The following is a 285,797-nucleotide window of genomic DNA, read 5'->3' on the forward strand; positions in this document are numbered from 1 at the left end:
AGCTTCAACCCTGTTGACCTTTTTTTGGATTTAGAGCCACTCATTTCCTCTGCAACTGTGGTTTTCTGATGGCTTGGACTGGGACCAAAAGCAAGAGCTACCAGGGTAAGAAGAAATAATGATTCAACAAAAAAAAACTTCCTTGCGGTGCAGTCAACCCTGAAAGAAATACATGATTTATCATGATCTTTAAATTTTTCATCTTTGGTAAACAATATAAAGCAGAGCTTTTATGGTTGTGTTGCAAAGAAGGATATTGAATATTAAAGGTGGAAATTTTCTCTGTCTCTTTGATGTAAAGATGCTGTTTTCTCCTAATGCTGAAGTCGAGCTTGTCAGAGGAGATGCTGAATATGGAAGGCCTGCATAAAAACACCCAAATGTGTTAACGTTTAACCTTAATTTAGGCAATGAAAATCTACTCCCACTACTCCAGGCAGTTTGCAAGAACATGGCCAATAATGTAAAACTGTTGTCAGACATAATAGAATAGCTAGTGAATTTGTGAAACCTTGAATACTGGATAAGGTGACGCAATAACTTCTAATCTACTGTGAAATGACATTAAGGTGTTTAAAGAAAGCAGTCAGATTCTCATCAGCTTGTGTTTCGCTTTGGCACAAGTTAGCTAAGCTAAAATTTGTTTCAAAACAACTTCAAACGCTGCCACAAAAGCAGTTTTTTGTGCCCCGAGAAGTAACGTAGGAAAGGATACTAAATACTTTCACTCCTCACTTGTACTCCGCTCTTCACAGTCATGCGCCAGCCTTTTATTTTCCTCAAAGAACACACAGACTTGGTCCCAAAACTGTGAACTCTTTGAAGATAAATAAGACCCAATGCAAGTTCAGAGTCTCCTTTGTTTAAAATCAAGCTGGAAAAAAAAAAGAACCATTGGTTGGAATTTTAGGATATGTTACCAGCCAGTTCCAGGCAGTAATATTATGTGGGTCGGGCAGTACAAAACAAAAAAAAAAAAAAAAAAAAAAAGAGCACGAGTGGATGCCTTCCCTTCCTTTGAGAGGAGTGACATTTGAAACAAAGAGCCCAGTTATGAGCTGCCTCGGACAGGCAGACTGACGGAGGCCAAATACTCCCAGCCCGCCAAATCAACCGCCCACATAGGGTGGGGTCACCCTGGGATGACTCATTCATACATGTACAGGGAAACATGAGTGCACACACATACACACACAGAGAGAGAGAGAGGGGGGAAAAGTATACAGTGTTTGCAACTTTCTCAAAACACTACATTTGTAAGGCAAAACTGCAGAAAAAGATGCAACCCAGTAAAACTGTGAGTACGCGCTGAATGAAAATGAAAGAAGAAATAAATCTCTCTGCTCCACTCACGCGCTTTTCCCCCAGCAGCTGCTTTTGTCTGCGGCTCAGGTGAAAGTGTTCCTGGTGGGATTGCCTGTCTGGCCGTCTTTCTCTTGTCACTGATAGTCCGTGCGTAGGAGGCCTTTGTTTTCACTTGCCGTTCGGGCAGCCTGCCAGACATTAAGACTTTTTATAGTTTGTGTCTAGAGCACTCCTTTGTGAGATAGCTCGTTTTATGGATCCTTGGAAAGGATTTGTCAATATTTCAGCATCCATTTAGTCACAGTAAATTACAATGGCCAGACAAATAAACACCATTTACTGGCGTTTGTGTGGTTTTTGTGTCACTGATGTTAGGCAGTTCCAGCAGTAGCTTCTGCATCTTCCCCTGGAGCATTTCTTTGTGTTTCTCTTTGAGGCTGCAGAAGAGAACAGATGACATCAGACGTATACCGTACGTTTCTGCCGCTCACTGAGCTGCTAATGCTAATTTGATAACTCTGATAGAGCTGGCTGTTACCTAGCAACATAATATTTGGCCATAAATAGAAACTGATGGACAAACATTGCCCTGCTTGGCTACTGTCCAAACGTCACCTCTGATTTCAATGAACATTTTCATGAACAATTATTTCTGAAACGGCTGATTTGTGAACATTGTAAAAGTTTTCTTTCCTTTTTGCTGAAGTTATCAAAGTTTTTGGAGTTGTTTTCACATTGTAGCTACAAAGTCACCGGCCTCGAGTCTTCCTCATTTGCTCCGTTTTTCTTTTTTCCAGTACAGACAATACATTTTAGAGAATTTCTTTTGATTGCACTTGTAGATGTAATTCATTTAAAAACAAAAGAGGATAATAGCAGCATTTTCCATGCTGGGATTGAGTGAGACTCCAGTTCACCATGTCAACGCTACGTCTGAAAAAGTAAATAACAAGTTATTGACTCATGACGTTTTTCACAATGGATCTGAGCACACCCAACACTATGGGCTGTACTCAGGAGGGATACAGCAAAGTGTGTCAATATCTTATCAATGCAGGGAAACCAAATACTGATATTTTATTTAATACATTTTAAAAATGTACCACCACCACCATCCTGAGCAAACTTGCATTAGATTTAAAAAAAAAAAAAAAAAAAGGTGGCTGCCTGGTGATCGTATTGAATGTTTTTTATATTCTGCAACCTGTTGTAAATTGTGATGGCTACATAGTTGCTCTGAGCTTTAGGGTGTTACAGACTGTTGCCTGATAGCAGGCAACCTTTCTGCAAATAACTGTAGTCTGACTTAGACTGACTGCGGTCACTCTTAAAGGTTTACAAATAATTTTAAATGAAGACAAATTGCCAACATCAGTCTGCACAAATTGAATTTAATTGGCTGCTAGCTTGTTGTATTCTGGTCTTGTTCCATTGGTGGGAATGCACTCTTTCCAGCTTGTGTACCATCAGAGCTGAAAGAGCCATCTGGGTTATCAATCCAGTTATCCTGTCTTCTTCCCATCACGCCCGAACCAGTGGCTGCCAATCCCTGACCCTGGCTCTGCTGGAGATTTTTCCTGTTAAAAGTGAGTTTTTCCTTCCCACTCTCACCAAGTGCTTGCTCCAAGGGGCTTGTCTGATTGTTGGGGTTTTCTCTCTATTATTGCAGGGTTTTTACCTTACAATATTGATTTGGCGCTATATAAATAAAACTGAATTGAGTTTTGGGCTGCAATGTACCATAAAAGACGAAAACATGAAAAGACAGTAACCCACATCTAGTCTTTGTTTATTTGTTCAAAATCAGTCTTAAAGTGTTTAGAATTTCAGAGTATGCTCCTTTCGTGTGCTAATTTGAAGCATTTTCCTTGTGTTCATGAAAATTAAATGAAATCCACTGCCGGGAGCGCACAAAGCTTTTTTGCAGCCAACAAAAGAACATTTGGCGTAGTGAGATTTTAGAGTTGGAGAATTGTCTCAGTTACTAAAACAAAAGACTGAACTGAATATGAATCTCTCAGTGTCAACAAATCCCACAAAATAAAAAAGAAAAGAACAAAACCAACAATGAACTGAGCTGACTTGCTAGTGCTGTCAACGTGTAGTCAAATCCTGATATTGTGTAGGTCACAGAGCTCTGCGTTGTCCTAAAATGATTAAAAACACACACTGGTGCAAATAGCGACATGAGAACTGTGTTTTAAATGGATCCCACATGCACTGTCCTGTTGCCGTAAATGTGAGCTAGAGCGCCAAAAAATTCTATTCATCGACAAATGGAAATTAAACACAGAGAGGGGAGAGAAGTTTTAAGGCACTGGGAAACATGTTCAGTTGTGGTCTTTTGTGTAAACGCGAATGCCCTGTCCTAACAAGGTAAATGCGTAGCGCTTGTTGACAGCACTGTTTATTTCAGATACGCTGTGAAACTGACTGCGATGTGAGACAAAAGGCAGAACGTGGCACAGACGTCGCGACAAACAGGAGCTTGATTCCTGCCGCGCCACCCTCACTATTCACGGCGCTGTAAAAAGCCTTTGGATGAAAGGAGCCAGCAACGGGCCTTCTGTTATAATAAAGTGAGATCAAATAAACGGAGGGATGGAAGAATTGCTCTGGGATCACACGTGTTTGGTTAACGCCAAACAGATGTAGGCATACTGTATGATTACTACATCATAGCATGGATTGTATACCCACTCAGACAGGAAAGCGGTGGCAGCTGTTAGCCATCAACAAGAAGGCATAGGCAGGCCTTAACTATAGGCTGCAGCCGTGCCTACTCAAACACACATGAACGCATGCACGTGTTTGCAAATGTACACGCTAAGCAGCCGGATGCACACTCACAGGGGGGAGCGTGGGGAGGCCCGAACACACACACACACACACACACACACACACACACACACACACACACACACACACACACACACAAAAACGAGTCTCTTTTATCTAGTTAATCTAAAGTTTAACGTCAGGGCCCACCGTACGCCTACCGCCATCTTAAAAAGCACAGAGCTTCTCCAGAATAACATAAACATCCTGAAATGATCGCTGCTCTGTGTCATAATTTACTTTTCATAACAGATCCTACTGCCTGGTTATTTAAAGGCTATGGGTGACCCTGAAACCAGAAGTTTCCTCACTCCTCCTCTGTTGTTATTTAAGGAAAACTTCAGTGTTTCCCTTTCTGCTGGGTGACTCCCTCTCTCCCTCCCTCTCTCTCTCTCTCTTGCTGGGTGTGGTTTTGAAGAGGCAAACTTGTGTGAATGATGTGGACTCTCTGTAGTCATAGCTCTGAGTCAGTCCACACCCTTCAACTTAAAGAGGAGTTTTAAGGAGGTGGAGCAAAGCAACCGCTTGGAGCACAGTTTGAGCTCGGACTTGAGCTCGGAGGCTTTTGTGAGCAACACGTATGCGCGCTGCTGTGACCTGTGTTGACTTTGTGCCGCGCTCTCTGAGCTCTCTGACTTTTGGATCTCTTCGCTCTGAGCATGTCGAGGCTTCAGGGGCTCACTTTTATCTGTCTCCTCTCAAAGACGTGTGTGAGTATGAGAACAAATCTTGCTTGCTTCTCTAAAGTTTTGGAGCTGAGTGAAGTTTGTATGTGGCAGCGCATACAAAGGTGAAAATGGAAGAGGTGAGGGAGCAGGGGGGCCCTTCATGATGAACATGCATTACTTTAAAAAAACAAAACAAAAAAAACAACATCCACAGAGGAATTGCAGCACTTGCAAGACTGCCATATGTGACAGATGCTCAGTTATAAAAGTTTTACAACCAAGGTTTTAAAATTGGAAAATGTATTTATTGATTGGCTTATTTATTTGTTTCTTTATTTCCTGGGAATCCCTTTAAACAAGTGCATGTTTAAAGAATTATTTAGTTATTTTGTCTTGTGGTTGCTAATTTCTTCAGAAAGGTCAGGTCAGGAGTGTCTGTGAGGAAAGTGATAAAAAGAGACGGCGCGGTAGAGGATTAGTGAGGCGGCAAACTTATAAAATGTGTTACAAGAACAGTACAAAACTGTCAATTTAAATCTCATAAAAGTTTTTTATTTTTTTATTTTATTAGGATAATTTGCAGATTGTTCAGATTCAGACGAGTGGTTAAAGTTAAGGTGAAGGAATGAACCCGAGTAAGCGTAAAAGCGAGGCCCGTTCTGCTGGCTGAAGATTAGAAGGTTAATATTACTCACTCGCTCACACTTGTGTGTAAATGGCCGGCTATTCAGCTGTTTTCCCTTTTATAAGCTGCTAAACATATTTGTTTACATTGAGGCTTTTTTTTGGGGTGAAGTTTCCATATGTTTACAAATATAAATGGATCCTCAATTCATCATTTCTTCAGCCTGCCTCAGCTCTCCTCACCAACTCAACTCATTGCTCCAAAGCTACAAATCGCTTTTCGTTGGGATTTCTTTCGCTGTTTTGACTGTTTCATGTTTAACTGTATAACTGATAACGAGTCAACAAGTTTTTTCAAAGGTGATCTGAATCACTCTGAATGTGGTGACGGACGTATAACAAAGAGAACATAAAGCTCAGGCCACGTGGCTTCTCTTCACTCTTTTCTTTTTCTCCCTCGCTCTTCTCAGTCTCTCTTCCTTCCTTCTCTCCATACGTTAAAAGTTGGCACAGATGGAGGAAGTAGCCGGGCTTTTCCACCTTACATCACTTTGCAGTTGCGCGCACACACACACACACACACACACACACACACACACACAGGCCACAACTCACTGCGTACTCGAGTGGCTTTACCAGTCTGTCTGGGTTTCCTCAGCGAGCAGTAAAATCTAACTGATATTGTCCAGAAAACTACGGCAAAACATATCAAACTCTGACTTGAGAAGAAAAAAAAAGCGAAGAAAAACACCTGCCTCAGTCTGTGTCAGAGGGAGGTGTTGAAATTGTCCAGAGTTAGTTTAACTTCTCATTAAGAAAAAAGCAAAAAAGCGGGAGCACTGAACAAAGCGCTGCTTAGAGCAGTAGCATGTCACCGTGACAAACTGCTGTTGACATGAAAATACAAAATGAGTCAGTACTTTAAGCATCTGCAGCTATTTTTGGAGTCATTTCGCTTTTAATTTGCATAATATTTCACACATGCTTATTTCTAAAAGTATGAAATGTACTTTTTCCTTGTTTTTACACCAGCGATGATGCATCTGCCTCATAATTGCAGCTGAAACTTATTAAAACAGATACTTTTAAACATCCAAAAATGCCTGCTGCTGCAGCAGCAGCACACAAAAACAATTTGATGATATTTTAATTTGCAAGAAGCAGAGAAAATTACAGGAAAACGCTCAAACTGCAGCAGTGCCATAAAACTGCTTTACATCAGCACCAGATCGAATAAAACACACATCAGAGCAGAGTGCGCTGTGACAGTGTCCAGGCCTCGCTGATTGAAATTTATTGGTCTGATATTTCACGTGCACAGTGGAAGCCTGGATAACACCCTCGAATGAAGCTGTTTTTTTAGTATTTAGTATTTAGATTTTAGTATTTATCTATAATAAACTCCCCAAATTTGGGAACATGCTGTTATAAAGCTAAAAGATCATCCAGGATTTAACACATGTGAGGAAAAAGAAGCTCGACAGGGTGCTTTAGAAGAAGGGGAGGGAGACTACAGAGCTGTTTTGACACAGGCTGGATGAAGTGGCAGACAGAAAGAAAGTTGGAAGTCAGAGATCGGAGACTGGAAGTGTAGAATAGCAAGGAAAAAAATGGAGGAAAACAAAGATGAAAGGCTAATACGAGGCAGCGTTGGAAGAGCGTGAGGGGATTTGTTCTCCTCAGTCTTGTTTACAGGAAGTTCTTTTAAAAGTTCCACAGATGGCTGCATTCACAGAAAGACTCTTTTATTGCATTTTTCCAAGGCCCATAAACTCCCTATACCTTCATTTATGTGTGGGAAACTATGATTGATGCTGCTGCTTGGCTCGAGGATGGTCTTGACTGGTCTTGCAGGTTGACTGCAGACATCACCCTCTGAAGAATTCATTTTGTATTTGGCAGTGTGGATTTCTGTCAGCATTGTTTTAAGGTCAGAGCTTTCGAGAGGTTTTAATCTTCTCGTCAATTAACACGTCGTAACAGAGCGAACACACAACTACCGATGACGCCTAACAACATGTTTAAGTTCTAGTTCGCGAAGATGGGCCTGAACATAGCTTCACCTCACAGCAATTAAGCATCTGGCATCGTTTATTAATTAAAACGTACTGTTTTGTTCAAATGGTTAAAACTATAAACTAAATTATGGATGTAAAAATCTAAAAAAGTAAAACAAACGTTTTGGTCCTTTTCAAGTTTAATAGTAACCAGAATCGAGTAACGTCGCTGACGGACTTTGAAGTCCTTCATCAGATTGCACTCATGTGAAAATTAATAGAAAGGAATAAAAACATTAATAAAGAAGAAGATGGCAAGAAGGAAAAAGAGAAAGGAAAAAATCTCAGTCATTGTCAGTCTACAAATTATCAGCTTCTAAACAGCCAGAGAAATTTGATAATGTATATAGATTGTAATTTAATTATTTAAGGATGCATTCAGCATTCATCATTCATTCAAAAATAAACACAGATCAAATCAATACTGCTGCCTCTGCACCTTTAAGCTTGCAGTCACAGAAGAAACTAAGTATTCCTGTACATGCTTTATTCTGCAGTATCGCAGGTCTTCACAAGTTAAAGGGTCTGTTTAGTTCCAAGTGCCCAGAGCAGTAATTTGGTAACTTGGAGGTCCCTCTGAGGCCTCAAGTCCACAGAGGGCTCCAAAACCTTGCACTGCCCTGCTGGCAGCTTGGGAGGTAAATAAAGTTAAGCACTCTTTAAAGGCTTCTTAGCCTCCGGATTTTCTGCGACGTTGGTCTGTAAGAGATTTAGTGGGCACGGCATTTCTGCAGAAGTGATTTGGCTGCTGTGGCCAAACCTCAAGCTAATTATTTTGTGTTGATTTATTTTACAGGCAAATGTAAACCATCTTATGACTTGTAATTATCCTTATTTTGCAGATTTTGTTTTCTCAATTTTTTATTTACTTTTTTTTTTTTTTTTTTTACACATGTGTCGACAATTCAGACTTCTATGTGGAAAAAACATATTCAGGTTATATTCGAACGTGAAAGTCTTCAGATGACTACCAGAGGAGCTGTTGAACATGCATTCAATTATAAAATAATTATGTCCTGGTTTCTCTCATCTTTTGAGCTAAATTACTACTAATAAGCACAGGGAAGAAAAACTTTTTCCCCGCCTGCAAAACATAAAAGACCAAAGGAAACGTCTAGGTATTTTATTCTACTGAGTTCTATAATTGCCACAAAGTTGTTGCTTTGACAAAGACAGATAAAAGTAGCCCATAAAGGGTGGAGTGATTGGCTAAAAGAAATAGGTAGATTATTGAAAATAGCTTTAGGCTATTCATATGAAAATGTCAAGCAAACATAAAGTGGAACCACTGAATGTCATATAAGAGAGCCTTTAAACCCAGAGTTCAATCTGACCTTCTCTCTATATAATACATAAAATATCGCTCCAAACAACACTACTTTAGGTTATTTTAACCAAAAAAAAAAAACCACTCTGTGCTGTGTGTGGGCTCCTGGCTCTGAGTATTACAAGTGCAACAGCACAAATCTGCTGTGAAAAGGCAGCTAAAGGACATCTGAAGTTAAACCCCTCAATCTCTGAAGCTATTTAGTCTTGTTAAAGTTCTTGCTGTCTACACACACGTCATGTCTCCTCAGTCTGACTTTCCTCTTTTCTGTCTCAGCCTCCCTTTCTGTTCTGCCACTCTATCCCTCTTCCTGCCCGCCTCTCTTCGCGCCATCACGAGCATAAAGCCAACTGCACTGCAGGCTCAGGAAACCCCTCCTATAGATTTGCAAAAAACGCAGTGCCCACTTTGTCCACATGGGCACTTGTGGCACTGGAATTAAGATACCTTAAGATGTTGACAAGTGAATGACTTTGAACATTATGACTAAAGTGCCAGAAACTGATGATCTAAGTGTCCGGCAGGTGCTGTTATTTTTTTCTTTGGTGTGGGATACTGAACGCTTCAGGTCAAACTGGGATAAATCAACCATGCACAAGCCTCAGACAGACCCCAACCAATCATGTGTGCCCTTGGCCTGCTCCCAGAAAAAACGTGTCTAGCCAAAATACAGCACAGCTGAGGCTGTTAAAGTCACGGGGTAATCACAAGAGGAACGGCTCTGGCTAGTAGCTCTCCAGAGAGCGAAGGTAAGGTGAGAGGAGCAGAAATTGTTGAGCAGTCAGCGAGGGCTCCCATATATGAGGTCCAGCTATGTGTTGAGTGTTTGGTTAATGCATCCCCAGATTGAGGTGGCAGCCAGGAAATTGATGCGCTGTCAGCATAGCCATAGCAGCACTCTGTTTTTCAAGCATACTTTTCCACCATATAAAAGGAGGGTGAGAAAAAGCAATTTTCTGCAAACTTTATTCCTGTCATTCTAAAGAACATGCCGGCACTCGTGGATATAGCGCTTCAGTTCTGCAAAGGCAGCACAGCAGATGAGCTTCGAGCCTGGCTGCAAGCACTGTGCTATTATGAGCACTCTAAGTGGAAAGAAAAACGTTTAGTGCAGCGGCTCAAAAAGTGATTTTAATTGTCACGAGATGTCTTCCTTCAATCCGTGACGCCATTTCCACTCTTGATTGGTCAAAAATCAGGAGCACCTCTCAGTATTATATACATACAGTGAAGACCTGCACGTAACTGTTAACCTCATTCATTTATCGTCACATCTTCTGTGATTTTCATTTAGAAACAAACAGTCAAACGTGTTGCAATGAGCAGCATTTGCCAGTCGCTGCTCAGTTGTGAAAGATTGAAGTGTGGAAAATGGGAAAGAACAAAAAAAAAAGGAGTGTGAAGTCTGAGTGGAGGGCATTAGTCATCTACGTTCCTCCAACTGTTATTGAGTAGCTCAGGCGGTCTGGAGCTCGGCCAGGCCAATTGTTGCTCATTTAGCTGTCAAACACCCATAGCCCAGGGGCAGCCACAGGCAAGGAGTGGACAAGTTTTATGCTGGTTGAAATGTTAGACTCTGTTTCCATGTTGTCATGTGAGTTTGTCTTTGGAGACATGTGATGAACCCCTTTGAAGTACAAATCAGGGTTAATTTTAATCTTTCCTTCTTTTTTTTTTTAATGCTCCACATCCTGTGTCTAACTTTAGCAGTGTCAGTTTCTGCTAATTTGGTGCTCCCAAACAAAATCTGATAAAACCCTCACATAGGGTCTCGTCTAACAGCCCCTATGTGTGGGTTTGTCACTCCTGCCATCATTAATTCAGCGGCTCTGCATGAGGGCACCTCACTGTCTGGATATATACATCTATAGGCTGGTGTCTGACAGCTGGAGAGCGTGTGAGGGAGATGGAAATGTGGATGGAGAAAGGCAGACAGCACCAAGCTATCGAGTTACCGCAACTGACTGTCAAAGCTGAGCCCAGGAACAGACTAGCTCTGGGCTGTTACTGTCAGCGAGCTGTGAATCCAGACAAACACAACAGGAGACGCAAACGTTTGAGACAGAGTAGAGACCCAAAATAAGACAACTATTAGCACAAACATAAAGCAATTAAACAACTAGAAAAAAAGCTTTAGGACAGCAGTGACGTATTATCACCTCAGTGAAAAGCTGGTCGCTTGTGGACATTTCATGTGCCGGTTGCCTAGGAAACCCTCTAACGTATTTACTACCAGGTCACCTTATTCACTGTAATCTCAGGTTCACGTCTTCAATGTCCACCAGCTTTGTGTAGTCACTTGAAGTCACTTGATTCCCGCTTTATGATCTCTGGTCACCTTTGGTCGTCCATGCAGCCTTAGCAATTATTTGCCAAGCAGCCCCTGTTAGCTCTGTTTTGGTCGCCATCAACTGCTGAGGCAGCTAAATGCTGTCCTCTTATTTCCCAAGGGGTCACCACAACAGATGCATCCACATGTTTTGATTTGGCACAGATGCCTTCCTGATACAACGCTCTCATTTATCCAGGCTTGTGACCCCCCCGAGGTCGAGTTTGTGTCTCCTCCTAGAACTGAAACAGGGGTTTTGACTTTGACACCATGGAGCCTGTGTGTTGCATGGAAAATAGTAACTGCTAGTGATTAAATTGCTATACAGGAGTTTTTAGACCCCTTTTTTGGTATTTTTCATGTATTCATTTAACTTTTGGCTGAAAATTGATGGCAATTGCACACAATTAGTTGATACAAATTGTTGTAAAACATTGCCACATTGAGCAACTATTGTATTTTAATCCACTGAAAATATAGAAATATTGATTGCATCAGCTTTAGCACTTAAAAGATTTTTCGAACTTGTAGGTCAATGTGCTCATTCTGGTGTGTTATAGCTGCGTTCACACACATCCGGGCTCTACACATTTTAAAAGAAAACTCATTTTTTTAACACGTTTGTATTAACAGTTCCAGAAGTTATGGCTAGCAGGCGCAGAAACATTTAACTGAGAATATCAGTGTCGAACAGACAGGAAGGCTGTTGTTTACTCTGGGTTGGTTATTCATATTTCCTCTTCTATCAAACACTGTGTTGAGATAAATATTTGGAAAAGCCAGCCACATGCGCCCCATTTACTCCTGTTTCTTGGATGCAAAATCAGGAAGCAGTTTTCCCAGTAGTCAGGTCACATTTTCTGCCTTCTCATGTTCTCCGGTACCTGGAGAAAAGGCTCTTATTTTAATTTTAATACTTAATCAAGAATACAGGCCACCAGGAAAGTTTTTCATGTTGGAATTGACTATGTTTTATGGAAAAATGATTACTCTGTGTTCGTATGCCTGTATACGAGCTGTATGCCTGTCACTTTCATAGTGTGTTGTGTTCCTGCTGTTTGTTTCCAGTCTTTTCATAGTCGTGTAGCTAGCCCTAATCAAAGCCAAGTCCTTTTCTTCACTCTCGAGGGCTTGCTGTTCTCATCCTGCATACTCCAAACCTAACAGAAATCCAGTGTTTATCATTTGTAACATGCAATGTATGCCAGAAGCATACTGTGGCTATTCTGTAGGCTTGGGTGATTGCTGTATGTGAGAGCGTAGCAATATAATCAGCACAGTCCTGCTCAGCTCCAAACACACTCGCACACACTCCGTGACCCACCTGTGCGAGTTCCTACAATAACCCGGAGCCTATAGATTTAAAATGCAGATCTGTTTGTCCAGGTGCGTCAGTGAAAGAAAACTCTATTGACCCCCCCACACACCACGCAACACAAGCATAACATGTGGGTGTGCATGTGTTACCATTTAAAAGTGTGTCCCATAATGACATAGTGATGAAGGGGTAAATCTACTCTGCCGTGCTGATGTGTACTCAGATAGACACCTGCAGTCTGTGCCCTTTTTTCCTTTTTCTCTCTGGCCTCACCTGCAACCTTCTCTTCTCCACCATGACTTACATCTTTTTTTTTTCTTTTTTTTTTTAATTGTACCGTCTCCCTCCTCAGCTTCTGTCTTCACAAACAGGATACTGAATGGTTGGTTTTGCTGGAGGGATTCCTGGCAGAGTGATTTGGTTGTGATGTAATGTAAATCACATTGCCAGGGATTTCCAACCAGCTACAGCTGAAACCCACGTCTCCAACGCCTGACGGCTGCTTGGCAACATCAACGTTAGCACAGCCCGCTGCTCTAAATACTTTGACGCATCCTCTCGGTTCGAAAAAAAATGAATCAATCTTATGTTTTAAAGGTCCCATTTGCTAAGATGCTGTTAAACTGTGTAAAGTAATCCATACAAAAAATGTTCTAAACCAAATTTAGTGCTAAATTTGAGATAATCTCAGTGGATATTTGTGATTCGGCCTTTTTTTCAGTTTGTCATCGAAAAGAACAGTTTGCTACCTATTCTCCCAAAGTGTAGGTTGTGGTTAGGGTTAGCACAGTTAGCTAAGGTGAAAGCATGGTTAGTCTGGTTCATTTTAGAGGTAAAAACCAACATAAGAGCGCCTATAAAGCTTATTAAAGTGCAAGAGAAAAAAACGTTTTGTGGTCAATGGTATATATGGCCCAGGCTAACATTTGGCCCCTAACTAATTTAATTAATTATTGAACAATAAGTTTTTTATACTTTGCTGTTTTTCATGTGTTCATTTGTATGTGTCAGTTACAAAGTTATGAGAATTTGTCTTTGGACAAAGCAAGGCTAGCTGCTAAGCTAAACAGCTGCTTGCGAGAGCTTAGCATTCACTATCTAGATCTTAAAGTCATATTCAGAGCTCCAGAAATGTTAAACGTTTCCCTTAAAAAGTGATCCATGTGTATTCTTGCTCGGGCCCTGCATTACAAAATGTAGATGCAGTGTCCTCCAGACGGCTTCAGCATTAGTTTGGTGGAGGTGAAGGACTTAGCTCGCTCCGTGAACAGTTCAGTGAAGTCCTGTGTTCACAGTGGCTAAGTTCCGCTCCTCTCAAACCTTTCCGGCTCTTTGCTCCCTCTGCCGTAACAGATGTAAGATATCAACAAGTAATCAAGGGTTTGTTTGATTGGTTGTTTTTTTTTTTTTTAAAGATTATGTTCTGCTAGCATTATATGATGTATAATTCAATATATAATTGATTTTGGGCGTTTAACGTCCTGCTCTCACTGCTGAGAGTGCTTGAGGGTGCATGAGGCACATCCTGTATTGGTTGTGTAACTGACCTGCTGTAGCAGAGAGCACAGTGATTTCCTACCAAACCATTAACATGAAAATAACAAGCTTCTCTTTTACAGTTTGTCAGATGGAGCGACTCAAAGGGTTTCTGCAGTGCACTTCCCTTCTTCTCGTACTGTCTACATTATACCATCTGTTATGCATGTTATGCAGCAGTCTTTTGTGCGCTCTCTGAGAGGACAAAGATAAGGCTTATGAAAAAAGAAAGATGGGTTAGACGTAGGCAGGAGGGAGGGACGGGTAAGTCTTACTCATACAGGAAGGAAGTACAGGAAATGTCCCATCGGGAAAACAAGCAGCGGCGTAATTGTGAACCCTGGGCTCATTTACTGTCTGGGTGGTCATGAAAGCAAGGTACTGATTTTGTGTGTATCTCTGTGTGTCCGTGCATGTGTGTATTCATGTTTCAAGTAAACACTTCTGTGAACTTGTATGTTGATTACACAGTGCTACTAACACTGTTCTTTGTTTAAATCTGGAGATTTGAGATGGTTTTTAAATGTTTCTCAGCGCCGAACACTGTAGAAGCATCACGGCACTCTCATAGGGGTTATCCTGTGTTTACAGCAGCTATCTCTATCGTTCTTGCTCACCCAATCGCCACACGGTTTAAAATAAGAGCTACGGGAATTCGAAAAATGTTGTTAATGTCGTTAAGAATAATAAAATATGTCTTCAATCCGACTCCGTTTTTATGTATTTTAATATGTTAATGTCTTTTAATGTACAGTGTACTTTTCAACAATAGATTTAGAAGCTTAACATCAGTGCTGGTCTCGGACAAGTCCAAATAAAATTGGTAGTGAAAATTGAATTTATAATGGGAAAAGCCATAATGTATTATTCACCCGTTTAAGTTTATATGTATCTTTAATGTTCAAGCTGTTAAATACTTAAATAATAAGCTTTTAAATACTTATATACCTTGGTAACATAATCTATGAGAATGCAATTTATCTGCAAAATAATAAAGCTTTAAAATAAAGGGTACCAAATATAGTGGAAAAAAACAAAAACAGAATAACATTGAAATACTTCAATTAAGTGCACGCATGTTAAACCTGTACTAGACTAAATGTACTCAGTACACTTGTACTGGTCCTATTCATCCTTTCATCCAATGATGTTGGGCTTTGTAAGATTAGTACTCTACTTCTGTGGCATTGGTGGGGGGCAGTCATGGCACCCTATGCCCTCTTGCAGACACACCACTGCCCCCCCCCCCCCGGATAATTTGGCACTTTCTGATCTTAGGCTGTATTAATATATATAACTGAAATGGTGGTAAAGACTAACCAAATCAAAGTCAAGTCAAATTCAGTTAAATGTACCATATGTACAGATCAGACACAGGAATTTGAAATTGCATTGCTCCCACAGCCCTCAGTGTACAGAAATCAAGAGGTGCAGAGCTAAAAATGTGGTGCACGGCAGCAGTTGTGACATCACTTTTGGCACGGTCTGTAGTTCAGTAGTTCAATTTACTCAGGACTGAGATTGTGAACCAAAAATCAAAAAACATTTCACTGAGCAATAAAAAATAGTCCCTAACTCTATGTCTTTTCCTTGCTATCTAAAGCTTACATGGAAATTTGTTTCTTGTTTTGCTTTAAATCGACTTTTTAAAGCCTCTTTTTTTTTTTTTTTATCTGTCTGTTTTTATGTTACCTTACCTGTATACCTGTTGTTTGCTTCCCCTTGTGGTGAAAGCAGGGTGGTGCGGGTGCCTGGGCTCAATCTCCTGTGCCTACTGAGCTGATAACAGTTAGATATTAACAAGCACTGGCTCAGTTCAGCAGGAACCGGAGTTAGGCCCTCTAGAAACATCGAATCATCGAGCTGCAGTCTGAACCATCTGTCTAATTACAACAGCACACGGCAGCAATCTACAAGTTCAATTAGCGTTTCCTATATACTGTACTACATATGTAGCATTATAGCTGGCTTGCCTCCAACAGTAGTTGTGGGATTTTTTTTCTTTCCTCCTCTAAAGGTCCATTAGACTTTTCCCACAAATGCTCATCAAGGCCAATCTCCAAGAAAAAGCCAGAGTGCAATCATCTGTTAATGAGAGCAGAGGAAGCACAGACCCACACATCCTCTCTTAATTTAACTCTCGCAGTGTAAAGCTCGTGATGGAGGAAATCTGCTTCTGTTGGTTTGGTATTACTAAAACATCACAGGAGCAGAGTTTTTCCAGCTGTATTCAACACTTCTTAAGGTCCCAGGAAAATTCCTTTGGATGCGATTTAAGCCAAGCCGTGTATTTCAAAAACTATTTGACTTGCCTTCAATTAGCTCCTTTTCGCTCATAAATCTGTGAAACAGACAGTTGCAAGTTGGCTACATTAGCAAAGAAGTCCTTAAAAATTACAACCTTCTCACAAAAAAAGTAAAAGAGTACTTTCTACTTATTTTATTAAACCTGTTAAATACAGCTAATGCGATAATAAAGATTAAACCCAGGTCAGGCTGTGGCAGAGCGTCTGGCAGAATAAGTAATACTGTTGTTACTTTTGATATAAGCACATTTTGCTGGTTTCAGGGAAATTTCCTAACTAGTTTATAAGTGATTACAGGAGGTTGCTGGTAGTGCTAGGTGAAACTGGTCACAAAGAGGTATACAGTGTTGCACCGAAAAACCTCCTCATGATGGCTCTGGTTGCTAGCAGATTGCCATGGTTACCTGTAGTTTGTATGGAAGACGCCAGCTTGCCTGCGCTCGCCAACTACTTGTGAAAAGGAAACAGAGAACATTCGCCTTCAAAGTAAATCCTTCATGCAAACGTTTGACAATTACTTGCTGACCAGTTGTGAAACCAGAAATGAAGGATTACTTTCAGATTAAGGGACCCAATATACCTGCCTTATCACTGTGTACCATTAATACCAGCAGTTTGGACACGAGTACCTGCTGCAGCATTCTCCTGAAGAAGGTCGTCACTCAGACGAAACCTCCACTTCAACGCTGCTGTAGAAGAGGTCAAAATGGGAGGCAAAGAGGTTTTTTCTTTTAGGGTTTTTTTTGAGAAAGTCAAATTTTTATATTGTTGCAACATTTCCCTCTGTATAATCTGTGAACCTCTGAGCCTCTGTATATCATTATTTCTCTGTATGTTCTGTATCAATAAAATGGTGGTAAAAAAAACCAACACAATCATGCAGTCGTATTTTCAACCTATCTGCAGTGACAGCAGCATAATGCATCAGGCTACTAAAAGGGAGAAGTGCATGACTGGTTAAAACAACATCAAAGTGGCGGCTTGCATCAGTGGATGTTACATCATCTCATCGCTACAAACAAACAAAAATGTCAAGCATAATAGTCCCGTGCGATTCTACAAAAAGTTGCTCAACTTTACCAAACTACTGTAAATCAAAAATACAGCAACTTTACTGTAAATACAAATTACATGAAAATACTGGGAATTCCAGTTACAACAATTTATCTTATGTCACTAAATTTATGTCATTGCACTTACAAGTAAATTCAATTACAGCAGAATTTTTTTCTCCAAAAGAGGTTTTCAAAGTAAAGTTACTCTAATTGTAGATTACTGGCATCCAGGTGAGTGAGTTAATGCAGAATTTACAGCAACTTATCTTAAAATTAGTTTTTTCTGGTGTAACAATTGCTTTACTGTGAACTTGGCACTCTGAAAAGTGGTAAACACCAGAAAGGTGCTACTGTTTGACTGCTGCTGCCTCTCAGTGACAAAGTGCCGCTTCTCCAACAGTTTCTCCAGATTACTGATGACAGTAATGTGAATCCCGAGTTCACTGTCAGACTGCGTTTTCCAAAGTTTGTTCGTGCACTTGCAAAAACAAGAAATATATAATATATCATATATTTTGCTATCATGTCTACGTTCTTTAATTTCTTGCTGTAAACATGTATTTTCTTTCTCTAAACAAATAGTTAGAGAAATAACATGAAATAAAGCAGAACAGCGAAGTAGCTTTGAAAAAAAAACCCAAAGCACTGGTTGTTTGATTTATTATTTATAAATCAATCACCGTGTGTGCAGCGATGGTGAGCAAAACTCGGCTAGAGATTGCTTCCCTTCCCTTAAATCCTGTACTTTGTTGTTTTTCTTAGAACAAGATATTTTACCATTATGCTGGGGCCTAAAAGGATATTTTGAAGTGCTGACGTTTCTGGTGTTGTACCTTAAGTACAAAGTTACACAGAGGAGGTGATATAAGGGATTTTTAGCTTCTCATCGTCATTCTTTTCCACTGTCTGGATTCTGCAGCCATGAGTCAGGTACCTGTTTCTGTTTGACATCTGGCCTGTTGTATCTGCACACAAGAGCCCACATTAACACAGGCACTTTTATACACAACCTTATCCACACAAACTCTTACATAATGTTTAATTTTACACAGGTGTACACACTCCCATAGGCTCAAACCGCTAAAAGAAGAACATTCACACTAGTCATGTACACATCAGGCCTAATTTTTGCTCTGACTTTGCAGCGTCACAAAACTAATGCACCATCAGTGTGCCCTCCTGTATTTCTTCTATGTTAAAGAAAACACAGCTGTAACGTTATACTGAAGATTGCGTGACAATGGATCATCTTCCCTATCTGGGAGAAACCACAGCAACAGCTGTGTGCGTGTGTAAATGTGCGTTTATGTTCTGTACCGTCTGCGTTCAATATGAAAATGAATCATCTGAAAGTGTGTGTCACGCTTGTTTGTGACAGCCCCAAACCCCAAACCCAGAACGAGGGCTCACATTTCAGTAATTAAAATCGTCTCATACACCATCAGGCTGGACACTTTAATCCTGCCTTTCAAAAGCTATTTCACATGTGAGGCCACAAATAGAAAGGAAACATATAACATGCTGTTTTTAGATTTAACAAATTGGAATCCGGAGAAAGTTTGGGAGACACGGGCTATCCTGAAGCAGTCTTTCCATTTAGATCGAAATCGTTAACTAAATCATCTGTCACAAGACGGAGGCCTTCAGTTTATTGTGTGAGAATGGAGAAACTTAAAATAGATCCTTTGAAATTAATCAGATTTAAGAAAAAAGCAGTTCTGTGTGTTTTGCACATTTTTAAATACTTTATCTTGTGAGTCAGACAAGAAGAGAAATGAGGAAAATAAAATGTTGGCTGAGGAAATTTAAGGTTCCTTAACTGGCTCCAGTGTGAAATGTAGACTTTACAGAGACAGAATCTCTGACCTGTGTTTGTGTATGTGAAGTTTCGCTTTCTCGCTCTGTTAGCTGAAATCTGCTTTGACCTGTGGATGTTTACTTGTTAGAGTCTGCATCTTTGAATTAAAGTTCATGTTTAGCTTCTATCGTCAAAACAGTGTGTGCACGTAACTGCTATACAAGCAGATTTAAGCTCCACTGACATTACTGCGGTGGCGGCGTGGAACGAAAATGGTTTATACTGACAGGGGAAGAAAAGATGTTTACTCCAACAGATCAAGGTTGTCAGTGTGAATGTTGAAATTGTTCCGTCTCAGCACACATCTGAAGCTGGTTATGATACAGGCTGTGAGACAAAATCAACTTTAACATACCACTCTGTCCAACTTCCACAGTATAGATGTGAAAGTCTTGTGTGAAGCTGGAAACTGAACATACAATTACTTGGTGGTAGAATTACGGATCAGCCATATGATTAAAACCACTGACTGGTGTCATGAAGAACACTGAGTATTTCATTACAATGCAGCGTCTTGCAGGGAGATCTAGGATCCTGGCATCATCTAAATGCTACTCTGACATAGAAAGACGCAATCTTGCAGACTCCTATGGCAATGGCTCTCTCCACTGCAGTGCAAGAACAGATCGGCTACATTAATTCCAAATTCCCCAACTTTCATCATCTGGTGCTGATGCTCCTGGAAAATCCTGATCCAGCAAGACACTCCCAAAAGTCAAGTCCCTATGCTCATCGGTCAGAGCTGCTTTGGCAACACAACAGAGGATCTGTACAACATTAGCCAGCCATTTTATGTACTTATGCTTATTTCATTTTTAATTTAGTAAATGTACTTATTTATTATATAATGATATAATAAAAAGGAAAAAGGAAACATGCAAAAAGTAGAATTTCAACCAGGAAAGCCATCAGGATAGAAGTAGGAAAGCTGGTAACTACTGTAACCATTTGTACTCTCTACACAGAAGCTTTCACTCCATTGATCTACGTTTTGAGCAAAGTGGTCAAAAGATGAATCAAAAGAAAACGTCTCTTTGAGTTGCTGGAACACAGACTCATTCAAATTACCGTCAATCTTGTTGGAGTTCTGCAGATTGGAGAAACTTTTGTTTTATTGTGTTTTGATAACAATATTATATTATTGGTATTATTAGTATTATATTACAATACTTAAAGCTTCTTTTTTCAGCTGTTCTCTTTAGAGGTCGCCTTCAGCATGTCTTTCACTACATCTCTGAACCTCCTCTGTGGTCTTCCTCTTTTCCTCCTACCTGGCATCCCCATCTTCAAAATCCTTTCGCCAGTATATCCACTCGCCCTCTTTTGTACATGCCCAAACCATCTCAGTCTTGTGTCTTTAACTTTGTCTCCAAACTGCTCAAGCTGAGTCACAGCGGTTCACGCTACCATCTTTCCTGAGACTGAAGGATGAGACTAAGTTCACAAAATAGAAAAACCTTTTTTAAAGCCAAAAAGTCACCCGTGACACAATTATTCCGACCCACATGAAGATTTACACTGCATACAGTCATGATGCAAACCTCACCCTGTATCTAACCTTAATATCTACAACCCACTTAGATATTCTTAGAGAAACCTTGGAGGATGTTACTCTTCGTATATTTGTAGATTTTTTACCAAAAGCTTTATTGTGACGATGAATTGGTAGATTTAACAGTTGGAGGTTGGATGGGTGAATTAATAGATGGTTGGATGGATGATTTTTTTCTACGCATTCAAATAAGAAGAAAGAAATTACAATTAAGGAACAAAGCAAACCACAGTGCCGTCATGCTACTGAAAGTTTCAGTACATTAGGATAAAATCAGCTTACCTCACTAATACATCCACCATCTTAGCATTTCCATTTCTTTAAAATTAACAATACAGAGATTTTGTGTAACACAGCCATACATTAAAGTGAGGAAATCTCTTAATCAGTTATAAGGTTAAGCAGAGTGTTTTGTTCTCAGTCTGGTTGTAAGGAGGTTAAAGGCCTACCAGGCCAAAAGGGTGGTGTTATTTAGACTCCTTGGTGTGTCCAACAGATTGACAGGGAACATGATAAGATGTATGCCGGTGTAGTTAAGTGAGGAGGAGTTTAAAACTTGGGATTTTAACAAATATAGTCATTGTTTACAAAGTGGTCAGAAAGTTGAACCATTATGTTCACAGAACATGGACTTGGTGACGAGTCAACCGCAACACAGAGTTCGAAAGCACACCTCCTGCACTCTCATCCAAACACAGCTATCCCACAGCGCTGTGTGTTGAGCTCAAAGCTCCGCATACTGTTTACCTATGACAGTTTCCCCATCTGCACCTTGAGCTCCACAGCTAAGTTCAATCATTGTCCTCATTTCTAATGACGGTGAAAATACCTACAAGCTGAAAGTGGATTATCTGATGGAGTCATTGTTATTGACTTCAGGGAGTTTACTATTAGGAACATCCCCATAGTCAATCAAGACGCCCTGCCTGAGTTTGAATCCAGCACCCTCTTGCTATGAGCCAGCATTGCTAAAAACTGAGCCCGTCATGCTTTACCCTCGACAGCAGGCCTGGTCGCCACCACAAAGAGAAATATGTACTGCGAAACTATCACAGGCAAAATACCCAACGTGAGAAATTATATTTCACCAGCATCAATCAGCAGCATGAAAACACATTATTGCAGTAGTCAAAAGTAAAAAGAAAAAAAAAAATCACCATTAATAGCAGCGCACATACTGCACAGTTGACAACATAAATAAGCAAGCAGACAGACGCCACGACATCATGCTTAAGCATATATGGAGAGCCATAAAAGAGAAACAGATACTCATAATTCATAGCTTACTGGCATGGGACCACAGAGGGAGTGACTGAACCAGAGTCACGGTATCAATTCCCAAATGCCGTGTTTGCACAAAACGCACTTATTTTGTGATCTGAGGCAGTTATTACCAAAGAATAAGTCTTTTTTTTTTAAAGAGGGTGAAAGCATCTACAAGCAACTGCATATTTCGGGGCCCACAGTTTCTATGACCTAGTATTAGTAGCAGAGAAGGCAGCACAAACCCAAGCACTACATGTGTCACATTGAAACAATTACAAATAAAAAAATAGATCTACCTTAATTTAATCTTGCTGATCTGCTCTTCAAGCTCATCTCTTTGAGCTTGCCTGCAATGCTTCCAGCTCTGCTGCTACTTGTAGATCACTACCAGGAAGTCCTGTCCCTACATCTGTGTTCTGTAATGCATCTCGGTTCTTCCCCTCTGTTTTAAAACAATCTCTCTTTAATTTAAATTTTAGAATAATGTATAATGTTTGCAAGTAGCCGAATCTTAAAAGTTGTGACACATGCATGTTGCCTCACCTTCAGATCTGGATAAGAAAGACTGGAAGTTTGGTCTCTCGGGTCTCATCATCAGTGATTTATTTTATTTTATTATTTTCTCATGTGAGGACATTCATGTTTTTCGCATTTTATTGTAATGCTGACAGATTAATATAAAATAATTTCATCATAGGGTGCATTTGATTTACAATGTTGGCCCAAGACTAGAAAGAGAAAGTGTTTCCAAACTCTTCAAATATGGTGACAGAAGAGTGTGCATGTGCTATGTAATTTATTATGTGCACACAATCAGTGACCAGCAGTGTTCCACTGTGTGTTTGAGATCATTGTCATGATGAAATATTAAGCTATCTACATGGTGTTGCATGGAGGATCAACATCTGATGGCACATTTCTTGTTCATAACTGTTTGAGGACACACTGCACACTATACCAAAATATACAAGTTATCAGCTCGTATATCTTTCAGGAAGAATCTTGTTGACACAAACATACGATTTTAATTTGAGATGCCTCTCAAATTGTGTTATTTTCATTTTTTGTCAATTTCAACAATAGAAATGGGAACTCTCTTTTTTTTCGCAACAGACTGCTCGCAACAAAGTGCCTAAATACAAAAATTTAAATTGGTTCTTTATTAAGTTGTGTGTTATGTGTAGACACAACATTGCTCCACCTCTTGAGTTAGGCAGTTTTTATGCTTGAGTGATTGATAGAAAAAGCAGCCAGTGTCCAAATAAAAAGAAAGACCCCCAGAAAGCTTGGAGAACTATTGCTCTAGACCACTTTTTAAAATGACAACAAAGTCTGGTTCCTTGGAAGCAACATATAAAGAAATGAGGGGCGGCTCATGACTGCCGCACAGAGGTATAGTTTATATTTACAAAGCTGTATTTTCTTGATCAAAACTCTCAGAAGATCCAAATAGTCTGTTGATGCATTTCTTATTTTCTTGTCTCCCTCCTGTCTTTATTTAAAAGCACAATTCTTGATGCAAGAGAGCCAAAACACATAAAGCTACCATCTGTTTACTTGTTACACTGCACGAATGCTTTGCTGCAAGGATATGAATACATCTCCCAAACAATGTGTTTCATTATTAAAGCGAGCTTGCAAGTTAAGAACTGTGAAGCTTATTTGCCACCTTTAAGCAAGTCTCCTCCACATAACAAACCGCCGTCCCCCACTGATCCATCAGCCTATTTTTCAGACTCATTTGCAGTCTCATCTGTCTCCTTACTGTCTTACCAGAATCTCTGTCCCTCTGATGGGGTGTGGGTGGGATTAAATATATAATTACAACTGTCTTCACCAAACCATCACATCACCTGGAACTCTTCAGCATGAAAGAGGAATGACTTAACTGTGAGGTCCTTGTGCACAGCTGAGCTTCCCAGAGACTGAGAAAAAAAAAGATCAATCTGTGAATCAAGACCTATGTGGAGAGGTTCATAACTCTCAATATGTGGTTTGGTATAATGATCACAGTACTGCTGTTAATGCGCTCCACTATCCAAGCCGAGCGAGGTGCAGGGAGTTGTGCTATAATTGGTCCCTTTACGCTACTAGACTCCAGCAAGAGTTCACAATGTCACAGTGTTGTTACAGAACACAGTTCATTTGCTGACATTAGCATGGGCGATCTGCTGTTTGCTGATGTTTTTTATCACCTATCTGTTTCAGCTGGTGGCTCTCAGGTAAAAGACGATTAGCTGCATAAAGGGGAATAAATTGTGTTCAGGATCTCGTTGAATTTTGTGATCATTAGGAGCACCAACAGATTATATGCCACCAGGTTCATAAAGCAAACTTGGTGGTAAACATGTAGATCACAAATATACTTTAAGTTTCTGATCACCGGATATATTTAAGTCTAAAATTCCCCATATCATCGTTAGATATTTGACTTTTGATCTTGCTAGTTTTGTGTGTTCTGATTAGTGCACAGAGGGCTTATCAGGGGATTTTTCTTGAAAACAGCTACGTGCATTGGCTGAAACAACACTGTGAGAGAGAACAAAAAAATAAATAAATAAAAATGCAAATCAATTAGAGCCATTTCATCATAAAAACGGTGGGTATAGCAGCTCTCAGGCTTGTGGTGGAAACCAGACTCAAACTGATTCATTCATATTCTTTCACTGATGGACCAACTCTGGGAATTATATTATAACAGATGTGCCAAGCACAGTTCGTCTAACACCTGATACGATTGTTCCAACTATCACCTTCATCTGACTTTTTTCGCTTTTCCTCATTTTCAGTTTTTATTGCTTTATCCATTTTGTAAATATACACACACAATAATCTTCTTTTGGAGCTTGAGCACAGATTGTCACAGATAAAATCTGCAAGTTGGGAGGAAAGCAAAATCTAATTAGAATTCATCTGACATCAAATTTTCTGCAAGTTGTGAACTGCACTGTTTCTGATGGATTATCAACAGCGGAAACTCTAAAGAGGACCAGACGGCGAGAGGAAATGCTAACAGGTAGCAAAGAAGGGGAGAAAAAGAATGATTAGGATAAAGATGCTAATTTTAAGGACTAAAAAAAATGTAGCTGCATATGGGATTAAAACAAATGACTTCATCACCTCAGTGCTGGCAATCAGCAGCACACTTCCCTGCAGACCAGCACACAGAACTGGATGAGGTCCCTATCTGTCTTCGTAGCCTGCAGGGCTACGACTGATTACTGCCCGCACTGCTGATCTATCTCCAAATGCGCATTCGTGCCAACAGCCAAAACAAAGGAAGTGATGTCATTCGTTTTAATCTCAACTACATGTATGGGCCATTTTATACCATGAAAGGCAAGATTTACGTCGTCACTGCAGCTTCTGTACACATCTGCCTTTGTCTTTCTGTCTGTCACCATCTATTTCTATGACTCACAGCAAGTATCCTTCTGGATCACTGTGTAGAACACCTCACTCTTCTATGCTCTTAGTCATATCCGGAGCACATGTCCCCTCCTTACATTATTTATTTATTCACTTTATTCGTTTAGTTTTTTGGTCTTTTACTAATGCTGATATTCTCAATGAGGAAAGTTCATACATTTGATTTCTTGCAAAGAGTTACGTTAGAAAATTAAAGCTTCTGCCTTTACTAAGATGCCAGGAAGTAAGCGTAATGAGTGGAAACAGGGAGAAAGAGCCAAGCTGTGTGAAGGTTGGAGTGTATAAATAAATAAAAACACAAATGATCCCTTATTTCCCTCCCTTTATTTTAAATTATTTATTTTTTATCAACCAGAGGCATCCTATGCTGTCATTGAGAGGGAACTGGTTCTAAATCAGAATAAAGAGGGTGTTCTCAGTCAGCAACTATAGACCAAGCTTTACTTAAGAAGGCATTTCTCTCATCTAAATCTTGAAGGTCATCAAGGAAACATTTTTTAAAAATATCTTACTCAGGAAGCAGTTTGAGTTGTGCATTAAAGTAAATTACACTTTTTCCACAGTTTCCCATTATACCCAAAGTTACTCTAAAATAGCCTCAGAGTTCAATGTTTTTCCACGCCATTGCATGCCTGTTTGCAACCTTCCTTTGCTTGTTCATAAATATATTGAGGAGCTGTCAGACTTACAGTGAATGTAATCTAAAGTGTTAACGTGAAATGGAAAATTCTTTCTGCTTTCTGAAACCTGTTTTACTTCGATTATATTTCCCTGTAATCTGAGATGACAAGTTTGGTGTTTTGCATTGGTAGTTTTAGCTACTTTCAAAATAAAACACTGGGGGTTGTAACTGTGTTTGGCTGGGAAACACAAGTTTGTAGGGGATGGGCCCACCATCATTTGAGAACCATTTGACAACATCAAAATATAAGAACATACGTGCAAAAGACTTTAACAAGGTGTGCTTTTCTCCCTAAAGCCTTTCAGGGGTTATGAGATATTAGAGAGCACCCTCTAGTGATTTGCTGTTTAAAAATCTAGTTGAAGTTCCTGCCAAATTGACCGCATGTATATCCACTTTTTGAATTGCAGAAAATGGGATGAGAAACCTGCAGAAAGTCATCACTGAACTTTTCAATTAGCTTTACGGCCATCTCAAATGTGAGAAATTCTTCCAGCTCCACAAATCATTTATGTTCTTGCGTGTGAACGCATGCAGTGATTTGGCTAAAGCTATATAACAGTGAATTAAACAAATAGTACCAGGTGTTGGGCGTTTACCTGGGAAATGCAGCTCTGGCCTCCTTTCTTGTTTGTACTTTGGTGCAGCTCCAGTTTAATGTGGCCTGTCGGGTGAGTCAGAGGATAGTGAGTAATGATTCAGTCATGCCTGTAATACTAAAAAAAAGAAAAAGAAATTTACACCCACACGCACGGACTACTGTACAAGGTACAAGTTTTGTCTTTTTCATAGTGGGATAAAACCTTTCAGTTATTTGATGTAAAAATAATTTTAAAAAAGGTAAGCACATTTTTATCTCTATACCACCTTTCAAGATAAACATCACAAAGTGCTTCAAAAGAAAATACCAGAGTATAAAAAAAGAGTTAACCAAATGCAAGCGTAAAAGGCTTTTAGCAGTTTTTTAAGACAATAAGAATTGAATAAGAATTTGGTGAATTACAAAACTAAATCAAACCAAACATAGAGGAACTGTCCATGATTTTATGCTTTGTCAGTTTGGTTAAAAAAAATAAAAAAATCAGCAGCACAACCTGACGACCTTGCCAATTAGGAGAGTTTCTGAGGTCAACTGCCCTCACAAAGTCTTGTGCTTGTATTGTAATACCTGTTTGGACTTTCCTAAATATTTCCCCTCATAATGTGCTCCAAACAATAGCCTGACAATTAAAAGGGAAAAAACCCAAGAAACATGCTCCCTGGAACTAATAAAAATGGCAGGCTGCTTAAACTAAAAATATAAGTAAAAACTAACTTCAAACAAGGAAACTCACCCTGGAAAACCTGAAACTAAGCTGAATTGAAGTCAAATCCTCAGGTTACCGACTGGAAACTTAGAGTTGTTACTGAGTCACTTCAAAATCTGAGCTCCCCAAAATTTACCCCAAATTTTGATTTATAGGGGCCGTTTTTTCTTTCTTTTTCCAACTTCTGAGAAAATAAGATATATTTTTGCGTTATTAAGTCAAGTTTTTTTTTTTTCAGATATTAACCGAAATTTTTCACTTATGGATGGCAAAATATATATATTTTTGTTAGTGGCTGAAACAAGCTTCCACAAATATTTAACTAACTTGCCAACGTGCACATCTCATTTTATTTTGAAAATCGACGACCCGGAAGATTGCTTTCTTCTTCTGGTGACCTCCTGGGAAGTCCTCATCATGGCGCAGGCAGTTAAGAAAGTTGTGAATAAAGTTCCCGCATTAGTCGGCGGTAAGCCTTCTCACGCTTCTTTTTATACTAGAACAAAAAGTGAGGTACTTACCATGAATCGTGTAGCAGGGGCAATGTCGCGTTGCTTACAGTTTGTAGCAGTTGCACTGTGACCTCTGGCGTCAAAACATCAAACCCTGCAGCAAATCTTTATAAGTTTGTGAATTTGTATTTGTACTTTATAAAGTGTTTCATGAGAGGCGAAATAAACAACACGCGTTTGGCTTTGCTGGCTTTACTGCTCCTTGGCTGACGTGGTCTGTGTGTGACTTTCAGCCGCTCTTACATACTCCAAACCCCGGTTAGCGACCTTCTGGCACTACGCCCGAGTGGAGCTGGTCCCACCGAGCCCAGCTGAGATCCCCAAAGCCATAGAAGCTGTAAAAGGTCTGATCAGGAGCTATCAGACGGGACGCCTGGGACAAACTACAGTGAAAGTAAGTTTGAACTGAGTCGATTAACCTCTGTTGACCTTTTAGATTAACTTGGCTGCACAGAAAGTAGACCTTGAAGGAATGGCCAGCCTGTAATTTGTAATGAACAAATAGTTTGACAGATGTGTGCTTCCATGTTGCTGTGGGAGTTCAGGGCCCTGAGTGATTCGATTTTATATTGGGCACCAGAAAGTACCTATTTTGAATATTTACCAGTAGGTTGTGAATTTTGCTTGAGGGTCATTCCAGATGAGTTCATCAAACACCTCGCACCTATTTTAGGGACTTTAAGCATCCTTCTATGCTAACTTTAGCTACACTTGTGAGAGTCCATATTCATATAGCCATGGCACGAGATATTGCCGTAACATTTGAGGGCAATTTAAGTAGTTTATGTAATTGGGAAAAACAATATATTAGGTTTTTAAAAACCCTACCTTCATCTATTATTCTTTTAAAATAAAATGTAATATCTCACTGTAGGGACCTGAAATCCCCATTAACTTTGCCCTTTTCATGCAAATCTGTGATGGTGAGGTGGGACTTTTTTTTTTTTTTAAATTTCATGGCCCAACATTGACCCTTGATACATTGGTCACTCAGTGGATATTGTGCTTTTGAGTTGGAAAACTTAAAACACTAACTGACTAACATCTTTATTAAAGCACATGTGATAGTTATTACTATCCTTTACAAAGTCTGTTTCACTGTCTCAACGTAAACATTGTGGGTCTCTCACAAACACAAACCTTTACAGAACGTGTTAAAGTAAAAATAGGTAAACACACCATCACAAGTGCAGTAACACCAGCTGAATAAAATGTCAACAATTACTTACAAAACCCTCTTTGTGTTACATTATCAGGCCTCGTGCAGGGACTGTTACTGAGTGTGTTATTCTAGAAACATTTAAGGAGTTTTCTTGAGTGACAACTTGTTGTTTCCTTGCAGGATGCCATAAGGAATGGACTGGTGACCACTGAGGTGCTGATGTGGTTCTACATCGGAGAGTGCATTGGCAAAGGAGGCATTGTTGGATATGATGTCTGAAAAATGAACTTTTCTTCCTCCTCTTGCTTTTCCAGTCATTACATTCTCAACAGCCTGCACCAAATTCTTCCAAATAAACAGATGTTTGTATACAGGAGTAGATTTTGTGTCTCGAGTATTAATTTCAAGAGAGAACTGGGTCATATTTTATTCATAAAAGATTTACAAAATGCAAGAAACCAACGCTGAATATGTTCTACACCTATTGTAGAGAATATTAAAGTTTGCATACATGTATAATTTAGAGTGAAAATGTGGTAGTACTGCAGATGGCAACAAAACACATCTTAATTCAGGCCGCATATTTTATAGATGCTACTGCTACGTAATGATGGACATCTCCTCTCGCTCTCGACTCTCCGACATCGCGTTCACGACGTTTCCCAGGTATCTGCAGAAAGCTTGCCTTACATCCTCTGGCTCTTCTTCTAGGTTGGAGTGAATGAGCAGCAGTCTGCTTAGATGTGACGCTGCACAAGAAAATGTGACTGCATTAGCCCAGAGATAATGATTCTCATGACTCTCAGAGGACTGCAGTACAAGTTACCTAAAGGCAGCCGTCTGTCTTCCACTCCACTGCCAGGCTTGTGGTGAGCTATGAGCAGACACTGGCTGTCCTGCAGATCTTGAGAGGAGATGAACATCGAATGCCACGTCTCTATTTCTTTGAGGTGACTTGGAACATCAGGGTTAAAAATGATCACCACACCGCTGGAGTCCTTCATGATTGCAGGCCAGCATGACTCAAATCTGTATGAAAATACATTTTACTACCATCATATTACATCGTAAGTAACAACACTTCTCTTAATTGTCACATAAAGGTAAGGATAACATCTATGCCTCCACTTACTTGAAATCCCCTGAACAGTCCCAAAGTTCAACCTCACACGACTTGTCACTGCTGCCCTCAGGCTGTGATTCAAATTCCAGTATCCTTGAAACAACAGAAAGTAGCTGCACTTTGTATTTTTACACACAAAGACTGATATCTGTCAAGGAAGGCTATGATATTGGTTCAATCTTGTCATTGCGATGACTGATTTTTACACTAAAGTGACACTCGGAGTGGCTTAATGTTGAAAGCAGTAAAGCTCACATAGGATTTGTACCTGACTCCTTGAGTAGGTCTGTATTCACCGCCCACATTTTCTGTTGTGTCTGAGAGAAAATTTGCAAGAACGGTTTTCCCACTCTGAAAAACAGAAAAGCAGATGGCTTTAAGTACGATGGCAAAATAGTAGCACATTACCCAGCCTGACAGACGGGAATTGTTACCTCCGGCAAGGAAGTCGTGTTTTTGGTAGCATTTGCATGCATGACATTCTTTCTGTCTGTAAGCACGATAGTTTGAAAAGTTTTGAATGAATTCTGGTAAAACTTTGTAGGGGTGTAGAGTGGGGCCATGTTTACAAGCTATTAAAATTTGACTTGTATCCAACAGGTCTTTGGGGTCAACTTAATGATTTACTGGTTGAAAATTGACAAAAAAGTGTTAGAACTTAGAAACAGTGATTCTTGTAAGTATTCTGTGCATTTTCAACATATAGAATGTACCATACAAAGATCTGAAATGTCACGTTTGACCTCTGACCACAATATCACACTTTGGATGCACACTAGTTTGCATCCAAATATCATGTCACATTTCATATCTGCCTTTCTTTCACCTTGACCCAAAAATGCATTATATCTTTAAAATAAGTACAGTCAAGAGAAAGAGAATGAGCTGCAAGCTCAAGTTATTCATGAGTGAACTGCCTTGTGGAGGTTTGCACTCTCATGTTTTTAAGTAAATATTAACTTTAAAGTTAACTACCAGTATTACATAAAAAAGTAAAAAGTGGAATATGTCCTTTCTTCTCCTTTCACCTGCTCCCTTTAGGGGTTGCCGCATCAGCCACCTCAGCCCTTTTTGTGTCCTCCTTCACCACATCCATGAACCTCTTCAGTGGTCTTCCTTATTTTCTCATGCCTTGTAGCTTCATTATTAGCATCCTCTGTGCATGTCCAAAACATATCATCCTTGCCTCACCAACTTAGTCTCTAAACTCAACCTGTCCTCATGCATGTCTTCCATCACCCTCACCCTACTCCTGACTTCCTCATCCAGTACCAACCTCCATCATTTCCTTGGTGGCACAAAATAAGCATTCTTGTATGTATGAGCACATTAAAACCAATACACACCCCTCAATTAATATAAACAAGTACAGTAAGTTTTGATATTTATTTATTTATTAATATTGTGCAAAAGTCTTGAGCTACTTTTTGTCGTTCTTCCAAGGAGCCAGAATTTTTTAAAACTGGTCTCGAGCAATAGTTCTCCAGGCTTTCTGAAGCTCTTTCAAAGTTTTGTCTGCCTTTTCACCTTTTAACTCAAGGGATAAACCAGTGTTGTGTCTACACAGAACAGACAACTCGGCAACAAACCTGTCTTAAATTGTATCTCTAGGCACTTTGTTATTAGTAGCCTGTTACAAACATATAATTTTGGTCCCATGGTTCTGGTTGAACCCCTGTTACAGACTGGCAGGGTGTACCCGGCCCTGTAGCAGTTGGGATAGGTTCCAGACCCCTCCGTGACCTTGATAAGGGTAAGTGGAAGAGAATGGATGGATGGATGGATGCACTGTGGTCACGCCAGCATCGAATCCATCCAAGTTACATGGTTTATTAAAATAATCAAATTACAGCACTTATATTTATGTTAGACTACTTTTAATTAACTGCTTTAGCCCACTTACAAGGAAATTTAAAAAAAAATCTTGTTCATGACCTGTGTAGTATGTTAACACTATTGGAAGTCCCAAACATATTGCCCATGCAGCAAATGCACACACAAATAGTACAACTGAAAAGCACGCATTTTGAACACAACCAGCCATTTATTGGGCTCCCCAGAGCCCAGTTCTCAACAGAACAGAAAAAAGTCGGCCACCATCTAAAGGATGGTTTTGAATGTCCTTCAAAAACCGTAGAGAAATATTCCTGAGGGTACTTAAAGAAATTACACGAAAGCGTGTCTCAAAGAGTTCCGACTTTCGTTGAAAGTTGATCGTACCAAATATCGACTTCCAAACTTGTTATAATGTTACAAACTCAGTTTTTAATTTAATATACTGTGTTTCAATCTATCTTTGCACATTTTTCAATAAATCTCTGCACCCATTTACCTATCAAAATATAAACAAAAACATGAGGGGTGGCTCGAGACTTTTGCATAGTACTTATCACTCCTTTTCCCTTCGTTACGACTGAATTTATACATTACTTTGTTGAGCAGTGACAAATAAACTCGGAGCGTAAATGTAACGGTGAAGGGTATGAATACTTAAGTCCAGTGCTTTCTCTGGTAATATTAGCCAAGGCAAATTTCACTGTTGACGCTTTTCGCTACCTGCTGGAATCTGAAAGGTAAAATAGCAACCGGTGTACAGTCAAATGAGAATTTACTCACCTCATTGGGACCAACAAAGAGTATTTTAGCTTTGAACATTTCCACTCAACTGACGCTGGTTAGCATTAGCTTTTCAGCTAACTTATCTTTACAAAATTCCGGGATAGCGAAGCAGTATCGCAACAGCAAGGTAAATGTAAATCAGCCAAACTTAGCTGCGTACATATCTAAACCACGTCATACTATATTTTTACCTTTACTTAATAATATATATCTCTTTAAATGATCTTCGATGCTTCCCGAGGATGGCGCACTAGCAATCGCGACAGTAAACTTCTTTTCCGTTTCTATGGTTTCAACCAGGCTCTCTGCTTTCTCTTGTTCATTGGCTGTTTACGGGTCTAATCAAATTTGGCCCCGCCCATTCAACCCTTAGGGAACGAATCAACAAAAAGATAGTCAGTTGACGTCGTTACGCTGCCTCACATCTAACCAATCGAGTGAGACTTTCCAAGAGGCGACTCCCCAGAGTGGAGGAGCGTTATTTACAAGAGGTACAAGGCGAAGGAGTAAGTGTTGTTTAAATTTTCAGGCATGCTTTTGTAAGTGGTTACTTGGTTTGGGCGTTATTAAACACGCTAGACTTGAATGGCGATTTACTTGGTATAATTACTAAAGTGCTTGCTACGCTTAGAGTTCCTTAAAGCTTAACAGCCACTTAACCTTGTCTGTTGCTAAGAAGTAGCTTCCTTGGCGATTGGCTTTCTCATGTCCAAGCAGGACTTTTAACCTTCCTCTTGTGTTAGCTGTCTGTAACTATCTCTTATGTTGAAGGGTCGCCTTTGACCAGTGTTCTAAATAACCCAGAAAATACCCTCAAAACAGCGGTTTATCATCCAGTTTGTTTGTAACCAATGGGTTACATTGTTAGGCTTTTTTATGAATTAAAATGATCAATTACAGCACAGGTGTCAAACTCTGGCCCGCGGGCCAAATTTGGCCCGCAGCCTAATTACATTTGGCCCGCGAAGCCATACCAAATTACTATTAGAGCTGGCCTACTGGTATTATACAGCTAATATATATATTGTTTAGTATTAAGCTTTGCTTGTTCCATATTCAGTTTTCCAGCAAAAATTATTTGAGTCCATAAGAAGAGATTCATTCTTAAATCTGGAGGAAGATTTTTTTTTTTTCAATAAATATTAATGTTAGCCCGCGACTTTGTTCCAGTTTTGAATTTTGGCCCACTGTGTATTTGAGTTTGACACCCCTGAATTACAGCATATCGCTTCTTTTCATTCTAAAAAAAACCCCGATAAACTGAACCTTACGAGAATTTTATGAAGAAATAAAAGGTTGTGGTTCTATTACCTAACTATTACTGAGAAGTATTACAACAAAATGTCTAAAATACATTTCTTCTGATTATTATTATTTTAATATTATTAACTATAGTAACGTTATAGTAAAGTAAAGTTGTATTATTTTATTTTATTTTGTCCACCATGGTAAATTTCCTCCTGAGAAGGTATTGCCCCAGATCATAGATGCTAAAGAAATTGTCACACATGATATTGTGACTCCACAGTCCAGTAGTCATATGAAGGACTACGCGCTTTCCTCGGTTTCACCCAGGGATGCCACTTGGAGGTTTGCCTGTGTAACTCTGTATTTCCCATGCATAGCCGGTTTTTGCGCATAGTATATTTGCACATATCATTTGAGCATATTATATGCACATCTGTTGACAGTAAGAGGCATGTCTCCAGAGGATGACCTTCGAAGTCCCCCCCTTGGTTTCAGCGGTACCAGGGAGGATTTCACTCTGAGTCGTGGCGACCTAGACAGCAGTCATGAGCCTGTTGGTAGAACCAGGGCACGCAGCAGTCTCCATACAGGAACCCCAGAGTGTGAGATCAGCTGGTGAGGTCCTACAAGGATGATGCATTTGAATATGCACTTGCCAGCTACCACAACTTTACTGATTCAAAGTGTTTTCTTGCTTTCCTTTTTATTTTAGTCTCAGAGATTTTGGCAATAAAAATAATCCTTTCCTGAAAATGCTAATGGATGCAGAAGCAGCTGCCAATTCTGCAGCAATCCAGCTAGTGTCGTTTAAAGACGCCATCGACGATGAGTATGCTGTAGGTCTGCAGCAATTTTGGATAAAGCTAGCTTTGTGTAAAGCCAAAGGGTTTCCTACATTAAACATATGTTTTTGCAACTGCTGTCCTGCATTTTCTCTAATTTTCTTTTTTTTTAATGTCAATTAAGGATTCAAGACAGTCTGCCAAAGATAAACGCCAAATTGCAAGACAGCGTGGGCTTCTGCTGGAAAAGCTAGAGGACTTTAGACGAATTAATAAGTCAGTGCGACAGAAACTGAAACAGCTCCAAGAGGCAGAGGTTTGTTAAACTGCTACTACACCGTATAAGTCAACTGTATTTAGTCTGAAAATGTGTTTATTTATGTCCTTGCTTTAAATAATTCCGCAAAGGCAAATCGAATTGATGCAGACCAGCAGATTGACACGCTGCTGAAGAAGATCATGCAGGCTGAGAGTGAAAATGAGGTGAGTGTTTTATTACACCTATGCATTGGCACAAAAGAAGGAAGTTTAAGGGAACTAAGCTTTGTGATTAGCTTGTGAAGATTTAGTCAGTGAAACAAAGTGATAAAGGATAAGTTATAGCGGTTAGATAGATGGATTATTAATAATATTTCATTTATTCAAATTCCATTGTCTCGGCCTGTGATCAAATTCTTTATAGATTCCCTCACTGATTAAATTTTTCTGGGGAACAGAAGTAGAAATATAGTTTTCAGTATCAGCTCAACTGTTTTATTACCTTTGAGTGTGACTCAGCTCTAGGAAGTGACTGAAAGAAAGAGATCACAGATAAAAATAGCCGAAATGGGCTTTCTCCAAGCATGGTTGGGCTCTCCTTTATAAATAGGGTGAAGAGCTTGGGCATTTGGGAGGTGTTCAGAGTAGAGCCACTACTCCTTAATATCAAAAGGAGCCAGTTGAAGTGGTTTGGGCATCTGGATGCCTCCTCAGTGAGGTGTTTCAGGCATGTCCTACCAGGAGAAGGCCCTAGGGTGGACCCTTGACACGCTGGAGATTATATCTCTCAGCCTGAGAATGCCTTGGTGTTCCCCCAGATGAGCTGGAGGAAGGGGCTGGGGCAAAGGGGCAGCCTTTGGTGATTAAACTAGTGAGAGCACAGCCACATTGGTTCTGATGTCACAGGACATACTCTAAAGGTGTTAACTTTACAAAAGTGATTTTAATGCACCTAAAGTGAAGATATGGTGATGTGATAATATGCATTGGTTTCCATGTTTTTTCTCGCAGAATTTAAAGAAAGATTTGAGTGAGAGTGAACAGAAGGTCAGGGAGCTGATAGATCTGCGGAGAAAAGAGCAGGTAAGTACAGCAGAGATCATTTGCGGATGAATTAAGTCATTGCCCATGAAATTATATGTTTACGCTGGCTTCAACAGGAGAACGTAAAGAGTGCAGTTCACATGACCAAGTCAGCAGAGGCAACACGTGCTCACCTACAGGGACAGCTACGCAACAAGGAAGCTGAAAACAATCGCCTTACTGTACAATTACGGGTACAGACACCTTTATCAGCTGGCTGCGCTGTAGACTAAACTGCTTTATTAATGTATAAATTAAAACTGCACACTTGTGGGTTCATGGTCTTTGCAGGCTCTGGAGAGACTCATAACCGAGCAGAAGCTGGAGATTGATGATCTGAAGGGGTCTATCACCTCTCTGTCTGCGAAGGCAGCACAGGACAAAGAATCTCTGAAGAAAGCCACCCGAGCTCAGAAACTGAGAGCGGAGAGATTTGAAGCTGCTATTGAGAAATGCTACGCACAGCTGAGGGAAAAGGTACGAGGTCAAATTGGTTCATTATTTTGGCTTCAGAAGCAGTTGAGGATCCCGTTTGATCTTTGTTTGTCTTGTTTGGCAAACAGGATGCTCAGCTGGCCAAAGCCCATTCAGAGAGAGACTCAAGGAGAGGACAGAAGGAGCAGACGACAGATGAGAAAGACAAACTCGTTGCTCATATAGACTTATTGAAAAGGTTGGTTGGTTCTCCTTCCCAGCCATTTGTCATTTCTGAGTACATCAATATTCAGATGATGCATTAACTGTAAGTGTCTGTTTCCATTAAAGCCAAATTGCAGACTTGACAATGAGAGTGCAGAAGGAGAAGGACGAGCTAACTGCAGCAAATGAAACTCTGATGCAAAGGCTCGAAAAACTCAGCTCAGACAACGGAGAACTCGGCATAAATAATGCAACACTCAAGGTACAAGTTACTGAACAGCTTGTATGTGAGAGTCATTACTGTGAAAGGCAAAAAGCACAGACATGTTGCAAGAAGTCCGGTTTCCATATTTAGGAGTTAGGAGGACCTTATTTTACTAAAACTGTTTGGATTTCTCTGCTATCCCAGGAATCTGTAGCTCAGCTGGAGCAGCAGCTCGCTGAGTGCGAGTCTGCCCTCGTAGAGGAGAAGATCGTCTCACAGGAGAAGAAGCACCAAGCTGAACAGTGCCATTATCAGGTTTGTGTTTTGATTTAAAACCTTTTACTTTCTCGTGTGCTGCAGCCCTGAAATATTCCAGACATCACCCAGTGACAGTGGGTCAGCTCCGCAGCGCTGTGCCTGTGAGATGTCCGATGCACGCAAGATTAGTACAGGTGACTGTCCAGTGAATTCACAGCAAGGAATTGAGGATCTGGTTTGCTGCCCTCTTCCTTTTTTTGTGCAGGCAGAGCCTCAAAAATCAAACGTATCAAAGTATTTTTTTTTCCAGCAGTGACAAACCAGACCTAGACCATCCCTTGTTCTCTGCAGGGAAACTTTTAATCATGTTTGTAAATGACTGTTATTTTTATAGACCCACTACTTTACTCTGGAGTCAACAAACATCAAAAAATGTGCAATGTTGAAAAAAAAGGCACTCTTTCATCATATTTGATCCTCTTAAAGATCATTTCTGAATAAACACTGACACACAACAAAGAGTGTTTTATGTTCTTAAATCTTTCAAACCTTTTACTTCTCATCTATTAATTTCAAATATTAACCTTTCAGTTCTTGTTTTTTTATTAGTATTTTTCTATCTTTCTATCATGTTTGAAGGTCATTTTTTTCCTGACACAGTTAGGATAAAGTAGTTTCCAAACAGGATTACAAGAAACCTATTATTTACAGATACAGAATGTGGTCTGTAGAAGCCACTGAATGAATGACACTAGTTTTTAATGACAGGGAAGGCCACAGCAGGTTTCATGTTAATGTTCTGTATTTTTTTCACCTCCAGGTTGCACAACTTCAAGCTGAGCTCCATGATTCAAAGATAAAATATACAAGTCTTTTAAGAGAAACAGAGAAGACACGAGATGGAAAAGAGGCAGAAGTTGAGAAGGTACCACAGCCCTTCTCTTTAATTTGCCTTATTTTATTTACGTTACATGCACAGTTTCTGTTAAGCTAAAAACTCATTCTAACAGCCCATTACAAGTCTGTCCAGCTCTGTTTCACCTGCTGTTTAATGGACAGTCATTGTGCACTTAGTTTTCTTTTTTCAACTGCATAACCACAGCTGAATGAATCATGTACATCCGTGAGCATCTCTTGGAGAGGTGTGCTGAGTTTTAAAGCATATTACTATGTTTCATTTCCCGAAACCCAACTCTTTTTTTTTTTTTTTTTTTTGTGCCGTTCCTCCTCTGGAGCCCAGGTGAGGCAGGAGCTGCAGGGGCGCGTGGAGGAACTGAACGCTTACCCCGAGTTACTGAATGCAGCTGAGCAGAGTCTCTTTGAGTGCCAGGAAAACCTGCAGCGCTTGGAGAGGAAGTGCTCAGAAAAGTCAGAGTCCATTAGGCAACTGCAGGTTAAGGTGTGCAAAGCCAGCTGCTGTGGTCAATGTAAAATGCAGTCATTTTCCTATTTTTTGACCACTGGGTGGCAGTATAGCCTCAGGTGACCGCTGGTGCATTGTGGTTTCTAATATTGCTGTGAGTTTCGATGTTTGTGATTGCTGTGCAATGTTTAGGTTGAGCCCACTAGCGAGTCTTTTGTGCTCCCCAGTGTGATCTCTGGTAGAACCAGACGACCACGTGTTTCCGTCAGAAATACTGAGTTTTTATCTCGAATCTGCTCGATTTGAGGCTGATAAATGTTCAGCAGATCGTGGAGGTAGTTGTTGTTTTAAAGTAGCATTTGTGCACGTGGTGTGATTAAATGTTTTCTGCACGATTTACTTGTAGCCCGTGGAGGCAACTCTGAATTTTATGTTTTGCACACGCAGATGGAGAGTCAAAGCAAACTGCTGAGATCATCTGCAGAGATGAGGGAGTCCATTCATGAGGCCAACTTACAATTACAAGAAAAACTGATTTCTATCCAAAAGTAAGACCTCAAATATCAAAAACCTGCTCATATTATCGGTATAGAAATTGATGCTTACTCTATGTGTGTGTGTGTGTGTGTGTGTGTGTGTGTGTGTGTGTGTGTGCGCGCGTGTGTGTGTGTGCGTGTGTGTGTGTGTGTGTAGAGAGACAGACAAACTGCAGCAAGAGAACCTGGAGCTGGTACGGAGGCTCGCAGCTCAGGAGGAAGCTCTCAGCTACAGCAACCGGCAGCTGGATCAGCGGTCATCAGAGTGTCAGGCCGTCAGCCGACAGCTGGAGGCAGCTTTAGCAGACGTCAGACAACAGGTACAGGTTAGCTGTTGGAGTGCTGACCAACAGTTCAGCACCTGTTCTTCACTCAGATCATCAAGTAAGACATTACAACCTAACAGTTCAGTCGAGATTTGTTTGAAGCCATGCCGTAAGTAATCCAGCTGGAGCTACATAGTAAACAGGCAAAGCTAGATATGCATGTATCTGTATAAAACAACTTGTGTTACTCCAGTTTGGTGTCAAAGAGAGATTTATCGTGCAGAAAATGGCGCATCACATAATGATATTTCACATTTTCACCCCGTGTAGGTCACTAAGGTGAAAGAAGAGGCTGTTTCCAGGGAAGAGGCTCTTCAAACCAAAATCCTGGAGCTGGGAGCCGAGAAGAGCAGAAGGGAAAGCGAGCTGAGGCTTCTTCGCCAGAGCAAGCTCAACGTAAGGGCCATAGAGAAGACGCACTCACGTTAGATGGAACATTTCTTGGAAGGCAGCGCTGAGCTGTATTATCTGTCTGTGTGTCTCTCAATCTGCAGGCAGAGAAGCAGTATGAGGTACGTCTGAAGGACCTGCAGCTTAGCCTGGACCAATCAGAGAGCCACAAGCGAAGCATTCAGAATTATGTCGATTTCCTCAAAAACTCTTATAAGGCCATGTTTGATGAAGGACTGCAAACATCAACATCTTATTTTCTGAAATGATGGAGGTTTGCATTTTAAATCCTGATTTGTTTTGCACTCTGATATTTATTGGGTCTGTTTAAAAGGGCAACATGGGGGTAACTAAACCCTGATTTTTAATTGGTTTGATCAGTTTCTACTTTTACATTCAGATTTTTGAACTGCATTTCCAGGAATCAAGTAATCTGCTGCTGTTTTTTTAAAATACAGTAATGTTTTCAGATGTTTGTACATCTTGAACTATGATATTTTGGTGCTATTCTGTCCGTATGACAAGGAGCTTGTTGCATAACTGTTACATAAGATTGGCCAAACTCTGAGTTGAGTAACACCTAATAGTACTGTTGCATAAATATTACACATTTGAAGTGTGAATGTAAGATAGCAAAGACTACACTGGACTGCAGGAAACCTCTTTTCAATTTCTATTATTTTATAAATTTTAATAGATTCATTTATAAAAAACAAAACAAAAGGACTTTCCAGCAGGGTAACACGAAATTGCTAGAAGGACTAGCAATCAGGTTATTTTAGGCACAATGCAGTATGTACTTGATCTGTCTTATGCAAGTGGCTACAGCTGAACAACTTTTTTCCACAGCCTGCAACTGAACACCAACGAAATTATGACAGCAGTTGTTGGCCAATGCAAGTGGTGCTTGAAAACGAAACATTTTATTGGTGCTTACATCCTTTTCAGTAACCTTTGTGTCTTTATAATGCATTCAAACAGTGCACGTGTGCAATGATAAATTACATGTGCAAGTAAAGCAGCAGGCACTCCACTCAAATAATGTTTGATTGTAAGTCAGATACATGTGTGATTAAAATGTGAATTTATGAATTGAATGAATTCAGAGTGAACTGAAAACATGCAAATGTGGTGCACAGCACAGTGCATCACTGGTGGAAGGGTTTCCCAGCTGCCAGTAATGGCTATCTACACTCTGCCATATTAAAGACGTAGCACACTGTGTGTAGTACCTGAAATAAATGCCACCCTCGTGTAACACTATGCCCTCTTCACTTAAACTTGCACATTCAGTGTGTGAATGTGTGTGTGAATGGGTGGATGACTGGATATGTAAAGCGCTTTGGGGTCCTTAGGGACTAGTAAAGCGCTATATAAATACAGGCCATTTACCATTTACCATTTACATTCTGACAGGGTTGCGATATCTGATAATTGGCAAAATTATAAATTAGCCCCTAAAGGCTGCCAGAATAATATAAATCCCAATTCAAATATAACATTCTTGCTATCAATACGCAATAAGCAGTTTATACATTTAGAAACAGATTTCTGCTCCATCTTCTCCACGGGCTTGATCTTATAACGCTGATAACTGTGGAAGCTTCCACGCCGTCATTCCCACCGTCAGTTCAGCAGAAAGCAAAACTTTTGGATTCACAAAAAAAAAAAAAATCTAATTTTAATTGCAAATGACTTTTTGTTTGGTCACATTTTGTCCCAGCTGTGTTTACCTGCGATAGAATGAATCCATATTTCCAGCTGTGACTTTGCCCATCACCCATAATAAATCTTCTGCTCTGACTAGTGAAGCTGATTCAAAATTCAGCGTCTTTACTTTTAATTTTTGCTGGAAACAGGCGTTTGTTTGTTTGTTGGTAGTGGACATAGCAAAGGTGTGGTGTGCACTGGTTGTGTTTTATATTAGGATTCTCAGCTGGACTGAGAATAATTATGTGTGGCCATTAGCTGTGAAGTCCATGCCTTTAGGTTGCAAATGTAACTGCCCACTTCTATCTCTGTTGTTGGTTTGTCTAATAAAAATCTTATATTAATCTGGCCTGGAGGCAAACACAAGAGCTCCGGTATCAGTTGCAGCGTGACTTACTGAGATTTACCGAAAAACTGAGCCATAAATGTACTGTGTTTATTTCTTTTGTTCTCTCACTGTTGCTTGTGCTTCCCTGCTGTATCTATGGTAATAAACTACTGTGAGTCCAGACCTCTGAAAGACTGATGTGTTCCTGCATCGGACGTATTCCCTCGAGTGAGCAGGCCTCCTCTCAAGTTCTCAGAGACAAAGCTCTATTGTGCTCTCCTTCGGTGGATGGAACGATTTCATGGCTGCGTGCGTCAGTACTTATGTTTTTTTCCTTTGCTCTTGTGGTCTTGCCTGTTTACGTAATTCTGTCGATCACTTTGGGAATTTGCTTTTTTCTGCTGCTTTCTGCTTACATCTGACTTTCGGCATTTCAGCGCTGAGATGGGCACACCCTGTGCTTATGTGCTTGTTAGGCTCAACAACTTTGATAGCCCTGACGCATAAACCCTTGCAGCTCTGCGTAAACCTGTTGGTTGGGTTAGTAGTTATGTCCCAGCTCAGCTCAGGGGTGGTGGAAAGTGCCATTCAACCAGACAGCCAAACGCAAGATTTATGAATTACAAAAGAGGCAAACTGCATGGATAAATAGGGGTTGGCAAATCAAAGAAAATTTAAAAAAACAGACGGGAGATTTATAGAGTTCAAGAGATTATTAAAGTTCAAAAGAAAATAACTCCCTGCCCAAAACAAAGAGCAGAGCAGCAACACCCTTTTCCCTAATGTAGCTTAACAAAAGAAACGGCTGATGTGTGCACAACCCCAGGCATACACAAGCACCTCAAAAACATCATCACTGCTCCTTATTATCTGCTCATAGCCCTAAAACCGAATCAGCAGAACACATCTTAGTGTGTGCATCACAAACAGCAGTCTTCAATGAGACCTTAACCAGGTGCATCTAGTGAATGCTGGACAGGACCAGCATCTCTCTAATCAGCAGCAGAGACAGAGTGATTGATTGCGACAGAGCCAAGTGATGGCACAGCAGAGCCCACCTTTGACAGAAATACTGAAGAGGACACAAGAGCAACAACAGCCACGGCCGTGCAATTCACAGTCTTATTTCAGTCACATTTGCCTTCTATTCTGCGTATCGTAAATCGCAGTGGAGGGTTTAGATTATCGGTGTAAGCCTATACCACTGCCAGAAAGCAAAAATCTGCAACTTGTGCCCAGCATCTGTGCAGCACCAGGCAAACTGCTGAGAAGTTTACATTACAGACATTCCCAAAACTATTCAGTGACATGTAGGTCAGCCAGATGCTAAAGAGACTGAAAATCGTTGCAGCAAAGACCCCCTGAGAATTTCCAGTTTTTCTCAAGACAAACTCTTAAGTAAGATAGTGGGGAACTGAATTGGTTTTCCTTGAATTTATTGGAGATTATAATCTGCTAACCATGAAATTAACAGTCTGTGTGTCCAGGCTTCAATCATATTTCTGTTTTGCATTGACAACCAATTACAGAGACCAGGACAGTAAACCAAAAGTACAGTTTTCCATGCTTAACATTAACTTTGCATTAAAATGAAAAAAAAGTATGAAACATAACCCTTTAAATAACACGAGTGCAGTGAATCAAAAGAAACAGCCACCGCGTGACGACACATTTAGCAGCTGCCATAACTTTCCACACTGCGATTTAACATGTTTTGTCATTAGAGGCTTAAATATTATTAAGTATGTACAAAGAATAAGCAGGAAAAACATTTTTTAAAATGCAGCATTCACCATTTAAAAGCAGCTTCACAAAGAAGCAAACCACAAGGCTCCAATAATATGAAGCAGAAGTCTTCTTGCGCTTAAATCAAGTCTTTCGGTTAAATTTTCAGTTTGTGGATGTCATCGAGAGGGCTGTAGAGCTCAGGTGTCTTTTTAGCGTTGTTGGAGCAGTTGAGATTACACTTGCACGATTCGATCGTCATCACCATCCTCCTGAAGGTCTCTCCGTTTTTGCACCGAAAATGGAGAGGCATTGTCCGGGTCCTGTGTGGCCTGCAGCATTGTCCGTCTGAGCAGGATCCACAGTACCTGCGCTGCAACTTTTTCAGGCTACGACAACCTGCGTATGACAGGTGAACTGGATGGCTTGCTTTTCCTCTGTGACTGCATTTTTGACCTTTCTGCAAGAGAGAATGTATCTAGGCTTTAGTCTTAACATGGATGGGTTCTCAGCCTCTAATGAAATAATCACTGTATATGTTCATCAGCATATGGTGTACCTTCGAGGTCAACTGTTTGCAGGGACGGATTTCACAGATCCGAGTTTCTTTCACCAGTTTGCACTGTTTGTTGCGGTTGGTCAGCCTCGTGGACACACCAGAGCCGCAGGATTTGGAGCAGGGTGACCAGGCTGTGGTTTGAGGCATGCACTGGACTCCTCTGGCAAACATGTGGTCCACTGAATAACTCCTGAAAGCTGTGCAGATGTTTTTAAGCAGATATTTTTTAAGTTAAAGGTGGGTTAAAATAATGAAAGCAAGCAAGACTTAAATGCAATAAATATCAAGACTGCTCACCAGGCAGAGACTTTGATTCTCCCCACACAGAGGTGAACTCGTTCTTTTTGGAGAGGTCGTCTTCAGTGGTTTTGACTTTGCTGAACTTTCTTCTGTGCTTTTTTATCATAGCGCTCTGTGCCTCTGTTTCCTCAGGGCAGACTAGTTGTTCGCAGCACCCTCCCGGTACCTTGACCCGTCTTAGTTTGGCACAGCCCAACAAGGGCAGCGAGAATTCACGTGGGCAGAGGGAGACACATCCGACTGCACCGTCGATGCAAGTGCACTGGTGTTTGCAGTTAGGATGGAAGGTTTCCCCACTCTGATAAATCTTGCTGTTGTACTCACATGTTCTCCCGTTTAATTTGGCTGTTAAACAGAAGCAGGGAAAGGCTGATGTGATGAAAAGGGAAAAGGTGACAGTTGAAAAACAAAAAAGATCAGAAAAGGGAAATGAAGTCAGCGTACCTCGACAGACTCCCTTATCCGACCCTCCGAAGTTGCACTCCAGTCCCTTCGCAGCATCGCATGGCTGTGTCTTGCTGCAGTCTTCAAAGAGCTGCCGGGCACAAACCTTACAGCATCCACAGCTGTCCAGCACGAGGCTGACGCTGTCTGCACATGTTGGGACTTCGAGGGGACACTGGCAGTCCTTCGGGCACGAGGCTGACACCTGAGGTTAGACCAAACATCCCACCTTTGTAATCAACATTTCTTTCACCCACAGAATATAACAGCAGGCATAAGACACCTTTTCCTCACCAGCGTAAAGCAGAAGATCTCGACGACAAAGACCTTCCACATCTTCTCCAGCTGAAGCAATCTCTCCTGAGTGAAAAAGAAAAACCAGCCTCCTTAATATCACTCAGCAGACCTGGCAGCGGGATGATGGCTGTTTGTTCTCCCTCTTTGAGAGTCCCCATCCCCTTTTATCCACTTCAAGCAGATCTGACGTAGACTGAAGAGGTGTCCCGAAACTATGAGAGGAATGCTTCTCCACACGTCCTCCCATAAGCCAAGCAGAAGTTTCTCCCTCCCTCCTCTCACACTCGCTGTGCCAAGAACCACCCTGTGCAGCTTCCACTCTGCCAGGGCTTTCTCTCCGGTTTTACTGTGTAATGCTTTCTCATTTCCAAAGAAAGCAGATATTTTTGACCATTAAGATTCTCCAGAAATAAAAGCTTACATAACATGCAAAACAATGGCATGGATAATTCTTTGATTGCAGTGCTGGGAACTGATTTTATTCTGTTTTGTGACACAATGATTGCACTATTCAGTCTATATCACTGTTATGAAGGAGCTCTTTTGCGCCTAACCAAGACTTTACCAGCTGGTGCTGGACCATATATGTATGTATACCTGGCAGCTGAAATGCATGTGAACATGGCTCCTTAAGGGATTTGACACCGGGCCACTGCAAGTTCTGACATAAATATTGAAGGAAAGCCACATATTTCTATGACTGACTGAATTTCTCCCTGAGCTGAAGCTCTGTTTAGACTGTTGCACGTTGTCTGCGAATAATGTTTGTATTTTCCAGCCTTGCTAGTGTTACAGGTTAAATTTCCCTTCAGTCACCCTGTAAGGGCGTGTGGATGGAATTGAGTTTAACTTCAAGATTTCACAATGAGAGATGAGAGCCTCCTGGAAATGTTTGAAACTTGATAATCCTCTGTTTAGTCTAAATCAGAGCAGTCAGAATAAGATGCTAGACAAAAAAAAAAAAACAAGAATAAAAAGAAAACCCAAGCAATGCCTGAAGCAAAATTCCTCTCAGGATGAGCATTGCAGGTTTCTTTGAAATAGATGCCAGGGTAAAAAGCATCTTCTTCCATCCACATCAAAGAACAAAGGCATTTATAAGGGAGAGAATACCTTTCCTTTCATTATAACCTGTGAGAATAAGAGGCTGAGCAGAGCAGATTGGCACAGCCGCCGTCTTATCTAACTAAGGTTACAAAGGCCGGTCTGAGTCAGCGCCAGCTCCGGCAGATGAAGAGCGAACAAGCGGGAGCTTGGTGTGTTTACCGATGCCTGGAAATCGCTGACTGTTGTGGCTTGGTGTGGAAATTTCCTTCCAAAATTATAATATCAAGAATCTGCACAAACATGTTAGGTAAGAAGAACAGAGGCGGATGTGGAGGGCAAATTGCATGTCCTCTTCCCACAGTTCAGAAAATGAATGTGAAATAAAACAAGTGAGAAATTGAATCTTTCCTCTTTCTTAACATCCTAAAACACTGTTACCCCAACAGTTTGAAAGCCAGGGTGTCAAACACTAGGCCCAGGGGCCAAAATCGGCCTCACGGAGACTCCAGTCCAGCCCACTGGACAGCTTTAGATAAAAATGAAGGAAGGCATGAATCTTGGACTTTTAACTGTGTTTTCATAAGCTTCATTTTTGCATGTAAAGACTTCAGCCATGGTCATTCACGCTACACCAAAGTAACTGGTCTTTTCTAATGGGAAACTAAGCTTCTTTACACTAAGACCGGCCCATGTAAGATCAAAGATCTGCTCCTCGATGAGTTCAAATGAGTTTGACATCCCTGGCTTAAAGGAGTAGTCATCACTTTTTCGAGCAGATATCAGTGATGCTGAATATCTAATATGGCAGCAACTCAGTGCATATAGTAAGCAGAACGATAGTTTAGATATGACTGTTTCTGGAAGCCACTGAAAGTTTATATTTCAAAAAGAAATAATAAATAAAAAAGTGCCACGCTGTATTACAAGCTGAACTGATCACTGTAAGTGAAACCTCCGCCCTGCCTCAAATTTTCACATCATGTGCAAAAACAACAATCGATAAAATAAGACACTGACCCACGGGCATAAAATCAGTAGACTAAAAGTAGACAAATTATAAATAAGAAAATCGTATTAGAAAGTTCAATGAAAGATGATCAAATTCAAGGAACATCCTGGGCTTCTTACTACATTTTACAAGATCCAGAGAAGCTTATTCATGTCTTTATGTCTCGCAGGGCTGCCTAATGCGAGGCTCTTTTTATTGTCCTTACTAAAAAGACTGTTAGACGGCTCTGATTCTCAGCTCCCTGCCTTGACTTCCAGTAAGGTACAGATTTCAAACAAACAGCCCTAAATATATATCTGAGATGCTTAATGAATATGAACCCAGTGGGTCTCAAACCTGGTTACAAGAGCAGACAGATGTGAAACTAAAAAGGGCTTTATATACGCGTCTTGCAAAGACGCGTATATAAAGCGTGCATTTTCTCATATCTTGCAATTCACTTAATGAGAGCGACATGTAATTACTTCAAAGTTATTGTGTTAGAGAGACCTTTTATCCTCCCACAGATACTTGATACAAGCCATGGGTGGACGTGCATTGCACAGTACTCTGCAGCGCCCTGTTAAAATTACATATCCCTGATACTTAATGGGATACACTCGAATGAGTAAGGTGGGTGGGCAGGTTATAATAGGCTGTGTGAAAAAAAGCTATAAAAGAAGTAATTTTGCATGGTTCTTCGACTGAAAAGCACAAATACCTCCTCACTTACGCATATTGTAAAACCACAGTGGATGCAAGGTCACGGTGGTGTCTTGGCTGTTACGTGAGAGTGGGTTTTGTGCTGATATGAATGAAAGTCCCGTCGGTGACATCATTTCTATAAATGCCTTCTTTTCTTTTGTGTCTGGCTCTGCACGAAGGGCACTCTGGAGTCAGCACACTGGGTTCATTTGAAACGCACAGCTGGTCATTTCCAGGCTGCTGAGCTCTGCTGTCCAGCATGAATGAAGGGAATTGTGGAGAGGACAAGTGGGCACGCATTGTCTGTTTCTGTTAACGCTCATTCCACGTTTTTGTTTAACATCTGACATTCTCCTGCTGCGATGAAACAGCAGCCAGACAGCTGTGAGGGGCTTTAAATCATTATCGCTGCATGAGTCCTGCGATCTGATTTACAGTTCATATACATTTCTGCTTGCTGATGGTGGTTTCACACAGCACATACAGTACTACACTGCAGAGCATGACAAAACAAGCCTGATAACAATCTCCTCAGGGAGCGCCCGTCCTCTCTTTGTGCTATACTGCGATTAGGGGGAAGTGAAAATCTGCATGCGTTCAGCCATTCTGTGATAGACTTCATGTTTACCAGAGTGTCACATCACTTCTACTGCGCAGCAATTCCCTTTGTATATGTGAACTTTGACCCGGTGTTCTCTCTGAACTGCTGATGATTTTAATGCTATGACCCTTCAGCTTTATTTGTATATAAACTGTTCTGTGACCTAATCGATGATACAGGCTCTGCCTGCTGAAAATTTACATTGTGATCATCGCATTTCAAAGCTCAGTACTACACTTTAAAATGTGTCCAGCTGCATGACTGACAGTAACGGAAATATATTTACTCTAATTCTCCGAGTTACTGTGCAGATTTTCCAAACAAGACCAGCAAACCAACAGTTTACATAAAATCAGCTCCACCACAGCCAACTAACTTATTAAACCCTTAGTTGTTTGTGTAGTAGTAATAACCTTATTATTATAATTATTTTTGCAGATGCTGTTTCAGATAGTTTAGTTTGTGGTGCTGTTGAGCTTGTCTTTGTTGCATTCTGAGCTTTTTCCCAAGGCTCTGTTCATCCAGTTTCTACGGAGGAACTAACACTATTTAACTTCTACGCTGTTTTTCACAAGGAAAATTTATCTGATGGCGACAGCTACTTTGCAGTGACTCCACATACAAAACATGCAAACAGATCGTAAAGCATAGACGTTTTTTGTGAAGCAACTGAAAAGCCCTGCATCACATTAAAAAAGCCTACGTTTCACCTCAGATTTGCGTCATTACAATAAATCAGCAACAAAAATTCAGAAAAAATTATAAATTGAAATTGAAATTAACTGAGAGTTGCTCTGTACTTAAGTTACTTTGTAGATTAGAGAAATATCTTGTGCAGTATAGCCACGCAGTACAGCAGGGATGCCAAACTCAGCTTAGTTAATTGCCCACAAAGAGTAAACTAGTAAAGTAAAAAGCTCATATCCCTCCTGCTTCTTTAAAACCCTGCCAGATTACAAGTGGTAACATTTCACATTATTTTATTTTCTTATTTAATAAGCAACCTTGAGATCACATAAGAAAAATAACTGCAAAACTATGTCTCAGTTTTTCCACATTCATCAGTATTATGGGAGCCTTTAAGAGGGCCACTTCTGTGCCCTGGACCACATGTTTGACACCACTGGCCTATAGTTTACTGGGTGTATTTAGGCAAGTGTAGCACTTACTTTTCTTTGAATGAATGCTGTCAGACTAAACTGTGGGGTATAGCAAAACCTGCCAAACGTGGTGTTTGTATGCGAGAAGGTCCAACAGCGCCACCTAATGGAGTTATCGAGAAGCGCGCGTGGCCATGGTCGGAAGTGCAGAAGCGCAAGAAGTCGCACATCAGAACCCAAAGCGAAGACAGTTGCTCAGTTTGGAGTTGTTCTGGTAAAACAGGAGAAATCTTGAGGTGAACGTGGACTTTTTTATTCACAGTTACCGGTTTAAACCAGCGCTGAGTGTGAAACCGACGTCTCTGCCGTGTGTTGACGTAGTTAAGCCTCGACACAATCAGGAAGTCCGGGGATTTTTTTTCCGTTGTTGAAACAAAAAAAGTTGAATGGATAGTCGACAGACCACCTTTTATCGATTAATAATAAGGTGTCAGCTTATTTAACTTCTATAATTTATTCGCTGTTGTGTTTTAATCCACCACTACGAGATTATTAAAATAATCTTCAGTCGTTACCACCTGGATTTTCACTTTGCGGGGGAGAGGGATGGATGCTCCTCACCTCACTGAAGATGAAATGGCAGAGATAAAGAAAGACGTGAGTATTATACTTCAGGCACGCTCTGGCTTCCTAACAGATGCCAGATCAATCTGATAAGGGGAGCCATGTGGAAACAGATTCACTGCTAAATATATATTTATGCTTTGCATAGCGCTATAGGCCTATTAAAAGGAGGAAATGCCCCCACCACACCCTCTTTGTGCCCTCACAATTTCCACTTTCTGTAGGATTTAACAGCAGGACAATAAGATGGACGTTTAGGGCACATCTGGACACCCAGCTTACTTTGTATGTGCCACAGAGAGAGCAGATCCAGGCCTGCTGTAGTCTTTGATTTGGGGGAAGGGGGGTGAACCCTGGACTGTGTGTTTCCTGTTCATTGACACCTCACTTTGCTCTCTTTTCATCTGCCCTCCGTGACTTCCTGTGGCTCTCCAGGTGCTGACCAGATTGCGGCACTACCTCTGCGATAAAATCAGAGCAGATCGCCACCTGGACTACCTGCGCTCTCGCAGGATCCTGACACGAGATGATGCAGAAGAGATCAGCTGCAGGACTACGCAGACCAAGAGGATGGCCGTGCTGCTGGACATACTGGCTGAGAACCCCCGCGGCCTGGATGCCTTGATCGACTCGATTCGGGAGATGCGCTCGCAAAATTTTATCATCACAAAAATCACAGACGAGGTGCAGAAGGCCAAAAATGAGAAGATCGAGTCCCTCAGAGGTTAATACGTCCATTTCTAAAATAGTTGTGTGTCTGTGTGTATGTGTGTAATGCAAAAAAGTGCTTAATGCGTTTGTTCTTTATGACTTACAACTGTTCCCCTTTTTTTCCCCCTCTTCTATTACTCAGCGGCAGGAGCTTCCAGTTCCTCATCTGACTCCACTTTCAGCACTCCAACCTCAACCAGCGACCTCCCATCAACATTTTCAAACAACTCCACCTTGCTCTTTCACCCGGACAGCGAGAAAAGCCCTTCCAACTCAGATGTGGGCACCTCACTCGATCTGCTGTCTTCGCAAAAAGCTGGAGACTCCTCCGTGGCTTGCGCCAGCATCGCCACGCCTTCCACGACATCATCCAGCCTCCCGAAGCCCGGAGACCCCGGGGCGCCTCCTCTGCCGGACGAGGTAATGGTCGAGTCCCCCTCCAGCATAGATGCTGGAGCGCCGGGGTGCACTAGCAGTGGAGGCGATCCAAACTTCCAGCCCCTCCGGTCGCGCTCCCTCACGCCAACTTCAACTAGGAGCATCTTTTAGGAGCATATCTCAATAAGACAGTTCTCAACCGGTTAAAAAGCCAACCACAACACTCACTCTCTCTTTTTCAGTGATATTCGTGCTTTCGATGAGGCAGTTGGTGAGAAATTGCTGCACATGGGCATATACTGTATACTACCACTATATTAGCTAACTTTTAGAATGAAAATGGGGGCATTTTCTCATCAGCTAGGCTAACTTTTAAAGATTGTTTTTTTGTTTTTCAAATGGTGCCAATTTGTTACCAAACCAAACCCTAGGGTATGGAGATTGCCTAGTTTAAAATGGAAAATATGACTAAAATGAGACAACGGTGCCATCAAAGAAGAAAGAGGAAATCTGCGCGTGCATCAGATGCATTTCTAACGCGGTTATATTTCCAGCGTTGATGTGTCAGGAGTGAAGAAAATGTGACTCACCCTCTCTAACCTCTCCTACTCCCCTTCTGTGACAGGAGGTGTGATTTTTCTGATGAGCTGTAAAGGCCGAATGCAGTTTCTATGTTGTATACACTTGAACGACTACTTGAGCATATATATATATATATATCCATGTGTGTGCGTATAAAGAGCCAGTCTTGGAGCAGAACTCCAGCTCATGTTTTTCTGTTGTTTGTTTTCATGTGTGTGCATTAAGTCATCAAGAATTTGCTTCATGTTTTTGTCACTACAATAGTCTTGAATTAGTAAACATAGTTTCAGTGACATCCTATTTCTTTCTTTATTCACTGGTCATGTAATAATAAAACTAAAGGTTGTTCATATATGGACTGCGCTTGTGTTTCTTTTTTCCTTTTTTCATTGTGTGGTTGATTTCCTGTAGTGATTATGAAAAATCTAAATGTTAGAGTGCCGATAATTGTTAAAATAGGGCATCAACTGTCGAGGTCAAAATGAAGTTATTGACAGGCCTCCGACGTCTAAATGTGTCGTCAGCTTCTGGGTGTGCAGACGTACTTTTTTTTACTTCTGGAAAAAACTGGAAAAGCTACAAGTGGCGCAGAGGAATGACAGTCATTGTGGTGACGGCTGCAGTGGTGACTGTATCACCTGGTTTTTCATACACCGCTGAGAAGCCCTGAGTGTTAGACTGGGTGAACTTTGGGTCGCTGGTGCTCGGCGAACGCTAACAGGTATTTAATTTATTATCATAATTATGTGTAGAGTGAAGTTTAACAAATGTAGTTAGCATCTGATTTAAAAATATATATAATTATATAACAACATCCAATATAAGCAGCTAACTTTTATTTATTAAGCAAAAATATGTGTAGTAATTGTTTTCACACACCTCTCAAATCTGTACATTTCTCTGCTCCCTGTTGCAGGAAGCCCTATGAGCTAAAATGGGCCAGTGTGTGGTAACCACACTGTGGCTGTGGTTTTGTAGTGTGTTGTGGCTCAGTGTTGCATAATTAGTATGTATTGAAGTATAACAATTAAACTATAAAGAAGAGAATAGCAGCAGTGTACACAGGCTGGAGAACCAGTTAGATAAACATCAGGCTGACTGGAATGGCCAGATGCTTTCTTTATCTATTAAACATTTCTGATGCAGGTGTCACAAAGCTGCCTTCAGCCTAATGGAGGACTCCAAGCAGCTTTTGGCTGCCAGGTCAGAGGAGAGTCAGCGAAACGGCTGCTGCGGCTTAGATACAAAGACGGTGGAGGATTTCAGACGGAGGCTCAAATACTTCTTCATGAATCCCTGCGAGAAGTACAGAGCCAGGGGTCGGAAACCATGGAAACTGACGATACAAATATTAAAAATTGCAATCACTACTATCCAGGTAATCCTTTAGTTACGTGTGAATGTGTACAGAGGTCGGGAGCTACTTGTTTTTTACCTGTGAGACTTTCTTTCTCCCCCTGTTTCCAAACAGTTGGTGTCTTTTGGACTGAGTAATGAAATGATGGTGACTTTCAAGGATGAAAATTTGATGACATTCAGGAATCTGTTTCTCAAAGGATACAAGGATCACCGGCACGGAAGCCTTTCCCTTTATACCAAAAGAGATGTGAATGAGCACATTCACTACATTATCAACAGGGTACTGAAACCTTTGTTTAATCACGTGGCATCTTCTATTTAATTCTAATTTTACACCATTAAAAGATGTTTTCTGTTTTCTCTTTGTCTGTTTTTTCAGTATACCAATCTCCAAAACCTGACTGTAGGTAATCTTGCATATGAGCTCATTAATGGCGACTACACTCCTTTGACTTTGTGTCAAGTGTTTTATAGAAACAGCACCATCGATCCTGAAAACGACACCTTTGATATTGATCCGCATATTGATAAAGGTACAAAAACATGAAGTAGCTGCAACACTGTTTAAGTCCATGCTTAATATTCTGTGCAAGATATATTTATTGAAGCTGATTCATGGCAAGAATGGAAAATAATCACACTGTGCACTTGTGACGTGAAAAGAGGAAGCCTGTTCTACTCTTCACAGGGATTCATGCTTCATCGTTCCTCTGCTAAATAATACAAACTGAAATAACTTCTGAACACATTTTCTCCACCACAGATTGTATTTCCATACACCCTATGCAATCATTGAGCAACGACACTCTGGCAACGCATCCCAACTTCTCTTTGGATTTCAGAAGGTGGCTAAACTAAAAATATTGGTTTCATGTCCAATGATAAGAGTGTTGGCTGCTAATATATGTTTGTGTGTCCAGGCTGCTATCTGTGAACATCTACCTAACTCTGAAAACCATCAATCTGCAGACTGTGCAGCACCACGAGCTACCAGACTGTTATGACTTCCACATAGTGGTTGGTGACACTATCTGAAAAGTGCCAAAATCTCAAAGATATATTTTCTATAATATTTTAGAAGATTTTACAAGCTCAGTGACGAACCATCCTTTGTTTTTACACAGATCGTTTTTGACAATCGTGCACACAGCGGAAAGATAAAGGTTGATATTGAAAATGATGTTAGAATTTATGAATGCAGTGACTGGAACGTGGAAGGCACATGTGAGTAGAAATAGTACTGAGAGACACCAGGAAGCAAAATATTTGTTAGTGTTGGTCAAACGCCAGCAGGGGGCACAGTAACACTTTTCTGCTTTTCATAATACAGCTGTGTTCAGACTCATAGGCATGAATGTCATGGTCATTTTGTGCTTTTAATGATTTCTTTGAGGTCTTCTTTTTCCACGGTCGAATGAGAATTGGATACAAAAGGGTTTTTTTGGTCAAAAGTATAATAAGTGGTGCAGAAAGTTTTACATCAGCATGTAGGGGAGACCGGGGATAGTTGTAACATTTTTCACATTTCTGTCTGTAAATTGAAGCTCTTTTAAGGTAGTGGATTCAAAATGTAATGCAAAGTATTTACATGTCTCGGCTATTAAATAGTGCAGCTATTTTCTCTGCAGCACAATTACCCATTGCATGGTATGGTCTCAAACACAAAGAGTGAAATGTTACAATTAACCCCATAGTCTGGGTTAGTTGTAACATATCCTGGGGTGAAATGTAACACAATGAAATAAGGGTACTGACAAAACATTAACATGTAATCTTTTTTATTCAACACATGAATGCACTTAGAGCCATTTATGTAGCCGTGTGTGTGTGTGTGTGACAGAATGCAGAAATCTAGCTTTTGAACATATTCCAACCCCCCAAAAAAGACAAATTATGGAAATTTCTGCAACTGAATATTTCATTAATTTTGGTTGGTCTTCCTTGAGTTTGGCCTCATTGGCTCAGTGGGCATTATAACCTACAACTCTTGCACCAATTTTGAACATAACAATGAAGCTGAAAAAATGTAGTTGTTCACCAGCATCGCAATTCCATTACTTTTTATCATGGCTTACCTTGGTGTGGTTTGCAAAGTGCTTCAGAAAGATGAGGAAATCTGTTTCTTGCATCCATCCTGATTTATTTCCACTACCAGTACTTCCTACTGGTCCATCTCTGACACAGTGGTCTGCATAATGTATGTGTGGGAACACAAACAGTGGAGGAATTAACCGCATATACATAAGCGACCAGTGACCCTCTCTCTGCTGATGTCGTTCACAAACTTGTTTAATATAAGTTAAAGTAATAGTGTGGTAAGTTGTAACATCTGCATTATTGTTACAACTAACCCAGACTGTTGCTGTTACAACTGACCCAGACTCCTATAGCCATGAACTAGCTAACATTACAGCCAACGGCTAAAACATTAGCACTAAAGACCTACACAGAATATATCCCCATAGACATACAAATAACATAATTTAAGTTTGATGAGTTTAACTGCAAAGCAGATAATGCTATTACAAATTGAAATAAAGTAGAAAAACTTACTTTTTGGCATACAAATTACTTTTTTTCGTGTTAAATTGTCTGTGTTTGACAAAATGTGCTGATTTTTCACATGTGATAGCAGAACTGAATTGGGCATGCACAGGATGAGTCACATCATTTGAAACTTAGCCCTGATTGGAGAAATTGGAAGTGTTACAACTGACCCACGTTACAACTATCCCCGGTCTCCCCTACTGAGAGGGTGTTGACCAAGAAAGAAGCTACTGTTCCCAAATCAACACCTTTAAGAAAACCCAAATGCATTCTGGAGAAAAGTTTCAGATGTTCAGACCCGATAGACTGATCTATTTGGCCACAGTGGTGAGGGGTAAGTTTAGAGGAATAAAGGTGAGGGTTTCAAACCCAAGAACAGTGTACCAACTGTTTTTCCTGCCACTGGTACTGGTACATTGTACAAAATGGGTAGAATAATTATAATGATGGAGAAGCACATCCAAATACTTCAACGTCACCTCAAATTGACAGGTAGATGGTTGAAACTTGGGCACAGTTAGGTGTTTCAAAAGGACAAACACATCAAACTGGTTTTGGAATGGATAATATAGATGATAATTTCATTTCTCATTCGAAATTTTTGAACTATGCTCGAAAGCTGGGCTCATGTCATGAAACCAACCAATTCAAATGAACCCTACCAATTCTGCAAATATGCTCACATATCCAGCCAGAATTACACAAGAAGCTTGTTGATGGCTAACAGAAGCATTTATTTGAGGTGCAACTCACTGAAGGACATTTAAACAAATATTAGTGGGGGTGTGTGTACATGTTTGAGCTGCTATGTCTAACTTTGACCCTATGTGGATTTGAGAAAATCCAATGTAAATCCAATGTCGTACGCTGTACAATCGTTCCACCCTGAAAAAACAAACAGTTCAATCAAATCACTAAAAACCCCAAATTACTATGACATCCATGCCCATATTGAGTGTTCGTAATCTTTTGATTGTAACTGTACCTGCATGATCCAAGAAATGACAAAGGTTATGTCTCAGTTTTATAGAGACAGAGCCCCAAAATATTAACACCTGACCTCAAATGTTCTAGCTGGGAAGAACGATTATCTCCTCTTGTCGTTTGATTCTGTGGTCTTCCTCGCCTGTTTCGCCTCTCTCATCCTCTGCATACGATCTGTCGTCCATGGCATCCAGCTCCAGTTTGTAAGTATCACCACAGAAATACTTTTAGCATCTGGCTCAGTTAAGACACTAAACAGCACCCGAGGCAGCCCATAATTATAGTAATCAAGTAATGTTCTCTATACTTTTGGTGAGGGGCTTTACATACTGGTAACATGATGTAGTTTTTAAGAAGAGCACATATAATTTTGTGAAAAACTCTTGAGCCACCTTTCATTTCTTTATATTTTGCGGGGAAAATGGGACATAGGTGCAGAGATTTATGGAAACATACAAACATGTTGGCATGACCACCTTTATTCTTCTGTCTATCAAGATGATTTGACACTACCACTTATTTTCAGTCCAGTCCTTCTGTAATTTGGCGTAACTCTTGATAGCCATGCTTCCACCTAAGACTGTTTCTGATGAGGCTAGATGCACTTTCAGATATTGTTCTTCAGCTCTAGATAGTGTTAGGCCTGCCACTTCTTTTCTTTTCCCGTTTCCTCAGATTTTTAGGGATACACTGCACACCATAAAGAGATATCCCAAATTATGGCATAATAGCTCTTTAGAAATCACCTTGTTATTGCAAAAATATATTTTATGCCCGTCAAACTGTGTTATCTTTGTCATTTTTTGTAAATTCAACTTATGAAATGGGAACAATTGATGTGTGACATGTTTTAACAGACTGCCAATGTGTGAAGATACAATTTAAAATTTATTCAAAGATGTTTGATATGTGTAGACCCAAAACCATAGTCAGGTGACTCAAGATTTTTGCACAGTATTGCTTTATAGTATTAGCTAATAGACTAAGCATGTTAAAATGTGCCTGTTACTACTGCCTGTAGTAACATCTCATTAGCTGACTTGTTTGACAGTCTGTTTGTTTGATAAATTTCTCATATGTAGGAGTTCAGCATATTTTTCAGTGCCTACTACAATAAAACTGTGTCCTGGTCAGACCGCATGGAGTTTGTGAATGGCTGGTACATCCTCATTATTGTCAGTGACATAATGACCATCACTGGATCAGTGCTGAAAATTGGGATACAAACAAAGGTTTTCTCTTTTTTTCTTTTAGAAATCAGTGAATATTTTCTAAATGGTCTGAAATCAGTATGTAAAAACACTTATACTTGGCCAATAAACACGATTCTGATTCTGATGTAAAGGGTTGCAGAATTATCAAATTTATCAGTAGTATTTTTTTTCTTTTGCAGTTCTTAACAAACTATGACGTCTGCAGTATCTTGCTGGGAACAGCCACGATGCTTGTCTGGGTTGGTGTGATTCGTTACCTGAGTTTCTTCAAGAAGTACAATGTAAGACTTTCCTAACAGTGCCTAATAAAAAATACTTTATACAAATAAAGAGCAAATGCATTTCCAGAGGGACTGGCATTTTTTCTTCTTCTTTTTGTTTTAGATCTTAATCTTAACCTTGAGGGCGGCTTTGCCCAACGTGTTTCGATTCTGCGTCTGTGCAGCCATAATCTACCTCGGGTACTGTTTCTGTGGCTGGATCGTCCTTGGACCTTACCACGACAAAGTATAAACACTTTAATTCATATTACAGTACAAACATTAGGGTGATCTGTTCCGACATGATTTCCAGAAACACGATGTCAGAATGTTAATCGTTATTTAAACATTGTTTTACAGTTCAGAACACTGGCTAAAGTGACAGAGTGCCTCTTCTCTCTCCTCAATGGTGATGATATGTTTTCCACCTTTCTGAGGATGAGAGACAAAACCTACATGGTGTGGCTCTTCAGCAGACTCTACCTCTATTCCTTCATCTCTATCTTCATCTACATGGTGCTCAGTCTGTTCATTGCTCTTATCACTGACACGTACGAAACCATCAAGGTCAGTCCGAGCCACCCTGATATTTGATATCTTGCGGGGATGTAATTTACTGTTGAATTTGAGCATATTTTATTTATTTATGTATTTATGTATTTATTCTTATAATGGTTCTTTTTTTCAGCATCATCAGAAAGACAAGGAGCCAGTGTCCCAGCTTCAGGCCTTCATTGCAGAGTGCATAGATCAGCCTGAGTCTGGACGATACCAGAATACTGACGAGTCGACCTGCTGCATGTTTTCAAGTGGTTGCTTTGGATAACAGGGTGTAGTATCATCTTTTTGCCAATTGTGAGCAACGGGTTGCCCTCATGTGACTGCAAAATGCCCCACAGGGTCCTGAGAGTCTGTATAGAGCCTTTGTTAACACTATTGGGTGATAGTGATGGAATATCTTCCAACTTAAACAGATGTACTTTTACTTGAGTTCTGACTTTTTTAGAACTAGTAAATTAGCAAAGTTCCTATGTTAAGGACATGCTGATATTATATGGCCACATTATAAACCAATGTAACATCAATATCAAGCATTGCCGTATAAATATGTCAAATAATATTCTCTTCTTGCCAGTGTTGCATTCAAACATGGAGGGCAGATGTCTCAGACATTAGTGGAGAAAAACACTAAGAAGAACTTCCTCCTGGCTACACAACAACGATGTAACTTGGCGATCTTTTATATACAAGCACTTAAGGAGAAAATTTAAACATATTTCTATTTTCATAATCATTTATCCAACTTGGAGTCTTCCTACCCTAGCTGACATTGGTTGAACAGTGGGGTTCACCCTGGACAGGTCGCTAGTCCATCACAGGGTCAACACAGAGAGAAAAACAATCATTCACACTCACATTAGCACATATGGCCAATTTAGAATCACCATTAGCCGAACAAGCACATCTTTGGACTGGGAGTAAACTGGAGCACTTGGAGGAAATCCACACAGGGAGAACATGCAAAGTCCAACAGAGGGTACAAACCCAGAACCTTCTCGCTGTGAGGAAACCATGCTAAAAGATGCAACTCTCAAATAAACTTCACAACTTAAATGCAAAGTAAAGTGAAAGTGAATTTCCTGAAACGTAATTGCTTTTCATCTCTTTATTTTGTGCTGAGCACAGTTTTTTTTTGTCATCAATACAGAAGCATATCCTATGACCTGTATAAATTACTTTGTGTATTTTTGCTATACTTGTATTTTTTCTTTTGCACAAAATGTCAAATTGAGCACCTTATTTAGATAATGAAGTTTGAATTTCAGTACTGAAAGCTTCTTAGGAGTAGTCATGTCCCTTCTGGATATATTTCAGCGCATCTTTAGCCATAACAGTGGCACCTATTTTAAATTTAATCTGACTTTTTTCTCACAAACATGGTCGGCAAAATATCTGAAAATAAAACATTTGTTTCAGCTGAATTAATTTTACCTCACAGCACTTATGACATGTGCCAATGATGTCTCTGAACCAATCATAGCACAGAAGCAGCTCTTATAAAGTCATCAGTGACCTTAAGATCAGCAGATCTTAGCTCTGTTTGATCTCACTGCTGCTTTCAACACTGATGATCAGGACATTTCAACTCAAAGACTTTATGATCCAGTTGATTTAACGGGTTCAGATTCTTAATTGGGTCTCATTGTATTGTACCTAAAGGCTCGGGGTTTTTTTGTTTCAATTATTTGATTTAGATCTGCATAAATGAACATTCAATCAGGAGTTCTACAAGGGTCTGTCCTTGGCCCATTACTCTTTAACCTTTACATGCTCCTGCTTGGTATTACCATAGAGAATAATAATATATCCTATCATTCTTATGCAAATGATACTGACGTGCCTACCTTGTTCCTCTGATGATTTAACCCCTGTACATAACCTAATAAGCTTCTCTGATGACATTAACTACTGGATGTCTACAAACCCTTTGAACAGAGCTGAACAGAGACAAGACAGAAATATTTGTTGTTGGTTCAGAAAGTCAGAGACAGAATTTTTTTTTTTTTACACTAATCATCTCTTTTGCGAGTAAGTTGGGAATCCTTGCATTATTTTGGACAATGATCTTAGTTTTGATAATCATATTAATAAGGTTATCAGAAGTGCTTTCTGTCACATATCAAAACTTAGAAAATTCTCAAACTGGCTCAGGGAAATTGGTCCTTATAGTCAAATCAAGAAGTTTAGACTAGTGAAACACACTATTTGCAGGATTATCCAATTTATCAGTTGTACAGTTTCAGCTCGCCCAGAATGCAACAGTTAGAGTCCTGACCTGAAGTGAATTACCTCTATCACTCGCATTTTACTTTTTTGTAAGGTTCTACTGTCTTGTTTTCATTGTCTTGAGGCATTATCTTCTATTTCAAGCACAATGAGTCTATGTGTAATGACAATTAATTTGGCAGCCGTCAAAACAGGCTTTATGTGTAGTAATACTTCCTGCAGCCACAGGGGGCGCTGCAGTGACATTTATGACACCTGACTGTGGCACCTGACGGCATTTCTCATTTGCATAATGTACACCCAATGCACGGCCCTCATACTGGTTGCCTAACAACGGTGCCACCAATAACAATGCAGTTTGATTGGACGACAGCGGAGGAATAGACTTCAAAAAAAAAAAAATACAAACGCCGCAGCAGCCAGAGTCTGCCCATTAACCTGTGGAGGTATTTTCTGGGCTGTGTCGGGAGTTTTGATACTTATTGCCGCTGTTGACAGGATGTTGACTGGAGTCTACACTGGAGTTGGAGGTGTTTTCAGGGAAGGAGTGTATTAACCGTGCCAGCAGCAGCACGGAGCTAAACTGTTGGATTTAGTTGACCCGTTTCACGCCCTTGAGTGAGTATCTTTGTAGTGTTGTCATGTTAGCATGGCTATTAATTATCCTATTGGCTAACTAACATCACGGGGGAGACACGGCATGTGTGAACGTTATTTATGCTTAGCAGCGTTAAGCTTCTAAGGTATTTCTCTATAGCCATGTAGAGGTCTAGCAAACGACACAGCAAAGTAAGCAAGCATGTTTGCTGGACTACGTACGTTTAAGCAGCTCCTGACGTTAAGCATTGAGTGCGTCACGTCGTAGCACGTCTGACTTTATCGCCTCCTCAGTGTATGTATTTCTAGATAAAAGCTGTGTAAGCTCTCTGCTTCATTAGATAAACTGGGAAGAGTTGGCTTGTGAGGCAGCAGGCATTTCCCATGATTGGTGGTTGCGTCCAACCGTTTTTACACGCCCCAGCTTTTCAGTGCACCGTTTTTTCTTTTTATTCATCAACACAATGAAACTGTACCTGAATGCAAGTCACGGCATTAAGGCTGTGGGAGTGGCCCCTTTAGTTTAGTGTGTGGTTCAGCCTGTTTCACCGAGCATGTCAGTGATTAAAGTTAAAAAACAAACGCGTAGAACAAATGAGTCTGCCAGATTTACTCTCTGTAATGGATTCTCTTATTTTTATCTCTGTAATCCTTTGGTTTGAGGCTCAGATCATCTTACAGCCCAGCAGTTTGGATGCCAGTAACCAATAGGAGCACCCTCCTAAAACCCATTCGAATCCCCCTCCAAACCGGCACACATCTGACAGTTAATCCTGTGAGGATGAAGCTTCGGCTCAGATTATCTGTTGCTGGTCTGTCTCATGACTTGATGCTCTGTTGCAGCGCTCTGTTCCAGTGCTGTCCTCTGATCCACAACCCCCGGCTGCTTAATCCATCTCCCTGGTGACAACTTATGACCTCGTGTCCTGATGTGTTGGTGATATGGGAGAGTGGTGGACAACTGAGGCATCAATGGGTAACTTTTGTGTGTGTGTGTGTGTGTGTGTGCTAAAACGATGCATTTGATAGAGCACTTCAAGAATAGCAAGTCCCATTAGCTTTTTTTTTTTTTTTTTGGAGGGGGACTCTTTAGAGGTGACCCACATTTTTGTTCTCATTTCTCATCTGCAACCTAATTCAAGCCTCTCTTTAGAGGAAGAGAGCAGTAGATGTAATGTTTCCACAGTTTCAATATTTTTCCCTTTCTTTGTTCTGTGTTTACAGAAAACTATGAGATATCCAGCATATCACATGTTACGATGTCACCCTCGAGACAGAACAACTTTGTGTCATCGTACTCGTTTCCCTTGGCAAAAAGCTTCTACAGTGTAATAAGTGCCTTTTGCACAGAGGATAACATTCTTCAGTGCATTTCATACATCAATCAGGTATGGAAGGCCCTAGGATTATTATTATTATTATTATTATTATTATTATGATTGTTATTATTGATTGTTATTATTACTACTTGAAGTGTTTGGTTTATATGCAAACGTTTTATTGTCTCCAAAAAGATAACCCCTAGACAAGGACATACTTTTAATTTCCATCCCCCCACAGGAGCTCGCCTCACTGGGCCTCTCCTCTACGTATATTGAGGCCACCTCACCAGAGGGGACTGGCCTGAATGCAGTACTGGCTCTGAATGCCATGTATGAGCTGCTACAGATTCACAGGCGAACTATGAGCACTGTAGAAGGGCTTGAGAAAGAGCAGCTAAAGAAATCCAGCACCATGGAGCTTATGCAGACGAGCAATACCAGACTCAAGGCATGTATAACCGCTGATCTTTCTTTTAATGTACTTCCAAGAGAGAAAGTGTCTCTTTCGTTTCTCTGTGGAGCCAACATTTTATTTCTTCGGGCTATAATCTGCGTACAGATGTCTTGGAGTAAAGGTGGAGTAATGCAGTGTCACATTTTTCACCTCTTAGAGATATGAAAACACGGTAGTGTGTAAACACTGTGAATATCCCCACTGAACATTGTCAGTCAAGCAAAGACGGACCTTTTAGAGCTGTGTGCTGGGAGGTCTTGACGTGCTTTCTGTCACTTTGATGGTATCTGGTTGTGATGCATAGTCCCTCTGTTTTGTTTTTTTTGTTTGTTTTGTTTTGTTTTTTTCTAAACATGCTGCTAGAAAAAATAAAGGTCATTTGATTCACATAGAATTTCATTTGATTATTATTTATTTGTAGTGTATTTTTTTTAGTTTATTAGATTATTTAATTTGATTTATAGAAAATCTTCAGACGGCACATAACAGTTACGTCATGTATCATGTGTTTCCTTCCAGGATCAGTTGGAACTGTCAATAAGGGAGAAATCTGGTCTGCATGAAATGGAGAGGCAGCTGCAACTGAAAATTAAGACTTTGCAGAGCTGCTTAAAAACAGAAAAGGATGAGGTAAAGCTTCTTCTTACACTGTGGTTTTGTTACTAATACTAGTTATTTCAGGATGCAAAAACCTGACAGCTTGTAAATAATCAATTATTTCTGGACAGGTCCAGAAGCTCCAAAGTATCATTGCTAGCCGTGCCTCTCAGTACAGTCATGATGCCAAAAGAAAAGAGAGAGAAGCTGCAAAGCTCAGAGAGCGCCTCAGCCAGCTGCTGGTTGACAGAAAGGATAAGAAACTAGGTAAATGTGCTTAACTTAAACAAACAATGATTTGCATAATTTTGTGTCAGTTCTGTTGGATTTTCTGTTTTTCCTCAAATAGCTATCGATGTACTGAATTCCTTGGGACGGTCAGATGGGAAAAGGGGTCACTGGAAGACTGCAAAAGCGACAGCCAGGTATTTTGAAAGTGAAATTCATTTAACCATGTAAACTGAAAAATGTGTAGTATTATTTGCATAAACTGATATGTCATTGATTTCTGCAGCCACGAGGGTGAGATGTACAAGTCTTTGCTCAGTGACTACGAGGCAAGTCAGAAGTCTTTGATGCTGGAGAACGCTGAGCTTAAGAAAGTCCTCCAGCAGATGAAGAAGGAGATGATTCATATCCTGAGTCCACGCAGTTCTTCTGGCCGAGGAGCCACTGCTGATGACAGCCTGGAGCAGGTATTTGAGAGACACACACACACACACACACACACACACCTCTGGTAGATGGGTTTGAAAAGATTGATGGTTCTCTTATGGACAGGAAACCATCCAGATGGTGAATCATGAAGCTGTTCAGGGCTTTGTTGTAAATTACTTTAGATCATTAGAGGTGGGAATCAATATGATATTATCACAATATTATTGTGAATTTTTATTTTATTTTTTTAACGCTATACTGTATGTTGCTATCAGTCTGCAGTCGGATAGGGTCAAGTTGGTAATCACATGCAATAAGTTCCTGATGAGACAGAAACTAACTGTGATTGTCAAAAATATCACTTCTAATCCTGTCTATAGAAAGTCCCATTTAACTATTACATTTCCATTGGCAGCTGGTTGAGTCAAATTCTCTCGAGTTGTGCTCACTGACAAAGCCTCATTCAAATTGATGGAAACAAGGTAGCAGTTAGTCTGCATTTAGAAATTAGACGGCATTTATTTGAAGGTTTTCAAATAAATGCCGTCTCTCCTAGAGTGATTTCAGTCAATCAAGTCAGACTGCAACTGTTTGTAGAAAGGTTACCTCGTATAAGTTGAGATGAGCCCCCTTATTCATAGCATTTTCATTTATTTAAAATGTCGATATTTGGTGTCACTGTATCGATACAATATCACCATAGAAAATATGTTCCTACATACGTACACACATGTGGTAGTGACGAGAATCCCTGAGAGTATCTGGGCAACAACAAGGAATGAGACGCCATCTTGTGGTGTTACTTGGTGTTGAAGTAGAATATTTAACAAAGCAGACCAATACGTTGTCTTACGCAACCTTGACAAATGGACTCAGCCAATACACCAATAGATCATACCTGTAAGCGAAAGTGGTACAATGCTTTAGTCTTGTTACCATATTAAATTGTTGCTTTTGTTTGTTTTTTGCATAGAGATACTTTCAAAATACAAAGAGCACTAAAACTGGTCCATAAATGTTTACCAGAGTATTAGAAATGACATGTCTGAAGTTCAGATCTCCTGATTTCCTCCTTTTAAGCCCACTATATTGTTTTGGCTGATTTGCAGCATCATGATTCAGATGGGGAGGAGAAAACGGGAGACACCAGCAGAGAAACTCTGGATCAGTCCTGTGAACATGCCAGGGAGCAGCTAACAAACAGCATCCGTCAGCAGTGGAGGAAGCTGAGGAACCATGTGGAGAAATTAGACAGCCAAGGTAGATTCGGCGTAGACACAATGGCACAACTTTAAACATTTTTCATCTGCAAAACCTTTCTTATGTAGCTGAATGTGTCATGCCTGGAAAGAAACCAAAATTATCAGCTTATCCATTTGGTTTTTGTTTGTCAAGTCTCTCAAGTGCAGAATCAGCTGGAGTCAAATAAAGAGATGATACCTCTGGAAACCCACGAGGATGAGATGGAGAGGATGAGGTGTGAAGTCCAGCAGTGCAAAGAGTTCATTCATGCACAACAGCAGCTACTTCAGGTCAGCATCTGATGAGAGGCAGTCAGTGTGTTTACAAAGGGGGGGGGGGACATGTGTGTGTGCACGGGTTCTTACTATCTTGGTGGGGACCAAAATCCAGGTCCCCACAGGGTTGGAGGCATTTTTCACACTTAAAATATGGTTTTACTGTCAAGGTTACAATTGGGTTATGGTTAGGTTTAGGCTAAGGGTTAGGGTAAGCGGCTAGGGAAAGCATTATGTCAATGGGATGTCCCCACGAGGATGTTTCTGGCCTGTTAGTCAGTATCAAAAATGATTTAGGAACATTAAGAAATAATGTGCTATCAAAGGAATAACCACTCCTGCTTTTGCAGCAACAACTCAACACCTCGTTTGACGATGAGACTGCCGCTCTCCTTAATGACTGCTACACACTGGAGGAGAAGGAGCGTCTCAAAGAGGAATGGAGGCTCTTTGAAGAACAAAAGAGAAACTTCGAGAGGGAGAGAAAGAACTTCACCGAGGCTGCTATTCGTCTGGGCCGAGAGGTACTGAAGGCTTCTGATTTGGTCCCGTAGTTAAATTGAGCACACATTGTGATGGTGGTGCATTTATTTCTTTGGAATCGTTTTTTTTATTTCGACAGAAAAAGGCCTTCGAAGAGGATCGCGCTTCATGGCTCAAGAATCAGTTTTTGAATTTGACTCCCTTTACAGACCGAAGGAGATGCTCCTCATCAGATGGTCACAGTGCCTTATCAGTTAGTAAGTTGGTGCAATTTAAATTAAGGTGCTTTCTGGAGTGGGTGGTTGAATGACATAGCCTCTCAGTGGTTAAATGTTTTACTTACTAAAATTGGGCACAATATCAACCCCATTTCTGAAAAAGTTGGGATGCTGTGTAAATGCAAAGAATTTATTTTATTTATTTATTTTTAATTCCAGATTTTTATTCAGGGTAGAAACAACGACACAGAACGCATCAAATGTTTTAAAATGGACAATTGTAAGAAAAATATTCACTCATTTTGAAATTCGATGCCATTAACAGTTTACCACTGAGCAGCATCCCCTCTTCTTTCTATCAATCGTCCATAAAATCTTACAAGAGAACAGTTTTCCGCTTTGCCACAGTCCATTTAAAAGCGTTTTAATCCATAGAAGATGTCAGCATTTCTCGATCGTGTGCAGATATGGTCTCTTCTTTACATGATGGAGCTTCCACCTGTATTTGTGGGAGGCACAGCAAACCATGAGAGATTTCTGGAAGTTTTCCTGAGCCCGTGTCGTTACTTCCATGACAGAATCGTATCTGATTTTCATGCAGTGCTGCCTGAGAACCCAAAGATCAGACATCCAGTGTTTTCAGCCTTGTCCCTAGCACACAGAGATTTCCCCAGATTCCTCCAATCCTTTCAATCTCATTTACTGTAGATGATGACATATTCATGGTCTTTGCAATGTTATTTTAAGGAACACTATTCTGAATTTTGTGAACCCATTTCCATCTTTCCTTTCTAGAAACTCAGCCTCTCTAAGATGCACTTTTTCTTTTCTTTTTTTTAAATGCACTCCATCATATTTCTGTTACTAACTAACCGATTTACTTGCGAAATGTTCCTCCTGCTGTTCTTTAGTACCACCTACTGTTCCAATCTGTTGTGGCCTCTGTCTGAGCTATGAAATGTGTCACTCCCATCAAATTTAAAATGAACCAATATTTCCCCCCCTCAGTTTAAACACTGGATCTGTTTCCTATGTTCTATTGTGAATACAATTTATGAGCTATCCAAATCATTGCACAGCTCCACAATATCACATCGCCAAGTCAGTCTTGTTTATTCAGTACCATCTGCTTGGGGACATCAGTGTGAAAGCTACAAAAACTTGGTGTAAGAGAAAGACTAACAAATAATCATTTTCTAATACTGCATATGAACACCTAATGCATTACCAGAAAACTGTTGTCCTTAAAACACGGTCTGTATTGCAGGAAGTGAGCCAGAGATCAGGTCTTCAGTGAAAGCTCAGCTGGCCAAATCATCTACCTACACGACGTTCTCCACTCCCAGATCTTCACAAAGTGCTGCTGTGCCATCAACTCCTGAACTTTACCGGACACTCCGCTTAATACCAGAAAGCAGGTATTAGTGAGTTACTAGATAACTGTTTTCAGGGACTGCATTTCATTCATGCAGTGAAATGCTCTGCACGATATTAAATGTGAATGTCTTAACAACAGATGCATGAATCAGTGAGGATAAGAGACTCTTACTTATTGTATATATTTTTCTCTTTTTAGTTCCTCCAGACATTCAAATCGAGGACTCTGGCAAGAGTGTAGCACCATTGAAGATGGAGATAATCGGGTCAAGGCAAAAAACGGAGGTCGATGCAGTGACTTGAGTATTTTCTCTATGGGTGAAGATGAGAACAGCCTCAATTAAAGAACTTTTAAGTGCCTTTTTTGTTTTTATCTCTGCAACAAAGTTTAGTTTCAATCTGTGGCTGAAATCCATCAGCTCTGAGCAATCATTTTTCAATGGATGTGCACAGACAATTCACCAAAGCTTGATCACACAAGAAAGCACTTTAAGTCTGCCATAGCTCATTTCTTTACTGACAATTCAGATTTTAAGCTGTTTCAAGGAAGGGTACCAAGCAATGATAAGAGTGTGTTGTAGCCAGAAATTCTTTTCTACCTGTTGATTGTACTGAAATTACCTTTTATGTTTACATAATCTATAAGTATAAATTATGACTTGAAGTATGTATTGCATTAACATTAGATCGATTAGATCTGCTCTCAAGAAGTAATAACAATAAAGATGTTTTTTAATATAATGAAATAAGTTTCCCTTTCATTTGTCGCCCCCTGGTGGATTGAATCGGGAGTTGCAATTAAGTGTGAACAACCGGAATCCGGGTATCGTCATCTTTGCTTTTGTCTCAGCAGCAACCAGCGTAGACGTGTTTCCCTCCGCCCAGCGTTTTATTTCAATCACAGAAAAGGCATAAAAATGTCGGGTTCATCCAACCTGGTGACCATGAAAAAGGTGGTACAGCAGCTTCGTTTTGAGGCGAGCATAAACAGAGTTAAGGTAAGTAAAAGTGACTTTTTTTCCCCCTGACAATTAATGGAAAAATCTGCGAACAGCGCTAGCTGTTGCTGGATGCTAGCACCGTGATGCTAATTTGGCCGAGAGTATCTGTGAAGCAGGGCGTTGTTTGTACCGAGGGGGAAGTGTTGAAGTTTCGCGCTGCTTGTAATCATAAAACAACGCCCGAGCAACATAAGATGACGACAAGATAGCTGTAGTTGGTTACGAATTTAACGAAGCGATTTAAGATCAAATGTTAAAACTCTAGCTTCGCAATACCCCCCAAAGTGTAGCTAATGTTTTTACTTGACAAAATAATTATTCAAAGTAAGGTACTAGATGGTAAATTTCTTAAACTTACAGACCAGGGAAACGCCATGTATGAGACGGATGTATTATTTTGTTTTAATTTTTGTAAACTAAGTGTAGTGGGCATTCCTTTTTGAATTCACATTTTATGTTACTAATTATGTTATAAGATTTGAATAGGTAACTTGACATAAGCACATGATTGATGAATAATGAGAATGATCGTTTTTATTAGCTACTTCTGCAAATTCAAACACTGAACGTTTTTTCCAAATACTGTCTATAACGACATTCAAACAACCTAAAAGACTGGATTCAGTCATGGTTGGAGAAGATGTGCCTTGTTTACAGTTCCATGTAAATGAAGAGCGTCTATTTTAAAAGAATTCTTGCATTTCCAGTTGTACCGCAAGCAAAATTGGATACCAAGGCTTCATCTCTGATATTGGTCGGGCTTAAAAAGTGCATTCTACAGTTTCCTTCAGTTGTGCAGTGGAGTATTATTAGCCCTGTTCAGGTCTGCATCTTCAGGGGTGGCTGGTAGAGCAGGTCATCTGCCAATCGGAAGATTGGTGGTTCAGCCCCTAGGTCCTCCAGTCTGTATGGCAAACATTCTTGGGCAAGATGCTAACCCCGATGTTTGATAAACCTTCCAATAATGGCTGAATGAGCCATGTTATATAAAGCACTTTTACTGCTCAGGTAGAGTAGAAAAGCACTATAGAAGATCCAGTCCATTTTCCATTCTTCCCAGCTACAAAAAGCATCATACAGGTGACTGAGCAGTCATTCAAAAATATTGGGATGCACCTGCTCTAAGTGACTTTTTCTTGTCTTCACCAGGTTTCTCAGGCAGCTGCAGATCTACAACAGTTTTGCATACAGAATGCTCTCCAAGACCCCTTGCTCACCGGTGTGTCATCCAGCACCAACCCTTTCAGGCCACAGAAGGTCTGCTCCTTCTTGTGAAACCTCTGTGTCCATTGGTAAGCCAGCCACACTTTTGAATATGCACATACATGTTCTGTTGCTGCGCTACACATGCCGTCTTTACTGTGTATTCAGATTTCTTTCTTGAATTGAAAAACCTCTCAGACTTGACAGTAACATTGACAGTATTTTCTAATAAATTGATCTAACGCTTGTGTGACCTGCAGGTGGATACTAAAAGAGTTGCTTTTTTTAATACTATGAAACTTTGTTTCAGTTTATACAAATACTGTTGCATTGTAAATCAGTAAAAATAGTCTGAATAAAATCTTCTCATCCTGAGCTGTTTAACCATTTAAAATGATCATCTTTTCTTTTTTCCCTTCCTCTTGTTCTGTAGGCCTTCATTTTGATGCTACAGGGAAAAATTGACCTCAGCACTGCTCCTTATGCCAAGCCATTATACTGCCACGGGAAATCTCAAAAGTAGAACTCGATGGATTTAAAACAGGAAGAAGACTGGCTATTTTTAGATAAGGTAGAAGACAGGAGACGGTAGTATTTTCCACGGCACAGTGTGATTTTTGACTCAATTATTGTGCCTTTTCTATTCTATTTTAGTCATCACTGTTCTCAACTTTTTTGTATTTAATGAATAAAATATTCTTTACTACTCAAGTTATTGCCATTATCTTTTTCTTGTTTAAAACAAAATCAGAATTCAGCAAATTGATATAGTTCCATATTATTGTCAAATTCAGCTAATATGAGGGAAATTACTTTCATGTAGCCTTGGAGGCAACAGTTATGGAAACAGCTTGTGTATGAATCATTAAATGGACCAAAGGAAGAGTTTGGGTCAAATTATGCTGCATTATACATGAAATTGGTGATGGGTGAAGTACTTCGATCTGTTTCTTGAGCCAAAATTAAAATGGGCACAGTGTAAAATTTATAGCAACTCTATATTTTCATGCTGTTTTTTATTTTTATTTTATTCTTTTTTTGCAGTGTCCCAGGTCATGATCGGGACTCCAAACTGTGATATTTAAATGTGCATACACAGAGTTTATAGTGCATTAAATTTGACAGGATTTGTTTCCTGTATTCAACTTACTGTACCATACCACCTTTATAAATAAAGCACTTTAAAATAAACCAGGGTCCACAAAGTGGTGTACATATACAAATAGCATAAGCAGAAAATAAATGAAAACATGAATAGAGAATTAGGGAAAAAAAACAGTCAACTTCTTAAAAAGTGCTAAAGGCTTCAGCAAATAAATGTTTTCTGGGTTTTAAACTCAGAAAGAGAAGAGGTCTGCTTAACCTGCAAGGCCAGATCATTCCACAACTTTGGAGCCGCTATAGCAAACGCACGGTCACCTCTAAATTTACGCCTAGTTTCGGCACCTTAAGGAGCTGCTGATTGGAGGACCTAAGGGAGCAGGCAGGCTGTAGTAGCTCAGTAGTTCAGGGACTCTGAAATTAGACCCAAGGGGTAGCAGATATAGGGAGAAAAGAAGGCCTCAACCTGAACCCTGTAGGACTCCACATTGAAGAGAAGCAACAGAGGATACAAACTCACCAAGTTTCACAGAGAAAGTTTCCTCTGCCAAATAAGATCTGAACCACTGCAGTGCAGTACCGCTAACACCCACCAACCGCTCTAAATGAGAAATAGAAATTTTATGATCCACTGTATCAAAGGCAGCAGTTATATCTAAAAGCACAATAATAACACAGTTACCTGAGTCAACTTAGAGTAATATAGTCAACTACATTTATGATACAGGATGTGGAAGAACTTGACAGGAAATGTATATTATAGGAATTTTATGGTATGACATACTGCAAAAAGTCTGCTGCCATATCTTGGGATCTGGAAATGGGAAAGGAGACCAGCACTTTATTGAAATGTATGTAAGCACACATGGAAATCCAGTCTGAACAGTATTGAAACATACGTGGAAATATAATCTATAAGCAAAAACGGTTTGTCCACGTCTAAAGGGTTTGAAAGTCAATATTTGGTGTGATGACTCTTCAAAACCTGAACTCTGAGACAAGCTTTCCAGTAATTTCTTTAAGGAGTCTTCAGGAATAGTTCTCCTGGCTTCTTGAATGACAATCAAAGCTGTTTGGATGTTTGCTGCGTTCTGTTCTGTCAAGTTGTTCCCACACTGATTCAATATTGTTGAGACCTGGGCTCTGGGGAGGTCAATCCACGACTGAAGGTGGCCCACTGTATTTTTCTATCCAACTATGCTTTGACTGTATTGGCAGATCCCTGTCATGATAAAAAATTTAGTTGTTACCCATCGGATGGTTTCCATATAGTACTAACATGGTGGAACAAAATCTAACAGTGGCAATGATGGCTGCGCTTCTATTGAGACCATTTCTTCTGTGAACAGTAGGTGGAAAAACTATGGAAGAGGATTAGGGCCACTGGGGAAAAAAAGGACATGTCTCCCCCTCCCAAATTCTGAGATTAAATTCTGGCTTTTTTCTCAGAATTCCAGAAAAGAAAAGGAAAAAGACGTGCCCAATCTTTTTTTCTCCAGTTGCCCTTAATCCTCTTCCATAAAAACTGAAGTCCCAGATGCATTGTTTGCAAAAGCATGTATATGTGTGTGTGTGTGTGTGTGTGTGTGTGTGTGTGTGTGTGTGTGTGTGTGTGTGTGTGTGTGTGTGTATCTATCTATATAATTCCATTGTATGGGTTAGTAACAGGAGTCCTCTTTATTTTAAAAGTTAATATTATTGAATTACAGCAATTATTGATGATAAAATTGCATCTCATCTTTGATTTAAAACCTGGTTACTATCCCAGGACCACCCCAAACAAAAGCAATACAAAGAAATTACCTTCTCAAATCAAATCACTTTTATTGTCACATCACATGTGCAGGTACATTGGTACAGCACATGTGAGTGAAATTCTTGTGTGCGAGCTTCACAAGCAACAGAGTTGTGCAAAATACAATAATGTAAACAAGCAAAATACAAGAATGGCTACATCTGAAACTAATAAATATATGTACAATATATAATAGTATATGCATTCCTGGATGTGTATACTAAATATTTTTCTCTGTGTGTGTGTGTGTGTGTGTGTGTGTGTGTGTGTACACACATATTTTACAAATTAAATAGAGTAAGCAATAAATAAAATATATAAAAATATACAGAGTTGAGACATGTTCTCTATTCTCTATTCACATTTTTATTATATTTATATACAGAAGGACACTCTTTAGTCTGCTCTGTTGATTTGCAGCTTGCCTTTGTACAAACTGTACAGCATTTTGTATAACAATGTTCTGGGAAAATGATGAACTGGGCATCTTATCTGCTCGCGACTGTTGGTGAGCAGTTGGTTGAACTCTCGCGAGATGTGAACGTACGGAAATCACACCCGTGTTGAGAGTCGTTCCATGTACGCGGGCACTGAACCCAGGTCGGTCTCCATGTCCATCTCCTTGAGCGGTTACATCAGAGCTGTTAAGTCGTAACTGCAGCTCGACCAGCCGAATGAAACCGCTCTCATCAGTGTGAAGAATGAATCATGGGACAGCGTTACTGTGGAAACGACGGTAACTGCTTTTGTTAACCTGACATATTAACTACAGTTAGCTGACAAAGCTAGCCGGCAGAATATATCCGGGTATAGTAGCTAGATTTGCTGCTTGATAGCTTGTCTCATTGTTCGTGGCCGGTTCAGTGAGCTGGAAGAAAATGGATTACGTGATGCTAACGGCTCACCCTAGCTGATGCAACTTTACTCGGTCATTGTCATTATACAATCAGCTCATTTAAACCCGTTAGTTAGCTGGCTCAGTAATCTCATGCAGCTGAATAGCTAGATTGTTGAGCGTATGCATAACCTTAAATCACTACTGCCACGATGATGCTCCAGGATGGCGCTACACAGCTTCTTTGCCTCACAGCCAGCAGCGGGGTCCCTCTTTTCACAAGAGGAGCCTCCAAACAGCTGCCCTTCTCTGTCATAGGCTCTCTAAATGGTGTTCACATGTTCGGAGGTGGTCAGGGGGTAGTGTTGACCTGCTCTGAGACGCAAGGTGGAGGGAAGGTGGTGTGGAGACTTTTCCAGGACAGTGTGATACTCATCGCTGTGAGTGGAGGTGGAGATGGCGGAGTGGGCAGCAGCAAAGAGGAGGAGGCCCGTCTACAACGCCTCCTGGAGAATGTGTGGGGCTGCATGGTGCTGGTGTTAGGGCTGGATGAGCTGGTTAATGTCCGGAATGTTGAGAGGCTTAAAAGGGAACTCAGGTCCTGCTTCAGTCTTATTGATGAGCTACTGGAGGACAAGCAGGAGGGTATTCTGGGAAACCTTACACATTGTGCTGATTCACTGGTGCCCCCAAATCCTGCTCTTTTTCAGGAGGCAGTGGATGGTTTTGCTCAGGCTGCAGAAAGCGAGTTTGGTTGCCTCGTTGTTCATGGGCGAATCGCTACAGCAACTGAAAAGTGGTGGCGCCTCGCTCCGCAGGAAGTTGTCCTGCTTTCTGCTTTGATACGCTCACACTCAGCCTCTGGATCTGCTTCTTGTGATTACCCAATTTTCCTTCCTCATGGCAGCCCCACTGTAGCCCACCGTCTTCTCCGCTTCCAGCTGCTGCCCGGAGCAGACATATGTGTGCTGTGCGGTCCAACCCCATCCCTGCATGGAGCTGAGACTGGGCTGGTGGGTCGTTTCTGGTCTCCTTTGGTCGAGACCCTGAGAGAGTGCCTGGCTGTTGGAGAACGCTGCCTACCAGGGTCTGTATCCGTTCGGCCTGATGTGCTGGCACTTCTTCTCATCAACCGTGAAACACGTCGCGCAGTCTCCTGTGTACGGACTTCCAATTACCATTACGATGATCCATTACTCTCCAGAGCCCGCTGCTGGGAGCTGCTGAAACTCTTTTATATCTTCAGCACATCACGGTACTTCACCCAGGAAGAGCCTTTATGTGTCTCCACAGAAGAAAAGGCTCAAAGAAGCAACACTGAAGACTTTCCTCTTGGATTCTCCCACCAGCCCCAACAATGTTATCTAGTTACAGAGGAATGCAAAAGCTATGGACTTCAAACACCACAGCACCAGCTGTTTCTGCTCATCTTACCATCTGTGCCCACATTTGCACTGCGTACACTGGCTACACAGACTCTGTCTGATATAGTAGCAGCCACAGGGTTCTAATTGAATTTGCTGTTTAACACCTTTTTTTTTTAAATCACAGGTGAATATCTATAACATTAATGTGAATTTACATTTTCTTTACTGATTTACGCAAGCATATTATATGCTCACACACAAATCTCACATCATAAAGATAAGCTACTATTTTTGTAAAGACAGTTATTAACTGTGCACTGGTAAAATCTATGGTAGAAACAATGAAACACTACTCAAGCTCTTACAGTTTCTACTACGCTGCCTCTAATGCTGGCAAAATATAAAAACACATTGAAATGTTACACCAAAGTGCTTTGAGTTTTGTTTTGCATCACTGTTGCACAACTGCCCTGCCTCTCTATAAGCTGGTCATTACGTTAGAGGGCAGCACTGTTACAATGTGTATTAAAATATACTGGAGAATAATGTGAAGATGTTAAACTGGATTTAAAATTGCCTGCTGTTTTTGTATATTTTGTATATACCAACTATATTTTGTCTAAATATAGTTGGTTAATTTCTCTGGGTCTTGATTTCACTGAGTCAGTCATTCACGTGTTTTCTCATGTTGATGGGTCTGCCCACTACTGGCTGAGAGATTCATTGCAAAACTCAATAGCTGTAGAACAAAAAGTACAACGTCTAAACCACTTCCTAAATGAAACTAAATGTTTTCAATATTATTTAAGTCAGTCAAAGCTGAGTAATCAAAGTGGTCAAAACTGAACGTTTCCACCTCAGCATTCTTTGAATCAGCTGCTATTTTTGTGCAGTAACTTTAGTGTATTTAATAAAGCCTTGCACCGAGAGTATGAACGTTTTGAGTTACAAGCCCTCGAAGTATATGTCTGGGGCCCAAATGTGGCTGAGGAGACACAAGTACAGGAACTAGCTACATGAAATTTTGAAGTCTGAAAAGTACATTTAAGCTGTGTTTTAAAAACTGCAACCAGATCAATTTTATATCCAGCTGTACAACAGAAAGTACAACCTCAAAACCACTTCCTAAATTAAACAAAATGTTGTCAGTAGTATTGGAGTCTGTCAAAGCTAAGTCCTAAAGTTTAAATTAAATTACAGGCCCTCGAAGTATATGTTTGAGGCCCAAATGTTGCAGAGGAGACACAGAAATGTTGAAGTCTGAAAAGTACATGTAATCTGTGTTTTAAAAATTGCAACCAGTCCAATTTTATATCCACTCAAGTCTTGTTTGTGTGCAGAATGTATAGTTTCGGTAGCAAGACTGCACCAGTTTTATTGTCCATTATATAAAGTCACAGAAACAAGGACTAGCTACACTTTTTATTTGAGCTCAAATGTGTGTTTAAGATCATTTCTGTCTTCCAGCATGAAGAAATAATTAGAGTATAAAATGCTGAGAAAATTAAGCATTTCGAAAGTCCATAACCATAAAAATGTTCATAGTATGAGGGTAAAACTTTGCAGGGTTTCATTAAATATGCTTAAGTATTTATGTATTATAACCCAGCTAGTAGCAGGTGTAGAAAAATTTTCACATTTCTAGAAAGCCGTGAGACAACTTACATGCAAGGGGGGGAAAAAGATCATCTTTGCGTTACAAAAAAATTATTTTACAGGACTTGATGGTGTAATAACAGCTGTGATTACTGATGAAACACACCATTGCTGAATGAGCACTTCTGGTGGTGATGAATAAATGACAGTGTTTTTGCATTTCTCTACAACTGCAGCGATAAATTGAGGAACCCAATTGCACTCTCACGTTTCAGTGTGAAGACTCAGCTTTACTGAAAATCACTGAGGATCAGTAGCATGTAAGTGCTTTCTAGTCCTCGCTTCTCATCAGATGCACTGCACTCCATACTCATTCTGCATTTAGTAGAAGTTGCTGTGAGCCAGGAGACACAATCCTAGACAAAGACCACCCCATTCTGAAGTACCAGTGTTACCAGGCCAGACCTTATTCCTTATGTTTGACCCTTACTCCCAATGGCCTGGAAACACTGCTGAGCATGAGAAACGGTAATGCCTCCTTCTAATCCAGGAACAGTGTACGTTTTGTGCAGATTTTTACATAAACTGCAGCGTGGTTCGGCTTATTCCTGTGGTACAAGGAAATGGAGATTTCTCACATTCTTTTGCATTAATCCACGGGGATTGGGACGTGAGTGAAGTTTAACAAAGCTGCAGTCCACGCAGGAGGGGCTTTGATAACTATTTAGTTCACTTCTGTCTCCACCCAGGCCGCGTGGGCATCTCGGGACAAAGAGAAAAGCGCGGTGAAGTTAACAGTCAGCAGCCGATTAGCTTATTTTCCGGCGTGGAGCAGTTTAGCCCGAGTAACCGGAGAACCGTCGCTGATTGACAGCATCACGGAGCGGCGGGTAACGGAGGAGAGCGGGTGGGATATAGATGGTTACACAAAAAGGGGAGGGGTACGCTCGCTGGCGGCCGTGTTGTTAAATATGCACCGCCTAAGAAAAAAGTCCCAGTGAAAACTTTGTGTAGACACAGTCGTATTTTGTCACCACCCTCAGATTTTGACGCAATATTTTTTTTTTTTTGGTCGAAACCTCCTTTTAACTTCAGCGCGTGCTAAAGGTTCGACTGTGCACGCGCGGAGTCGTTTTTAGGATCCCGGCGGTCACTCCTCTTGCTCAACTTTATTTTCACTCCTCTTTCTCCGGTGAAGCAACCGGCGCGGTACAGCTCGCTGTGCCCGCAGAAGTGTTTTCTAAAGTCGCTCGGCTGTTTTGAAAGAGTCTGGTAACATGTCAGCCGCTCGGATGCAGGTGCTCTCCTCCAGAAACGTCCGGCTTTTAAGCCGCGGGCGGAACGAGGTGTTTGCCGGTAGAAGCGGAGCGCAGCGGCCCGGCGGAGACCCCAGGACCCGCTCACTGACTTGTCCCCCTCTGTCATCCTCCTCTTCTCCCGGCAGAGCCCTATCGAGTTTGAGTGCGACGCGGCGTGGACTTCCCAAAGAGAAAATGTCCGAGAATGGGATCATGTCCCGGGCCAAGGTGCTGACCATCGACACCATGAACCCCACGGTGAAGAAGGTGGAGTACGCCGTGCGGGGACCCATCGTACAGCGCGCCGTGGAGCTAGAGAGGGAGCTCTCAGAGGTTTGTACAAGGGCGCCTAGAGTCCTACTTGAACACTACTTTGTGTCTCACTAGACAATAAAGACTAACTTCTGATGTGGCCATGTAAGATGAATGTATTGTGTGTGTGGGTGTATGTGTGCTACTTTGAAAGTTATTGCAAAGCTGTGAACCAATCAAATGCCACTCACCTCTCGTGCCTATTTTAATCTCATGGGACTTTAAATGTTACTTTGTTCTCAAGTCCTACAAAATGATAGATATGATTCCGTGAAAGAGTTTCAGTGTGTCAACAAGTTAGTGTATGTACTTACTTGGCTTGAATTGAAGATCAGCAGGTTAACTAGTGTTCTAATGTCTACGCACAAACTACTGTTGCCAAATAAAAGTCTTTGTTTACATTTGGTTAACTCCTCTACACGCCCTTATCAAAGTCCGTCAGAAGGCTACGTTTTGTCTCTCTGTGATGCACCTGGTTAATTTCTAACTTGTTTTTCAGCTGGTCTTATTGACTCCTTGTTTCTAAACGATGACTGCTTAATGTAAAAATACAAACTGACCTCACAGCGAAAGTCCATAGTCTAATTTTTTCTGCATTCCAGCAAAAACTGTTGTCATTATGGTGAATTGAATTACTAAGAGAGATTTGCTCTCTTCTCCTAAAAATGAACTCTCAGCTCTTATATAACCACATTGAAATTAAGTAAATAATAGAAAAGTTTCTTTGCACTTTATTGGCACCAAATAAGAACCTGTTGCTAATTTCTCACTCTCTCTCTCTGCTCTGCTCAATCCCTTCTTCACAAGCTGTCTATGGTGATGTGGCAACCAGCTGTTAGTGTGCTGAGTGCAGTCTGGTGTGAAAACTGTCCTCTCTTGAGTGGTTTGCTTAGTTAAAGGATGAGTATGCGAGCGGGTTCTCGCTCAGGTCAAATGCACGGTAACATCGGGCAACAGGGTCTCTAATGACGGTGGTAGCCCTTTACCCAGATGGTTCAATTACTCCAAACATATTATGTTCTGTTTACTTTGACTGATGCTCATCCACAGATGAGCACTCTCTCTACATATGGGATTTTCTTCTCAGCTACAACAGTTATATCAGGTGCTAATTGATGTTTAGGTGCTCAAAAAGCGGACACAATTGTAGCTGGATTCAGTTGGTAGAAGCACAGTTAAGGTTTAAAGGTACAGGAGAATTTTCACAAGTGAAACAACTTTTTACAGCTGTTGGTAAACTGTAATAAACTTTACTACTAACTAAAACTAGTTCTCTAATTGCATACTGTTGCACAGCCAGAAGGGAGAAATGTATCTCAGTTAGGCTTACTCTCAGCTTCTCCATTTTTTCTGAAGCACTCACCAAATGATGCCAATTATGCTTGGAATTGTTCGTAGTTATTGCAGCACGCCTTACTCTTTTGTGGACAGCTGCTTGTTCAAACAGGTTTGGTTAGTCTTAGATCACTTTGGGAAACGAGTCAGAAAAATATTCTCTCTTTTGTCTGGGCATTAACCTCCTAAGACCCGAACTCTCCCACGGCATGCATTTTTGATTTCTCTTTGATATTTGGGCATATTGGGGCTCAATGAATGTAAAATCAAAGAATTACCAGATTTTTTTTTTTGATTTTTTTTACCTGATTTTTGTTTCTAAGAAAAATGAGAGCCACATATGAGGATATTCATTTAAAATTTCGGTAGAACAGTAGCAGTATAATGTCCTCGTAAGTGGATATCAGGCCCTTGTAGAGCAATGTTGAGTATTTTGGTCTAAATAACCCAAAATGTGATGTCCACATATGTGGACGCCAGGTCCTAGGAGGTTAAGCATGTACGCGCACACAAGAAGGCACGCTGTGTCCCCTGTTCTGTAAATTTTGTTTGCTTTTTGGATGAGGACCAGTATTGCATTGTGCCTTCTAGCATATACAAAGTATGTGTTGTTCAAAGAGCACAGAAACAAGACAAACTGCAACAACCTACTGTACCAGTATGCATATGCAGTGATAAATATCACACTGTCGTTGTTGTTTAGTTTTAATGAGCGGCTATCTGATAGTGAATGGGGCTGTTTGAATGAGCTGCCAGATATTTTAATTCTGCTGGAGCACTGTTAGCTGAACAAACCAAAGAAACAGACACATAAGAGTGCAAAGTGAATTTTTATAACAGACTTTTTGCTGCAAAATCGAAACTGTTGAAAGCCCCTCAGTAGAAAGAAACACTGCCTCTCCTGCTGGACCTTCAGTATTGTTTTTTTCTCCTGTTTTATAAGTGATGAACAAAAAGCACAGGCCAGGAGCAGAGGTCAGCCTTTTTTTTCTAAAAGATCAACATCATGAATGGATGCTTCTTTGACCCAGGGGTGTTATGCACACTGTCTAATGTTATTGGCTCAGCCTGAGAGACGCCTCTTGTGTGTGACCAATGGGAGAGCGAGGGAATCATGTTTCCTAAAATCTGAACTGGACTGGACAAATCAAATGTGTTGTTTGGATTTCTGCAGGGTGTCAGCGTGTAGTTTCACTGGTGGATTTTCTGCACTGTCGCACTGTGTCTTAACATCTGGTGTTAGCAGCATGTGTTTACGTGCATGTTTCTCTGTGTGGTTCACTGTATTGCTGTTTATCCTCCGTCAGAGGTCTCAGCTGGTCAGGAGATTATCTTTCAGACCTTGGAGTATTATATTATTTGCCTGGGAGACCATAAACAAATAGCTCTTATATAGATAATATTCATGGCTAATTATTTCAAACATTTAGCTTACTGTTGCTTCATGTAATCCATGCTGTTTTTATTTTTAAAGGTTGCACAAAAGAGATTGAAAGCTTTTTGTGTAATGTTAGTCTGTTTGTTTCACAAGGTTAATAGAAGTGATGTGATAAGCTGGTTTGCTCAGGTAGAAACTGTGTCTGCACATTTGACCTCCATCAAAGCTGTTCTAGACTCACTAAACTACTTTTCCAAGTGGTCTGCGTCTCCTCCTGAATAAACACAGCTTACACAAATGCTGTGCATGCATATCTGTCTTATCTGGAGTTTATATTTTACTTAAATGACCGGGTTCGTAGAATTTAATCATAAGCCTTGAGACTTTGTTTTATTAACTGTCTGTAAGAGTTTTGTTTTTTTGCTCCTTTTTTGAGGGGGTGGGGTGGGGGTCGTTATTTGTTTACATCAGCTTTTGTTGCTTATCAGCCATGCCTTTCTTTGGCTTTGTTACTGAACAAACAAACGACCCCCCCAACTTCCACCCAGAAAACTTGCTGACTGAAAAAAAATGAGAAAGAATTTGCATTTTTCTATAAAGCTGCTAAAACTTTCCCCAGTGTTTTTGTTCAGGATAATATCTGGGACATGACATTCAGTAAAGCAAACTAGGGATGCACAAATTGTGAATTTCTGGGTCGATTACTATTTTGCAGATAACCAGTGCTGATTTGACATTTAGAACAGCCAATAAATGTAAAAAGCGAAGAAAAAAACACAATGTTCAACCATGAGTGTTGATGTTGCATGTTTGACACTGTAGCTTCCCTGTTGTGGTGGAGGGAGGAGTCAGCTGATATACTGAAATATCAGATTTCTAACTCTCCACATATCACATCGGTCCTTAAAAATCGTCAGTCAGACTCTCGTACCTTTATTGTTTTCTGTTTTCTTCTTTTCTATTTTAGTTCTTTCTCTGACTGTCTTTCCACATTTAGCTAGCAGTAAACTGATATGACTCAGCAGATACAAATTAAAGTCACTGCCATGTGTAAATATCATACTATTTGTTGATAGGTGATTATCAATCATATCAGTGTCTGCCAACATGTTACTGGATCCCTAAAGCAACTTTTTAATTTTTCTGCATAACTTGCAGCTGCATAAAGTCTCATGTCCAGTAAACCAGTGTGGGGTCCGTGTGTATGGAACAGTTATGTATGTGTTTAAAAGAGTGCAGGCATAGTGTTAAGGTTATTTAGGTGCAGCTGATGGTCTTTGTCTATTTTTAAAAGCTTTTTGATGTATCAAAGTAGTTGTTGTTGTGTACAAAATGTATAGTTAAACTGCTGCTAATTGTGTTTATGTTTGACAGGGAATGAAGAAGCCCTTTGCAGAGGTCATTAAGGCCAACATTGGTGACGCGCACGCTATGGGCCAGCAGCCAATCACTTTCTTCCGACAGGTCTGCTCCTAAACCCTTCCCTTTACTTCTATCTAAATATAACAACTCTTTTCATGTTTGTTAATGTACTTCACACTAACGCTGACTCTTCATATACGTCATTGTCAGTGTGCCCGTTTTATGTAGTAATGCATGCAGATAATACACCCTTATGCTTACTCAATCTTGTTGTTTAAAGGTCCTGGCGCTCTGCTCCTACCCTGAACTGCTGAGTGACAGCACATTCCCAGAGGATGCTAAAAGTAGAGCATGCCGCATTCTGCAGTCTTGTGGCGGGAACAGTATGGGTGTGTATGAGGTCTAGGGGTTTTTTGTGTTAGTAATTATCACCCTTAGTCCTTTCATACACCTACTGAGTGATATATAGCCACTGCGGTGATTCTAGAGCTCGTGTTACTATAGCAGCTTGCATCGTCTCCATATGAATCTCCTTCAGGTTCCTACAGTGCCAGTCAAGGCATAGACTCTGTGCGTCAGGACGTGGCCCGTTACATTGAACGACGGGATGGCGGTGTGGCCTGTGACCCAGATAACATTTATCTCACCACAGGAGCCAGCGACGGCATTGTGGTACTGTGATTTATGTCTCCATTTTAGTTTTAATTATGCACATTTGTCTTGTAGCAACAGTGAAGGAAGTAGCTCGATTTTGATTTTGAACACTGAACTACAAAAACAGGCTTGTGAAATTAAAGCCTCAGCAGTGAGCCTGCTTTTAAAGGATGCATTGTACATGCAACAATTAGCAGGGAAATAAATACGTGTGAGAACAAATCTATTGAATGTCAGCCAATCAAAGAAAGGCTGAAACTGGATCACTGATGCATGAGCATTTTGGCTAGCTAGATGGGTATTACCTTCTCATGACCCCTTTCATGGGTTGTCTGGGCTGTTTAACGGTTTTGTTCTCCAAGAGAAATGACCTAAAACGATAGCATCTCTATCTGGCAGTAATGTTAGCTGGGTTTTTACTCAAATATAATATTTATTTTTCGTAGAATGCTCACAAAGAACTAATTTCTTGTGCATTTTTGTCGTACGTGTATATATTTGTTATATATTGCATTCAGGTTAAGCAAGATGCAGCCAAACTACTACGTAATTCGAAAATCTGATTATATGTACCGGTACATGCAGATGAGGGCACAATTATTAGCCCCAAAGTTTTTGTCAAAAATTTTCCAAGTGCTTTTTTAACAGAGCATGAGGTTTTAACATAGCATTTTTAAACATCCTAGTTTCTCTTAGAAAGCTTAAATTATTTCTATTTGCACACAATAACCTAATTATTTTTAGAAAACAACATCATAACCCTGCGGGGCCAGTGGGCAACGTGCAGATGTAGGTTTGCAAGAATTCGAGAACAAGGTAACATAGGAGTTTGAAATTGATACCATAGAGGTATCTGTAAAAGTTTAAGACTAATTTGAATCTCAGTGACTTCATCGTAAAGGTCAGAGGTCAAGTTTTTTGAAAAACTTGTAAATGCAATAAAGAACAAAGCAACGTAGGATTTTGAAATTGATACCAAAGGTGCATCTACTAGGAGGATGAGAGTTAGCACTGGCAGCCACCAGTATTTAAAAAAAAAAGAAGTAATTTTCATAGTGCAGTCAGCATTATAACTGAAGCATCACAAATCTTTTCCGACCTGTTCTTCAGACAATGCTGAAGCTGCTGGTGTGTGGCGAAGGTACAACCCGTACCGGTGTTATGATACCCATACCTCAGTATCCCCTGTATTCAGCTGCACTGGCCGAACTGGGCGCTGTGCAGATCAACTATTTCCTTAATGAGGAAAAGTGCTGGAGCCTGGACATCACTGAGCTGCAGCGTGCTGTAAATGAGGCCAGGCAGTACTGCAACCCCCGAGCCTTATGCATCATCAACCCTGGAAACCCCACAGGTAAGTTCTTATTCCTTCCTATTGCATATGTCAAAGTCAATTAATCAAGTAGTTATTATAGAGAATTATCAGAATTATCATCATTTAATCTAGTTATGTGATTAATTTGTGCATCCTTGTTGTTTTAGCATTACATTTGCATCTTTTTTGTTGTATTCACATATATATATATATATATATACACTCAACAAAAATATAAACGCAACACCTTTGTTACTGCTCCCATTCCCCATGGGATGGACGTAGAGACCTAAAATTCATTCCAGATACACAATATAACCATCCCTCCCAAACAGTGGTCACAAATCAGTCCAAATGTGTGGTAGTGGGCACATCTGCTATATTGAGATAATCCATCCCACCTCACAGGTGTGCCACATCAGGATGCTCTTCTGACATCATGAGTAGTGCACAGGTGTACCTCAGACTGCCCACAACAAAAGGCCACCCTGGAATGTGCAGTTTTGTCTCACAGCAAAATGCCACAGATGCCACAAGCAATGAGGGAGCGTGCAATTGGCATGCTGACAGCAGGAATGTCAACCAGATCTGTCGCCCGTGCATTGAATGTTCATTTCTCAACCATAAGCCGTCTCCACAGGCGTTTCAGAGAATATGGCAGCACATCCAACCGGCCTCACAACCGCAGACCTCGTGTAACCACACCAGCCCAGGACCTCCACATCCAGCAGGTTCACCTCCAAGATCGTCTGAGACCAGCCACCCAGACAGCTGCTGGAACAATTGGTTTGCACAACCAAACAATTTCTGCACAAACTGTCAGAAACTGTCTCAGGGACGCTCAACTGCATGCCCGTCGTCCTCATCGGGGTCTTGACCTGACTCCAGCTCGTCGCCGTAACAGACTTGTGTGGGCAAATGCTCACATTCGATGGCGTCTGGCATGTTGGAGAGGTGTGCGCTTCACGGATGAATCATGGTTCACATTGTTCAGGGCAGATGGCAGCTGAGAATGTCCCAGTTCTTGCATGGCCAGCATACTCACCGGACATGTCACCCATTGAGCATGTTCGGGATGTGCTTGACCGGCGTATACGACAGCGTGTACCAGTTCCCACGAATATCCAACAACCTCGCACAGCCATTGAAGTGGAGTGGACCAACATTCCACAGGCCACAATTGACAATCTGATAGACTCCATGCGACGATGTGTTGCACTGCATGAGGCAAATGGTGGTCACACCAGATACTGACCGGTTCTGGGTCCCCAGACCCCCAATAGCGCAAAAAACTGCACATTCCAGGGTGGCCTTTTGTTGTGGGCAGTCTGAGGTACACCTGTGCACTACTCATGATGTCAGATCAGCATCCTGATGTGGCACACCTGTGAGGTGGGATGGATTATCTCAATATAGCAGATGTGCCCACTACCACACATTTGGACTGATTTGTGACCACTGTTTGGGAGGGATGGTTATATTGTGTATCTGGAATGAATTTTAGGTCTCTACGTCCATCCCATGGGGAATGGGAGCAAAAACAAAAGTGTTGCGTTTATATTTTTGTTGAGTGTATATATATATATATATATATATATATATATATATGGGGTGCAACGATACACAAAATTCACGGTTCGGTTCGGTTCGATACTTTGGTGTCACGGTTCGATATTTTTTCGATACAAAAAAAATGTTCATGCCTTTTTAATTTGTCATTTATTAAAATTATAAATATATATTTTAACTCAAAAGTACAGTTTTTAAATTTAACCCTAACCCTTGTGCGTGTTTTTTATTTTGACAGCGAATGCGCACCTGCGGACCACTTATGTGCAGCCCTGGTTATTTAGCTTGTCATATTGCAGCCACAGAAATTATTTTGTCCATGAAACCATAAAGCTGCACTTTCTTTTTGCCTTATAGTCTGATTTGTCATAACTTCTCCTGCTGCTTTTACAGACGCACTCACATAAGCTCAGCGATTCTCTGCGCGATCAACCTCTCACATGTTTAAGCTTGCTGCAGGAGATTTCACTTGTCATGTTTGCATAGTAAGCTAACGATTAATAAGACAATGTCAGAGGAATTGGTGCACAAATTATCATCACTCACAGATCAGTGCTGTCGCTCTCTATACACAGTTCGCACGATTGCAAAGTGAAAGCAAAAAAACAAGCGCAAATTCAAACGCGACTTCAATATGTCACATATTGACAGTGGCTCACCGATGCCAATGACATAATTATCCAGCTACATTTCTGAAAGAATGCAAAAGCATTGACATATATTTTTCCTACAATAGCCCGACGGGCAGGGAAGAGATAGATTTTGGTAGCCCGACTGAAAAAATCGCTAGCTCCGGGACGTCGGGCTAGCGATATTGCAAGCCCTGTATCTGATTGAGGAATCACTCATCTTTGGAAAAGAGAGTTTATTACAGAGAAATGGCTCTTTCCAAAATAAAAGCTATACTATCCGCTTCTTCTGGGCTATATTCTCAGCAGCATAAGGAGAATCATGTGCTAACAGCTGTCTAAATGACTCTGCTAAAGTTAGTAGCATGCTTGTTGTTTTTGTCTTTGCACTAGGATGATGTCGGCGTAAATGTGCAGTCATATTCGTTGTGTTCCCACTAGTGCTTTCAGGTTAATCTCGTTGAAATGACCTTAACGCCACAACACGGCAAATCTCCGTTAACGAGCTACCGCCGATCGCTCCGTGCATGGGGCTAGACGGCCAACACGTTAACGAGCTAACTGCGCTAACACACTAGTTCACACCAATGTAATTGAGCATTGCATGGCACATCCAACATACTGTTTTACTTTAGTCCATGACTCGCTTACCTTCAGGGTCATACGTCACATGAAAACCAAAATAATTCCAAACGCCAGATCTGAATGAGAGTGGGGGAGGTCCATGTTGCTGAGAGCTTAACTTCTGTCTCGCTAGCTTGCCCTGTGCTCTTCCTCCTGACTATGCTGTCTGTGTGGAGCGCTCAGTGGATCTGCGCTCGACAGTGCAGCCTAGGCGGAGTAGTCGAACACAGATTCACTGAGCGCTCAACACAGACAGCATCGTCAGAAGGAAAATTGATAAAATAAATTACAAATGTTGTATTGTTCGATACATATGCGTACCGAACCGAAAGCACTGTATCGAACGGTTCAATATCGATACGAATATCGTTGCACCCCTAATATATATATATATATATATATATATATATATATATATATATATATATATATATATATATATATATATATATATATATATATATCTCCTAATAGACAAGCTAAACACCATAACACACTGATATTAAATTATCCATCCACCCAATTTCTTCAGCTTATCCAATTCAGAGTTGTGGGGGAGACTGGAGCTGGATTAAATCTTTTCTGCAAGAAAAGACTGTCCTGTCTCCTAACCAGGCCCAACACACATTTCCATGTATTTTGGATAAGCCACTAGATGGCAGCAAAGCTAAAGTCACTGCCCTATCATGAGCCTCTTAATTTTTACAGGTCAGGTTCAGAGCAGACAGTGCATTGAGGATGTAATTCGATTCGCTGCAAAGGAACGTCTCTTTCTCATGGCTGATGAGGTAATCTCTCTGAATGTCTTAAGACATCTGTCTGATGTATAATCTTCTTCACCTTGTTAATATCTATCCTATTGTCCTCATCTCCCAGGTGTACCAGGATAATGTGTATGCTGAGGGATGCCAGTTCCACTCTTTTAAGAAGGTCCTGTTTGAGATGGGGCCCGAGTACGCAGAAACAGTGGAACTGGCGTCTTTCCACTCAACCTCTAAGTGTTACATGGGAGAGTAAGTTGTTTTTTTTCCCCTCTTATTTGTGCTGGGGATAAAATAGCTATGAAAAAATAGTTATTTGAAGGGGAGGTTTTACAACAATTAGCTCCTATAGCTAATTGAAGCTATATATTGAAGTAAGGCTGCAATATATAGCTTGCGTTTCTCTCTTTCTTTGTGTTTTGTGTTTGCTGTAATTCTCACATTATAATCTGCCTTGTAGGTGCGGTTTTCGTGGGGGCTACATGGAAATCATCAACATGGACGATGAAGTGAAGGACCAGCTCACCAAGCTGCTGTCAGTTCGTCTGTGCCCTCCTGTTCCTGGTCAGGCTCTAATGGACCTGGTGGTTAACCCTCCACAGCCTGGGGAACCTTCTTATGGCAGCTTTATCAAGGTACACAGTCTACCATCATGGGCTGTATATAAATAAAATGATGACACTGAAGCTTAAATATCATAAACCTACATTCTTTATCACAGCTAGCAAGCAGTGACCCCTGTGGTTGCATAAAAGCTGTCAATGATCCGTAAACTCTCTTCTAATGATGACTTACAGCCCCAGTCACTAGTTTGAAGTCCTTTTGAATACAAACTATTGATTATGGATTTTACTTAACTTGCTGACATACCAGAATACGTTAACCTCTAGACATCCAGCCCATCGAGGGTTAAGCGAGGGTTTCGCTAAAAAGGTAAATTTTCAAAAGACAAACTTCCTGTTAGTGCCGTCAGGTAGGGCTGCATGAACACAAAAAATCAGCAGGGTACAGCTTCCACTTTCTTCTACTTCCCTGAGATGTCCATTTCTTACTGTGTTTATTAGGTGCACTTTTTTGGCCAGCTGTAGTGCGATTGCATTGGTGGTTTCAGTGCGCTTCTGTGAGGCGGATGGCGGCGCTGGCATGCTGTACAGCTTCGCTTTTATCAACATCTGAGCTGATGTTGGATGATTGACGTTAGAAACCACTGCACTGCTTTTCTTGGCCTTCATGCATTCATCATTACTGCACTTTGCGGTGTCTTTTCAGGCGGCTGAATAAGTTAGTTGTATTGCTGTTCATTACAGACACACAGCACTCTTTGCAAATGATTTCTTTTTGGAAGTATTTTCAAATAACGGCTAATGATCGGCTTTCAGGGACAAGCCGTTCATCTTCTGCTCTGCCAGACATTTTGTTCTATATCTGTTTTTAACACAGTGTCACTCGTCCAGATTAATCCAGGTAAATTCATGCCTTGCGATGGAGGGAACACCTGTGATTGGCTCATGCAAGCACGCCATCAGGAGCTGATTTATGGACCACTTGATTTTTGTTTGCTTTGCATTTTAAATATCGCTCAGTCATAATCATTTTATTGTTTTGCAGCCCTACCTTCACGTATCACTGTAGTTCATCCAGAAGAACACAAAAGCTTAAAATCAAAAGCTCTTGAGCTCAGCATTATCCTGCTCATGTTGTTTACTTCTGGTCATGTGTGATGTAAATCTAAGCAGTAAACTGTTCAAGTGCACCTCAAAGTCATTTAGGCAGGGATGAGATAAAAACCCTTTGCTGAATTTGAAACTTTTTTTTGGAGCTTACAGCACAGAGGATTGCAACATGCAGATAAAGTACTCCAATCAAGTGAATCCCAGCATCATAAATGTATATATGTTGGATCTAATGTTGCCCCCGCCCCAATATCTCTTTCCCACATCCAGGAACGCACAGCCACATTAAGTGCCTTAGCAGAAAAGGCCAAACTTACAGAGCAAGTTCTCAACACGGTCCAAGGCATCAGCTGCAACCCTGTGCAGGGTGCTATGTACTCCTTTCCTCGCATAACCATCCCTGAAAAGGCTGTCAAAGAGGCCACGGTCAGTCCTGAACCTTCTTTTATAAATAATTCACCATTTCTGTTTCAGGGTGATGACATTGGGGATGATCGTGGCTCAAGAGTTGGGAGTTCGCCTTGTAATCGGAAGGTTGCCGGTTCGAGCCCCGGCTTGGACAGTCTCGGTCGTTGTGTCCTTGGGCAAGACACTTCACCCGTTGCCTACTGGTGGTGGTCAGAGGGCCCGGTGGCGCCAGTGTCCGGCAGCCTCGCCTCTGTCAGTGCGCCCCAGGGCAGCTGTGGCTACAATGTAGCTTGCCATCACCAGTGTGTGAATGTGTGTGTGAATGGGTGGATGACTGGATATGTAAAGCGCTTTGGGGTCCTTAGGGACTAGAAAAGCGCTATATAAATACAGGCCATTTACCATTGGTCACAAGCAACAAAAGAAGAGAGACATTGCAGTTATGCAAGAATTTCTATAGAACATTCTCTCCAATCGCTCATGTTTGCAGTTCTGCTATTATTGTTTTAAAAATGTCTCTCTGTGACCTTCACGGCCTTAACTGCACTCATGTCACACTACACACAAGCCACATTAGGAATGGCCATTAAATACAACATGCAGACCGGTGGTGGATGTGCAACGTGCCAAAGAAGCTGAGCTCGTTGCCAACCATGCTGTCTTAGAAGAACAAATGATTTCCAATGGCTCAGGGTTTCAGTTCTGTCCCACGGGCAATTGTTCTGTAGGAATTTCACGGAGAGCGGATGAATCAAAGCACCGAGAATCTGATCAGCCTTAGAGAGGGTAACGTCACATTGACCCACTGACATGTGGTCAGCTCCTGTGACTGACCACAAAGGAGTAGCATTATCCCAAAAACACACACATACCTGCATTATCACAGATCTGCTGTTAATCCTCTTTAACTTGCCTTGTGGCCTGAGATTTAAAAAAAACAACCCAAAAAATATCTTTTTAGAAAACACAACTTTAACGTTGTCCAAAAGTCACAGACAGCGTTTCTTTTTTGTTTTTTTATGTCATATATCTTCTATCAGCTGTTCATTATCAGATAAATTAAAATTCACTAAATAAATTAAAATCATATGGATTTTTTTCCTTTCAAAATTCAAACATCATGTTTTCTTTTTAGTTGTATTTTGTACCTGAGGGTCACCATAGTGAAGACATTTAAAATATCTTAAACTTCTCATCCAACCTCAAGTCATGTTGTACAGCTTAATGTGGTACTTTATTTTATTTTATTGTGGTATTTGTTTTATTGAGCTTTTTCTGTTGTAATTTGTTCCAGTTGAGCTTTTAATTGATTTGTTTTGTTTATTTGAACTGAAAATACTATTTACTGTTATTTAAGTTAAATTAAGCATATATCCTCACAGTTTTCTGTTATAAGTATAGCTTTTAGTTAAAGAGCCCCATGCCACCAAATTATCAAGATTTGTACATATAATATTTCCTTTCCTCTCTCTCAGGAAACGGGACAGCAGCCAGACATGTTTTATTGCATGAAGATGTTGGAGGAAACGGGAATCTGCCTCGTACCTGGCAGTGGCTTTGGCCAAAAAGATGGGACCTACCATTTCAGGTACACAGCAAATGTGCAACCTACAGTCAGAAAATCAAGATATTCAGTTATTCAGTAGGTGCACTTTTATAAAACAACAATCACCTTCATAAATGTTGGTTTTAGTGCAGTCCTGTTGCTTTAGAGTGGCTTTGAACAAGTGGCTCAAAACATTTTTTATGTCATTTTTTTAAAAATATCTTAAATATTATCCCTGTCAGAACCTCTAAATTAATTCTTCTGGGATTCTGGAAGTCCAAAGAACTCTCAGCTGGGCCATCTGCTGTTTTCTACATCACTATGGTTAATTTGTGTTTTCATTTTCTTTGCTCCTCTTGCCCAGAATGACCATCTTGCCACCGACCGACAAGCTGAAGATCCTCCTCAATAAAGTCAAAGAGTTCCACCAGAGATTCACCCAGCAATATTCTTAAATTCCCGCATTTTTCCCGCTCCATTCACAAAAGGAGGAGCTGGCCAAACACAACAAAAAGTATCAGCCGACCAGAATTTTATCTGTTAATATTAAGTGCCTTCTCTGCAGTGGCTCTGGTAGTCTCTGTGATGACGCACTCCAACCTCTATAGCTGTCACATTTGGACATTTGCAGAATTTTGTCTTAAGGCGCTGTTTGTGCCAAAAAAAAAAAAAAAAAAAAGAAGAGGTACAAAATTAAATTAAATCAGAGACCTGTGTCCTTTTCTTTTTTTTGGTGCAACATGGCTTAATCTATTATCTGTGTCGTTTTTAAAAGATGTATATACTCCAGGTCTGTAACTTTCATTTTGCTAAATGGCTTGACTCTGCGTCTTGAGTTATAAAGAAGGTGCAACGAAGAATGAAGAAAAGAGTGATGCTGCTTAGAAACTGAGAATGTGCAAAACAAAATGGTTAAAATATTCCACTTCTGTAGGCTTTGCTCAACTGGAAGAATATGCTGAAAAAGCTTCTTTTGCATGATGGTTTGGTAGTAAGTAATTTGGTAGTGTCAAAATAAATGTAATGCTCTGATGTTTTGCCTCATTATTTTGGAGAGTGTGTTTAAAAACAAGAGCCTCCTTTCTCTTTTCCTTTGACCTTGAATTCTATGGCAGCGATCTTATTTCCTTGGTTCAACATGCTTCTGTTGTTCACTGAAGGTGTTTTATGTCACATACCACAAACTGAAAAAGTAGCATTGTCTTTACTTGACATCTGTTCGTCTGAGTCTGGTGACCCTCTTTAACCTCAGTCTTCTTCCTTGAGACAAATGATAAAATCAGCACATTGTGTGTAATTTTAGCAGCCTTAGCCTTTCAGTTCAGCTTTATGTATAGAGCACCATTCACAACAACAGTCACCTCAAACTTTATAGCTTCTTCTTTTCTTATAACATTCGACGTTAACGAGAAAACCCCAGCAGTCAGACATTCACCTAAGAGCAAGCACATGGCAACAGTGAGGAGCAAGAACTCCCTTTTAACAGAACTAGACTAAGGGAGGAACAGTCAGTCTAACCAGTTTGGGGGGGAGCACAGAATATAAACTATTAGAAAAAGAAGACATACTGTTGTCAGCTGGACTTCATCTCTTGCTTCCTCCTCCGTAATGGTAGTTCAGAAGGCTGGGTGAAAGCTGAAGAAAGAAAACATTTCACAATCACACACACTTTTAAATCTGACACCTAAAATATGGTAAAGTTACATAACTAACTGTAGGGCTTATATTTAAAAAAAAATAGAAGAAAATTAAGTAGCTTTTATTTTGAAATTGTCAGTTTTAGGAAGACAGTGAATTGGATATATATTATGAAAATAAAAACAAGGATGTAAGTAACATTAAAAAAAACACTAAAATATTATGCAACAGTAATTTGTGTTATGTGCAAATGGTTATAATATACAGTAAAATACACTAAAAGGCAGACCATTGATGATTTCCATTAAGTAAATGGAGGATTTTATTTAAGTTTAAAGAATCATGATCCTATAACTGTCTTGGGTCTTTTATTTTGAAAGTTGCATATTGTTGCCATAAATAAAAACCTCTGTGTGTAACTGGTAGCTCTTCTCAATAATCTTATTGCACAAATTTTAAAACATACTGGTCTCCCAAGAAGAAAGTGAAGGGTTTTATTTTGAAAATACAACACATACTATACTGTACTATGAACAAAGTTTACCCCAGTATATGTCTATTATTTGGTTTCAGTTACCCTGTCATTACCAAGCAGGATAAGGGATCATGCAAAGCTGAATATTAACTCGCTGAGTTAACTCCACATTTACTCGTGCATTCACAAGAAAGGTGTTGGCAGCATCTGACCAATCTGACAAACACAGATAAGTGTACTGATCTGTGAGCTTCAGCATGCAGCAAGAAGAAATGGAAGTGAGGCAAAACATTTTTTTGAGCAGGCAATTTATTGAAAACAACGCTTAAACTGAAGCAGGCTGTTTTACAGCTGATCAAAAGTTTAAGACCACACCTCTGAAAAAAAAACCCGTAAATCCTCCCAATACAAAAGTTCCAAACATGAATTAATGAGTAGCTCTACCATTATTGTTGATCACTTCAAAAATTCGTTGCGGCATGCTTAATGCAAGCGTTTACATGAGGTTCGTGGGAGCATTTCTCCAAGTGGTGAAGACGGCCGGATGAAGGGCATCTACTGTCTGGAACTGTTGTCCATTTTTTTAAAACTTCCCTTGCCATCCATCCCCAAAGGTTCTCAGTTGGATTTAGATCAGGGGAACATGCAGGATGGTCCAAAAAAGTGATGTTATTCTCCCAGAAGAAGTCCCTTGTCCTGCTGGCATTGTGTACTGTAGCATTGTCCTGTTGAAAAACCCAGTCGTTACCACACAGAGGAGGGCCTCAGTCATGAGGGATGCTCTCTGCAACATCTGGACATAGCCAGTGGCCGTTTGACACCCCTGCACCTCCTGAAGCTCCATTGTTCCCCTGATGAGAACTTTGAAGACATTTTTTGTTTTTGAAGCCCTTCAGTCTCGGATGAAGGGCCTGATATTTATGGGGCTGCAGTCGGCACCAGTGACAGCCTTAATTTCTTAAGGTCCAACCATGCAAAATATGATTTTTTGCGATTTTTCAAGTGGTCTTAAACTTTCAATCGCAACTGTATGTTATATTAAGCCCCAATAAACACAAAACAAGGAGGAATCTTCAAAAAAAGAAAGGACTGAAACATATAAGAGAATAGAGAATAAGAAGAAGAATGACCTGGCAGCAGCAGGTCACAGGTCAATTTTTGACCTGCTGCTCAAGATTTTTCTTAAAACATCTGTGACGGTGGAGTTATCTTCATTGTGACCCTGCGTCATTTCAGTGGATTCCTTTTGTCCTCTTCCCTCTCTTCCCTCTCTGTTTGATATGTGAAACACAAGCTGCAGCATTTTTTTCCCATCTTTATTTCAAGAAGTTGCTCTACCTGCAACACTCAGAGACAGGTGGATCATTAGGTTTAAACAGCGTAAACCTAAAGTGTGTAATGTTCATTTCAAGCAGAGCAGAATAATAATTTTCTCTGAGAGAAAAAGGTATTGTAATGTGAACGCGCATGACAGGTCAAACCACACGGAGAGAGATTAGAGTCAAACAAACCAATCAGACGGCAATATTCAAATGAATCAACTGTCAGTTAGTGACACTGTGTCAGTGAAGCAGTGAAAGTTACCATGGCGATGCCATTCCGCGTGACTGACAGTGAAATCTATGTGAAGTTTTGCTCAGCACCACGAGAAGCGGCTGATAGAATCAGAAGTCGTACTGACGTGGTTTAAAAACCGTGAACTTCCGGCAGCCTCGCCTCTGTCAGTGCGCCCCAGGGTGGCTGTGGCTACAATGTAGCTTGCCATCACCAGTGTGTGAATGTGTGTGTGAATGGGTGGATGACAGGTTGTGTAAAGCGCTTTGGGGTCCTTAGGGACTAGAAAAGCGCTATACAAATACAGGCCATTTACCATTTACCATTTCCTGATGAGCTGCTCTACAGATCCTTTTTTTGTTGTTGTTTTCTGTTCCTGGTTTTAAACCACTGGTAGTTTCTGCTTTACTTCAGAAATCCTTGAAAAAAATATATAAATACTTTCTGTAGGGAAGTTAGATGGCACATTCAGATGCCTACAGATTAAAAAGTGTATGTCTGTTGGCTTTGATTAAGACATTGTTTGAAAGAAGCCAGATTTTTCCAGGTTTTGGTAGTAAAATGATTTCTGTAGAGATAAATTTGGTACCACATGATCATTTTTTTTAATTGTCAGCTTCTTCCTCTCATGTACTTAAATGGTGAGAGATTTTTGGGAAGGAAATAATAAATTGTAATATGTCCTTCCAACCACTTTGTTTATTGCTTATCACAAGTCACACCCTGAACTGATCAGTCTATTCCAGAGAAACGATGACTATTCACACTCAAAATCACACTTATACTCAATTAAGAATTAGTCTAATGTGAATGTCTGGGAATCCAGAGTACCCAGAGAGAGCCCACACACTATGGTTAATTACGGAGTTCCACAGGGCTCTATGCTAGGACCAACTCTGTTTACATTAAACATGCTTCCCTTGATACCCATCTTTATTTATCCGTGAAGGCAGTTGATAGACACCGAAAGCCCTTGAACATTTTGACCCTAAAGCAAAAGTAGCGTCACTTTATGAATTAAGTCTTAACTATGTAGCACTTTTAAAGGCTCAACTTGAAGATGAACAGCATCTCTAAAATATTAAAATAATCTCTAACACAAACAGGAAACCAGTGGAGAGAAACTATGATTAAAGTGATATTGCAGGATGCGTAAATGCCATGCTCAACAGGTTGGAAGTGAGAAAACGTTTCATTTCAGTATGATCAGAGGGAGTTTGTCCCTCTAATCCGTAGCTACTGAATTTCCCCCGTGGTATCAGATAGGATTCTGAACAGGCTCCATATAGCAAGGTAGTGTAAGGGAGTAAACAGAGCAGTGCAAACTACCTCTTTCTGTCACTTTGATCCATTGCTCATATAAAAATATCGAGCAGAGCAGCTTTGAAATACAGAAGTATTCAGTGGCATCTTTAATCAAACCAGTTCAATATAGGAAGATGTCCTTGTAATAACAAAACGGAACAGTTAAATAGACAAGCGATGTAGAAATATTCCATTGCAGCAATAAAGACTGAAGTCGAGATGGTGAAGTGTGAGCTGTCTGCTCACTCCTGAAGCTGTCTCCTCTAATCACGTTGTTCAGATGTTTCTGGCTCAAGAGGATGTACATGCAGATACCACAACTACTTTTACTGTCTTATTTAATCTTTCATCTATTTTATTGCCTAGCATGCAGTTTCGGAGCAAGTAGGGGTGATGGATGGTGATACAGGTTTGTGTGTGTCAAAGTGTGTATGAGAGGCAGAAAGAGTGAAAGACCATGTAGAGTATGTGTTAAAAGTGAAGCTTGTAGTTTGAAGGGGTTTTCTGCTCTCTTCCCTTCTGCTCCACAGTGGCTGTCAGCTTTAATTATCTTTGACAAAGGGCCTCCTGAATCCTAATTACACTGAGCTTTGTCTTTTCCTGGAGCCCTTCACTATTCACTCCAGCTGCTTGACGCACTCACACGTTCCAGTCCTCTTCACCCAAAATTAATTGGGTGCGTTTGCAGTTTTTCTCCCGTCTCCTGACATCTTTTGGGAATCAAAGGTCATCATTAGTTCGGGTGAGGATGTAGGGCGACAGAGGGACAGTCATGCATCAGACATCAGGGCCGTCATGTGGCTGTCCTGGTTTTGACAATGACCAGTCTTTATTCACTGTGTACAGTCTTATACGAGATTTATTTGACTGACTGGAAGATCTTACTGAGCCTCAGCTGTGTTTGTGGACAGACAATTCTTCATTATATTGTATGCGTGGACACTGATGATAACCAGTTTGGTCAAAATTGTAACGCTGTGAAGTGACTTAACATAAAATCTCATGTGAACCTTATATGAAAGGTGCTTTAATTTGTAATTAGTTCATTTAATTATTGGGAAAAAAACATCAAAACAATATTTAACTGTGAGTTTTAACTGAGAAAGGGTTGCAGCCAGCTATTGTCTTATTTTATTTTTATTGGATTAAGCTTATTATTATTTATATTATAATAGCTTAGTGAAACTGTCCAAGCTAAAAATAAAAATAAAAATCTATTATGGATGTGACAAAACTGCAGTTCTTTAAATGTCCACTTAAAGCTGACTCCAAGAAATCTCCACAAATTGCCAGGGGAAAATGCCAAAACTTAGACCACAAATTAACATGTTTAGATTGCATTACCCTACAGAGCTTCTGAGGGCCACATCATGATCTGAAAAGATATGATGATGCAGACAGAAAGGGGTCTGAAATTTAGAAGCCATCAGCGTTGAGTAAAGACAGAATCTATTTTTGCCCAAGTAATTGCTGATGTCCTCACCTGGATGGAAACCTAATGCTGGTTATTTCTTTGTTATCTTGTACGTTTACACAAGATACTTTACAATTCCATTTTATTTGTATAGTGCCAAATCACAACAACTGTTGCCTTGAGGAATTATTAACTGCATGGTGAAGACCCTACAATAATAGAGGGAAAAAACAATCCAGCAACCGGCTTAAGCAAGCACTTGGCAACAGTGGGAAGGAAAAACTCAACAATCAACAAAAACAAGATAGTAATCCATAAGGCCAAAATATATGCTTCAAAACAAAGCTTAAAAAAATCAGTAGTTAATATTATTGTGGCTAAGTCCAGTTTTTACATGCAGTATATGGGTACTAATCACACTTTAGCTGCTCCAGGCTACAGCGTAGCTGCTGACTTTAGCTGTTTGGTATGAATGCAAAGTAGCTGCATGTAATTTTTGTCTTCTTATTAGAAAAACATTAAATAACTTGGTTAAAATTTATTATTGTGCAGTCACACTTGTTTTGTGGAGCCTTACAGGGTTGGACTGTATAAAAAGACAAGTCAACAAAGAAGGTAAAATACTCCAAAATACAAAGTTATTTTGGTCTACTTCTTTTATCATCCTATGCTGTCATCATACTCAAAGTAAAATGTTCTGAAAATTAAACTGATGCACTGTAGGAGGTGGAAATGAGTGAAACAAACACTCCTCATTTCCAATCAACCACTGCATTGTTTCCTTGAAGACGTATGTGGCTGCTACTTAAGGTTAAACTTAAACTTAGCTGTTACAATCACTGTTTTGAACATAATGATTTACAAGTAGGTGTGGTGTAATCAAAGAAGGAGATTTTCTGCTTCCACATTCAGGTGCTCCGTTGCCGTTTTCTTTCTCAGTTTTCTGACTGTGAGCATAATTTTAATCCGGCTGAAAAAAGAGACGTTCTTTCATTTTCATATAAGAGCCACTTTCCCCCTGCCAGAGTCACCATGAACTCAAAAACTGTAACAGTACTAGTGAACTGCCTTATTTATTCATGGCACAGATTCAGCAAGGTGATGGGAAGATTCCTCTGTGATTCTGGTTGATATTGACTTGACAGCATCGCACAGTTGCTTAAGATTTGCTGACAACACAGCCATGACATGAATCTCCTGTTCCACCACATCCTAAAGATGCTCTACTGGGTTGAGATCTGGAGACTGTAGAGGCAACTCATTGTCATGTTCAAGAAACCAGTTTGAGATGGATACAGGGTCCTCATGAGGGCATGGACATGGTCAGCAATAATGCTGAGGTAGGCTGGGGCTTTTCGTCATTTTGGTGAGCCCACGCTGACAAAAGTGTGGTCTTCTGCTGCTGTAGCCCATCTGCTTCAATGTTTGGCTGTTTGTGCACTCGGGATGCTCTTCTGCATACTTTGGCTGAAGCAGAGCTGACGGGTTATTTGAGTTAGTGTTGCTGCTCGAAGCAGTCTAGCCATTCTCCTCTGAACTCTGGCATCAACAAGGCATTTTACACTCCACGAACTGCCGCTCATGGGATGTTTCCTCTTTTTCAGACCATTTGCTGTAATCCCCAGAGATAGTCATGTGTGAAAATCCCAGCAGATCAGCAGGTTATGAAATGCTCAGACCAGCCTGTCTGGTACGAACAAACACGCCATTATCAAAAGACACTTAAATAACCTTTCTTCATGATTCTGATGTTCAGTGTGAACTTCAGTAGGTCACCATATCATTAGACAGAAGGGCGTACCTAACAGATTTCCCAGAAGTGTATTTTGATTATTTATTTTAATCGTGCACCCAAATGAAGGTGTACGTAGCATATTAGGATTTCAGTAGAATTTTTAATAACAACATTGACTATTCTGGATGTTATCAGAAGGTCTCTCCATTCATGAACATCCATTGCAAGTTCATTGTAAAATATCTCGGAACAGCTTTATATCCTTATGTTTATCATTTTATGACCTTACTCTAACCTAACTGATTTTTTTTTACGTATTCTAAATGGGGTCAAAAATATTAAAGAGCCATTCAGACTTTTACGAAACACACTCAGCTCTGTAAATTAAGAAGGCCAGATTGGGAAAAGTATGAAAAGAGAAAACAGTAAGAGGGGTGGAGTGATGATACCGAGATTGGGTGATAAATCTTGTTCTGATCAGGTTTCTCTGGTGCCCTCACACCTCAGTCTCTTTCTTGGGGTAATTAATCAATCCCAGACTGGAGCCATTGATCGGCCTCTTGTAGCCCTCGGTATGTTTACACTCCTCGATTGTATTTGCCACTAAGCCCCTCGCTGCCACTCAATCTCATCGGCAGAAAATGTGACACTCCGCCCTCTGATGCCTTCAGCAAAACAGAGCATCGATTGACATCTCGATGAAAATCAATCTACCTTTTTTTTTTTTTTGCATGGGGGATTAAGTTTTGTCATAATCCTTTGTTGTAAATCTGTTTTTCGGGTTGCAATGCATTAAGTTTATTGTGAGCACACAAGTGTGTGTAACTTGTGTGTAACTTCTCATGGAAGTTAGCTGTTGTTCATAAAATATATATATAATAAAGAATATTTTAATTACTTTTATCAAATACAATGTAATCAAATGTAATAGAGAACACTGAATATGATTTTCAGATTCATGTGCATAATACAGACATTAGAGTTACTATAGGTACAGGTATTTATTAAAAGTGCCACCACATAACTTCTAAATGTAATCACATTTATTTACATAGCGCCAGTTCACAACAAGAGTTCCCTTAAGGCGCTTTATATTGTAAGTTAAATCTTACAAAACATCAGAGGGAAACTCCAACTCCAGGATGATACCCTAAGAGCAAGAACTTGGCGACAGTGGGAAGGAAGAACTCAAGTATCTGTTACTTAAAACCTTTTAGACTCTTAAGTAAAAACCACCGTTAGTGGAGTAAAGAATACACCGTTTTATTCTGAATAATAAATCACTGGAAATAATTTGCAAATGAACATAACAGTAAAAAACCTGAATGCACTTTTGACAAACTGCATTAAAGTTCATTTTTTCATTTTCAAATATTTTTTTCTTGTTCCTCCACTGTCTGCCTTACATGTTTATGTTTATTTAAAAGGGTCAGTGCATATAATGCTGCACTCCAGCTACCTCGGAAATCAGATGTCGCAGCTCGGGAATGACAGAGAAGAAAATAACTGATGTTATGTTGTGTAGCCCAAAGAGCTTCTAACTTGATATCATACATCTCAGATTCTGTCCTGCATTGCTTACATTCCCAGAAAGAATTAAAGCAACACGCAATGCTTTCCTTGTACATATGGGTGGTCTGTGTGGCTGTTATGAAAGAAAATCTCATGTTTTGCGCTTGTTCTTATATGTTGTAGAGAAATTTAAATATATTTTTAATACCTGCAAGAACTGCTGTTTTGAACTAAAGCTCCTCTCAGCTTCCACATTTCATCCCTGGATCTCTGATTGCCTCCCCCAACAGTGAAGTGGAATGAAATAACAATTCCACCTGATTATCAAGCCGTTAAATCTCAAGTGAGTCATCTGGACTAAGTAGTTATGTTGCACTTCTAAAAAAATGTTAAAAAGCAAAGCATTCATATAACTTTTCTAATTATCTTCTTACTGAGTCTCTAACAGGCAGCAGCTCATGATTCAACATCTTATTCAGAGACTGTTTGTGAGATGACAGCTTTGTGCTGCTGCTGCTGGAGGACAGGAGGATGCCGCAGAGAAGGCAACATGATTAGGAAATTAGTTACAAGAAATGGTACCCCAGTCATTAATGCTATTAAATAAGAAGCAATTTGAAGCACTGTTATTAAAGGTGTTCTTAGATATTTTTTTTTTGGCACTTTTAATATTTAACAAAACTTTGTATCAAAAAGCCTCATTATTGGCTGACGTCAGGCTCTCTTTGATCACTTGGTTTGACACAAATAAAAATACAACAATGACCCGTTGACAGCGCCAAAAGCCACTAACATACTTTATGTCTGATTTAATGTTTGAAACAAGGTGATTTTCAATGACTCTCAAATTACTGAGATATTGTTTTTTTTTCTCTAAAATTTAGGAAAACACTGAAAGGGGGGAACGGTGGATTTCTGTTTATGCATTTGTTTTCTAAGATTTCTCGTAAAGATATTTACTCAGCCCGTTTCTGTTTGTTCTCTTCTGGTCAGTTTGGATTTCAGTGAGATTTTTGACATTTTGATCTTCTCGGATTACAGGGAGACGTATGGAAACTTGCATCAGCCAATTAAAAAAAAAAATTACATTCAATATTATGTTATGATTATGCCAATATTATATTCTCAAACTTGAGTCACATTCTCTGAAGTTTAAGTCTGTAACTCAAAATTTTGAGATAATTCTCTTAAATTCCGATGCGCTTCTATAGAAACATGAGGAAACTTGGTAATTTACATGTGAAAGTTTATACAGTTCAGAAACTGGCCTGTAGAAGGTGCTAAAATATCTATAGCTGAAAGAAGTTCCAACGTGTGTGTGTATACTATTCTATATTTATGAACTGATCCAGGACTTGTTTTTCTCTGCACATGAGTCAAAATGTGCTTGAAGCTCTGAATAGGTTGCTCTTTTTTAAAAACTTTTTTATTCATCTTTCACTTTTAGGAATTATAAGCTTGCTTAATGCTTTTGCATGTTAACAAATCTAAATTCAGTTTCTTCTTTTAAACTCTCACGAGGTTACTATCTGAGCTCAACAAGGAGCTTTTTTTAAAGCTTTTAATGAAGACATATACTCCAAGGACAGCGGTGCAAGAACATGAACACATATCAAAAAGGCTTTAAGTGCAGCTGTTTTCTGGGTAACTGGAATGAAGTGAAGAAATCAAAGAAAACAATCGCAGCCAATCACGCCCTGATTTTCACTTGAATGAAAAGCCCTGCTCTCCAGTCCCACCCAGGACATTTGTGATTACTTCTCCTTCTTAAATACAGTAAAAGACCAGCTTTGAGTGGGTTGTGTGGTAACACACGCTGCTTTCCCCCCCGTGGTGCTGAACTGTTGAGACCAGCCTTTTTTTCCCTTTTTTTCTTCTTCTTTTTTTTTTAAAACTGGCTTTCAGTGGAAAGAAAAATAAACAACCAAATTCTGAAAGAGCAGCATGTGAAAAGTACATGCATCTCCTCACAGATACCCAGCACACATGGTGTTTTATCAGTTGATAAACACTCTGCCGTCAGCGGTCACATAATATTTCTCTTTATATTCCTGACTGCTTATGAGAGGTCCATTCACTTTCCTTCCCATTCACCACATAAATTCCTTGACAAACCTGTCTCGGCTTTGATTGTCATAACCACAATTGAACCCTGCTTAGCCAATCAGGTCAGGCTACCTAAAGGTCATACATATTTCATGCGGCATCGCATTTATCTGACAAAGTTTTTTTTTTATTTTTCCTTGTTGAATTGAAATCACGCCTCATATTTCATTAGACACTCGGAAAGCCGCCGATCTGTGGTCAGATGGGCTGTATGTTTTATTCATGTCCTCTGAACATCTGCTTGTCCGGGTGTCAAAAATCATCCGATTCCCAGAGGACTCCTGCCTGACTGGTTGCAAATGAACTCCGAAGCTGAGACTCAAAACAACCTGTCAGATCTCCTCACCGCCAGAGGAATCTCTCCGCACAGCTGCAGAGGTGGGCTGCTGAGATCTACTGCTCCAGTAAAGATTCATTAAAGTCAGCTTTGGACACATGCAAGTTGTCTCTTTCTCTCTTTTTCTTTTCTTTTCTTTTTTTTTTTTTTTTGAAGTAAAACATAATATTTAGACTCTGATTCATGATACTGTGAAAAGCTTTTAATACAAGTTGTGCCTTCTTCCCACAGCTTTTGGTAAATTTTGACACTGCTGTTCACTCTGGCTCTTGGTCGACAAGTCTCCCTGAGTCACTGGAGGTTTGTGCCAACTGGAGGGAAAGAGCCTGACCACTAACAAGTGCTCACTGACTCAGAGCCGCCACAGTATGTCCCACTGTGTTGGTGCATGTGTGACTGTGCATGTGCGTTTTATATACTAATCAATTATATACCATTCTATTTATCACTTTGCACCCATCCCACAGAAAATGTGTTCTTTTAGAAATGTTCATGTATTTTAGCTCACACACGGTGCCCTTAAGAACCACGGCTTATCAGCAACAACACCTAATTGATAAAATGAAAGGATATAAGAGTAAAAATAGATCCCAATTCAACCGTAAAGAGAGTCTTTACAATAACTTTTCACACAACCTATGATCTACGGTATAATTTTGCTTCTTTGAATCAGCTGCTTAAATTAGATATTGTGAAACATAACATAACAAAACATACTGGAAAAAAGGTAGCAATTTTAGTATCTGGAGAATTAAGGCATTATTTTAACGAGTACTTGCGAGCACATTACTGGGTCACAAATAGATACTGAGAACAGTAAATGAGAAGAAAAATTCCCTGTTAATTTTACATTTATACACACATTTTTCTTACTGCACAGTTAAAGGAAAAGAAATCTTAAAGATTAGTTCTAGATGTAGTAGATTACTTTTTTAGTTACACTCTTAACAAACCTCTCAACCTATCACTCTACCCTTTACAACCTGCTTTATCAAATTTTCAAAAGCTTGGAAATGTCCTTTGATTCATTCTTCTTTGTATATTTAAGTATAAAACATGAATTCATGTGAAAAAGAAAGTTTTCATAGGACTCTGTGCAGCTCTTTGAAAAACTCAGCTCAGTAGCAGGAATTTGAAGTGATTGTTTTCTGGCTTTATCGGCCTCTCTGATCATTGTGGGGGAATTTTGGCCCCCTCTTCTTTATAATGCTGCTTCACTTCATTCAGATCTGTGAGCATTTGTTTATGCACCGCTCTCTCAAGATCCCACCACAGCATTTCAATGAGGTTGACGTCTGGACTTCAGTGTTGGTGTCATTACTCAAAAAAAAAAAAAAAAAAGAGGAATATTTTGTACAGTACTCATTACTTTTCTTAAAAGTAATGCAGTATATTACTTAATTACTCATTTGGAGAAAGCACTTTGTTACACTACTCGTTACATTGATTCCTTATCACGCTTTAAAATGACCTGAAGCACATTGTCACATAATTATCAGTTAACAATACAAACCTTAGGCTACACCCCCACACACCAGCACAAATCCCTATTCTATATTTTTTTCTTTTTGTTCTTAGTTAAGAAAAGAAAGCCAGCAACACAACGACAAGAAGAAAACCAGCACAAACAGACAGCGATCGCCACAGTGATTCTACTTTAGAACCACGAACAGGTAGAAATAAAGTTAGCTTAGCGTTAGCATACAGTCTGTGCAGATGCTTGCACTCTCGTCCTTTTGTGCTATAAAAATGAAAGTAATGTCCATGTCTCCAACCCTATTGACAGTCCACTGTTTTCCATAAACTGAAATCAGCTGATTGTAGCAGAAATGCACATAAAGAAGAAAGTATTTTTGTTAGATTTTTTATTTTTTCATTTTATCCGCCTCTGCTATGCATTGCGATCATTGTCCCGTTGCATGACTAAATTTCTTTCGCTTTTCTGATAAACGGGCTAATACTTAACTCTAGAATATTTTGGCATACAGAAGACCTCATGGCTCATATGACTGCAAGGTGCCCAGAATCCTGTGGCCTGTATGGCCTCCCTGCATTGTCAAATACCACTGATATGTGTACCAGTGACATCTGACCCTCCAATTTGGCTAGAGAGTCAGCAACACCAAATTTTTACTTTCTCCCAGAAAGATGATGTCCTCTAGTCCAAATTTACAACAACCCATAAAAAACTATTTTAATGGTTCTACTAATGGAAGAAGACCAAGACAAGGCTGCATGCCCAAACATGAACATTGCATGAAAATGATGCTAGGCTACATCATCTAAAATCATGATTAGGGAAGTTGTACCTCTCATAAATTGTTTTTATGTGGACTAAATTATGACATCAGCACACAAAGCAACCAGCACATATTGTGGGCGAATGTGCTGCTGATGACGATCAGACCAGACGTCACTGAGTCGGAAACCTGAAGACATTAGGAGGGGTGAGCTGGTTCAGCCCCACTAACAGTAAGTTATCTGTGAATTTAAGTTGTCTCCAATGAAGGTTTCTAAAACCTAAAGATGTAAAATGTTGAGTGCAATGGGGATGGGAGGGGATTAATGCTATTTCTTTACATCTCCATCAGTGTGGCTAATCATAAAATCAGCACACCTTTTTGTCTCATCACAGGAAATGACACCGAGCTGTTGTACTTCTAAAAGTCACTGAACACCACCTGGCTGGCACCAAATGGCAGATGAAGTTAGCAACTGGTGTTGAAAATTTAGCTGTTAAAAAGCCATTTTCCCAAGAGTTGACACAAACGGAAGCAAAGCAAAGACTTAAGTTGTTCACACTTGTTAGGTTGACAGAAACATGACTCTGAATGAATGCTAAATTTCTAAGTCTAACTTACTCCATGTTTAATAAGCACTTTTTTGCAATCCTAGTAAACTAAGAAGTTATAATATATAGTCACCAGCCACAGGTACACCCGTTCAACTGCAAATATCTCATTGGGGGGTTTTAGGGGTGAAAATGCTTTGTTGATGTCAGAGGTCAGAGGAGAATAGCCAGAATAGTTTGAGCTGATTGGAAGGCAATAGTAACTTAAATAACTACTTATTACAATGAAGGTATGCAGAGGAGCATCTCTAAAGATCACACTGTGTGCCACTTCTGTCAGCTAATAACGGGTCACTGAAGCTATAATTACCACGGGCTCACCAAAATTGGACAACAAAACATTGGAAAAACATTCCCTGGTTTGATGAGTCTCATGTTTTGCTGCACCATTTGGTTGGTAAGGTCAGAATTTGGCATAAACAACATGAAAGCATGGCTCCATCATGCCTTGGAACAACAACTTAAGCTGATAATGGTTGTGTAACTGTGTGGGGGATATTTTCTTGGCTCACTTTGGGTACCTTAGTAACAACTGAGCATCGTTTCGTATCGTCTCTGACCATGTCCATCCATTTACAACCACAGTGTACCATCTTCTGATGGGACAAAACCTCTGAGGAATATTTTCGGCCTTTTGTTGAATCTCTGCCACGAAGAACTAAAGCAGCTCTGAAGGCAGCGTGGGGTTCAACCCGAAACTAACATGTTATACCTAATAAAGTGGCAAGTGAGTATACATTCACTTTGTGGGGTTTTCCATTAAAAAAAACATCAAGTTTGAAATGAATTTTTCAAAGTAACAAAAACAAACATAAAACTGATGTCATGTTTTATGGCCTTTAAATAAAGAATACCAGCAAATTCTAAGCTTCATATATTTCTTTTCCCCATCAACACTGTGTTCAGGTAGTTCAGCTCTGTGAGTGATCTCAGGACAATATGAGCAAAGGAAACTATAGACTAGAATCGATTTATAGAACAGAATACTGATAGGAGATTCATCTTGAATATCAAAAATGCGTCATTGTTAGCTGGTTGATTATTCCTCAGTTGGAGGACTTCGTCTCCCTCTTTCATAGAGAGGAGGCCTTGATGCATTGTCAGTCTAAGAAACTGATTCATTTTTAAATGAATCATTTAAACCACATCTAAAGCCTGGTTTCCCTTTATCGTTCACTGGCCTGAGGCAGACAGAGGTGGAGAGCCTTCATGGCCGAGCTACATGCCAGCCGGTATTCTGGACATTAACTCGCTCACTTTTCAAACTGACTGTGAATGCCCTTCAGAGCCAGACACCGGCTTAAATGCCACTACATGCGGCTTTCTCTGATTGTGAATGTATGCAGGCTTTATTTCCATTTCCATTATTCCCCTTAAATCTGTTATAAAACAAACAAACAAACAAATCCTTGCAAAAATGCTCACACGTGTAGTTTTTCACACATAGGGATCTGAGGTGCTGCGGTTATCATTGCGGTTGTTGCTTTGAAATGAAATAAATGTGGAAAGAAAAGTATTGATTAGCCTTTGGGAATACGTAAAAAGCCAGATGGACTCTGTGAAACCCTTGATCTGAGGTGGTTTTATATAAACACATAGCATAAATATATAACCTTTGAACTGTTTAGTTGATGGGTTTGATGACCTAAGTTTGTAAAGTAACACCATTTTCATTGTGAAATGTTACACCATTTAAACAGCATATACTTTTAGCACTGCCAGCAGCTTTCTTCTGGCAACTTTTGAGTCGACAATCCCACAAACACACTTTGCATTTTGACTTCCATAAAATTTGTAATCAAAGTTTTCCTCCTCCAAAACAAGACGGACCATCCGTGTTTTTTCTTCCTCTGTGATCCATCTTTCCCACCTGGCAGCGAGGTGCCATCGACAAAGTGACATCCTCTGCATTCATGAGCACATCATCATCTGCTCTCCTCACCAGGAATTAGCCCTTCATCACTCAAATCTCACAGAAGCTTTAGAAGTGCTTAACTTTTATCTGCATGGGGCACTGAGAAATGGCTGGGGCCATTTGAATCGGGTTAATAGGACAATATTACAACATTTTTCTTAAACTAATGGATGCAAATGGTAAATTCCCACTGGCAATTAATAAGTAACTTCAGCCTATTTCCCATCGAATTGCCTCAGCATTCATTTCATGACTATATCTGTGCAAAGTCATCCTTCACTGCCAGCTCCTAGTGACTCTCCTCTTTCTATCAGTGGCTGTATGGATTTTTTCCAAATGATAAATTGGACACAGGGAGCCGCTGAGGTGTGACCAGGTGTCAAAGGGGTATAGCTTTTTTGTCTTAAATGGTCCTAATTATGCTGAGGACCTTTAGAGCTGTTCCAATAGGCGCTGATAAAATGTTGTAGGATGTAACGCTACAATAATCAATGAAAGTAATGCAAAGCCCTCTGCATTAAATGTTTGTATTTTTTAAAGTAAAGTTGCTCCCTTATTTCAAAATCGACTGCATAAAATAAAATAGTCACGTTTCAGTGCTTCAGAGTTGCATCAGTGTTTGTCTGTCGTTCACCTTCTCTCTTTTGACTGAAGAAACGCACCGATTGTATTCCATCCATCACTTCCATCCATCCCTCCTCCCACTCTTCAAACCCAGAATCGAGTAACGGTTAATTTCTTATCCACTCTCTCCTTTGGCACCGTGGAAGGCAGAAACTTTGCACCGCATAACGCAGACTGGCATCTTCCTCCAAGCGATTCCAAACGACTGATGCTCTTTCACGCGTTGAGAAAGTGGAGATGAACCAGTTCGACGCTTAAAGAGAGGCATTAAAAAAAGTTGTGGATGGTTACTTTCGCGCACAAATATTTAAAGGACTATTTTGTCTCCATAAGTTGCAGGGCTGTGCAGGAGCAGGTCAAATTCTTCCCTCAGCAAACCTATCCTCCGCAGGCAGGCTGGAAGACCATCCACCCGGGAGATCACAGCGAATCCGAAGAGCGCAGATGATCGCATCTGGTGTTTGTGGCGTCGCGCTGGTGCTGGGGTTGGTGGTTCTGATTCCGGTGGTGGTGAACTCCGCCGGAACTCCTGCCCGCTATGAGATGCTCGGATCCTGTCAAATGGTGTGCGACTCCCACGGGACCGCAGCTACGGCTACAGCCAAGGCAACCAACCCGATCAAAGACAACCGCCTGGTTCAGTCGCTTCCCACGTTCATTCAGGGTCCTCAAGGAGAGCCGGGACGCGTCGGGAGGATGGGTCCCAGGGGTCCGATGGGCGAACCCGGGCCACCTGGACCTGCCGGTCCGCCCGGGGAGAGGGGGCCACCTGGCCCTCCGGGTCTACCGGGGGCACCGGGAGCGAACGGGCCAAACGGTGCCATCAGTGCAGCCACTTACAACACCGTCCCCAAGATAGCCTTTTACGCAGGACTGAAGAAGCAGCACGAGGGATATGAAATACTGAAATTTGACGATGTTGTTACAAACCTTGGAAACCACTATGATCCCTCTAGCGGGAAATTCACCTGTTCGATACCGGGGATTTACTTCTTTGTTTACCATGTGCTGATGAGAGGCGGGGATGGAACAAGCATGTGGGCTGACCTCTGTAAAAACAACCAGGTAGGACAACTCACGATTGCTTTATAAAAAAAAAAAGATAAAAAAGCTTGATTATTTTGATATTAGTTTGCTTGCAAAAAAGTAGACTTTTTGAGATTTTTACGCACAAGTCGCAGAGCGACACTTCCTGGGTATTGTGAAACAAACAAAGTTACGTGAGGGATTTTTAAAGCTTCAAATCAAGATAAGACGTGGAGCTGTCCGCGGTTCTGATTTCGAAACGAAGCCGTTTCACAAACTGTCACATTTGCCTTTCAGGTGAGAGCCAGCGCCATCGCCCAAGACGCCGACCAGAACTACGACTACGCCAGCAACAGTGTGGTTCTTCACCTGGAGCCCGGGGACGAGATTTATATTAAGCTGGACGGCGGAAAGGCGCACGGGGGCAACAATAACAAGTACAGCACCTTCTCCGGCTTCATGTTGTACGCTGATTGAAACACGGACAGATCTGCTGAAGAGACGAGAAAGAGAGAGAGAGAGACTGGGAGGATAAAAGAGCTTCTCTGCATATAGCTTGCTTCACCGCTCGTGCTCAGTTCAATGTCAGCTGGATTATTAGGGGCAGAGCTCACCGTTTCTATAACTCAAACAGAATCAGCAGTGATGTGGAGGAGGTCATGCAAAAACAGAAAACTGTGCTGGGCAATAGCGACGAGCTGAGAGTGTAATTACAAAACCAAAATAACAGTTTTAATTTGTACAGCACCCACTTGTACCCTTGTCACATTGATTAGTGTTGCTCGTGCTCCCTGAATGAAATGTCGTGCTTTATGAATTAAGTTTGCAGACGGTAGCTCGTGTGGTTACACATGTCCCTGTAGATGGAAAGTTTATAATGTGATGACTCACCTATAGGTGCAAATATGATATTATATATACATATATATTCACATGACCGCTTACAGTGCTGTTAAATCATTTGTGTGCTTTATTTAAAGGCAAAAAAAAGAGTCACAGTGGGTGAAATTTGGATGAAAATGTTGAAAAGCTGTAGTTATGCATGTTTAATCAAAATGACGTTTTAACACTGTGCAACATTAGGAGACTTGACAAGAAAAAACTGTAAAGGGCCATTCGTACTGATGCACGAATTCATCAGTGTAACTCGTTTTTCTTGCGTGTGTCAACATGGCATCTGGTTGAGACAACATGGTGGTCTGGTGGTTAGTCACAAAACTGGACAGCCACCGCTGACAGAAATGTTATATAACGCTCATCAATCTGCTTGCTGATTATTAAACTCCTCCAGAGTCGACTGTCAATTCAGATGTAAAATGTAGTGCGGTATTAAATTCTCACGCTCACTTTGTAATCCTCCCCAGAAGATTAATCAAAGTTAGATGGTTGTTCACGCCGCACAGTCAGCTGTGGCGATCGCACCATTGATCATGTGGCGAAGTCACCCTGCGAGGCCACCTGTTCCCAGATGAGAGGAGAACATGTCCTTCATCCGGGCCTGCCAGCCAGTCAGCCTCCCATAGACACGCAGACACCCACCGAGGGGCAACAGGACAACTCATCTAACACAGCCACATTGTGTCAAGAGCAGAGCAGCATACTGATTAGTAATGCGCTCATTATTTCCCTTCCATATAACGTGTTTGCATAAGTGTCGCCTACGAATACAAAGAGAGCAGCTATGACATTGAAATTACAAATAACAATAAAAAAAATTGAAAAAAATCAATTAGCACCGTGTTTGTGAGCACCTGGAAATATTTATCTTGGATTGCAATCACACTTCTACTGACGAGCAAAAGATTTTCTCGTGCCATAACAGGCACCGTGACCCTGCAAGGCCTCCTTTATTAATTTGCTTACAAAGTGAATCATGTATAATCACAAATATTTAAACAAAGAGAACATGTTTTGCACTAAAAGAGCCTCTATAAAAATCCAAAAGCCTGTAATTATTTTCCTTTGAAATATAATGGACGTTTTGTTTTGCTGAAAACTGTGAAATTAAAGAAAAATTTACATACAACGGTGGCAAGCCCGTTGCTATATGAGCCCAAGAACACATTAATGCATGACTCCGGATCGTGATCAGTATTCATTACGAGTCGTCATCAGAAGACGAATAATAGCCGGGTGAATTCGCCCTCCTCGCGCCTCTATTTTTTTAATTATTTGAAGGTCAACCAGCATTTAGGATTGTCGATAAGGATCTTGTCCACCTGGTGCTGCGATATGCCCCTCGTCAGCATCTTTGGCACGATGTTCTTCAGGATGTGAGAGTAGCCGTGGCCGCCGTACTTGGTCAGGCGGTTCTTGGTGTGGATGTCATGAGCGATCACGATCTTGTCCTCATAGCCCTCCTTCACCAGAAACGCCAGGCTGAACACGAGAAAACAGTGGGGTGAAAAATGAGGGGCCTCGGTCTTTTAGCCTTCATTCATATATAGGAACAACATATATACATGAGCATAACTTATTCAGCTCTCTTAACGTTATGGGAAATTTGTGTTACTTTAAAAAACAACTACACGATGAGCTCTTCTTTATAGTGAAAGTAAAAGATTTAAGGTGGAGTTAAGCTCCAAACACAAGGATTTCTATTACTGGACTGGACACGGATTCCTGGAGGTTTCAAAATAGTGAACAACACGCACACACAGAAGAAATCCTTACTCACGCTTTCACTCTCTGGCTGTCGCTGGGCATGTCCACGTCCAGGTTGTACGGATAGTTCAGCATCTCAGTTCCAAACAGATCATACTCCAGGTAACTCCCCAACTTAGCAAACTCCAGCAGCTCACCTTCATCCAATATCGTCCTTTTAAAAAGGCCAAAATAAAGCTGATAGTTATGATGCTTTGTTTGGAAAAACGAAGCTGTTGCAAAGTTGCTTTCCAGATAATGATGCATGGCGGATCAGAAAAAAGATGGCGCTTTTTGAAATTTGAATTATCAATCCATGAAACCTGTTACCACTGATATTCATTCCTATTCTTCTGTAATTTGGCACACCTCAATCACTTTCTCCTCATTTCCCTTCCCTAATGAAAAGGCTTCTTGTAAGGCTGCTCAATTAATCGAATTTTAATCACGATTACGATCTGGGCTTTCAACGATCATTAAAAATGACTGAGCCGATTATTAGCCCCTCCCTCATGCTTTACTCTCGCGCTGCTCCATGTGGCAAATCAAGCGCACTGCTCTGCATTTCGAACACGCGTCACAACAATTAAGAGGACCCGAGGGAAGCTCGGAAAGCTAAGCAGAAGTTATTTGGAGAGGAGTGGACTGCCGTTGGTTGAAAAGAGAGGTAAAAAAAAAAAAACTTAAGTGGTGTGGAAACATTATGGCTTCGCGGAGTCAGACGTGGATCAAGTAGACACAGTGTGTAAACTTTGCTATGGTGTCGTAGCTGCACCACAGAGCAACACTGCAAAGTTCACATTTTTCATTTATTTCTTATATTGCAAACATTTGCACTGTTATCAGTATTTGCACACTATTTTATATTATTTTTTTAAAGTCATTATTCAATACATTGTTATTCTTAACCCTTTAAAGCCGGTCAGAGCAGCATGCTCGTTTTGTATAACTATTTTTAAATCCCTGTAGAACCTGAACCGCTAAGCTAGCACAATAAATTTTTTTCCATATGAAACCAGAGGAGTTGTACTTACATCTTATGCCATCAGCTTGTCCTCGGTCACGGTTTCCTTCCACATATAGCTTTGCAAAAATTGCATAAAAAGAGCTTGCAGGAACAAAAACATAATATTCCAGAAACACGCTTTGCCGATCCGATCAGCTGTTCTTAACACTTCCCACATTGAAAAAGACATCAACGTGAACTATCGCAAGTGACGTCATTTTTGCGGAAAATGTAGTTTTTTACTTGTAGGCCTTAGAACTCGAATTGCACTGCTGGAAATAGTTTATTTTGATGCACATGCACATTCTTTGCAAATTTGCATCATAGGATTGTTTTTTTGTTTTTCCTGCAGTATATAAAAATTGCTGTATCTCCAAAAATAAAACTATGAAGACACTCACAATAAGTTTCCTGTTGTTGTAAACTATTTTTTGCAACTTTTTTGTATTTAAAGTTTTGAGGGATAAACCTCTTAAATTTCTCCAAGTAGAAATATATGTAAAAAAAAAAAACAAAAACGATTTTCAATTTTTTTTGTAATTTATTGCACTTTTTTGCAATTAATGTAGTTACTATGGACTTAATGCATACACATTTTTAAAATATGGGCTATAACAGTTGTATTGATGTATAGCAACTTGAAATGCTCCCACAAATGGCACTACAGCATGTAAAAAAATAATATAAGCTCTGGCGGACGAAATAAATATCGTCAAATAATCGTGATCTCAATTTCAGTGAAAATAATCGTGATTATCATTTTTGCCATAATCGAGCAGCCCTAGCTTCTTGACATGCTCCCCTCCACTGAAACCATTTCTGATGAGGCTTCAGTGAACAGAAGGACCAGATGCATCTCTGAGGTCCTGTGTCAGACTTTTGTTCGATTTTTTATTATGTCTTAAGTTCATGACTTTCACATCTTGTTCATCTGCTGTACATAGCACTTCCACTTCTTCAGTTTCCTAAAGATTTTTTAAGATTCACTGCACATCATGCTGAGATATTCAAAAAGCTATCAGTTTTAGGCTAAGAGCAACCTTGTTTGTGTAAAAATAATACATTGTGCCTATCAAACTGTTTTATTTTTGACATTTTCATAGGTTCAACTAAAAAAGTTGGAACAAATTATGTGTTTTTGGCGGCTCACAACAAATCCTAAAGATACAATTTAAAACTGGATCTTTGCTAAGTTGCATGTTATACACATACAACACTGATTCATCCCTTAATTTAGATGGGCCCGTGTTAAGTAGTTAAAAAAGCATTCCTCTAAATATGGTCAGGTATACATATAAAAGGTATAAAATTACTGAAATAGCAGCCAAAGAAAAAGAAATGAGGGGTGTCTCAGGACTTTTTGGCCAGCTGTAACTCAAGTCTGAGAACCAGAAAGCCTTCAGCAGCTAAAAATTAGGAAATATGGAGCAAACAGCATCATTTCAAGCAGTCACTGGCAACACAGTCTCACGAGCCTGACCAAGGACACCAAGGTCCAGGCTTTTTCCCCTTCCATCTGCTAAATCACTAAAATGTATTAAGATACTGAAATAAAAAATGTTTCAAATTAAATGTCAGAGAGGGCACGTGTCACAGGAAATTGTGTGTTTGACAGGAAAACGGCGCCCTAATTTTCGCTGTATCTTAATGACTTTATTTTAGTGACATCTCACCTGTCTAGGTGAGACATAACAGTTTTGCTGATGTCACCCCCGGCCTCCTGGAGTATCCGAACGATCTCAGCTGGAGCGGCGTGATCCCGGCCAGGATGGATGATAACAGGACAGCCCAGCTGAGCCTGAGCGTGCGCCGAGGCTCGCAGCACCTTAGTCTCGCTCTCCGTGATGGGCCAGCTGGTGCCGATCTCACCGATCACACCGCAACGGATGTCTGTGCCGTCAGCGCCGTGAAGGACCTCACTGATGATGATGTCTGTAAGCTGAAGGTCAGGAAATGAGGAGCTGGCGTGTGTTCATTTATTGAGAATACGTTTTCTAATTTCCCTCTTTCCCTTTACTAAGGATTGAAGGAGATGATGAAAGCATAGTTATAGTGTGTCTAAATATCGCTGAGTACGGTATTCTCAGGGTCATTCTCAGGTGTAGCTACCAAAAGACTAGACAACGTTGTCAGAAATCCATTCAAATCAATCAAAAGGCATGAAAAAAAATCCTCACATACTGAAACAAGCATGCTTAAAACTTTCTAACAAAGGTGTGTGAGCTCCAAACCCCACCACAAACTGGGACGCACCTTCTCCACACTCATTCCTTTGGTGGCCTCAGAGTGGGTGCAGTCCACGTAGTACCCTGCACCTGCAATGATGTGGACCCCGGTGTCCTTGGCCAGCTGTCGGAGGGTGGGAAGGTCCCGTTCGATTCCAGTGGTGGTGTTCTCCACTATCGTTCCCCCGCCGGCTCTCCTGTAGGCCAGCAGCTCGTCCCGCACAGCGGCGGTCTCCTGCTTCAGGAGCAGGTTTTCGGGGGAGCTGTACGGGTTTTGCCTGAGCCAGAACATGTGCTGCATCTGAAACGGGTTCTCTGCCACTGCCTCGTCTCCTGGGGGAGGGGGCGAGAAGCAGCACTCGAAGCTCATGGTCAGGTGCTCGTGGGTCATAGTACGGCCAAGCTGGTCTGGATCTACTAAACCCAGCACGGTCTGGACCCTCCCGCTCAACTCAGACATGATGCTATGAGGAGTGTTCAAGATTTCCCACAACCTGAAAAGACATACAGTATCATTTTTTATTTATTTTTTTACATCTATTTATTTTTTACATCTCTCAGACAAATATTTCAGTTTTTATAGAAAGATCATTGACATAATTGAGGAATTTGGTCATCCCATGACTGTAAAGCAGAGCTGCTCCTTCTTAAAAATGACATTACCTACAGTTTCATGTCTGCACCCACGAGGCTTCTTTTCAACATAAAATAGCAACTCATTTAAAAGAATCTCAAACTAGTTTTTACCTCGATATGACGACGCTGTACATGCCTTGCAGATGTAGCCATGATTTACACAGGGGGAAACAATTATCTGATCCCCAGCTGAATTTGAAAGTTTGCTCACTTCCAAAGAAATGGGAGTTTCCCCTCAATGACCTCAATGTGCTTGGTGGTATGTTTTGGGTCATTTTTATGCTGGACGACCCATCTTCAGTGTTCTTGCTGGGAAAAGGAGGTTTTAGTCCAAGATATTATGGTGCATGGCCCCGTCCACTGACGTCCAAATTAATTTATAATTTATAATGTGATGTGATCTTTTTCTAGATCTTTGGTTGACATTCTGTCTCGCTCTATTAAAATGAAGCTTCCATTTAAATTAGAGACTGTTCATTTCTTTGTAAGTAAACAAACTTATACATTTCTGAGGGTCACTGACGTTGCTCAGCTTGTGAACACAAACAGCAGGCATCTTTCATTCCCGCCTTTGGCTGCAGCAGGTCTGCTTCTTTCAGCTTCTGTTATCGACTCAATTCCTCATATTTATTTAGGATTACTCATAGACTGTATATAAGAGGATTACCCACGACCCTTTACATAAAACATGATTTAAACCAGCACTGAGTAACAAATGGGCCCCTGTAGACCTGTCAATGTTTGCCACTGTCATCTGTTAGCAACTCCACCCTCTGAATGTGCACGCGCGGAAGACCTGAGCTGACCCTGAGAGCTGTTGTAGGCTTGACAGTCGCCGTCACGTGACCGCTGAGCCTGGTTACCGATCAGTGAAGCCAAATAACAACATCCATCCTTTGTTTTATAGTTCCCGTGTAAAGTTTCGGCCGTGCCGTGCAGCACTGATACACATCAGACACATGTGTGAGTGCGTGTGTGTTGGCAAAAAGACAACGCATTCGCTCACTCTGCTGACTTTACAGTGCATACCAGAGCGGGACCTTTGGACTGCCAAGTACAAGCCCCGAGCCACACTTTGAAAAGTTGCATTTACTTACTCAAATCTTTGCTGTATGCTCGATGAAAAAAACCCTTCAGACCAGCACTGTACGCGTTAAATTGTTGCTCTACTGGAACAAAGTAAAACTGCTTCTCTTTAAATAATGTGCAGCGGAGTCAGACCTGCAGCAGTATATTTAGGGGATTTAAACTTTCACCGAGCTTTAGAATAAACTGTAAGACAAACAGTCTGCTAGACCTTATTTCTGCTCACTTCAGCCCACCTCCTCCTTCAGCCGAGTATGGATAGCTGCTTTGACAGGTTAGCTGAACGCCTTCGGTGATCATCGCGAGACATCGCGGGAATACGCTTCTTGTAGCATATAACAGGGAGAGCAACAAAGTTTGTTGAAATATAACGCCAAATCACAACAGCGGTAACCTCGGTGCGCTTTATTTTGTAAGGTAGATCCTTCAATAATACAGAGAACACCCCCAACAATCAAACAACACCCTGGAGCAATTAATTTATTGTAATTTTTTGTATTGAAGCAGCTATCTTCTATTTTTATTTTATTTTATTTTTTACATCCATCCAACTTTTATCTGATCAGGTAAGGTTAACTCAGAGGTTCCCAAAGTGTGGGGCCCGCCCCCTAGGGGGCGCAGTATGAAAAGGAAAAAAAAAACACTTGGACACTGCTAGCATAATGGACAGAACTTTTGACGGGGCTCCCACACAAACGCAAAGCAGGAGATGAAGCATAGCCAAATATGTTTTCAAACAAACTTCCTTCTAAGCCAAAGACTAGAAAATATGGTGAAGCATATCTTCCCTTTGGCTTCACCTGCACAAGTGCCAAGGTAGGTCTCCCCTGCAGAATTAGTTTTCTCTGTCGGGAGCACGCATTGGGTTCTCCAAATCACGGACAAACAGTATCCCACATTCTTGATTTTTAGTTCACAAACACTTCTTGTAACCACTAACTACTCTTGACATTTTGGAGATGTTAGCTCTTTATATAATAATGTTACAGTGGGATACAAATATTATCAGACTGATCCTGCTGTAATTTGTTCCCCCGGTTCAAATCACAGACAAACAGCATCCCATCCCACAGTTGTTCATGTTTTTAAACCCATTTTGGACAGAGAGGCATTTTTTTAAAAATGTATTGATAGCAATGTTGAATATTATTACACAGGAAAAAATCAACTACACGTAAAATAATTACACCGTGACGCCTCTGCCTTTCTAAATGGAGGGACAGTAACTGCGTGTGTATATGTAAGCATGTAAAAACTGCAGATAGTCAGATTAACAGTATTTTGTCTCTATGTGCCATTCTGCAATTCATCTCATGTAAACAATAACGTGGCAACATGTTACCAATTTCAATGGAATTTGAAAACAAAATATGGGTGTGTGTGTGGTTGGAGGGTGTGGTTTTTTTTGGGGGGGGGGGGGGGGGGGGGTTACAACATTTTTCTTGTAAAACAAAGGGGGGCCCAGCAAAAAAAAGTTTGGGAACCACTGGGGTAACTAAAGCTCATCCCAGCTGATTGTGAGCTGGACCTTAAAAAGACTAATCAAAAGTGTTATTAAAACACTTTATAAACCTCTTATAGATGGCGATTAATGAAATGTTAACACCAGTTTATTTTGAAAGCATGAGCAATTTAACAGATTTATTCACGTAACCACATCAAATGGGAGGACATATGAAGATGATGCAGGCTTCGGCAGACAGACTGTGACTCTTTCTGTTTGCTCTTCACTCAGCAGATGGTCTCCACAGCAGCATTTGGTCTGCTGGTGCAGGGAACTGCCCTGTGAGCACTCACCATAGCTCTGGCCGTCCCTGCAAATGGTTTGGCTAAATCACATGATGCAGGGGCCCGTGGCATCCATTTGTCAACAAGATGACTCCATAGATCAGAATGATAACATATGGGACTGGGTTCAGTTTTCATGTTCAGAGTGAATAAATGGCCATATGGCTGTGGTGGGTTTTTTGTGTTTATTTTTTCATTTATTTATTTTTTAAGCCCCACGGCAGACTGGCAACCTGTCCAGGGTGTATCCTGCCTCTCGCCCTAAGACAGCTGGGATAGGCTCTCCGCCGCGACCCTGACAAGGATAAGCGGAAAAGGATGGATGGATGTTTATTTTTTTGTCTTGCTCTAACCCAACTGTGGTTCAAACAGGATTGTTTAGGTTTTATTTCATCACCTCTAGATCCTTGTTCCACTTGAAGTTGAAGTTGTGTCCTTTGGACTAAAAATTGTGGAAACCCCACTTATTTTTATCTATTTCTATCACGTTTTATTTCTCTATCTTCCTTAGTTTACTCTGTTGTCTATTCATTAGCATTTAATGAAATGAAAACTCTTAACAATAAATAAAGGAGAAACATTTTGACTCAGTTTTACTCCCCAAAACAGGCACTCAAAATGAGACCAAAATACACGACAAATCGCAGAAATATACAAAAATGAACCTTACACAAAAAAGCACTTATATATATATATATTTAAAGAAAATCAACCAATATTACTTATAGTAAGCTGAGAAACAAAATCAATGCTGCCAGCCACCGTGACAGCAACTACATAAGCACATAAAATAATCAGGCAAACTAGCAGGAATACAGAATAAAGGTAGTGAGTCAAAATATAAGGATTTTTCCAGTGCTGTTACTCATGAGCCCATACCATACCACTGCAGGGTTCCTCATTACAAGAGAAGATGTCACCTCCCGTTCATCTGCATGGATGACATATTTCTGAGGGTCATAACCAGAGGGAGATTCTCTGGCATGAGTAAAACCATCTCTCATGTGGACTTATACTTCCCGAGGCCCAGCTCAGCCTTTAACAAGCATTTAAAATAGATATATAGTTTGATTTTATGGAGATAATGTTCTTTTTGGGCAGTTGTTCAGTCCTGATCAGAACCATCAGATTTGAAAAGTAGAGTGCAGACTGTTCTTTTTCCAGTTTGGAATGATTGTACAGCATACATCTTTAATCACATGAATTGGTTTGAATTTGTTTAGGATTTTCTCTAATCCACACAGGGTCCAGACCATACACCTCCACTAATATTTGGTCAAATGTCCCTTAGCAAGTTACAACTTGAAAAGACGCTTCAGGCATAACTGTGGCTCGATATTTGACAATTCTTCTTGGCAGAATTGGTAGAGTTTAAATCAGTTTGAGGCAGATTTTAAGGATAACCTACACATTTTCAATAGGATTGCACTCTGGGTTTTGGAAAAGCAATTCCATCAGCTTAATGTTTGGCTGCTTTATCCATTACAAAACCAGTTTTGATGCATTTTCATGCAGTGCTTTATTTTTTTGGTCAGCATCCCCTCAGTCCATGGTGAAAACTCTCCTCACTGTGGACAGTGACAATGGTGTTCCAGCAGTTTCCAGTTCATGGCAGGCTTGAGTCTTGGTGGCTCTTTGGTTATTCCTGAACATCCTAACAAATTTCTGCTCATCTGAGGGTGACAGTTTGGATCTTCTTCCAGACCATGGCAAAGTGATGACAGATCCAAATCACTTCTACTTATGTAAAACAGTTTGAAAAAATGATCCTGGAATCTGCAGTTGTTTAGAAAATGCTCAAAGAGACCTTCCTAACTTTAAATCTACAGTTATCCTTCTGACGCTTTCACCAAGTTCCTTGGACTTTCCAATTGTTATGGGTAATTGGTCAATCCAGTGAGTGCTGTCAACATCACATATTAAAATATTAATGTGATTTTTACCCGGTGTGGATAAAAGAAAATCCAAAATAAATTCAAATTTGTGCCCCCAGTTCTTCTTTGTTTTTGTTTTTAAGTCATTAAAGATGCATGCTGTATAATATTTCCATCCTGGAAAAGGTTTTTTTTTTTAAAAATCACTGAAAGCCCAAACTTACCACTGCGTTCGCGCCAATGAATAGTGTATGGAAATGTATTCCCTATCTTATTTTCATTTCTCCTTTTTTCACTGTAATTTAGATATAAATTCAAGATATGATTGCGCATAACCTAAAATCATTACTGTGACTGCTAAAAACCCTCTGAGACTGGACTTCAGGCAGCACGTCGAGCAGAAAATAGAGCAAACGTTGTGCTCTGGCGCCCTCTGGAGGCAAATTAAGCAAACATCAATTGTAGTTTTATGTGAAAGGCAAAAGATAAAATGCTTTAATCGTTTTAAATACCCGCTGTTGTCCACTGATGTAAGTGAATATACACATAGCTGTACTCTTGCCTGAGGGGGGGACTGTGGTTCTTTCAGTCAATAACTCTGATGTGAATGACAATAAAAGCTGTGGCCGCCTGATTGTTGTTTCTGGTCTGTGTCACATTTTCAGGCTGGTTAGGCTGACCAGTGCTTCAGGCTCTGTGAATCAATAAATTAGTGTCAAGAAATAAAAGTGAGACAATGCATTATGAGGACAATGAACTGTGATGTACCGCAAAACTCACCCTCAAGTAGCTACAAAATTCAGGCAGAGGCAGAGATTTCTTGATGGTCCACAGACAAGAAAATGTGACTGAACACTGACCTTCCATTCAGGTTTTATTCATTAAGATTGTTCTATCATTTAAAAGACACATCCTCATTATGCCTTTCTTCATGCCTGGTTTGATTTAATGGCAGGAAATACATAAATCCAACTAAAGTAGAAGAGAAAGTACATCTATAAAGATTCACCATACAGCATCTGAAACACTGGATATCAGTTGAGTATCAGCTACAGCTTACGCATTAATAAGTCACTGTAACAGTCACCACTCATTTGTGAAGGCTTTCCACAAGATCTTGATCTCTAGCTGCAGGGCTTTTTATCCATTACATCATCAGACGCATCAGTGAGCTCAGTCTGATGTTGGCTTGTTAAAGCATGGCTCGCAGTGTACTTTATATTTAAGTGTATTGTGGTAGATGTGCATGCCTCAGGGTTGTGTGCATGCTCTTGGTTCTTTGTTTGCCAAAGAAAGTCAACTCTTTTTTTTTTAAACGAACCGCTTTTGTGTGCAGGAACACTTGAAACAGGAGATGTTAAAGCTCAGTTTGAGATCTTTTTCAGCCAGAGGGCCCAAAAAAAGAAAAAAAGAGATAACTGAAGTGAAATATAGTACCGAGTTATGTTAAATTTCCTGAATCTGATAAACACGACAGACTGTTTAAAAAAAAAACCAAAAAAAAAAACGGCTGTGTGCCCACAAAAGTTTCTGTTGGAATCCAATTAAATATGAGTCCAGACTGGAGATTCAACATAATGCTGCTTTTACTGATTTTAGGGGTTTTGTTTTCTTTTAGGGGTAAAGAGATTTAAACTTGAAACACAATATTGTGTAAAATATTAATACAAGCAATCATTTTAAATCATCATGATGCACCGACTGTTTCTTCTTGCACTGTGCGATGGGACGCTGATTAGAGGTTTCTAAACTCCATGAAAATGTACTTTCTTACTATAAATCCCAATCGATTTCTATGGGCCATGAATTTTGCATAAAGCATCATGCTAATCCTTTCATCACAGGTCGACATGACAAGTTGATGGTCTTCAAGTTGCTTCTTATCATGTGATCTCCAATATAAAAACCAACTGGGTAAACATCCTTCCAGTTCAGCTTCTGGAGCAAAAAAAAAACTTCATAATGGCTCCGAAAGCTTTGGTTGTGGTTTGTGCTCTGTTTATGGGAATGTGCATCATCACAACAGGAAGACCTGCAGTTGCAGCACACGCCTTCTGCAAGATTATCTGGTAAGAGTTAATTTATCCATGACTAGACAGACTTCAGATTTCCTTCTTTTAGCCAACAGTGATTGATAGATAGATTACATGATAGACTTTTTCTTTTTTTTATTCTGTGCCCAGGTTATTTGGAGTCCTGTGTGATAAAGTTAGCCTCACCATTGTGACACAGATTAAAGCCATGGGTTCATACAAGGTCAGAAGACTGCTAAAGTATTGTGTTCTTTTTGTAGGGTGAAATAAATATTTATAAATAAAAAAACATTTGACTGAATTTCCATTCCAGCTGGGCCCTGTGACTCCATTCCTAATCCAGGCCACACTTCTGCACTCGGTCAGGTCGAGAGCGTTAACTTCACCATGATCTCCACATCTATGAGCCTGGGCTGCCATGTAGAGGTAAAAGATGTTTTCCTCCACCTGATCAACACCTGATCAACACAAGATGATCTCTGACTTAACTCTGGTGCAAAATGTGCTAAACATGCTTGTTTTGATTACTGATCAGGGTTCATCTGTGTCTGCATTTTGGTACAGCTTGTTTGACAATGGCACTAATTACTGCAATCTGCACAATGGAATACAAGGCACGTTTTCACACACTCTGACTGGATTCATTCTTACGCTAATATTAAGCTCTAATGTTTCTTATACGCAAAGAAAACCTTCCACACAAAGAAAATCCAGTTAGAATCCAAACCTATGATGTGTAAATGAGTTCGGTAACTGTCTGTCTTACCTTTTTGTCTCCTATCTGGATAGGAAGTGGACTTACCAAAGCTCCAGGCTTTATTGAGTTCACTAATGAGTGGCTCTGCCTCAGATTTGGAGTCTCTGCCTGCAAATAATCAGGAGATTTAAAGTGATCTGTCACCGTAACTGGAATTTCTGACAATATTTCAAACAATAAGAAGAGGTTCACTGAAATCAAAGCCACCGTTTCTGCGTTAGCAAGGGAACTTCTTCTCTGAATGGTTTGGTTTTGAGTAATCTGTCTCAGCTCATTTTTGCATTTTCTGCTGCAAATATGTGTGATTTTATTTTTAAAAGTTTCATCTTATCCATCTATATTATACTTATTTTTCACTGAAAGATGACAAATGTTCCAAAAATAAGAATTCAAATGTGCCAGCATGAACTTACTTGGAGCACAAATCAGAAGCATGATAACACAAGACCTCTTTATCACATTCATAAAAAGAGGTAATAATAGACTAACTGCCTTAAGTGGCAAACAAACACCTTACTGACAATAAACAATAATCCTTTATTCTATATTTTCATTCAGTTTTAATTTAAGGCATATAAAATCCAGAGCGTTGGTCATTTTGAATATATTAAAAACCTTAAATGTTGTAAATAAATAATAGTAAAAAACAAACACAAGACCATTAACAGACTTTTTTCCCCCCCCACCTACAGCATGCTGTGCTCTGACTCTCACAGGCTTCGGGTCATGCTGAGCAGATTTATTGGATTTTCTTTAAGAACAGCTCAGTTATTAGCCTCACAGAGTTGGGGTTCACAATTATTAAGAATTATTGACAACTCTTAGTTGAATTTCAGTAAACACTGTTATCATTTGCTTGATTTTGCAAGTCTTGGCTTCATCGTCTGTGTTTTCTCAGCGGCGTTGTTTTTCTTTTTTTGCTTTTTTTCTGTTAATCTGATAGCAATCAAGCATCAAATCAAACGTGCTGGCCTGCAAAAGCCGCCTGGTCAAAAGTCAGAACAGCAATCTTAGTTGGTCACAGCATGTAATATTCTCATCTCTTATCTTCTCTTCACTTCACTAAGCTGTGAACGGGTTCGACGAGAGGTCGCCCGACAGCGACTATAAAGTGATTATACACATAAAAGCGTAGGAGCGCAACACTCTGACTTTGTCATGCAAGCCACAAGATTCTTGAGCAGTAGGAAAACAACCGGTCATGGTCGGTTTCATTTGTTTTCCTTATCAGAAGAATTCTCCTCTGCCTTCTGGCTGAACACAATCAGGAGGCAGTTAGTCAATCTGATTGGTGTATTATTGTTGCGAGATCAGGTTTTAAGGAGGAGGTAATATGTTGTTACAGGCTCGTAGATCTTCACTGCAGTGTCAGTGTCTTCATTTATCCAGGCAACCAGAAAGCAGCCAGCACTCCAAACCTGAAATGATTAGCTGATCAATGAGGTAGAAATTTGGAGAAAAAAAAATCAGTGCGAGTTTTTTCTTCAGTTGGTTAAAAGTGCTGTCAAAAAAGGTTGGGATCAGCTTGTCCTTTATGTGGAATAAAGCTGAATTACCCCGTTTATAATCCAACCATGTGTAAAAGTATACTCCGTGTTCCACTCCTTTTGACCTTTTGACAAAACTTTTCCCCCCATTTTGAAATAACGATCTTGAGAAATGTACAAGAAATAAAATTCACTTGGGTTCGATGTTTATGAGCACTATTGACTTGAACTGGAACAGAAAAGTCAAATTCTCAGCCCAGAGGATATTTGGGCTTTCTGGTGATTTATTGGTTTGAGATTGTGGTTTAAGGGGCATAAAATCTGATGTTTTACTGATATTTTCATTACTAGTACATCCCTACTGTACAATGCAGTTCGGTCTGTTTGTGCTGTGGGCAAACTGATATACTTAATCACTTAGAAAGGGGAATAAATACAGGTGGTGCAACTTGTTTAAATAGATATGATGTGTATAAACACTGTATTTTTATATACATCAAAACGCATTTGCATTTACGTATGACTGAGAAACCACATATGCAACCATAGTGAAAGTTATGGTTGTATATTGTATGTCCACTGAACAAGTGGATGAGAAAGAAGTGGCAGGCCAAAAAAACAACAACAAAAAAAAAAAAAAAAAACCCACTGCAGTGGCTGAGCATTATTTGAAAGTCACGTGCTTAAGAAATAGGGGGGGAAAAATCAGAACCTCAGAGATGTATCTGAGGCCCTGAGTGAAGTGCTTTAATGGACCCTTCAGTTGGATCAACTGAAGGGTCCATTAGAGCACTTCACTCTCATACTGCAGGCTTACTTATTGTTCCTAGAGTATTTAAAAGCAGAATGGGAGGGAGAGCCTTCAGTTTTCAGGCCCCTCTTTTGTGGAGGGGTATTGAGTGTTCCTTCTTGAGTCACTTGTCTCACTGTCTATGTGTTAATAGACCTCCCTCTAATGAATCATACTTGTTATTAAGCTCAGTCTCTCTCCCACAGCATGTCTTTTGTCCTGTCTACCTCCTCTCACCCCAACCAGTAGCAGCAGATGGCCCCGCCCCTCCCTGAGCCTGGTTCTGCTGGAGGTTTCTTCCTGTTAAAAGAGAGTTTTTCCTTCCCACTGTCACCTTGCTAATAGGGGCTCATACGATTGTGAGGCTTTCTCTGTATGTATTATTGTAGGGTTTGCCTTACAATATAAAGCACCTCGAGGCGATTGTTGTTGTGATTTGGAGCTGTATAAATAAAATTGAATTTAACTGATTTGGACTATTTACTACAGAAATGTTCTCAGTAGAAAGGAGACTGTTTCATTAAGGAAAGGTAACAGGAGGAAAATACTGAGGTATGACAAGTTACACCTTAAACATCATACATTTGACAAAATGAGTCAGGTTTACAGAGCATAGCTACGGATCCAGATCTCACATCAGCGCAGATTTTAAAATTGCACTTTTTTAAAAAAAAAAGTGCAATGCTCTCATCATAAGTAAATGAGGCTTCTTACTAAAATCAAATCAATGTTTATGGAAATTATTTTTCCATACTGTAATACTTTCATGATGGTTCCCAGTTGATTTTGTGGCTCAGGAGGTCTATTAAGAAGGTCAGCAGTTCAATCGCTGCTTCCCAGTCAGCATGCTGAAGTGTCTTTGGGCAATGTACCAAACTCCAAATTGCCTCTGATGCTTCTATCAGTGTGTGAGTGTGTGTCTGAAAGATAAAGTGTGTATGCATGAAAGCAGTGTGCAAATATGAGCAGCAGTATGCACATTCACATAAGTCATTCCTGTTTTATAAAAGATACTCACCTGTCAGCCAGTTTTAGAGGCTGCGGTGGTTGGGGCCACTGGATATGAGAATACGAGAGAAGCAGGATGACCCTGTATAGGAAGAAGGTTAAAATAATAATGTTTTATGTCCTATTTACTTGATTTAAAGGACTGACTTATAAAAACACTGCCACCACCTGTTTTTTACAGTTTATCTGATCATTGCATTGTCTGACCTTTGGGTGAACTTACTGGGATGTCCACTCATAAGAAGATTGGCAGCAGTCTGGAATGTTTTCCACATGTGAATAATCCTTCTCAGTGTATAATAAAGAACTTCAAAATGTGTTGGAAATGACCTTATGACCCTTTCCAGATTGCTGGGTAAAAACAGTTGCTTAATGTCTTTCCTCCTTGGCATTGTGTTACTCTCCTCCTCTCCTTTCAGACCAGCCAAATGCCAAAACTTCTGCTTTTATATAAGCTGCTGATGTCCTGGCTGTTACTTACCCTCTTAACGCCATTGGAAGCTGTAATGGTATGTTTAATTTTTGACACTCTGCTTCTGAATTCTGGCTTCATGTTTGTTGAATAAATATTGATGTAATGTAATTTTTCCTGTGTTCTGAGGATGTATTTAAATTTTAAGATGAGATTATTTTTATGCCATTTTATGTAAAACCTTTGAACTTTTTTACCATGACTGTACAGCGATTCACCTGGAAAAAACAAACAAACAAAACAGGACTGTAAATCACAACTAATCATAAATGGTTGTTGCTATGTCATGTGATTACTGAATCGCTCACAATTAAATGTGTCACGTTCAGACGTCCTGTTTGAGAGAAGTAAGGCAGTGGCTGTCTGAGCCTCACGGGTACTGCTCCACTTTAACTGCATGATGAAATCATGTCCTCTCCTGTCCTCAGCACTATCAGCCATCGCCGCAGCTTAAACGTGGCCTAAGAGTAAATTTAATCAGGATATTCTCATTTGCCCAAGTCAAACCACAGCCGACAGTGACTAATGTGAAAACCCAGTTCTACTATCCTGTATTAATCCACACTGTGAGGATCAGAAGAGGGCAGTGACAGTCTGCTTTTGTAAAGATGTAAAGAGATTTACAGAAATCTCTTTACATTGAAGAGATTTTATCGGTTATTTAAGTCAATTTAAATACTTAATGCTCAACCTGTAGAGCCTCATTGAAAATAAACAAAAGAAGATTAGACCAAGTAATTTCTTCTCTGTACTTTATCAGGCTTTTCAGGTGGCAAGTTTGTATCCCAGGCAAAACCAGTAGTTGGTTAATGCCATGAAGTCCAATGCAGAGGTGAGTTCACTTACTAGAATCAAAATGAATTATTTAGGATGTTCCACCTTCTTCCAAATAATCAAATAGTATGTGTTTATTCAAAAAGACCCTGGCTAGTACTGACAGCAGGTTGGGCACGTTGCTGTAACTTTGGCTGTTATTAAGAATGCTGCTGAATCCATAAGAAGTAGACTGGGCTTGGAAAGTCATTCAAGTACATAAACAGATCAATACAGAACTCGTACGCATTCGCATATCATAGAGGCAAATTAGAGCTTCCTGGTAGGTGGAGTTAATTATTACAACTGGGAGCACCTGGCCAGTCTCCCTGGGCATCTAAAAGTTTGTTTGGTTGGCTGCGGCCTGGTTATTTTAGGTTTTCCTCACACATAACACTCTGCACCTAACACTCACTCACTCCTCCAACTGCTGACACACTGGTGAAACTGACGAACGCATGTTATGAACTTCATTATGATTTATGATTAATAAAGGGAATCTCCCAATATTTGTTTAGGAAAAAACTGACATATAACCAACACCAACCAAACACACAGATACTCAGCTCAAAGAAATTGTTAATCTGTTTCAGCTGCTTTGGTGTTAATGGAATAAAAGCAGGTGCACTAGAGGGGCAACAATGAGAAAACCCCCTAAACAGGAACAGTTTTGTCTTTTCTGACTGTTTTTTTCACTAATGTTTCATATGACTAGGCTCAGTATCACTTCTACTATATAGCATGAGGTGATACCTGGACCTTGCTGAGGTTGCACACATCGTCTAACTCCTCCATCAAAATGTACCATCGCCAGAAACATGGAGTTCCTTTTGGTGAGCTGCACAAGGCTGTAGAGGGTCTGGTATCTGCTCCTTTGTGCAAGGAGGAACAGGATGAGCACTTCCAGAGACAGATACAGACTTCATGAGGTTGGCCTGAGGACCTGATGTCCTCTAGTTAGGCCCTATGCTCACTGCCTGGCATTGTGAAGCCCAATTAGCATTTGCCGTAGCAGATTTTCAGGACCACCGCTGGTGCCCTATGGTTTTTACAAATGAGAGCAGCCATGACAGGCATTATGTTATGTGTTATGTTATGTTATGTGATGGTCTTGGAGACATATCCATGGAGGGATGCATACTAAGCAACAGGATCCTGACTGCCATTAGGTATCAGGATGAAAGCCTTGGGTTCCAGCTGGTGCCCAGCTATGCCCGTACTCATGGCGAGAGTATGCAGGCAGTTCCTGAAGGATGAAAGAACTGATCCCATTGATTAGCCCCACGCTCGCCTGACTTAAGTCTAATAGAACACCCCTGGGACATTATGTTTCAGTCTGTCCGACGCTGCCACGTTGCACCAGCGAGCCCTGGTCCAGATCTGGAAGGAGATCCTCCAGGATACCATCTGTCGTTTCATTTCCAAACATTGTCAGGCAGGAATTCAGACAGAGAGATATCCTTTTTTTTTTTAAAATTTTTCCTAACATGCTACCCAGTATCTATGTCTGTAATGATATCCAACATGCCTTGTGTTCTCAATGAGGTCTGATGTGTTTTTAAAATGTTTCTTTATTTTTTTTAACATCACTACAACATCAACAGAGAAATCATCATTTAGACAGACTGGTTCGTTCGTGGGGTGGTTTTGCAGTTACAGGCACCTCCTCTCATTTATGTCTTTCTGCCATCACTTTGCATTTTCAGGCATGACCTAAAAACAAACAAGCCTAACAGCAAAATTTGTGCATGAGCAGCTTTTGCATCTTAAAGTTTTCCTCAGTATTTTGAACACATTTTTGTCATTTTATTTTACTGAGGCGGAGCAGTTTCCCATTTCCATGGTATTATCACAGAAAGAGCAAATTTATCATGCCAAAGACATGCTACTAAAATTAGCTCTACACATAAAAATACATTTATTTGCTCCCTTTTTTCTTTAATAATCTGGATGTGTAAGGCATGAGAAGTGTAAAGGATCTATTGCTCAGGTGAAACTCACTTTGCACTGTTGCATTTAAAAAGAATGGGTTGTCAGGCTGTGTGTGTTTAAAAAAAGATCCCATCCCAACTGATTTACAGGCTCTGGGTCTGTGTTGTAATGAAAGGTGGCCCTGCTCTGTCATCCTTGTGTAGCAAGTGACGCAAATATTGCTTTTTCTAATTAGACGTCTTAAACATCTTTGATAAGGGAAAACGACATGCAGGTGACTGGCGTAATTTTTTAAAGCTCAACAGTTACACACAGCTCTCACAGCCATGTTACTGTTATTAAGACCGATGTGTTAATAAAAGCTTCAGTGTAATGAACAAAATTAGAGCCATAACTATCTCTGAAGGCTACATAGCAACGTGGTAGAAATTTGGCTGCAGAATTCAACCCTCAGTATGTTGTAGTGCTTGGAGTAAATGTTTCCAGCCTCAAAAAGTCTGGTGAGTCCAAGAGAAACAGACTGTGCCAAATTAAAATGCAATTAAAATGCAAGTAAACAGGATTTCTAAAGGATACATGCTGCTGAGTTTTATATAACTCTTTTACTAATGATCATACCTACAAGCAATTAAAAGAAAAGGTAAATCAGGAAATGATCTGGGGTGGAATCAAACCCGAGTTACCTGCCCTGCCAAGTGCCCTGCCATTAACTTATTTTGACCTTTAATGACCATTAATGTCTATTAATGTAATAATCCATCCACCTTCTTCCTGTTCACCTGGAGCATGGGATAAACTATCACTTGTTATACAGTATCAAGTATAAACATGTCTCCCTGGACTGCTGAATCACAAGATGTAACGCTAAGGGAAATCATGTTATTTGCCAGTAACTACTGTCCGACTGTGAAATCGAATAATCGTGTGATTTCACACAACATAGCCATGACAGGCCATGGTTATTACAGCCACACACATCTCCAAATACCAGCACTCACACTTACATGCAAACTCATAAACAGTCTCCCACTAGAGAAAGTGAAACCAGGTCATGCAGTATTTGTTTATTCTCTTTAAAGAATTACACCTGCAGCACTGATGTAAGCGATACTCAGATGCGAACAGGCCCAAATGTAATAAAACCTTGAGAGGTACTGTGTCTTGCTGATTTGCTTGAAGGCTGCTTGTTTTATTCGGGGCTGACATGTTTACTTCCTCCACAGCTGTCTTGTTGTGTTAGAGGGGTTTTGTGTGTCCTTGCAGTGCCCCTGCAGCACACTATGAGCAATACGGAAGCACTAATTAATCAGCTTAAAAATGTTCAGAGTGTCCACTGGAAAGTGGGGCACCTTCTGGCAGAGGTGAGCATCTGGGGGCAGAGCCCACACCCATGGGCTTCGACTTGGACAGACTAAGTTCCCTGTCCCAGAGAACTGGCTCTGGAACAGTCCAAAGACCAGAGAGTCACCTCCAAGCACACCCAAGGTACAGGAAGGAAGTCTGTCTGTTGGGAAGGAAATGGCAATTGAGGCTGTTTAGGTGGTTTGAGAATTTAGTGAGGGGTATAGGAGACGGTGTGATTAGGGGACTTCACAGTTATAAAGTTGCACAATAGAAGGGAGTGGCTTGTTTCATAGCTCCTGTGATCTGTGCTACATTTAAGCTGTTGACATTAATTACACTCCTATATGGTTTAAAGAAGAATAATTATTATTTTATTTTATTTAATAATAATTTATAATAATTTGAAGTATTCACCCAGCAAAATAGTTGTGAAAAGCGTAAAATGTACTACCTTGCAGCTTGTGTGTTGTAATTGCTGTCTGAACTATAGGCAGGAATTACTGTTCTCTGTAAATGTCAAGCATTCAGGGAAAGTTTGTGTATTTTGGTCAGCAATTATTTTCCTTCACGTATAAGCTTTGCTGAGTTTTACAGTTCAGAGGTTCTTCATCTGCTTTGAAAGGGTAAAAAATTTCTATGCTCACTTCTAAACTCTGTTTAAAATAAGTACAATTTCTAATGTCAAAGGTATTAGTGTTCCAACAGTCAACATACACATATGAGCTGGGTCTTTCAGTAATAAATATGACTTTTTTTATTTTGGCCAAACCTTTAGAAAAAGAAAATCACTTCTGGATTCTTGAATAAGGATTTCTAACCAGGAATTTAAACTTTTTATTTAAAAAAAAAAAAAAAAGAATGTTATTATTGTTAAAGGTTAAACCTTTCAGTTATCTATTGAAGCAAACTATGGTGAAGTGCTTTCATTTCTGTAAGTCAGCTGGTAAGGTTGTGATTTAAAAGAGACAATAATTGAGCCATGTAAAGAGGCACTGCAGTCGTTTGAATCACATTTGTCTAATAGACAGATGGAGTCTTCACCACACACAGAGGTTAATTAGATATGGAGTTCTGCAGGGTTCCTTGGTAGGACCAGTTCTGTTTACACGACATGCTTCCATTACGTTTTTGTTATTAGAAGGTATAGCATGCATTTTCATTGCTATGTAGATGATACCCAGGTCTATCTGTCAGTGAAGCCAGAAGACAAACACCAGTTACTTAAACTGGAATATTTTGAAAACATAAACATAAAGACCTGTTTCTAAATTTAGATAAAACTGAGGTAATTGTAGTCTACCCTAAAAATCTTAGAAATATGGTATCTAACCAGATGCTTAGTCTTACACAGTGTTACTGGACGGCATTTCCCCTGGCCTCTAATAACAATGTGAAGAATCTTAGAGTAATATTTTACCAGTATATGTCCTTCAAAGCATAATGCATATTAAATTAGGGCTGATTTCTTCTGTTTGTCCAGTATCTCTAAAATGAGAAGCATCCTGACTCAGAGTGATGCTGAAAAACTAGCTCATGCATTCTAGGATGGACTTTTGTAATTTATTCTTGTCAGGTTGCCTTAAAAGCTCCCTGAAAATTCTTCAGTTGATCCAGTGAGAGTAGTGACAGGGAGAGAGAAGGTATTAGCTATATTGTCTTTGCTTCATTGGGTCCCTGTAAAATCCAGAATCAAGTTTAAAAGACTTATTCTCACATACAAGGACTTGAATAATCAGGCCCCATCTTATTTTAAACACCTCACATACTCTATTATCCCAGTAGAGCACTGCAGGTTTACTTTTGGTTCCTAGAGTATTTAAAAGTAGAATGGGAGGGAGAGCCTTCAGCTTTCAGGGCCCTCTTCTGCGGAACAAGGTCCCAGTTTGAATTCTGGAGACAGGCACCCTCTCGACTTTTACGATTAGACTTAAAACTTTTCTTTTTGACAAAGCATATAGTTAGGGCTGGATTAGGTGACCCTGAATCCTCCCTTAGTTACACTGCAATAGACTTAGGGTGCTGGGGGTATTCCCATGATACACTGAGTGTTTCTTCTTTACTCACCTTTTTTCCACTCACTATGTTTTTATACACCTCTCTGCATTTAATCAGTAGTTATGATTCATTTCTTTCTCTGTACCACAGCACGCTTTTGTCTTGTCTTCATTCCCCTCACCCACAGTTGGTCATGGCAGACAGCTGCCCTTACCTGAGTCTGGTTCTGCTGGAGGTTTCTTACTCATAAAATTGAGTTTTTCCTTCCCACTGTCGCCAAGTGTTTCTCATCGGGGGTCATGTGGTTGTTGGTGTTTTCTCTCTATTATTGTAGGGTCTTTACCTTAGAATCCAAAGTGCATTGAGGCTACTGTTGTTGTAATTTGGTTTTATATTAATAAAACTTTCTTTTACTTCTGTTTTTCTCAGTCTATAGACATGGTAGTGTATTCACAGTATTTATTAGGTTATTACGACATGTTTAGTAAGACTCTTGACATCTAAAACATTGTGCGTCAACTGCTTTCAGTAGTTGTGTTTTGATTGTGGTACCTGTACTGATTTTACTAAATCTTGCCTCTATGCAATAATACTTAAAATGACTAAACACTGAAACTAATGAAAATTAAAATAAAAAAAAACAAACCCTAAAACACACAAACTAATTAGAAAACACAAAACTATAATGACTCTCATTCAAACCATCAATTCTTCCTCGGAAGTGATGATGCTAACCATCACACGAATCACTACTGCATATATCGGAGACAGACATGTTTTATTATGAAAATCATACCTTTGTTGTCCACCTATTCTAACACTGGAGTTTGTTCATCTTTACCAGTGGTGAGACCATAACCCAGTACAGCAGCTCAGGTCAGTCCATTTCCTAAAATCAGGAAATGGATACAAACAAGGTATTTCCACACTTGAAACTCAGAGAAAATAAGCACCTACCTTCTTTAACATTTAATTCTAACATGTGGAAAATTTGAACCAGAACATTTTCTGCACTTTTCTATTGTAACTCTGAAAGAAAGCGGAGAGTCCCACACAAAAGGCTACATGTTGAGTAGGCTTCCTTATCCTGCATGTGCCATCGTCAGTGATTTAATAATAGCTTTAATAATGTGATTTTTTTAATCTTCTCAAAATCAAGGCCTAAAAGCTTGGAACATTGAGTCTTCTTGATTGCTTTTGTCACTGTTCATTTCAGACATGCTAAATGTATCTTGTGCAAAACTGAATCCCAGTTTCTTAAATAAATTATCTTTTAATGCTGCATATAAATGTGCCTTTGCATGCTGTCGCTGTAATGGAGAGACGGGTTATGTTTGTGTGAGAGCGTGATAACAGGACACGTTCATTATGCACTTGTTTTATTTACAACACACAGCATGTTCTTTATCCATGAAATGGATGGATTAAAAACAGAACTGCCTGAAGGAAACAGTATACAGTCTGGCTTATATATATATATATATACATATTATGCCAAATGTTTACTTCTTATACACTGTGCCTTGGAGTATATATGGCATGTACTGCATCTGGCTATCACATCTAGACTGCAGTGACTGCAGAATGCTCCTCGTCTCTTGCCTCTCTGGTGTAATGACTGCTGTCTAATCAGCCTCATCCACTTCCTTTAATGACACTCTAAATTAGCCCTAATGCTTAGCAGCATGTGTCAAGGCAGACCTTAAAAAAAGCACTCAGGAGTCTGGGGACAACCAAGGACATGTTGACGCGCTGTGACCTTCTGCTTTTCACATATCTAAAAAAAAGTCCAGCGGTTCGTTCACTTGATGCATGACAAAGTTCACTGAAGAGTTTTTAACCTTTAAACATTTGGTCTCCCTCTCAAAGATGGAAAACCATATGCCACATGAAATGGTTTGTTGCTTAGGCAGTAACAGAAGGACAAGGATTACTTAGTAGCTGTGAGACTAGAAAAAATATTGCATTTCACTCCCATTTTATTGACAATTTCTTGCCCTCAGTACAATGCAATGCGAGAGTTGAGGTTCTGAGCACACAGGAATAAATACGGCAATAAATACAGTACTGACCTGCCTCACTTCACACGGTCTGGCGCCACCAGATCCTCACCACAAACACACAAACTGATAAGACATCATACACGACACTGAGCCAAAGGCTTTTGCTTCAACCTGATCATGGATCGACAGGGACTGATGTGCACAGCGATTTAGCACTGCTTCGGGAAAGCAAAGCTGCTCCTGTCTTTACATTTTCTTTCATTACTGTTGACTGTTGCATGAAAACTAGAACAGCAAGGACAGAGAAGGAAGCTAGCCATTTTTACATGGATCATATAGCATGACTGCCAATGCTTTGAGCAGAAAAAATCCAAGTCTGACCAACCACTTCATCTAAATACCGAGGGAAAGACTGGTACGAGGATGACCCACGGGCAACGGCTATGAAAGAATGACATCTTAGTTTAAACACGGCATGCATTGCCCTTATTTAAGATTTAATTTGTATCTGTTACAAATTATGTATAATAAAGGTTTTAACCCATCAATCACAGCTCCATACATGTACCTTTCAGTAGATCATTCAAAGATAAGAACATTTTAAATCTAAAATTCCCTATCTGATATGTTATAAAATGGCATTGCCTCAATATCAGCAGAGGGTTATGTAAGATATCCTGTACAGTTGGTGCCGAGGACCATTTCAAGTAAAAGAGTAGCAAAAAGAACTGAAATCACATCATGAATGGAGATGGATCATCTGGCATACTCTGAGAAATGCTACGCCGCACAACCCCGTCGTTACATATATGGCAGACCGACATATTAATTAGGATCCAGGCTGTATTGCATTTATAACACATTATATGGTGACAGAAAAGCTTTTGCTCAGTTTGGCTCCATCTCACCTCGGAGAGAGCCTGTCTTTTTATGTTGTTTTGTTTTCCTAAATTCATAAGATTTATATATGTACTATGCATATATTAAATGACACATATTATACTGTATATGAGAAATATTTTAGATTAAATTTAGCTGTTTTTGTTTTTCCAATAATCCTGTTAATTCCATTTTTTATTAGTTCTATAAACTGGGATTAGTAAATTGTTAATGTAACATAGTGTTTGTATAGTGGTTAGTCAAGAGTTAGATTGCATAAAACAGCCTGAGTTTTAAAAACACAGACAAACCTGGTTAAGAGTTTTTTCAAATATCAAAAAAAGTTAGTGTCTTTATTTCTGCTTTTTAATTCCTCTGCATGTTTAGACATATTTTCTTGATTACAGCAGTGCTGTGCATCAAAACCTTGTTGCACAAAGTAGTGAGACGATGGAGCAATCTGGGCAACAGCACTGGCCACTGATACGTGTTGTGCTTGTGGTAAGTAGAGATTGTTTGCTTCTATTAAGAAATATGTTGTCTTCAAAAAAACAGGTGGATCAAGTTATTTTGTTCGATATGAAATATTATGTAAACTTACAAACCTTGTACCAAAAAAACATGGATTTGTAAAGCTTTTTAAAATATATGGATTAACGCTGTTTGGAGTACTGTTGTCCAAACCGGGCAGGTAAAAAGGATGCAGGTTGTTGGTTGTTCAATATAATAGTTCAATAATAGTACAGTACATCTATAATGTGGGTATCCACCCCTCTTTTCCCTCAAACATACACTGTAAAAAAAATAGTAGAAATGCAGTACAATGTACGGTTTTAAAATGAATTAATTTTCCATATTTATATTTTACTCATGGTTTGTTTTTTTAATGACCTTTCGATTTTACCACTTACCGTTCATGGAAACTTCTGTAAAACCAAAAACAACAACAACAACAAAAACAGGTAATGCACAATGTAAATTACCCGCACATTTGTGCCTTTTTGTTTGTTTGTTTGTTTGTTTTTTACAGTGTACAACAAACGCCCTCCTCTCTCATACCCTCAGGTGATGGAGTAAATGAAAGCTGATAGCCTACTTTCCACCAGGCACAGCTTAGCACACTTCAAGAACAATAAACCTCCTCAAATACTGCTTTAACGTCTGGGCAGTAAGGAATTCACTCAGCATCTTCAACTCTCTGGACCAGAGAAAAGGAGAAAGAGAGCAAAGGGAACTTTAAGCAATGTGTGGTTAAGGCAGTCTCATGAATATTGCAGAGAGGTTTTTTTGGCCCCTGTTTTGGAGATAGACTCCACAACAGTCTTGAATTCCTACCTCTAACGGCTGCATCTTATCCCAACAGATTAGCGAGCAGACGGGTGGATATGAATAGACATGGCAAAAGAAAATCAGAGTATGGTCCACGAAGTTTGATCCACGCAGGGGAAAAAAAAAATCCCATCAAAAACAACACATCAAGCAGTAATCCTCTTTGGAAGAAAAAGGTCATATTTGGTTCGTGTGTGAATCCGCAGCACAATGAATAATCTTTTACAGGGGACCCTAAATTAAGGAAAGCACAGCTCAGGGCAATTTAATTAAGAAATGAAAGCAAAGTAGAAGCCTATATCTAATTTGTCCACTGAAGTTAGTGCTTGGGGCTTTTTAAGTGGCGTGCAGAGATGGGGATAGACAAAGGTCCCACTTACACAAGCTTAACTCTGTCTCACTTAATTGAGTTCATTCCAAGATACAGAAAAAGTCAAAGCTGATACATACATATTAGTTAGACATAGGTGTGGCTCCAGCACCGTCCTCGTTTGAGTTCTGCTGATCGTTTCACTTCTTTGCAGTTTGCATGTCACGAGTTCGAGCAGTTCTGAAATCTGCCTACATGGCAAACCTCATCTGCTGTACCCTTTACAGCGCTCCCAATTACTGTACTTAGGGCTTGGAGCAATAACTAGACCTTTATCAGAGGTTTACAACCCTTTCTATACAGTGCAGCGACAATCCCTCAGACCCACTCCTGCATGGAGCGTTTGCAGTACAGTATGTGGCGCTGCGTGCTCTTCCTCCTGAACTGGAAAACAGTGTAGAGGAGGACCATCATGCACAGCGCCAGAACGCAAGGGATAGCAATGGCCACCGCTTTCTCCGTACCTCCAGCGCTGTCTAGTTTGATAACAACGTCTGCATCACCGTTGTCATAGTGGCGCTCCTCTACCACCGTGGGGCTCCAGTCCCAATCGGGGTCGGCGGGTAGGCTGTCGCAGCCCATGAAGTCCCTCAGAATGGACCTCGGGTAGTTAGGCTCCACGCGAAGCAGCTGGTTGTTGAATTTCCAGTACTCCTTTCCTTTGTAAAAGTAGGTGAAACCTGGGGATTTAGGGATATAGGCAGTCTTTTAAAGACTTTTTGGGGATATTTTGAATTTGTTAAACAGTGTAGAGACAGCTGGAAAACAAAGTAATGGATTGCAAGATGCACCAAAGGTCTCCAGCTGGAATCAACATGTCTTATTCAGCTGCCCCCGCCGCCCACTCAAAACACATTACTTACTCTAAATGTATTTCACAGCTGGTTGCACTACTTTATAGTACTACATACTAGTCAAAAACAAACTGGATATTGCCACATAAACTTATCAACTTCCTGTTTTTGTGTTTGTTTTTATTACCTTTTACAGGCATCTGGTATCACATTGTTATTTCTTACAGATTTTACAGTCAGTAATGCAAACATACCGTTGGCCTTGTCCACAAAAGCCCCTTGTGGAGAGTCAGGGATGCCCTTCCAGATGGTGATGGGTTTTGGGTAACCCGGGTCCATGGTTCTCATATCCTCGTTGTACCTCCAGTATCTACAACAGGACAGGCAAATATATCAAAAAAGAGTCAATACAGAGGTTCAGGGACACCTGTTAGTTAGTGCAGTAGTCATAATAAGTATTAAAAAATGTTAGCACACTTGTGTTACCATCACTTAGTCACTTAAAATGGAAACAATAGATGTATTTGTCATTTTAACAACCCTGTAGCCTTGAACATCACAGGCATTAATATCATACAAGGAGTTAGGACTACTTTCCTCAAAACACACTTAAATATTTTTTTAAAAAATTGTCGCTAAGTTTTTCTTTTACTCGACAGCTCCCTTAATCGGGACTTCACAAAGGCGTTGGGTGGCAGTGATTTGTAAAGAACTGCTGGCCAGGACCTCAATAATGACATTGACGTTTTAGCTAATTGGAGATATTAATACTGATGGCGACAGATGTTTTGAAACACTCTTCACACATGAGCAGGGATCATGCACATACAAGCAGCCATCAGTGGATCAGTGGATAAGACATAATAATCAGACGCAGCATTAAAAGGAGAAGTTGGGATAACAGTGGGTTGCAAAAGCAGCTGACAGACAGGATTATGCTGAGCTTGACATCATGGCCTGCCTGAATTTATGCTACAGCTCTGTTTATTTGTGTAAGATATAAATTATGCAATGTAGAACAAAACCACTTGGGAGACAAAGTCTATGTTTAGCTTGAGATAATCAGGACTCACCAACATGTCTGCAACACTGAAAATAGGTCTACTGCTCAGTAGGTCAACCAGTTCAACACAGAACAGGCCTTCATTTCAAGTTGATCTGCTTAAAAGTCGCACTAAGCCCAGAAAGCAATAACTGTAGTTCAGCATTTACCTTCAGGAAAACAAAGACATCATAGCCTGGGATGACGAGAGCACTGCACTGGATTTCTGCTTACTGTCACAAACTCATATCTATAACTTGCAATCAAATGTCGTTTTTTTCCATGTGACTATTTAACGATCAGCAACAGACTTCAAGTATTTCACATGACCACAGAAAGTGGTAAATCAATCATCCATGCTCTGTGTGTATCTGCCACATAGATCTGTTTCACTAGTAGCTGTGATTGATGTGCTTCTCATACACTCGTGCTCACGCACATAAATCTCGCTGCAAACTGTCATTTCTTTGAATTAGAACAAACACCTCCCTGTCATACACGCGGGGAGAGAGAGAGATAAAATCACGCTCAAGACAAAATGTCTTGTTTGTCAAAATGTGGCAACTTGTGGTTTGGGATGATAGTATCATGACAAAGCATTTAGTCAGCTCCCATCACAGCGTCCTATGACCTCTTAGGATATGATTTAACTTGACAGCTTAACATGTGAGTCACTCTGGCATAAATTCAAACTTTAGGACTTGCAACACACTCAGATAAACACCAGATTCTCATATTTGGTGTCTTGGAATGAATCCTTGGATTCAATTCAGTTCAAACTGCAGGTACCCAATTATACTCTGCATGAATCCATGCACAGGATAACATACAGTCCAGATGCAAAGCTTTTAAGATCAAAGAAGGTAGTAATCTCCATCGTTCCCAAATCAAAGAAATCTCAAATCCCCAGCGGTTCCTTGATCTGGCCAAACAGATCAAACTCAGTAATCTGCTAACTAAGAACCAAGTGGTTACTTTGAATCAAACCATTCCTCATGAGGGCCACCAGGCATTTGCCAAAAGGTACCTTAACAACTCCAGAGAAGCAACATTTTACAGACTGAAGACTGAAGTATATCACCATGATTCTAGGCTGGAAACCGCCCACTGAGCACCACCTCCACAAACCCATCTGCACAGTCAAACAGCGGTGGCAACCTGATGCTGTCAGGAGGCTTTTCAGCAACAGGGACTGGACACCTTTTCCAAAGTGGTCCAGCTTAGGCAAAAGCTCACGTCTTGAATTCTGGACCCAAAACAGCATTTCTGGAGAGACTAGAAAAATGGGAGCTCACTGACAATCCTGATCGAGCTTAAACTGTTCTGCCAAGATGGATGAGAGATAATGTTTTTAAAAGAGAAGATGTGCCAAGCTTGACGGACACTTGTAGGAGACTTCAGGCCATCAATGCTGCAAAAGGTGTCCAAACCAAGCATAGCCAAAAACCTTCCCCTTATATCGCAGTGGAGGAAGAGGAAAGCACAAAAGATGCTTTCTTTTGTCTTTAGGATCTGCTGCGTAACATAAAGGTTAAAACATTTAAATTGAATTCAACTTTATTTGTATAGTTGTGAATCACAACAACAGTCTTTATATTGTAAGGTAAAGACAATAATAGAAAAAGAAAACTCTAACAAACAGACGACCCCCTATGAGCAGGGACTTGGCAACAGCGGGAAGGAAAAACTCCCTTTAACAGGAATAAACCTCCAGCAGAACCAGGCTCAGGGAGGGACAGCCATCTGCTGTGAACGGCTTGGGGTGAGGGAAGGGAGACAGGACAAAAGGCACACTGTGGATGTGATGTAATCAATATATGAGTGTATAATAGATATATAATCTAATAATCATATGCTATCTATAATAGAATATGTTAAAAAACATTCTATCCTTCAAATGTCCCCATGGTGCATGGTGTTTTTACTCTGAGCAGTTTCAGTTCTGTCCAAATCTTTACACGACTAATAATCTACACAGACCTGTCTCCTTTGAAGAAGTAGGTTTTGGCGACATCCTCCCACCAGACAGCTGTCTCAATACTCTGTGTGGGCATGCTACTCCCGAACAGCGAGATGTCCTGAGGGTACGAAGGCTGGAGAGTTGTGTCCTTGAAGACCCAGAAACGGTTTCCTAAAATACACGGGCAAAGTTAGATTGCACTGGGACAAAGCAAATAACTAAATATGAGTTCAAAAAAAGCACCACGGGCTTTCAGCTCATTCAACTCTTTTGTGTTGTTGCTTTTCTTTCTTTTCATTGAGGCTTTTTTCCCCTGCTCATGTAATTTCAAGAGTCAGAAGATGTCACCTTGTTTTAAGAATATGTGTTCAGCAGGAAAATCTATGCAGTGTTATCTACAGTACAATACAATAAACAGCAAGCTGATGCTCTGAAGACAACTCTACTGAGACTTGTTGTGTTGAGCTTTATTGAAGCTATTGTTGCATTTAATTCAGTTTGATCATAAATGCCTCAGGCAGAGCAAAGAAGGGCTGCTGTGCAGTAAGTAGCTCGACGCTCACATGCACAAACCCACCAATACACACACACACAGTTAAGTCCCTATGAGTGAATAAATAAAGCATGAGGCACTCTGATCCCACAGAGTGACAGATGTCATGTTAATCTGCCTGGTGGACGGACGGCTCCACTGGACCTGCACTCGTTCTCCTACCAGACAGAAAGCAAAACAACCTCACTGTCGCCTGTTACAGTAAAAAAAAAAGAAAGATATGTACTGTAAAGCTTGCCCTGCTCCCCAGATTTTCACATTCCTTTGTATTTTGTGCCTTAATGCTTTGTTTCAGTTCCTGTTTGCTCCCATTAGTATTCTGCTTATGCTTTATTTTCTGCAATCTCTCGTTCTGTCCTTTGTGTCCTTCTGTGTCAAGCTTAAGTCTTGTTGCGGTTTCTTGAGTAACTTCCTGTTTTATTTTGATAGTCTGTTGTCACTCATGTAGTGCTATTAGTTTTACCATGTTAACCCTCAGTGTGGTCCTAGTATAAATAGCTGTGTGTTTTAATTTGTGCTCTGTTGTGTTGCCTGTCACCTGCATGTCTGTTTCTCTATGCGTTTAGTTGTGGTTTGGACTCACTGGCCTTCATCTTGGATTAATCTTTGGACTAATAAACGTTTTCTCTGCGCTTTGAATATCAGGTCTTTACACACACATATACATACCAACACAACATGCCCTTTCCAGTGTTCTTGAAGTGATGGTATACAATAAAATATTATTTTAATTAACCAGAATATGGAATTTCTGCAGAAATTGTGGTGGGATTGCTTATCCTGCCTAATTTGGTCTGTGGCTCGCTGCTAATAAAAAATTGGATGTAAACAGCTTGGCTACAAACACAGAAGGAAGATAGATGTTAACATTTAAAAGCCTAAAAACTTGAAAAAAATAGTTGGGTTGTATTTTTAAAATGTGGAAAGAGGTAGGCTGTTAGAGACTATTAGCATATTTGGACTTTTGTGCATGTGTGTGTGAGAAAGAGGCAAACAGGAGCAGCTTTACTAGTGTCTCTGAATTTCTCATTCTGTATGGGAGCACACCCATGGATTAACTCTCACCCAGGTGTGCTCTGGGATGCCTAAGAACTCATAAATGACTAAAAAATACTGGCGTGTTTGTTTATCCCATGTTATATTCCCATAGTCAAAATCGCAGACATTATTAGATACACATATGTAGCCGGTGTGTACCCAGGATACTTAATAAAAGCACATTTTGTCCATTTTTTTATTGGTAGGAACATTTCTTTAGTTTAACTTTTAGTGGCAAACTGTTCGCTACATATATTGTAGTTAAGGATAAAGAAGATTTGTTGTATAAATTTGTGTTTTTTACACTAAAATGTTTTTTTTAGTAAAGCCTGGCAAATATGAATGCATTTCCTTGCCCCAAAAGCATATGTAATTTTAAACGTAGCATTGTTTTTACATTTATTGTCATATTGGAGCAATAGCTTCAATTTTGGCATGTGTGGATCAACCAATCAATCACACCTCTGGTGCCTCCAATAAACAGGAAATGGCACACGCGCACAAAAGCTGTCACTTCGTCTAATTTGCTTTCCTCTAAATAGGCTCAGTTCACGCTAAACTGTGGTAATTCTGGTAATTCTGGCCCTTTTGATTGCAAAGTATACCGGTAATATGATTAGGTCCGCCACTGAAGCTATAATAAACAGCCATCGGTAGCGATGAGTGCAAAGGCTGATTCTGATTTTCTTACATTTTCTTAATTCTTCTTTTTATTGAAATTAATGACCTAATCATCTCAGAGAATATTTGATGTCTCGTTCTAAAATGGTAAAATTGCAAGAAATTTATTAGAGGTTGTTTGTGCAGTATCACACATTGCCCCCCTGCTCTTTATGGCTTAGTTTTTTCTTTACCTACCTTGACTAAAATACACCGTCATATTTACATTCATGTTTAGAAACCTACATTATTTTTTGGTCCTGCAGTCATTAGACTGTTTGGTGCCCTAATGCCATGAACAGATCATTTAGGACCAGTTAACGTAAAGGGGGTGTTAACTACCAGTAGCTGAACTACAGTCACACCCACACACACACACAAAAAATAAAGAGCGGTTGCTGTTATTACCTTTGAAAAAAACAAATTTCCCTTCGCTGTTTTCATACACGGCATCAATTTTGGGAGGTAAGCCATTCCAGAAGTAGCTTATCTGCATGGGGTAGCCAGGAACTACTGAATTGTCTCGTACCCTCCAGAACCACTGGTCCTGTAAAAACGGACAAGGTCAAATCATCACTGCTCTTTATCGCCACCGATGAAATCCCAGAATGCTCTGATGTGATGACCGATTTTACCTTGAACACAAAGAGCTCATTTCGGAGAATGGCCAGAGTGTTGAAGCCTCCATCACAGATGTTAGGTTTGGAGTTTGGGCTGGAGGGTTTGGCACTCAGTGGAGGCCGATGGGGTCTGGCATGGCGATCGTGTTTACGTGGGTCGGAAGGAGGGTGAAAGCGAGGAGGTGGGACTGTGGGTGGAGGCCGGGTGGGCTGTGGGGCTCTATCCGGTGGACCTAAAAAACCCAAAATAGAACGTATTTTATCTGCATTCCTTTATATTCGTCTTTTTCAAAACTTTCATCAAGATTTAAGTCGGTGTCCAGTGAGTTTACAGCTTTTTGGCCATTGCGCCTTTTATTTTGGCACGGAAACTGTATCCTTTTTTTGGCTGAGCATTAGTGGACTCACGTTGTTTTGAAAGCATAGATTGGCTGCCCTCTTTAACAGCTGACAAATGCTGCTTACTGGCATCGAACCCAATATGACTGACGCAGCAGCATTTGAATAAGCAAGTGACTAAGCTTCAGCGCTTGTCTATTTATGTTGTTTTGCTATACAGCTTCAGTGAAGTGTTGGAACAAACAAGACGTAAGAGTCTTGATTACGTGCTCTTTCAGACTTTCAGCTCGTGCTCTGAAGAGAAATTCACTTGGGAAAGTTACCGTAGATTTTCTGGATGCCCTGTAGGTCATCGTGAGGTAGTTTGAAGTCCTCAGTGTCCATGTACTGATAGAAAGGAGCCATGATAGCAGTGGGGTCATTGGAATGCTCCAGACCGAGGGCGTGGCCCAGCTCATGAACCGCAACCAAGAATAGGTCGTTACCTGGAGAGAGGAAGAGGATGGCATGAGTTAGAATCCAAAAGTTCAAAAACATAAAAAATAAAGAGAGATTACACATTATGATAAAACAGAACAGGCAAATATTAACAGTATTAACACTCATGATGGTATGATGACCCTGATTCTTGACCTTTTCAATTAAAATCTGTTTGCTCTTGAGTCCAGGTGAACCTGTAAACACAGGTCTCCATCCACAGCTATCACCAGTGCAAAAGCTTAACAAGTGAAAAGTACAGAGACACCCTGCAAACTAGATTCACAAAAAAGAAAAAAATACTGTGTGAAAAAAAGTTTTTATGATTACCTAGCATCAATATGTAACCTGCTCTGTGCAGACAAATCCAATAATTGTTTAACCATTTATCGAGCCCAAAATGCCAAACAAGTACTACTCACAGGATTTTAAATGTGAAAATTTGATTCTTTTTATTGTTTTGTTATTTAAAATCCTGCTTCTTTTGGATTACTGTTGATTAAAAATCACAAAGTATTTTCAAGGCTTTGCATTCTCCAGGTGCAGCTTTCACAGTTTTTCTTTTCTTTTCTTTCTTTCTTTCTTTTTTTTTTTACAGACTAACCATTCAGTGCATAATAGTTAATTTATCAGCAGCGAAAATCATAATTACTCACTGCCATCTGCTCCAGTTGTACCTCCACTGAGCTAATGTGGTGCAAAAAGTTACAAGGAAAGCGAACTGGAGGTAAAATATGAAACAGGTGCACTTTTTCTCTTTTAGTACTTAAAGGAAGATAAGCCACATGAGAGCATCAGCAAGCGGGGAGGGACACACTCAGATTGCTGCCCAGGGCATCGGGCAAGAAGCGCTCATTTATTGCACCTGAACCCATATGAATGTTGGCGCAAACAAACATTGTGAGTCTACGTCCCATTGCATGCAAGCGCGCGCGCACACACGCACACAAATGAAAAAATAAAAATGTCACAGTTGGTACATATGGCCAGCGTTCAGCTCATAGTGTCAACCTGATTTAGAGAGAAGTACACCATTTAAGTACAGCTTGTGACTGAAGCTGTCCCCAGGAGATTGTTGCCCTTTACAACTGTGCAGCGCTCCCCTCTGCCAGGAGCGCTGCACAGACCAGCGACTGACCGTCAGCCAGCAGCTAAAAGGTTACCCACCCCCACCACCATTTATCTAACACTACCAGCCTCTTCCACCTAACCCAAATTGTCCCATAAGGACTCCCAGGAGACAAGCCCGAGCTACCATTAGCGCACATGTCAACATGCAACATTTACAATTACACCGCTGTGAAAGCCCATTAAAGGCTGCAAAGCTTTCCAGACACATAAGCTGAGACGGGTGCTTTTCAAAATCAGCCCCAGCACTCCAAATGGATAACCATGGGATGCTGCACAAGGGTGAACGTGAATTCAACTCAGGAGCCTGAGACAGTTACCATTAGGGCATGAGAAGAAAGGGGAGAGAGGGAGAGGAGCTGATGGGTGGCAAACAGGTTACCAGAACAAACACAAAGTGAACTGTAACCCCTCCCCTGCCTCCCCTCAACCCCAATAAACCGGATGGGATGGGAGAATGCAAGCACTTAGCATATGGATATTAGCAAAGTAGCCTAATATCATTAATATTAAATTATATAATGGTACAAATACCAGTGGGCTACATCAAATTCAATAAAACTGAATAAGCCAGCAACCACTGTCTTAAAATAGTAGGGCCTTCTATCCTCTCGTGTGAAGAGCTTATTACACCACAAAAAAACATCAAAATCCTGACAGATGGAGTGATGCGTCTTTACAGAGCACGGGCGGATCAAAGACATCTCTGCATTCTTAGTTTTTTGGTTAAGCATCCCTCACACTCATGCCCTGTGATACCATCTCTGTCATATTGCCCTCCTGCCGAGCCATCTTTATTTAGATGGTTTTCCTTCAGTCAGTCCTCATTTACCTCTTTTTTTTTATTTCTCTGTGCTTTCCTCACATCTTCCATGCAGTTTTTGTTTATATACCTTCCTGCCAACATTCAGCATTTAAAACCCTTCTTTTTTTAATTATCTTAAAATCCCCCCTGCCCACCTCCCTCCCCATCCTTGCTGTAGCTTCTCCTTTCTTGTGCTTTGCTTGCTCCATTGTTGCCGGTCTTAGTCACCTTGTCTCATCCCTCACGCCAGCTTTCCCTTTCACTCACCATCATGGTTGGGGTTCCCAAGCGTCCAAGGCTCATCGGAGTCAAAGTGTGTATCTCCTCCTATGCCTGGGCCTGGAAAATAGGCGTGGGCGAGGAATCCTCCCTCCCCATCGAAGGGTGAGCTGTCACCGTGAAAACCAGAAGCGAAGATGATAGTGATGTCTACGTCACGCCTGCCAGTCTCCAGGGCGCTGTACGGAACGGCCTCGAAGCGTAGGGGAGTCACACCCTGCCACACGTCAAACGCCCGCCGGATGGCATCGTGAGTCTCACGGGCGCCCACCTTCGGGGTAACATTTTTTATGCTGTGGGAAACCGAACAAGCATACCAAGTGAAAAGATTGCTGAAGAGGTGGTCGAGGAACTCGCTCTAAAAATACTCTGCAAAGTCCGAGTTTAGATAAAGACACAAATCGCATATAATTCCAAACTTCAGGGAGGAAAATAAAACACATCCTGCTTCATTGTCCTGTTAATTTGTCTGATCACCCTCCCCCCCACACACACACTTTTCAGAATGAGAAGAAGATCCTTAAAAAAAGTTGCACTTGACAACTATTTCAAGCCCGGCAGCTTTTTACTGAACTTTTAACACAGCAGTCGTTATCAGTGTCTGGCAGGCAGAGAGGAATGGGAAATCTTCTCCTCGCTCCCCGTTCATTTTCACGAATAAAGTGCAGTCAGCAGCGGCAGGAATGGCTCAGCACTGATTGACATTCCATTAGGAGAGGTGGCTCATCAATTCAAATTCAGGCAAGAAGGGAGGATTTGAATAAATTGACAGTTATCGTCTATTATTGCAGAAACCTGTCAATTTGCAGTTGTGCCAAAGACCCGTTTATCGGTTCTTCTCAGAACCTATTAAAAGCGTGGGCTTAATCGGGCCTGATAAGATGAGTGTTTAAATATTTCTGCTGAGATTATGGATAATTTACACTGTGAATTTTCAAACAATTTAATATCGGGGAGCGAAAAGCCCCCATTTCATAAAACAAAACGGCTCGTTTTGTTTTATGAAAATGATCGAGCAAAACAAAAAACAGGAGAAAAAAAAGCAAAACAAAACAGCCTGATCTTGTTTTGTTTTTTTGTTTTTTTGGTTTCGCCACCAAGTTATTTATAACTGTGGAGCAAACATACTCGCAGCACACATGGGTACATTTATGTGTTAATTTATGTGTTTCTGGATGTGTGATTATCACTGTATTTTTGTGCGCGAGCCCCCCACACACACGTGACGTACTTGCTCGGTCTCTATGACAACACGGAGCATGTGATCCCAGGTGGTTAAAGAGGAGAAGATGAGAGACAGAGGAGAGCTGAGGAAATTAACACTAGCAGATCTGAATCCGTAACCTCCCTATGACAACATGCCTCAGCCGTCTGTCACCTGTAGGTTATGTGTGTTCGCTGCCACTTCTGTCCCGTCAGAGCGTATCTCCGCCTCCGTGACCTTGACGTGCTTCTGAATTTGTCCGGAACACCGCAGCGTGGCTTTTGCATCCAGCTTAAAAAGTGAGAAGAGAAGAGAAGAGAAGGTGACTTAAGTTTGCTGACTAAAAAACTTTGGATCTCAGTTTTGCGTCACAAGACAACAGGAATCATTGAAGTGAACTCAGCAGTTCTCTTCCTGACAGGTGCCAGAGAATCACAGAACCAAAATAAGGAATGCAGAACAGCGCTAAACTACTCCAAACTACAGCCCTTCATGTTTCTCATTCATACCCACGTCACAACTACAAAACAAACACAATACATAGGCAAAACTTTAATTCTCACCTCAGGGTGATATCACTGCATCATCATGCAAAATGAGAAGAGGGAGAAGCGTTAAAACCTTCAACTGAGGTTGTGTGAGGCGAGGTGACGCGAGGTGAAACAAACATCTCTGTCTCTTTACTAATTCTTTGCAATACTGATAGTCCGTCCTTCTGCATTTTAAATGAACGAGTGGAGCATAATGCATTAACATGACATTAATGGCCTAGTGGAAGTGCATGTGCTGCTCAGCTGTTTGTGTTTGCGCAAGTACGTCCACCACACATGTATACACTCACTCCTTGGTTTTCTCATCCAGTGTCCCTGTGACATTGAGCCCGTAGACACGCTGCATGGCAGCAAGAGCTGAGTGCATGGTTTGGGCCGATCGCAGGACAGACATGCCTGGTTCTGTGCGGGGAAGGTAGCCATACCTCTGTAGCCATCCCTGCAAGGGGTGAAGAAGGAGAAAGATTTGAGCCATCATATTTTGTTTTGGTTTAAGACCAAAGCTCAGATCTGAGAGAGGAAAACAGGAAAGATTACACTACAGTGTTGCACATTTTGCAAGTTTGGGAATATTACAAAAGGCATATGATTCACCACACAACACACATATCCACCAAACTCTTGTAATGTATACAATACATTAAAAGTGGGAGTATAATAATAATATGAAAGTGCATCATTCATTGTGCATCTCACAAGAGACAGTGACTAACCTTTGGCTACAGTACTACTGAATATTAAATAAAATAACAGAATGAGCTGCAGCAGTGTTTTATTTAACATCACAGTATGCCTGAGAGTATCAAAAGCTAATTTTGAGAAAAACACACATATACAATAATTTATAGTCAGTTATTTAGTTAAATTGTCTATCAAGCACATTTTTTAGGGTTTAAAGGGTTGCTTGTGTGGACAGCACTGCTAAAACAAAAGCAGCTGAATCCCTGCTGCTGACCTTAGTCAGTGTTCGTGTCTTGCGGCTCTCGGTCAGTGTTCATGAGCAGGACTGTGGCCCTGCCTCCTCCTGCCCTAAAAAGCCAGAGTGTGATTTGATGCAAACAAGTGAGGTGAAGCTGAGAATCATTCAGGGGCACCGGCAGGTTCAGTCCTGAAAGTGAGCTTGGCACCCACACTATCCACAGCTGTCCACACACCAACCAGGTGCCTCCCTATCACCACACAGCCAATGAGATATGTTCCAGCTAGCTAATCTGACTAACTGTCTCCTCTGCCCATCCCTCCCTTCTGCCTCTGTCCCTTACTCAGCTTTGCTAAACGCCTTTTTTTATCCCTCTTATTTTTCCCGGTTTCTCCCGTGGTGTGTTTCCTGTATGAGTTGTGTTTGTTCAAAGGCACAGATTTCAGAGAGATATCAGGCAAGATTTCATTGAGCCATTAAATTGAATAATGGTGTGTGTGTGTTACTGTCAGCTTCAGCATTTAATTTCTTCAGAGTGGTGGGAGGGGAGCCTGTGGTGAGGATGGAAATGACATCAATTAATAAGGTAGAAAAAAGAAGCAAATCCTATTATGCAACTTGTGTCTGTATGTTTTATCTCCTCCAACACTGTGATGCTGCCAGAGCACATCTCACTTCATGATGACCTGTCAAAAAAGTAGCTTCTCTAGCAATACAACAGACGCGCTGAGGCATTTTTGGGTTCATTGTACTTTAAATAGACGGATCTCAGTGCATTCATATGTGCACATTTTGGATCAGTGTTCTGGATCACCTCACTTCATGAACCGCAATGTAATAACCTGAAATGAGCATCCTTCTGTTTCATTGCACCCAACAAATGAGGGGTATTTTTTTCCAGTGCGTGAGCTGTCCTGACAGGCTTGGAATGTCTCCATGTTATGCTTTATCGCATGTGCCCACGGATAGCGTGGGTAACTCAACATACATGTTCTGTTCTGTTTTTGTTTTGTTTGTTTTTTTGTTTTTTCCACGCTGAGGCAGACGATGTGGAGGAGAGAGCACGGTCATTTATGATTCTCAGAGTCGGGGGAGGTGGTGGTGGTGGTAGGGGGTAGGAGGCCATTTATCTTACCTCAACGCTGAACTGATGATCCCCCTCTCCGGACACGGCACACGAAATCCAAAGCAAAAGATGCAAGCAGAATGCTGCCGCGTAAAAACAATCCGATGGTTTTCTTTTACTGGAGGATACTAAGGTCATAATGACCCGTTTTTCCCAAGTGTTTATTAGAAGAAGCCGCCCGTCTGCTTTGTGTCAAATGAAAACCATCGGGCGAGCTGTCAAGACAGATTCAGATGAAAAAAACGGACCCCGCGTTTTTCTTTCTTTCTTCTTAAATATAATCCCGATGGTGTGATGTTCCGATGTCAAGCAGAGATAACTCGGCGTGTCAGACCCGCTGCCCTCGCCATTCTTATTTACATCGGGGGCTACATCTATCCAGCAGCATCAATGGCCATGTACAGTATCCAGCCTGCGCAAGATAGGCTCCCTCCCGACTCGACGCCTGCGCTTTGATTTCTCACACAGCGCAGCGCTGCTTGGCAGCATCATAAGAGCTACCCTACAGAGTGCATACGAGATAAAAACGCAATTTCTCAGCACTGCCTGCACATCTGACGTTTACATTGCAAAGGCGACGGCTCTGTGCAGTTTGAAGCGCACACGTAGCCGTATGTTTTGATCTTAAATGCCGAAAAACAAAGGCCGCAAAGCCAGATTTTAAACTGTGTGGCTTGCATTTTCGCTCTGATAAAGCAGGTAACTGCCTTTATGCGCTAGACAAACTGCTAAATAGTCCCGTGCCACGAATAACCATCAAATACAGTGTATCAGGACAGATGCTGATCAATTGCATGATCGTTTATCTTTAAATGTTGGTCCTGCACTTATCCCACTATGTGCCCTCAATCTTGAGGACCCAGAATAGAAGACCTGATCGACATTTTTAGCTCAAACGGCACCAAAAACCTGCCTGAAGCATAACGAGCCACCAGATGGCAGCATTTCGTTGAAGAAAGAGCCACTAGCTGCTTTTTTTTTTTTTTTGCCAGGACACTGAAGACAGGACAAACTGAGACAGGAATCCACCCCATATAAACTAATGAGGCGAGAAATTAATCCGACATTCATTTGATATGGCACACAGAAAGGCCCTAGGCCTGTGGGAAGGAGTGCAGTAGGAGCTCATGACAAAAATCAAATCAGACTTTAGAGTTTTTTAAAAATATTATTTTATTATTACCATCATTATTAATGTTTGCACACAGTTTGCACCCAGGAGGGAGGCAGGTGTGATTTATTTGCCAGCAGACATGAAAAATAATTCAGGGACTGAATAAAAAGATCGTATGGAGACATCAGGGAAAGCTGAGTGGCCTAGTTAACGTTTAAGCCTCCCAGCGTGTCCTATCCTGCGCTCTTCTGTCTGACCTATGGACAATTTCAAAAGGAATTCTTGTTTTTCAAAGTGTCTGAATCTGATGTTCAAGTGGAAAGAATGAGGCTACCTGCAGAGAAATGTGAGCTGATTAAATCTACGCTGCATTTCTGATCTGTCACTTGCACAATACAAGGTTGGATTAAATATCACCTGCAATGTGCATTGCTGCAGCCAGTCAATCACTCACGAATGACTCAAAGTTTCCTGTAGTCACGCACACTGAATGACAGCTTTGAAGAAATATGATGGCATGGGCACGGAAGCGATCAGTGTCACCAGATTTAGGAAAGTAACCCTCTACCCAGCTGTGATGCTGAGAAATGAAAGCCTATTAAGGAGCACACACATAAGTGAAAATGTCATCTTAGATTCTAACCATTTATTATGACTATTATGCATATTTAGATGTTTATAAGAGTAAATGGTAAATGGCTTGTATTTGTATAGCGCTTTACTAGTCCCTAAGGACCCCAAAGCGCTTTACACAACCAGTCATCCACCCATTCACACACTGGTGATGGCAAGCTACATTGTAGCCACAGCCACCCTGGGGCGCACTGGCGAGGCTGCCGGACACTGGCGCCACCGGGCCCTCTGACCACCACCAGTAGGCAACGGGTAAAGCGTCTTGCCCAAGGACACAACGACCGAGACTGTCTAAGCCGGGGCTCGAACCGGCAACCTTCCGATTACAAGGCGAACTTGTAATTGGAAGGCTCAACTCTTGAGCCACTCTTGAGCCATGAGTAAGACTAAATATACTCAAAACATCAAAAATGAACATATTCTTAGTGAATCTGATCTTTTAATCATAAAAGACTCCATGTCAGACTGTCAGACTCCTGAACTCTGTCTCCTGACATCTGACCCACATTTAACTCATGGACTGAACACACACACACACACACACACACACACACACACACACACACAACCACCTATAACTGAACACACACACAATGGACAAAAACAAACATGGACTGAACCACCACTCACAACCACTTGCACTTTATATACCCACTATAGAAATTAGCCACATATCACTAATCTAAACTGCACTACTGTAAATGCTGTATAGACAATCATTCTGTACAAAACAATAATTATAGTTCTACAACTTTTTACAACTGTTTATAACTTATATAGTTAATATTTCATATTTCTGTATAGTTTTCATATTTGTATCCTGTTCATAGCCTGTACATACTTATAGTTATAGCATATTCATAACAAACCTTCATACCGTGTACATTGTAACATACCTATAATAGACCCTTTTTTGTAATATATCTATATTATTGCTAAAGCACTTTCTGGATGGATGCAAACTGCATTTCGTTGCCTTGTACTTGTGACATGTGCAATAACAATAAAGTTGAATTTTATTCTATTGTATTCTAACATATGTGTATTACTTTGTTGGTGTATGCGTTTACTACACACACTTATATATTTTGTAAAGTGCTACTACCAGTATGGCTTCTTCATCTTAGCTGCACACATCACAATACTAGAGCTACACAGCTAAATTACCTGTGAAGCCTGAGCACACACAACCTTCAGGAGATTATTGCCATTACTCATAACTGTGAACAAGCTGTTCCATGTTTTGAAACAGGATGTGACTGGTTGAGAAGTTGAGAAAGGGACGGTCATTGGTTTAAAACCGTTCATTCATTTACTTTGAGGTGTTTACTGTGTAACGCACTGAGATGTCATGGAGACCACATGCTCCGACAAGTTGAACGTGGCTCAGGGCCAAAGACCAGGGGCCTCATCAGGAGAGGTAAACCATAATGCAATAAGACGAGCATGCACGAGCACACGCGCGTGTGTTTGTTTGTGCGTGTGCACGTGAACTCGGTATTACAAAACAAACAATTCCTAAAATCAAATATTTGCCTTTTACTATTTTATTTACTAAGTTTAGCTTAAGGAGACTCGCCTTGAGGGGGGCCAGATGGTGCGATACAAGGTAATCTCACTGGCTTCTCTAATTAAACCTAATTAATTGGTGGCTGACAGTTTGCTGTGAATGCCTGGGGCTTTTCAACCATACCACTGCAGACAGGATTTATCATGCTATTATTAAAGCTTTTAGGGATTCACTCACATCTAATCTCAGCCTTGCAGTATCTCACATGTCATGAATATGGCAGCCATGACAGTCCAAACTAGAGCAGTGAGATTCACAGGAAGGAGTCAAAGAGTTAATGCTATACACTCAAAGCAGATTAATCTGCATTATGAAGATGCTGAAACAAAATTTGATGGTTCCGCTCATCATTTTCCAGGAGAAGCACCTAATGTACAATAATGCTTTCTACAAAAAGGTAATCGTGAGTTCTCAAATAAATGATCTACTTATTGTTGTGCCTTATATCTAATTTAGGGGGGGGAAAGGTGTCTCACATTTAAATGCAAAACAGTAGAGCTTTCCCAGGGTTTTATTCCAGCTTAATTAAAATGCATCCTTTTGTGAGGACAATGTAAAAACACAGTATCATTTCTGAGTGGGGATTGTTATTTTGTTGCACTTGTTTTAAAACTATATATATTTTGGGATGTTGCCAGCCCACCTGGGCTTTGTCATGCTTATCAGATATAAGACCTTAGGGATAAAGGGGTAATCTCCATCAAAAACATGGTCACATACTGTACCAGTTCTGCCTCGTTGAACCACTTAATAAGAGTCCTTGTATAAACATTAGTCAAAGAAATGTTTTTAGAGGTTGAGGATTATTTATACTGCTCAACTTTTACTGCACTTCAAAGACCTCAAGCTGCGAATATGAGCTTGATTAATTAACTCGTACTGCTAATCTATAATCTTACTTGAGGAACAAATACCGCAACACGCAGCGCTTATTTAGCATGAGAGATGGAAAATGTGAGACTATTACAAGGTAGCACATGCAATTATTTTACCAGCCGTAGCTGTCATCTCTCATCCTCTGAACACGTCCGCCTCTCTCTTTCTTTATCTTACTCTGTTTTGATTTCCTGGTTCTGGCCATTATTCTTGTTTGTTCAGTGTTTCTGCTTTGTCAGCTCTCCAAGACACACAGAGCCTCAGAGCAGAATGTGGATGGCGACTGCAACGCCTTTCTTTCAGACTGTGAAACATTTCATAATTGAAATATTGGCCACTGGTGTAGAAATTGGTCTCTGGAAAGAAGCCGAGGTGATTTCTCTCCCCCTTTTTTCCCTCTCTGCCTCAACTGTGGCTGAGTGTGAGACAAACCTTATGATGCATGCTCAATCATCCAGGTAAGTAAATCTCCAAAAGTTGATTCTGTTCATCTGGACGTAGCGTTTTGTGGGAGAAACGTTTTGTCACTTCTTCAGTCTCAGCTGACTGCCAGTTTCCCCAATCATATAAACAGTACATTTGCATAATGACTGAAACCAGCCCACTGAAGAACAATTGGCTGGGAGGTCAGTTCCTTAATCTTAATTATGCAAATTCTCATGACCATTGATCAACAACCACTGACCAAAACCCACTGATCAATGGCCATGAGTACCATTCACAGACAGTTGGGGAATGGCTGCAATCTCAGCATTGTAAGATGGCGAAAGATGTACCCTTAGGCCCCCTCCTCGATTCAGAGATGGTCTTTACCTTTTCACGTAAATTGCCTCCTTGACTCCGCACTCAAACCAGCGTTCCTCTGAATCTTTTAGTGAAATTTATTTCACTGAAAGTACAACAGGAATATTTTACCTCCCTGGTAAAATCGCTCGCTTTATGAACTTTGTACCAATTTATATCTTCATTGTGTTTCCTTAGTTTACAATATTGGTCTTATTGGTATCTTATCTTATTCGTATATATGTATGATTTCTATACATTGTACATCAGATGACCACTTTGGTTGTAAGATTCTGAATATTATGTATTAAAAGCTAGATATTTTAAATGAGAATAAGAAAGAAAATTATTTCTTTGTGCCCCTCTTTCCCTGTTAATGTCCTGCCTGCCCCCCTGTCAAAATTTTGCTAGATCCTCCTCTGCACAGTTACCAGCTGTCAGCTACTTAGAAAAGTATCCTGGGGTTATTTGTCTCTCAGAAACAGTTCACCACTTCCCTTCAACTCATTCATGTCACCTAAAAGGTAAACCTGTTTCTCCATCACCTGTTCAGCTCTACTGATTAAGTAAGGACATCTCCTGGTTTCATCTTCACATTTCCCTCTCAACAGATATCCAAACCGACATCATGACCAGCAGCTTTTACCGATGTGGCTCCAGCAAACATCAGCTGATACTAGAAATTAATATTAAATAAATTCTAACAACAGCGTATCAAGCTTAAACGTACTGCTGTTGTTTCACGCGACATCCGCTGATTTCCTCGTTCTGGCGCAAAATGGGCAATAAACAAACAAGAGAGACGAGGCTAGTGGTGACAAGAAAAGCCGATCAGCTGATCACTGATCAGTTTCATGATTGAAGTAGCAACAGGAGAGAGAGGGGGAGAGGATGAGAGAAGAAGAGGCAGCAGCGTAAAGACAAAGAATAACTCCAGCTTTGTGTTTTTTTTTTCATTCTAACTGAAGAAAGGGACAAATCGCGTTCCTTTTCACCTCAATACCAGGTGGTCGGTTGCATGTGTGCAAACCTGGTGACATCTATAAGAAACGTGTTCCTGCTGTGTTTGTCAACAAAGGTTTCTCAACAAAGAACTAAGTCAGGTTTTGCTTGTGGATCAAATGCTCATAAACAACAAGGGCCACTGACTTTTTTTTTTTTTTTAGCAATCACAATACGAAGAACAGTCAAATTGACAGTTGCACTATGACTATAGCACAGGGAACAAAAGCTCACTGTGCCGTCTCAAGTGAAACGTTAGCCTCGCATTAGGTAATTTCTCCTCGAGGAGAATGGTTATAATTTCACCAGACACAATAACCTCTTCCTCCAACAGTACGAGCAAAGACGCTTTGCTGTGCCATTAGGCTGCGATAATGAAATAAACACCAGTGTGAAAAATGATTTCCATCACTCCTGTCCCCATAGAGTCTGATATACAACAACAAACACATCTGAGCAGCTTGACGTCCAATTAGGCTCAGCTCTCATAAGACAGACACTCTGTCAGCACTCTCAAGACATTTTGTACATTCAACCCCTGCTTGACACTGATTCTGACAACCGTCTTTCATACATCGCCAAATGAATACGGATAACATCGAAACAGGATGTCAAAACTTACTGTTGGCTTTGTTTTTATGGGCACATTCAGTGAGGCCTCTAAAAGTTATAGGCCTTGGTATCATGGATGAGTCATCATCATACTAGCTTTTTCTGCCTAGGTGTTTACTTAAAATAGATCCAGGTCTTCTGCAAAGTGACAAAAATCCACCAGTAAGGAGGCGTTTGGCTGTAAAACAATGCTGTACGTACATATTTGTCTCTCTATAGTCCAGTTGCAGCCACTTGGGTCAGTGTTATTACATAAAAAACACCAAAGGATTGAAATCACACCAAAAACAGACAGAACCAGTCTCTGTTAAAGCCGCATTAGAAAACTGGGCCAAGGAATGTGGCCACCTTTCAGTAAATATTGGCTTAACCAGCAGGAAGTACTGGAAAACCAGTCAATGTTTAACCATTTTGTACTATCCTTATTTGCAATTCAGAAAATATTTATTTGTTTTTTAAAGTGAATATGTATTTGATTTTGATTAGATATCATCAATTACTATATAAACTAATAAATATCAGTCTGATTTTAATGCAGCTATACATTTTTGTAGTTTTCAGTATGATTGCACTCACTGGGCACCTTGTCAGGTAAATCTGCTCAACTGATTGTTGATCCAAATATCTAATCTGCTAATCACATGGCAGCAACTCAGTGTACACATGATCAAGACAACATGCTGAAGTACAAATTGAGTATCAGACTGGGGCAGAAATGTGATTTAGGTGTTGAGGTCAGCCGAGCTGGTCTGAGTATTTCAGAATCTGCTGGTCTGCTGAGATTTTCCCACAAAGCCATCTCCAGGGTCTTTTTCTGGTCTGGAAAAGAGAAATAAAAAAATCCAGTGAGTAGCAGTTTTCTGCACAAAAATGCCTCATTCACGCCACAGGTCAGAGGACAATGGCCAGACTGCTATAAGCTGAGTGGAAGGAAAAATTGAAATGAACACTTATTACAACCAAAGTGTGCAGAAGAGCATCTCTGAATGCACAACACAGCAGCAGAAGACCACAACGTGTCATACCTGTCAGTAAAGAACAAGAAACTGAGGCTCATCACAACTGAATTCAATTCAATTTTATTTATATAGCACCAAATCACAACAACAGTCGCCTCAATGCGCTTCATATTGTACAGTAGATCGTACAATAATAGATACAGAGAAAAACCCAACAATCATATGACCCCTTATGAGCAAGCACTTTGGTGACAGTGGGAAGGAAAAACTCCCTTTTAACAGGAAGAACCCTCCGGCAGAACCAGGCTCAGGGAGGGGCGGGGCCATCTGCTGCGACTGGTTGGGGTGAGAGAAGGAAAACAGGATAAAGACATGCTGTGAAGAGAGACAGAAATTAATAACAGGTGCGATTCAATGCAGAGAGGTCTCTTAACACATAGTGAGTGAGAAAGGTGACTGGAAAGGAAAAACTCAATGCATCATGGGAATCTCCCAGCAGCCTACGTCTATTGCAGCATAACTAAGGGAGGATTCAGGGTCACCTGGTCCAGCCCTAACTATATGCTTTAGCAAAAAGGAAAGTTATAAACCTAATTTTAAAAGTAGAGATAGTGTCTGTCTCCCGAATCCAAACTGGAAGCTGGTTCCACAGAAGAGGGGCCTGAAAACTGAAGGCTCTCCCTCCCATTCTACTTTTAAATACTCTAGGAACAACAAGTAAGCCTGCAGTGCGAGAGCGAAGTGCTCTAATAGGGTGATATGTTACTATAAGGTCATTAAGATAAGATGGGGCCTGATTATTTAAGACCTTGTATGTGAGGAGCAGGATTTTGAATTGAACTGAGCATCCTTCAAAAGCCACAGCCTACCTGAGGATCGTTGCTGACCATGTCCATCTTATTATGGCTTCTTACAACCATCAGACAGCTCAGATTTTCTCAAACTGATTGCTTGAACATAACAATATGTCCTCTGTACTTATACAGCCTCCAGTTACCAGATTCCAGTCCAATAGAGGACTTTTGGAATGTGATGGAACAGGAACTTCGGATATGATGCGTAATCATGGGAACAAGCGGGTTTTCAAACGGGAGCAGCTGATTAGCATTAGAAAAGCTGAAATAATACCTCAGCTGAAGCCAATTGTACTAAATGCACTAAATGTGCACTGTTACAAGAATATTTTTCTTTCTATTGTTTTCTATTATTTTAAGTTAAGCAGGACAGAGTGCTTTTAAAGAACGATTTACTTATATTCTCAAAAGTTAAGCATGACAGGCTTCTGTTTAAGAAAGAGACCTGTTTTATGTGTTAATGTTGTCATTTTGAGCTAAAAATAAATGGCTAAATGATCATTTGTTTCACATGTGTTCATATCACAAAGAATACACATCTACTTAAATCAAATTCAAGTCAAAGGGTTAAAAAAAATAATTTCACACACAAAAAAAGAGCTAGAAAATTCACCACACTGGGAAGGGTGAAGACAACTGGGTCGCCCGGCCCTGGCCACGAGGTGTCCCTTATTTATTTTTCAGGGAGTTGGCAACCCTAGACATCTTCCTCTTTTGCTTGTTTGTCTTTTTCTTCACCAAACTAAGAAAACAGACCATAAAAGCCGGTGTTTCTGTTCTGCAGCTACTGAGCTACTGTTATTGCCTTTGTTTGCTCAAGGAAGTTTATTCAGCTTTTTTTTATTTGTACATGTTTTAATGCACGCTGTAGCTCACATTATGGCCACTTTTCTACAGTGCAGTCCATTTTCCGAAAACACTGCCTTTCTTTCCCCCTTTTTTTCGTTTTTTCCTGTTTGGTTTGTGCAGTTCTTTGTACATCCGGCGTGTACCTGCGCGAGAGGCGCATCTGTCCTACCTCGTGGTGACGTCAGATCAAGCCAGTAGTTTGTCCTCAGTCGCCGCCTGAGCTGGGACTGGTGAAGATATCTGCGAGGAGGAGGAGGAGCTGTCAAAGTTTGAGTTGCCCACAGAAGGAAAAGTCTTTTTTACTCAACGAGCAGAGAGAGAGAGGGAAAGGCGACGTTTTTAAGTTTTGGGAAAGCGGAATATCTCGGCTTGTTGGCATGGAATGACACCTTCTCACCGGGAGCTTCAAAATAACACGATGGCAGCCCGTTTTCTCAAGTGGATCAGTCTCACGTCTCTGCTTTGGCTGAGCTTCTGCGGTCTGGCGCAAAATAAAGGTATGTGAGGTGTACGTAGTTGGGTCTTAATGGTAAGCAGGCTTTCACTTTCTTCTCTGTCAGCGTTAACTTAAAATCACAGAGAAATCTCGGGCCGGTCACGAAGCCGCAGAGAAACTTGATCCAGAATAGGAGGGTGGAGAAAGTTTCTCACAGTCTCGCTGCTCCGGCTGTAACCTGGTTAAAGCTACAGAGGGGCTCAGAAGAGGTTAGTCACTGAAAACGAACACACCGATTTTATTTTTTATTTTTTTTAAAGAAAGAAAGAAACGAGAAAAAAAGTGATTTTTCCTTTTAGTCAATTGTTCAAATCTTTCCCCACCAAAAAAAATCTGGCACTGACCGTACCGAGAAAATCTGCACCACTCTGAGGATCATGCAGGCAGGCAACGGATGTGGATTTGGGAAATTTCTGCCTTTTAATCTCGTCTGTTTATGAAATGTGCGAGCACTGTGTGAGCTTTCCATACTCCGTTTTGTGACAAAACTCTTACTGGCATATGCTGAAGTACACTTCATAAATGTGGATTTCTTATCCTTTCTCACAGACCAGATCTCACACCAGCGGTCACATTTGTTTGTTAGTATTTTAAGCATCTTCAGACGTGATAAACATCTGATCCTAGATCAGCTCGAACATTCTCCTTAGTCGACTTGCGCAAACGATATGAAGTTGGGTTTTGTTTAAGTGTTCTTTTGGCCCTGAAAATAAGGTCAAAGTAGTCTTATTATTTTTAAAGATAGCAGTGTTATGACTGTTCCTTTACTTTTCTCCCGCTATTTTCAGTATCCTTGAGTTATTTGAAAAATCAGTAGTACATTAGTTGTTAGCCTACTTTCAAAAACTTACAAATTATATATATATATATATATATATATATATATATATATATATATATATATATATATATATATATATATATATATATTATTTACTCCTTGTTGGTTTGAGTTACTCAGGACCCACAGAGGGGAGATGTTAGGAGAGAACGTGACCAAACATATCACTTTAATCCCTAATGGATTTAACTTCCTATTCTCGTGAATCATGTATCATTACTCATTACAGTGTTGTTCCCCCTTTTAAGCGGATAAGCGTGTACTCATAGTGCCACCGGCCCACGTGCAAGCCCCATCTCTCCTGTCTGGTTCCACGAGTGGAGACCAGTGCCGCTTTGAAGAGAACCATAACAAATCAAAAGTGTTTGCGAGCCAAAAAGACAGAGTCCCTAAATATTTCTGGGCTTCTAAACAAACTGGACATTTCATGCAGCAGCAAGTCTCCCACAGTAAATAAGGATTTTGGAATTTTATTAAGACAAGAGAAGATTAGTGATGAGCAGCTGTGATGACAGATACGCTGTGCAGTACTATTAGGTTTAATTACACTTCTTTTTGTTAGTTTTTTTTTTTTTTTTACAACTGATCCCATTTGAATTTCCAGTGAAGTGTGAGCTGCAACATATGTTTTTGACAGTTCAAGTTGTTGTTGTTGATTCGTGTGTTTTTGGCCAGGGGCTGAGACAGATGTTTCTATGTGCCACGCTGTGTTTTAACTAGCACACAGTGTCCAGAGCAGTCAAATTGATTTGAACAAGATGGCAAATACATCTCCATGACGCTCCTTTGGAATCAAAAGTCCAAATAACAAACTATTGGATATTTGGGCTGTTGTGCAATCGTAATAAACTCAAGTAACATGTAAATGAAATCATGTTATTGATTAAAGAAAGAGTTACTAGGGGGGGTCGTGCCATCGCTGTGCTGCAGGTTTATCCAGTAACTTGAGAAGAAACCAAATATGGAGTGAGTTTATTAATAATTACATGATGAACACTTGAAAACTTGAGCTGTTTAGTGCTTGGATTATAGTCTTGTCTTGGGGAGATTTACATGTGTATGTGTAAAGACATGCTGATACCAGTCTACTTACTGTAGGACTGGATATACATGATATTACTATGGTAGTAATGGGGGCGCGGGTGTGTTACGCCTTCTAGTATTTAATTACTTTTCCTGATGTTTTACATTTTTACGGGCACACCTTCTCAATATTTTTATTGTGATATTTGTGGAGATGTCATATTCATACATTTTCTTCTCCAAGGTCACACTTGTTCTGAAAACTATACTGGCTGTCACAGGGCAAGAGGTGGGGTACATCCTGGACAGACAAAGACATATTTTCACCTATGGGCAATTTAGAATCACCAATTAACCTAGCATTCATGTCTTTGGACTGTGGGAGTACCCACACAGGACAAACTCCCCAGTAAATGCCCCAGATGTTTGGTAGATTTGATCCAATGCCTTTTTTGTTGTAAAGTGATGGTCATCACCATGCCACTCCAGCTTAAGCTTTAGAAAAAAGTAGGGTCGTTTTCTTAGGACATCAAGGAGAGTGTAGTCTTTGGACTTTAAAAAACAAGACCGGCAGATGCACATTTTCCAGGGATGCTTGACTAGTCAGTCTAACTAAGCAGTGTCTGTTTGACCTATTAAAATGTGTTTGTGTTGCTGGGAAGCAAATGAACATCTGGCCAGTGGTTTACACTTAGAAGAAGCAAAAAAAGAAAGAAAGAAAAATGTAAGTTTAGAACAATTTGAAATTGGTTGCGATCATGGAAACTTTTTTGCATATTGTTCTGTGTTTGAACTCCTGTTTTTTAATTTTTTATTTTTATCTAAGTTTACAGATCATGTGACCTATTTCACCCTAGAGGTCTCTGTGCTGGAACTGAGTTTCTGTCATGGAAACACAATCAGCGGCATTTTTTTTTTTAAAGGTTTCACTGAAGAGGCCACCTGGTAGAGCTAAAATACATGCAGAACTGCCGTGCTTCAGTTCTGTTACATCAGATTTAGGAGCGTTACAGTTGAGATCAAACTTGTGGTCGCTGGCAAGATTCAAGAAGCATTACAGATGTAACTTTGTATTTATTATAATCATAACTTCATATTTATAACAATATGTTTGCAATTTCCTAATGTTGTAAACCCGCTCAACATTTGGCAATAAAACCCTTTCTGATTCTGATTCTGATTCTGATATTTACTTTGGAGGCATAGCTCCGGTAATCCAAAGAAGCATTTAAATCAGCCAAAGTTGCCATCTGTGATGATTTAGCTTATTACATTTCTCCACTTTGCTCGCCCATTTAGCCCACCTGTTTCTAGGGGTGCTACTGACAGGCCATTAAGGCTTTTGGAAATGAATTTGAGATTTGATAATGCAGAAGCTTTTCCCTCAGGACGCCCGCCTGTCACTCTTGTGTTCCTGCTGCAAAATGGAAAAGCTCCTCGTTCCTTACACTGGCATAATTAGTTTGTTATTGCGAGTAATGCCCACAGCTTCGCCCAGCAGCCGACCGCAAGTAATAACGGATGATTTATTTCACATTCGCTAAATGGTTTTAGAATGATTACTCCTTTGTGACTGTTTGTGACTGGCTTTGTACTGCAAAGGCGATGATTATATATTTTTTTTATTGTGCACTCAAAAATTTCTAAGCACTTCTACTTTTTTTTGTAGAATGATGCCAAGCCGGAAATATGCAGTAAAACCTTCCTAAGAGCCACTCTAACTGACACATGAGTTAACCAGTGAAAGATGAAACTAATCACAGGAGCATGTCAAGAGCTAAATCCTTAATCCCAAATCGAGGCTCCCTCGCTTGCTTTTGACACAATGTAACCCGCTTATATCAATATGCTTCCCCCCCAAGTTAATCAAGTTCTTGACAGAAAGCGATAGAAAGATAGGAGGAAGTCTGCCTCAATCACTGCATTTACATCTGCTTGCACACCTGCAAAAGTTAAGCTGACTCATGACAACATTTCAGTCCTGCAGTGCATCCTGAGTAAGTGCTTTTCCCTGTGTAACAAGCCAGCTTCCCCCATAAGTCATCTGTTTTTTTTTCTTTTCTTTTTTCATCACTTTAAGAAACCCATTTCTTTTCTAGGATTGGATGAATGTTAGTAGTGAAATATAGTTTATGATCTTGTGTAATCCTAGAACATCTTGCATGCATTTTAGTGTTCTGAGTGATCCAAGTACTGCTGTGGCTGCTGCTATCTCTTGCAGGTCCGCTGATGACCTTCCCAGATTTACATCTGCTGCAGTCATTGTCAGAAATCATGTTGTTTTTTTTTTCCTTAATGTTTGGGCCATGGGAGCAGGAATATAATTTCTTCGTCCTTCTTCCGCCTTCTCTGCTTGCTTTGATGAACTGCACCAGGTCTGAGCAGCATAGACTGCTGCAGAGGTGCAGGATTTCGGTTTCACCCTGTGACAATAGTGCCTCTGTAGAAAGCAGGGGATCTGGCAGCACTGATACTTTTGTCGAGCAACTGAGATCTGTGCTGTGTAGCAGACGCACCCGAGGCTAGACATCCATGTCATCAAGAGGAAGCCTAGAAGTGAAGCAGCTTTTGTTCTTTTTACCTCATTTTTTTTTCTGAAAAGACAATAAAATCTATTGTGTCGACCTACAAGTCAAGTAGTATTGCACTTCTGTAAATGTTATGCATTCGGTTCCACTACCATGAAGCATAAACCCAGAAATCTCCAGATGAGCAGAATTAGCTTTCTGGGGTGTAGCGTGTAGACTTTAGGCAATATTATCCATTAAATGCTCCAAAAGCCTCCAACACCACAAACAGAATCTTGTTCATTGAAGACTCGATAGTTTATAGACAGTAACCAATGGATATTCACAGCATTTATGCAAATGCCATCCCTCCTTACCATACAGACTGTTTACCTCAAGGCAACTGAGGCTTGCTCAAACATGACTGGTCAAAAGAATTCAGACTACAAAAGGAGGACAGATTGAAACCAAACAGCTAGAATACTAAAAAAAACAAAACAAAAAGAACTGCAACCATTGCTGCAGATTAATGTTCATATTGAGATATGTGTTTATAGTGGCAATGGGGATTGTCTGGCTTTTGGAGTCAGCCTCAAGTGGCGTGGATTGCAGTCTTTAAAAACTTTGTTTTCTCAGTCAGTAAACCAGTGTTTTTACTGCAACAACTAAAGATGCTACCCATTCTGTAGTTTATATACATTAACGAGAAACCAGCATGGAGTAAGGGGCTAGATATGTGGGTTACTTATTGGGTTACTTATGGTAGCAAAGCCATCCGCAGCACTTTATGGCCTTTCCATGATCCGCTGGTTGTGCATGGAGTATTCAGTGGAAAGAGACCCAGAGTTGAGCTGGAAAAAAAGGCTTTCTGCTATCTGTCATCTCATCAAGTGCAGTGTCGTGTCAAAAGGGAAAGGAGGCCAAAGCTCCAATAGTTTTATTATGACTGCATTTGTATGTCTTAAAGAATGCTTTGCTGAGGTAGTGGGGGGTAAAGGGGCGTTGTGGGATTGTCACACTTTTGTCTGATTTCATTCTTTTTCCTTTTGGAGTAATGCTTCAAGCCCTTGTTTGGCTGAAAAATGTCTTTATCTTTGGTAAACATGCCATACAGCAGCTCACATCTGATTCATAATGTACTAGAAATTCACAGTGTGTTGATAATCAGTGTTTTTCTAGGAGTGCCTCATGTGTAAATATGAAACTTGGGTTAAGCTGCAGTGAAACTGCTGAAACAGTAAGCTGACTTTAGCTGGAAAGTGGGCGCTGAACATATTTCCATCCTGCAGGCTTTTAGCCTGAATGAAAGCCATGGTTCTGCCACACTGCATAGCCTGTTCTGAAACACGTTTTTCTTTAGAAAGAAATAGGTTGCTGTATTTGTATTCAGTGTGGAGCTCTATAGATGTGCATGTCATTGAGATGTCAATGGGACGGACAGGGGTTGTGCACAGATCAAAGGAAGAATCGCAGCAGCAGAGACAAGCAGGAAAGTCGGGATACGCAAACAAACATCAGAAGGATGGAGTGCGATCTTTGACTTTGTTATCCGTGTCCTCGTTTAATTGTTCATCAAAGAGGCCTCGTCTTCTTTTTTTAGTTTGCTGCCGCTTCAGTGTAGCATCCAAATTGCAGATGAGAGTCTCTCAGCATTATCCTGCAGACCTCCTGCAGGTGTGTCGTCACCTCTGTTGACCTCCACGTCATTATGAGGCGCGATGCTTCAAACTGCATCCCGGCTAGAAGAGGAATCCCCTACAGGGACGAGAACAATAGCTTCACAAATAAATGTCCATCTCAGAATATTTCAGAAGAAAGCATTGTTTGTGAGGGGTGGTGGCCGATCTCAGAAACTTGCTTCCCTAATAGCATTTAGGCTCTTCCTGTGCGGTCTGAGCGTGATTCACTAATGTGAGACTGTGTTAGAGGTTTGGACCTTGTGACACAATATGGTTAATTAGTCCAGGTTATGTATATGAGTCCCAGCGTTTGTCAAAAACTATTGCATTAAAGGTCCAGGATGTTTAATTGTTCACCACTTTGCAGTGTAAAGAGAGGGGCTTTCCTGCTTCTCTTCCTGATTACAAAAGGATGTTAGAGGTCCCCAAGAGCATTTAACCAGAAGCATTATGCTATTTTTTTTTTATTGGCGTGCATTGGCTTTGGTCCATTTTTTTGCTCAAAAGATTTGTTTTTTCCATGTTCACTCCTAACAGTGCTGACAGATACTGATGTAAAATTGTTCTGCTTCAACTGATTTAAATTGACTTCATGCAGCTGACTGTGTAAAGCTTGGCTTGAGAGTGAACATCAAACTTTATCAGCTTAATTTTTGGCAAACATAAATCCTGATGCCTTTCAAAGGAGTTCTGATCAGGCTTGTCTGGTCCGTAGTTTTTATTACCTATGAAAAAGAGTGTTTCCTCTGTTATTAAGGCATTATATGCTCCATTAAAAGTTTGCATGTCATGTCAATCAAGACAGACAAGACAAGACGACTCCCTTTTATAGATTGAAAAGGTAGTGCTGTTGAGTAATTTCTAGTCAAATAGAAAACAAAAGGGATTTGTCTTGTTTTGTCCAAAGAATTTGGCATGTACTGTGTGTTCAGTGTGGAAAAGAAAAACAGGTTCAGTGATGTTTTTACCTTTTCTCTGTCGTTCAGCTCGGCTTACACTTCGGCATTAAGATAAAATAGGCTTGTTGACTTCATGAATTTAGTTTAAACTCTATGTACACAGGAAAATTGTGTGGTCATGTGCTATGCTCACATCTACAGACATTCAGAATCTCTTAACTTATTTCTTTTATTCCAGTCTAGACCTCCTTTTCCTGTCATTGAAGATTGATCTGAGCTTACTGGGTGCCAACTGTGGTGAGCTTCCCTAACAGGAAGGATTCTTTCCTAAAGCAAATTTTAAAGCTCGAAATGAAACAACATTCATAGTCTGTTTGTGGCTGCCTTCTAAATAAGGTAATAGGAGTGCGCGCTTGACTGAGAAACGCACACAAAGAAAAGGAAACATGAATACATCAGCCTCAGAAACCCCAAGTCTGGACAAAGGGTTCCTTATTCAAGTCTTTGTCGTCTTCTTTGACCTTATCTTGTCATGTGGACATGACTTTACAACCCTGTGTCAACAGGGAGAAGAAAGGCATGCCTATTAGCTCAAATTCATGAGGCTGCTGCGTGAATAGCGGAATCAGTTGAGCTGATATTGAATCAGGGCAGCAAATCCAAGTTAGATATAAGAGTTTTTTTGGAAATGAAAAGCTCCACTAAGGCACACAGTGTTACATATTACAGTGCTAAAACACTGATATTTAAATATTGTTTTAACTGTGTTAATGATCAGTACAGCTAATCATTCAGATTCCTATACAAATAAAGCTGGGACAGGTCTACTGATATAACTGAATGTAATAGATTGTAAAGCAGCACATCCAATAGTCTAATACAGTGGTCCCTCGCCATAACGCGGTTCACGTTTCGTGGCCTCGCTGTTTCGCAGATTTTTTTGTGTGCAATTTTGCATGCTTTTTTCTTTTTCTTTTTTTTTTTTTACAGCGCATTGTGTTCTGCGTCCTGATTGGCTGTAGACAATTGTCAATCAATCTCGTGCCGTGTCTCCTGTACAGTACAGAATGCGTTCAGCTTGTCAAATTTACGTAAATCTTTGATTGCTGGCAGGGTGACTCTGAAGTGCTGTACTGTATGTTTGTAAGTTTTCTCCACAACAAACACAACAATGATGACGAAACGTTTGCACCGTCGAACGCACCTGTGGTAGCACCCAAAAGGCAGAAGAAGATGCTAACCATCACTCAAAAAGTTGGACTTCTGGACATGCTAAAGGAAGGTAGAAGTTACTGTATTTTACAGATTATAAGGCGCATTAAGCGAAACAAAACATTCAGATAAGTCAAACTTTACTCAACTTATTCTTCTTGCTTCTATCACTTCCATACCATTGATTCATTAATGTTGAATTCTCTCACAGCTGCTCCATTCCCATGTTCTGAACCAGAAAACAGGGTTTGATCTTTGGTTTCATTCTATAATACTGGACTTATTTTTCTATGAAGGTCGAACTTTGAGAGTGTTTAAACAAGAGAGAAAAGTGTGACAATGTTCATGCCTGTCTAACAAAAGTGTATAAAGTGTGCAGTGAGGGGTTTTATAGCCTTAAAACATCTATATATATAATTGTAAAAAATAAAGCTGACTACTTCGCAGTTTTCACCTTTCACGGGTTATTTTTAGAACGTAACTCCTGTGATAAACGAGGGACTACTGCACCACAAATTTCAGCCAGTCATTCATATCAAAAGAAGAACCGCTGGACACCAAATGCATTAGGACTTATCGTTTAGTCCTTGTCCAGTTTCTTCACATTCTTTTCAGGACACACTGCTGACCATGCTGAGATATGCCAAGTTCTCAGCTAATAGCTCATTGGGATTCAACCTGTTGGTGCTAAAAGACTATTTTTATGCTTATCAAACTCAAACTGCGCTATTGTTGGCATTTTTTGGGAGATTCGTTGAAAGAACAAATTATGTATTTCTAAAATCACTTTAAAAAACTACAAGTAAAGACATCTCATTGGAAGCAAAACATAAAGAAATGAGGCTTATGTTTATGCCTACAGGTTTGTCTCCAAAACAGAAAGAGCTCTGTGATTACCACCAGGTTATCTCCTGATAGCAAGTAAAGTACAATTCTGACAAGTGAATAACCGTCCTTCCTTATGATAAACCTTTCTGATTCTGATTCTGATTCTGATATTTACTTTGGAGGCATAGCTCCGGTAATCCAAAGAAGCATTTAAATCAGCCAAAGTTGCCATCTGTGATGATTTAGCTTATTACATTTCTCCACTTTGCTCGCCCATTTAGCCCACCTGTTTCTAGGGGTGCTACTGACAGGCCATTAAGGCTTTTGGAAATGAATTTGAGATTTGATAATGCAGAAGCTTTTCCCTCAGGACGCCCGCCTGTCACTCTTGTGTTCCTGCTGCAAAATGGAAAAGCTCCTCGTTCCTTACACTGGCATAATTAGTTTGTTATTGCGAGTAATGCCCACAGCTTCGCCCAGCAGCCGACCGCAAGTAATAACGGATGATTTATTTCACATTCGCTAAATGGTTTTAGAATGATTACTCCTTTGTGACTGTTTGTGACTGGCTTTGTACTGCAAAGGCGATGATTATATTTTTTTTTTATTGTGCACTCAAAAATTTCTAAGCACTTCTACTTTTTTTGTAGAATGATGCCAAGCCGGAAATATGCAGTAAAACCTTCCTAAGAGCCACTCTAACTGACACATGAGTTAACCAGTGAAAGATGAAACTAATCACAGGAGCATGTCAAGAGCTAAATCCTTAATCCCAAATCGAGGCTCCCTCGCTTGCTTTTGACACAATGTAACCTTAAAACATCTATATATATAATTGTAAAAAATAAAGCTGACTACTTCGCAGTTTTCACCTTTCACGGGTTATTTTTAGAACGTAACTCCTGTGATAAACGAGGGACTACTGCACCACAAATTTCAGCCAGTCATTCATATCAAAAGAAGAACCGCTGGACACCAAATGCATTAGGACTTATCGTTTAGTCCTTGTCCAGTTTCTTCACATTCTTTTCAGGACACACTGCTGACCATGCTGAGATATGCCAAGTTCTCAGCTAATAGCTCATTGGGATTCAACCTGTTGGTGCTAAAAGACTATTTTTATGCTTATCAAACTCAAACTGCGCTATTGTTGGCATTTTTTGGGAGATTCGTTGAAAGAACAAATTATGTATTTCTAAAATCACTTTAAAAAACTACAAGTAAAGACATCTCATTGGAAGCAAAACATAAAGAAATGAGGCTTATGTTTATGCCTACAGGTTTGTCTCCAAAACAGAAAGAGCTCTGTGATTACCACCAGGTTATCTCCTGATAGCAAGTAAAGTACAATTCTGACAAGTGAATAACCGTCCTTCCTTATGATAAACCTCTGCCTCAGTTACGAGCAGTTATAACACTGTTGGCAGTTTTGTGGCAGGGTGTGTTAGAGGAGGAAAAGAAGATCAGCTCTTCTCTTGCTTTGGTTCCAGCATTTTAGAAGCCAGCATCACCTCTCGCCGATTTCATCACCATCGTAAAACGTGTTTCATCGCAGCCATTTATAGATGAGCTGACAGCGTTGTTCATGATATTGTAGCTGTGGCAGTGACTTCTACAGAGTTGATCCTTGATTTGTTTTACTCCAGCAGCACTAAAATGTAATATACTCAACGCCCCTCGTGAGGTACCTTTTCTAATTGCCTGGTAGGTTTCACAACACCAATGTTTCGTTGAGCTCAGAATTAATTTCCTGGTGGGACTTTGAGCGGAACATCTTCATTACTGCATGTTTTCATAATTGAAGCCAGAGGCTTGTAAAAAAAAAAAAAACAAGCACTCCTTCACTGGCAGCGTTTCCTTCAATAAAAAAAGATTGAACCCAACCCTGTCATTGTGAGACTTCCCACTAAACCATTAGTCAAGCTCACATATTTTATATACCCACAAATCGTATCACTCTTAAAGCATTACTGATAAATGGTCAATATATACACCTCCATTTTCATTTTCATAACAAACCACTTCAGCTGGGTGGAGGATGGGTAGGGCTGATATGCCCTGGAGAGTGCAAACCTGGACCAGTGCCAGGAAGTAGGATTAGCCCGCTGAACTGTCACTGTATCCACTTCATCAACAACCTCTTCCTGAGCTGATTAGGCAGGAGTCTGAGATTATTATTTTTTTGTCATATCAATCCACTTGTTTTAGTATTATTCTTATTATCAGTCACCAAGATTTACACAAGATTAAAAATACTTAAAACCAAATTGGGTTTTCAGGTCAGAGGACACGTAAGCAGGCGACTAAATTTGATTCCTTTTAAACACTCGAGTCACTGACAATATTGATGTTAGAAAGCCGTCTTTGCTGTCTTTCTTTCTTCCTTTTTTGTCCACGTTGGTTACTGTTTAATCCACTGATTCCTTATGCTTCTGAGCTATAAAATGATCAAAGTAATAAATGTTTGGCAACTGCTGGTCAATTTGAAAAAGAAAGTGACAAATCTGAAATGGGATTCTGTGTTTGGAGTTGGAAGCATCTTTACATCTGCTGAGCTGTGTTTAAATCACGGTTACTACAAGGTTCACTGAGGAACTAGACTGAGGCTTTTGATTATGGTAGATGAGACATTCAGATTTCCTTTTTCCGCCACTTGAGAGACCTTCTCGCTTAAAGGTTAAGTCAGTTTAACCTCAAGGTCCATTTAGTAGCCGCTCTTGAGCTTTCAGATATGTCAACTTATCTATGCCTGCTCTAGAAATTTGCACTCAAGCAAATTTCCCTAATTTTATTTGTTTATTTTAAAGGAAATCTACCTGGGAGAGTGGGGATTTAGGCTTGTGCATAGTCAGAACTGAGTTTTAACTTATTTTTAGCCAGTATAAAAGACATGCTTAGGCCGCATGCCTGTCTGTTCGAAGACAGGCATGCGGCCATAGGGGAAGGCTTGAAGATGGTTGCCTATTTTTTTTCTTCTTCTATCTCTGCAGGTTTAATGTTGGAAAGTTTTTTTTGTTTTGTTTTTTTGTTTTTATCCCGGCGTGCACACTTATCGTCCATCCTCTGGTGTAGTCATTAGAATTTGTAGTGTGTGTTTTATACACTGTGCATCCGAGCCGTGGTCCTTGTGTTCAGCAGTGTAGCTGATAGCGAGAAAAGAGTCTAGTCTGCCAAGTCTCATGCCTTTGATGACTGACGCAACGCAGCCAGGCCTGAGGTTGTGCAAACGCCCTTCTCTGTCTCTAGTGAGGGGGTGGCCTCCTCAGTCATAATCAACTTAAGCAAGCAAGCTTTGGACATTGTTTTGGAGTTGCATGTGTGATGTGCTTTTTTTGTCAGGAAAAGGAGAACGCCCCGCACGTTAACAATGGAAGAAAACTGAGCTGTGGGCTTTGGAGAGAGGTGTTCGATGAAAAACTACCAACACTTTCTGTCAGTCCCTGCTATTCATGCTTCTATTGTGGAGATGAAAATACTCCAAAGGTTTTAACAGAGCACTCCCTGGATTCATGTGCTTGGCAGCGGCCCACCATAGCATCTCAAGCATTTTTAGCTGTGTGTCACCAGGAAGACGTAGCTCAACTGTAAAGCATTTCTGTGCAAATTAAATCGGTCATGCTTTTGGCAAGTACAACACAACACGCAACTAAATACCCTTTCACAGCGCTGAAAAATTATGAGAGTTCCTCAGCTGTACAAACTTATTCCCTGAGCTCCGTTTGTCCCTGACACTTGCCCTCTGCCAATGTGGATGAGGAAGAAACTACTCATCGGTGGACTTGGGGCCTGCTGATGTGTAAAGCGCAGGCTGAATTTGTGAGTAAGGGATGAGCCACAGAGCAAGGCTTACTAACACAAACCCCAGGGCTTTTACAGAATATTCCTTTTATGGGGTCACTCTCTGTGAAGACTCCAGTGGGGCAGAATTGCTGGAGATATGACTAAGGCTCTAACAGAGTTGTTGGCAGGCAGCGCTGTGAAGCAGTGGCTAGAGCTACACAGAAATGAGCCTGTCAGCTATCGGGCTAAAAATAAGAAGTCCTTAAGCAGAAAGGGTGTCTCGAAGAGCGTTTATCTCTTTTGTTTGGATGAACTGAGGACTTCAGTCGATGAGAGTTATCTGTCTGTCCTCTGTGTTGAGGTGCTCCAACCTGGGGGCAGTTGAACTGGGCTGGGAATGCTTAAACCAACAGGGATTTCCCGATCCACATCTGCTTTGTCTTGCTGGAACGGTGTGTGAAGTGTGTGGGCTACTTTTGCTAGTGGTTGTTGGTTTTCTTTCTCGCTCTCGCTCTCACTCACCCTCATTTCTTCTTTTCCAGGCATGGCTCAATGATGATTGTTGGAAAGGAGGATTTTGGGGGGGGGGGGGGGGGGGGGGGGGTTGGACGCCCACTCGCTCAGTCTTCCTCTCCAGCTTCCTGTGGGATTGAAGAGTAGTATGGTTTTAACAGGGAAGGAGAAAGAGAAGGAGAAAAAGTCGGGGGGCTGGGAGTTGTCTTGGCCAGAACGGTCTTCAATAGGGAGAATGTCTGGATGTTAAAGAGGAAGTGGGTTAAATGTCGGAGCATTTCAGGGGAATGGTGGGTGCATTATTGGAATGTAAATGGGGATGAAGTGGTGAGTTTTGAGTTACAGCAGTGGAGCTGATGGGTGCCTTTACTGAGCACTAATGGACTTTCCAACAGGCTATGAAGGAGACTCGCCTAATTAAAACTATTCCTCAATTATTTCAGCTGTTCTTTTATACTCATCATTTATACAGGAAGTGTTTCAGCTCTGGAGTAGAAGGAGCACAGTTTTGTTTAGTTCACTCCGGAAAAATCGACTTTCTTCCCACAAATTTCCTTCTGAAGGTTTATCTCTTCTGTTAACTATGAAGAGAAATGTTGATTATTCACAGGAGAAGCTCAAACAATAACTAGGATGAAAGTCAGTGAGTTAGGCCCCTTGTAAGTCAATAGGCACATACAGTAACATATTTATTTTTTAAGGATTGGGTGAACTTTGTTCACTGAAAGTTAAAGAAAACCAACACACTTTTTTCTCTCTCTTGCCTCCAGCAAACAGTTGCTTTTGTTTCTCTAGTTTCTCCTTCTCTTTGTCTGAGACTTCTGCCCATGGTGCCCCCCAAAACACATCATTTCATTCAACAGCAACACAGCAGGCTATAAACACAAAAATGACACATATAATCACACGATGAGTATTTAACAAACACAAGCAGTAGATAGCAAACAAAGCTTTTTAAGGATTTTCTTTTTCCAAGCAACTAGGCAAACAAAACTTTGGCATCCACTGTCCCTTTCATTCTGTTTTGGTTTCTATTAACTTCTAAGCAAAATCATGTTTGGCGCAGTGGAATTATTGTGCAATAACCTAAACTGCTGGACCAAAACGGTAAAGCTGTTGGATGAGAAACCAAAACAATGAGCTGATAGAGTTTCATGGAGCTCAAGGTAACTTCATAATCAGGTGTTATTTCTTTGTCGAGGTTTGTCCTTTCACACACTGTGAGCTGACCTGTTGTTAATATTAAATATTGATTATTGTTGCCTAAATTAAGGAAAAGTAGTAGTTTTTTTTTTTTCGTTTATAAATCGAGCTCACTGCTTTCTCCCAAAGGTCAGTTGATTATCCCATTAATGTAGCCTTTCCAGCACTGTGTACTGCCTTAAGGTCTTGAAAATGCTGATCACAGTATGCAGCAGTGAGTATACATACTTTTTTCCTGTGTTTGTGCAGAACCTAAATCCACAGTTTCCTCACACTGAGGTGGAGAGTAAACATTATGATGGGTCCAGCCACAGGTATCTGGAGTGTCTCAGTGACTGGTAGAGAGGAATCATCAGGAGCAGAGAGTAAACACGAGCCTTTTTGGTCTTTATTTGGTCACTTTGCTGAGCTTTTAACAGCTAAACTTCACTGACTGCGCTCCATCTGCAGTGGGGCCAACAAATGCAGTCACTGGGACTGAACTGTTATGAGGACATGTGATGTATTGAGTAAGACCCTCCATTTGCTGGTCTTCTACAGCTGTCCACCCCTATGTTTTGTCCCCTTTGTTGGTCTTTAGGGAAAGGTCATCCACGGCCATACGTCAAGTGTTCAGCTTTACACCCTCTTTCCACAGTTTGACCCCATAGCCGGGTGTCCCACATTTACTTCTCTGTTGGCTAAACCACAAACCAGTCCTGACATTTTTTTTGTTCTTTTTGGTTTCAGTTTTTTTCACCCCTGTCATTTCCTTTCAGTCACTTCTTATTCTCAAATAGTACATGAAGTTCAGTTTAAATCATTCTTCGTGTCCTCCTCTCCCTAAAGACGACTGTTAACAACCATCTGGTTCAGTGTTGCGGGGTAGCCAGCTAACCCCATGCAAGAGCAACTTCCTGAGATGTCAGAGGGCCTTGTGTTTTTGCATTCATTGGGGATAGGGAGGGAGAGTGTCTCCATGTGTGTGTGTGGAGGGGAGGGTATCCTCTGAGTCCACACTGACCCCTTTTTCTTTTCTGAGGCCCGAAGATGTTTTCTCTTAGGGATTGATATGACTCCCACGCAAAGGAAGAGTGCATTTCCCCTCAGCAAAAAAAAGCAGGACTTAAAAATTCCTGATATCCTAACTACAAAGTATGTTTATATGAATGAACACCACTGAATGCACATATGACCACTTGTAGTGCCTTCTCAATCTCAGCCAATCAGAAAACATAAGCGAGGGAAAAGGGAGCTTGAATGTACTTCTTTGAATTTTTTTTTTTGCATCATTAACTTACTTGCCTTTGGGAAATTTATAATTCCCTTAAATCTGAAGGTTCAGGAACTAAAATAACCACAACACCAGTAATCGTCAACTTGAAACCGAAGCCAACTAAAGCAGATGGTTTCTTCTTCTCTTCCCATCACTATCCTCTTACAATACACATGTACTTCTAAATAGGTGAATTAATCTTGGCATCGATTTGTTATAAAAGTGGCGGATACACTGGAGATTGAATTGTGCAAGATATTTTACCGTAATGCTGTTGACTTGAGAGAGTCCTGTCACTTAGCATCGTTACCTCCCTTTAATCATGTATACGTTTTCAGGTAATGTAATTATGAGACTCTGGACAGAGCATAATTGAATCGCAGGTAGTGAGTGAGAGGAAGAGAAAGCGGCAAGACCATTTCTGTTGTCTGCAGAAAGGTATAAAGCATTATGATTTAATTTTGTAGATGGCGGCTCACTTTGTTGGAGGAAACCATTAGAGGGATATCAGGGAAGTTTGGTTTACTTTCGTGAGGACTCGTTATTGCCTTAAAGGGGGGGGGGGGGGCTAAGTTTCATCCAAACATGCAAATAAGACCTCAAATGTAAATTTGTGCAACTGACTTTTTCTTTTCTTGTCTGGGTTTAGTGAGTAAGATTGTACATTCGATCTCATCTTGTTTGGTTAATGTCTCTCAAATGTTTACACTATATTGTCTGCTTTGACTGTGGTGTTGTGGCCCGTTGCAATTTGTACCCATTTTCTCAATAAATAATTATGATTTTGCCAACCATCAAAGAAAAGGTTTACATTATATACATCAGTCTACGAATATAATCTAAGAATATTTATGCTAACACAAACATACGACAGCCCTTTAGTCGTATCGGATGACGATATAAAAACGTCTATCGTTTCATTCATTGACTGTAGAAAACATGGTTTCATTTTAGGCTATCGTTTGTTTCGTGGTGTCGCAAAATTTTACGGCAATATTTTTTTTCATCGTTTTGATGGTCACTGTAGTGGCTATATTAATTTCTTAAAATTCTCTCTTTCTCTTATATTTAATATAACCACACTACCGACGGACAAGTGCCTGTTTTTATGGGTTGTCTTAGCAACAACGACGGTAAAACCATCGCATGTCCGCTTGTTTATTTTCCACATAAACCTTTCACAATAAAGCTCAAGATCCTGTTGAGACTTTTCAAAATAAACGGAATCACGTGAAAAAGTATGCAGAGTGTTTACAGATGAAAAGCAAAAAAGAGCCGTCAGGTGCTAAAAAATAAACCTTAGACTCAAACGTTAGAACAGGCTTTTCCCCGCAGCACGCCGTGTAATAAATACTCACAAAGAAAACGGCGGCCGTTACAACTTATGTCTAAAAATGTATAGTATCGTGCATCGGTTAAAACACTCGACTCCAGCTACACGACGCCCAGCTGGAAACACTTCACGCAAGTCGAGCTGCCCGAGATTCACAGAATTTACAGAAAATATTAAATTTTTTGTGATTTATATCGTTATCGGGACGATAGATGTTTTATATCGGGATATAAGATTTTGGTCATATCGCACAGCCCTACCCTTTAGTTCATGTGTCATTTTAAAGATTTTTAAAGGAAAAGTGCAAGATTTGGAGCTCAGCAAACATTATTTACCAGGATAGAGAGTGTTGATGTTCTAATGTAACCCCTACATCAGAAAACAAATGTGCATTCGCCAAAACGTTGACCCATTCCTTTGAGTCCTCAGTCATACAGGCCTAGAAACCGATCAGCAACCACCGGCTGCTAATGAAAAATGTGTATTCCCCGAATGGTTGGCTAATGGTAGCTGGAGGTTGATGGTGTTGCAGGAAAAGCCTCCTTGTGATTGCTTTGGTTGTTAGCAGGTTGCCTGTAGTTTTCAAGGAATCTGCTCATGCGAACTAGTCATTGAGCCTTAGTGGAACTTGAAAAAGTATGACACAATCCAAAACCTGAGACGTTCGCCTTCACAGTAAAACTTACACATTTTACCGCTACAGCTAACCTATTTCAAAAGGTGCAAGGGAAACGGTGTTTGTGATTTCACAGTTTTGTTACCACGCTATGAGATTGAATGCAAAGCGGTCGCAGCAAGGCCTTTGGTGCAGCACATGTACATCTTCACCTAGCAACTGCTAGCGGCCTCCAGCAACACACACACATTTTTCCTTGACAGCTTTAAGCTGACAGGTGAGTCATAAAAACTAGCACCAGTATAGTTTTTATAGAGACAGGAATTAGTTATAAAGGGAGGAATTGCAGTTTTTGGCACTTTTGCCTTGACTTCATTTTTCAATGCTGGATGTTGCAGCTCATATTTATGCTTTACAGACATTCAGTCTCAATTCTCTCCAGCCCAATTTCCAGGATTACTAGTTTGCCTACTCGAACATTGACTTGAAATCTCAAGAGGAGCGCATTTGACTAATTTAATAGAGCACCTGTCGTAAAAACAAAAACCAAAAAAACAGAAATCTTTTCTAAATCTGTCATCAAAAAATGTTGAAAAAATATAAAAGATGTTGTTCTTTATTAGGCAAATAACAAACCAAAGTCACCTATATTTGAGCTGGCACACAGGACTTCTCTGAGAAGTAAAAAATGAACAGAACATTCAACTGCAAATATACGTTTTCTCTTCAGGAATCCATTACTTGTGTGGTGTATTTTCAGCTTTTTTGCAAAACAGTAAAATTAAAGATTCATGCATAACAACAATAATTGCACTTTAGCATAGCATTTTGATTAAAGACGGCTTGCACACACTGATTTATTACAGCAACACAGCAAACAAGAGCAACCAGAGAGCACAACTTCCCCTGAAGGGCAAGGGCCATAGCCTACTAAAACTCTGGTGTTTTATGATGTTTTTATTACAACATGCTGACATCAGCCTTTTGTATACAACACGCTGATGACTGAGCTTTGACCATGACCTTAAAGTATTACATATTAAAATGGTGTATTTTATTATCTTTATCCATATGATTGAAGCAGGATTGGCAGAATTTTTTTGGCTTCCAGAAGCTGAAAAAATTAGAGATTTTAAGATATATTCATGTTGTGTGTGCTAAGCTGCGAACAAACAGACAGACAGACAACCGATTAACCCCCTTTGGGGGAAGAAGGACTTTGGTCATTACCAATACTGTTTATTTATTGTTGTTTTGTATGTGTGTATGTATGAATGGTGAACCAAAGACAATTTTCCATTGATCGGGTTAATAAAGTTATTCTATTCTGTATTCTCTTTGTAAATGTTTATTAAAGACATAATGAGATAATTATCTCAAATACTAAACAATGGTTTCTTTTTTATGTAGTGGTGCAGATGCCATAGCCTCCAGAAACAGATATGTGCCCGCACACCTTCGACTTCCAGCACTAGTTCCCAAGTAAACATCAAAACATGCGACTGGATGTTTCTGCAAGTTTAGATGACTCGTGATCGGGTTTATCAGGTCCTTTGTCATTCTCTGACTGGGTGCTGATCAACGGAGCTCAATCCAGCTTGTGCCGCTTAGAGTGTTGCACACTTGCATATACCACTCATGCCGTACCACTCCCTGCACCTACCTCCTGGACGTTTTGTGACGACAGTACAGCTGGAATGAGTGAAGCAATCTGCAATTAGTCTTTGTCACAGTATCAGTTACATCATAAGAAACCCCACCCTTAACCTTGCATTATAGCAGGCTGCAGACAGTAGGTTACATTTCAGAATCAACGGTTTATGGACTAAAAAAGCAACTAAACAGGTTCCTGTCATTTCCAGTCTGCGTGTTCATTTCCTCACTAGCAACAGTTTGTCTCTTTCAGAGCGAAGGTAGCTTACCACGTCTGCAAACTTTTATTGTAAATGTGATTCAACATGAGTCATTTTCACTTGGAGAAGGTTCCCAGGTTAAAGTCTAACACAAATTATTCCCAGCACAATTATAGAGCACTCTTTCAGATTTTAACAATTATGTCCCACAGCTTGACCTCATTTGTTTTTTCTTTTGTTGCTCCTGGAAGTCCATTTATGGTCATAGAATATCAGATCATTTACCACCTGCAAGAGAGTTGTGAAATCACCAAGTGGACAAGGAGAACCTTTACTGTGGCTGTGTGCCTGCTTGCTCGGCCAATTGGCTGTTTGCTTTACTTCCTTGTTTGGCACTCAAGGTCTGATCTTCCCTTGGAGGAGATTTGTTGAACCATCAGCCTCACCTGTCTTTTTCCACCTTCACTGCTCATAACTCAAAAAGGGAGCAGGCTGCTTATATATAACTGGGAGATATGCATGTATATATACTCTAAGTGATTGTCTCTGTTTGCAAACTAGCATTCACGATGTTCAGATCAGGTTTATTAATATTCACAGCTGCAAAAACCCGACAACCTTTTGTTTATTACAGTTTGGTTTTCACAATCTGAGTAATAATTAGAGGGCTAATTACAACTCACGTGGCTCTTCTAATTAAAACTGTCAGCTTGCTTTTGCTCATCTGCCTCTGTTACTCTGGTGTTGGGCTGCTGGACTGCAGGGTTCATGTCAGGGAGAACCCTCAGGGACCAGCTAATGAGGAGGAAGAAGAGGGAGGGCGGTTGACAGCTGTTTGTGCCTAATTCTCACTGATTAGCTTCCTTTTGCGCTTAGTGTGTATGAACCCAGCACAACATCATAAGTAAAACACACAGTGCGATTGAAAAACGCAGTTTTATCCTTTGATACCAGTTGAGAAACCCTGTTCTTTTCCCTCAGTGATGTGAATCACATGTGTCTTGGTTAGCACAACTGCATGAGCTGTTATGTGTTGTGAGGTGTGTCTGAGAAATCGGACCAAGTTGTTTGGCTTTCTTTTGTCAAGAGCAGGCATGTTTGGGAATGTGCTTTAGGGATTACGCCAGCACCGCAATTTCTAATAATCACGAGGAGGAATATTTTGTTTTTCAGAGTTAATTGCTCAAGTGAACCCATCATTTAAATCTCAATCAATTACTTGCTTATTATGCGTGCATACACTGTATGTGTGTGTGTGCGTGTGTGTGTGTGTGTGTGTGTGTGTGTGTGTGTGTTAAAAAGCTGTTGCGGTGATTAACTGATGGCTCTCTCTTCATTGCCAGTCAGAACCTGTTTGACCAGCTTGGGGCCTAAACATGCATAAGAGAAGATGAGCTGTTCTAAATAAAATCCATTCATTCATTAAAACAAAAAAAAAGAGCCTCCCTGTTTGTTGCACTACCTTCCTTATTCACTCATTGTATTGCGTAACATTAAATAGGCGAATTTATCAGCCCATAGTTGTTCTCTGGGAGCTGAAAACTCAGAGAGCATTCATTTATCAACATTGTTTAAGCACTAAATTGTCATTTCGTCATGTCATGAATCCTGCGATTGAGTCAAATATGGTTAAACTAGAAATTAGACTTTTAATTTTGAGATGTAGACATGTGAATCTCCTCTCCAAAAAAACAAAAACCTACAACTGTCATGGAATTTGTGACACACCAGAACTTTTCAGGAGAATACCACAATGGGTTGGACTTACTGGTCACAGGGATTGTTTTAACCAGCCTTCATACAAGTGGAAAGATTGAGACCTTTGCCAGCATAAAAACACGCAGCTGACTTTGACTCGCGGGCCAGAACTTAACTCGTCACTGAGATTTGATTTTGTTGCAGATGCAGCCCAGATGTTATGACTGCACAGACTAAATTCTGCAACAGAGATACACACACACACACACACACACACACACACACACACACACACACACAGAAAGTCATAAACGGAGCCAGCATGTTGCATAAGCAGGGAATGTTTCTGTTTCTGACTGATTGCACTGTGGGCCTTGGTTTAAATACTTTGGTGACTCTCCACTGCAATTCCACATGATTTACAATCTGAATCTTTTAACATTTAAATGAAACAATGATGAATTCTCCTTTCTTGCAGTGTGCCAAGGTGTAACCAATCGTTTAAACCTTTTGGGAACTAAAGAGGACCACTACAGGAACATGGTGAAGACCTACAGCAACTGCACCGTAGTCTTGGAGAACCTGGAGATCACACACATGGAGGATCACCGTGACCTGTCCTTCCTCCGGGTAAAAGCCGCACTTTGTTAGGAGTTGAGGATAAGCATGTATATAGCAGATTAGAGAAAGAGTGCGATTAAAAGTTGTCCAAGCCCCTTATACTGGATGTGTGTAGCCTCTTGCATCGCTTCAGTTCAGATAATTAAAATCAGTGGAGAGTGAATAGGTATGATGATTCGGTGTATTTATAATGCTGTGGATGGAGCTTTGCTTAAGGTTGTATAGGGGTTTGCACACTGGGCACACACACTCTCATGAAGGGTTGCACACACAAAGACAGAAAAGCATACAGTCAGCAGATATTATTCAGAGGTTTTAAGGCTTTATTTCCACTGATATTAAGAGGAAGTGTCTTAAATGATGTCACTTTTAGAGTCCTATTTTTTCATCCTTACTTTTCTCTCTCATCACTTTGGACCTGCCCAGCGTCCACAGTTCAGATTAGCCCATCTCTATTGTGGCTCTGTGTATTACCTATTGAGCAACATACTGTACATACTGTGCTAACCATTCTACTGGTGGGCTGTCTGTAGCCCTAGAGGTAGACCTGAGGCAATATAGTTTGGCTGAAAGTTTTATGATTCAGTGCCATCGACACATGTTTTTGGCTTGTGAGCACATCTGTCTATTTCTTATGTATTTGATATGTGAAGAGCGCGTCGAAGGAATCCTTTACATGAAATATCTCAAGAAAGATGTCAAAAATAAAGGTCACCCTGACTTCATGAAACACATTATTTTGCCATAACTTAAGCATTCATATGCTATTGATGACCGCTTTTCACCAGAATAGTACAGAATAGAATTAAAGGGATGACATATAAAGTGAAACTTGACTGGTTAGCAAATACAAACAACTGTGAGTCTTATTCTAGTTGGACAGAAAACCCGATTTGATTTATAAGATTTAGAGTTGACATTGTGGAGTTAACCATACATCTCATAGCTTTTATTTATATTTTCTTATTTTTAGCATCCATCACATACACTGTATGAACAAAAGTATTTGGGCCACACCTCTTAATCTTTGAACCCAAGTGTTTTCAGTCCCATTGCAACAGGCGTGTAAAATCGAACGCCTACCAATGCAGTCTGCATTTACAAACATTTGTGAAAGAATGGGGAAAGAAAAGACTGAATTTGACTTTGGTGCTATTTTAGGATCCCACTGTTGCATCAAGTCAGTTTGTGAAATTTATTCCACCATCAACTCTATGTGCTGTTATTGGAAAGTGAAACTCAGCCTGAAAGTGGCAAGTTACCAGTCACCAGTACCTGAGGAGCACGGTGTGCAAAAGTCACCAACACTCTGCCAGAGGAGGTTTAAACATCCTCTGGTATTAACATCAGCACAAAACCTGTGTGCTGGGAGCTTCATGGTATTTTTCAATGTCTAAGCAGCTCATTTAGGTGATATGTGTAGGTGTCCCTGTGCTTCTGAACATTAATTTACACACCTCTATCAGACAAACTGAATGTGACTCTAGCACAATAAAAATAGGATTAATCTTTGTCTACCAGTGTTATGGACCACCAGTTTCACAGTTTTCTCTTAAAATATTAATGTAAATGTATATAAATGCAGGTCGTTCAGAAAATACAAAAGTTTTTGTTTTTTTAATTCAAAAATGAAGTTTGTCTTTTTTTCGTTCCAGTCAATCAAAGAAGTTGGTGGCTACGTCCTGATCGCCCTCAATACAGTATCCAGGATTCCTCTGGAGAACCTGCGCATCATTCGAGGCCATTCTCTCTATGATGGAAGTTTTGCTCTTTCTGTGATTTCCAATTATAACAAATCTACAAATAAGGGCACCGATCAGATTCTTCTGACCAGCCTGACAGGTAGGTTAACCCCTAAATATAATCATGTTTTATATGACACTCAGTATTATTACAAACTATGTAAATATTCCAACGTGTGCATGTTTGCGTAGTAGTTCATATGAAGTTTTCTTTTTGCAGAAATTCTTAAAGGAGGAGTAAAATTTTTGACCAACCAGCTTTGCAATGTGGAAACAATCCAGTGGTCTGATATTGTTAATGTTGGAAACATCAGCATTGATCCAACTCCTAGCAAAAACAAAAATTGTAAGTATTACTTTACACCAGAAGACAGAGATATAATTTGTTGTGAGTTAAAAGGTTTTTAATTTGGTGCTTCGCAATGTTTCTTTTTCAACAGGTGGAAAATGTGACTCAGGCTGTTTCAATGGCTCATGTTGGGCACCTGGTCCTGAAAACTGTCAGACTTGTAAGCACTGTTTTATTAATTGTTAGCTTATTTACTGCAAACAAGAGCAAGGTAAAACAAATCTGTGCGCACAATCCTCCAATTTTTCATAATTTGAACATGTTTAAAGTACTGTAATGCACGGTGATGATAGGGCATCAGAATCAAAAGAAGAACAAATTCATTCCTGGGCTTGGACACTCCACTCAACTTCTGCTGCTCTCATCTCCAGTGACAAAGCTGAACTGTGCCCAGCAGTGCTCCAAGAGGTGCAAAGGACCTTCACCGAGTGACTGTTGCAATGAGCATTGTGCCGCGGGGTGCACGGGACCCAGAGCTGAAGACTGTCTGGTGAGACAAAGGCACTTTTAATGTTACTGTGTGATATCATACAAACATGTGACCAAGGCCTGTGTTCACCAGCTAATGTTTTAGTTATGCCTTGCTAATATAGGTCGGATCCCCTTTTGTCTTAAATGACCTTAATTATTCATGCCATTGATTTTACAAGGTACTAGAAACTTTCTTCAGAGATTTTGGTTCATGCTGACATGATAGCATCACACACATTTTGCGACACAAAATCTTCTTTTGTCCAATTTTGGTGAACCTTGTTTGAATTGTACCCTAATTTTCCTGTTTTTAGCTAATAGGAGCAGCCATTAGTGCCACGTGATTGGTTGATTAGATATTTGCATTAACAAGAAATGGAACAGGTGTACCTGGTGAGTGTAAGACTCCCAGTCAAACAGAAACCAACACAAAGACACCAAAACTAATAAAAAACTGTTCCTAAGTGCAACACTACACTACGTAATTCTGCTACTCTGTAGGTTCCTGAAGAAGACCTTCCAACAGAATAAAGCTCTCACTCTCAGACATCTGTTTTTATCATCCGAAGTTTGTTATTGGTTTCAGTAGAGATGAGATGTGGAGCGTCTGATTAGATCTTGCACTTGGCAGTGCCTTGAATAACAGCGTCTGTTCTGCCTCTCTGTGCAGCTATGAGTATTAAGCCAAGGCTGTGATAAAGGAATGCAGTGTTATCATTAGTGCGGGGCTCTGTTTTGGTCCCAGTGTGCTAGATGACGCTTGTTTGTGCTGCAGGCCTGTCGGGACTTCCAGGATGATGGGGTGTGTAAGGACTCCTGCCCAGGCCTTCATCGTTACGACCCCAACCTGCACCAGCTGGTTCCTAATCCGCATGGAAAGTACAGCTTCGGGGCCACCTGTGTCAAAAGCTGCCCACGTAAGGCCGGCTTTAACCAGATAAATTTTTAGGTTTTTTTTATTTTAGGTTTTTTTTGCCAATTTCAGTTAAACTTTTAATCCTGCTAGACAGATATATTACATTAGCCTACATTGATGCGTGCATTGTAGCTATGTCTCGACAGTCAAGATAAATAAAAGTAAAATAATGGGTCCCAATCGGCAGTATGAAGCTCATCATGCATGATTACACTTTTGTTCCATATTGCGGCATGCTGACTTGCAGAACAGTTGCCCAGGTTGTCCTTCAGGGTGGTTAGACATTCAGTCGTGACAGTTTGTCCAAGTTTAATTTTAAACTGTATAAACAAGAAAAGCAAATGATTGAGAGTGTGTTAATGCAACAACTGCGTTTTATCATTTTAACTTGCACAGGTGTGTCCCTGTATTTCTGTGTTTATATTCTGTCATCATTATGCATTAGAATAGAGAATAGAATAGAATAATCCTTTTATTGTCCTACAAGGGGAAATTTGGTTGTAACAGCAGCAAGAAAAAAACACATATACAAACAAACAGGACACAGGAAACAGAACAGAAACATACACCTTTTTTTTACATATTTACATCAAGGACAATAGTTACCAAAAGCAGAGTACTGTACAGTTATTAAAATTAAATATGTATGTAAACAAACATGTTCAAATGTGTTTGTTGGGAGCGGTTTTGATTGTACAATCTGACAGCTGCAGGGCGGAAACGCTCCTTCATGCATCTAGGATGCAGCAGTCTGTCACTGAAGGAGCTCTGCAGTTCAGCAACATTGCTAGTTAAGCTGCTGTATAACTAATAAAAGATTATTTGCTACAAAAAAGCTTTTTCCCCCCAGATATTTTAATATGATTTTAAGATGATTTAAGATCCATCTAGTGCACATGAATATGAGATTATCAGCAGCAGCAGCAGCTTATATTTTGCATATTCTTCCAGGTAATTATATTATTTCTGATTACGGCGCATGTGTGCGGACGTGCAACGATAACACATATGAGGTGGAGGTAGGAGGAATCAGGAAGTGCGCCAAGTGTGACGGGCTGTGTCCAAAAGGTAAGAAGATAAGCTGTTACTGTGCAATCTGGACAAATATTTCTCACCGTGTACAAAAAACAAACTGTTTGTAGCTACGCTAAGAACAATTTCTTATTATGTTGTTTTCACAGAGGTTAAGCTGTAAAATGTAAATACGACAGAATGCAGTAATTTGTAAATAATTTAACCCTTTTTAATTGAAAAGAGTGAAGGAAAACAAATGTTTCATTGTTTTTAACTTGATGCAAACGTCTTCAAAAAGTTGGGACGGGAGCATGTTTACCACACTGTACGTTCTAATGGAAATGTATATAACTCCTGCCAAGTTGAATCTTTATAATGAATGCACATTAGACACATGCACTAAATGCACATATGATTTCGATTTCAAAGACATGTCACTCATCCTTAAGCTATTTCTGTTTGGTTTTATATTCAGAGGAACACAGATACAACTGAACAACATTTTTATTAAACTCAGTCATTTTAAGGCATTTTAAACAACTGAGATGATTTTTTTTTTAAGCAAATGGTATTGTTTTGGTGAAAACTCATAGGCCAGATTTTATGCACTGACTTGTTAAAATGTATGTAACTCCTGAATCTTTATGATGAATGAATGCATATTAGACACATGCTCTAAATGCACATAAGATTTCGATTTCAAAGACATGTCATGCATCCTACGTATATTCAGAGGAATTTTAAACAACTGAGATGAATAAAAAAGCAAATATTATTGATTTGGTGAAAATTTATAGGCTATATTTTATGCACTGACTCACTTCATTAGGTGTGGCTTATGTTCAAGATGACCTGCTGAGGTGAGCATCAGAATGGGCAAGATTTTAGTGACTTTGATTGCACCAGACGGGTTGCTCTGAGTATTTCAGAAACTGCTGATCCACAGAGAAAATACCCAGTTAGCTGCAGATCTCTATGCAATTAATGCTGCCGCTGACCATGTCTTCCCCTTGACCACAGTGTTCCCATCTTCTGATGGTTGCTTCTAGCGAGATAATATTTCACATCACAAAACTGAAATTATCTGAAATTGGATTCTTGAACATTTTGAGTTCGCTGTACTGAAATGACAAATCGGGAATAACTGTGTGATGCTATCACATTAATATGGACCAAAATCTATGAGAAACTATTATTAAACTATTATGATTATTTTTTATTGTTATTAACTACCGTAGTATTTTTTTAAATGTTTTTTTTAGTGTGTAATGGACTTGGAACAGGAGACTTGGTTCACACTCTGTCTATCAATGCCACAAACATCGGCTCCTTTGAAAACTGCACCAAAATCAATGGAAACATCGACATCATCCACACATCAATTAATGGGTAAGTCTGGGCTATGACTAGCATTGTTGCCTTTGTGCTCGATCACCTTTATCAGCAGTCAGTACGGTGTATTTTCTCATTTTCAGGGATCAATACACCAAAACACCAAAGATGGATCCTGCCCAGCTTAATGTGTTTAAGACAGTTAAAGAAATTACTGGTAAGACTGCGTAAGGGCTGAGTCATGCATCTAAATGCGTGCATCTAAACAGTTTTAAGGTTAACAAACCTTGTTGCTTCAGGGTACCTGTGGATTCAAACGTGGCCAAATACCATGAGCTCACTGAGTCCTTTTGAGAATCTGGAGGTCGTTCGGGGGAGAACTAAACGGTATGTTCCTTGTAAAGACCCCCTGTTGATTCAAACCGCAGTGTTATTCAACCCGTCACAAAATGTTTTCTTTTTTCTTCTTCTTCTTCTTATTTTGTTCTCGTTTCCCATTTGGTAGCGGAAGCCGCAGTTTGGTTGTGGCTGGTCTACATATCACCCACCTGGGCCTGAGGTCCCTCAGAGAAATCAGTGATGGAGATGTGTTTGTCTCTAAGAACTCTGAACTCTGTTACACCGATGCAAAGCACTGGCAGAAGCTTTTCAAATCACCACACCAAACTGTTAATATAGAGGGCAATGCCAACGCTGCCACCTGCGGTAAATTCTGTTTGTCTCACACCGGCTTCAGTCGGATCTTTGCTGTTGTTGTTGCTTTTGATTATGCGCTGCACGAGTAAGATTTAATTACAGGATCTTAATTTCAAAATTGGATAATTATGCAGGAAAGAGCTCTCGCTGAGATTGTGTGTTTGGGTTTCAGCTCTGAGAAACGACACTTGCGACAAGAAGTGCACGGCGGACGGCTGCTGGGGTCCGGGCCCCAGTATGTGCATTTTGTGCCGCGACTACAAGCGCGACGGGAGCTGCGTCGACTCCTGCAACATCCTGGAGGGGTGAGGGAGGCATCTCTCTGACTGCCTTTAATAAGCTTTGAAAAACAAACAAGCTAAAAACACAACAGGTCTCCATGCTGTACAGTTCACTCCTTCAGAGTCTATTTTTGTATTTCCAAGACTTTGACGCTACACGATCCTGAGAATTAATTGACAGAAAAAGAAAAGCAGATATGATCCGAAGCATTTTGAAATTCAGTCTCCAGTGGATTTAAGACAAACACTGGAGGCGAAACGACACAGTCGCTCACATCTGTTTATCTTCGGAGACCTCTGTCCAACAAAGAATCTCGACGTGCTTACAGTTTAACTCCTGTCCTCAAAAAAACTTTAAAAATAAAACACATATAATAGTTTCAAACTAGGCATGTCATGCTTTTTATTGTTTGTTTTTTCTTTCTTGTTTTTGCAGAGAGCCGCGCGAGACAGCTGTGAATAAAACCTGCATCAAGTGCCACCCCGAGTGTCAGCACATGAACGGGACCGCAACCTGCAGCGCGCCTGTATGTTTGCCATCAGCAGCTAAACTAATATTACAAAACAAAACACTTTGCAGTTGTGTTAAACAGTTCTGTGAGCGTTGCTTAGAAGAGATTAACATTTGCACAGCGTGAAATCCAATCCAGACACGTTAGTTCTGCGGATTTGTCAGTCAGCAGCAGCTTTGATCGGCTGTAATGCAGCGCAGCCACAAAATGTGCAATCTGGTTGTTTTCTTTTTCTTTTACTTTGATAACTGGGAAATAAACCCTCTAATTATCAAAAACAGAAGCACAACCTGACAAAGAGAGAGTGGGAGGCAGATCTGGGAAACGTATTAAATTACCGCTATTTTATTCAGGCATGATCAGTGCATTGAATCGTCTTTTCACTAGCCTGAACCAAAAAAAATTAAAGAAGAAGAAAAGAAAAGAAAGATCTAACTTGGTTGTATTTGCCAAACATTTGCTTTGAGAAATTATTACTATGAGACAGTGTAGTAATATTTATAACTGCTCTCAATAGAGTCGTAAACATAATAAATCTTTATCTTCTTTTTTTTCCACTTTCAGGAGTCTGCTAACTGCACTAAATGTGCTAACTTCAAAGATGGACTGTTCTGCGTGCCCCGCTGTCCCCAAGGCGTGCTGGGGGAGGACGACGCACTAGTGTGGAAATATGCAGATGAACAGAAAGTGTGCCAGCAATGCCACAAAAACTGCACTCAGGGGTAAAAAGCACTGCTCAGCTGACCTGAGAACAGGCACAGGCATTTTCTCTGTTTTGGAAACATTTGTCTGTTGTAACACTGATGCAGAAATGTGCCCCGAGCTTGAAGCGTCTGCTGAGGCGGTTCTTGGACTTCTGATTAAAATCAGACACCCCAAGAGACGAGTTGTTGTTCTAGACTGCAGGACTTTTGTGTGGTTTTGTGTGTTTTTCAATTTAAAACAAACCGATTATGTCTGACTTAATTTCTTCTTCTTTTAAATGCTTTTTGGACCTAGAAGGTTTACAGTCATGTGAGGAGGCTCTCTGTGAAGAACTAAGAACACCTTGTGATGCTGTGGCTTGTATAGGCACCTTCAGCAGCAATAGCAAAAGTATATATAACACCTCAGCTATACCAAAGGAAAATTATCTCATGTCTTATAGTAAATCTTGTTAAACACAAGAATAGAGGCCTCATATGAGTTTTTTAAATAAAGGTTTTTCTGTCTTTGAGCGTATTTTGGTGGAAGACAAAGACCACCTGATTGCTTCAGAGCCCTCATGGCAAAAAGATGGGCTAATTGACAGGGAGTGAGGTACACAAGTCCTCTGGACCTCCTTGGAGACCCATCAGAGACAGTATGAGAAGGTAAACATGGAGAAAACTGAAACATACGGTACCAGATTTTCTGAATACCTGCCAGAATAGATCAAGAAGGAGAATTCACTGATTGGGTGAGCTAGGTCGACTCCCCTCGAGAGCCCCGCAGCAGGTCTACCTTTGATTGTGTTCAAGTATGTTTTTGGAGGGTTTTTTAGAGGACGAGGTATTTTCCAAACAAGCCATACTTAGTCTTTTTCTGATTGTACTATCATGAACTTCACTTTCATTTAACATCCTAACTGAGGCCTGTAGAGTCTGAGATGTAGCTCGTGGAATTTTTTTCCAGTTTCTCTGACCTTGGGGTGAGTTTGCTGGTGTACAATCCTGGGAAGCTTGTGGCATTTTGTTAACACACACCTGAATGCTCCAGAGATTCTCACACTTAGTGGTGATCAGTTAAAGTGCTTTTGATTAGCTGAATTGCTTGAGAGGACTGGATTAGATTCCTGTGAAAAACTTTCCTTTTCAGACAACTATATGTTGTTTTTGCAAATCTGTAGTACTTTTGAGAACAAAGAAATAATAGCAACAGCAGAACTAAAAGCAGACACAGTTTTCACAATGATAGAGGATCAGTGTTAAGCCCAATGAGTAACTTGGGAAGTCGTCTGAGATACCTTTAAACCACCGAAAGCTGCTGTGTAAATGAGCCTCAGTGACTGTTACGAAGAAGAATAGGATATGTGTTTCCACAACTGGGTTTAGTAGTTTCATAAATAAACCACTGGACTGCGTGGAAATAAACAGTCCCCGGTTGACCCCAGTGACTGATGCATTGATTGAAAGTATTTAGTTTTGTAGGCATTTTACAGATGATTTTGGTGCTTTATGTGGCAGAAATGAAATCAAGTACGCTGGGAAACATAAGCGTGGCAACAGCATTGGTTTCTGATTGGTTGCAAAGGGTTTTTCATAGGAAAACAATCCCTCTGTGCTGATTTTGTCAGTTGCATTAGACTCTTCGCACTCATTTGTTTACAGGTGCATTGGACCAGGTCTTGAAGGCTGCCACAGCAAAGGGTGAGTAAACACAGCAACACAGATCACCACTTCTTAGGGATAAGTTAACTGAGGTAGATGTGTTAATCACATTTCTGCTGAAACTCACAAACGCACTCTGTTTGACAACCTCCCCCCCCTTCCTGTTTTTCAGCCCCCTTGGTCTTTCCATGGTCGCGGCTGGTGTTGTCGGTGGGCTGCTGGCCGCTCTCATCGCAGGCCTGTCTGTTTTTGTGTTGCTCCGCCGACGCCACATCAAGAGGAAGAGGACCATGCGTAGACTGCTCCAAGAGAGAGAGGTAAGCTGAGTCACCGCGCTTGGAGGAGTACATTAAGATGATGAAGGAAATGTCAGCATTCATTTACAGCTGAGACAATATGCAAGACTGTGATTTCTTCTCTCTAGTTGGTCGAACCCCTCACTCCCAGTGGAGAGGCACCGAACCAGGCTCTGCTGCGGATCCTGAAGGAACCCGAGTTTAAGAAAATCAAGGTGCTGGGATCAGGAGCTTTTGGTACTGTTTACAAGGTAAAAAAACAAAACAAAAAGCGGCACCCTGGAGTTGTTTCTTTTTTCTTATAATTGAACCCCAGTGCTGAGCTTTACTGAATCTGGGTCTCTCTCAGAGCCAGAACCAACACACCGTCAGCGTTTTCACTCATCTGCTACATCTGTTGTCAATTTTTCTGTTATAAAACCACATTTTTAACAAGCCAGATCATGCACGGGTGACTTCAGTCTCACTTTCGGTGCTCGTGTGTTAATTTGGGTTTATGCGTTTATGCAGTGACATTCTGGAAACTCTCCTTCCCTGTGGGGACAAAACACTGGTCTCCTCAAGGTTAACCATTTATTTTAGGGTTCGGTTTTAGGTTAGCGTAACTCTCCAGAGAGAGAGGGAGAGACTGTAGGTCAGCTCGATGTTCTGCTTTGTATTTCTGCCTGTTTGTCGCTTTTTGACCTTCGTAGTGTGGACAGTTTTGCAAAGAATGGACTGCAAGCAGAATACAAATGCACTGTTTACTGTATGTTTGAGAGCAGGTGTAGCTTTGGCTTGCACATGCATGTCAATATTTGTACTTGTACTGCACAGTGTATGCTAACATTTACACATATGCTTGTGCGCTCACTTGATGATTCAGGTCTAATTGCAGCACATAAAATAAAATGCTTGTGTCCATGCAGGGTCTGTGGGTCCCGGAGGGAGAGGACGTGAAAATCCCGGTCGCCATCAAGGTTTTGAGAGAGGCCACGTCCCCTAAAGCAAACAAGGAGATCTTGGATGTAGGTTCACTCATTTTATGTGGTAATTTTTGGCCTCTGTGCTTACCGTAATACTAAATTGGAGCTGAACACAACAGCTCATTTGAAATACTCCCTCCCTGCCTCCTTCTGTTAAGGGCTGGAAATGAAAGTATACATTTTAAAAGTTACAAATGTTACGCACATTTTTTAAGGAATTATCACAATATTTTGACTCAAAACTACATCAGCCTTAAGGAGCGACAGTTGTTGGCTGCTGGTTGTCAAGTTTCCACTAATGTGTCCTATAATCTAGCTAATGGCCACTTTTCCTTGTAATGGAGAACGTGTCTGTTTACATGGCATTCATCTTATGGGACTGCTGGAAATGGGATTAATTCATGGGAAGGCAGCGAGTGGGCGTTGGTGTAATCCAAGGCTGAGGTGTTCTGGAAAGGAATGCAGCGCTGATGCAGTGCCGAGAAAGCAGCCTGTGTTAAATGCATTATGCACACAGACAAATGTGCATCTTGGATCCTGTGATTTTGTGGTTCTGCTGCTCAGTCACTGCACGTCCACTCGCTGTGGTGGACACAAATGTCCTCTCAGCTTCTTAACTTAAGGGCAGTCTTTCACTGTAAAGTAGAACGTGTTTGGAAACCTTGTTTTCATCAGGCTGTCTGAATTGCGTAGCCCCAAGCCGAGAATTTATTGAGCAATACTGATATCGTATTAGGCGTGTAGACAATATTTTGCATGCATTTCTGCTTTCATGACAGGAAACTAGATAAAGTTCAGTTTGAATTACTGCTTGCAGTGGTTTCCTTATCCCCATTTTTTAAATTCTTAAAGTACTTTGTCTCTTTTGATAATTTCCACTGTCGAGCAATAAAATACACAGCTGTTGGTGCTGTATTACTGCTCCTGAGAAACTTATCGCCTGATAACGGGTATTTAAAAAAATGTCTTGTTTATCATTCACAAGGATATCTCTACCAGCCAATAAGTCACAGGACCTTTGAATAATTAAAAATGTATTTTTTTGCTTTTGTACCTTGAAGGGAACCTGTGCTTTCCCTTACTTACTTACAAAATGTGGACAAAGTTTGCAAAAAATGAAATTAAACACACATAAAAGTATGTGTCCTAAACACTTGGTTATTTGTTTACCTTGTGTTTTCTTTTTAAGTTTTTTTCTTTTAATAATCTTACATGAATCCGATGCTAGCATGGCATGGATTTCCTAAATGGCTTCCATCACCGGGTTTCCTCGCAGAAGTCCATTAAAAGGAAGAGGGCGCTAAGCAGACACGAGCTCAGGGGCTGCATAAACAGCCAATACGTAAAGAAGAGAAATAAACATAATTTTGAATTGTAAATCATGTAAATCATTTATGTCATCTTACAGGAAGCTTATGTGATGGCCAGTGTGGAGCACCCCCACGTGTGTCGTCTGTTGGGCATCTGCCTCACCTCCACGGTGCAGCTCATAACGCAGCTCATGCCTTACGGCTGCCTGTTGGATTATGTCAAAGAGCACAAGGACAATATTGGCTCCCAGTACCTGCTCAACTGGTGTGTGCAGATAGCCAAGGTAAGAGGGAAAGTTCATAAAGGTGTCACGTTACAGTTGAGTAATCTGTTGATTAGGTTGGACCTGTTGTTGCTGGAGTTGTTTTACATGCGCATAGCTCTGTATCAGCCAATGAAGATATAAATCTAGGCATTTTATTTATTTTATTTTCAATAACAATAATATTAATCACATGCTTTTGTGGGTTTAAGTCTTAGTGGGTGTGCAATTTCAAAACATACGCTTAAACTTAGATTTGCAGAGCGAGTCAAGTCGTCAGCGTTTTTGTTAGAGGTTTTATAAAGAACAGCCGTTTTTTGTAAAGAAATACCGTTTCTTTTATCTGAGTAATCAGATTATCATGACAAGTCTGTCGTGACAGATGTCATTTTTCACTTTGTCTGAGCAAGCGGTGTTTTCACGTTTCCAACAATATCGGCGAGCCCGTGAAAGCACGGCTCTTATGTAATCTGTATTTCACTATTTGTTTGATTAAAGGGAATGAACTACCTGGAGGAGCGCCACTTAGTGCATCGTGACTTGGCAGCCAGAAACGTCCTGGTGAAGACTCCTCAACATGTCAAGATCACTGACTTTGGTTTGGCCAAGTTGCTAAAGGCAGATGAGAAAGAGTACCATGCGGATGGAGGAAAGGTTAGTTGGGTTTTTTTTTTAAATTTATTAGTCAGTTGTTGTGAGCACTGTTGCATCACAGCGGGTGATCCCAGAAGTTTAGAATCCACTCGGCTTCCTCCCACAGTCCAAAGACACTGATGGGTTTGTGCTAATTGGCAATGCTAAATTGACCTTAGAGTGAATGTGAGTGTGAATGGTTTCCTGTCTCTCTGTGTTAGCCCTGCATTAGACTGGTGGCCTGTCTAGAGTGTACGCTCCAGCCCCCTCACAACCCTGAATTAGATAAGTGGAAGAAAACTGATGGATAGAGTTGTTGCTGCACACAAATGGGCCTAAATATGAACATGATCTTGTTTAATGAATTTATAGCCAGTTGCCAACTGACAGACCGCTTCCTGTAGTTCACTCAGCTCGACTGCATAAAAGATATATTTTTGTACTTTGTTTTGTTCTGTATCTCATGCAAGTGGTGCTGTATTTAAATAGCTTCTGTCAGTGAATTACATTCAGAGAGAAATGACAAATCAAAAGGGTTTCTTGTCTTTTGTTTCCTTTGGGAAACTGAAGGATTCCTTACTCAAGAACATGCTGTGCTGTTTGTTTTTTTTGTGCCTGTAACTACAGGGTGAGCAGTGCATGTTATATCAGATGTAATTAGGAGAAATAATATAATACAAATTCAGCCCAGACATCTCTCTGTATTGCCTGTCAACACCAAATGTGCAGGTGTGGAAAAGAAACATCTGGACAAATCCAGATGAATCACTAAACTTCAGACACTCTTTTGTGTAGTGCAATTAAAAAAAATATAATTGGCTTATGCAGAAAAACTGCCATAAGGTTTGTGTGACGGTCTTTACATACCTTAAGTCTGCCTTAACCTCCTAGGACCTGGCATCCACATATGTGGACATCACATTTTGGGTTATTTAGACCAAAATACAAAATTTGCTCTACAAGGGCCTGATATCTACTTACGAGGACATTATACTGCTACTGTTCTATCAAAATTTTAAATGAATATCCTAATTTTTCTTAGAAACAAAAATCAGTTAAAAAAAATCTGGTAATTCTTTGTTTTTACATTCATCGGGTCCCAATATGCCCAAATATCAAAGAGAAATTAAAAATGCATGCTGTGGAAGAGTTCGGGTCTCAAGAGGTTAATAATAAAAAGAGACTTTTGTATATCTCACCATTAGGTGGCAGCAAAATTGCATCATAAACTCTAATGAATTGGCCAGAGACATTAATCAATTTCAGAAATATAAAGATCTGCAGCGTTTTAAGTTGAAAACATCCCTGCAAATACTTGATGCAAAGTGATGCCAAAAAATAAACTCACTGTTATCAGTAGTGTCACATTTAATTCATCCCATGCATGCATATGCAACATGATATACACACCATACATTATAAACGTGTTAGTGGGTAACTTGTCATTAGTTTAAGTGCACACGGGTTTTGCATTCTTTTTAATCACACTGTAATGATTATTCCCACAGGTGCCGATAAAATGGATGGCTCTCGAGTCGATCCTGAACAGAACTTACACGCACCAGAGCGACGTATGGAGTTACGGTGAGTCACAAGGAAAGAAAACCTCGCTTGCGCTGTCCCAGATTGAGCCCGAATCCTTGTGTAACTTCTGATAAGTAAAACAGCTGGCCCTCCGTGCTCCTGAGCATTGGTGACATTCTCACTGGAGCAATATTCATTCATCGCTAAATAAAGCGTTTTAACAGAAAGTGAGGCAGGGAGCGGGCAGTCGTTTTGAAGCTTCGGATAGCGTGTTGTTTTTGGAGTCAATAAAGCTCATCAAACAGGGAGTGGAAAGGGAGAACATCTTGTTAGCATCTGCAATTTTAGGTAGCGCACACCTACATGCTGGCAGTCTCGGATGGACAATTTCACATCAACCCACATATACAGTTCTACCAGCCCAGGAGCACACACACACACACACACACACACAGAAACCAAACACAGTACAGCTTTTTTTGTGGGCCAGCTTCCAAATCTTCTTTCCCCGAGGGTTTGATCATGCTTTCCGCTCAGTATGGCAAAAGCATCAGCAGACCCTAGAAGAAGTGGCGGGCTTCCTTTTCTCCTTTTCCCTTTTTCAGTTCCTCCAACGCAGAGAGGCATCCTGCTCACTCCCACTCCTGCATGCAGAGCCAATTTGTCAACATAGCTATTTTGATACTGTGCAATACTTAAGAAGCGTACATCCTGTCACTCTCATTTCTTCCCTTCTTTTTCTTTTCTTTTTTTTTATTGGGAGCAAAACAAAGTCAGTGACAGCTCATCAAACTGACATTTACCATCTGTCCTCGTCTCTGTACTGTAGGTGTAACAGTTTGGGAGCTGATGACATTTGGGACCAAACCATACGATGGGATTCCAGCCAGTGAAATAGCTGGGATACTGGAGAAGGGAGAACGCCTGCCTCAGCCACCAATCTGCACCATAGATGTCTACATGATCATGGTGAAATGTAAGCTCGTGTACAAAACCCGTGTGCATTTATTACTTTATGTAAGAGCTGCAGTAATTACTAGTCTGTTTTGGGGGGTGTTTTTTGTCTGTTTCCTCCAGAACAAACACACGTGACAGTTAACAGCAAATGAATCAGGAAGGAAAAAGTAATAATTAGTTACATCACCATTTGTTTTATTGTTTTTAAGACATAATGCACTTTAGCAAACAGTTGTTTTTTATGTTACCCCTGTACAGCCTACAGCAGGGGTGGGAAACTCCAGGCCTCAAGGGCCGGAGTGTTGCAGGTTTTAGACGTATCCTTGATCCATCACAGCTGATTTAAATTGCTAAATGACCTCGTCAACATGTCTTGAAATTTTCCAGAGGCCTGGTAATGAACTAATCATTTGAGTCCGGTGTGTTGACCCAGGGTGAGATCTAAAACCTGCAGGACACCGGCCCTTGAGGCCTGGAGCTCCCCCACCCCTGGCCTAGAGTATCATATCTGATACGCGAGACTCCTACATCATCGATGTGATGTAGCAAATATGATACAAAGCAATTTCTTTTTTGTTTAGTTTTTTTCGTCAGAATGTTCAATAAACACTCAAATTTTATGGCAGTTGTTTTGTGGTTCAGGCTTTTGTTCTAGTTTTGTCTTTATCATCCGTCTTTCCCAGTTCTGCTTCCTGCTGACCTGCTGTTTTTACAGATTATGTCTGCTAATGTACTCACAAATTTAAAGCTTCATGTTACTGAGTCAACCCACCCTGATGATCTCTGCTGATGCATGTGCGCAGGTTGGATGATTGATGCAGACAGCCGCCCTCGTTTCCGAGAACTTATAGCGGAGTTTACAAAGATGGCTCGGGATCCACCACGTTATCTTGTCATCCAGGTATAATTTTAAGCCACTTCTTTCTTTAAAATTGCTTAAATATACAGAATATCTGATGATGAGCAGCAGTGATTTTTTACGTATAACAAAAAGGGTAAACTCTTTGATTTTAGGGGGATGACCGCATGCACTTACCGAGTCCTTCAGACAATAAGTTCTACCGCAGCCTGATTAGCGGGGAGGACATGGAGGATGCCGTGGATGTTGATGAATATCTGGTGCCACAGCGTGGCTTCTTCAGCAGCCCGAGTACCTCCCGCACCCCACTGATTCACTCAACAGTAAGACCCTTTATGGAAATGTAAAATCAAGTCTGTACGTGGTTTACAGTAATTTAGATTTTAGAGAAATCTCATAAATCATGCAATCCTTACACAAAAAAAGAAATGGCGTGAAGCTTTTCTGCTTTGTCAGGACAGGCCTGTAAGAGTAAAACTAAAAATCATTAGAAATTATGCAAAACTTAGGAGTGTTGGAGAGCGTGCTCCTGCTTAACTAGTGCAGCTCAACTGAAAGCGAAATCAAAACTGATGTAATTACGAGACGGGAAATCATCACAACTTGCGTTGGTGTCACACTGAGTAGTGATTACTCCTTATTACACCCACAAGGTGACGCAGCTCACCAGAAACCCACTCTATCGTTCTTGTGAACATCACACAAACTGACTGTGCTGTGTGCACCTAGTAATCAAAAGGCTGAAGTCACTGCTGCTGTGAATACTAGGAACTAAAGTACTGTGCAAAAGTCTTGAGCAATTCTTCATTTCATCACATTTTCCTTCCAAGGAGCCAGACTGTCTTGTAATTTTGTAAGTGATCTTGAGCAATAGTTCTCCAGACTTTCTGAAAGGTTTATTAAGTTTTTCATTGGCTGCTTTTTCACTCATTTTAATCCAGTCCTTGTACATGACCATTTTCCAAGGAATGTTTTTTTGTTTTTTTAATCCTCTTAATACTTAATAATGTGTCATTCGAGCATAAAAAGGCACCTAACTCAGGGGATGAGGCAGTGTTGTCTACACATAACAGGCAACTTAGGGAAATAAAACTTATTTTAAATTGTTTCTTCAAGCATTTTGTCTACAGCAGATGAACAGTGTCTGAAAAATCCAGGATCTGAGAGATGCATCTGCCATTTTTTATGAAGGGAAACAGGAAGAGTGAGTGAGGCTCAGTAAACGGTGTAGGCTCTGTCATGGTTTGGATCTTGCAAAATTGATGCAATTATGACTATAGACACAGAAAGAGCCCTTATATACTTACAATATATCCTCTCTCTACATATATATATATTGCTGTCCCTCTATTAGCACAAGGCTGAAGCCAAATGCTGAACTGCTGACCTGTTTCAGCACGTTCACTTCTAATTTTAAAAGATTTTGACACAAATACAGGATCCACATGGAAAATATTGCCACTGTATTTTGTGCTGTGAGCTGTAAGGCCCCTAATGAGCCATGTAATGGTGCGTTTACCACAGACACACACCCACACCAGATTCACTCACACTGACCTTCTTGGTTCACACAGCTTTAGCTGTGAACACTTTACCAACAGGCAGTCAACTGTTTGAAAATGTAATTGTGCTGTGTTAACTGTGTTTTGGGGAAATGAGATTTCGGCATAAATCATTACCCTGTGAGTCTGGATGGAAATAAACACAGTCATTTTTTTTCTTTTACTGTGTTGAAAACAATTGCTCATGCCTTCAGTCAGGAGAAACAGAGCTGCAGCTGCTAAACTCTACCAGAGGTGTTTAGACAGAATTTAACTCATTTTACTGACTTGAAGTGGGAAAAGGCTGCTTTTGACCCCAGCGGCCCTGCTTCTGTTTACCTGGCCTGTCGTGACTGCCACCCACTCGCCCTCCTTAATCAGCGCCTCTCCCACGTTTCCTCCCAGTTGTCCTGTGATTGATGAAGGTGGAATAAGCAGAACTCTTCTACTGCAGGTTCAGTGAAGGCCATGCGTAGGTCTGGCTCTTTTACCTGGGATTATTGCCGGCCACTGACAGCCTGGTTAGTCCATATGAGGTTTCAGGTTTGATTACCTTTACAGGTGCCTTTTTTTCCCGTTGTTGTTTTTTATTTCTGTCCAATAAAACTTCAGAATAGGTCTGTTTTTGTAATATTACTGTTGGGACATGGCCCAGTAAGGCCTTCTTTCTTTCTTTTTCCCCACATGGTCAGTGCTTCAGCGTATTTAATTTCCTTTTCTTGTTGAAAGTAATTGCATTGCCACAGCTGTCACCCTGTTTTCCCATTTTTCATGGTTTTATGCCACTCACAGCCCTTTGACTTGGACACAGCAAAGCTTGTCAGATTGTCTGAATCCATATGAATCTGCACGGCGAACGTTTATTTTGATCCCTATCAGCTTGTACACAGCAAATCCAGCATGTCCAAATTAACACTGTCGGATTTGATTTCAACACTATTAAAGTGTCTATATGGGTCCACACCAGAGAGTGTTAATTTAACTCTTTTTGGAGAGTTGGTACGTTAACTCTGATTTAGTGTTAAACACCAAATCTGTCTGGAGTTGATAATTTAACACTTGGTGTTAAGAGTTTATATATTAACTCTCAAAGAGTATTTTAGTTTAACTACGTAAGAGTTATCTTCTAATTCATTCTAAAAAGCAGGAATTTTACTGTTCTGAACTTCTAGAAATTTCTTTTGGAAATAAACATTTACTAAAAAGATGCAATGGTTTTTGAAAAACATTTATTCTGAACTGTGCACCACAATTTCAAAACATTTTCTGAAAGATGTAACAGTATACATGTTCTCACTTTCATTAGAATTTTGTTTATCAAAAGGTCTGACATGGTAAATGCAAATAACAGCATCTCATCACTTATTTCTTCAATACAATATGCATGTCCTTCATTCATCCCTTTGTGGAACTTCAGCGCACTTCTGCTCTCCCCCATATTCCATCTTCACAAGCATATCCTGTGCGGAGATTGAATAAAAATTAGTTGACACTAATTAACGGCACAAATAATCCAGTAAACAATTGCAGCACAGTAAAAAAAAAAAAAAAAGGAATCCTCTTTGAGCCATTACTTGTATAAAGTATTTTCCCAAAAGACAAAGACACAGACAACAGGTAATACTGAACTAAATGTAAAACCTCAACCTTTTTAATTTTTACCTAAACCGTGTGCACAAAACTCTGGAGGGATCTAAATGCTAACGTAGAATCCAGTCAGGACGTCTGCTACTGCTGTTTGCTCGCTTTTTTTATGGGCGATCGTTTTCAGGCTTCAAGTAGCACCATTATACCAACATTTCACATTCTACACATTGTTTTAGGTGTATTTAACCAAAAGTTTGACTGAAAATTCACATGCAAGCTTTTTTTCAAGGCTGTGGTATTTGCCCGCAAACAATACCTTTCAGCTAGCTAAAACAGAATATTATGCTATCACCGAGCAACATGGCTAATGCCTTTCACACAGCTTTGTCTCAACTCCAAAGAGCCACAGAAGTAAAAGCTCATAATAATAATTGAAACAATCTTTGAAAAAAAATGACTTACCAAGCATGGCAAACAACTCAAATATGTAGAGCAAAATGTTCTGAAACGGCTTCACTTCAGCTTCGATTGGAGCCGTGCTGGGGGCGGAGTCTGTGAATTTACTCTGTTGGTGTCATAGCCCCTCTAGGAGTTCAGAGTTAAGAGGTCAAGAGTTAATGTTTCCATTGTAACACCTCCAGATTTGACAGAGAAACACTCATTTTTAACACTCGATTTTAACTACTATCATTTTACACCTCAGAGTTACATTAAAAGAATGTGACTCTGCTTAGAGTAAAATTAACTCTACTTTTGCAAGAAGACTATTAACACCAAAACATTTAACACTTTTGAATTTGCTGTGTACTAAGAATGGCAGCTATAACTTCTCGGGGACCATAAAAACACGTTCATGTCACAGTTCAGAGAGAACTTGCCGTCCCTGTGTCCAAAAGAAACATGCAGTAACAAAAAATAAGAATAAAAGAAACTAAACAAAGCAGCCTGTCTTTGTACGGTGCCTTATGCCTGCTTAATAAAATGTTAAACCTTCCTCTTCACTCAGTGGCTGCTTTATGGTTTATAGAGGATTATTTAATTATGTTATGGCTTCATAAAACACAATTTCCTGTGTCGCATTTGATGTGGCATCATCATTTGATGATTAACAAAACGTTTGCCGTACCTATTTTTCAGAGCCTCAACAGCAGCATCGGGACGTGCCACAGCAGAACTGGCTTACTGGTGAGAATGCATTAAACCCTTATTATACCTGTAAAGAAAATGATTTTTCTCTTTGTGCTGGCCTCTTTGCAATATTTTCACAGGGAGTGCCACAGCCCTGAAAACCTCTGCTCTTTGTTACAGAACGGATTCCCGAGCAGAGATGGAAGCATGGCCCTGCGATATATTCCAGACCCCACAGACAAATTTCTCGATGAAGCCTTCCAGCCGTCTCCAGGTTAGTAAACTTCAACTAAATGCCATTACTTTTTAATTTAGTTCAAGAGAAATCTCAACATGGCTTGCCTCTGTGTTCTTTGGGTGATTAAGTGAGGAAGGGGGACATCTAGTGGCCAGCAAGTGTACTGCCCCCCTCTTCCTGTAATGCTGTTAGCAGAACATGCAGTAACCCATGTATTGTTTACTAGTTACATTAGTGTTTTTGTCAGACGTTGTAAGGCTTTTGCATATCGTTAGCTTCATAGCATAAGTGCCTAAGTCATTGACTTAGTCAAATGACTTAGGCACTTATGCTATGAAGCTAACGATATGTGTCTTTAATGCTTATCAACCTTGACGTGCCACACCTATTCATGTCCCAGTTTCTTTGGAGATGAGAGGGAGGCAGGTGAAGCAGGGATGATGTGAGAAGTAGAGTAGCGAAGGGGGCTGACTTTAAATACCTGGGGTCAACCATCCAAAGATCAGACAGTGCACAAGAGAGTACAGGCAGAGTGGAGTGGGTGGAGACAAGTGTCAGGGGTGACTTGTGAGATAAGGACAGCAGTGTGAAATAGAAGGTTTACAGGATGGTGGTGAGACCTGCTATGATGTACGGTCTTAAGACGGTGGCACAGACAAAAAAAAGGGAGGTGGTGCCGGAGGTGGCAGAGTTGAACATTTTCATCGGGAGTGAAAAGAATGGACAGGATTAGAAACGAGTGCATCAGGGGGACGGCTCAGGCTCGGAGACAAAGCTAGAGAGGCCAGGCTGAGATGGTTTAGACATGTGCAGAGGAGGGATCGTAGATATACTGGACAAAGGATGTGAGAGATGGAGCTGCCGTGGATGTAATGAAAGAGGACACGGAGAGAGAGTTAGTGATGATGAGGATGATAGGGACAAGGTGAGATAGAGGCAGAAGAAGAAAAACAAGAAAAAGAAGACTTTCTTTGTTGGATAAAATGAGTCTTATTAATGCCTTTCTGCATAGATTTGTAGATTTGTAGCATTTTGTCTTCAGAATCAGAATACTTTATTAATCCTTATGAAAGGTATGTGGTTACAGTGGCTCCAAGGTAATAAGAACAGTAACAGACTGAACTAAATTAAATAATACAATATATATATATAATAATATAAGTTACAAAATATAAGAAATAGCTCTAATATATGCAAATAGCTCAACGTAAAGATTACAGCATTATTTGGGAGCTTTCGGAAAAGACCTGCACTGATGGTTTCAGCTCGTGGCGCATCAAACCAGGGGTCTCTGCTGCATGTCATGACTCATCTTTTAGCCTTCACTCATGCCATGTCTAAATAGTCAGTTGATCTAAATAAATAAATACCCTAAAATATGCGGCGCTCCTGTTATGATCAGAGAAATTGTCTGGTGCCCTCGTTAATGTAAATGCCTTTCTTGCAGGCTACATGAACCAGAATCCCATCTCAGATGTGGTGAATCCTATCTATCAGCATCCCGGTCCACCTCGCACCCTTCTTCCCACCATCTCCTCGGACCATACGGAGACAGAATACCTGAACTACTTTAAGAACGGGGCCGCCGGACCAGAATATCTCAATGAGATTCTGTCCCCGGCCGTCCTCCCGCTCACGTCAAACGGCACGGTCCACAGCATTGAGAAATACCTGCCTCAGCAAAGCATAGACAACCCCGACTACCAACAGGATTTCACTCCCACCTTCAAGACCCACACCAATGGACACATACCGGCAGCGGAGAATGCAGAGTACCTGGGCCCGGACTGACTTAGTGGAATGTGACAAGAAATAAGAGACTACTTATGAAAGGCGTTATCTTCAGTATCTTGGCTGGATTGCTGAGTGGTACCACCCTACTCTGTCCTATCTTATGGAGTCAGCTGACAGTTTGAGCAGCATTGTTGGCATGCTTTCAAGTTAAACCAGTCTCATTCCAAAGACTTTTTTTTTTCACACCACCTCCAAACTACCAATGAGAACGACAAAAGTTGTTTCGCATGTCTCAGCTGACCTTAAGAGACCAGATAGACTCCACCTTTGTGACGTACCTCCTGACAGGAAGAGAAACTCTCTTCTGAAAATGTGAGAAGTAGAAATGTGTAGATGCTATGCACAAAAGATGTTGTGATCCAAATGTGTTGGTGGAGGAATGCTATTAAAAGCGTGTAAACACCTCCGGTAATATTTCAAGAACGCCGAAGCGGGCAGCGCAACCCAAAAACACAACTTGAGGTACATGCATTGTAGACTCTCTAGTTAGAGGCTGTTTCTCTGTGGTGAAGTCAAAAAGATTAAAGGGAGTTTTTTTTTTAAAGATTCCCCAGAATTCCTTTGGCACCCCGCCTAGAGGATGAGTCAAATACCTTGGAATGTAGGGAATGTACAGTCGGCATAAAGGGGAATTCTGGTGAATTGTCATTTTAATGTGTGATCTTTATGTTCTAAATTAATTCTGTATGTATTAAAAAAGACTGTCGCATCACCTGGCATAGAACAAGAGAGCTGAGCTTCTTGTTTTTCCCTGTCGTAACTATGTGGAGAATGTGATGATAAATACAGCAAATGTTCCCGTTCGTCCTGCTGTGTTTTGTAGCTCAGAATCGGCAGCGTTCTTGTAACATGAAGCATATTTGTGGAGACCCACAAAGCGAGATAGTCTGAGGTTTTTTTATCAGTGTGTCATACTAAAGTCTGAGTATTAAGGAAGTCATTTGTAGCCCTCATGACTGAGTACTTTTCAGAAAACAGCTGGGTTTTTTTGTTTTTGTTTTTTTATTTTGGGCAAGCAAAAACCACATCATAGATAGACAAGTTGGGGAAAAATCTCAGCAGCACCAGTTGTGATCTATATATATAGTACGTTTGTCTTGTTTGTACCATGTTTGAAATGCTGGTTGACCTGTCTTAGGCCGTTTGAGTAAATTGTTTGAACTGTAGCAGTAGTTGCACTTCCCTGGGACATATTTTAGAGATGAATGTTTCTGACGCCCGCGGTCTGTTATTATCACCAGAACCCCTTTGGCTGGTTCCTTGTTGTTTCGCAAAAAATGTTGACAGTCCATCTATGAATCTGTTCCTAGCTTTAAAGCCTTTTTTAGTCCTGCAGCAGCATTAAGCCTCACAAATATTTATTCCTAGTTTTAAGGGAATATAGTTTTGTAGCAGCCTGTAAACCTACCTTTGCAGATTTTACACAGGTACATGTACAGGTAACAGTATGTATGCTGTAATATAACCCGGCATAGTCGCCTGTAATTTATACTCAGTACACAGTTTTGTCATATCATATGTGAATATGCACTTATTCCTGAATTGTGATTATTTCATTCAAAAGTGTAAATGAATAAATCTTATTTTCTATGGACATGTCTCCTGTTTGTTGTTATTTCAGTGCAGCCTGAATGCTTTCCCGTTTCTGTTTTAGTGAAACAACGATGCATTAAGGTGTTCTGCTCACAGCTTTAAAGAGATCCGGACATCAAGATATGCTCTTGATTGAATTTTAGCTGTGTGCATAGACTAAAACATTCAATTTATTTGGCAGAACAAATTACAGGTTTATATGTCGCTTATGCACTTTTTTCTGTCCTAGCAGACGACTTTTGGTGGACCTCAAAAACTAGGAATGTGAAGGGAAACAGAGTCATTACAAAAAACACAAAAGGTTTCTTGCAGTACCAGGACATGAGATAAGGTAATGACTGCTGGGTTGTGGGCAGAAAAACTTGAAATTAAAACGTCAGCCTGCAGGAAAGAATTATTTAAATTCGATTTGCGACTGCAGAGAGCCACTAACATCGCAGCAGGATCAAAGGTAAATTAAATCGTTTGGCTTCAGGGGAAATGTGGAAATATCCTCTGCTTTCTTGAAGTTTCTGTCCTGTCTTTGGACATTTCCAGAATACATAATTATAACAGTAATATAAAGCTGTTCAGGTGACACATGAGCCAGAACTCTACCCTGTTTTGGTAAAATATTCAAACTTGTGTGTTTCAAAGGAATGCTGAAAACACATGTGGTTTGTGGTATCAGAATAAAATAGAAATGCTCACTTCCTGGTTGGCAGTGTTTAAAAATAGTTGGGAAAAGGAAGGCCAAGGAATGCCACATCAACCCCGGGACAAATCTTGAAACAAACAAACTCTTGGCACACATATTTACATAAAGTACAGTCACTTTTTTAATGATTGTATTTATGACATAGGTCAGGGTAGGGCTGTGAGTGGTAAACTGATACGGATGATTGACTACTGTATGATATGTTCCATAGATGTTAAAAAATGTTAGATTTTATTATAAGGTATATATGGTTTCCCCTTATAAGCTAAGGTTAAATAATTTTTCTATTGTCTTAAAATAAGGTAAATCATTTATTATGTAAGCAAGGAGATGTCTATCACTACAACCCAAATGTATCTGACTCAAGAACACTCTAATCCCTAGTTTAATCATGTGAATTCACGTGAAGACAATAAAAAAAAAGGTAACGGGGATTATTAAATGAAATGGGGGAGTTCCTTTCGTGGCCTTCGTGGTGCAGTGGGTCATCTTAGTCGCTAGGGGGCAGCGCTGGGATAAATATTTATCTCCGCCCCAAATAAATATTGGGAGGAAGAAGAAGAAGAAGAAGAAGACAGTTGTGAGGAAATGTAAAGTTTACCTGAGCAAGTCAGTTGAATTTGATCGTTTCAGGCACCGAGATGGGGCTCATGGCAGGGAGAAGCTTCTTAAGTCTGCTCTTCCTCGTTATATTCCTGGCCGAGGGTTATTTTAGATCGGTAAGTTTGATTTAACGTCACCGCTCTCGTGACTGTTTAATGACTCAGCTCAGGCGTAGCTAGTGTTTGTTTATCAGTTGTCGAGGGAAACTCGGATTTAGGCTGAGTTGAGCTATTAAAAGTATTCACCCTATTTTGCATATATTGAAGACAATATTAGACGATAATTGGCTTAATGTCGGTTTGAACATATAGCTGGGGTTAGTACTGCTGCTTTGTTGCGGACTAACATGAGACCGGCGGTGCGTGTACAGGTTCTAGGTTCAGCGATTGTCGAAACCAGATTTGTGTGCTGACTAATGGCTCCCGAAATGTCATCACAGCTATGATAAATGTCGCTAAAATCTCAAGCCTGTCAAAGGGTGAACAAAACCTGCGAGTTAAAAGCTAGCTAGTTAGAAGGAATAGCTGTGGTGAAAAATTCGCTTTTTATTTGGATGTATCAAGTATTTGAACTACACGTCATGTAGCTGATGTAGTAACCGCGGAGCTGCTGGAAAAAAATGGTGCAATGAGAGAATACAGACGCTCATGAGACTTGAAACTACTGGGGTTTATTTTGAGATTAACATCAATTCACATAAAAAAAAGCACAGTTTTGTGTGCCAGCTTCAACTTCTGCATGTATTGATAAACGTTTAAATTACTGCATCTCCTTAAGAAATACCCATAAAATAATTTAAGATCAGTTTAAAGGATTTTTGATCAAAGCAGACAAAAAAAAGAATTTGTCTGTGATTTAATCAGATGTAGATAATGCTAAGCCTCCCAGCTCCTGACTGTCACTGCATTGTTTGCTCTCCTCATGATGTAATTAGGTCAGTCCACTGACTGCACTTTTTTGAAATCCTGCTAAAACACCAGAATCTGATTAATCATTACCTCTTTAGGATAAGATATCCTGACAGAAGCAGCAGGAATGTCAAAATCAGTGAAAGAGTATTGATTTGTGGCTGCTGTGGATGAAGCTGAAAGTATTTTAGCAAAGGCTCTGAGTATGCATGGCTCCTGAGTTGAGGTGAATTTCTCTGAATATTCCCAGGCGGAGTTTTGCTTTTTACCCTGAATTAACAAGACTTAATTTTGATAGATGCAGAGTTTGGTCACTAGCTCTGGCTGCACTTTCAATTTTTAGTGATATTCTAATGTCAAGTGTCATCTTCGCACCACAAGACACGAGTAGGACAAAGTGTGACAGGCTTTCCCATAAAAGTTTGTGGAGTAAGTGAATCAACTTCCTTAAGTTACTCATTGGAAAGCAAAAAGCATGTGAGAGCGCACTGATGCTGAATAAACAGAAAAAAAAAAAGTTTAGTTTTAAATCTTTATGTAAGAGTATCTCTCCATGGTTGACTGATTGGAAAACAAAAACTGAGAAATGTGTCTGTCTGCTTTTCAAAGGGTATTCTTAAAAATACCAGATGAAAAGAAAACATGTTTGCAGAAGTGAAGTGACTATTTTCAGACATACAAAGCACAAGATACTAGAAACACAGGAAATGAGACCCGGTCTGATATTTAACTCTGTTAAATGTCGTCTGCATCCAAATTTGTTAAATCCCCTTAAGCAGTTTCAATGAAAGTCACACAGTCTGCTGGAGGAAAAGCTGGCGGAGAGGAGTGAAAGCAAGGAAACCTCCCTCTATTCACTTCAGCTCTTCACCCTCTTGGAGGGATGACAGGAGAGGAATGGAGAGAGACAAATGTGGCCACTCTTTGCGTTTGTGTAAGGGAAGTGAGAATCTGCAGTCATGTACCGATGAACTCTCATTACTCTCAAACACAAATGCAAGAATGCATAAATGTGGCTCTGTTAAGGGGTGGTCTCTTTTCACACATATTTGAACGCTCGTAAGGGCCACCCACTTCTGCTGTGGCTCAGGAGGTAGGTTGGTGGATCGATTCCCCAGTTAGCCCCAGCCTGGGCACAATGCTGAACCCCAGTTTAAGTTGGTGTGTGTGAATATTAGACCTTATAGAAAAAAGTGATTGAGAGTGAGTGAGACGAATTAAAAAAAAAAAAAAATCACTGTGTAAGTGCTAGCATTTCTAACTGCTGCCACTGTTTCAAGTCTCATTCCAACATCCTGAGTTGATATTTAATCTTGTAAACTTTTATCAATTACATTTAATCACAGTTTTAGTTTTTTGGTGTTTTGTTTTTTTTTTTTTTTCTTTTTCATAAATCTCTGCAGCCCTCAAAGCACACTCACTCTGAAAGTCTTTGAGGCGGAAATGTATCTAAAGGAAGTCAGGTCATTGGTCTACAAAGTCATATGGTCTGCTGTAGCCTTTAGAGAAACTAAATGCGTCTGGGCTTTCTCTTTGCCCTCTTGGTTTTGACCATATCCTCACTTGGTGAAAATTGAAGTTGAGTCACATGAGTTAAAAAAAACAAAAAACATGTTGTACTGGACTGTGCAGCTGAAACGAGCATAAACTTGCACTGCAGTTGTCGCTGCGATCACTAAATAAATGACTTCTGATTTTCTTGTTTTACAAGTATCATGTTGCGGCCCATCACTGCGTGTGGTACGGTGAGTGCGGTAACTCGCCTGTGCCTGGAAAAAAGTACAACTGCAACTACACTGGTCCACCTAAGCCACTACCACCTGATGGTTATCTGCTTCTCACTGTACGTACAGCCCTTTGATGTTTTTTTTTTTGGGGGGGGGGGGGTTCTTCTCTTATTGCTCACATTTTTTGACACCTAAAGCATCCCACAGGTTTCCTCTTACAGAAATCTTCTTATAAAGTGTTGTCATTCTCTTTGTGTTTGAATATGAAGGAGCTCTGTCCTGGGTACGACTATGGAAACAAAAGTCTCTGCTGCAACGTTGACCAGTTGCGAACCCTCAAAGGCAGTCTCCAGCTGCCACTTCAGTTCCTGTCTCGGTACGCAAAGATGTTATATAATAAACTGCCAGAACACATGACCTGCTTGACTTGGCATCGTTGTTCCCTTTTTAAAAAATTTCTGATGATAAACTCTGCAGTGGCACACAGCATACTGACAGTCTTCCATGTTTCAAGTGTCAACGTTGCATTTTCCAGTTAATTGATTTAGACATGGACTCGCTCTAAGGCCAAAGGAATTTCATTTTATGTCAGCACACTTTTGTTTTCTCCAAGAAACCTTTACAGACTTTTACACTTTAACTTGTTGTATTATTTTGTGAGTTATAGCAGCAAATCTGTTTCCCTGTTTCTGTCTGACTGTGCGGCTGCCTGCAGGTGCCCGGCGTGTTTCTACAATCTCATGAACCTCTTCTGTGAGCTGACTTGCAGTCCACACCAGAGTCAGTTTATGAATGTCACCAATATTACTGGCGAAGACGTAATGGCAGTGCAATACTATATTGGACAAACATTTTCTAACGGTGAGGTTTTTAGCCAGAATTCCCAGTATTGTAACAGTAGGGAGCTTGATCAGTTCTATACAAATTCTTGTGTAATTGTTTCATTTTTGGTGACTGATAATTATAACATTTAAATTTGGAGTTGACTTAATTATTTATATGCCACCTTTTTGTTTTTTGCCTTGTTTTTAAAATTATGTCATTTGACTTCTGCCAGCCATGTACAATGCATGCAAGGATGTCCAGGCACCATCTAGCAATGTGAAGGCCTTATCTCTTCTGTGTGGCAAGACGGCAGAAGCATGCAATGCTACCAACTGGATCCAGTTCATGTTCAATACCGAGAATAAACAGACCCCTTTTCCCATCGATCCAAAATTCACAGGTCAGTATTTTTCAAGTACTTTTTTTTTTTTTTTTTCCCCAAAAGCAGTAGTTTTCTGAGCTTGAGTATTTTTAAGTGTCTGATCCCTCTGTTGTCCTGTGATGTGCAATGTCTTTACTCTAGATGTCCCGTTGGCTGGTTACACTCCCATGAACAACAATACGTACGCCTGTAACGAAAGCCTGGAGGATGGTTCAGGTCCGTGCTCCTGTCAGGACTGCGCCAAGTCCTGCGGCCCGAAACCCGTACCTCCACTGCTCCCGCCTCCATGGACCATCCTTGGTATCGATGCCATGGCTGTCATCATGTGGATCTCCTACATGGCTTTCCTGCTCATCTTTTTTGGAGTTCTTCTGGGAGTGTGGTGTTACAGGTAATGGAATTTTTTAGCTTTGAACACACACTGTATAGTTGGATGTGGAGAGATTTGTATGATGACACACTTCAAGGTTAAGCAGGGTTTTTCTGGTACGAGATAAGCCTTGAGGGTTGACTGCACGCGCATGATGGGTAAAGGCGATGACTGTGTGAAGAGGTTTGATGCTTTGCCAGGCCTTAACTGCAGCTGGTTTCAGTTGTCAGGTTTTTTGTTTTTGTTTTTTGTTTTTCTGCTTATGGTTTGGTTTTCATCTGGGGAAATACATCGTCACTCATGCTGATTTTGCGTTTGTCTGTCCAAAGAGTTGATGTGATTCTTTTAAATTATCACTACTGTTCAAAGGATCCTGCAAGCATCCACCACTTTTGCCTTGAGTTGGAACTCGAGCCTTTTCAAGTTGCCACGTTTTGTGATTCATTTTATTTTTCCCATAAGTTTACCAGACTGTTTATCCCACTCCTGATATTCTCTCTCTCATTCATTCACTCAAACATTCATATGAAAAGAGCAGGAACCGGTGTTGTTTTTATAGCATAGGAATTGTCTGATTTACTTGCCCTGAGAATTCATTTAGTCGCAACTTCCAAATGCAAATGCCACTCTCTGAAGTTAAGCAGGCAAAAGGTCATAAACTAATTGATCAGGCAAATTTAAAAAGAAAAAGGGCGGGGGGCGGAGTGCCTTGCACCTTGCTTTACATTGAAATTGTAACTGCATCTTATAATTCGTTGAATAATTAAAATAACAAATCTTTCTGATTGTATACTGTTGGGTCCTGTGTCAAGCAGTACATAATGTAGCTGAATATATTTCATAGTGGAAAACAGATTTGGATGATATTGTATGTTTGTCCTTCTTTGCAGGAAAAGAGCTATCACATCTGAGTATGGCCCCATTTTGGACAGTAATAACCCACTGTCACTTAACAGTGATGATCCTGATCAAGGTACAGCTATGAAATGTCATTGAGACTGCATAATTTCTCCAAATGTGTCTTGATGTAATTACCACACAGCCCAAACTAAGTTCTAGGTATTTCCTACCTTTCAGTAAATGCATCATGCTGTGAAACGCTGGGTGAGCGTTTTGAGAATGGCCTGCGGATGCTCTTCAGCTCCTGGGGTTCCTTCTGCGTGAGGCATCCATTTCTCATCCTCTTCTGTTGCCTGGTACTGGTGGGAGCCTCAGCTGGGGGCCTGGCCTACATGCGCATCACCACCGACCCCGTTGAGCTCTGGTCATCTCCCAAGAGCCAAGCTCGTCAAGAGAAGGATTACTTCGACAAACACTTTGGACCTTTCTTTAGAACTGTGCAGCTCATCATAACTACTCCACTCGAGCTCAATGAGACCTACAATCCGTATTTTGGAGGATCTTTCCCATTCGGTTCGGTTCTGAACAAAGAGCTCCTGCATCAGGTGAGTTGAAGTCAGACTGGTTTGAAAAAACAAAACAAAACAATTGGCCTGTATTTGTATAGCGCTTTACTTAGTCCCTAAGGACCCCAAAGCGCTTTACGCTACATTCAGTCATTCACCCATTCACACACTGGTTTATTTTGGAAGCCTGTTCAGTCTACTTTGACAATTTTTGACACATATAAACTATATAGAAGTTTAAACAAAAGGTATTAACGAACCATCCAAATATTTCAATGAGGTTAGATATGATTTAATGCTCTCCCAATGTACACAAGCGACTTTCTTATCTTCAATAAATAAATAAATACAGCACCATGGTGTCTCTGTTTTGAGCGTATCCTTGGCTAATATATTCCACATTAATGGCATTGGCTGAACATGCAGACTCACGCAGGTTTTCAACCAGAGACCGTTCTGCTATGAAGCAACATTGCTAACCACCGAGCCACAATGCTGTCAGTGTGTAAATTCTGTAACAACGTCACTGTTTCCTTTGTTAGATAAAATAGAAGCTTTGCACGTGAAAAGCAAGCAAATTTTTCATACGGTGGTTAAAAGGTTCTCCTTTCTTTTTCCATTTTCTTTCAACTTACCAGGTCCTGGATCTGCAGCTTGAAATTGAAGGCCTCGTAGCCTCATATAATCAAGAATCCGTTACCCTGAAGGACATCTGCTTGGCTCCTCTGGCTCCGTACAATGACAACTGTACAATTCTTAGTGTCCTAAACTACTTCCAGAACAGCCACGCTACACTGGATCACTTAATGGGAGATGAATTTTATATCTGGGCTGACTATCATGACCACTTCCTCTACTGTGTCAGGTAAAAGTATTTGTATCTGTTTTATTGATAGATTTAGCCTTTACTTTTCTTATCAGCTTGTTTTAATTGCTGTCACATTTGTGTTAAATGTCTAAGAAATATTTTTAAAAGTTAAAAAAAGCAAACCAACAGTTGAAAAATGGCACCTGCAGTTAACAAGAATCTCCTTTGTGCAGTTGAGGTCACTGAAAAAAGTGTCTTCTTAAAATAGTGCACTCAAACTTCCTCATTCGCTGTCATGTGCAATAAATGTTTATGTGACGCAGATTTCTGCAAACCCTTACTGACGGTTGTCTTTAACATAATTGTTTTCTCTTTGCTTGTGCAGTGCACCGGCTTCCCTCAACGACACCACTATGCTACATGACCCTTGTTTAGGCACCTTTGGTGGCCCTGTCTTCCCTTGGCTTGCACTGGGAGGATACGATGGTGAGTTGTGAAGTATATTCACATGACTTCGGTTTGACACAACTTCAATCAGAGCATGGGGGTTATACTGGCACAGCTTTGTATGTTAAAAGTTGTTTGGACGCCACCCTGGTAGTTAAACTGTTGCATTGGGGGGGAAACTTGCGTATTCACCAATTCCGAATTTTGTTTTAATGAAATTGTACTTTTAAGTTGCATGCAACACGTTTCATAGAAAAGCAATTCTAAGTGCAAATCATTACTGCTGTTTGTCCCAGAACTGTGGGAATAGTTTTTTGTTTTTTTTTTCTCCCCTACAGTAGTTACATAATTGGTTTACAGCTTCTCGTATTATTCCTTTATTGAGTTTTACTGCGCTGAAAGAAACACTTTGGTCTTTGATCACTCGCTGTACTCTGCGTATAAACTTTCCATTTGTAGCAGTGTATGGAGGGCCTAAAGTGCCAAAAATTTGATTAGAAATTATAATAAAATAATGGAATAGATTTTAAAAAAAAAAGTGCCATGAAATGCATACAAAACAAACAATGAAAAAAAAAAAAAAAGAGAGAGATAATTCTGTGCAAGTTAAAAGCAGGAAAAATCCAACGGGGGAAATAACATGTCTAAATTTCAGTGGTGTTAAGTTATAAAATATATAAATAGGTAAATTAAAAAATAATAATAATAGTACTACAGTGCATGATTGTTGTAGAAGAAAATGTCTGGCCTTCCAAATGACTGATTATATAATTCATTTATACCTACATTAATTTAATTTTATTCATTTTATGTTGTAATATTTTGTTGGAGTTACCATGGAAGGATGGGTTTTGTAATAACTTTAGAGGGGACAGCTCAGGTTGGAGACAAGTATCGGGGCGAGGTTTAGATGGTGTTGGGCTATGTTGCAGTTGTAGTAGTGTTGATTCAGAATAAACTGTGGCATTGCATTTATTATAGTGTAGTGCAACATCATTAGAACTGATCTTGTACTACAATTAGAAAATGAAAAACAAATGACTCAAGTACTAATAGCTAGAGATGGACCGATCCGATATTACGTATCGGTATCGGTCCGATACTGACCTAAATTACTGGATCGGATATCGGAGAAAAATAAAAAATGTAATCCGATCCATTAAATATCACGAAAGCACCTCACAAAACTTGCAACATGCCGTAACTCGCCTCAGAACGTCGGAGCAGTATGCATCACGTGATAGAGCAGCTGTGGCATGCGGGACCTGTTGGTGGTCTGGATAGCATTTGGAGCTTCGCTAGCAACCTGGCATTTCATCTCCAACAAAGTTATCCCCGAGAGAAGTAAAGCAAGTGTGTAAGTCCATCTCTGAATGTTTGTAAAGCATTCCCACGTTAAGCTTAACGAGCGACTGCCTCTCGCTCTCCGGCTGCTACTTCAATCGTGAAACTGCTAATGATCAGCTGATCGGCTTTTCTGTCGTGAGTCTCTCTTGTTTGTTTTTGGTCCACTTTGCGCCAGAAAGAGCAAACCAGCGGCTGAACAACAGCAGCACGTTTAAGCTTGATAAGCTGTTGTTACAATTTATTTAATATTACTTTCTACACCAGGATCTTTTTCTACGTAGCTGACGGCTGGTAACTGTGCAGGGGCGGATCTAGCAAAGTTTAGCCAGGGGGGCCGATAGGGCATTAACTGGGAAAAGGGGGCACAAAGACATACTTTTCTTTCTTATTCTCATTTAAAATGTCTAGCTTTTAATAAATAATTATCTGACACCCAAAGTTTTAATTTGATGTAAAATGAATAGAAGTCAATTACTGTATATAGTGACTATTAAGTCTAATATATATACCCTAGTAAGCTATAGTACATTTTCCTTTGGGAAGGTACCATCTGTGCAGTCTGCAATTTTGTTGAAGAAAGATGTTGAATCTATTTAATATTTCTTGAAAAATAATTGATTTCTGTGCATTTTTTTTCACACTGCATCAAATTAAGGTTGATTACGTTGATTAAGCATCATGAGGTGGAGCGTGAGGGGGTGGTTCCCTATTTTTTATTTATTTATTTTTGTTGTTGCTGGGAGTTGGAACCCTATTAGTTAGGTTGCTTAATATTTACGCTAAGTACTCTTTAAAATACCAGAATAGGGAGGATGGTGTTGGTCTAAGTTTATTAGATTGATCAGTATTGCTGAACTATGAAATATTTTTTTTTTTGCATACAGGTATAACAGAATAGCTTTAGTGTAGTTGTTGTTTTAAACTTGAGTATGAACTTACACAAAATGCAGCAAGATATTTTAAAAAACAGTTTTGTTGATTAAAAAACACTATATCGGATTCATATCGGTATCGGCAGATATCCAAATTTATGATATCGGTATCGGACATAAAAAAGTGGTATCGTGCCATCTCTACTAATAGCAAGAATATGGAGCATTACTAGATCTGAAATGTTGCATCCAAATAAAGCCTAAATCAAAAGTAAGAACAACTTCCCATTTTTGTCTTCAGCCAAGTGTGACGATGTAATTTAGAAGCCATTTTAATCTGTACACTTTTTCAAAAGGAACATTAAGCAATAACTGTCAGTTCAGTAATCCTAATTATTATGATTGATAAATGAGAAGCATTTTAAGTGGTTCATGCATCTTGTTTTTTGTATTCCTTCTTTTCCCACTACAGACACAAACTACAACAATGCCACTGCGCTCGTGATCACTTTTCCCATCAACAACTATTTGAATGATACCGTCAGACTGGAGAAAGCTCGGGCATGGGAAAACGAGTGAGACAACAAACGATCAATAAGCTCACGGTAGCTCAAGATGCTGCTCCTACGTTAACATCTGGGTTTTTTGCTTCCATTTCAGGTTCATCAAATTTATGAAGAACTTCAGCAACCCCAACCTGACCATCGCTTTCAGTGCAGAGAGGAGCATTGAAGATGAGATCAACAGAGAGAGCAACAGCGACATCAGCACTGTGGTCCTCAGCTATGGCATTATGTTCATCTACATCTCCTTGGCCCTGGGTCACATCCACAGCTTTAGAAGAGTGCTGGTAAAAATTAAATTCTTTCTCTTCACTGTGCATGTGCTTTTAATGATCAGTGAACATAATCCATGCCTGAAATAGTTTGACACATTATGCTTTGTAACTCCTCCTTCCTGTTTGTGACCATAGAATTTAACACATGACTTTAATTTAGCTAAACTGGATCAACATGATTGGCAGCTTTTTTTCTAGTCGTGCATAAAGTGTGCACATAATGGGCTTTTTATACTTTTGCCCCTACAGGTGGACTCTAAGATTTCCCTGGGTATAGCAGGTATCCTGATTGTGCTGAGCTCTGTGGCCTGCTCACTGGGGATCTTCAGCTACTGTGGTGTCCCACTAACGCTCATTGTGATTGAGGTCATTCCCTTCCTTGTGCTGGCTGTTGGAGTGGACAACATCTTTATCATAGTACAGACATACCAGGTAAGCTCTTTCAATCCAGTCCATTAAACTGACACATAATTAACAAGTGGTTTGCCATATAATGTGGTGCTACTCTAGACCTTTATTAATATTAAATATAAATTATTGTCCAGTTTTCTGTCTCTCTATTATGTTTTGTTTTGTTTTGTTTTTTTTCTTATAAGCATAACTAAACGTTCAGATAATGAGGTCAGCTTATCTGCAAGTGATCCATGTTTGCCAAAAGGTCAGTCAGGCTGACAACCAATCAGAGTAAAGAGGGGGTGGTCTAAATAGAAGGGGAGATAAGATGGCATGTTTCAGATGGATGATGAACTGAGGGGCTGCGCTCAAGCCCAGTGTAAGATTAATAAGGATTATTTCGGACGGTGAATCATGTTAAGCTACTCTGGTGAGTCCAAGAATAGAAAAATGGAGCTGTAAATAAAAATGGGTCCCTTTTGTACCAGCTACGTGTACTAAATTGGTTCTTCATTTGTATTTTCGAACAGAGGGATGAGCGGATGCCACAGGAAGAACTCCACCAGCAGATCGGTCGTATTCTTGGAGACATCGCCCCAAGCTTGTTTCTGTCCTCCTTCTCTGAGACTGTCGCCTTCTTCCTGGGTAAAATAGATCGGTTATTACATTTTCCTTTATTACTACATCAAGTACACAGAGAGCTCTCAGATCAAACTGCTCTTTTTATCATCAATACCTACCCTGACATAGTGTTCATACAACAGTGATTGTATAATAAATGCTCTGTAACACTGTTTGTACTGATGGGACTATTTCAAATCTCTAACAACTGAGTCACTTGGCAGTGACGGTGCTATTTATTTCACTCTTCTGACTGTATGCCAAGGCTGTGTAACGCTGATTGTCTGAATCTTGATTCTAATAGTGTTTGTTTCCATTACACTTATCAAAGGCATTAAAAGCTGGAACAATTTTTTTTTTTTTTTTTTTTTTTGGGTCCGAATTGTTGCCATGGCCACAAAATGTGTCAAAGTGCCCTGGTGAGTCACATACTGATAAAATAATTCTTTTCTTTTTCTTTTCCAGGAGCGCTGTCCAGCATGCCAGCAGTCAGGACGTTCTCCATGTTTGCTGGCTTGGCTGTTTTTATTGATTTCCTTTTGCAGATCAGTTGCTTTGTCAGCTTGCTCGGTCTGGACGCTAAAAGGCAAGAGGTGAGACGATCATATGAACAGAGTTAGAGATTTACAGACTGAGGGTTTATGGAGATGTTTTGCCAAATATTTAAGCTGAAAGTTTCAGTCCCAGCAAACTCTTAATCTAATTTTGAGGAGATTTAAAATGAAATTGGTGCAGTGATGTTTCTTCTTATTGTTCAAATTTCCTAGTGGAGTTTGGAGTGTATTTGAATCTCAATAACAAATGTTTGAGTGCATATTCTTGATAGTTTCAGACTAGGTCAGTAGTGGTAACGTACACTTATCAAATGCTTTGTTGTTTGTGTCTAATAGAGGAATCGACTTGATATCTGCTGCTGCGTGACGCTGCCAGAAGGACAGGAAATCAAAACAGATGGCTTCCTGTTCCAGTTTTTCAAGAAAGTCTTCGCCCCATTCATCCTCACAGAGTGGGTGCGACCGGTCATAGTGAGTACCTCAGTGCAGTCATGCACGCCTGCCTTTTAATAATTAGCTAAAAACAGGTTTTTGGGTTTGATTTGAAGAATTGTTTATCATGAGCATGCATTCATGATCATTGTTATTTATAGGTGGCAGTGTTTGTGGGAATGCTCTCCTTCAGTATTGCTGTGGTGAATAAAGTTGAGATCGGACTGGACCAGAAATTATCCATGCCGGATGTAAGTTTTATGTACACCATTTCAACCATTTTGATACTTTTGGAAAAGTTTGTCTACAGGTTGATTGTAGCAACATTCAGCAGTGACATTGAAATTTGTAGTCTGGTTAGTTTGCTGCTTAGTCATTCAGGAAGCTAAATCATGCATGTAATGTGCCATAATTTCTCACAGCTGTGTGTGTGGGGGGGCATGGAACAAGCACGATATCTTGTCTCACATCCTTTTTCCTGCGGGCAGCTCTGACAGTTTCTTTCTCTCTAGGACTCGTATGTATTGCAGTACTTCAAGAACATGAGCGAGTATCTCCACACTGGAGCACCTGTTTACTTTGTGGTAGAGGAAGGTCTCAACTACAGTAGCCCAGAGGGTCAGAATGCTGTGTGTGGAGGGGTGGGGTGTAACAACAACTCCCTGGTGCAGCAGGTCTACACAGCCTCACTTATAAGCAACTAGTAAGTCTGAGCTCCTGATCCAACTGTTTAAGTGTTTGTGTAAATTAATATATCAATTGCTAAACTTTAGATCCTGCAAAGGTTTTGAAACCTGTCTGCTTTGATGTTGTGATGCCAGAGCTATTTATTTATTTGTTCTTCTGCTTATAGCACAAGCATTGCCAGCACACCATCCTCCTGGCTGGATGACTACTTTGACTGGGTGAAGCCTCAGTCCACCTGCTGTCGGTACTACAACACCACCGGGGCCTTCTGCAATGCCTCCGGTAAAGTTTTATTCAGTGCTTTGAATGCTTGTTTCATAACCCCATAACTCTGCCGTTACAATGGGCCAGTCTGGCCAAAGGTTTTTATTTCTAGTTCTTCATATGAAACAATGGCTGTAAAACGTATAATCCATGCCAAAACAACAAGGCAATATAAGAACTTAAACAGTTAAAGTAAGGTGCATTACATTTTTCAGAACAAAAAACAGGTGCAGGAATCTGTATCCATGGTGATGATAATGGTAATCTTAGTAATAATGTTGACAGTGTGATCTGTATATATTGTATGTTAATCACCTCTATGTTGTATATCAGACTTTCCAAAACATTCACTTGTTACTTTATTAGTTTTCTGTTCTTGTGTTTTTTGTCACAATAAATGTGCAGAATTATATGTACTGATTGATGTATTTTTCCAGTGGTGAACTCGTCCTGTGTATCCTGTCGGCCGATGACTCCCAGTGGAAAAAAGAGGCCTGAAGGAGAAGACTTCATGCACTTTTTACCCATGTTCCTGTCTGACAACCCCAACCTGAAATGCGGAAAAGGGTAATTTTAAAGCTCTGTCGACATCTCCTCCTTCTATTGAAAGCACGGTGTACCAGCTTTGTTGTGGATTATGATGTTTCACTTCTTCCCATATTCCTCTAGTGGCCATGCAGCCTATGCTGCCGCAGTTGACCTGTATCCCAACAACACAGGGGTAGGAGCCACGTACTTCATGACTTACCACACCATCCTAAAGGAGTCCCCAGACTATGTAGAGGCTCTGAAAATGGCTCGAATCCTGGCCAAAAATATCAGTGAGTCCATGGACCACAAAGTTTTCGCCTACAGGTAAGACCTATCGTATCAACCTGCCGCGCATATATATATAAATCATTTTATAGTTCTTTATTAAAGTTTGTTCCAAATGAAAAGTTTTCAGTTTCAGCCGCTGTTTTATGGTTTATGGTGGTGTATGCTGAATTTTTTGAACTGAAACTTTAGGGTTATCAGAGGTGGGGAAGTAGGTTGTAGATAAACACACAGCAAAGAAAACAACATTGCAATACAATACAGTACAATTTTATTTATATAGCAGATTTAAAACCAAAGGTAGACCAAAGTGCTTCACAATAATGCAATAAGTTATTGATATAAAACATTAACGAAGTACAAAAACAGGTGGGAAGCACCAGGAGTGGGGGCTAAATAAAATGGGTACGGCACCTCAGGGTCAATTCAAAATTTAAAAATATTACCTAGGAGAATCAGGAATAATGCAGTGAAAGGTTAACATTTATGGAAATGCAGATGTTTGACATTAAAGCGTTTTCTGTTCTCTACAAATTTCACTTTATTTTTTTATGAAATTACATTTGCTGTTTGTCAGAACAGGATGATTGGTAACTAGTTTAAAAATGCAATGTAATAAAGCGACAGTTCCTTGTTGTTTTTAAACATATAGACCAATATTTCAATACAAGTATTAAACACATACTCTTTTATCTATTGAGATAACAGTTTATTGCTAACTAATGTGTCTTCTCCTCCTTTGCAGCGTCTTCTATGTGTTTTACGAGCAGTACCTCACCATCATGAATGACACGATCCTGAACCTGTGCGTCTCGCTGGCAGCCATATTTGTGGTGACGACGGTGCTGCTGGGCTTCGAGCTGTGGGCAGGCGTGCTGGTCAGCATTACCATCGCGATGATTCTGGTCAACATGTTCGGTGTCATGTGGCTGTGGGACATCAGTCTCAATGCAGTATCACTTGTGAACCTGGTTATGGTAAGAGCACCTTGAATTCACTGGACTCGGAGTTTAGGTTTGATAGAGTGAGCCTGTTTTACACTGTAATCATGTGAAAGTCTATCATTTAACCAAAATATCCACTTTAATACAGTGGAAAACCAAAAAGCTTTGTATTTTAAACCCAGATTTTGTTGATTTTGTTTTCTATTGCATGCTTTTCACAATACAGTAACAACTAATCCTAATATACTGGTTCATTGAGCGTTAAGTGTTTTATATAGGTGTTGTTTTTTGTGATATTATTAAAGATATAACCTTTAATAGCTCAGTCACAGTAGGAGAAAAATGCCTTTTTTTTTTCTTTTTTTTTGCAAATAGGAGTAGAATCTGTGGTTGCCCAGTGATTGCACTGAATTCTTTATTTATTTATTTTTTTTAAACTTTAACATCCAGCAACTCATTGTAAGCAGTTCCAGCAGCTACTTGAGTCAATTGCACAGATTGCCTTGTGGGAGGCAACCTGTCTTCAAACAATCACAGTCTGACTGCAATCAGTGAGACAAATTTCCAAAGAATTCTCTCACTGTTAAACGCCTATAGATTGCAAACACATCTTTGCAATCAGTGATTCCGGTGGCTGCCAGCTTGACTGTGTTCTCGGTATATTTGTATATAAAAGCAAGGTTGCCATGGCCGATGTCATTTTGTGCTGCTGCCTCCAGCCACTGTTTCCCCAATTGTTACTGTAGAATAGGTGAAACGGAACACAATGTAGGTGTAGTCAAGTTTTGTTCCTGTTTGCATCTGGTTCACACGCTGTACCCTTTAAACTGGGACTGTTTACATTTTCAGTCCTCCAATCAGGGATTTTGTCTTTGCAATGTAACAGTATCCCTAAAGGTTTGCAGATGTGTTGGCAAAGTAATATGTTGTATTAATTTAAAAAAAAAAAAACACACAAAAAAACCACAAAAAAAAAGATTAGAAAACCTCACACAGAATAGAACTCCTGAATGTTCATGTTGGTGGTGCTGAGGTGTTTCCTGTCCTCTGTTGCAGAGCTGTGGGATCTCGGTGGAGTTCTGCAGTCACATCGTGCGAGCCTTCACCGTCAGTGTGAAGAACAACAGAGTGGAGCGTGCTGAGGAGGCCCTAGCTCACATGGGCAGCTCAGTAAGTTTTTCACCTCTCATTAAATCCACAAGAGGGCGTCGTATTATGATCTCTTTTGGCTTAAAGAATAATTTTGGCACTTTGGTAATGCAGCGCATAAAAAACTGCTAGATGAAAGGGTCACGTTTACTTTTAATTATCACTGCCTCATGTAACTTTTTCCTCTTTCTGCAGGTTTTCAGTGGGATCACATTAACAAAGTTTGGAGGCATCTTAATCCTGGCACTTTCCAAGTCGCAGATCTTCCAGGTCTTTTATTTTAGGATGTACTTGGCCATAGTGCTGCTGGGGGCGGCGCACGGCCTCATCTTCCTCCCTGTACTGCTCAGCTATATAGGTCAGTAATGCGGTAAATAGAAGAAACAAGTGCACCAATATAGAGGCTGTTTATACTGACTTTAACGTGTTTGACTCTTCACAGGTCCGTCAGTGAACAAAGCAAAGGTGTTTGCTGCTAAGAAGAGCTGGTCTGGCACAGAAAGGGAGCGCCTACTCAACTACTAGCAGCTTGCTTGAGCCAGTGAACAATGAACTAACTATTTGTCTGTGAGCGACATGCGTGGGTGTGAGCGCGAGCAATTTCTGTGACCACTGACGCACTCATCGTCATTGCCACTACTATGCATGGATTTCACTCAGGAATATACTTTGGGAATGGGAGCGCCAGAGGCCTTGCCCGAATACATACTTACCGAACTTCCTCCGAAGACTTTGGATCCCACCAATCCTCCTCCTTCCTCTTCCGCCTACTCACACTACAGGATAAGTATGACTTCAGAGTTTGAAGCTTGAGCAACATACCACAGAACAGACACTTTGCCAGTCTGAATGTGGGAGATTCACCACCCCCGGCATCATTTTACAGACAAACCCTCAGTCAGTTCCAAATGGTGCGTGTGGTTCTGATTCGAGAAAACTAAAAAGGGTGATATTGGTTACTTTTATTATAAATGTATATAACCACAAAAACATGTAAATGGATTTTGTCAAAGCAGGACTTTTATATAGCTATTTGATATTATACAACATTAGAGCTAATGATGATAATGGTATCACAGGCTCTTATGATATCTGGCATTAGCATGAATCATAACTTCAGCTTCACATCACACAAAACGACACATCAAGCAAATAATGATCCACCACATTTTCCAATTCCAGCGATTTGACCCCAGTGGGCTGCGTGTAAACATTTTCTAAGGTTAATCAGGTTTAACAAAGCAATACAGAAACTATGCTTAGCAGCAGCGTTAAAGAAAGAGGACTTTTTCTGCATCTGGTGGATATAAACGCCATCAGTGTTGAAACACTGTGACACAGAGCCCAACCAAAACATTCCATATATGTGCATTCCGCATTGTTTGCTTCCACATTGGTAGTTGTCGCTTTTTACTTTCAAACCTGCTTATTTATCTTTAGTGCCTCAAGCGACTGCAGATGTGGATTGTTGGACTTAAATGCAGCCAGAATGCATGTTGATGCCAGGTGCAAAGGGAGCCATGGTGCTTAGAACGGTTTTATATTGAAGTGTTTAGATACAGTTACAGTGCAACGTGTTGCACCAAGAAGGTGGAGAGATGCGGCTTCACATTCAGCCATGAAAAAGCTTTCACAGGACTGAATTAAAATACACTTATTGTGCTGTGCTCATCTAGAGTCATCCCTTCACCTTTTTAATTTATTATGTAGTTGATTTTTAACTATTAAAGTTTTGTTACCATGCATTACTGTCTTAGAATTCCTTCTGGTGTCCTTTTAAAAACAAAAACAACTAATTTGTGGGCACTCTGAAATTGTAACTACATTCCAGGACCTTGTTCACTTGCTTCACCCAGGTCACAGCACGTCTGATACGGGTGACGGCGTCTCTCCACTAAAGGAGGTGAACTTTTTTTTTTTTTTTTCTTTTTTTTCACACCCACGGTATACTCTGCTGACACCATTAATACCTCCCATTGCTTCCCATTTATGGTTCCATGTTTGTTTTTTAGTGATGCAGTGATATTGTTTGGAATTTGAACTGGATATGAAGAATGCTTTTGCACAGCTGATGTAATCATTAATAATGAATTGTGGTGTTTTTGTTTTCTTTTAATAGAGCTGTGCTTTAACACAGTTAATCGCGTCTAAAATGATGAATTTTGTTGTCAAAACTGAATTTAACAAACCTTTGGGATTCTTAAGTTTCTAAATATTTTAAAATAAAATAAATGGTACTTTTAAAAATATTGCAGAGCCTACTTCATGTTTTCAGAGTATATGCTATAAATCTTGCTGATGTAGCTTTTTGTTGTTGTTTTTCTTCATTATTTTCAGTGCTGTGAACTGTAGCAGGCGTTAATGTAGCATAACCCACTCAGTAAATGTAGCTGAGGCTGCTCAGACTGACCACTGTGTGGCGCCTGAATCCACGCTCTCAGTTATGTAGTGGAAGTGACCTAATTTTTATGGTTTGCAGAGAAGCGGTCCTGCAGTGCTTTTAATTAGTCAGTGAATCAGTTTTCTGCAGCATGTCACCATTTCACAGCTACACAGACGTCTTAATGGAGCTGATTGTTTAGCATCTAAGTTTTGCAGCTTTTTGGAAATCAACACCAACACTTTGGGGGCCATCATTCACAGTCGCATCCCATTTGAAAGCAGTTGCCAAACCTAGAGCTGTCTTCTTCCTGCCAGCATGTGTTGTTGTGACTGTCTGTCGAGCACTGTTGTCACACAATCCTCCAGCTCATGACTTATTTATCCACTGCCCCGTGAGAGCAGGGAGTGTTCTTTGAATCAGGCAGACAGGTTGTCGGAGTACTATTATGTAAGATGTGCGAGGCTTGCCTCTCACTGGACTCTGACCTGTCCTCATCTTTCATTATGACAGAGACAGATGTGCACAGTAAGGTTATTTTAGAAAAACAGGAAGCATGGCAAACATTTCGCTGCAACCCTGTGTGTGTGTGTGTGTGTGTGTGTGTGTGTGTGTGTGTGTCTAAAATCAGCTGGTGTGAAATTATTTCCTCTGCACTACTGTACAAGAATCTCTTAAATACGAGACAAATTTTGCTTGGTAGTAACGCCCAGAATAGATGACTCATGATTATTCCTGAAACCTGAAACTAAAGTGAAAATCGAAAATTGTGGTCTGGAATTGAAACTAAAGATTAGTTGATTTACTAGTGTGATTGTAATCTATAATTTACCGGCAGCCCAATAAAATTCTAGTTATTATTACAGCTGCTGAAAAGTTTGGGTTACCCATGTTTTGTTTTTTCAAAAAAGAGAAGCACATTTGTTTTTATCTAGCTACATTAAATTGATCAAAAATGTACATGACCATGATTAACAGCGTCATTCATGACACATTGTTTATAACTTGTAATGTAAGCTTGTGTTGGCACAACTAAAGCTGTTTTACTGATTAAAGAAGCAATAAAAAAGGGTGGTGTTTTTCTGCAACTCATCAGCATTTTTAAGCTTCTAACAGATGAAGGTTGCAAGCAGGGAACTCAAAGCCGAAGCTTCCATATTTACTTCTCCCTGCACAAACCAGCACAGCTTGGCTCTGATAACTTTTCATTAAGTTAACCCTTGAGGTGTCCGTTTGTCAGACTAGAGAGTCGGGGATCCTGATAAACCTCTGGGGGGGGGGGAAGAAAAAGGAACCAAAGTTGTTTTCTACTGCTCTGCTCTGTCTGGAGCCAGTGTGCACGGTTTTGTCAAAGGTCTCAAGTGTTTTTAGCCATTCTCTTCATCTCTTACAATAAACGATAGAACAAAATTTTCTGAAGAAATTTCTTCGGTTTTTGTTTTTTTTGTTTGTTCATTTTTTTTGGTTTTCCCGAATAGATTTTGGACATCGAAATTTGTTGCATCTTAAGATTATTCTTTGAGTCAATCAGCTTTTTAACATGCTAAACCAGGGGTGGGCAATCTAAGTCCACGAGACCTGGTTTTAGATGTGTCCTCGAACCAACACAGCTGATTTAAATGGCTAAATTAGCTCAACATGTCCTGAAGTTCTCTCAGAGGCCTGTTAAAGAACTAATCGTGTGATTCAGGTGTGTTGACCCAAGGGGAGATCTAAAACCTGCAGGGACACCGGCCCTCGTGGACTGAGATTGCCCACCCCTGTGCTAAACAATGATTGTTGGTTTAAAAAAAAAAAAGGGTCTAGTTGTGTATATTTTCTAATAACCACTTATATTTCATCTTTGCAATACCATATACTTTTTGTGCAAAGTGTGCCAGCTCACCTAATCGCAAATCTACTCGAGGTAGATTTCATTTCTGTGAAAAGGTTACAGTATGTTGTGTAAATCCCCCACATACAAAGTCACCGGGGATGATTTTATTATTTAAAAAAAAATCTCATTGTATAATTTGTACTGTGACACTGACTGCTGTCTGGATGAAGGTGACTCTGGATTATCAGCAGCTGGAAACTATATTATTTTTTTCTTAGGTAACAGGACTATTCTACAAAATAATCTGTTAGCTAATACTGACTGTTTTTAACACAAGTGTATCCTGGTAGATTTTAAATTCTGAAATGTCATCTATCACCATCGCATCTGCTTTCAAAGATCAAACGTAAAGCCTCGTCCTTGAACTCGCACTGGAGCGTCCACTCAACCTACTTAAAAAGTTGATCTGTGTGTCCATCAATAAATAAGTGGAAGAAGCGTTTAATGACCTGCTTTGCGTCACTGGTTTTTTGTTACAGTGGGCTCAGTTGTCCCTGAAATAGACTCTTGGGGTGGAACAAAAGAGATTAGGTAGCCTCGTCAAACATGAGGAGAGGATCAGATTTTTAGGTCTGCCTGCAGAGTTTTCCCCTCCTGACCGTGCAGCAGCATTAGAAAAATAGCACAGTGGTTACTGAAAGATGAAGCAGATGTGAACAAAGAGACCACCGAACTCGCTGCTCAACAGTAATTTGCCTCAATCCTTAGCTTTCATTGTTTCCTTGTTTACAAACTGTACATGATGGAAAAGCCCTGAGTCACTGTATCATGACAGGAAAGGGGGCAAAATGCCATTTCAGCCAAATGTTATTTTAAAGGGAAGGGCAATAGGCTGCAGCTTGCCCCAAACGATGGTACACATATTTTCACAACGAGGGTCACTTATGTGTGAGCAGGGCTCAGGAAGGGCTGTCAATAGATCCCTTTATGAGGTGGTGAGGGGGGAATTAGGCCCTCAATGGAGGGGACTAAGCCATGTAGGACATGTGCCCACACTCAGGCCTGACCTGTTTGTTTTGATGGCAGCACGAGACCGGCGTGACTGCAGGCCTTGTTTACTTTGGACGTGTCAGGAAGAGGACAGTTCCCACCTGATAAGAAAAAACTAAGGTGGCCCGATGTTTTGTTTTTGTTGATTTATTTATTTTTAAATTAAAGCAGTAGTTACAAAACAGGGCAAATGGAAAGAGAGGGGAGACATGAGGTCTAAGGGGGTGCTGCAACTATGGTCACTATGCTAACATGCTAAGTAGGTGTAATGATTAGCATGGTTCAATTTAATATTTTTAGCTGGAAATATTCATTCCCTCATTTACTAGTAATAAAAAACTTATATCGGAACAATATTAAGTTTGATGACGCTGGAGCCAAAGAATTTGAAACTTATTGGAAAACAAAGGCAGACACACTCCACTAAATCTAGCCACCATCACTTATGCGCAGCAGATTTGGGTAAAGCAAGAAAGAAAAAAAGAAGCATGCATCAGTCTTTTTCTGTTTCAACTGAACAAGCAAAGCAATTTATTTATACACACACACACACACACACACACACACACACACACACCATTTAGTGTGCATCTTACAACAACATCTTTGGGCTTACAAACAAACATAAGCTCAGCATTTTTACCCAACTTTGAATCAAGACAATCAAAAGCGGTTTGGTTTCGTCTCGTGATCATTTCAGCTCATAATGCTCTGAGTAGCATCAAATACCATCTTTCTCTGTCGCCTCAGCTTCTGATTCAGTGGAACACTGGTAGTGTGCGAGACAAGTGCAAGGTAGGAAGCAAAAGATCAAGTTGTGAAAGTGACATGCCAGAAAAATGGAATGAATCACCTTTAAGTGGTCGCGCCGGTCGAGATGTTCAGTACTTTTTGTTTTTTAATAAAAAACATTGTGGATTTCAAATCAAATGATTCAAGGTATACGTAAATGTTTGATCTATGACTAGATCCCACGTGAGATTTTGCCTGGATTTTTCCCCTCTGCAGAGATCAGAGAAAGGTCAGAGGTCAGGGTCAGCTAAAGAGATGCATCTCTGCAGCCTGTAGGGGCTCAAACACACTTATAGTTACTGGCATGTCCTCTCGGCACCCGAGCATCCTGCTGATACTGATCACTGGTCAATAGCGTGTCCTCAGAACAAGCATCTGTTAAAGCACTGTAAACGTGCTAGCGATACACTCTAACATAGAGCACAGAAAATTCAACTCTGATAAAAGACTGTGGTAGAAAAATGAATGGAACACTTCAGTGAAAAACAGGAAGTCAAAACTTCTCGGCAGGTACCTGCGTACAAAGAATCACTACTTTTCATGCAGACTGTGGTTGGAAAACTGTGAATAAACCATAAGAGAGAGAGAAAATAAAAACTGAACAGTCCGTTCCAATGTCTTCTGTACGGTGCTTACGAAGACCGCATACTTTTCAGCAGGGGCTACTTCAGGGTTAGTTCTCAAGCTTGTTAAAAGTCTGAAAAACCGTCACCCTGCCCCAGTGTCTTCTTCAAAAAAAGTGCACTTTTAATGAAAACATGATTCACGCTGAGGAATAACAGTCCAGCCACAAAACCAGCCTCTTAAAAGGCTTCTGTTTAAATTGTATGCAGCTCAATCATAAAAAGTTTACAAAAAGATTAAAGAAAGGATCAAATTGTTACAATCACGGATTGTTTTAACTGACAAAGATCACTATCAGATTCAGTTGTTTTTTTAAAAAGAGCCTCGTGTCAACATGAGGACTAAGAATACAAAATGATGAAGGATGCGATGTGAGAGATGCAAACTAGAAAAACCAGCTTGCTTCCAGACGGTTGAACCCTTTTCTTTCAGTCCATGTAGTGATGCCGAATGCAGAAGTCAAACAGTGTTTAAAAACACGTGTCCCTTTGGCTGATGTCGGTCCAACGAGGGGAAGGAGCGGGCTGTCTGTAGTGATCAGTGGCTATGGCTCGCCAACAGCCAGAGGTACCTTGAAGTGATCAAACAGAGACGAGGAGAGAAGACAGAGGATGGATACTGTGGTAAATGTGGAAAGCTGGGAGATCAGAAGGAGAACCTGGCGGTCGTCCTCCTGATGGATCACTAATGCTAGGAGGTCTGCAGGAGGCGTCTGTAGTGAGGCATGATCTCGTGCTCTGGCAGGTGCAGATTAAACTCCAGCGCCACCAACACGGGGAACTCGAAGGCTATCAGCTCTCTGCGGTTCACTCTGAACCTTTCCTCCAGTTTCTGGCAGAAAAATAAAGCAAGTCCGTGTGAGAGGAAAAAAAAAAATGCTTCGACTCATAATCTTCTTATTTAGATTTATTTATTTTTAACCCTGGATGTCGTAACACCTGGCCCTGCACTGCTCACAGCACACTTGGCTCAGAAGTGTGAAAGTGACGGCTTTATATTTAGTTGCCGTGTGCAAGAAGCCAACAAATGGTCACAAAAAGTGGAGCATTTGCTACTCTAACAGGGCTTTATATATTAAATATTTCCTTCTCTCATAATCATACGATGCACTTCTTTTATTCACTTGAAATTGAAAACCTGAAACTGCACTTTTTGGAGATTAAACACATTGAAAACTAAAAATATTTAAAAGGTTTGCTTTTATTATGCCGCTGTGGTAATGTGAGGGTGGACTTTAGGACCCTGGGGAACTGGGTGGGGTGTGCATCCAGGTACCAGGTTGCCAGGTGCAACTCAGCACATATCTCACCACACCCAACCAGAGGTTAAGGGTTCAACACTAATTCCCTTGGATTCCCAGTTAAATAAAGCTGTTGTTAAAGCATTGAAGAGACTAGCAATGTGTTACCCTGTAGGGGGGAAAAAAACAAAAAGCTCTCCTATTTAGAGATTCGAGCTTCAGGCCCTGTTCTCACTATTTTTTTTTCAGGTCAATTAAATATTAGTAAGTTTTTGAAACACTTTATCTTGTAGACGGCTTATTACAGATGATTTTATTCCATTATGTTATGTTGTGTAGGCTGTTTAAAGTTACACTTGAACCCTGAGGGGTCGATTTTGCCTCATCAGCTACCCACACCCAGCCCAGTGGACTCTGTCACTGAGAGCAGTGAAAAATGATGCTCAAATATTTGGAAAGAAAGCCCTCTCCCTTTGATCAGAGTGAACTGACCCTTTAATCTCTTGTACTGTAATTAAACATTGGGGTTGGATGGGGAAGGGTTGGATGTGTGCATGAGGAAGCTTACATCTATAAGAAGTTTGACCTCCTGTTTCTTCAGATCACCCCCGATCTTGGCTGCCAGCAGGACACAAGCTCCAGCGCAGAGTTTACGGTTCTGCTTGTTTAGTTTGCCTTGGAGAACGAGTTTTTCAAAGTAGACGAAAGCCATGGCCACCGTCGGTTCCTCAAAGCCACACTCATCCTGAGCCAGTTTTCTTATCTCCCTTTTCAAGCTGCACAGAGTTAAAAAAAAAAAAAAAAAAAAAAAAGAACAAGGAAGGAAAAATGAAGAGAAAGAAGTTGGTAAAGAAAACAAAAGAGCTTCTGTTAAGGTGAATATATTCTGTGTGGTGTTTGTTTTACCTCCTTATTTTGCTGAGTGTCAGCTTTATGTGTGGGAATTTTTCCTTGAAGGTTTCGTTCATGTCCTTTTTGAGGTCAGAGGGTTTCACGTATTCGATGACCGTAGTCTGGAAAAGAAAACCAGAGGTGGTGTCAAAATGACCACACTTTCAATCGAGTAATTAATCCTAACACTTCACACATGATACATTATACTGTGTCAATATTTATTTGAAGAAAAATAAAAAACTAAATGCAGGAGCAGCTGTGTGTAAAGCTGTAGTTGCATAGCAGCAATAACTTGAAGTAACTGCTTTCTCTGGAAAGTTGTGAAAGACCTTTGGCCCACTCGTCTTTATGATGTTGCTGCAGTTCATTGAGGATTGTGGCCTTTCGTTTATGCGCAGCTCTCTCAAGGTCCTGCAGCAGTATTTCAGATGGATTGAGGTCTGGACTTTGAGTGGGTGCAATACTTTGTTTTCTGTTTCACTCATGCTGTTGTAGGTTTGCTGCTGTGCTTGGCATCACTGTCCTGTTGCATGACCCAATTTGTCCTACAGCCCAAATCATCACCGCGCCACCACCGTGCCTGACAGTTGGCAGTAAGTGTGTGGCCACAATGCACAGCACCACGGTAAAACAAATAAAACAACCACAAAAATTTCCAATTATGTCTCGTCCATTTTCTCCTGGCATGACTGGTAAGTCTTCTAAACAAGCTAAACTTGTTCACCACCTGGCTGCTACTTTCCCTCTTAATTCCTATGGAAGCAGTGAGGGTGTATTTAATTTTTCACACACTGCTTCTGCATTTTGACTTTGCCTTCGTTAAATAAATAATGACATTATATAATATGTTGTTCTTCTGAGGTTGCATATGAAATGATTTTGGAACCTAGTAGAGACCAGATTAATTTTTTTATTATGTCCTGACACATAAAACCATAGAAATGATGAAAGAGTGTGTGGTTTGTTTGTTTTTGGGTTTGTTTGTTGTTGTTTTTTAAAACCAAGACTGTAAATTTTTTTAAAATTGCTCCGTGTCACAAAAAGTAGCATTAAAAGACAGTAACAAGATAAACTGATGCCTTTGGCCAAATTTTAATTCATCATGACGGCCACAAACTATTTAGCAGTCAATCCCACACAGATGGTTCTGCTGCTAAAAGCAGGATTTTCAGTTTCTCTGTATCTTTCCATCTTATTTTAGCATTATTTTAATCTTAGTTTTCAGTTTTATATGGTTTATAGATTTTTTTTTTTTTAACTTGCCTTTCTAATGTCTGTTAAACAATCCTTAGCCACATCATACTCAAAGCATGCCATAACAAGCACTGAGTCACACTGGGAGAGCTTAATGTGTGGGTGTGAGTTTGGGCTAGGAGTTAGATCCCTGTCGAGGCCTGTCTATTAATCCCAGGATTAAAGGTCCATAAAAAAAAATTGCTTTTGTTGCTCTGGGATGGTGAATTTGTAGTTTGAGAGCTGATAGGACCAAATAGGGAACCTTCCTTGGGTGCAACCCATTTACTATGCAACGTCGCCAGAAATACAAAGAAGACTTTCAATATGCACAGATAATTTTATCCCCTGTTTGAACCTGAAAGCTTGAGAGTCAGGTCTCCCAAGCAGCCTGTGTCCAATTCCTGAAGTGCTGAGAATTCACTGCTTCCATTGCGGTAGTAAACACAATAGCTATTGTTGTCAAGAGTAATTGGAGGAAGAGAGGACAAAAAAACCCTGGCCTTGACTAACATTTCAACTATGTCAGTACTCGTTGTGCATTCTGCCAGTCTCCACAGCGAAAACTGAACCCTGGAAAGAATGAGGAGGGAATCGGGCCGTTTTGTTTTTTCCCTCGCTTTTCAAACCAAAGTAAAACATCCGCGCTTTTCCGGAAAAGTAAAAAGAATGATTAGTGTTGAGGGAGAGCCACAGTAGCTCTTTAATAGCTACTGCCAACTACACAGAGATAAAGTATCTGCATCGTTTCAGGCCCAAAGCGGTGGGAGAGCGTCTCATCCAGTGACCTTGCTGATAAAGACTAAATAAGCAGATAAAACTGAGGATTTTTTATTTTTGGTGAAGGAACCCTTAGACAAATATTTCTGGTTTTATTGTTCTCTGTTGTGGTGGGAAAACTGAGCACAGAAGCCCAGCATGATAAAAAAAAAAAAATTAAATAAAAAATACCAGTGAGATATTTCAGAACATTTCAACAAAACATCTCAAAGCAAATGAAGCTGCGGATAAAAACCACCATTCCTTTCTGCTCTCAAGAGGCTACGAGGCAGCAGTTGCTGCTGCTGTTGTGATTGTGATGTATTAGATTAGTATTTTCTCACCATGTAGGAGGGGAAGATGAGGACTCTCTTGTGTTTACCACAAGGCCATTGTGGGTCATCCAGCAGATTAGGGTCGTACTCGCGAAAGTCCCCGAAATCATTCCCTGCCATTTCCACGCAGACAACGAAGGTTGAGTCAGATTTAGAATTTCATGCATTTCCTTTTTCAATAAAAATATACAGTTAGGGCCAAAAGTGCTCGGACAGTGAGACCGTTCTTCTATTTGTACACCAACACAGAGCATTTTAAGATCAAATAATCATGGTGTGACTGACATGTGGACTTTGAGCTTTAATTCGACAACTTTACCCAAAATATTTGGCATTAAATGTTTAGGAATTACACCGAGCTATAGACAACGAGCGATTATGGTTGAAAGACTCAAATACAGACTGAAAATGGAAGAAGAATACCAGACTGGGAGAAATAGTTGCCATACAAAGTGAAGAAATTACTTAAATTAAAGTAACTTAAATTATTAGAAGAGGCAGATTTGCTCCAACTCATTGTTTTTCTACATATAAACAAAGCAAATAAAATAAAGTTATAAATGTTTAGGAATTAACAGCCATTTTTATTTGTAGTCCCCCATGTTCAGAGGCTCAAACAATCAGGTGACTGACTGATCCTTATCCACTTGTACCGAGAAGCGTCGTCTCATCAGTTCTGCGGCGTTTGGCTGAATCTGAGCAGAGAGCATAGCCCTGGCCACGTCACAGTCCAGCCTGCTATCAGCGCTCACATCATAAACAAACACTAGTGGCCCAGTTGCACTGGCAACCATACAAGCCCACAACACAACACCTCCTGTAGCACATTTAGCAGGTAATGTGGTTGAATCACAGACTGTTTCTTTTCACTTTATTTGAATATAATTATTATTATTATCATTATTATTTTGTACACTATTCTGATATGAGGAAATCTTGCTTTCAAGATTTTTCTTTTGGATTGTACGGGCTCTTTTAAGTTTGTTTAGATGCTCTCTGACAAAGTCTAACTTGTCCTTCCTGTTTTTATGTGTAACCAATAGCTGTTGCTGATCTGGATGGTGAAATGCTTCATTTTAAGAATGAGACAGATTTTTTTAGCCTAATTACGGCCTCTCAGCTCCAGACGTTTTATCTAATCAGTTTGTCGTGAATAACAGGGTCTCACCTGGCCTAGAAATGCTCATCAGTGAGCTGTCCAATTAATTTTGTGCCTCTGAAAGATGTGCAAGGCTTTTGTTATACCCTATGAATTAAAGCTTAATGTTTGTACTTCAATCACATCTTGATTTAAAATAAACTGATGTGGTGTACAGAGACAAAATTGCCAAAAAAAAACCCCAACAAAAAAAACAAAAACAACAAGCCCTCATTGTCCAAACACGTGGACCCAACTGTAGTAAACGATGAAAAGGTAAAGCCTGCAAACCAACCTGTGTCTAAGCTGCTCTGGTTGCTGTTGGCTCGGGCCAAGCTGAGGCTGCGGTGGCTTGCGTTGCGAGACTGAGAGAAGGACGAGGTGGAGTCGATTGTGTTTCTTCGGCCACCCAGCACATAAGTGGGATACAGGAACTGGGTGTACGACACAGTCTGCAAACACAGATACAAATTATTATGTCTATTCAGTAGAGCCAAAAAAAAAAAAAAGACTTGCTCGCTCTGATGTTAAACCCGTTCAACCTATTAATGTTATCAGATCCGTTTTCCAGCACAAGAGGACCACAAATAAGTATTAGCACTAACAGTGTCCCAGTATAACGTACCCATGAGACATCACACACAATAACAAGAGACTGGAACTGACTTGGCTAAAAGGAATGCAGTTGTTATTAATGTGCTTAATTGCACATGGGGCGTTTGGACTCCCCTGACAGCAAAATAGTGCCAAAAAATAAAAAATTAAATAAAAAAATAAAAAATAAGGCTCATTGCACAGGGTTCTGAAAAAAAAAAAAAAAAATCATCTCGCTAAGCACTAAAAAATAAAAGCCTTTCACTTCATTTTCCTCATTTATGAAAACTAAATGTTTATAACCAACATTAATATTTAAATGGAAGTAATTTGTGCGAGAAGAAACTTTTATAAAATTCTACCTTCTGTAGCAACTAGCAAGCTAGTTTGCTAGCTAACGTCCATCAACAGTACAACACTTCTGAACTATTACGATGCTAATGTGCCATTTTTAGCCAACCTTAACCATTTTTGGCCTTTCTGTATGTGCAATAATGTGCACAAGTCCCTCATTTCTTTATAATTTGCTGGAAAAATGAGAAATCTTTGCTAAAACATATGTACAGTTCTCCAGACCTCTATAAGGACATTCAAAGCTCTTCTTTGGATGTTGGCTAACAATCTCTGTTGAGACGATCACACACTGATTCAAAAATGTTGACGTTCTGGCTCTGGAGAGGCCACGACCAAAATCTGACTGCACTTCATGCATTCATAATTCCATCAGTTTTGATAAGATCTCAAACACCACTGGCTGAAATGCAGACTCAAACCATGACAGAGCCTCCACCATATTTTACAGACAGCTGTAGACACTCACTGTTATACCTCGGTCCTGACCTTTGTACATAAAGATGACGATTTAAACAAAAAAATTAATTTAAAAAAAATGGATTAATAACTCCATAAGACCTGTTGCAGATGACCTTCAGTCCAGTTCTTGTGCATTTTGCCCCTTTCTCCCAGTTTCCTTTCCCTAAAAATGGCTTGATGCAAACACTGACACAATTTTAGCAAATAGTATATGGATCAACTGAAAGGACAGATGTAGCTCTAGACTGCATTTTTACTCATTTCTTCAGGCCATGCTTTTCAGATATTGTCCTTGCTTTAGGTCAGCCACTTCTTTTATTTTCCACCTGTCTTTGAGTTTCTGGCTAATAGCTCTTTTGAAATCCCCTTGTTGGTGTAAAAATCCTGTTTTATGCTGTGTTATCTTTGGCTTTCTTGTAGATTCAAATAACGAAGTGAGAACAATTTATATGTTTTGTAAAAAGTAAGGCACTTGTAACAAAGTTCCTAAAGATACTTTGAAAAGTTGTTGGGTATTTGTCGATGACACCCTCGAGTTAGGTGCCTTTTTATCAAAGACAAACTTTAAAAAAAAAAAAAAGCTTTAAAAGTTATACCAAAGTCTGACTTTTGGAAACAAGATATAAAGAAATGAGTGGTGGTTTAAGACTTCTGTATCAAGTATCCAGTGAAGTGTCCCAGTAAACACACCAATCTATATTGATCCACCACACATACACATATTTGCTGGTTTCTCACCTTTCCATCTGCTCCCAACTCCACTCCCTCCAGCCCAATCACCATCTCCCTGGCGCCTCCTGAAGGATGCCGCTGACGCCCTCCTTCCAGCTTTGCATCCCTAACGAGAACAAGACTTTTTTTTTTAAAAAACACATCTTTCCTGATACAAAGTTTTCCTGCAGCTTCTTTAAACTCCTTTTCCTTAGCAATCTTTCAGAGGCCTGTTCTAGCTCACCTCTTCACTTACACACTCTCCATTTCACAGATTTGGGTCCTGCATCGATCTGAGCTCATCAGCTGGCCTAGTTTCTGTAACTGCTCGTGTCTTTGGGTGCATCTCGGGGCAATCAGTAATAAAGTGCGCCCTTGGGAGGCAGGACGGAGTAGAGTACGGTTTCGTTCTAGCAGGCAAGCCTCTTCAAACTCAGCTGCTGCCTGAAATGCCATACTGCTGTGGGAGATTTGTAGGTCAAAAGCTCTCCTGAAGCAGAAAACAGATGGCCAAAGAGGGAAGTGTGTCGGTGGAGCTTGACCGACACATGGCCCAAATCAAATATACCATAATTAAAGTAAACACTGTTTACTGCTAAGATTTAACTTGATGCGATATTTTTAGGTCGCTGTCAGTAAAAGCTAATTTAAATTGTGTACAGTGACAGAGAAGATTACATGCCTGCAGTCTGCCACAAAGAATAACCGATAGCCTTCAGCTTACCATCAGTGTTAAGTCTTTCCAGCGATTTGTGATTAAAAGGTTGGTAGAAAATTAAAATGCTCTAAGCAGGAGCTGATATTCATGTTCTCCCATTTTTCCTTGGGTTGAAATAAAGTCCACAGCTATTAAAATGTGGCCTGTTTGCTGACAGATAAATTTCCACCTGTGTTTGTGTTACATTAACTTTAGCCTTATCTCAATATTTGTACTGTTGCAACATTTCACAGCGGCGGCAGAAAGTACAGGCTCTACACAGTCTTGTTTTTCTGCGGCCCCCTTATCTTTCCTTTCCTTTGTCTTGCATTCTCTTTAAAATGTCGTTCATACACAAAGCGTTAACGACACGGCGGTTCCTCACATGACTATGCCAGTGTTTTGTTGACATGTGGGGCCAATCGGCTTTCATGAAAACAGCGTTATCTGGCAGACAGGCACGGCAGGACACGATGATGACAGATGCATCGTAGACACGGAGATCCCCAGGCAGTGGACCTCTTACAGAACAGTGAAAATCAAAGAAGAAAGGGGGGAAAAGAAGAGATGGGAAGCTTTCTAGGGAGAGCGCTTTTCTATGAAGCCATCCAGAAAATAAAAAGGTTTTGCTTCATTTGGTTGAGAATACAGAGAAATGAAAGGAAATGACAGGAAAAGCTGCTCAGCAGCATGCACGAATAGGAATCACTGGCGCCAAACATCTGTATGTTAGTATTGGTGAAATTCTTGCAAAGTGTTCGTCACGCATGCTTCGAAATTCAGCGTCAAGAAAGTAAAAATAACCACAGCTTAAACAACTTTGACCCCATTACAAATACTTCATAGTTCACACGAACAGTCGAGGGTGACTGCTTCCAATTATATTCCAAAGTCTTTTTTTTTTTAACTTCAAATATCCCTGTGAGGAAATTCATCCCACATTCGATCCATGTAATTTTTTCCACTCCGATGCCAGAAGTGTTCCTTAACGTGCCAGAGAAACATCGGAATCCAGCGCTGCTAAAGAGGAAACATGCAAAGTCTACACGGGAGTGTTTGAACTCAAAGAATTAGCCCATGAAAAGACAGTGATGACCCACAGCCTGAGGTTTAACCGCCTGAAGCCTGCTGCATTCCACCTTCTTAGTTTACGAAAGTCCGAGCTGGACTTTGAGCTGCAGATTTAACCATGTATTTAACTTCTGTATTGAAAATTTGCAAAATTACTCAAGATGCAAGGCATACCAGTCTGCTGAATGTACTCTGAAAATAAATAAATAATTTAAGTAACAAGTTGTCTAATAAAATATTTTTGAGTTTTGGCTGTCCCAGCCAAAGTCGAGCTGGAAATGGGCGATTAGCGTGAAGGAGCAGTGAAACATGCTTATCGGAGAGCCCCGGGAGGTTTATTAACCCTTGACCTTGCACTGATTGGCTGGCTTAGGAAATTCCCCGCTCTTCACTAAGCCGTGGTGTGTTGCTTTTCTTTCTGTGCATTGTTTCCTCTGGTGTTTATCTGTCGCCCTTTCTCTTTCACTTCCTCCAAAACACACCTTTTTTTTTTGGGGGGGGGGGGGGGGGGGGCGCGTCAGAAGTAAGGCCATACAACAGCTAAACTCCCCAACACAGGGCTCATGTTGCTTTAAAAGAAAAGCAGGAAAAATTATCTATAGATAAGATCTACGCCGCTAAGACATGTAAACCCTGGCAGTTAAAAAAGAAGTGGTTAATAACATGTTATAAGTGTGCAGACAATAGAAATCCTAGTCTGTCAGCACAGTGGAGAATTAAAATCAGTTGACTACACACCGAAAACGTCTATTTCTAATAACCAGGTAAGGTTCATATTAAATGCTGAATAGCGAAGCCAGCAACAGCTGCAACAGACAAGAATGGGTTGACTTGAACAAAGAAGGATGAGTGCCCAAGAGCCACCACGGGAAAAGTATCACAAGCAACAAGCATTAGGCGACAATCTAAGTCTTAAAGTCCTTGTTAGATTACTTTAAAAAAAAAAACATTTTTATTAACCTATTAAGATAAAAATGCATCCACCAAAACAAGAGGGATGAGGAAAACAAAGGGAAAGAGGAAGCACAGGTTGGAGGACGTTACGACGTTCGGCATGCCGTAGGATACATACCCCGCTTGGCTACAATCTCGATAGGGCAGGACAGAAAATACACTATAGAAGGATCTTCTGCCACTGATAAGGACTATCCTACAAAAACAAAAATGGCAAACAAGCTAATCAACATCTATCGGACAAGATGCACAGGTTACACTTGGTAATAGTTTGCAGTAACAGAATGAACTGAACATTCTTGGTGTGTTATTCTGAGTTTCTTGCAGTTTGGCACATACACTCAGTTTGTGTGTAACAGTGATGCGTTTGTTACAAGACCTTATTTTTAATAACTAAGGCATCCAATCAGAGCCCATTTCCCGATGACCTGAGGTCAACAGCACAGCGAGCAGAACGGCTCTGACTTTAACTACAACAACCTCATAATTCCAGCTTCCTAACTCGGGCTCGCAGACACGTGGTGAACCTTATTACTACAAATCAGCATCAGGAAACAAACTCCACACGAGGGTCTCAAAAAGCTGAGTCTTTCAACATCAGCTGAAAACTGGATAATAATTTCAGAGGTGGTACACTGCAATGTTATCCAAATGTTGGATAAAATAACTGAAGACTAACTCATAGAGCTACACTTTGAGACAATTGAAAATCACCAGAGCACGATTGTGCCACGCAAATCACCGATAAATAAAAGCTAACTGAACTCTCGTCTAAATCCAAACGAAGTGGCAGTGATAATAAGAGTCACCCCGTCAGTATTACACAGACACGCTCCCTAGATACGTTGACCTCAACTTCAACATCAGAACATTTCTGCCAAAATTTGTTTGCATTTAAAGATTTGCGTGCTGCATTCATGCTACAGCACAGTCATCTTATAATTTAGTAGCGAGTGATTTGTGGCGTGATTACAGAATTTGTGACAGTGATCAAATAAAGATTAACATCAAAATTCATCAGATTCTTCTGCACGTGCAGGATTGGCAGTTGCATCTATCTATAAGCTGAAACTGTGGCCGGGGCCTGGCCTGCTTGTCTGCGATGTGGCTTGTAATGTGAGAAACATCCATACTGCAGTTCATTGACTGGGGCAGCCTCCATTATTCAGTGAGGACTTGTATCGACTGCGGGGAGGCGATGTTTGGCTTCATACCTTCCATTGCGCATATCGTGTTGCCTCATGTTCTTTACGAAGTGAATCTTCTTGAAGCTCTTTGGTCGGGGTGAACCCGATAGGGTTCGGCATCTGAAATGTAAAACAAACAAAAAACTTAGAAACAGACAGTTCCCCCCAAGTGGGGTGCACGACACTGTGCTAAGTGACTCATGTTGAGACACAGAAATACACAGGAATGGTAAAAAGAAAGCAAACCTTTTTTTAGCTTTAAGGTTTTACATATTGGTACATTATACATTTTTTTTTTTTTTTAAATAAAATCATATAATCCTTACCAGTAATACTAGGGCTGTGCGATATGACCAAAATCTCATATCCCGATATAAGAATTCTATCGTCCGATAACGATATAAATCACAAAAATGTAACATTTTCTGTAAATTCTGTGAATCTCGACTTGTGGGAAGTGTTTCCAGCTGCGCATCATGTAGCTGGAGTCGAGTGTTTTAACCGATGTATGAAACTATACATTTTTAGACATAAGTTGTAAAGGCCGCCATTTTCTTTGTGAGCATTTATTACACGGCGTGCTGCGGGGGAAAGCCTGTTCTAACGTTTGAGTCTAAGGTTTATTTTTTTAGCACCTGGCGGATCTTTTTTACTTCTCATCAGTAAATAATCTGCTCTGTCATGTGATTCAGTTTATTTTGAAAAGTCTCAACAGGATATTGAGCTTTATTGTGAAAGGTTTATGTGGAACATAAATAAGCAGACACGATGGTTTTACCGTCGTTGTTGCTAACGACAACGCATAAAAACAGGCGCTTGTCCGTCTGTAGTGTGGTTATATTAAATATAAGAGAAAGAGAGTACTTTAAGAAATTAATATAGCCACTACAGTGACCATCAAAACGGTGAAAAAAATATTGCCGTAAACAGTTTATTTTGCGACACCACGAAACAAACAATAGCGTAAATGAAACGATAAATGTTTTTATATCGTCATCCGATATATATCGTTATATCGAACAGCCCTAAGTAATACTGTGCAATACTGCAAAAATGTTTGTATCAAACAAGGTAAATACAGAGCCAGTAATGTCGATACCAACACTGACATAGATACTTTTGACCTACAAAAGCACCTTATGTAGGCGATAGCAGTGTGTCATGGTTGCTGAGATGATCACCATCAATTTGCAAATTGTGAACATATTTTAATGGACGGCTAAATCTCTGTGATTTTTACTTTTTTTTTTTTTTTTTTTTTTAACTTCAGCTTTTCGTGTATTTGAAGCGAGGTTTTTGGAGACCAGGGATGTAAAAGTGTCCGTTTCCAAAAAAGCAAATTATTTAACTAAATTCAGTGAGCTACATTCTGAACTCAGAGGATAGAAACAAAGTATCGATCTTATCGTGCCATTATCAATCCAATACCAGCATACTGATACTAATCAATATTTGAATTGATCTGCCCACCTCTACATACCAGACCTTAAAATAAGCTACATACAGCCTCAGAAAACACATAGTCCTTGTTTAGTTAAGAAAAACTAATATGCAGAAGCAGTATGGGAAAAGCTAAGTGCCATAAGAATTAAGAGAGAAAGAAGCATCCAGGTTGTGTTAATCAAATACATTTGTTTTATTAATCATGAGTAAATGTGAGTAAATGCCTCTATAAAGGCAGTCATTTTGGCAGTTTGCATGTCTGGGGCATTGGGGTGTGTGTTAAATCAATGTCTTCTTGCAAAGCCTTTGGACAGACGAGACCAAAGCTGAGATGTTTGGCAGAGGGGTGATGATTTGAGTGGTTTTTGCAATCAGAGGATCTGGGTAACTTTCAACCACTGAGGTAAAAAAAAAAAAAAAAAAAGGAATCAAGGTGTTGCAACGGCCCAGTCAGAGACCAGACCTCAACCTGATTAAAACGCTGTGGAGGGACCTGTGCATAAATGAATGCCTGCAGCGTTGAAATCGACTAAACTTCCTCTAAAATTTTGAAGAGACTGATGAAGTCATACAGAAAAATATTACATCAAGATATTGCTGCTAACGTTTCTACCTGATGCAGCTGTGCACGTAGTTTTTCACACTATGCTTCTGCATGTTGAATATGTCTTCATTAAATGAATGTGTGACGATTTTGTTTTTAAACACGTCCAAATATGTAAAAGCTTAATGAAAGAAGGTGTTTTTCCCCCCTTTCCACATGACTGTAGTAGCAGTGTGAACATGTAAAGCGTTTACCTGCGCAGAGGAGCATTTTCTTCAATGTCCTCTAGAGTTTCAAGCGACGAGCGCTGAGAGATGAGCCTTCGTCTGGGGGGGCACATAGAGGGGGAGTTACATGTTACGGGATATGAAGAAATATCAACATCACACCAACACTTCACAAGTTCAACAGTCAGCTTTAAGAGGAACTACCTTTTGAATAATTCTTTCCACTGGGTCAATGTTATATTTTTAGTCTGTACTCAAAAAGGTTGAATGTTTAACACCCAGGTTTAAAAACAATACGTGTGGTCAGCAGTGGCCTGGAACAAAGGTTAAACTGTGGTTTCCAATTTTAACTTTAATTTTAAGTTTCTATAAATTCTGAGATTAATTTGCAAACACCGGTTTTGGATGGTTGACTTATAACTGTCATCAGCTAACTGTCTGAATTAGCATAAAAATGCAAACATTTCTGTCAAACAGAGGTTGCACACACTTTGACTTTACTGTACAAGGACAGATAATGGTTATGTGCATAGGCACGCTCCCCCCAAATGCCCATTCTGAGCCAGGAAAAAGCCTGTAATTGTGCAGCATCCAATTCTCCTCATAAATCAAGACGTGCTATAGCGCTGCAAGATGCTGCAGCATCAAGACAAACCGAAGACGTCCAACCGGACACACTTCACACCCGCCGGAGCGTTTCAGCTGACCAAAGGGAGAGACGGTAGAGTGTAAAGTAAAGCGGCTGGTTAATAAGTGACAGAGCGTGCAGACAAATGAACAAAAAATAGCTCTGTCCTCGAGGATCCAACACAGGCTGAGTGAACAGTGTATACTAGAGGAGACTGGGTGAGCTGAGTGTTTACATGAGAAGCCAGGCCACTGGAGCAGACAAAAAAAAGCTTAAGGCCTTTGTACTGACTAACCTTCTGCACTCAATATAATGGGCCTAATGATCATAAACTGAAGGGGAAAACATCAAGCCTTCATAAAAGACATGAGCAGTAAAATCGGAGTCTAAATGATAAGAATGATCAGACCTGTGGGCAGCTGACACAAACTCTGTCTCCTGCTTGCGTGAGTTGAAAGGGCCATAATAAAAGGGTTTGGCCTGACCTCTCCGTGAGGGTCAGACAAGTGGTGTCATGTGATTTATGGCCAGTCTTACATCATCCTCCTTCAGTGATAACCCTGAGGGATGGACTGGCTGGGTGATTTGGGATCTATGAGTGCAGATACGGAGGAAAGTAAAGGCTTCTCTACTGAACATCGCTTCATTCATTAAACTACTTTATGCTGCATGAGGCTCTTAGATTCAAAACAGGTTGATCGTTTTATATGGAGAATTGTCAATTAACAGTACAGTCCTCTTCAGCGTTGCAGAGCACTTTAAGCTTTTCCAGCTCCTTGTTTTGACATTATGGCTGACAAATTACCATTTTGGTTTGCTCACCACTTTTATCCTCTTTGTTTGCAGCTGCAGCATTTTAGCAACTCAGAAAACGCACACCAGACTCCAAAAGCCCTCCACTACTACTAGTGTATCCTGGTTGTGTAAATACGCCAGTGTTTTCCAGCAATAAGACCCATGTTAAGGGTATTTCCATGTTGTTTTTAATAGCCCGCATGAAGGAAAAATTTTTTAAAAAGTCACAAAATGAATCTTTAAACAGGTTTTACTTGCTTTTCAAGTTTATCTGCATGTATTACTCACATGCTAATGAATCCACTGAAAAAGTTATTCTTTACTGTAACTGTTCTTCCACGTGGATGTAAAGAGAGGAGATAGAATCCACATTCCACCAAGACACTATTACAGGGAGTGCAGAATTATTAGGCAAATGAGTATTTTGTCCACATCATCCTCTTCATGCATGTTGTCTTACTCCAAGCTGTATAGGCTCGAAAGCCTACTACCAATTAAGCATATTAGGTGATGTGCATCTCTGTAATGAGAAGGGGTGTGGTCTAATGACATCAACACCCTATATCAGGTGTGCATAATTATTAGGCAACATCCTTTCCTTTGGCAAAATGGGCCAAAAGAAGGACTTGACAGGCTCAGAAAAGTCAAAAATAGTGAGATATCTTGCAGAGGGATGCAGCAGTCTCAAAATTGCAAAGCTTCTGAAGCGTGATCATCGAACAATCAAGCGTTTCATTCAAAATAGTCAACAGGGTCGCAAGAAGCGTGTGAAAAAACCAAGGCGCAAAATAACTGCCCATGAACTGAGAAAAGTCAAGCGTGCAGCTGCCAAGATGCCACTTGCCACCAGTTTGGTCATATTTCAGAGCTGCAACATCACTGGAGTGCCCAAAAGCACAAGGTGTGCAATACTCAGAGACATGGCCAAGGTAAGAAAGGCTGAAAGACGACCACCACTGAACAAGACACACAAGCTGAAACGTCAAGACTGGACCAAGAAATATCTCAAGACTGGTTTTTCTAAGGTTTTATGGACTGATGAAATGAGAGTGAGTCTTGATGGGCCAGATGGATGGGCCCGTGGCTGGATTGGTAAAGGGCAGAGAGATCCAGTCCGACTCAGACGCCAGCAAGGTGGAGGTGGAGTACTGGTTTGGGCTGGTATCATCAAAGATGAGCTTGTGGGGCCTTTTCGGGTTGAGGATGGAGTCAAGCTCAACTCCCAGTCCTACTGCCAGTTTCTGGAAGACACCTTCTTCAAGCAGTGGTACAGGAAGAAGTCTGCATCCTTCAAGAAAAACATGATTTTCATGCAGGACAATGCTCCATCACATGTGTCCAAGTACTCCACAGCATGGCTGGCAAGAAAGGGTATAAAAGAAGAAAAACTAATGACATGGCCTCCTTGTTCACCTGATCTGAACCCCATTGAGAACCTGTGGTCCATCATCAAATGTGAGATTTACAAGGAGGGAAAACAGTACACCTCTCTGAACAGTGTCTGGGAGGCTGTGGTTGCTGCTGCACGCAATGTTGATGGTGAACAGATCAAAACACTGACAGAATCCATGGATGGCAGGCTTTTGAGGGTCCTTGCAAAGAAAGGTGGCTATATTGGTCGCTGATTTGTTTTTGTTTTGTTTTTGAATGTCAGAGATGTATATTTGTGAATGTGGAGATGTTATATTGGTTTCACTGGTAAAAATAAATCATTGAAATGGGTATATATTTGTTTTTTGTTGAGTTGCCTAATAATTATGCACAGTAATAGTCACCTGCACACACAGATATCCCCCTAAAATAGCTCAAACTAAAAACTACTTCCAAAAACATTCAGCTTTGATATTAATGAGTTTTTTGGGTTCATTGAGAACATGGTTGTTGTTCAATAATAAAATTATTCCTCAAAAATACAACTTTCCTAATAATTCTGCACTCCCTGTATATTGGAGCTAAAGCTAATTTAATACTGGGACGGATAGAGTTGGTTTCTTTGTTAGATAAATCAGGCAAGCTTTCAAACTTACATTCTTGGCAGTCTCTCTTTATGACCGTGTGGTGCTGCAGTGAATGAATTGCATTAGAAGCCCACAACTCTGCAAGTTACCTGCTTCATTTCATTATCTTGAAAGTTTCTGAGCTACATTTCTTTCCAAATTCTATCAATCAAGTTACCAACCGCTCCATATGCATGTAGGACTATAACAGGAAGAACCCCCCCACCCCCCTTAAAACTCTGCAAAGAGTGTGCTAAATGAGAAATAATGTCTCTACATGAACATCAGCAGCAGCACGTGCTTTTAATGCAAAAGATGTTTTCCAAGCTGGTGCAAATCCTGGAAACAATAACACGGGACAGGCCACTCATTCACTTCAGACCCTGCTAGGGAGGGTTAGAGCAATCCGTTTCCATCCAGTCTGGCATTAACTAGGCCCAGTGAGAAGGGTCAGACAAGCGTCCGCGTAAATCAACAGCAGAGTCTCTGAAAGCAACTCCTGCCACTGTTGCCTGGGAAGTGATTTTATTTAAACACCTTTTCTTGAATGAAGTCAGACACAGTGTAAAATTATTTTCACTACAAATGCACACCATGCTCCTGCAATATAAAAAAGAAATGTTTTTGAATGCTATTGACAATCCTGCTAAGCAATGAAGCCGTAAAACTCAAGTTGACTGTTTAGATGTGGAGATTAAACGGTTTCACGCGTACGACCTGTTGGCAGCTTGCCACAGGACACAGTCTTCCATTTTCCTGCAGAGTCGCTGAGTGAAAAATACATGTAATGTTGTGGGCTTATTCACACAAATATAGTCAGGAAAAAGGGAAATGTGATTACTGTGATAAAAAAAATAAAAAAAATAAAAATATAGCACTCTGGGGAGTTCAGCCCGTCTGGTCCGGAAAGGTTCAAAAGTATAATGAGTACAAACGGGATGTAGCAACAAACGCGAGGAATGAACGGGCAAAAAGGAAACAAGAGAAAAAAAAAAAATAATAATAATACAATAATTACATCAAAATAACTTTCAAAACACGTTTCACACACAGGCTGATCCTGGTTAATTTTGGGGGCTTTTCTTAGCTTTCCTTTTATCCACGACTCAGACGCCGAAAGATTCAGGGAAGGAAAATGAGGCATTCTTATATAATCCTGAGATTATGCCAACCATGACCTCAGCGAACAGCAATCGGCCCCATAACCAGAAGTATGTGACCCGAACACACAAGACTCCAGAGAGCCATTACGGTGGCTTGTGCTGCTTGTTTTCCAGCCACAGTTTTGCTTCCACATGCAAAACGGCCTGTTAAAATACTTTAAAGTACGTGTTTCTGGGTAATCTAATAGTGATGGGAATATAACCCACGCAGGACGTGATAAGACTCAACCTGCCTGTGTTTTACAGGGGAAACAATATAATGAACATTGCTCTACACCTCAGGCAGACAGCACCAGATGGTACTCACTATTATATATTTAAAGCACAGCTCTTGGCTGATTCTTGATGGATGAACGCTGAGGAGTGGAATATGAAATTAGCTATCGTTTCCACGCATTAGATTCTGATGAGGATATTGTCTGAAGCAGCTTTGGGCTCAGAAAGTCTATTTTGGCGGCACATCAGAGGCTCTTCGGCTTCCTCAACGAAAGCAGGATTGAAGGCCAAAAAGTCTGAGGGGAGAGTGTGTCTCCGATTCCCCTGGGAGAGGAAGTGGAGGACAGAAAATACAGAGCTGAGAGCCAGAGCTGCTCCTCAGAAAGCCCGGGCATCCTGCCTCTCCCGGCGAGGGACCTCTGTACACGTTTCCACCAGCTGCCCTCAGAAAACAGACCAGGCACTGTGCAGAGCGCTCGTCTGTCCGCACGCTGGTAGAATATGGCCGCGCTCAATCAGCAGGTTGCATATTTCTCGACATCAGAATTCATTTTATGTGGGCGTCCTTCGAGCGGATATCAAAAACAGGGGGTAAAGTCAGGCTTTAACAAATTCTGACTGTATTTGCAAAGCAGAATAAGAAGCATCAAATCCATTTTCTTAACCGCTTATTCAGCTGAGGATCTTTGGGGGATGGAGTCTCTCCCAGCAGAGGCGGGGTAAAAAACACAAACCGGTCGCTGGTACATCACATGGCAAAGCAGAAACTGGATCCAACATGTGCAACACTGTGGCTGGAACTCAGTATTTCTCGGGTGCTGAGCTTATTAGCACAAAATATGAAAAGCTGGCAGGTTTGTACAAGCTGACTTCCAAGTATTTAAAACCAGCATTTAAAAGCAAAAGTTTATCGTAATCTTTAAGATGTGTAATGATTAACATTTGAAAAGTTTGGCTTCTAATGATCTGCAGCCTGACCAATACTGGATACCAATGTTTTAAAGGTGAAAAAAATAAAAATATGATATCAGCAATGAATGTCACAAATCAATCTGCAGCTTACTGTGAAGACGCTGCTTCACTACTAGGGATGGGGCAACAATACAGCATAGTATGGTGCTATTATGCATAGCGATATTGTGTGTGTAAATACTCTGGTGATGCTACTATACTTTAAGAAGAGGGCTAATCTCCTGCAATATATTAAATCAGCTAGCTCGCAACAATATCGTGTTGAGAGTGAAATATGGGATGATTCCCCTTTCTACTGATTGATGAGCTCTGATGCTACTCTGCTACCTGTGCTACAGACACCATAGAGTAAACAGGAGCTGAAGCCCTCTGCTGGACAAACTATGTGATGACACCCTGATCAACTTAACAGAGATCTGCATGTTCTACAGGTTAGTTTTCATACTAGTGAATACTGCACAACATATGAACCAATACCACTTCTTTTTTATTATTACAGCAACTCTCATTAGTAGATATGTTGTTTGGTTCAATAATGCTGCCTCTTGTAAGCTAAACAAGTTAAAATGTGTTAGTGATGTAATGATGTCAGTCATGCATTTTCCCCCCCCCCACTATTTAAATATATAGCAAAAAAGAAAAGTAGAGAATAAGACATTCCAAACAAGTTGATTTGACAAATCAATTTCAGTGCAGTAACTAGGCTCATGAGCTTTTCCCTGTGAAGCAGAACTTCCTGAGAAGTCTGGCACGCCCTTCAGCAGGAGGCGAGGATTTGGATAAAAGACGAGGGGGCTCTGAACAGAGAAGATCTGACGGCAGGTTCTGACAGTGAGAGAACCACAAGATGATCCGCACTGACAGTCGTCCCTCTTCGAGGTGGAGACCTCCAAACTCTCCCCCTTGTGTGAAAATAAAGTAGACAAAGAAGGCAAATAAAAAGACACTCGTGTGAAACAACAAGCCCCTGTTGCATGTGGAGCTGGACAGCAGTGCAGAGTTACAGGATGTTTGCGTCACACAGAAATGAAGTAGACAGCAGGTGTGTGCCAAGTTTTGTCAAGACACTCACTAAAAATAAGCTGAGGACAATTTGACAAAGAGCCGAAGAACGTTTATGTAAGAAAGACAAACAGAGACTGAATAAGATGCTGGATTTTCTCCTCGGGGGGAAACGAGGGTGCACAGCTCCATGGTTTGCTGGACTTGTGATCAAAACTATCTGCCCCCCATCCCCTGTGCATATCAGTGAGTCATAAGCCTGCAGGCACCTGCATGGAGTAAAGCATACAGCTGAACTTTTTCCTCATGCTGTGTTGGAAAGACTGATTTCTCAGAAGTGCAAGTATCTTTTGAAAACAGCTGATCATAAGAAACCTGCAAGAAAATTGCCAAGAGTCCATTTATTTGGACGCCCCTCCGTTTTTGTCACACAACAATGAGAAACTACTAAATCAGGGACGCTTAACTTAAGAAAAATAATCTCCTTCATATTTTCAAGACCCATGCAGTGGGGCTGGTGCCCCAAAAAGTGATTTCCAGTGTTTCTGTGTGTTCTTATGTCTAACACCTCTGTTTATTATTGATAAGCAGTCTGCAGTCAACAGGATTTCTGAAGGGGTTATATATGAGATAAAGAATTGACCTGTTTTGCAAGCATCTTTATGACTCTGCGTTATTGAACATAACCTGTGTTGTACCTTACGATGAATCCAGTGCTTTTTGATGGCTTAAAATATCTTTATATAACTGTTACATGATATTTGTTGCAACTTCTACTGCATCTCTTTTGAAAAAGACATTCTTAGTGTCGTTGATTGTTTTCCATTCATAAATAAAAGGATGTATAAAAGTCACTTTGCAAGAAAGTGACAGCAGCTTCAACCCCCTAACAGAAATGTTCTTTCTGGCCTAAAATTGCTCAATGTCATTGACGAGAGATAAGTTTGACAAATGTTTCAAAGATCATGGGCCAACAAGTCATTTACAACACCGAATTGGAGTCCTTGCCTGGTTGAATATGGCCCCTGGGGCTTATGTTTGACACCCCATTTCTAAATCATAACATAATAAATAACAACTGATGTAGGAAAGTCTGGAAAGCTAATCATCCTTAACATTTCCTTAAGAACTTGCTGGAACACAACATACCCAATAAAACTGATTTTGGAAAGTGCCATGGTGCTTTAGAAATACTAACAGATATGCAACATACAGTGAGTGTGCAAACACTTTGCAACTTGTTCTCTAATGTGTGCCTTTCTCTTATTTTGTATATATAAGTCTCTTGATTGTGTATATATTCCTGCTGCCTACTATTAATATTTCATTCCTGCACAGTTGCTGTAGAGCACCCACAATCTCGTTGTACAGGTACAATGCCAATAAAGGGCTATTCTATTCTGCTGGCGAGATTTTAGAAGTGAAAAAGAAAGGTTTGCCTGCGAGATGCACTTCGTGTGCAGTTTAATGAGCAGTCTATGGCGATCCTGCAGTGCAGAAGTGAACTTTGGTCGTTGTGCGCTCAGACAGTGAAGTAAAACCGTTGTGTACACAGTTACCTTGACCTCTGCTGCTCTATCTGTCCGCCCTCCGGGCAGTAGTTCTGGGAGACTTGCCTGGAGTAGGTCGCAGGTAGGATTCCCTGAGTGTACGTCTGCAGCCTCCCTCTAGTCGAGGCTGGGACCGCGGAGAAAGGCGAGCTGAACGTCGAGGGCACAAAAGCGTCGCCCTCCGCGTCTGTACCGACGGGGGGAGCAGTGGGACCCGTCCCAAAACTGGCCCTGCTGCTGGCGTGGAGAGCCTGGTTTGCTAAAGCGAGCGCCTGGGTGGCTGTGGTGGTGGCCGCCGCCGCTGCAGCCGCCGCGGCCGCCGCAGCAGCAGCGGCTCCGTACGCCGAGGGCTCCGTAGAAACCAGGCTCTGTCTAGTCCGAGCTTCCAGCGGGGTTTCCCCTTCGCTCTGACTACCCGCATCGTCCTGCACGGGCCGTCCATCCAGAGAAATGTTGCTGAGAAAGGACAGCGCCGCTTGCCTCCTCCTCGGGTCGATGCGTTTCCGCGTATGCTCGAGACTGGAGTGCTTTATCTGAAGCGTGGCTGTGGATGTGTTGCTGCTCGTGGCAGCCGCCATGGTCCACTTCCAGGTGTCCGAGTCCCACCCTCAGCAGCGGTCTCACCTCGCGGGCATGAGTGCTGATGGGATGGTCGTGCTTGTGTTGGCGAACGGTGGTGCCCGTCTTTTTAAGTACACGCGTTAAACTGGGTGAAAACAGCGAGGTCACGTGTGCGCAGTATTGTGGCAGCACAGGGAAAATTTGGACCAATGAGCTGTCGGGAATACATGTGTTTTTTTTTTTCTTTTTCCTGACTGCTGAAGCCTCCACTTCTCTGATAGTGCGTGCTAAAATTACATAAACTCCGAGATGTTCGTAACATCTTCAATAAACTTTTTCTACCTGCTGTATTGTTTTTGCAGCCTTCACACTCCTGCAGGGTGAAAACTTTTTTTTTATCCTTCTTTGTGCATTTCTAATTTTATTCATACATGTAGAAACTGGACTTTCTAAATGTGCAGACATGTGTTATGTGCGGGGATCGTTGTGCGCTGATAGAATGGGGGCCTTGCTCTGTTTGTTTTGATAAAATCCATCGGTTTCGTGCACCGTATGAGTCAGCATATCTGAAGCGATAGCGCCATCTGTCCGCTTGTCATGTACTGGGTATGCTTTTTTTTTTGGCCATAACCCAATTAAATATGCCATCTAGTGGAGTTTTTTGACGGGTGCTTGCAGCAACCAGCATATTTTAGTCTAGAGCTAAAAAGGGAAATTTGGAGCATGTTCAGTGTTGGGCCTAATGTTTGATACCCCTGTACTACATAGTTAGCAAATCAATTATAACGAATAGAAAACACACATTAACAATAATAATAATAATAATGGTTGTAACAGTGATAATAAAAAATTAAATATGACAGGAAGACATAAAAAGGGGTATCTTGTCCCATGCCTTGTAGTCTACTACATCTACACTATGTTTCCAAAAGTATTCACTCACCCACCCAAATCATTTAATTCAGGTGTTCCAATTACTATCATGAGTGAATAAAACCAAGCACCTAGGTGTGCAGACTGCTTCTACAAACATTGTAGGAAACAGTTTGGGGATGACCCCTTCCTGTTCCAACATGACCACACACCAGTGCACAAAGCAAGGTCCATGAAGATGTGGCCAGAACTTGACTGGCCTGCACAGAATCCTGACCTCGACCCATCAGAACACCTTTGGGATGAATTAGAGCGGACACTGCAAGCCAGGCCTTCCCATCCAATATCACCTTACAAATGTGCTTCGGAAAGAATGGTCCAAAACTCGCTTAAACACACTCGTAAAGCTTGTGGATAGATGTCCTCGAAGAGTTGAAGCTGTTACAGCTTCAGAGTGGGCTGGCATCATATTAAACTCTATGGATAAGGAATGGGATATTAGTTAAGTTCATGTGTTTGTGAAGGCAGAAGAGAAAATACCTTTGGTATTATTCACCATAGTTCTTCTCTTCTAGAAGCCCTTTTCTCAGGCCTGAAGGTAGATACTATAAAAAAGTGACTAGACCCTCAAAAACAGCTCATTTCCTTTTATAGTTGCATGTAGTTTTTCATGTGGATAAATTAAAAATTCCCCGGTACCAAATGCTAACACTTGGCAGAGAAGCTTTGATTCCGTTGTGTAAAAACCAACTTTCTGCCAATTAAAAGAAGCTTCTCCAGATGTCTGTAATGTGCTGTGGGTAGATGCAACTCTCTAGAGGGCAGGCCTAAGAGTGAAACACCAAGATCCTTTTTTATTATTTGTACTCAATTAAATTCCTTAGAAATAAATGTTCAGAACCTGGAAATCAATTTACACTCCCAGAAGTAGTGAAAATATGTTCGCCTATCAACAAGGCATTTCTAAACATATTAGTTTTCTTTAGAAAGTGTAAATTATTTCTATTTGCACACAATACCAGAATTATTTCAGAACAATGAAAAATTACCAGGGTCAACATTATTAGCCACCTAAAAAACTGACCTCTTTATGGAGCCATAGCACAAACCACTGTTGTGCAACGGTGTGCTTTAACATTGTTATGGTCAAAGCTTGTAAAATCCAGTTAAAAGTTTGCACACAATATAGAAGGATTTGAGCTTGAGAAAGCATCATGCACAAAACAAAAGAAATCGGTTTAGACTTGAGTAGAGTAGTTGATATACAAAGTTATCACAGCATTTCCTGCGTCATGAACTAGAGTGAGAAGCATCATCGAGAAATTCAAAGAGAGCCACACAGTGCAGCACAAGCCTGTCAGAGGCAGGAAGTGAAAGATTTCGAAGACTCTGGAAAGAAAATTGAGGTATGCTAAAAACAACCTGAGGAAAGATTACTCATACTGGAAGCTCGTTCTTTGGTCAGAGCTTTGGTTTGGCCACAGAGATGCACTCAGAAAAAAAGACATTGAGTGGTTGTTACTTTTACAAGAGTCTAACTTGTCATTTGAACAAAAAAATCAAATGTTTCTATAGTGAATGTAATTAAATCTTTTATGATCTGCATGAAATTTAACAACTTAATTTGTTCTTGTGGAGATGACATGATGCAATAGTGGTTAGTTGCCTGGACTCGAGAAATTCACAAGATGACATGAGATTTCAAACCCCAGGAAATCACTGGGGTTATAAGAGGCAGAAAAGCACATGCACACTTGTCTGCTATTAGTATTTATTATGGTTTAACCTGTCAAAAACAAAAATCTAAAGAAAATTCTGTAGCAAGCTTTGTCGTCATCGCTTTCCTACTGTTTTTAAAGTATGGATTGACAGCTTGCTGGTGCACTTTCTGTGTGGAGTTTGCATGTTCTCTGCATGTCTGCCTGGGTTCTCTCCTGGTACTACGACTTCCTCCCACAGTCCAAAGACATGCAGTTAGTGAGGTTAGGTTAATTGGTAACTCTAAATTACCCATAAGTGTGAATGTGAGTGCAAATGGTTGTCTGTCTCTCTGTGTTAGCCCTGCAATAGACTGGGAACTTGTCCAGGGTGTACCACACCTCTCACCTTATGACATCTGGGAGAGTGTCCAGTCCACCCCGTAAGATGGATGGAGTAACCAGTGGAGTAACACTGGAACTGGGAATCTTGTCAAGCCCCCAAAAGTTGATTCTGTTCATGTGGATGTAACGTTTTCAGTGGGAGAAACATTTCGTCACTCATCCAAGTGACTTCTTCAGTCTCAGCCGACTGCAGGTTTCCCCAATCTTATAAACAGGGAGGAACGCTGGTTTGAGCGGGGAGTCAAGGAGGCCATTTACCTGAAAGGGGAAAGACCATCTCTGAACTGAGGAGGGAGCCTAAGGGTACATCTTTTGCCATTTTGCAATGCTGTGATTGCAGCCATTCCCCAACTCTCTGTGAATGGTACTCATGGCCATTGATCAGTGGGCTTTGATCAGTGGTTGTTGATCAGTGGTCATGAGAATCTGCATATTAATCATCAAGGAACTGACCTTCCAGCCCATTGCTCCTTCAGTGGGCTGGTTTCTGTCATTATGCAAATGTACTGTTTATAAGATTGGGGTGACGAAATGTTTCTCCCACTGAAAATGCTACGTCCAGATGAACAGAATCAACCTTTAGGGATTTACTTACCTGGATGATTGAGTATGCACCAAAATCTTGTCAAGGCAGAAGGAGTCATGAAGAAACAGGGAAGTGAAGATTTTGAAAGAAAACCTCCAGCAGTCAGCAGCAAGACTGGCTTGAAAGACATTTTCTTTGTCTTTCAATGCGACAGTGACTCAAAAGATACATCATTCCTGGTGAAGAACTACCTCAAGGATCCAAAATGAATGTTATTGACTGGACGTAGGTAGCACAACTTGACTGGGAAAAAAAAACAGTATTCACAAAGAACTATTGGCAAAAACTTTGCATATCTCATCATAGTGTTCACTGTGTTCTTAAAAACTGAGGAAACTGGACAAGATGAGGACAGAAACAAATGAACAGTTCCTGAAAATCATGTTCTTAAGAAACAGGAAAAAATTTGTCCTGACACAGGACCGGATAAATATATCTGACCCTTCAGTTGTTTGCTGAAGCCTCATCAGAAATGGTCTCAAAGGAAGGATGGCTGTCAAGAAGCCATTCTTAAGGGGAACAGGGCAAGAAGCTGTAATATGTCAGATTAAACAATAGCTGGAGTAAAAATCATTGGCAACAGGTTTTATAGAGTCATGAATTCAACACACACTGATGACAATTTACCACCAAAATTAAACCAATTTAAACAGTGTGTACGGAGGACGTCGGCAGAGAGGTACAGAAGTGAGTGTCTACTGCCAGCTGTAAATCAATGTGGAGGCTCTGTCATGGTTCAGGCAGTGCTGTTGGGGATGTTGCCAAAATGTATAAAATCATGAACGCAGAAAAGTGCCATCAGATTTCGAACCACCTTACAATATCATCTGGAAAGCAAATGGTTAATTTTCTTCTAACATGGCAATAATCCCAAACACACTGCCAGTGTGGTAAATGCATACCTGGATAGAAAACCATGCAGTGCAACACTATCAGTCATGGACGGGGCTCCCCACAGCCCGGAGATCAACATTACTGAGGATCATCTTGACAGGAAATAGAACAAAAGAAAGTAACCACAGTTTGGTTTATTTTGATAAATGCATTCAAAAGAATTTGAAAAACAGTCTAATAAATTATATCTGCATATATCCAGTTTTATAATTGTCATTCTTGGCGAATGAAAGCTTTCATTTAGGTCAGTTCAGGAGTTTAAACCATACTTGACTACCTGATGTCAAAGAAGCGATTAACATGATTTTCTTTTACACAGTAGGTAAACATAGGTGTAACCGATAACTTTAACAAAGACTCAAGAACCTCTGAAAGGCTTGACAGTGTGACAACAAGCCATATCATCTCACTGAAGCCAAAACAACCGACTTTCGTTTAGCCATCAATCCCTTTATTTGCTCGTTTATTTGCACCTGTTCCTACACTGTGACCTCTGTGACGTCTGTTTAACAATGTGTGCAACTTGTGAGAAAATACACACTTGAAGCCAAAATGTTAAATTATCATTATGGTAACGGAAAGAAAACAAGAAAATAATACAGTCTGTCCTAAAGAAGAAAACCGGTTAAATCAACTTAGAGCAGATGTTATAAAAAAGACAAAATGGGCCTACTGGTCGTTCTGCTCTTAAAAGATTGCAAGTAGCATAACGTTTTGTTACCACTAGAGGTCTCTGTTGCACTGTGTTGCATGTTTCCGACTGAATGCTCTGCATTGCCAAGAGTTTATATTAATTTATACTAACTGATGTTTATGACACTTGTCGCCACATGTATATAATGACATTAGTAATAAAATCCTGGCAGTGTTTTTTTTTTTTTTAAATTTTAGATATATCATAACTAGGTTAATATAATAATGGCATTGACAATTTTGACCTTATATTTAAGGTTATGTTAATGATATTTAAAACTATACAGATTTAAAGACTGATTCAGTTCAGTTCAGTTTTATTTTATTTATACAGCACCAAACCACAAGAATAGCTGCATTAAGATCCTTCATACTGTAAGGTAAAGACCCAGTAATACAGTGAAACCCAACAATCAGACAGCTTCCTGTGAGCAAGTACTTGGTGATGGTGGGAAGGAAAAACTCCCTTTTAACAGGATGAAACCTCTGGTAGAACTAGGCTCAGAGAGGGCCATGATAATATATTATAGTTACATAGATAATACTAATTTTACCTTTTGACCTGGTTCCCAACATTGAAATCCATATATATATATATATATATATACTATCTAAATTTAACAGTAGGCTCTTTTTTTTTAGAACACTAGACCATATAGATCTATGCAGCGACGTCTTTCTGTAGACAGTCTGGACAACAATGAAGAGTAGGAACTGCAGGTTCTTTGGCCCCCGTTAATCTGAGCAGCCCATCAGTCCCTGCAGCGCCACAGCAAAGACTCCTGCCCTTGGTGAGAAACAGTGAGCTTCCTGTGTTTGTGTGAAATTTCCTACTCATGAAGTACTTCAGCACCTCATTGTGAGGCTCTGCGCACATGACTCTGCTATTACTTGCACAATGATTAAAGAAAAACATGCAAGCATGCATCATACATTTTCCTTGCCCAAAGAGGTATAAACACAATACAGTCAACTCGTCATGGATATATTACTGTGCAGCACAGCAATAATTAGGAGAAAGGAGAGGTCTGAAAGAAAAATGAGATGAAGGTGAGAGGGCAGAATGTGGAAGGAAATGGGTAAAGATCAGCCACAACAATGGGAAAATAAAGTTGAATCGTCCATAAATTTACTGTACTATTAAAATCATGGAATTTCACTCTCAGTGGGAGAAAGTGGTTGCCATGACGTGCACTTGAGTTCCTGGTAATTTACACCAGGAAAGGTTAGCCTTTTTGGTTTTTGGTTTATTTCTATGCCAGCAAAATTTTGAGCCATTGCAGGGTAAAGCAATTAAAATGCCTGTCAAGCTATTTCAGGCGTGCTAATGTCACTGCTTGCCTTAGCTGGCCTTGCTGGAACACACATTTGACATTGATACATCACACAAACACTCATTCAAACACACGCACACACACACACACACACAGAGGAATGCATGACAGAAAGAAGAAAAAAAAGCAGAGCATTAAGTCTTTATTCAGGGATTTGAAAAAAAAAAAGGTTTTGATTTTTTTGACACTGAGTTACTCCCGAGAGAGAAATCTATCAACATTAACAACTGTGATCAGATTAGGTGTGTGCTGATGAAGGATTTAGATAAGAGCAAGTGTGTGAGGCCAGCACAGAGCTCTCAAACGGAGATGGCCGGTCTTAATGGGCTGGGGTCTTATCAGAGGAATCTAACGAGCTCCCTGAAGTTCACCTCTGTTTAACCACGTGCTTTTGAATGACACTTATACGGCTCAGTGATGTGCTCTGGCACGAGGACCATTCACTTTCACCAGAGTGAGCATCATGGGAAATAAGTTTGTGACACAGAGAAGGGGGGGATTAAATTAATATTCATTAAATCCCTGAGGATTCTACTAGAAACGGAAGATTATAAGAAAATAAATATGAGGAATATTGGACTTTTGGGGACTTTTTGCCAACACTTTGAATAGAACGGATACAACACCTCATATAGAAAATATGAAACCAGCTGTCAGCTTAGAAAACAAGAGTAAACCGCTCGCGTGCCTCTCTCTTACCAGCACACCTAACTCTCAGAAACTTGTGTTTCAACAGGAGGATTGTGTGCCACACTATTTCTTGCAAATTCCAGCGACAGTGACTTCCTGAAATCTTGTTGCCACTGTGCGTTTTGATTTAGGAATGTGTGTCTGTGTGTCAAAAGCTTACAGCCTCCCAGCCTGCACAGCTGTGCCTGACACAGGCAGATATGCTTATCCTGGTTGAGTGTTAATGCTCTGTGGTCAAGAGGGCAGGGCCGGTTGTGGTTGGATACACCAAATGAGGAGAAGGTGGGTTTAGGGAGGGGGGTGGTGGATATATTTGGCAGACGGTGTGACAAGGTAGTTGGATGTGCAGTGGTGTCCCAGGATTGATGTCTCCGTCATAGAAGGCCCACCCATGTGACACAACCCCCACCCCCAACATCAAACGTGCCGTATTACGTTGATCTATGGAGATGGCTGGGCAGCACTTTCAACCGAGTCAGGCCAGGTCCATCAAAGGATTTATCTCTTCACAAGATTAAAGGAGGCCAAGGCGTCTGCCAAACAAAGACTAACTCTGAGGGTCAGCCTGGGTCCTGAACTGAGAGATTTAAACTGATACAAGCTTCATGTCGTACTAAGAACCAGGAGAACGCTTAAAATCAGACGTATCCTAGCTTATACTCATGATTGTCAGCGATGATTGATACATTAGTAGTTTCTGCATGTACAGCAACACTGTAAACACATTAGCGCATACTTTCTGCCAGACCTTAAGTCAGGCAGGGTTATTCAAATCCTCCTTTATATTTCTGACATGTTCCTGGCATCTTTCAGGATTCCTCAGTAATGAGGAAATCACTTTTTGGGAACATTAAGGTCAATTATTTTTTCCTGTTTCCCTTTTAAATGGTACGCTGGACTCTATGTACGTGAAAATCGGAACCGCCTTTATACAAATTCATGTCACGTCCAGTGACTTGTTCCTGTTGCTTTGACCTTTGCACTCCTTCCTATTAGTCACTTTGTAGTGTTTTTGGGTCTAGGAATGCAGCCTGGTTTCACTGTTTCACTGTTTGGCTGAGACAGTTTGGCTAATCTAACAGATTAAATGCCAAAAACAAACCTGCATATGTAGAAAGTGGTTTCCAGCATGAACATAATTACTGGATTTGTGCCTTGTTCTCATGTTAACGGTCTTCCTCACCTTACTCTTGTGCCCCAGCTGTTCTGCAGTTTGTACTGAATGCAGACATGAAAAAAACAATTTAGCTACTTCTCTGTTTTTCTTGGCAAGAATTTCCTTCTTTTGTTTTTCTTTTACACGAGCTTGCTCTTTTTAAGAGTATTAGTGTTTTTGGTCACATAGTTTGCTGTTTTTGGTCTGTCCCACAGTGAAAACACTCATTTATATTCATTTGGAATTCAAGTGGGTGAGAGACAAAGTGGACTGGTAGTGAGATACAATCAGGTACTGGATGACGTGGCTCCTTTCATATTAACGTGTAGGTTTTCAAACGAGCTGAGAGCCCGAACATGAACGAGACGGCCTTAAATCAGGATAAAACATCCTCAGGAATGTAGCTTTGCATACCTTGCAGTTGCTTTCACGTGGGAATATTTGTCTCACTTATAAAATCAGTGGCTGAGAGTGTCTGGTGATGTTAATGGAAGAGCGAGATGAAGGAGAAAGACGACTTTTATTTGAGTTCTTTTGTTCTTGTGGAGCAGCTAATCCATAATAATTATACAGTAGAGGAGAAATGTGACCCGTGCTGACTTCTTTTATGCACTATCATCATTCAGCTGATTCGACTGGCGGCTTGCAAGGCGATGTCTGGTTCACAGCTAACAGTGCTGCTATGCGCTGCGCCGCCAAGCCTCGCCCATAGTAGGAGGAGAGTGCAGGGCAGGGTGAGCACTGTGGAGGAGACTCTGTGCCTGGCACGGAGACACACACACACACACACACACACACACACACACACACACACACACACACACACACACACACACACACACACAAACACATGCACACACTAGATAGGTAACCTTGGGAATCACAGCCAAAGCAGAACAGAATGTACATTAAGGAGGGAATTTCTCCTCCCCTTTTCTTCTTATTTCTCTTCCTGCAAAACTCTCTCCTAACTTCACGGTGAGGCCGAAAAGTTCCCCAAATTCTCTTCCTCATTTAGGCAACTTTGTTCCCTCTTGCTTTTTCAGTGGCGCAACCTGCATTGCCTCCATTTTACTGCAGCAATGTTTGCTTCTCAACATCAGGCGCGTTTAAAGGTTGAAGAGCACTACGCCATAATCAAGCCCTCGCCCTGCTGCTCCCTTCCTCCTTCACTCACTGTCAAACAGTTCAAGCGCAGGAGGTCACATGGGTAAACTTTGCCTTGTAAACACCCATCAGAGGGTTTTACCTTTGTGTTAAAGGTCCTGCTTTAACAGTTCACCCAATGAGGAGCAGATGACGGCAGTTGTGCCAGTAAGGGTGTCTGTATGTCAGCGTCAGGTGTGCTGTCATGCTGGACGCGGAGGATCTATTGCAGGTCTTTGGTAATGTAGGATTAGTATGAGAAGAACAATGCTCTGTTTTGCAGTCAAAATGCCAAACTTTATCCTTAAAGGTAACTGACCCACCGAACACAGAGAATTTAAAGCCAAGGAAGCATAAAAAAGCTGCGCCTATAAAAGGATAATTCTCTTTTATTAGAGGTTTGGAGGTCTTGGCTTTACAGCTTAAAGATGACATGAGAATTTCAAAATGTCATTGTTTTTGAGCATAACTACATACCCCCAGTGTTTCTTATGAATATGATGCTTTGATTTGGACCCTGCTGTGGTGTCAAAACAGGCGAGGCTCCTCCCCAGCTGGAACAGACCCAGCTGTGCACTGTCAAAGGGTTAGATAGCCAGATGGTGACGTTGTTTCCACATGCAGAAACGGTCCAGTTAGACTCTTTCTTTTTTTAACCTATTTTTGAGGCTTTTTAGCCTTTATTGCATTAGGACAGGAAAGCTAGGTGAAATCCCAAGGGATCGACATCTTAAAGCAGATTCAAACTTGGGCATAAGCAACAAGCCTTCCAACATTCACCCAGTGAGCTAAACCAGCATACAGTTAGGCCATTTCTTAAAAATCAGGAAATATTAATGATATTGTAACAATTAATGCACATACTGGTATCTGTTTGATTGAAAGCAGTTTTTAAAGATGAAAAAACCCATTTATGTATAAACAGTATACACGTAAATTATATTCTTTGTTAGGTACACCTGTTTAACTGCTCATCATCACAAATATCAAAGCAGATGGCTGATTACATCACACCAGGTGTACCTACCAGACTCCTGACTGGTAGGTACAGGAAACTGAGGTTAATCAAAATTGGGAAAACATTGCCTGGTGGTTTAATGTGTGTGTGTCCCCTTAGTACCAGCTGAGACATTTAAACACCACAGCCTGCCTGAGTCATGCTGATGACCATGTCCATCCCTTTATGATCACAGTGTACCCATCTTTTAATGCCTGCTTCCATCACATAATACACCATGGCGCAAAGCTCAATTCATTTCGAACTGATTACTTGAACATGACAATGAGTTGTCTCTACTCAAATGGCCTCCACAGTCACCAGATCTCAATCAAACAGAGCATCTTTAGGATGTGATGGAATAGGAGATTCCAATCATGGACACGCAGCCAACAAATCTGCAGCAACTGTGTCACGATGTCATGTTAAGATTGAGACATTTTTCCAGCGCCTCGATGAATCTGTGCCACAAAGAATTAAGGCAGTTCCGAAGGACAACCTTGTACAAGTAAGGTGTACCTAATATAGCGTCCACTGAGCCCATGTGTACTGTTACATCTCATAACATCCGCCCTTTTTCAGTTCCCATGTCAGCCATATAAGCCTGTGATTTCAGTGTGTTGAGTGCTTAGCTCTATAGACGTGTTTAATTCTGAATTTCTTTGTCTTCCAATGATGTAGACTTCTTTATTTTGTTTTCTTCAGTTTTAAATGGATAATATACAAAATTTATTTGCACAAACTTCCCCTTGCTAAAATGTCCAGGATGGATGTCCAGCCAACAATAAAGAAGGACATTGAACAGACGGTGAGGTAATGTCGGTGGCATCCACACAACTTTAAGTTTGAAACTATTTTTCAACCAGGACTAGATGTCTGAAATGGACGGTCAGCCAACGGTTATTCAGCACTGAAATGTTTTCCGGGAAACTGTGCCCTGAAATTGCAACCTAGCAGTCGCTTTGCTGTCTGTCATTTAATTCATTTTTAATCGCACTCCAAAGCTGCTTCTGCTAACTCTCACTCTAAAGTGTCTCAGTTAAATTTGGGTGAAAGATGTACAGCGTTCATTGGAGTTTCTGTTCCAGCAGAAAGGGTGCCGGCATTATGGCCATTATGGGCCAGGATACCATGGGTATTGTACGGTATTTGAGCTGGAACTTGAAAAACACAATCCGGCGACATGTCAAAGTTAAAGTAGCTTTTTAAAATCATGTAGGACCTTTAAGTTGTGATTCTGAATGATAACAACAGCACTCTGAACCTTTTAACTTTCTTTATATTGGTCTGGTGATGTTACAGAATTGTCCAACTAGTATAGAAAACAGTGTTTGAACCAAAGAGTCGAGAGTAATCAAGCTTACTTCAAAGATAAATCACAGGTGAATGACCTGTAGTACCTACATGTACTGCTGTTTTCACTTTCAGTTTTGCTCCAGTAAATACGTTTTGATAATCTGTTCTCCTATAAGTGTTGTTAAAAACATGTGAGTGTGTGACTGTGATTGTTTTAATTCTCAGCTCCATTGCACCAAGCACAATATTATCATACCCAAAAGAAACGAAGGACGAAATTACAAAAATAAGTCTGAGAGCAAAATAAAAGATGCAAACGATTGGGGGGGTTTGTTGGTGGCTAAGTGGTATTTTGTATAATTTACATGAAGCGTCTGCAGGTCAATTTTGTTTGGGGATGTTAATCGCGTGTCACTTTGTCCCAGTAAATCAGAACTGCCGACTTCTTTGTCCTGCTATCCCTTTTTCTGTTGATGAGAAAGGGTTGAGGGAGAGAAGAGAAAACACAAGCAGCAGATTTCAGGCATTCTACAATGCATTAGGTCATGAGAATTGGAACTCGTACTGTTTAAATGATGAAATGGCTCACCAAAGGGACCTCAATTGAGGTCTACACGATTTGGTCACCAAGAGGTCATTTCCATTCGAGAGAAGAGAAGGAATGATAAATACGCTTGGCTCCACATAATTATTAAATTTCTGTGTTTTTCCCCCCCTCTCTCTCATCAACAGTAAATGAAGTTGTTCTCGAGGGCTGTTTAGATTCGAACATGAGCTTGGTCTTCGTGTGGGAATTCAAAAGTGACAGACGCACAGAGAGCGACGAGGGCCAGAAAACAGAGAGGTCGTAGCCAGACATCAGAGCTATTTTTGTTTGTAGAAATTCAGAAGTGGTCCTGTTACCCTGGAGGCGGCTCGTGTTTTCCATATAGCTCAGCGACTTGGCAGGCCTCTGGAAGGGGCAGTTTCACATTGAGCCCCCCTCTCCTTCCCTGCTTTATCCTTCCCTCCTCCTACCCATCACCCCCACCCCCTCCCACCCCTCTTCTTTCCTTCTTATATCCTCCAACCATGCTGCTCTCACCCCCTAGCAGGAAAACGCTCGTGGCCCGCAATGGAGACAGCCTGACTGCGCAGGCGGCCCGGCAGATGCACTGGAGATAAGTTTGTGTGCGTAAGCTAGGCCGCGACCCTCGGCGGCAGGACATTGACCAGATCCTGTCAGTGAGAGGGCAAGAGCCGGCCCAGCACCTCCTCTGTTCATATGTTTCCATGCTGCCCCCCACCCCTCCACCCCCATCCTACTGTCTCCACGCCTGATTTCCCCAGGCAGCCCAGGATGGGGCAGAGGGAAGGACAGGCCCCCCTGGAGCCACAACTTTCCCCTGGGATCCAAGGCTGCAGCCTTGGTCTCCCCAACACCCATACCCAAGCACAGTACGAGTGTCACCAACTCAATTAAACACAGTCAAAACTCCACCAGACACACAATAGGTCCCCAAGACAACTTCCCCTGTCCCAGAGAAAGATAATGGATGGTGTTGTGTGGCAGGCTTTGTGACAGAGACGTCGAACCACTTATGAAAACACCATCCTTCATGCTACATCAGCACTTTTTGGTTTCTTTTGTCCCTGGAATGGTTTTGGAGGAAGCACCTAGGCTGGCTGGAAATGTGAATGATTTGTCATGTGAAAGCATAGCTGGTGGCACCAAGTGGTGACTGTGAGAGAAAGTTGCTTACGTTTTTGTATAGTCAGGGTTTTTTCTCCCCCCAACAGTTCTAATGTAGTCTATAACAGGATTTCTTCCTGTCTGCAGACACTGACTCAGGGAGTCAGTGATAACTGAAAGTAAAGTTAGGACAAACTGCACCATTAGATCACAGGTTACAGAAAGAAAGTTTGGCCATATAAGTGTTCCTACAAGGATGGTTGTTTCTATGTCGTATACAGTGTTCTGTCTGTTTTTCCACATCCCAGAATGCCAACTAGTACCAATGACTTCCTGGCTCCATCTAAGTGCCTGCTTCTCAAGGACCATGTGTGAGATGAAAGAACTGGCACAACTTGAAATGCTATGCGGAAGTATTGACAATTTGGCTGCTTTGAAGTACAGATAATTGAGCTTTCACTAGTTTTTATCTCCTCCTGCTGTGACTATATTTAAACCAGTGTGCGCTGGCCAATGTCATTTAGATCTTGCCAGCAAATGAGTGTCCAGATCTCTCTAAACAGAAATCATGCATACTGCACTATTACAGCAGTTTGCATTTAAGGGAAGTTCAAACAGTAGTTTATAGTCATACCTCAGCATTTCACAAACAGGGATGACAATTTTAATCTACACTTAGCGTCCACTTCATTAGGTATACCTGTTCAACTGATCCTTATTGCAAATATCTAATGAGCCTTTCACACGGCAGCAATGCATTTAGGTATTTGTCAAGATGATCTGCTGAAGTTCAAACTGAGCATCAGAATGGGGAAGAAAGATGATTTAAGTGACTTTGATTGTTGAATAGTTGTTAGTGCCAGACGGGTGTATCACTCTCAATCATGTGTTGTTTTTGTTTTCCCAGTAAATGTAGACATAGAACTTTTTCTCTTTCCATTACTGGCATTAGTATAAAGGAAGGTTTTACCATGCAGACAATCAAAGATTTCCTAAACTAATACTAATGCAAAACATTGCAACCAAAAATAGTCCTGGTAAAATTAACAATAAACCTCATAAACATAATATAATGGAAAACAATCTAAAGAGACAATAAATTGTGTAAACCCCCCCCCCCCCCCCCCCAAAAAAAAGCAAACAAACAAAAAAAAAGCAAAACAAAAACAAAACAAAACCCATCATGACACAATATATAACAGTTTAGCCAGTCTAGGTTTGTAAAGTAAAATAACCAAATTTACCACCTGAAGGTCAGGGACACAAAAGAGGATCTTTTTGATGTCTTATTGATGTCAAAGGGCTGAGGAGAATGTGCAGACTGACAGGAAGGCAACCAAGGTATATAGACGAACATCTCTCAACACACAACACGTTGAACCTGGAAGAGGATGGGCTACAGCAGCAGAAGACCACACTGGGTGCAACTCCTGTTAGCTAACAACAGGAAACAGTGAGTTTACTGTATTCAAATGGCTACCATATTCATGCAAATGCGCTTCTGGAAGAATGGTCAAAAATTCCCATAAACACACTCATAAACCTCGTAGAAAACCTTGCCAGAAGAGTTGAAGCTATTATAGCTGCAAAGAATGGACTGACAGCACGTTCTCTATTGCAGTTCAACTAAGGATTGTCGTGCGTCTAATCACAGTATGCTGAAAGGAAAATACTTCTACACTTCCTTCTTCTCTGAATCATAAACCACCACTAGAATTCATCTCTTCACTAGACAAGCAACTCCTCCACACAAAGCAATATGAAGCTAAACCCAGCGCCTCATAGCTGGGAGGTTAAACCTAGTTTGTCATCAGGGAGGGATGAAGACATTGTGCAAAGAGCAACCAGGTCTGTTAACAGGCAGAGTCAGACTCCTACTGACACCTTTTCTTGGAAATCTCATCAGCAAATTTCCTTTAAAACCAGATGCTTCATAACTTTTAATATGAGTCCTCTTCTTGCTCCGTAGTTTTTCTGGGAAAATTATTGAATAACAATTCACTGGTCTCTACCTAACACCTGCAAATGCAAAACAAAATTACATAAGTTTGTGACTGAATAAATTTATTTTAAGGGAAAGCTTGACATATTTCGTTCTAAGTGTTGACTGTTACTTGTATGTATTAATATGTCTAATATAAATCTGGAGCCAAAAAAATGTGAAAAAGGAAGCACTATATGGCTTTTCCAACAGGTGCACATCAGTAGGACAGAAAGACTCTTCGGAGTAAATCTGGAGTCATTAAAAAGATATGTTAGCTTAGTATAAAATGCATGTAAGCTAAAACAAACTGTTACTCCCCAAAGTTAACAACATCTATGTACAGCACCTCAAAGTTTTCCAGTTAATATTTACAGTATTGTTACATCTTTGCTAACAACAGATTATATGCTAGCTATACGCTAGTCCAACGATAGCTTAGCCTTAGTTACGCTTCAATAGACTTATAGGCCTGTGTATCCAGGTCCTTGTTTCACCTGACCCTACATTGCCACATGTCCAAAATGTGAACGCAGTAATGTCAGATAGTTACACGTGGTGACTGTAAAACCTTAATACATATGTAAGAAAATTAGGCAGCACCATCTGAGGCTGAAAATTGCAACCAACATGGTGGCTCTGAAAATAGTTCTCTTGGTCACTTGAGGCCAGTTCCACAATTATCTCAATCCCCATCCGGTCGCATGTTAAAATACTACGAAAATAACATTTCTATAGTTTTGGTTTTTATAGCCATAATTTTCCTATTCATCCAAACATATGGGTGTTATTATGTTTTCTTTAGAAAACTTTACCTCTTTAGGTTTTGTTAAAGCTTAACATTGGGTGTGTACTCCTGCCTAATGAAGAGTCATGCCCACACAGGCTGCTGTAGGTGATGGTTGTCTCTGCTAGGTGTTACCTTTATATCCTTTATATATCTATATCCACTTTCTGAATTGGACGTTTGACTATGTTTTGGAGTATTTTAATGAAATTATCTGGGAAATAGTACAGGCTATCGAAGAACTTGGTGTTTCAGTTTTGGTTAGTGGAATTTAAATATTTGTATGTTACTTGCCAAAAATTAGCAGTTTTTTGCTTCTATGGATGCAACCAGGCTTGCTAGTGTTAGCTGATAACTTAGCACTAACCCTCTCATTTAAATATATAAATGTGAACATCTGGCTTTTAAAAAGTCATGGCTAATACTCTAGTTTTAAGTATTTCAAATGTGGAAACAAATGGCGTGAGCATTGTTAAACCTATGGTAAAATGAACTCTTGGCACTGGCAGGTGGAGCACTGAAATTAGTTCATCTCTTTCTCAATCACTTCACTGTGTGTGAGTCACACAAGCTGTAAAAGGCAGCAAGCTAGGATTGGTCCTGGTTTAAAATGTAGTCACTCACATATGACCCTATTGTAATCTGTCACTATGACTGTGTCAAGCAAAATAAAATGGTCTGCTCCCAGAATACTTAAAACATCCAAGGTCAACAAAGGTGAGTCACTAACTCTTGTGAGGGAGAGAATTACACTTAAAAAGTCTGCAGCCAGCAGATGTGTTCTGATTAATGTTTGAATGGTCGCTCTGTGGATCTAAAACTCTTATATTTACAGCAACATTTAACCTGATTGTGTAAAAAGATGATTTTAAAGTACATCAGTGTGATTAAAAGCTATTTTTGCCAGCGTCAAAACAAATACCAGCATCATACTCACTTTCTCATGTATTCATGCAGGCAAATGAGGCAGATTTAGATATTGACAGCAACATGTGGAGGTAACAGAGTCAGTGAAGTTGCTTATCTATTGTTGTGGCTGAAAATAATAACTTTACAACAGAAGTAATGCAAGCAGTCACACTCCCTTCTATCTTCCCATGAATTTCCTGTTTCATTGCTCATTATTTGAGAGGCTGTGATCCAGAGTAAATATTGCCCTAACATGATTCACTCTCCAACGCTTAAATGGCGATTTTCTTAGTCATCAGTATGCTTCTGTCCCTGGACGCAGTAGCGTGGTGTGTTTTTATGTCATAGTGGGAGTGTATTAAATGTATTATCTTGTGTCAGGGTCAAAACTAAACTGTATTATATTTTATATCAGCGTTGGTTGCATGGCCATTAGATTCAGTCTATAGGTGCAGAGAGTCCTGCTGGAGCTCAGTCATGGAAAGTAACTAAGTACTGAAGTACTTCGCAGCTTACATGTTTAGTTGTTTTGTTTTGTTTTTTTCTAAGACTAAAGCTACACTAATTGTGGCAGGTAGAGCTAACAAAGAAAAGATTCCTGTGTCCTGCATGCCAAAGGTTGTAGATGTGTGTGAATGTTTGATTAGGCACAGAGGAAACGTGCTTTTATGAATGCCTGTGTGAACGAGGCTTTGAGTGAAGGTTGTATAAAAGTACCAGCCTATTTTCCAAAATGGGAAATAAGTACACTAATCTATTAAAAAATGTGCAAACAGAAATAGAAATACAGTAACTTACGGAGTTAGTACCATTCTTACAAGCTTGAAAGTCAATGTTTGGTATGACCACCTTTATTCTTCAACACAACCTGAACTCCCAGGCAAATCTTTCGGTAATTTCTCTGAGTAGTCTTCAGGAGTAGTTTTCCAGGCTGCTTGCAGGACATTCAAAGCTCTTTTTTGGATGGTGACTACCTTTTGTTCTGTTCTCTATCAAGATGATCCCACACTGCTTTAGTAATGTTCCGGTCCTGGCACTGGGGAGGCCAATCCACGACTGATGGTGCTCCATTGTGTGATTTTCTATCTAAGTATGCTTTTACTGCATTAGCGATGTGTTTGAGATCATTAGCATGCTGAAAAACAGCACTGTTGCCAATTATATGCTTTCCATGTGGCATTGCATGGTGGATCAAAATCTGACTGCAATTTTCTGCATTCATAATTCCATCAATTTTGACAAGATCTCCAACACCACTGGCTGCAATGCAGCCCCAAACCATGACAGAGCCTCGACTTTTGCAACTCTCTCCTGAGTTTCTTACATACTGACAATGATTTCAACCAGAAATTTCAAATCTCTCTTAGGCAGCTTTCTTGTCATTTATTTTAGTAGTCTTCAGGAATAGTTCTCCAGACTTCTTGAAGAAGATTAAAAGATCTTCTTTGGATGCTGACTACCTTTTGTTCTGTTCTCTATCAAGATGATCCCACACTGCTTCAAGAAACAAGTTGCCAATCACAGGGCTACCACAGAGAGACACCTACGGCCTATTTAGAATGACCAGTTAACCTAACCCCACTAACTGCATGCCTTAGTACTGTGGGAAGACGGCAGAGTACCCAGAGAAACCCCACACAGACATGGTGAGAAAATGCAGACACAGAAAACACTCATCGAGACTGTAATACTGAGAAAACCCAACAATCAACCCCTCTCTGCACAACCAATTGGTGACAGTGGGAAGGAAAAACTTCCTTTTAACAGGAAACTTCTGGGAGGGGCAGCTATCTACCGCAGCCAGTTGCGGGTGATGGCGGTTATTTTTCTTCTTCACCATTCAGTCTTGTTTACATAAGAACTATAGTTAAGTAAAAAATAAAGATTTAGTTGAAACTAGCTCATCCTCAGCCGGCATCAGCATTTCAGTTCTGCTTGCATGTTGCTGCCTTAGTGAGATTAATATCACTGAAGTTACAAATTGAGAAAAGCTCTGATTAACTGTGTTTGTTCAGTGTTAGGTAATACACTCTCACTGTCTACTAAGAGCGTGTCGCAGATAACTTCTTCCTGTTTGTTTTCTGTGCCATGAAAATTAATACAAAATGCTTTTTATGAGAATTGGTTACGCCATAAGTCACATTAGTATGTGTATCACCATGGTCCTCAGGGAGGCTCTTGTTGCGGTAATCATGCCATTTCTTTGTACTGTGCTCGGCAATCACGGGAATATGTTTTTTGGTCTTAAGACTTTGTCTTTCAGCACGGGCAAGGTTTTCCAAGCTAAAAGATTTAATGAATATTACAAAAACGTTGGGTTACTTCCTAGATTAGAAGATCAATGATGTTCAAATTGTTTTTTCCCTTGGCTCTTCTGAGAATGACAGAAACATTAGCATGACAGATGTGGCATATTTGCTGCAGTTATGGATGAACTTTGTTCAGTTTCTACTGAAAAACATCTTTATTTAATTTCAGGCTACCAAACATGTTTGGTAATGGTAAAGCATATGCTTTTAAATACATTTGTTGTTAATAATTAGGAGAATGTCAAGTGATTAGGCCAAGGTTATTCCTTATTTAAATATTTTACTGAGTTTTCTTTTTTAAATTAAGCCTAATTTAACACATCAGAGGCAAACATCAGTCAAGTAGTACACCAATAATCTGCACATGTTCATATGTCATAATAACAAGCATAAAGAAAGTAGGAACGCTCTATTTTGCCACTATTCTACACCCAGCTTTACAACTTACAGCTTAAAAGTAAAAACATGATGAGAACAAACTGCATGCTCACAATCCTCGAAACCTTTTACTCAAAACTAAATAGTAGAAAGAAAACTGACTGACACCAACATCCGCTGACTAAACCTGAAGTGGGTAAAATATTGTTCTCTGCTGTTTACCTCAAACAGTGACTGCCTTTTAATCTCTAATCCTACTCTGAGCCATAAAACAACACGAGCCAGAGGATCCATTGTATGGAATTCCACGTTGCTCTCTCAAGGTGTGTGATTAACCCCTACTGTACATAAGAGTAAATACACCATCAAAGGCCAGCCACAGAGGGAGTCTGCAGGTGACGGGTCAGCCAGAGGTGAGGGGTCAGTTGCAGGTTGACAGAACAGCCCAGGATTTTACTATTGAACCTTCACTCTTGCTCCTCCTCTGAAATGAAACTGCTGCCTTTAAAACCAAATCGTCCCAATGTGCCTGATGAAAAACGAGCCAACAAACACTGCCGCTGGTCATTATGTGATAAAGCGGACAAGACACATTCATCAAAGAACTGGCTGAGTAAGCTGTGTGTCTGGGGTAGGCACAGATTTTAAGACGCTGTTCTTGTAATTGGCTAATTTGCAATAGCTGTCTTCTCCACAGTTTAATATACACTCATAAAGTCTGTAAAACATATCCAATACTAATGTAAATTGCCTGTGAAGGTGGAAATACAAAACAGACCCATGTTTAATGACATGAAACATGTTTTTGTTAACATTATTTTCCTGCATGGTTCACACAGTTTAATAAATGATTTGTTTTCTTAGTCTTTGGTTTGCTGTAATGTGTTGTCGGTCTGTCTGTTGTTACATTAGCTTTCAATTTTGTTCCTTATGTATACCGTATACAGTCTGTCAGATCAAGTTCTGAAAGTCCAGTTTGCAAGACCTGGATTATAAAGGATCATTCTAGTTGAGTGCACTTTGGGTCTTTGAATGTTTATTGCTCTGCAACTGAACTGAAGAAGCTTCTCGGATGAGAGGTGAAATGCCTTCAAGCAACTTAAAGAAGTCCAGATGCTTTTCTTTCCAAGCTCCTTAGAGCACGATGACGTGGATAGCTGAGAACCTTTACAGACATATTCCTCTGCAACCTCATGCAGCTGTGCAAAAAAGGCAGAAATGCAGAAAAAAGAGGAGACACTTGAAGTCGTTTATAGTTCAAGGACTACACTTTCATCCGCAGTCACACAGGACCACAGGAGCTCGCTAGCAGTTGAAATTGGTTTCAAAGAAAACCGTCACGTGATTGTTTTGGTTGCTAGCAGATTGCTGCAGTCTGCTGTGTCTATAAACACTCGTCAAGTGGTGGTGAATCTGTAACAATTGCAATGACAAATAATTGAGACAGTTCCTCATCAAAGTAAAAGTAGCATGTCTTGGTTGTGTTACTTTTAAGGCAAATGATCTCTCTTTCTATCTTGCATTACACTTGTTAAAATTTCACTACTTCTCAGTTTCAGAGTGTTTGCAGGTAATGCAGCATCTCCGATGCAAACTACGGGCAACTGCAGCAAAGTTCTAGGAACCAGAACAACAACAACAGACAACCATCTCAAGCAACCAGTCAGCAAGTGTAGCAACTCTGCTTAATTGAAGGATTTAGCCAATCTCCTCTTCAGCTTGTGGGAGAAAAAAATCATCGAACAGCTGAATCAAGAACTCCAAAGTATTCACAAGTGGGGGGTTCCCATCAGGTCAGGAGAGTGAGGAGAACATTCAGCACAAATGACCTTCACCAAGGTGCATACCATCATGGACACACTAAAAATTCCCTCCAACACAATGATCTCATTATCACCTCTACACATCCAGTTTAGCTCACTTTAACTTTATCCAATCCCTTACAATGAAAGTTGAAGTGTTGGAGAGCTGCTCAAAGCCGAACAACCAAAATGTTTCCTTTTTTAAAATCAGTGGACTAATTCAGGTTGATAACGTTTAGTTGAACTAGTATACTGAATATCATGTCATACCATAATGTAATGTAAAACTAGTACTTTTAAGCATACATCACAACTACAGATCAAAGCTCCTGGTCCAAATTTGAGCCACCATTGTGTGAATGAATCTCATGCAATATCTCACTTTGAGATATTATTTCCACTGTGTTTGTTTTTTATGCTTTGTAAAAATGTATTTCTGTCCTGCAGATACAGGTGCAAGCCCTTTTAGATACTGAGGTGATAGCCGTACTTGGCAGGTGGCTGAAACCGAGTGGGGTCCCGATGCTGTTGCTCTCCATAAACAACAAGAGAGTGAGCACAAAGACACGCAAATAGTCTCACACCTCTTCCCACCAACAGAGAGGTTGCCACAGGACCACACAAACTGTATTTACACCTTGCAGTTCTCTGCATAAACACTGTTGCTATTAATTAAGTGCCTGCTGTTTGTATATTGCTATGTGTTGCTCTTGTTGGCCTTGGAGAACAAAGTCCTTTCAGAGCCCTCCTCCTCTCCTCGATGCACTAATTGAGTGATTCATAACAGGGCTCAGACACGACGCCCCTGCGACTCTGACTGGGATATTATCGGAGTGGCTGTCAGACAAGGGTCCAGAGAAGCTTGAGAGGAATGCGGTCTACAATAGTGGGCCAGCAACAGCCTCTCCTCTGCTTCTGCGGACCCTCAGTTCTCCCTCCTTATTCCCCCAAACCACCTCAGGCCAATCAGTCAACAGGACCCCAGGGGCCATTTTCAAAAACAATCACTCTCTCTAAGTAGTCAAGAGGTGCCAGGGCTAATTATAAACAAACTATTGATGTTCTAGCTAAGGATTGTGCTGCACCGTGCCAGCGCGGTAAATGTTTGTGTGTGCGTGTGTGCGTGTGTTTAAGGGTCACTGGAAGGTCCTGCTTGACAGAGCATTCAATTGGCCATTTAACAGACCTCACCCGAAGAGAAAACTCAGTGAACATCTACAGACTCCTAATGACAAGTGCTTGGATTTCCCTAGAATAAATAGAAAGTATCTGTAAATAGGAGGGGAAAATCCCATTATTAATTATTTTTGTTAATGTTCCATCATTTTAAAAAGAAATTTAGCATTTAAATAATAATTAGTGACTAGTACCATGGACCTTTTTATTGTTCAAGTGCAGTTCCTAGAAATCTCAGTATTCTATGTACTAACACATTAACACAAAAATTATGAAAGTTAAAAAATGTAACTAACTTTAAAAAGCAACTAAGGAAATAATGTATCAACATTTAAATCAAGTTTAAGAGTTTTTATGTAGCTAACGCTGCAATACTAAATTGAAGGATTGTAACATGTTAACTTAATAAAGCCATGCAAAAATCTGAGGCCACCCTAATTTCTTTATATGTTGCCTCCAAGTAGGCACTGTTTTTTAAGTGTTCTTGAGCAATAATTCTCCAGACTTTTTGAAGGTCTTTCAAAGGTTTTCTTTAAGCATCGTCTGCTTTTTCACTCATTCTCAGTCCAGTCGTTAAACCTGACCCTTTTCAGAGGAATGTCTTTAATTTGTTTGTTAAACCACTTAACACTGACCTGATGAATTAGCAGTGTGTGTAAACATAACAGACAACTTGGCAAGGAACTTGTTTTAAATTCTATCTTTAGGCACATTTTTACTACCAACCACTCACAAAAACATAACTTGTTTTAATTTCTTCAGCTGAATATATGGAAAATGCCAAACATGACACAGACTGACATAAAATAGTATTTTTGTGCCACCACGGTGATTCCCAAAGACCTATTAGCTGAAAACATGGCATATCTTTGTTGTGTTCTAAAAAAATTTAGGAAAGTGGATAAGAAGAAGTAACAGGTCTTAAAAAGAGTTTTTGATGTTCTTTAAGAAGTCTGGAGACATAGTCCTGAAAACTGCTTAAAGAAATTACTAAAAGTTTGCCTGGGAGAGTTCAGGCTGTGATGAAGAGGAAAGCTGCATTTCAAGTAAATATTGAAAATATTAAATATTGACTTTCAAGCTAATTAGAATTGTACTTCCATTTATTTATTCAATTTAGGGGAGTTTTTCCTTTCCACTGTCACCAAGAGCTTGCTCAAAGCAGGTTGTTTGATTGTTGGGGTTTTCTCTCTATTATTGTAGGATCTTTACCTTACAATATGAAGCACCTCGAGACACCTGTTGTTGTGATTTGGCACTATATAAATAAAACTGAATTGGGTTGAATTCATGTTTTCACATTTCAGTAAATCGATGTACCTACTTCCTACTTCATAGGAAGTAGGTACCAAGTTGCCAAGTTCTAGACATTTGAAGTGCACAGGGTTGAGGCAAAATTCTGTATCTTTTAATTTGTATAATTTTTCCAGGATTTTTGTACCAGTTCTTAAGCATAGGAGTAAGACACGTAACATTTTCATGGCTGTTTAAAAACAGTTTCAGCCACTTAACGTGTCCCAATCTAAGCTGTTTTTTTTTTTCATTCAGCATGATTTTTTTCTATAACGAACATTTAACATCAGTATGATGGGATAGCTATAGCAAACCTGTACAATTATATTTGACTGTGACTGTGAATAACAGAAACAAGCTTTTGTCTATTTCTGATAATTCACCAGAGAAAACTTTAAAAACATCTTCTGTAAACACTGTAAACCCTCAAGCGTCGTATCACCATGTGGGATAAGTGGCAGGTCAGAATAAGTTATAGCAACTACAGGTCTTGTGTTTACCTTTATTTTATTCTTGTCTTCTTGGCGTGATACCTGTGGATATAACCAACATAACCAATCTCAGAAATGTAGAGCCAACACGACTTAAAGGTTTTATAGAAGATACAAAAATGGCCCCTAAAACCCAAGGAATCGAGCTCTTGTTCAACCAAAACAACTCCCAATCTGCAGCCAGGGAATCTGGTTTCAAGCCTGAGTGTTGTGGATGAAGGCAATCCACTTTAAATTAATGTATTTAGGTCTAAATCATGTGATAAGAGTGTGAGCTGCTGGTCTGCGCTGTGTGATAGAGACAGAGAGCAGAGTGACAGACACTCTGCAGAGCCAAAGAGTTCCATCCTCCTCCGGTTAAAACAACAGCCTCTTTTGAGGAGCTATCGCTATGACACATAGTCTGATCCAAAAGGGCTATATTTATTTTGGTATGGGCTACATTTCTTTCCTTTAAGTAATGAATTAAGAAAACACGGGACCTGGCGCTGGGATGTCGAGATGTGTGGGAGAGAACTGCTAGCGCTGTCTCGCTACAAATGGGTAAAGAATGGAGCTGGGGAGTGTTGGGGTTGTGAGGTATCCAAGGATAGAAGCATTCCCCTCATCCTTTCATCCTCTCATCCTTTCATTTCTTGACCTTATAGCCTTTCTTTCTGTTGAAGTCATGTTTTCAGTCATGTGTCCCAGAGAGAAAGCCAAACTTGGGAGAACTCGATGATGTGGGAGCTTGAGACTAGAGGAGTTCCAAGGGAGTCGGGGGCGGCGGCATCTTGAGAACAGTCTAAAAACACTTAATGTTTGAGAGAAGACAGCAACTATGTGTTTCTACATTATACCAATATATGCATCTCCATCAGCTTTCCTGTGTGTACTTCTGAGGTTTCAGTTTGTTGGTTAATGTTGGCAACAGGTCAGACGAAGAGATTCGGGAACAGCTCCTTTTCCCTGCACTCCCTCTACGAGAACACCTTCTGCAGAGAGGTTAAATAAATGTTAGTGGTGTGATAACCACCCTGTTTACTGAGGGGCCTCTAGCAGGATGGCTAGTAGGCCTGCTTGGGTTTCCTCTCTGATGATGTCATACCACCAGCTCACTGATTTAGCCAAAGCATTTGTCTCATCTGCTCTTATACAGTCATGTAAAAAAACATTTTCACAGGACTCTATGCAGTCTTGTCAAAAACTAAGTACAGCCTTACTGCTTCCATATGAATTAAGAGTTTAAGTAGCAGCCAGAGACTGCTAATCAAATGATTAATTGATCATCACATTATAAGTGTGAGCAGCTCTATAACAGCATAAGCTTTGCAAAATGCGCAGGTCTGGAATATTCAGGTATGTGTTAACACAATGCTTCATTCTTCCCAGGAATGGATTTCACAGCAAATTCATCCCAAGGTCAGACAAACAACCCAAGAGCTGCAACTCAGGTTCTGCAGGCCCCAGTTAGAAGGTTGAATGTTAAGCCAAACCAGCTTATAAAGTTCTTTAAAACAGCAAGTGATGTGATTAAAATTAAGAACTGAATAAAAGTACGAAAAGAAAAATAATAATAATGTATGAGACTGATGACATCATATAGAAAACAATACTAAGTTATTGAAACATGGGGTGTATTTAGGTTTTCACAACTTTCTGTTCCACATGACTATGAATGTAAATACATGTAAACTAATAACAATGAAATTTAAAATGATCCACTCGTGTTTTTACTTGAATAGTATGGCATCAGCTTTAATGCAAGCATGTCCGTGCAACCAAATATTAGTCGCGGAATCACATGTAAAGGAATCATGGCAGAAATGAAGCTCACAAAAGTTCAGATTTTTCTGGTTTTTAGAATTTTCTGGAAAACTATAGTTAAATTATTTTGTAGTTTTTATAAAAATGACAAAAATAATTTTGTTCTTTCATCCACCACATTTAATCCATTGACAACTGTTCTGCTGGGTGACACACATCACCCGGCAGGAGTTATCACACACAAATTGCACACCACCAAGGGATTAACATTCCCCCAAAAGACCTACATTACAACCGAATAAGATGGCCTGTAGATGTAATAAAAACATAGTTAAGTTAGAAAAAATATATTTTTGTATAAAGAGTGGTAGGATGGTATGAATCACAGGCTTTTTTCCATCCTAGCTGTTAATTGAGATAATGTGAAGAACTTTCTCCAGAAATGTTTGTTGGACTCTTCCTACTTGCCCCCCACTCACACTGTTCTCACAACAGCTCATTAGTGGATATCCTGGCCATGTCGTTATACAGAATATCCTGTGACTGCTTCTTTTTGAAATAGTTCTTGTATAGTTTGGAGCTGTACTTTGTGTCATTGCCCTGCTGCAGGAGGAAATCGGCTTCAGTTAAACATACATATGGAGTATGGCATAGTGTTGCCAAATAGAGCAATAGCCTCCTTTTATCAAGTTCCCTTTAATTTTGTACAAAATTCCCAATTCATCACTTCCAAAGCACAGCACAGCATCAAATGTCCTCCTCCAAAACACTTGACAGATGAAAGACTTTAGTGTATTGTTATTTGTTCTACATATCACATTTTCTCTATTACCGGAACAACTAAAATTTTGGACTAAGCATACAGGAGCAACCTTCAGAGAATACACTCAGACTAGTGTTTTGGAGATACAAAACTATTACCAGTTGACAGCTTGTAATGCATCTCAAGCTAGAGACTCTGATGTTCTTGAACTGGTATCCAGTGGTGCACCCTGGCCTCCCGTTTCTCTCTCTACTCTGGTTAAAGCCTGGTTGTATTTTCTGTTGAGGGGGTAGTATATACCAGTTTCTTTTTATTAGCGTCTTGTGTAGAACAACCTTAATTACTTAATTTTTCCATGTATCACTTCATTAATCATCGTAACAGTATGTAACTATGGCGACATGATTGTATGTTTTTCTCTTTTAATATGATCCATTTATGTTAACCTTCTGAGGTTTAAATTCTCACTGGTGACAGCTCTAATCCTAGCTCCAAATCCTAACTCAATGTTTTCGAGACAAGAAAAAAAACTTTATTGGAATTAAAAAAATAATAATTTTGATGTGTGTCAGTTATTGTGCCAGATTACTTTTTGTCCTTTAACTACCAATACTTGGGACAGCAAATTCAACAAGTTTAAGATTAGGGTCATCGCTGATCATGACTTAGACCTCAGAGGGTTAAGAAGACAATGAACCACTGGAAGACATGAAGGGCTGTGTATGTACAGTACTATACAAAAGTCTTGAACCACCCCTCATGCTTTATGTTTTGATGGGAAATCGGTGCAGCGATTTATTGAAACATGCAAACACAGGTGGAAATGCAGTATGTAAGGCAAAAAAAGAGTTTGTACAAGTCTGACGAGCTTAAAAGTCAACATCAATATTGTCAATAAAAGTCAAAAGTCAGTATTTGGTATGACCACCTCTTGTGTTCAACACAGCCTGCAAGCCCTCTTGTGATTTCTTTAAGTAGTCTTCAGGAGTTCTCCAGGTTTCTTGAAGGACATTCTGCTTTTTGTTCTTTTCTCACACTGCTTGTATGTTTAGGTCCAGGCTGGTGAACCACTGTGTGCCTTTCTATGCAGGTATGCTTTTACTGCATTATCAGTGTGTTTGGGATCATTCTCGTGGTAAAAAGTGAAGCCACTGGCAATCAGAAACTTTCCAGATGGTATTGCAAGGTGAATCAAAATGTGATGGTACTTTTCTGGATTCATGATGATTAGAACCAGAAATTTTAAATTTGCATTGATGTTTCATAAAACCTGTTCTCCTTGATTTGCTGTCCAGTACTTGTGTAATTTAGGAAAGTCTCAGTCTCTGTTCCTGTTTCCTTTGATTAATGAAATAGCTTCTTGACAGCCACTGTGACCATTTCTGATGAGGCTTCAGTGAACAATAGATGAATCAGCTGAAGGGCCTGATGCATCTCTCAGGCCTTGCGTCAGCTTGTTGTGGAGTGTTTTTCTATTTCTTAAGGAAATGACTTTCAGACAAAGGCGTAGATTTGGCATGGACGGAAAGGACATGTCCCCAGCAATATCCAGCGATTATTGAATTGTGCCTACCAATAATTTGATTTATTCGAGTAAAGAAAAACAAACCGATGGAAAGAAAAAAAAACATCTGTCAAAGTCTAATTCACCCAGCGGTGCAGAGTTAAATTACGTTCTCTACTGGAGTCCTACGTCATGTGACAAATATGGCCAATGTGATTGGCTATGCTTTTCAGAGAGCTCTGTTTAGTTTTAGCAGCGGCAAGCCTGCGCTGCGAGGACCTGCAAGGAGGAGAGGAGGATGGCAGCACAAAGGAAGAACCTGGATATAAGAAAGTATTTTTTAAAAGAAACCTGTAAGTCACTTAAAGCCAAGTAAACCAATAAAATGTGTCCGTCATAATAGTGTTACAGGCTATGCTAGGCTTTGGCCCACATCAGTCTAAAATTGTATGCAACCAATAATAACGTGTTTTGGAAACTAACTGCACAACATGCAGCACTATTAGTTATCTCAGTCTCCCAGAGTAGCATTTCTCATTTTGATTGAAACTGTCAGGGAAAACGGCAGAGGCTGTTAAAATTACGTTACGTTAAAATTACGTTAAAATGTTGGTGACACAACATTGGTACTGACATATTCATAGGTTAATTTTTGAGACAATATATCATGAGGTAGTCATGATTTTGCAAATATTCCACCTTGTAGTGAAATGAGTCAAGATCTGCACAAATTGACAGAAACCCTGAAGCAGCTACACATTTTATTCTTATTGCCATGTATGTCCTATTTGTCAGGTGACAGAAGAACCAACACAAAGCTCAGAGAGCAATGGTGACACAAGATCACAGGTGAAATTGGATGATGACCTGGTGGACAGAGGTGAAGAGGCAAGGTCACAGGTGACTGACTGATGATTTGGTGCTATAGATTAACTAGTATCATGACAATTGTTAGGCTGCTGATGTAAATTGATTCATTAGTGTATATTTGACAAAGAATCTGAATTGACATGTCTCACTTTTTATATGGCACGAATCAATGTGGTATTTTATCAGGTAGCAATATGTCCTAGTGCAGTCAGAGGGGAAGAGCCAGGGCCAAAGATGAGGCACATCATGGGGCGACTGTGGCTCAGGGGGTTGGGAAGCGTATCTGTAACCGGAAGGTCGCCGGTTTGATCCCTGGGCTCTCTGTCCTGGTCGTTGTGTCCTTGGGCAAGACACTTTACCCTACCGCCTACGGGTGTTGGGCCGATGGCGCGATATGTCAGCCTCGCCTCTGTCAGTCTGCCCCAGGGCAGCTGTGGCTACAACCGTAGCTGCCTCCACCAGTGTGTGAATGTGAGAGTGAATGAATAGTGGAATTGTAAAGCGCTTTGGGTGCCTTGAAAAGCGCTATATAAATCCAATCCATTATTATTATCAAGCATACAATAATAATTGTAATCTGCATTTGTATAGCGCTTTTCTAGTCCTTAAGGACCCCAAAGCGCTTTACACTACATTCAGTCATTCACACACACATTCACACACTGGCGATAGCAAGCTACATTGTAGCCACAGCTGCCCTGGGGCGCACTGACAGAGGCGAGGCTGCCGGACACAGGCGCCACCGGGCCCTCTGACCACCACCAGTAGGCAAACATGGGGTTAGTATCTTGCCCAAGGATATTTGGCAGGCAGCCTGGGATCGAACCACCGACCTTCTTATTAGTGGCTGACCTGCTCTGCCACCTGAGCTACAGCCACCTGCGAATTGTAATTTTAAATGATTTAAAAGCATGTAGAATAGCATATAGGCAAGTATATTTCACCTTTTTCTTTTATCAAGAAGCAATGACAAAAAGGGGGGGAAAAAGAAACAGGGCAGGGTTCGGTGGTTGCATCATCCGTCCCCACCAATGCCAAAACCAAATCTACGCCCTTGCTTTCAGATACTGTTCATTTGCTGTTGGTAGTTGTTTAGGCCTGCCACTTGTTCTCCACTTGTCTAGTTTCCTCTGAATTTTTTGCCACTGAAATCTCTTTGCTGGTGCAAAAATACTATTTGATGCCTGTCAGACTTTGTTATCTTTGGTATTTTTCTTTTGTTACAGAATGTGTAACAAGCCATTTGTACAAAGTGACTAAAGA

General features: G+C 40.4%; 16 protein-coding genes across 27 annotated transcripts; 11 read left to right on the forward strand and 5 right to left on the reverse strand.

Annotated features, from left to right (window-relative positions):
• The first annotated feature begins 27,850 nt into the window (after nt 1–27,850).
• Nucleotides 27,851–29,504, forward strand: LOC146613285 (ATP synthase F(0) complex subunit g, mitochondrial-like). Its single transcript, XM_085378038.1, has 3 exons — nt 27,851–27,926; nt 28,203–28,363; nt 29,312–29,504. The coding sequence occupies exons 1-3, from the start codon at nt 27,875–27,877 to the stop codon at nt 29,408–29,410; spliced, it is 312 nt and encodes a 103-aa protein (XP_085234164.1). The 5' UTR covers nt 27,851–27,874; the 3' UTR covers nt 29,411–29,504.
• A 119-nt stretch (nt 29,505–29,623) lies between these two features.
• On the reverse strand, nt 29,624–32,944 carry ift22 (intraflagellar transport 22 homolog (Chlamydomonas)). The gene is made up of 5 exons (XM_085378328.1): nt 32,871–32,944; nt 30,523–30,605; nt 30,264–30,347; nt 29,958–30,160; nt 29,624–29,880 (listed from the first exon to the last, which is right to left on the reverse strand). Exons 1-5 carry the CDS (start codon nt 32,907–32,909, stop codon nt 29,732–29,734), a joined length of 558 nt encoding a protein of 185 aa, XP_085234454.1. The 5' UTR covers nt 32,910–32,944; the 3' UTR covers nt 29,624–29,731.
• A 1,628-nt stretch (nt 32,945–34,572) lies between these two features.
• On the forward strand, nt 34,573–40,230 carry LOC146613287 (outer dense fiber protein 2-like). 3 transcript variants are annotated; one of them, XM_085378687.1, is made up of 16 exons: nt 34,573–34,736; nt 34,834–34,957; nt 35,088–35,219; nt 35,312–35,386; nt 36,173–36,244; nt 36,322–36,438; nt 36,536–36,721; nt 36,808–36,917; nt 37,010–37,145; nt 37,293–37,403; nt 38,167–38,271; nt 38,587–38,745; nt 39,157–39,257; nt 39,403–39,565; nt 39,842–39,967; nt 40,066–40,230. In XM_085378687.1, exons 1-16 carry the CDS (start codon nt 34,573–34,575, stop codon nt 40,228–40,230), a joined length of 2,046 nt encoding a protein of 681 aa, XP_085234813.1. The 3 variants fall into 3 exon arrangements, with proteins under 3 accessions (XP_085234813.1, XP_085234814.1, XP_085234815.1); XM_085378688.1 differs by having other exon boundaries at nt 34,573–34,721; nt 34,840–34,957; XM_085378689.1 differs by having other exon boundaries at nt 34,573–34,699; nt 34,842–34,957.
• Nucleotides 40,231–43,427: 3,197 nt separating this feature from the next.
• On the reverse strand, nt 43,428–45,448 carry LOC146613288 (CCN family member 1-like). Of its 2 annotated transcripts, none has more exons than XM_085377305.1 (5): nt 45,322–45,448; nt 45,028–45,232; nt 44,581–44,928; nt 44,284–44,480; nt 43,428–44,184 (listed from the first exon to the last, which is right to left on the reverse strand). In XM_085377305.1, exons 1-5 carry the CDS (start codon nt 45,361–45,363, stop codon nt 43,882–43,884), a joined length of 1,095 nt encoding a protein of 364 aa, XP_085233431.1. In that variant the 5' UTR covers nt 45,364–45,448; the 3' UTR covers nt 43,428–43,881. The 2 variants fall into 2 exon arrangements, with proteins under 2 accessions (XP_085233431.1, XP_085233430.1); XM_085377304.1 differs by having other exon boundaries at nt 43,428–44,202.
• A 4,923-nt stretch (nt 45,449–50,371) lies between these two features.
• On the forward strand, nt 50,372–51,649 carry bcl10 (BCL10 immune signaling adaptor). The gene is made up of 3 exons (XM_085378506.1): nt 50,372–50,422; nt 50,825–51,113; nt 51,243–51,649. The coding sequence occupies exons 1-3, from the start codon at nt 50,372–50,374 to the stop codon at nt 51,647–51,649; spliced, it is 747 nt and encodes a 248-aa protein (XP_085234632.1).
• A 1,579-nt stretch (nt 51,650–53,228) lies between these two features.
• Nucleotides 53,229–59,250, forward strand: mcoln3a (mucolipin TRP cation channel 3a). The gene is made up of 12 exons (XM_085378956.1): nt 53,229–53,438; nt 53,532–53,699; nt 53,799–53,952; nt 54,183–54,264; nt 54,340–54,436; nt 54,544–54,643; nt 57,041–57,153; nt 58,033–58,182; nt 58,344–58,445; nt 58,549–58,671; nt 58,785–58,991; nt 59,113–59,250. Exons 1-12 carry the CDS (start codon nt 53,232–53,234, stop codon nt 59,248–59,250), a joined length of 1,641 nt encoding a protein of 546 aa, XP_085235082.1. The 5' UTR covers nt 53,229–53,231.
• A 2,402-nt stretch (nt 59,251–61,652) lies between these two features.
• ssx2ipa (synovial sarcoma, X breakpoint 2 interacting protein a) lies at nt 61,653–68,808 on the forward strand. The gene is made up of 14 exons (XM_085378957.1): nt 61,653–61,829; nt 62,652–62,784; nt 63,033–63,196; nt 63,369–63,578; nt 64,104–64,214; nt 64,313–64,448; nt 64,531–64,606; nt 64,696–64,876; nt 65,948–66,098; nt 66,234–66,370; nt 66,706–66,879; nt 66,978–67,095; nt 68,324–68,474; nt 68,633–68,808. The coding sequence occupies exons 2-14, from the start codon at nt 62,751–62,753 to the stop codon at nt 68,775–68,777; spliced, it is 1,788 nt and encodes a 595-aa protein (XP_085235083.1). The 5' UTR covers nt 61,653–61,829; nt 62,652–62,750; the 3' UTR covers nt 68,778–68,808.
• A 476-nt stretch (nt 68,809–69,284) lies between these two features.
• Nucleotides 69,285–71,134, forward strand: gng5 (guanine nucleotide binding protein (G protein), gamma 5). Its single transcript, XM_085377113.1, has 3 exons — nt 69,285–69,431; nt 70,584–70,726; nt 71,071–71,134. Exons 1-2 carry the CDS (start codon nt 69,351–69,353, stop codon nt 70,707–70,709), a joined length of 207 nt encoding a protein of 68 aa, XP_085233239.1. The 5' UTR covers nt 69,285–69,350; the 3' UTR covers nt 70,710–70,726; nt 71,071–71,134.
• Nucleotides 71,135–74,103: 2,969 nt separating this feature from the next.
• On the forward strand, nt 74,104–76,087 carry fuz (fuzzy planar cell polarity protein). The gene has a single exon (XM_085378145.1). It carries the CDS (start codon nt 74,581–74,583, stop codon nt 75,877–75,879), a length of 1,299 nt encoding a protein of 432 aa, XP_085234271.1. The 5' UTR covers nt 74,104–74,580; the 3' UTR covers nt 75,880–76,087.
• Nucleotides 76,088–78,307: 2,220 nt separating this feature from the next.
• gpt (glutamic--pyruvic transaminase) lies at nt 78,308–92,877 on the forward strand. The gene is made up of 11 exons (XM_085378978.1): nt 78,308–78,962; nt 83,029–83,118; nt 83,297–83,405; nt 83,555–83,688; nt 84,781–85,024; nt 88,516–88,595; nt 88,684–88,820; nt 89,029–89,203; nt 90,512–90,667; nt 92,125–92,237; nt 92,560–92,877. Exons 1-11 carry the CDS (start codon nt 78,609–78,611, stop codon nt 92,648–92,650), a joined length of 1,683 nt encoding a protein of 560 aa, XP_085235104.1. The 5' UTR covers nt 78,308–78,608; the 3' UTR covers nt 92,651–92,877.
• A 17,228-nt stretch (nt 92,878–110,105) lies between these two features.
• On the forward strand, nt 110,106–111,164 carry c1ql3b (complement component 1, q subcomponent-like 3b). Its single transcript, XM_085377282.1, has 2 exons — nt 110,106–110,726; nt 110,985–111,164. Exons 1-2 carry the CDS (start codon nt 110,106–110,108, stop codon nt 111,162–111,164), a joined length of 801 nt encoding a protein of 266 aa, XP_085233408.1.
• Nucleotides 111,165–111,661: 497 nt separating this feature from the next.
• pter (phosphotriesterase related) lies at nt 111,662–118,565 on the reverse strand. 4 transcript variants are annotated; one of them, XM_085378031.1, is made up of 5 exons: nt 118,520–118,565; nt 116,590–117,055; nt 116,010–116,275; nt 113,365–113,505; nt 111,662–113,066 (listed from the first exon to the last, which is right to left on the reverse strand). In XM_085378031.1, the coding sequence occupies exons 2-5, from the start codon at nt 117,019–117,021 to the stop codon at nt 112,856–112,858; spliced, it is 1,050 nt and encodes a 349-aa protein (XP_085234157.1). In that variant the 5' UTR covers nt 117,022–117,055; nt 118,520–118,565; the 3' UTR covers nt 111,662–112,855. The 4 variants fall into 4 exon arrangements, with proteins under 4 accessions (XP_085234157.1, XP_085234158.1, XP_085234156.1 ...); XM_085378032.1 differs by having other exon boundaries at nt 118,510–118,556; XM_085378030.1 differs by having other exon boundaries at nt 118,495–118,554.
• Nucleotides 118,566–139,475: 20,910 nt separating this feature from the next.
• On the reverse strand, nt 139,476–153,232 carry mmp16b (matrix metallopeptidase 16b (membrane-inserted)). 5 transcript variants are annotated; one of them, XM_085378794.1, is made up of 12 exons: nt 153,196–153,232; nt 152,662–152,735; nt 150,898–151,046; nt 150,620–150,634; nt 150,231–150,347; nt 148,841–149,145; nt 146,487–146,648; nt 145,840–146,057; nt 145,613–145,751; nt 142,974–143,124; nt 140,206–140,321; nt 139,476–139,837 (listed from the first exon to the last, which is right to left on the reverse strand). In XM_085378794.1, exons 3-12 carry the CDS (start codon nt 150,999–151,001, stop codon nt 139,476–139,478), a joined length of 1,689 nt encoding a protein of 562 aa, XP_085234920.1. In that variant the 5' UTR covers nt 151,002–151,046; nt 152,662–152,735; nt 153,196–153,232. The 5 variants fall into 5 exon arrangements, with proteins under 5 accessions (XP_085234920.1, XP_085234918.1, XP_085234915.1 ...); XM_085378792.1 differs by lacking the exon at nt 153,196–153,232 and having other exon boundaries at nt 152,662–152,790; XM_085378789.1 differs by lacking the exon at nt 153,196–153,232 and having other exon boundaries at nt 139,476–139,862; nt 140,186–140,321; nt 152,662–152,790.
• An 8,895-nt stretch (nt 153,233–162,127) lies between these two features.
• egfra (epidermal growth factor receptor a (erythroblastic leukemia viral (v-erb-b) oncogene homolog, avian)) lies at nt 162,128–208,526 on the forward strand. Of its 2 annotated transcripts, none has more exons than XM_085378828.1 (28): nt 162,128–162,401; nt 184,119–184,270; nt 185,896–186,103; nt 186,224–186,349; nt 186,444–186,512; nt 186,724–186,842; nt 187,599–187,740; nt 188,691–188,807; nt 190,016–190,142; nt 190,229–190,302; nt 190,385–190,472; nt 190,591–190,790; nt 190,954–191,086; nt 191,499–191,589; nt 192,139–192,296; nt 193,923–193,961; nt 194,095–194,239; nt 194,347–194,469; nt 195,127–195,225; nt 196,592–196,777; nt 197,255–197,410; nt 198,898–198,973; nt 199,743–199,889; nt 200,674–200,771; nt 200,885–201,052; nt 204,995–205,042; nt 205,166–205,259; nt 206,671–208,526. In XM_085378828.1, the coding sequence occupies exons 1-28, from the start codon at nt 162,287–162,289 to the stop codon at nt 207,012–207,014; spliced, it is 3,642 nt and encodes a 1,213-aa protein (XP_085234954.1). In that variant the 5' UTR covers nt 162,128–162,286; the 3' UTR covers nt 207,015–208,526. The 2 variants fall into 2 exon arrangements, with proteins under 2 accessions (XP_085234954.1, XP_085234955.1); XM_085378829.1 differs by having other exon boundaries at nt 185,917–186,103.
• Nucleotides 208,527–209,874: 1,348 nt separating this feature from the next.
• npc1 (Niemann-Pick disease, type C1) lies at nt 209,875–228,874 on the forward strand. Its single transcript, XM_085377600.1, has 25 exons — nt 209,875–210,026; nt 212,530–212,661; nt 212,815–212,921; nt 213,261–213,406; nt 213,603–213,770; nt 213,894–214,143; nt 215,013–215,095; nt 215,200–215,567; nt 216,167–216,393; nt 216,722–216,822; nt 219,475–219,577; nt 219,663–219,852; nt 220,090–220,272; nt 220,764–220,878; nt 221,320–221,447; nt 221,745–221,879; nt 222,002–222,091; nt 222,353–222,543; nt 222,694–222,809; nt 223,229–223,358; nt 223,461–223,646; nt 224,353–224,584; nt 225,608–225,721; nt 225,896–226,058; nt 226,143–228,874. Exons 1-25 carry the CDS (start codon nt 209,949–209,951, stop codon nt 226,223–226,225), a joined length of 3,819 nt encoding a protein of 1,272 aa, XP_085233726.1. The 5' UTR covers nt 209,875–209,948; the 3' UTR covers nt 226,226–228,874.
• A 3,816-nt stretch (nt 228,875–232,690) lies between these two features.
• Nucleotides 232,691–255,210, reverse strand: cables1 (Cdk5 and Abl enzyme substrate 1). The gene is made up of 10 exons (XM_085377721.1): nt 254,535–255,210; nt 246,230–246,301; nt 244,016–244,108; nt 242,920–242,997; nt 240,107–240,206; nt 238,257–238,413; nt 236,833–236,936; nt 234,509–234,615; nt 234,171–234,378; nt 232,691–233,193 (listed from the first exon to the last, which is right to left on the reverse strand). The coding sequence occupies exons 1-10, from the start codon at nt 255,101–255,103 to the stop codon at nt 233,053–233,055; spliced, it is 1,629 nt and encodes a 542-aa protein (XP_085233847.1). The 5' UTR covers nt 255,104–255,210; the 3' UTR covers nt 232,691–233,052.
• Between the last annotated feature and the right edge of the window lie 30,587 nt (nt 255,211–285,797).

The sequence above is a fragment of the Diplotaxodon limnothrissa genome, linkage group LG18 (genome assembly GCF_057381915.1).
Source record: "Diplotaxodon limnothrissa isolate DT_005_m linkage group LG18, D_limnothrissa_male_GT1.1, whole genome shotgun sequence".
Lineage (NCBI taxonomy): Eukaryota > Metazoa > Chordata > Actinopteri > Cichliformes > Cichlidae > Diplotaxodon > Diplotaxodon limnothrissa.

What these genes read in the sequence shown, in the direction of transcription:
- c1ql3b (XM_085377282.1), top strand. Translation starts at nt 110,106, where the DNA reads ATGATCGCATCTGGTGTTTGTGGCGTCGCGCTGGTGCTGGGGTTGGTG. An exon ending in ACCTCTGTAAAAACAACCAG is followed by an intron (nt 110,727 to 110,984) that starts GTAGGACAACTC and finishes TTTGCCTTTCAG; the next exon opens with GTGAGAGCCAGCGCCATCGC.
- gng5 (XM_085377113.1), top strand. Translation starts at nt 69,351, where the DNA reads ATGTCGGGTTCATCCAACCTGGTGACCATGAAAAAGGTGGTACAGCAG. An exon ending in CGAGCATAAACAGAGTTAAG is followed by an intron (nt 69,432 to 70,583) that starts GTAAGTAAAAGT and finishes TGTCTTCACCAG; the next exon opens with GTTTCTCAGGCAGCTGCAGA.
- egfra (XM_085378828.1), top strand. Translation starts at nt 162,287, where the DNA reads ATGACACCTTCTCACCGGGAGCTTCAAAATAACACGATGGCAGCCCGT. An exon ending in GTGACCTGTCCTTCCTCCGG is followed by an intron (nt 184,271 to 185,895) that starts GTAAAAGCCGCA and finishes TCAAAAATGAAG; the next exon opens with TTTGTCTTTTTTTCGTTCCA. An exon ending in CACAAAAACTGCACTCAGGG is followed by an intron (nt 192,297 to 193,922) that starts GTAAAAAGCACT and finishes ATTTGTTTACAG; the next exon opens with GTGCATTGGACCAGGTCTTG.
- fuz (XM_085378145.1), top strand. Translation starts at nt 74,581, where the DNA reads ATGATGCTCCAGGATGGCGCTACACAGCTTCTTTGCCTCACAGCCAGC.
- gpt (XM_085378978.1), top strand. Translation starts at nt 78,609, where the DNA reads ATGTCAGCCGCTCGGATGCAGGTGCTCTCCTCCAGAAACGTCCGGCTT. An exon ending in CAATCACTTTCTTCCGACAG is followed by an intron (nt 83,119 to 83,296) that starts GTCTGCTCCTAA and finishes TGTTGTTTAAAG; the next exon opens with GTCCTGGCGCTCTGCTCCTA. An exon ending in AGGCTGTCAAAGAGGCCACG is followed by an intron (nt 90,668 to 92,124) that starts GTCAGTCCTGAA and finishes CCTCTCTCTCAG; the next exon opens with GAAACGGGACAGCAGCCAGA.
- LOC146613288 (XM_085377304.1), bottom strand. Translation starts at nt 45,363, where the DNA reads ATGTGGAAGGTCTTTGTCGTCGAGATCTTCTGCTTTACGCTG. An exon ending in AGATCTTCTGCTTTACGCTG is followed by an intron (nt 45,233 to 45,321) that starts GTGAGGAAAAGG and finishes GTCTAACCTCAG; the next exon opens with GTGTCAGCCTCGTGCCCGAA. An exon ending in GCAAACAGTTGACCTCGAAG is followed by an intron (nt 44,203 to 44,283) that starts GTACACCATATG and finishes ACTAAAGCCTAG; the next exon opens with ATACATTCTCTCTTGCAGAA.
- mcoln3a (XM_085378956.1), top strand. Translation starts at nt 53,232, where the DNA reads ATGGAGGACTCCAAGCAGCTTTTGGCTGCCAGGTCAGAGGAGAGTCAG. An exon ending in AAATTGGGATACAAACAAAG is followed by an intron (nt 58,183 to 58,343) that starts GTTTTCTCTTTT and finishes TTTCTTTTGCAG; the next exon opens with TTCTTAACAAACTATGACGT. An exon ending in ACACGTACGAAACCATCAAG is followed by an intron (nt 58,992 to 59,112) that starts GTCAGTCCGAGC and finishes TCTTTTTTTCAG; the next exon opens with CATCATCAGAAAGACAAGGA.
- LOC146613287 (XM_085378687.1), top strand. Translation starts at nt 34,573, where the DNA reads ATGTCTCCAGAGGATGACCTTCGAAGTCCCCCCCTTGGTTTCAGCGGT. An exon ending in GCCTTACTGTACAATTACGG is followed by an intron (nt 36,439 to 36,535) that starts GTACAGACACCT and finishes TGGTCTTTGCAG; the next exon opens with GCTCTGGAGAGACTCATAAC. An exon ending in CATATAGACTTATTGAAAAG is followed by an intron (nt 36,918 to 37,009) that starts GTTGGTTGGTTC and finishes TTTCCATTAAAG; the next exon opens with CCAAATTGCAGACTTGACAA.
- mmp16b (XM_085378789.1), bottom strand. Translation starts at nt 152,790, where the DNA reads ATGACCTTAGTATCCTCCAGTAAAAGAAAACCATCGGATTGTTTTTAC. An exon ending in TGGGAACCCCAACCATGATG is followed by an intron (nt 146,649 to 148,840) that starts GTGAGTGAAAGG and finishes TCCTCTCTCCAG; the next exon opens with GTAACGACCTATTCTTGGTT. An exon ending in TACTTCTTCAAAGGAGACAG is followed by an intron (nt 140,322 to 142,973) that starts GTCTGTGTAGAT and finishes GTCCTGTTGTAG; the next exon opens with ATACTGGAGGTACAACGAGG.
- LOC146613285 (XM_085378038.1), top strand. Translation starts at nt 27,875, where the DNA reads ATGGCGCAGGCAGTTAAGAAAGTTGTGAATAAAGTTCCCGCATTAGTC. An exon ending in AGTTCCCGCATTAGTCGGCG is followed by an intron (nt 27,927 to 28,202) that starts GTAAGCCTTCTC and finishes TGTGACTTTCAG; the next exon opens with CCGCTCTTACATACTCCAAA. An exon ending in TGGGACAAACTACAGTGAAA is followed by an intron (nt 28,364 to 29,311) that starts GTAAGTTTGAAC and finishes GTTTCCTTGCAG; the next exon opens with GATGCCATAAGGAATGGACT.
- cables1 (XM_085377721.1), bottom strand. Translation starts at nt 255,103, where the DNA reads ATGGCGGCTGCCACGAGCAGCAACACATCCACAGCCACGCTTCAGATA. An exon ending in CCAGAGCAGCTTAGACACAG is followed by an intron (nt 236,937 to 238,256) that starts GTTGGTTTGCAG and finishes TGGAAATGGCAG; the next exon opens with GGAATGATTTCGGGGACTTT. An exon ending in TCATCTTCCCCTCCTACATG is followed by an intron (nt 234,616 to 236,832) that starts GTGAGAAAATAC and finishes TTTCTTTTCCAG; the next exon opens with ACTACGGTCATCGAATACGT.
- bcl10 (XM_085378506.1), top strand. Translation starts at nt 50,372, where the DNA reads ATGGATGCTCCTCACCTCACTGAAGATGAAATGGCAGAGATAAAGAAA. An exon ending in TGGCAGAGATAAAGAAAGAC is followed by an intron (nt 50,423 to 50,824) that starts GTGAGTATTATA and finishes GTGGCTCTCCAG; the next exon opens with GTGCTGACCAGATTGCGGCA. An exon ending in GAAGATCGAGTCCCTCAGAG is followed by an intron (nt 51,114 to 51,242) that starts GTTAATACGTCC and finishes TCTATTACTCAG; the next exon opens with CGGCAGGAGCTTCCAGTTCC.
- npc1 (XM_085377600.1), top strand. Translation starts at nt 209,949, where the DNA reads ATGGGGCTCATGGCAGGGAGAAGCTTCTTAAGTCTGCTCTTCCTCGTT. An exon ending in TGCACTGGGAGGATACGATG is followed by an intron (nt 216,823 to 219,474) that starts GTGAGTTGTGAA and finishes TTCCCACTACAG; the next exon opens with ACACAAACTACAACAATGCC. An exon ending in TAGCTCACATGGGCAGCTCA is followed by an intron (nt 225,722 to 225,895) that starts GTAAGTTTTTCA and finishes CTCTTTCTGCAG; the next exon opens with GTTTTCAGTGGGATCACATT.
- ift22 (XM_085378328.1), bottom strand. Translation starts at nt 32,909, where the DNA reads ATGTTCAAAGCTAAAATACTCTTTGTTGGTCCCAATGAG. An exon ending in TCTTTGTTGGTCCCAATGAG is followed by an intron (nt 30,606 to 32,870) that starts GTGAGTAAATTC and finishes TCTGTTTTTCAG; the next exon opens with AGTGGGAAAACCGTTCTTGC. An exon ending in AGACCTACTCAAGGAGTCAG is followed by an intron (nt 30,348 to 30,522) that starts GTACAAATCCTA and finishes TGTTGTTTCAAG; the next exon opens with GATACTGGAATTTGAATCAC.
- pter (XM_085378031.1), bottom strand. Translation starts at nt 117,021, where the DNA reads ATGTCTGAGTTGAGCGGGAGGGTCCAGACCGTGCTGGGTTTAGTAGAT. An exon ending in AAGGAATGAGTGTGGAGAAG is followed by an intron (nt 116,276 to 116,589) that starts GTGCGTCCCAGT and finishes CCTGACCTTCAG; the next exon opens with CTTACAGACATCATCATCAG. An exon ending in GACAGCCAGAGAGTGAAAGC is followed by an intron (nt 113,067 to 113,364) that starts GTGAGTAAGGAT and finishes TCTCGTGTTCAG; the next exon opens with CCTGGCGTTTCTGGTGAAGG.
- ssx2ipa (XM_085378957.1), top strand. Translation starts at nt 62,751, where the DNA reads ATGGGAGAGTGGTGGACAACTGAGGCATCAATGG. An exon ending in CAGAAAGGATAAGAAACTAG is followed by an intron (nt 64,449 to 64,530) that starts GTAAATGTGCTT and finishes TTCCTCAAATAG; the next exon opens with CTATCGATGTACTGAATTCC. An exon ending in CTATTCGTCTGGGCCGAGAG is followed by an intron (nt 66,880 to 66,977) that starts GTACTGAAGGCT and finishes TTATTTCGACAG; the next exon opens with AAAAAGGCCTTCGAAGAGGA.